The sequence below is a fragment of the Pseudonaja textilis genome, chromosome 6 (genome assembly GCF_049901715.1).
Source record: "Pseudonaja textilis isolate UNSWEBS1 chromosome 6, rPseTex1.2, whole genome shotgun sequence".
Taxonomy (NCBI): Eukaryota; Metazoa; Chordata; class Lepidosauria; order Squamata; family Elapidae; genus Pseudonaja; species Pseudonaja textilis.
This window is the reverse complement of record NC_141995.1, coordinates 25,237,575-25,481,367: the sequence shown is the minus strand read 5'-3', so window position 1 is coordinate 25,481,367 and position 243,793 is coordinate 25,237,575. Positions and strand designations below refer to the sequence as shown.

Sequence of the window (243,793 nt, the reverse complement as noted above, 5' to 3'; positions counted from 1 at the left end):
CTGGCTTTTCTGGAAAAGTTTTCCTTGTTTTGTAGGCCTTCAGCGATTCTCCACCATCCTTTTGGTTGCTTTGTTGTTGTTACACTGTACAGATCCCAGGATCCTTTTTGAAGGATTCATTCAATTTTGCCTGCCTGCCTGCCTTTTGGAAAGAAAGTGTGCACGTGAGAGGAGAAACAAGAAAAACAGGAACCTGGCCAACTTTCTCAGAGAATCTCGACTTTGGATGCTGAGTGCAGTACACAGAAAAGTTACGAGGCCAACTTCCTTTCCTACATATTTGTTTCCCATGATGGTAGAAGGCAGCTAAAATGCAAGTCTTCTAAAACCTTATGAAAACCATATGAGACAGAGATTACGGGCGGAATAACTTCTGAAAATTATTTGCTCTTAAAGAGCCAAATATATTTGCAGATTTCTCAGGACGCGCCGTACCACAGACGAGCCGCGCTGGCTGGGTTCCTAGAAAACGCTGGGCTCAACTGCGGTTGGCTGGTTTGTGGTTCAGGGCTCCCCCGCACGCGTTTCACCCGGGACCACTGCTCCGCCTCCCGGGTCCATCGCCCCCCACACATTCAGGGCCAGAGCTCTCGTCGGGCCGAGGTGCCGTTAGGCGACCAGCTCAGCCTTCCAGTCGCGAGGAGTCGCGCCTCAACTCAAGACGGCACCGGAGGGGCGCCCGGGGAGCCAAAAGAAATTTGAGCGCGAACGGCTGGGCTCCTCCTTCTCTCCCTTCCCCGCTGCGTTGGCCGCGGGCATGAGGGAGCCGCTGTGGGCGGACTCGAGCCTTGCCCAGCCGAGGCGAGGGAAGCCCTCCGCCTCACGCTTCAGTCCAGCGGGTGGGAGGTTCCTGCTCTGTGGTGTAGAGGACCGAAGCAGGGAGGGCTTTCCCGACGCCGGGCTTCCGTGCAGCTGCTGGGTCGTAGTAGTTGAAAGTTACAGCAGGCGAGCACCTCGTTTGCCTGGAGGGAAGAAGGGCGGTCGCTTCAGCTCCTCTGGGCTGCCTGTCTCTGCTCGGAGCACCCGCGTTAATATTCACAGACGAGCCCCACACGCACCCTTCGGCCCTCCCTCCTCCCAGCCTTTCTCTCGCTCGCTCGCTCTCGCTCCCTTTCCCGGTCGTCTCCTCCCTCTCTTGCGCTTCTCCCTCCTCTTTCCCTTCCCCCAGAGGAGCTGCCGTAGGAGGCCGGCAGACAGGCGCGGCGCGGCTCTTGTGTTCTCTTGGGCTGTTGGTTCGGCCCGGCCGTCGCAGCTGCGGAAGAAACAGACCCGCTCGCTCTTCGGGGCGAGACGCAACCATGAGCGGCGGGGAGGTGGTCTGCCAGGGCTGGCTCCGAAAGTCGCCCCCGGAGAAGAAGTTAAAGCGCTATGTAAGTGTCTCCGGTGGCTTGGCGGGTTCTCCTGCTTGCAGGAAGCGCCCTTGTCCGCTTCTGGCCACTCTCGGCGGGGTTTTCTGTCTCGTTGCTGCCTTCGTCTGCCCGGGTTCTCTCCGCGCTTCTCCCCTTCTTTTCTCGCCCTTAGTCCCTAGGGGAGTTATCCGCTGCCCAGGCTCTCAACGGTCTGCATGTAACATTATAGATACATGAATACTTTGGTTCTTGCGTGACTTTTCAAACAATCCGATAATGTCTGTTTACAGTTAATTCACCCGAATCTGACAGCTTTGAATTAGTAATCATAAATATATAAATATAAATATATTTTCAAAAAGACCTCTGCATTGACTTTTCATAATTGCCAAGTGCGCAGTTTTGTTCCTGCTGGGGCTTTTGCAAGGCCCTGAACGGACCCAACTTTTCTCTTCTGATTTATCGCCCTTTGCGACGGAGGATCGGGGAAGAACGGACGAAGTTTTCCGGAACACATATGCCTTAAAAAGGGGGGGGAAAGTCTTCGAAGGACTCAAGACGGAACTCGGCTGTTTGGTCGCTTTAAAAAAAAAAAAGGGAGGGGTGTAGGAGGGGGAAGATCCTATGGAAATCTGCAAATATATTTTGCTCTTTAAGAGCAAATAATTTTCAGAAGTTATTCCGCCCGTAATCTCTGTCTCATATGGTTTTCATAAGGTTTTAGAAGAGTTGCATTTTAGCTGCCTTCTACCATCATGGGAAACAAATATGTAGGAAAGGAGAAAGGCAATCTGTATATTGATTGCATTGCCTGAACTTGTTTGTTGAAGCTGCATGTATACATAGTTTCATTGTGTTACCTGTAGCAGTTATGGTTTACACTGTATTCAACATTAAGTGTAACACATGGATAAGTTTTTTTCCCTTCTCTGAATGAAATGGTTATCAGATTTTGGAAGTGTGTTTGAGAAATGCACTGATCTTTTGGACTGCAGTGATTCTAAAGTGTAAAAGATTCATATACACAAATACTTTGGGTCTTGTGTGACTTTTAAAATAATCTTATAATGTCTGTTTACAATGTGTTAATTCACCAAAACTGACATCTTTGAACTATGTAGTAATAGAAAATAATTTTAAAAGACCTCTACATTGACTTTGCTTTTATCTTTAATACTATTTCCATAGAAATTTGCATCAGGGCCTATAACTAATGTATTGCATTACACTTACTTAAGTGTCATTCTGATATGAAAATATTTCTGGAAACATTTGATCATTATACACAAAGAATGTTTGCTGCACATTTAATATATTTTTTATTCCAGAAATAGGGACCTGTTCTGTATCTTTTCACAGACTAGCAGGCAAAACATTTCATAATATAGATACTCCTAACGCTGGGAACATAAATTACTTAAAGTCTTTGAACAGACTCGACTCAGCAAATCAAATTCTATCAACTAATGTATTGATGTGGTTATTCAGAACCTTCAAATAGAATAACTTTTATTCATTGGTTTCGACATATGTTGATCTACAACATCTAAAATTTCAAGCCACAGTCCAAAACCTCTAGAATAGATAGTGTCATCAAAGAAAACAACATCACAAAAAGGCATATTTTAAAGATAGGCTGTTATTTTGCTCTTGAAGGTAGTCTATGGTACTGGAGTTTTAAAAGAATCCAGCAGTATAAACTTCTGGACTAATAAATGTACTTGCCTGCCAATTGCTGTTTCTGGTTAAACAAAATATTGTTTATCTTGCACGGCTTTGCTGGCTGCCTGGTACTACACTTACTAATGTAGCATAGACAATTTTAAAGTACATGATATAGTAATTATGTAGTTATTTAATTGTTCTGAGAAATAAATGTAAGAAATGTCTTAACCGTTCTTAAATACTGTTTTAATACTTTAAAAAAATTGTAGACTGAAATAAAGACATAGAGTGAAGCAAAGTTATTTCATACCAGAGTCAGTTCTCAAATTTTGTTTTTCTACAAATGAAGTGAAATTGGGCTCCAGCAGTTCTAAAAAGGCATTCATGGTGATTTTGAAATAACATCGGTAGAGTTACTGGCATGTGTAGACAAGGTTGTGAGATTGTTGGGAAAAAGATAAAAAAGGCTAGTGAATTGCTTTAATTGCACTCACCAATCAAGCTGAACATAGGAGAAATACTGCAACTTTTTAACTTCTTTGCTGGAGTATTTGGAGTGAAAATTGGCTTTATTACGAAGGGAAAAGCCTTATGTGTTAGGGAATCTTTCAGTTAAATTGATTTAGACCTGCTGCTAAAATGTTAAGTATTCAGATTTTCTACTTTCTACATCATTATGGAGTTCAGTAGAAATATGTATAAAAATAGCTTAATTATTAGATCTTAGGTTAGAACTGGGCAACTTCTGTTCCATCCTGTTTGCATATTCCAGTGCAGTTTCAACAAATTCATAATTATATTGGATCATTTAGAAAGTGAAGTGACAAGTAGATGAAGAGGCTCGAAGCTACACATTAGAGATGGAACATAATATTACAGTGTGAAAATATTGCACTGAAATTTCAAAGACTGAATTTCATCAGCATTTAAAGATTAGTAATGGTCTTATCTATTAGTTCTGCATTCTTATATCAAAAAGGAATAGAAATTCCTTTTATAAAAGTGACATCTGATGTACTTGACTGTGTTGCACAATTAACTGACAATGTTAGTGTTTAAGGTGTAACTATTTTCACTTTTAAGAGTAACACAGCCAGCCTTCTGAAACTGGTATAGTGTATAAATGGAGGTTATGCAAAATAGTAAGCCTGAATTACACATATAGGAGGTTAGTCCTATTTCAGCTTTTCATTAATATGTAAGAAATTAATGGATAAAAGTTACACTCATTCAACAGTATCATTTTATAAAATTAATACTTGTAGATATATTAATAATGGCTAATAAATTACAACAAGAAAAGTTGGGCTAATATGCCAGTAGCTTTTTAGTTCTCTTTCCCCCTATTCTGTCTTGTTGCTACCATGATATAAGCCTCTGGGGGAAGCCTTACATAGCTTTGTAGGAAGATCCTAGGTCTTATACATACAGAGTCTTATTCAATACAGTCCCTGCTGTTAGAAAAATAGATAAAGAATTATGGTCCTAAGGATATGTCTATCAAATTCTTGTGTCACTTCAGAAATGTTATTTAGCAGGTTCTGAACAGTTCTGGAGAACCGGTAGTTTGGAAAACCGGCAAATACCACCTCTGACTGGAGATTTTACAGTATCCTCCCCCTGCCACGCCCACCAAGCCATACCCACAGAACCAGTAGTAAAAAAATTTGAATCCCACCACTGTGTCACTTGTAATGTAACTTGCTATTTTAACTTCTTTCTGGAAAGTGGTTCAGGCAACTATTTGTCCACCAAATATTTTAGAGAATTTTTCTTCTCCATTCACTTTCTTCTCCAGTCCTCTGATTATAGCTAACTACTTGGACATCCTAAACTGGATTCCTGTTCACAGACACTACATCCTTAGCTGATTTCCTGCTTTAACTGTATTGAAGCAGATCTGTTCATTGTGACATTTATAGCAGTGCAATTTTGAACTCCTTTTGTTGTGTTTTTGCTTGGCTTGTTGTCAATATGCATTTGTTTTCTTAGAATGCATGATTTTTAAAAATTTCCTCACTTGGACAAGACTTTCACTTTTCACTTTTATGCTTTCCTCCTTGACATGCATCCATTTATACTGTTAAAAAATTATAACATCCTAAAGTAAACAGAATGAAATCTTGGCTCTTGGTGCATATTCAATTTCAATTTCATTTGATTTTTGTAAGTTTTCTCTTTTGAAATCAAATTCCATTTAAGTAAATTGCCATTTTCATTGTTTAATGTTCCATTTATGTATATATTAAACTTGTAAGCATTGTGATCACTAGTTCCAACTGCTCATATCATGCTTTGCATCTGATCAATATTTAAAGTAATTTTTTATTACTATATACAGTAGTTATGTAGACAAGTGGCCTAGTGGTGAAGATGCTCACCTCCCATTCGGAAGGTTGAGAGTTCAATCCTAGGCAGCTGCAGATGTTTCTCTGTCAGGGTGCAAAGAGAAAATATCTTCTGTGGACTCTGCATAGGTGTGAGGAAGGGCATTCAGCCAGTAAATGCTCAGCTCTATTCAGTTGCCCTGATGACATACTAAATAAAGGGATTAAAGGGTCATAAAAATAAATAGGTAGGTAGGTAGGTAGATAGATAGATAGATAGATAGATAGTGTGGTACATGGTTGATTGCTTCATGTAGAAATACAGCATCTAATAAGCTGGCTTGCATCCATTCATTATTAAAGCAGTTCCTTCTTTTAATTGCTCTTAAGTTTTTTTCCCTGTTTAATTCTTGTTTCAAGTTAGAAAACTGGTCCTTGACAACCAAAGGCAGTGGGGGAAGCCAGATTTGCTTAATGACTACAATTCACTTAACAGCTGCAGTGATCTATGACCAAAAAGGTAATAAAATATGCCAAAACCCACTAACAACTGCTTTGCATAGCAACAGAAATTTTGAGCTCAACTTTGGTCGTAATTTGAGGACTACCTGTATCATATTGCATATTTTTTGTTATAAATTATATCTTCTGTTCATGGATTTTGTTTCTTCATTTATACTTTCTAGCTTCTTTCTATTTTTTTGAAATTGGTCCTCTTATGCTTTCCTGGACTTCCCTATATACTCTTTTGAACATTACCCCCAGGAGGAGAAGTCATTCAAACTGCAGTTCTAAGCTCTTATGAACTTCTTTCAAAATTTGTGAAAAACTACACTGTAACTTTTTTGATGTTTCAGACAAGCAGATTAGATTGGTATTGTACAAAAGAGGCAGTTTCTTTCAAAAACTTTCTCATAAAGAAAATTTAAATCATTTTTTGAACAAGCATTGCAATATATGTATTTGATATATTGTAGTTCTGTCTTTATAACTAGGCAGGTAACATCATAAGAAAAAAAAATCTCATTTCAATCAGATTATCTTGCTGAAATGATAAAAGCTTTGTGGTAACCAGACAGAATGATTTTTATCTGGTACAATTTGAATTTAGTTCATTTTAGTTCTCAGAATAAATCTCTGGACTCATGATTCTTTCAGTTCATCTAAAAATTGTGGCTAAAAGCAAAGTAGACTAAACAAACCTATAATATTCTTACCACAGAAATATGAGAGACAGCTTTTATAGCTTGAATATAAATGGATGTCTTTTCAGAAGTAATAATGTTTTCCCTTTAAGGGCTTATTTTCTCTTTTCTTTATGCCCCAGTGCCATAAAAAATGCAAGAGGAGTTATTGGCAGAGATCTTGTCTTCGTACTCCTCCCCCTTTTTTCTATGTAAGCTACTGGGGAAGACTTCTCTAACATGGCACTATTGATAGTCCATGGCACGTGTAATTTAAAGTGACCCAATTCCTAGAAAATAGCAAGATTGGGTGTTATTTCCATGGCACTATTGGATGGAATGCCAGAACCTCACGAGATTATAGCCAGTTATTTTTTGAAACTTGATTTTATTTTAGTTTGCTGTTTTATCAATATAAGCTGTGGAAAATTTAGTGAACAATGGTGCCACAGATGCCACAGCACTAGGCACTTATTTATCGTCTAAGGTTATAAATAACAACTGGTGGTCTAAATAATCTGTTTATCTTGAGAATATATTTATTTATTAATAGAATTGAAATATAAGTGCGCCTTCTAAGTATTGTCTCAAAAACACAATCATGTGCTTGTCGTTATAACTTTCCTGGTATGTTGGTATTCTATAATAAGATTTGTCCTTTTCTTTGTAATTTTAATAAGGTATTTCTCATGTATCTTTTAAAGTTAATTGTTCTTTGACTTTAATAACTTTTTCCTAAAGCAGATGATACAAGTGGGCTCTTTATATGATTTGTCGTAAGATGGTAACTAAAATCATAAAATCTAGTCCCTTCTCCCCCCCAAAAAAAGTATGTGGCCACCTTACACCTACATATGATGCAATAAAACTAGTTTATCCAACTGCTATCGATTAAATAATATTAACAATCAGCAGTTATAATTTTAAGGAATTATTGGCTGCAGGAGTCTTCACCGTGAATGTAGAAGTAACTTGTAGTTGAATAAGTTCTATTATTAGAGAATGTTTTATGCAGCAGAGAGCATTTTCTACTCTTAGAAGTGTTGAATGCGAGTGGGCACTTTAGAAATCCTGAGATCTTCACAGAGTTTTCATAATTACTACTATGTCTTACCCAGACATCATTTATTATGTATTTGTTCAGAGTCTTCCTTGAATACTTTCAAAATGGCTGGCACAGATTTATTCTAGCAAATTTCTATAAAAATAATTTTTACTAAATAGTTTCTTATGTAGCACTTTCATATGCAGACCCTCAAATTTTTAAGTTACTAACAAATAGAACAAGGGGAAACCATAAACACACAGAAGGTACCTGGAATACTTGTCTCTTCTAACCCTACATATAGTTACATACATTTCTTAATCAGTCTTTTCTTAATAAGTCTTATCTGGAAATAGTCTAATTTTAGTACTTCTTTATTTTCTCTAAAAACATTAGGGATATTTCAGAGGCTATAATATTGACTCTTCCGTTTTTAGTATTTTAAGCTATTTCGTTGTAAATAATATGTATGGTATGCTCTTCTCCCTTTATAAATAAAGTTGTTTGTTTATTTGTCACTTTGATTCTGGATGAAATACATCATTGAAAATCTGTCTGGAAACTCATTTGCAATTTTATTTCCTTCTAACTGCCCAGGAGCAAAATATGCTATAATTGTATGTTTATTTGTATAATTAAGACCAGATAAATATGAAACACATCCCACCAGGAAATGTACTTCTCATAATAAAGTAAAATAAATAACTGCACTAAGCTTGTACCGAGTTTGCCTGGAAGAAGAGTTTTATGGTGTATAGGTGATATAATTTTTTTTGATAAAGCAAAAAGACAATGTGATATGTTGCAAAAAGTACTTCACATAGCATCTCCCAATCTTTGCAATGGCCAGTAGCTGTACAAAAGCTAGAATAGGTTTTATGCTGGTACAATACATGTGCAGAATGTTTTCCCAACTTATACAAGTCTTATATGGTAGGATGGAAGAACAAAATAATGCTATCCGATCACTTCAATGTAGAAGCAAAAAAGCCTCATTGTTTTCCAAAGGAGCTTTACAACTTTGCTTGGCCAAGTTCACGATTTATAGGCCCTTAATCAGCATATCTGAAGAATAAAGACAATGTTGGTAAATAAACAAAGGTATTTTAGGTAGAAGATGGTAGAGGACAGGAAGGCCTGGAGGAATGTTGTCCATGGGGTGGTGATGGGTTGAACACGATATCACAACAACAAAATTTTAGAGCATTTACTGTGAAACTTCTTTGCTTAATTCCTGGGTTTTTACTAGGCTTGGTGAAGATAACAGTAATGTGTTGCTTTGTAACTCAGTTGTTTCCCACAATTTTTCTATTTCTTCTGTTCTTCCTCCAAAAATGGAATAGCAGAGGGCGTTCTGATTGTTAGAGCTATGAACTGTCTGCATATTTTATTTTTAGAAGGACAAATAATTACTGTTGGATCACAAAAATATGAATTAAATGCCTCATGTTACCAGTTTTGTGAAGTTGGTATCAGATGCTTAGTGAAGACAACACCAGACGCGATCTGATTCTCAGATGTTCCATAAACAAATGTAGCAGCTTTTCAGCTGAAAAGGCCTCTTTCTAGTTTTTGCTTGTCTTATCCCAGAAAGAAGGATAAACCTGGAAAGAACCATTAGTGACTCTGAATGCCTCTGCAGACTCATTCGGGAAGAGGCAGACTTTTAACGTTATGGAAAAAGATTGTATATACCTGGTCTGGCAACTGGGCACAGGGAGAACTTATTGACATGAATATTTTGAGTATCATTTTTGTTATATAACATGTTTGGAAGTGATTGCAATCTGAACTTTTAGATCTGATTTTGGTAATTCTTTTCAGGCTCCTGTGATCTGATTTCTTTCAGAAAGAAACACTCTGAAACTATTTCTACAGAGGGATCAATTGCTCTATTATGATGACGTTTGAGAGGAGTCCTTTTTTTGGCTGTTTGCTGTTCATTGGAAGGAAGCTTTCTCTTTGGGATAGAAATGTCTAAATCGCAAATGACAGGAATAAAAAATCCCAAAATGTTATTCTTTTTATAGCCCCCTTCTGTTTTTCCTGTGTAAATATTTTAATAGGCTACAGTTGATCTGACATTTTAAGTTGCATGAAACAGTCTTGTTTGCTGAGATGGCACATTCCTTCACATGGAAATAACAACATTGTTGTGTGTTAGTTTTTCAGTTCTTTCCAAGACCGTCTAGTCGTGTTGGGACAATGGATATTGCAGAAAATGTTTTGTCTGTGGGCTCCTAAGATCAAGTATGTGATGCCTCTCTTACTTAATAAATGATGTAGGCTTTCATGTGGATTGTTCCTTATGTGATAACGTGGCCCTGCCCTGTCCCCCCCCACCGTCTCTCCTCGCCCTCCCTCTCCCCCTCCTCTCCCCCCTCTTTTTCTCTCTCTTTCTCCCTCCCCTTCTCTCATTTTCTTCCAGATACGCAGCCCATTTGATTCTCCTGAACTTGATGGAGCACATGAGGAAGATGAAATTTGTTTAGTTAGTTGATTATTATTATTATTTGCATACAAGCCATTGCTCAATGTTGTTACAGTGTTAAACATTTGTATAGAAAGCATTTCTGGGGTGGAAGTTCTCAAAGAAAATGTGTTATTAAATTTAGAAACTTAAAAAAAAAATCTGAAATGCAGCTGTGAGCTTCCATGTACGAATCTTCAACAGGAAAGACACAGATATTTACATCTGATATTCATTTTTGAAATGATAAGACTGAGATTTTTCATCCAATGTTTTGGATTCTAGATAACAAGTTTCACAAGAAAATACTTTGTGTCTTACCAGTGATACCAATGACACACTATGAAGTTATTTGCATTAGAATTAAAGTATTTCCTTATTAGCAGCCATAGCTCAAACAAAATTTATGGAATACTTGAACCAAATTATAGATTAAAGATGAAAACTAGGCATTTTTTTTACTGAGAAAAGCAGGTGTTGTGTTCTAGCTGCAGATTTCATGGCCACTAGGAAAACTGCAGGAAAGCAATTGTGCTACTTAAATGTTGAAGCCATATACAGATCTACTTGGTATGCAAGCAGTCCAGCTTGACTGTTTGTTCATATATTTTATAACGGTAGTATATTCATGTTCTGTCTTTTCTTTAAATAGAGAGTTTTATGCTGGAAATGGGAGTTGTGCTTCCCTTATTCAGCTGGTGTCCATGAAATCTGATCTGCTGCAAGATTATCCAACGATATTTTGCTAAAAGTCTTAACTCACCTAACATTCATCAAGCCTTGCGAGGATATCTAGGCAGGCTAGGCTTCTTAGAAATAGACTTTCATTCCTAAGATACTATTCTTTATCTTTCTGTTTTTCTTGCTTTGAAATATAGCATAGAAATGTGCTAAATGTTAATATAAGATGGTGATATTAGAGTTAGTTTCTGAGAAAACCAAGCTTGTGGAACTGATTCTGGCTAAGGTCAGAAAATTATATTTAACTACAAGATAAGGACAGTTTTAATTATTTACTGTTATTTGTTGTCCTTTGGATTTTTGCTGGGCAGGTTAGGTCTTGTACTGGATCATTGCTCAATTGATGTGAAGGCTTGCAGAATTTGTCTGATCTGCATTTTTCCTCTTAAGGAGAAAAACTATACTTAATGATTGGTTCTCAGCCTGATAAAAAGCCATTACTTAAATAGCTCACTAGTGGGGACCACCTGGTGTCTGAGGAAAAAAAAATTAGAGTGTAAAAATAATAATCAGGAAATCACTTCCTCATGTTTGCTGACATATTTTGGTTCTATTACTTTCATCTTAATAAAACTTATTAACGAGAAAGCTGAGATCTATGCTTGGGGGAAAATTACTTTTACTTGCGGCAGATCAGATAGTCTGATACCATGACCCACAAGCTCTACAGTTAAATCAAGCCAAGCCAGAGATGGTATTCAGCATGTTCTGACCAGTTCTAGAGAACCCGTAGTGGAAATTTTGAGTAGTTTGGAGAACCAGCAAATACCACCCCGACTGGAGATTTTACAGTATCCTTCCCCTGCCATGCCCACCAAGCCACGCCCACAGAACCGGTAGTAAAAAAATTTGAATCCCACCATTGACTGCCAAGCCAATAGTTTTCTCCCATTCTCAATTATGGTAAAAGGAGATGGAGGAATTTGGTTATAACAACAAGAGGAATGAGAGTAAATAGGTCACTGACTGTTCAATTAAAATACTAAGTCAAACTAAAACTGAAGAAATTCATTTCATAATACAATTTTGAGCATAAAATTACAATTTTCAGGGAGAACATCAGGAATTGCTTTGAAGTCCTAAACATTCACTGAGAGCAAACAGTGGAATTGTGGAATAAAATCAAATAAGATTATGATGTATATTAAGAGAAACTACCAAGGACCTGAAAAACAGGAAAAATCAAACTATGTTTGATAAAATGGTAGAAATTGCCAAACAGAGAAGTCCAAGCCAAGAAAACTAATAATCTAAGGAAGTAATTTAAATAATTTCAGAGAACTGTTGGAAGAAACGAGAAGCAGTCTTACAGTGACTTCTGTAAAGACATTGAAAATGGAAAGAGAAATGGAAAAACAAGGAAATATTTTAGAGGTTCCCGTATTCAATTGCTATGCTGTAGGATAGTGATAGTAAAGTTCAGAGAAGACTAAAGGTAAAATTAGTCTGAATTGTGCAGTAGAGATGCCAACATTGAAGATATATTCTATAAATATAAGAACTATTATTATTAGAGCATAATGTTAAATCAATGTTATCAAATTGGAAGGCTGCAGTATTGATGAAATATACACAGATGGCAAATAACTGAAGAATTTTAAAAATATTTTAATGAAACTATGCCAGTAAATCAGGGGAATCACATATGGGCTGAAAGACTGAAAGTACATGTCAATACCAAAGCAAACAATACGGATAAAAGAAAATATTTGGTAGCTTGGGGATGAGCTGTAGGGTCCTTGGTGCTTTCTGAGTTTGGGTGTTTTCTTTCAGACATTTCATTACCAAACTTTATTTATTTATTTATTTGATTTGTCAATCGCTTACAGGATACAGGTATAAGAATAAACATAGTTTTGAATACATGAGATAGATACTTATAAGAAAAATAAAAGAAATAATAGGACAGGGACGGTAGGCACAATTGGTGCGCTTATGCACGTCCCCTGGGTAACATCATCAGTCCAGTGTATCTGCAAGAAAGCAATTGTGCTTAGAGAACATTAAGAAACTCACAGTTTTAACAGTGTGTGCAAATCATCATACAATATCCTTAATTTCACATGCTATCAAAGTAATGCTTAGTGTCAAACAACACAGATTAGAGTTTTATATGGAAAGGAATATGCCAGAAAAGGCTGAGGAACATGAGACATTATTGCTGATGCACACTGGATAATTGAAAAATAGCATTGCTGATGCACATTGGATAATTGAAAAATAACATTATTGCTGATGCACACTGGATAATTGAAAAACAAGTCAATTTGTGCTTCCTTGATCAAAGAAAAGTCTTTGATTGGTGTACTATATCAAACTCTGTGCTTAAAAAAAATCAGAATCCCAGAACATCTCATTTTCCTCATGCAAAATGTATTCACAGAAAACCACAGTTCATATAGATAAGGCAAAACAGGCTGGTTGTATATTCTCACTTAAAAACTGGAGGAAGAAATCAGTAATCTCTTACGTACATTATGCTGATGACACTGTTCTGATAGTTTAAAATGCAAATGATCTGGAAGCTCTAGTATGAAATTCAAGAAGCATAGTACATTCAGCAATCTGCCTTAGAACATACAATGAAGATACTGAAGGGCTGCATAGTTTGTTTTTTAGGATTGATTATCAACAATAAATAAATAGAAGTCAAGGAATGCATCAGTTTTAGTGCTTGGTAAGTAGCAATATAGACCTCTGAAGAGGCGCGGTGTTGTAATTATGTCCTAAAGATCTGAATTGTGTAGATTTTTGTAAATTGAAAATTAGAATAGAATAGAAAGATTGAACTGTGGTATTGAAAGAGAAAATATGGATAATGAAGAAAACAACCAATGGAACATAGAAGATATTAGTTCAGTTATGACTCAAGGCAGGGGTCGCCAACCTTTTGGACCTTAGGGACCATCAAACTCATAATTTTAAATCCTGGGGACCACTAATATGAGTTTTGACTGACGGCGGCTTGCTGACATTTTCCCAGGGTCTCTGCAGAAAGCAGCAGAGACCCTGGAAAAATCCCCCAAAAAGTTGCAGGAAAATTCCCCACCCTGTTTTCCTACCAATCGATCATACTTTATTTGGGATCGCAGGATACCGTCTCCAGTTACATTCTCAGGGAGAGAAAGAGAGAGAGAGAGAGAAACTGAGACTTTTGGTTTCATGCAAGGAAAGCAGAATAAGTCTTTCTCTCCCCCAAACTCCGCCAGAAATGACTCTTTGTGAGACTTGAGATGACTTGCAGGGTTCCAAAGATTCATTTCTGGTGGAGTTTGGGGGAGAGAAAGAAAGACTTTTGCTGCTTTCCTGTGTGCAGCCAAAAGCAGAAGAAGAAAGAACCGGAAAGAAGCAGACCATTGGCCAGGTGACACACGTGGGGCACATGGGGCAAGTTCCCTCCTCCACCCTTTCCCTCCTCCCCTCACTACCTTGTGTTGTTCAAATGCAAGTGATGCAAGCCTTGTATTCCCGTGGGCCATGTGGGCAGTGCAGGTTTGCACAGCCTGGATTAATTGTTTTGGGGGGTGCTCTGAGAGTGACATTTCTCTGTGGACCACCAAAATTTTCTCATGGACCACTAGTGGTCCCTGGCTCACTGGTTGGCGACCACTGACTCAGGCCCCAATGACCAGCCCCAATTATTGTATCTTGAATGTGTATGTGCATATATTTACTTCTATGGAAAGGTCTATAATGCTATGAAAGATAAAAGGAAAGAGAAAAAGAGAATGACTAAAATAGCAAGGTGGAAGGACATATAGTCCTCGACTTACGACCACAATTGACTCTAAAATTTCTGTTTTGTGAGAGATTTGTTAAATGAGTTTCAGACCATTTTATTATCTTTCTTGTCACAATTTACCCCATTTTATGACCTTTCTTGTGAAGTTAATCCTTGCATTTGTTAAAATAGTAATGAAGTTGTTAAGTGAATCTGGCTTCCCCATTGAGTTTGCTTGTCAGAAGGTCGTAAAAGGGTATCACACGACTCCCAGGACACTGCACCTGTCATGAATATGAACCAGTTGCTAAGCTTCTGAATTTTGATAATGTGACCATGGGGATGCCGCAATGGTTGTAAGTGTGAAAAGTGTTCATGCCATTTTTTTTCAGTGCCAGTTGTAACTTTGAACAATCACTAAATGAACTGTTGTAAGTTGAGGACTATATAATTACAATGGTGAGGGTTTCCTTGCTGGAAAGCCTGCAGGACTAGTTTCAAAACACATTATCCTGGAGAAGATCCATCTATGTGGTCCCTAAAATTGACACTGACTTGGTGGCACATAATTAGTCAAAATGTGTATATTTGTGCATGTGTGTGTGTGTGTGTGTGAGAGAGAGAGAGAGAGAGAGTCTTGTTTCTATTCATTTTTACAAAAATAATGGTTCTTTTATGAATTTGCTATAAATTTTTAATGTACATTTTATGTTGTAAACCTTAAAAAAGAATGTTTCGTTTGGATAATATTGTTTCATGGGGTCACAGAAAATAGAACAGTGCTTATTTGGTTATACTGTTGAAAATGTATGCAACCAAAGCATGTCTTATTAAGAAAGAAATTTGCTGTACAAAATGTAAGAATGTAATTCTACATAGAAAATGTTCTATTTACAACATAGAAAATTATGTTTTAGAGTTTCAGAGAGGCACAATGGCTTTGCCTAACCACTTCATGAATCCATTTTATCCACCTTCCATAACTGGGAATGGGAAAACATTAAATGGGAAAACATCATAGCAATGTTATATTGCATAGCAAAGAGGACATTGATAATGAACATAATGTAACACATAATAGCAAACAAGTTTAGAGAGGCTCCCACCATTCATTGAGAAGAGGATACAAATTAAATTATTTTGAAGTTGGATATCCTCTAATCCTGTAAATTTTCTGTCATACTAAGTATTGTAACCAATATTTAGAAGGAAATCGTGGGATAGGCCACTGTGAAACAGTTCAATAATTATTGCTACTGGTATATACAATCTATATTTAAAGGTGTCACATACTAGGAGGGGGAGAAGCCCTCTGGGAGATGTTTGGATTCTAAGCCAAGGACATCTGGACCCTACTTCACAGAACTAATAGTGTCATTCTTTTGCTTCTCCTTATATTTTGTGTGCTGCTCTCTTTCTAGTATTTCCATTTGCCATTTTCACTGCTGAGTTTCAAATCTCCAACTAGAGTGCTCTGCTCCCCTAGTCTTCTCAGGATCTCTCTTTCCATCCTTTTTTGTAGTACCACCTTTGATAACTTTGCCTTTTTTATACTCTAGCCTCCACAGAACACTGCTGCCTGTGATGGCTGTTACAGACATTATATAGTTAAGGAATGTTTTGTGCATCCCTCCACACTGAATTTGTGGTCTAAGAGTCTCAACAGGAATCATATTTCGATCTATCTCCCCTTTTAGATCATCCATCAGGGAAATAAAGACTGTTTCCGTGCCTAATCAAGGTCTTAAATAAGAAGGATAAAGTACAATCTAAATGTTGCTGGAGATGCAGCGCTGCTACTTTTTCAGCCAATTTAGCTAAATATGGAATAGGCTGTTGTTAAAGCCAACCTGTCCAAAATGTATCTTTAAAAAAGAGCCTGTAAAAATTGACTTAATTATCTCAGTCATTATTGGGAGGATAGAGTTCTTAGAGGACCTTATAAATCGAGATATGGAATGATATAGATAAGCTATCTGAATAGATCTGAAGAAATCTATTCGTTACATAAGGAGAAAACGGTGCTGCACATCATGGATGCAATATTGTTCAAATTAGCTTCAAGCCTTGCATGAGTTTTAATGATCTGATGCCTGAGGATTTGCTCAAAATTGCTCACAATGAAGCTCAGGTAAGGCATAGTCCTTGCCTGACAAGACCTTGGGTAATTTTTTGGAACTGGTGCTGCTTCTGTCTTTTGCTGTTACTTCGATCTTACCATAAGGCAGTCATTGATGTGTTACTACTATTTGTGCAAACAGCCAATTACACTCCCGTGCTTTTTATCTTTTGTATTCAGATTCTTAAACTCCCCCATAAAACCATGAAATCATTGTGTTGAATAGACCTTTCATTTGGGACAGTCCAATTCCCATTATCAGTTAAAGATAATTTTGCTGATCCACACAATTGCTGATTGTGTGAATAAACCTCATCTTGCACAAAGCCTTTTTCCATTATTCTAACCTGGAGTAAACTCCCGGGCTATCCAGATTAAATTTAGGGAAATTGAAAAGAAATACCGTATTTATCGGCGTATAACACGCACAGGCGTATAACACGCATTCCCTTTAAGAGGGAAATTTCAGGAAAAATATGCGGCGGGCGCAGCGCTGACATCACGTCATGACGCTGCGCCGCCGCTTAGGCACTATTGGGAACGGGATCCCTTAAAGAGGATTCCGCGCCTTGATATCGGCGTATATAACACGCATACATCATTTGCCCCCTATTTTCAGGGGGAAAAAGTGCGTGTTATACGCCGATAAATACGGTAGATGGAATTTCATCTACCACTAATATCTGCTTGTATTGTGAAATGAGACCATGGGTATACCCTTTCAGAGTGTTTTCATGTTTCTTATTTGTTGGATTGTGAGTTTCATTAGTTTATAGTTTCATAATTGAATTTGTTAAAAAAATGAGTTAGATAACTAACAAAAATAGATTTTATACAATTATACTTTCTTTGTACCAAGCTCTTCCCAAACTCTGTGTTTGTTCTGTGATGAGATTATGAGGTAATATCTGCATGTATTGTTAAAAATTCAGAACAATGTAATGGGGCGTTGGTTCTTACCTGATACGCTTCTTTTCATGGAGCTGTCGAGAGCGTCCAGGTTGGGAGGAGCTCCAGTCTCGGCTCTTACAGGCTGAGCTTGAAATTGAGGAACGCCCCTCACCATCACGTGGTCCTCGGGCGCTCCCCAGGTTTTTGCGCAGACGAGAAGGAAGGTCCTGTTCTCATCACACTCAGGAAAAAAATATATTAGATTGCTCGGTCGAACAGCCAGGTTTCCCACCAGACGGCCTACGGGTGGGGCTGGACGCTCTCGACAGCTCCATGAAAAGAAGCGTATCAGGTAAGAACCAACGCCCCTTTTCCATAGAGCTGTCTCGAGCGTCCAGGTTGGGACATACCAAAGCTTGGCTAGTCCTGCGGGTGGGGCCCCATCTGGTATAGAATCTCTCCTGGAACCCTGATGACCCGCTGGAAGGCATGCCCAACAGGAGAGACCCCTGGAGATTGGAATGTCTCAACAAGGGGCCTAAAGAGGAGGTGGAGCTGTCCAGAAGGCAGTCCCGCCAAAGAGGCCAACAGGTGTGCACTGGGACCGGGATTCAAGAGACTGGGAAGATCGACCCGTGTTGGGAATTCCCCTGGGAGAACTCTGGGACAGAGAGGAGGAGGGGAGGCGCAGAGGAGCCCTAAAACTAGAGACCGGGGGAACACGGCAATGGGCTACCTCCATGACCCGGGAGAGAAGGAGGGGCCCCTCTGCTAGGATCAGGAAGGCCCCGGGGAACCAATTGCCTGGACGTAGCGAGTTCCCGGAACAGTGGCCTGTCCTGGGGGGAGCCAGGTTCGGTTCCGCCCAACGGCGAGGCGGACGACTTTGCTCAAGGACCCAGCTGGCCGAGGGCCGCCTTGTCTGGGGATAAAAGTAGTAGTGAAGGCTAGAGATCTGTGTGAGGACCGGGAGCGCAAGAAGGGACCCCAGCTAGCATTGGATGGGGGTAGATGTGTTGCCGACCAGTTGCCCAGGGCAGGGTGAGAAGGACAAGAGTGCTCCTGGGGTAGGAGCCTGTTGCAAGCAGGGGTTAAAGGTCGGAGTAGAGATTGGCCTTCTCGCACTCCTTCCTCTCTCCTTTTTTTTTTTTTTTTAAAAGCAAGCGCCTGGGGACGACTGCATTATCGGGAACGACGGAACGAACCTCTCCCGGATCCTCGGGAGGGCTTCCTGGAAGAGTTGCCTCCGGACCCATCCGACTCCGCTCGGTAGGGAGATCTGTAGGGAGAGGATCGGTAGTATCTGGAAAAGGAGGAGGAATGGGAAGAACCCTGGCGAGGAGAGGGAGAGGAACCTCTGAAGTCAGACCTCCTAGAGAGGGAAGGGAGGTACTTGCGCTTGTTCCGGGTCTCGGCCAGGAATGGGTCGAGAACCGGTCCAAATAGCTTCCCCCCAGAGATGGGGGCTGATGCTAGCTTAGTCTTGTTTTTAACGTCCGCTTGCCAGTGGCGGAGCCAGAGTAGACGGCGGGCGGTGACCTGGGACGAAATGGCCCTGGTGGAGAACTTTGCCGCCTGGAAGGTGGCGTCTGCCGAAAACTCGGCCGCGGCCAGGATCTTGGCAATGTCCTGGTGCGCCCTGAGATTGGCTGCGGGAACATGCTGCTTGAGCTGCTGGAGCCACTTGATGGAAGACCTGGTGAAAAAAGACGCGGCAGTGGAAGCCCTGACTGCCCAGGCGTCAGAGAGGTGAGCGCGGCACAGGGCCAGTTCAGCTCGCTTGTCCTCGGGCTGGAGAGCATCGAGTGAGTCGCTGGGAGTAGAGCGGGAAGCCAGGCCTACCACGGGCTCGTCCACGGGGAGGGGATCGAGCAAGGTGGAGAACTGCGGTTCCAGGTTAAAAAAACCGCTTGTCCTGGGCGTTGGGGGAGGGGGCCCCGAGGAGGCCAGCTGCCTAGAGACCATGTCTGAGAATATGGGCGGGACAGGGATCACCTCAGTTTCCACCACGGGCTGAGAGAAGAGAGAGTCGGGAGGAACCCCTGCCGCCGCTGGGTTGGGTGGGGAGGGGGTTCAGGCCCGAGGTAGTCCTGGCTTTGAACAGGAGGGACCTAAATAGGTGCAGTTTAAAGAGCCCTAAAACGCGGGCTGGCCTGGAGAGAGGCCCTCGTCCTCCGACATGTCCCCCTCTAGGGGCCTGTTCCCGAAAAGAGTTCGCTGCCTATGAGGGACCCCATGTCAAGGTCCTGCTCGTCCCCAAAGAGGGAAGGGTCCCCGGGTTCTTGGGCCTCCATCCCCTCCATCTCCAAAGGTAAGGTTAAGTCCCCTTGGGGAGTTGCCTGACCATGCGAGGCCGCTGATCCTAGGGCCTCGGGGGTCGCAGGCCGAGGAGCCAAACCGGCCAGCTGCTGCATCTGTTGCGCTACCCTTTGCCGGATGGCCAGCTCCATAGCCTGCATCAGGTTTTCGGGTATTTCCGCCATGGGGGGTGGGTGAGACTCCTCCGGGCGCAGTTCTACAGCAGTGGTGGGCAAGGTGACCTCAGGGGCCTGTCCAGGCTGTGGGGAAGAAGCAGAAGCAGGAGAGGAGGATGGGTGGAGGTTGATGGAGCGGAAGGGTCCCGGGGCACAGAGCTTGACTCATGAGAGCGTCTGTCAATTTCCCTTTCGAGGGCCCTGTGTCGCCTGAGGGCATCCCTTTGGGAAGCTTTGGATGGTTCCTGTGCCTGTTTGCGCAGGTGGTGGGATTTAGCCTTGGACTTCAGAGAAGTGCCACGAGAGGTATTGTTGTCTGCCATCTGGAGAGGAGAGAAAAAAGGAAAAAATTTTCTGGTTAATGCGAGGCGGTTAACGGGTCTGGGTACAGCCTAAGCAGAGGCTGGAACTCCCAGTGCTCGTATTGCACCCCCTTTTTTGTCAAGGCAACAGAATTGTTCTGCAACGTGTTGGGAAGTAGGGCCTAGCCCGGGGGCCAATCAGCCAGAATGAACGCCAAGCTGTCCCTGCCGGGCGAACCGGGGAAGGGACATGGCAAGCAACTAACTCCTTAGTTGGGGGGAGACTTAGGCAGGATTGCAAGGTATTTGAGCAGTCCCAGGATCTGCCCAGGAGTCAGGGAAACAATGCGGCCTACTGGTAGGCCTCTGATAAAAACCAATGACCCTGGGGCCGCAGGCAGAAGGGAATAATGTAAGCTGAAACCAGGTCTGGATGCGGCCTACGTGGAGGCCGGGGATCCCAGCGCACGTTCCACGCCCCCCTTTTAGTCAAAAAAAATTTTTCTGTTTAAAATAGAGGTTTGGTACGAACCAGGGCCTAGCCCAGAGACCAATCAGCCAGAAGGTGAACGCCAGGCAGCTACCCCTGCCGGACGGACCGGGGAAGGGGTGGGGGGGCAGAGCTGCTACTTCGCCTGCTGGGGAAAAGGCTGCAGGGCCAACGGGCCCTATTTCTGCAGGAGGCCTGTCGGTAGAATGAAAGACAGGCTGAGACGTGGGAGTCCCAGGCTGCCTAATGGTCAGTTAAGGCTGCGGCCTGTAAAAGGGCCTCTAGTAATGGCGGACGGCCATGCGGCCACTCACAAGATGGCGGCCGTTCCAGGGCACACCCAAGATGGCGGACGCCACAGGGGGCCCAAGATGGAGGCCGCAAGTAACGGAGGCAGCCCCAGCGGCGGTAAACTCCCAGGGAAAAGTAGAGAAATTGACCCTTTGGGAGAACCAGGGAAGCGTACCCTGGGCTAGATGGCGTTCGCGGGGGGGGAACGGCGGCTAAAGCGAGGAGAGGCAGGCAGAAACGAAGCGGCCTCGCGCGGAGCGATTAGGCGGCAAACGAAGCGGTGGGGGGGGCAGCGCTCGAAGCGCTCGTTTTCTCCCCTTAAGGGAACGGTTTAGATGTTAAAAACACTCCCTGGGGAGTTCAAACCTGAGTTCCTGCGCTGCCTGCTGGTGATCCACGTAGAAAGCGATGAGAAGAAGAGGCCTAGAATGCTGAACAACCGGAGCAAGAGAAAAACAGCCTGTTTGCCATGAGGCTGAGCAAAAAACTGGGGAGTGCCCGAGGACCACGTGATGGTGAGGGGCGTTCCTCAATTTCAAGCTCAGCCTGTAAGAGCCGAGACTGGAGCTCCTCCCAACCTGGACGCTCGAGACAGCTCTATGGAAAAGTTCCCCTTCTATTCCCTCATCTAAGTCGTCACTGAAGATATTGAAGAGTACTGGGCCGAAGACGGAACCTTGTGGCACCCCACTGCTTACTTCCCTCCATGTAGACTTAGACCCATTAAGGACTACTCATTGAATACGGTTTGCCAGCCAGTTGTGAGTCCATCTAATGGTGGTGCTATCGATTCCACTTTTTTCTAGCTTACTAAGAAGTAGGTTGTGGTCTACTTTGTCGAATGCCTTGCTGAAATCTAAATATATTATGTCCACAGTATTTTGCTGGTCTACTAATTTAGTCACTGTGTTGAAGAATGAAATAAGATTGGTTTGGCATGATCTGTTTTTAACAAACCCATGCTGACTGCTAGTTATTACTTTACTTGGCAGATCTGTTTTTTTATTATCTTTTCCAGTATCTTCCCGGGTATTGATGTTAGGCTGATTGGTCTATAGTTTCCTGGGTCCGTTTATTTTTCCTTTTTTGAAGATGGGAACCACATCAGCTCTTTTCAAGTCCTCTGATAGTTCCCCGGTGCTCCAGGATTTTTGAAAGATATGGTGCAGTGGTTCTGAGATGACCTCTGCCAGCTCCTTTAAAACTCTGGGATGTAATTCATTCGGCCCTGGTGATTTGTTTTCATCAAGATCAGACAAGGGTTCTCTTACTATTTTTTTTGCTTATTTTAACTTTCATTTCTGGTCTTCTTTTACAGTTACGTTTTTGGTGGGTTGAGCTATAATTTCTTTTTGCACGAAGACGGATGCAAAGAATGAGTTAAGCAGTTCTGCTTTCTCTCTATTGCCTGTTACTTCCTTGCCATCTTCTCTCTTTAGTGGACCGACTGTTTCCTTGATTTTTTTCTTGTTATTTATATGTTGGAAGAAACTTTTTTCATTATCTTTGACTTTTGTTGCAAGTCTGTGTTCGTTCTAAGCCTTTGCTATCTTGACTTCCATTTTTTGTACTTGTCCTTTTTTTCTTTCAATTTGCCAGCCATGTTGGTTTCTTCTTGGATTGCTTGTTTTTCTTTCTCAGTGGTATTGTGTTTGTCTGGGCTTCTATGATCATACTTTTTAGAGTTTCCCAAGACTCTTGAGTTGTTTTCTCCTTTAGGATTTTCATCCATGGAATCTTTCCCAAGTTCTCTCTGAGTTTATTAAAATCAGATCTTTTAAAGTCCAAGACTCTGGTGTCATTATGTTCTGTTGCTTGTGTTTGTGTTATGTTGAATTCTAGTGTGATATGGTCACTCTCGCCCAAGGTTCCTGCAGTTTTAACTCCCTCTATCACTTCTCTCTTTGTAAGAATTAAGTCCAGTATGGCTGTCCCTCTACTTTCACCCTCTAACTTTTGGACAACAAAGTTGTCAGCTAGGTTGGTAGGAACTTATTTGATTTCTCACTTGGTGCAGAATTAGTTTTCCAATTGATATCAGGATATTGAAGTCTCCCATTACTATTGTTGTGTGTTTCCTGCATATGTTTGTTAGTTGGCTGGCAAAAAGGACATCTATATTTTCTGCTTGATTGGGTGGCCTATAATATACACCTATGGCCATGTCATTCTTTTTTCCTTTTATATTGACCCATATGCATTCTAGGAGGTTTTCATCTTTGGTTTTATGCATTTCTATAGCAATATAGTGGTCCTCTACATACAGTACAACTCCACCTCCTCATTTATGGGGTCTGTTTTTTTTTTAATAGTTTGTATCCTTCTACTAGTATGTTCCAGTCATGGGTTTCATCCCACCAAGTTTCTGTTATTCCAACTATATTATATTTACCTTCATGTATTCGTAGTTTGAGTTCACCCTGTTTGTTCCCCAGACTTTGTGCACTTGTATATAGGCACTTGAGATCTTTATGTCTGACACTGTTTACTGTCTACATAACCTGTGTTGTGCCTACCTGCCCCTACTTTCTTGCCACCTGTTTGATTAGTGCACATGGTATGGCACTCACTATTAAATGCTTTATTGTTGAGTGCTCCAGAATTTGGAAATACTCAGCTTGTGCCTTTGTGCAGCAGATTATGAAAACCTTAATTATATGTATGACAAATTATTTTGTAAGGGACAGCATAATCATTGATACTGTTTTTTCTCCACCACGCTGCTTTGAAAGTCCAGCATTAGGATATGACTCTACCCTCTGATGTCATAGAGCTGAGTCTGCCACTATAAAAAGCCAGCCTCTGCTGAGACCCCCAGCTTTTTGACTCAGCTCATTTGACATTAAGAGCTATTGTCTTTGGAGCTAATAGTAGAGTGATCTTCTTAGCTACAAAAAAGGGAAACAGCGCAGCTCCTGGGGAGCTCAGCGCAGCTCCCGGGGAGCTCAGCTCCCGGGGATCTGGTAGAGTTGTGCTCGCAGGGAGAGCGGGGACTCGGTCAGCTGTTCCTGCAGGTTAACAGCAAGTGCAGCCTGGGAGAGAGCCGTGGAGGCTCCCACGCCGCTTTTACAAGGCGCACCGCTTGCCGCGGAGCTTCCCACGCCATTTGACATGTGGCTCACCTATGAGCCTCCAAGCTGGGAGACCAACCGTGCAAGTATGCTTGGGAAGATGATCTCCTGCATCAATGTCATGCCATGGGGCACGCCTACACACCTGCAATGGTTCCTCCTTCCCTTTCAAGGGGCGGGGACCAGCCATTCTGCCAGCAGCGTCAATAGATGCAGTACAACTATTAATATTTGCATATCTACTCAATATTTGGGTATGCTTATAAAGAAATTACAATTTGCATATAATTACAATATTTTATAACTTCACTTGCAATTAAATTTCAGTTACCAACAGGAATTGAATTTTGAAAATCGTTACCTTAAAATCTTGATTATACTTGGCATTATAAACATATATAAGAAATATAACTCACATTTTAAAATGAAAATTAGAAGCAAACAAGATTTAAGATTATATAATTGCAAATAGTGTTGAAAGCTAAAATCATGTTTTGTTTTCAAAATGAAATATAGCCATTGGGAAAGACTGTATAGAAGATAATTAGTTTTGAAATCTACCTAATAGCTGTATTGTATTAATGCTCATAGCAATGTATAAATAATTCAAAACACAATCTAAATAAAGTGTTTTAAGGTTTGCCTTCTTAAAATGTTTTTAAATCTTATGGGAAAAAACAGTTTTAGTTTAGTAATAAGGGAAAAGCCTAATCAGTTTACCCTTCAGAAAAAAACAAATTCTGGGGAGGGATGTACAAAATATAATTCACAAATGAACCTGTCTTTTTTTTTTAAATCAAGAATGCGAGATGACAGTTTTCCTAGTTTGTCTTTTATAGTGGACTTTCTTTTTGGAAGCATTTAAATAAAAATTGGTCAGCTAACTGTCAGGAATTATTATGTTATCACAATACTGCATTGAGCAAGGAATTGGAGAAGTTGGCCTCTAAGCTCCTTCAATCATGATTACAATTAATCTGATTATTTATTTATTTTTGTAAAGTTGCATTTTTGTCTGAATCAGCAAGGAGGTCTTTGGGTTTTTATGTCATTCATTTTCAAAATGGTTTCAGAATTAAAACTTAAATTTCAGTGCAGTTTTCATCCTTGTTTTGTAGATCTGTTTTATCAGTCCAGATCAAACTGAACTAAAACCGGATAAAACCATTATTTAGTTAATCAAATGCATGGTGTCTAGAATTATTGTTTTATTTCTGTCAAAATGAACCCCATGGGGCATTTTTTGTTACAGTATCTTTCTTGAAAATCTTAAGTGTCAAAATCACTTTCTATCATAACCTGATTATACTGGAGATGAAAAATGCTTGGTGCTTTTGATTTTATGGACACATCTTGCTTCCACATAACTATTATGTGGAGCTTTTTTTGTTTGTGAAAACAAATTTGTGATGTGTTTAAAATGAAAAGGTGAATTAAGGTTGCCAGAAAATTCTTAGAAGATACCTCAATTGCATCTAAAGTAGCTTTGGTAAAGTCCAGATAAACATATTTTTATTGGATACATGCATACATGCAAACACGCAGATTTTTATATTTTTTAGTGCAAAGCTGAGGTGTGAATGTAACTTCCACTAGATATTAATAGTTGGTCTTAGAATCCCTGAAAGTAAGCATAATCACAAACTGAAAATGTGTGATAATACCAAAATTTGACAAATTTCTTGGTCATTATCTGAGATTAAGAAGAGTATCTGAGGCCAGAAAAGGTTGCTAATCCCCGGCATAAAGATTTATATCAGTTCAATTAAGTAGATATTTCATTAATCCAAATTTGGGATTGTTTTTCTCCTTGAGTTCCCCAGGTTTCATTTGTCTTTGTGAGTATAGATTTGATGAGAGTAGAAAAATCAGACTAGTTTCTTAAACCTAATCAAAGAAATTTACCAGAAAGAGGCAAAATAAGTCTGCCCTTTTCAAACTTGAAAGAAACTCATGATGTGTTCTCATACCAGTGTTCAATGCCATAGATGCCCGCTGGTGTTTGGAATTCTGTTTCACTTAAAATATTTGATTTGCTCTTCATATTTTTCATATTTTCTGTGAGCATGCTATTTTCAAAGATAAGTTAATATTTCTGCAAAAATGGAAAAACATATCAATTTCCATGATGGAAGAGTGAATGGAGTTGGCATTCATGACTAAGTTGTTTTAAATAAAGATAACCTTTCCAATTTTGCTTCTACTTCTGGACCTTATGCTTAAAACAGGAAAAAATGAAAATTTGGTCTTGGGTTTTGATATCTAGATTGTCATCATAGAAATTGCTTGTTATCTATTAGAAATATAAAGTAAAAAGTTGAAGCTGTAGTTGTATTTTGTACCATAATGAAATGAATCGGAAGTCACTGCTTTTCTTTCTTTTTACTGTACCCATCTTTCTCCTCTGTTCTTTATTTCCATTTCTGATTAATATCAATAAATTATAATAAATATTTTAAAAATAATTTTAAAAAATAAATTATTAAAAAAGCCACATGACTGTTCCTAAATCATCTTCTCCAAAAAGGGGCAGAGAAGTGAAGTTGCATGCAAAGACGAGGCAGGAGACAAGTGGTGTGAGTGGGTGCCCCAAGATTGGATATGCTCCAGACAATGTACAGACTCTGATTAGGAAAGGAGATTACGTTGGGATGAGAGTAAACTCTGGAAATTTCTACAGGGCAAGCAGGGTAAAGGGTCTGCTGAGGTAATGTGAACTCACCAATTATGATAAAGCAAGAATTAATGACTAAGTGAATAGAGTTTCGTCTCTGTCCTCAGAGGCAATTCCTTTCCTGCTTGCAGAGGACCTAAGAATCTTGTTTATATCATGTTGAATGTTCTTTCTATCTCCATTTTACCTTCCCATGTGGTGGAATTACGCAGGTTTCTTGGCTCTGCACTTTTTAAAGCTTGACATTCATAGCAGAGCTAGAACTATGTATATTATTCAAATTTAAGTCCTCTATAACTTTATTGAAAACAGTAGTAATACTAGATAATTTCACAATATGCATTATAATCTAGGTTTGTGTTAGCCCATTATTAACTAACACGATAATGGATGGATTCAAGGTGATCCAAAAAATAACAAATCATATTAAGACTTAATAGTGTGTGAATTCATCTATTGATTGTATAGGACAGTGGTGGCTAACCTTTTTTGGCTCCCATACTGATAATTGCATGCACGCTCGCTTGAGTGCGCTCACGTGCCAGCACCCAGAAGGCAATGCGTGCTGACCCCCCATGCCCCCTGTGCATGCACATGTGATTCCCCCTCGTGCAGTTCATCTGCGCATGTGCACATGATTCTCCCCTTACATGCCGTGTATCTTTGCGCATGGATGCATGCTTCTCCCCTCATGTGCTGTGCATCTTTGCACATGCATGTGTGATTCTCCCCTCGTGCGCTGTGTCTTTGCACATGTGTGCGTGATTCCCCCTTCACACGCAGCTCATCTCTGTGCATGCGCATGTGTCTCCTGCGCACCCCCTCCGTCCCCCTGTGCATGCATGCCAAACACCTGACAATCAGCTGTCGGGCAGCGCACATGCACACGTGCAGTGGGGTTCTTCCAGGTGACCTCTCGCGTGCCGCGGAAAATGGCTCTGTGTGCCACTTCAGGCACGTGTGGCATAGGTTTGCCAACATGGGCAGAAGACTAGTCCCCAGTCTTGCTTACTGATTATAATTAATTGGTAATGAACCATCTATATTAAGATTAGTGAACACTGCTGCCTACAGTATTGTATTCTGCTTTATTGTATTCAGGATTTAAGGCAGTGTTAATTTTTTAAAGAGAGCAGCAGGAATACCATGAATAGAGTATTTTGCCACTTTTTCAAATCCACTTCTAGGGAATTTGTTACTAATAGAGGGTCCATCTGGGATCTTCACACATAATTGATGGCACAAGTTTTTTCCATCACTCTAACATGCTGCCCACTCCATCTCTGCTCATGCCTGTTGGAGGATGGGAAGGAAAATATTACACTGCAGAAATTGGCAGAAGGGAAGAAGGTAGATTGCATATATTGACAAATTTGGCACATCTTTGTGCTAGATGTGCATTAGCATCTGGCTTCCATTAGCAATAAAAAAGACCTTTCCCTTCCATCTTAGAAGATTCCGATTCTACCTTGTTCTCCATAGCTAGAGTTTAAGCAAACCTCAGATTCATATCTTTGGCCACCAGGAAAATGCACTTAAGAGAGAAAATTGAAATCCCTTCTGGAATACAAAAAAGAAATAGAGGAAAATATGGCAAGACTGGAAAGCTGAAATTCATGTAGACCTCTTCATATGACTTAGGTGTGGCCTTCTTTGCATGTATGTGACTTCCAAACCTTCTAAGTTGTCTACCACCTCTGATGGTAGACATTGGATATTAGAAGCAAACTTTCCTGCCTTTTCATGCTGAAAACAAATTAAATTCTAGTCTAAAATTAGAAATAAAAAAGATAATCTCCAACTCTCCAAACATGAACAAACGGCAATCTAGCCTTACACAGTTTGTGTTCCTTTGTGTCGACATATATCCTTGGCTACTTCTAATATAGTTGAAAACCACTTTTCCCCAGTTCATCTTTCTATGCCAGGGGTCTCCAACTTGACAACTTGGCAACTCCAGCATAGCTGGCTGGAGAATTCTGGAAGTTGAAGTCCACAAGTCTTAAAGTTGCCAAGTTTGGGGGGACCCTTGGTCTAGACTAAAAGTAAGAAATAAACTGGGTGGTGAATGGGCAAGAATAGCCAAGACAATAAATTATTATCTTTTAGATTAGATTAGGAAGTACAGCATGGTGGGCATATAGGAAGCTGAAGTTAACCCACACTTTAATATTAAAAATTTTGAAAATACTTCCATTCTAACAGAGTTATTTTTTAGAAATGGTCCTATTTGCATCAATAATAAATTATTTCTAAACACATTTAAGTTCTGTTCAGATTATGGTAAAGTTAGAGTTCAAGTTTGAGTTCCTAATCATTTTGAAAGAAAATGATTTGAATAAATTTATTGCTGCTGAAGCAGTGAATTAATGGCATTAACTAATACCAGATTAAAGCCAGTAAAACAGTTCACCAATTCTGTGTGGTTGGATAAATTCCTACTGAAATTGGTTAACCCAATAATCATATGATGGGAGATCACGTGGCACTACATTTAGTATTTAGATGTTTATTTCAGTTGCAGTATATTACTCTTGTCTGAATGAATGTGAGAGGGTAAGAAGAGGAACATGTTTATTGAAAACAGTAAAAAGTCATCACAAATATTTCAGCTGCACTATTCTTTCTAGTTAAACTAAGTTTTACAGTGAGATTGAAGAGAAAATATTTTACTGTTCTTCACTAAGGACAGTTTAAATGTGTAAGGTTGATTTGAAAAAATATTGAACAAGTCTATTTTTTTAAAAGACTGTTTCTGAATATATAAAGAAATATTGAATGAAACTAGGAGGTGGAAACGATAACGCTTGAACCTTTGTATGAAAGAGAAAGAAAAGGAAGCTTTGGGAGAATTATCACAATGGATTAATTTACATTTACTTTGTAAGAGATTTCTTTGTTGGAATGCAACTTATGTATTTCCCTTCAAATATAATGGATCCTTGAACTAGGCAGTAGTAGAAGCTTAGTAGTTTTCAGTAAAGATGTCTGTAAAGTGTAATGCATTTGTGATGACCCAGGGTGGGATACTAGAACAACAAAGTCACAAAAACAGGTGAAATCCCTTTAATTCCTTCAACTTGGCTTTAAAGGTCCAATTATCATTGACTGGAGAAAAAACTCCCTCACAAACAGTTGTGAAAGTCAAACTCAAAATACATATAAATTATAAATAGAAAAAACAACAACACAAACCACACTGAAGAATTAATGAGACAAGGCAGGATAAGGGCTTGAAGACATCCATAGATGCCAAAACTCAGATAAGAACTGACAGAAATATTTTTACGCTTTGCTTCCAGCACTGGCCCATGCGCAGTTTGTCCTTTTAAACAGTCCCCACAGCTACAGCCCATGAAGGGGATCAAGGCCTTTTCCACCCCCCCATAGACCATGCCATTCACGTTTCTCCCTTATCCGCTCCTCCCTGTGTGCCCTCGGATGAAGAGGGAATGGGTCTGGGTCTTCCTCTGAATGCCCAGCCGGCCAGTGCCCTTCCCCAGTTTCCTCCACAACCTCCGTAGCTACACTCCCACTCCCTGTTGGCTGTTCCTCCTCTCCCTCAGAGTCAGATTCTAACAGGGGCATGACAGCATTATTAAAAGATGAGAGAAGCTCAATTTTACTTGGTCAAATATTGATTGTTATCTGAGTATTTGGGAAAAAAAGACTCTTAAAATATATTCTATTGTAAGAATTTTAAGTTGTGTAGCTCAGAAATTCAGAATAAAGTGGATTTTTGGAAACTTAAGAATGTTTCCTAAGAAAAACATAAAAATATTAACCATTGCTTAAAACCAATACAAGGGACATGGTGGACGCTGAGCTTGTTGATCAGAAAGGTTGCAGTTTGGCGGTTCGAATCTCTAGCACCACATAATGGAGTGAGGTCCCATTACTTGTCCCAGCTTCTGCCAGCCTAGCAGTTTGAAAGCGTGTAAAAATGCAAGTAGAAAAATAGGGACCACTTTCACCATTCCATGAACCTTCAGCGTTTAGTCATGCTGGTCACATGAGCACAGAGACGTCTTCGGACAGTGCTGGCTCTTTGGCTTAGTAACAGAGATGAGCACCGCTCTCTATACCCAGAAACAACTAGCACGTATATGCGAGGGGAACCTTTACCTTACCTAAAACCAATACCCATTACTGGTTTCTTACATCCTTATACTGTGCCAACCGTCAAAGAGAAACTTACGCTTAGATTTAGCACAGAAAAGTTCAGTAAGGTTCAGGTGTTCCTGAGTTACAGATTATTATCTACTCATAAGTAGATATGACACTGGAAGAAGTGCCTTTGCCCTATATCAATGGGGCCAGACAGATTCTCCTTGTTTTGACCATGGTTCTAATATGCAAACATATTGTGAAAGACTGCCCACGATGTGCATTTTCTGGTTCCTTTTCTGAAGCAACGTCAGATTGCTTGGATAGTTGAACTGGACATCCAGTTATGAAGCCATTGCTGTTTTGTATATAATTAGGTGGGTTGTGTTTATGTGATTAGTTCTCTTTGTCATGTTCTTATCATACGCTAAATAATCTTCTATAATTTGCTAAAAGAAACAGCATTGTTAAATAATTTACTCTATCAGATGGAAGTCATTAAAATTTAATGCTTGTATCTACCATGGGTCCGTAGTACTTGTATATGTGCCTTTTTTAAAAAAATAGGCTGAATACGCATATAACATATAGTGCATTTGGAAATGCAAGCTTCTAGGAACAAATAGTTCTAAAGTGCAAAAAGCATGAAATGGATCTGGATGACTTCCACTTCTCCACCTGGCTCTTCTGGCATCACTATGCTTTGTTCACCCTTTATTGGTTTTGCTGTGATTTCTTCTATTGTTGTAGGCTTCCCAGAATCATTAATAGTTGGGCAGTATACACTATTAATACATTATTATTTTTATACTTTTAATAATTGGTTATTATATGATAACTGTTAGAGCAAGCAGAGAAAGACTTTATGGCATCATATTGGTCCCACTATAATAAAGGAAAATAATTTGGATACATAGCTGTTATTGTTAAGAGTGATAAGAAAATATAGTAAAATGATATGTACACATTTTTTTCACTTTGAAAAAAAAAACATACGTTGTCCTTAAATAAGAAGTTCTGATGGAGTGTGATACTGACTATATTTAGTTGTTGGACCTGTTGATTCACATGATGGAAACTATATTCCAAGTTGACCTTAATTCCTGAAGAATACTGTTTTCTCTAACTTTTTTTAGTAATGGTGTTTTGCATTACTGGGGATACAAAAAATATCTGTGCAACATGATATGAATGTTTTATCTGGATTTCATAATTCCAGATTTAAATACTTGCTTTTGGTTGGCTGAGGGGAAAAACTCTTCATAGTACTTACAGAATGTAATTGTTTTGGTAATGCACAGTGGGGAGTGTAGAGACTTTAATTAAGAGACTAGCAAATTGAAGAGATGGTATTGCATGAATACCATTGCATGATGGTATTGTCTGCCCAATCCTTGAAGAATCAAAGTGTACTTTCATTTCTGAAAGCCTTTTGCAATCTTCCATTAGAAATTATATAAATCAGCCTACAGTACAGTACAGTACTTTGATACAGTAACCACTATAGTCTGGTTTATAACTATGAGGGTTGTAGTAAGATCTATTCTGAAAGTAAACCCTAGCATGTTTTGATGTGTGTGTCTAAGACCTACTCCAAAAATAAGCCTTACCAAAGAGCCTGCGCAGCTGCCCACCTGTCCATTCTGTCGTTGCTCATTGGTGCATTGCCCATGAGGCGAGGTAGGAGGGTGGTGGAGCTGCCCCACATACCCCGCACCAGCTACTTCAGGGCCCCCGCAACCAGGCCATCCATGTCTCGACACCTGCCTCGCAGTGGCAATGGCAGCAGGAGTGCCCGTGGCAGCTCACCCACTTTTTCTGCTTGCTCGCAGCTGCAGCAGAGCAGAAGGCTGAGCAGCATGCTGTTGCCACGGCCAGCAGGTGAAGCACGTGTTGAGGCTGGCTGGCCTGGCTGAGGGGACCCTGAGGTAAGCTGGTGCAGGGTGTGAAAGGCAGCTCCTCCCCCCTGCCTTGCTTGTGGTGAGGTAGAGCTGTGACCAAGCAGAAGTGTGCCAGCGGCTATGCAGGATGCTGTTGGACAAGGATGTCAGAGCCGCCACTGTGAGGTGAGGCAATGTTGGGGCGTGGGTGGCCTGGCTGCAGGAACCCTGAGGTAAGCTGGTGCAGGCCACAGGGGGAAGCTCCACTCACTCTACTCATCTATAATGAACAATGGGTTCACTTAATGATTGTAGCATTTCCTTAATGACTATCACAGAAAGGCCTAGACACCTGGTAACCCACTTTACGGGCATCATGACTTACAACCCTAATTACCAAGCTCAATTATGGTAATAAATTGAAGACTACCTATATTGGCTTGTTAACAAGACTTAAAAATAGATAGTCCTCAACTTACAACAGTTTGTTTACTGACTGTTCGAAGTTACAGTGGCATTGAATAAAAGTGACTTATGACCATTTTTCACACTTATGACCATTGCAGCTATCCCCATTGTCATGTGATTTACAGTTAGATGATTGGTAACTGGTTCATATTCATGACGTTTGCGGTGCCCCCAGGGTATTTAAGATCATTTTTTGTGAGTTCTGACAAGCAAAGACAATAAGAAAGCCAGATTCACTTGAGTAGTGTTACTACTCTTGTTACTGTTGTTACTACTTTTAACAAATGGTTCACTTAACAAATGTTGCAATAAAAGTTGTGAAATGTGGCAAAAGTCACTTAGCAAATTTTTCACTTAGCAACATAAATTTTGGGCTCAATTGTGATCACAAGTTGAGGACTACCTGTAACCAACCTTCGTTAAATTTTTGTTGGAACGTTTCTTTGATATTACCATTGTATTACCATCATGTGTTATCCCAGAGTGGCATTGACTGGGCATTGCAAGATCTATCTTCTCTACAGATGGCTATTGCTGGGTGGACAGGTGGAGGCTGTGGCTGGGAGACTTTGCTCTATTTGCTGTTACAGACCTGTTTCCCAGGTATGGTACTTCTCTCCAGAGAGACAACACTGGAGCTGACAGCAGCAACTATATCTTTCATCTCAGATAGTCTCCAGCAGCCTCTTATCTTTTGGGGCAACATTGCTGGTTTGGCCCAGGTTGGTGATATGCATGGTGATCTAACACACAAATAGTGGATTACACTCTCAAAGAGAGTGTTTACAATCATGCATCACATGTTTAATGCATTAGTTTACTACATTTCAGAATGAATGTTGTGCTTTTCTTTTGGGTAGACAAAGGAGGAGAAAAAAGAAGCAGAGATTTCAATTATCTCTGCCAAGCAGTAGCAGTACACTGATATTAAGAAAGCAACTTTAACTTACCAAGGCCTAACTGACTGTTTCAACTTGCCCTACCACATGCTTTCTTTTAGGCTTGTTTGTCTATTGTACATTTCCAACTGGCTTATCTTGTTAAACAAGTACTGCTAAAAGTTCCAAATTTGCTAAGAGAATGACAGTAGCATTACTATAACATATCAGGGTGGCATTGATAACTGGTGTCATCAGTCTGTCTTTCGACACAGTTGTTAGATGAACATCATCACCATGGTGGTTCTTTTTATTTTCTCACAATAAAATATAAAAATCTGAAAAAAATGCCAGAGTTTATTAATTATTTAAGTATAATTTGTTAAAAAACCCAAATATTTTTCAGCAAACCATTGTAAATAAGATATTATCTTGTACATCAAAATAATGACTAACCATTTTGTTTGGAGAAGCTTTGTGTTTGTTCCATTCTGTTGGAATTATGCAGATTCTTAGTTTATGATTCTATTAAATACATTCATATCATTCTCTTCAATTTGTACTAGAATTGTATCTGTTTTTACAGTAAACCTAACAGTCTAGGCAAGTAAATATTGTATATAGAGAAATCTGTTCCCAAACCTGTCATTAGACAACTTTCTAAAGCATCTCAATAGCTTTTTGGCTTTAAGTTGCATTTTGATTGATAGAATTCTTAGGAAAGTATGTGCTATTTTCAGAAATATATTGTTTACTGTACATGACCATTTATTTTGGGATACAATTTATTTTGTTTTAGTAATAAAAACAGATTATAAATATAATTTTGTGTGTGTGTATATATGTGTGTTTGTGTTTGTGTGTATGTATGTATGTATATATATTCTCGTAGATTTTCATGGGTACAGGTATGCAGATCTTGGCATGTTCAGATCTTTTCTCATGTAAGATTGAGAGTATCTTGTCGACGTTTCGATGTTTGAAGCCGAAAGCACCGGCATGAAGATGGTGAGTGGGACCTTGTCGAAACATCACCAAGATACTCTCAATCTTACATGGGAAAAGACCCAAACACACCAAGACCTGCATACCTGTATCCGTGAAAATCTACGAAAACGTATGTATGTATATATGTATGTATGTATGTATGTATGATTTGTTCCACCTTTTAAAAATTCATATGATGCAACTGTATAAAATGCTGAGAACTCTCTGAAATGTTTTATAGAATGTAAGTAATTTATATTGGATTATTTTGTATCCATATGGTTGATGTCTAACTTGTGAACAACTTCAACATTTCAGTGAATAGCCTGAATGCTTAATATTGGCCCACTATCTGATCTAGTTTGTCCTTTGAATGCATATATTTTCCGAAGCCCAGGCACTAGAGAAAAACATTACAAATATAGGTATGCTAAAATTTGTATAACAATGTTCCACAAATCATACACACTTTATTACAGGTAATCATTGACTTACGACCACAATTGAGCCCAAAATTTAAGTTGTGAAGTGAGAAATTTGTTAAGTGAATTTTGCCCCATTGTATTACTTTTCTTGTCACATTTGTTAACCGAATCACTAGAGTTGTTAAATTAGTAACATGATTGTTGACCCTGGGACACTGTAACGGTCACAAATGTGAATCTGCTGTCAAGCATCCAAATATAAATCACTTGACCATGGGGATGCTGCAATAGTCATAAGAGTGAAAAATGGTCATAAGTCACTTCAGCCATTGAAACTTTAAACAGTCATTAACAACACTTGTTAGTCGAGTACTACCTGTTGTTAGAGGTGGTGGGATCTCATGGTTTGTAGTGCTCATCTGTACTTCATGGAACATGTTCAGTTATCTTGCCATGGCACTCACCTGTCCTAATCCATGCTTCCTGCCGTCAGTGCCAGAGGTGATATTCATCAGGTTCGGACCAGTTCTGGAGAATTGGTAGCGGAAATTTTCAGTAATTTAAAGAACCGGCAAATACCACCACTGACTGGGGCTGCCCCCATCTATTCTCTGCTTCCCGAGTCCCAGCTGATCGACTGGGTCTTCTTTTGTTGCCTTGCACAGGAGAAAGGATCTGGAGTGGGGTGGGGAAGGAATGGGGACTTTGCAGTATCATTCCCCTGCCACACCCACCAAGCCACACCCATGCCTACCAAACCACGCCCACAGAGCCGGTAGTAAACATTTTTGAATCCCACCTCTGTTCAGTGCCTGCCTATACTCTACAGTGGTTGCCTGCAGCATCCTCAGCCTGGTTGCCTGGGATACAGTTTCAAGTACCATAAGAAAGCACTTCTAGACTCGCAACTCTTCCCACCTAAAGTTCTCACTTAAGTACCTGCATGGTTCTCATTTAATGATGGCAACACAGTCATATGACCTCTTGTTTTAAGACTTTTATCACTTAGCAATGGAAACTTTGGTCTCAATTATCAACATAATATCAGGATTCCTTCTATTTAAAATTTCAGTCATTTTTATGCCTTAAGTATAAATAATATTTTTAGTAGATGCATCTGTTTAAAAATTTTGTATTTTTACATTTTGCAGCAGACAAGTTTATATCTTGATATCACATAATGATTTTCACATCTGTCCCCTACATAGGAAAAAGAAGTATTGATGTCCCTTCTTTCTCAAATTACTCAAATTATTTGGTCATCCTATTCTCCTTCTAAGGTTGCTGGAGATTTCTGTTGCATGGCTGCAATTCAGAAATGAACATATAAAAATTCATAGTTTTCCAAAGCATTAGAACAGGGGTCTTCAAACTTGACAGCTTTAAGACTTGCGGACTTCAACTCCCAGAATTTCTCCTCCAGTCATGTTAGCTCAGGAATTCTGGGAGTTGAAGTCCAGAAGTCTTAAACTTGCCAAGTTTGAAGAACCTTGGATTAGAAGGTAAATCTTATCAGAAATTAAAGTTGGTTTTTATGTTGTACCTGTGACCAATGAAATGGGAAGAACTCATAGCTAGGGTTGGATAGAATTGTAATAGTCTAGACTCTAATACAGGAGTGTCAAACTCATGTCGCCACAGTGGTATCACGTGCTGTATCAGGACTTTTCCCCCCTTAGTTAAACCAGGTGTGGGCATAGCCAGCGCGTGACGCATCCGGCCTGCAGGCCAGGAATTTGACAGCCTTGCTCTAGACTCTAGACATAAAAGCCTTTAGTTTACAGCAGTCCTGTGTTGGAATAAACTGTGACTTGACCACCTACTTGAATGCCTTCATTATACCTAAGTCTTGGATAGTGTCCTGATTACATTTTTGCTTCTGTCCAGGTTTTGTTTTAGTTGGACATTACTGGCACTTGTATGCTTAATTCTTGGGCTTCTTCGGCTTCTTACTTGATCTTGTACTTTCTTTGGTTGATTGAGTGATTGCATTTTATATTAACAAATCAGCAAAAGTCTTTGCTTTGGTTTTATAACATTTGCATTTCATCCCTGGATTTACCTTTTGATCTACTTATCTCTAACTCTTAGTATCTTGTTTTCATGTATGTAGAATTCCATGTCTCTTTTTAAACTCTGCAATACACAAGAGGGAAAGAAGTGTATATATTTCCTTGCAATTTTTAAAATCTTCATTTATACAATGGGGAAGATTTTAGAAGACCTCTTAACTATTGCTTTTTGGTTACATTTTTTGAATAACTTGTGGCTGTTAGAAAACACAATTTATTGCTCATTTTTCATTCCTCTTCTACGTGCATCTCTTTTGGTTCACGGAATAGTGTTCAATCTCTGCATAATTGTAGCTTGTCATTATACAGTAAATAAGATTGAACAATTATTTTACCCAAAAGTATATTGGGATGTTGAAATAATTTCTCATTAGTTTGGGAAGTTTTCTTTTCACTTTCTATTGCCTTATTTGTTTCCATTTATCTTCTTTAGGGATTGGCAACATTAGTCATATATCATTAGTCAGCAGCACCTTGACAATAATATGTTCATTGTTGTCAAGGTGTTGCTGACTAATGATATAATACACTGCTCAAAAAAATAAAGGGATCACAAAAATAAGACATCCTAGATCTGAATGAATGAAATATTCTTATTAAATAGTTTGTTCATTACATAGTTGGATGTGTTGACAACAAAATCACACAAAAATTATCAATGGAAATCAAATTTAGCAACCCATGGAGGTCTAGATTTGGAGTTACACTCAAAATTAAAGTGGAAAAAAACACTACAGGCTGATCTAACTTTGATGTAATGTCCTTAAAACAAGTCAAAATGAGGCTCAGTAGTGTGTGTGGCTTCCACGTGCCTGTATGACCTCCCTACAATGCCTGGGCATGCTCCTGATAAGGTGGCAGATGGTCTCCTGAGGGATCTCCTCCCACACCTGGACTAAAGCATCTCCCAACTCCTGGACAATCTGTGGTGCAACATGGCGTTGCTGGATGGAGCGAGACAAGATGTCCCAGATGTGCTCAATTGGATTCAGGTCTGGGAAACGGGCGGGCCAGTTCATAGCATCAATGCCTTCGTCTTGCAGGAACTGCTGACACACTCCAGCCACATAAGGTCTAGCATTGTCGTGCATTAGGAAGAACCCAGAGCCAACCACACCAGCATATGGTCTCACAAGGGGTCTGAGGATCTCATCTTGGTACCTAATGGCAATCAGGCTACCTCTGGCAAGCACATGGAGGGCTGTGCAGCCCCCTAAAGAAATGCCACCCCACACCATTACTGACCCACTGCCAAACTGGTCATGCTGGAGGATGTTGCAGGCAGCAGAACATTCTCCACAGCGTCTCCAGACCCTGTCACGTCTGTCACATGTGTTCAGTGTGAACCTGCTTTCATCTGTGAAGAGCACAGGGTGCCAGTGGCAAATTTGCCAATCTTGGTGTTCTCTGGCAAATGCCAAACGTCCTGCACGGTGTTGGGCTGTAAGCACAACCCCCATCTGTGGACGCCTGGCCCTTATACCACCCTAATGGAGTCTGTGTCTGTTTGAGCAGCTACATGCACATTTGTGGCCCGCTGGAGGTCATTTTGCAGGGCTCTGGCAGTGCTCCTCCTGTCCCTCCTTGCACAAAGGCGGAGGTAATGGTCCTGATGTTGGGTTGTTGCCCTCCTACGGCCTCCTCCACATCTCCTGATGTACTGGCCTGTCTCCTGTTAGTGCCTCCATGCTCTGGACACTACGCTGACAGACACAGTAAACCTTCTTGCCACAGCTCTCATTGATGTGCCATCCTGGATGAGCTGTACTACCTGAGCCACTTGAGTGGGTTGTAGACTCCGTCTCATGCTACTACTAGAGTGTAAGCACCGCCAGCATCCAAAAGTGACCAAACCATCAGGTAGAAAGCATAGGAACTAAGAAGTGGTCTGTGGTCACCACCTGCAGACTCACTCCTTTATTGGGGATGTCTTGCTAACAGCCTATGCTTTCCACCTGTTGTCTATTCCATTTGCACAACAGCATGTGAAATTGATTGTCAATCAGTACTGCTACCTAAGTGGACAGTTTGATTTCACAGAAGTGTGATTGACTTGGAGTTACATTGTGTTGTTTAAGTGTTCCCTTTATTTTTTTGAGCAGTGTATAATGATGATATAAATCTGCACTGTTTAGTGCTTCCTTTCAATAGCTACAGAAACTGGATAAATAATTGAATAAATCATATTGGAAAATGGAAAAAATGACCCCCTGAAGTTGCGAATGTTATTATTACATGTAATTCTGTACTATAATAATGTTGTCAGACTAGATAGGAGGTGTTTTGTTTCAGAGTGTCTAAATTCAATAATGCCTTCCTTTTTCTATCATATTCTTATTGTCAGTTGTAGGTAACTTTAAAGAACTTCGAAAGAATCTTGTATTTATAATTAATAATATAAAACAAACTAATTAAAATATGCACCTTAATGTTTGTATATATTCCTTTGTAATATGTATGCTATTTCAATTTTGAAGAGCTATAAACTTAACTCACTAGTACAACTTGTTTGAAATCTCAAATATGCTTGCTATTTTTTCTGACTCCCAAACTCTCATAGTTCGCAACTTTTGATCTGAAAGCATCATTCATTGGTAAACATTTCTTTTACCTTGCGTTGACTTCTTTTTAAAGCACATTTATTGATGTGATTATAAATCAACTGTTTCTCAGAATGAGTTGGCAAGGCTTTTGTCTAATTGACTTATTTTTATATTAACTAAAACTTTAAAGCCACAGTAATATACCAAATTATTATTATTTGTATATGTTGGTGACTTTGATGAGTTGGGTTCTTTTTCATGAGACTTGAGTTTGTACTAGCCAGAAGTTTTGGAGTCCACATGTTAGTGCAGTGAAGGAAAGAAAGTGTAGGCTGTTATTTTTTGTTTTTTAATGTTTTGCATGGATGGAAATGTAGAAGATTGCCTGAATGGCCAGCTAATTAATTCCTAGGAAAACATACCTGGAGATGACAGAAATGGGAGTATTAGAAATTAGACTGTTTTCTAATCTACAAGGTCAAATAAATCCAAGACCTCTATGAGATTCTGTTAATTCTGGCTCACTTTGTTTATCCTTACTTTCAAAATTAGTTTTCTACTCTTAGGATGTACTAGGAATGAATTCTAATCATTGGCATGACAGACCTTTGGGATCTGTTTTCCTTATCTCTCGGGGCAGAGTGTTCGACAATGCAGGGGCAGCAGCAGGGAAGGCCCTCTCCGTAGTCCCCCACTGAAATTCTTTGACTAACAGGGTCTGCAGCATACCTTCCCTGACGGAACTAGCGGACAAGAAGCATGTAACTGGCATACAACATAATGGAAAGGCCCTCCTTGGCAGAGCTGCCACCTGCTTTTCTAATAGGAGGCATGAGTCTAAGAGGAACCCCAAGTTATACACTGGGTCTATCTAGAGTAATGCATCCCCACCCAGGACCAAAGATAATAAACTCTTGGATACAGAGGGGCCCATTCAATGCCACTTTGTCTTACTAGAGTTCGGATGGAGTCCGTTATTCCTCATTCAGATCTCCACGGCTTCCAGGCACTGTGAAAGGTTTCACTGCATCATTCACTTCATCCAGTATGGAGACATATAGCTGGGTATCTTAGTATCTTGGTGTATTGGTGATACCTCGTCCCGGGGTGACAGAGAATCTCACTTACCAGTTTCATGTAGATGTTAGAAAGGAGCAGACAGAAGCATCAAACCCTGTGGCACCACCAAAGCGATGCTCCCTATTAACACTGACTGGACGTGGTGCCTTATTTTCCCCTAATGTGAGACAGTGTGGATTTTTCTTTTCCTGTGCTACTTTGTTTTTAAACATTTTTAAATAAAAGGTATTTGTTCCATGCTGTATCTACATGGTCAACAGGTTGTATTTTGTTGTACTTCCCTCAGAGCAACATTCACAACTTGCAATACAATATATGTGTATAAAATTATAGGATAAATTATGTCCTATATTATTTATAGCCTCTAAATAAAGTTTGCTATGATTTTTACAGGTAGTGCTTGGGGTATAATTGCAAATCAGGACAGGAATGTCTATTACTAAGCAAAGTGATCATAAAGTGCAATGTCAGATGACCATGTCACTAAGCAACAGCAATTCCAGCAATCCTGGATGTTAACGTTAAGTGGGGACCATGTTGGTCATTAAGAAAAACCTCATGTGATAAAGCTTCAGACTTCCTGTTTGATTTCCCATTGACTTTGCTCATGGGAAGCCATTATGGAACATCCAAAATTTTGATCCTGTGACTGTGGCTCACCATGATGTTGTAATTGGACATAGCCACCAACTGCCCAGATTGCAATCACCTAACTGGAGTTGCTGCAACGGCAGCAACTATGTGGACCTGTCATAACGTAAGCTCAGCGCTGTCATTATTTTGAATGGTTGCTGAACAAATGTTTGTAACCCAATACTATTGTAATTTTTAAGGTTATTTTTCAGTAGCACATCAATAAAAAAAACTATATTAGTCCCTTAAATATTGTGTCATTCTATTGACAGTAAAGGGGGTTAAATGTTTTCTTCAAGACTGCTTGGGGTCTTTGCATAGGAATTATTCAGCTAATGAACTATGTGAAAATCTGTGAAAAGCTGGTCTTTTTCATATGAAAGTCTAAGACTGCCAATTATTTCTTGCACTTTTACTTCTGTAATAAAAGCCTCTTTTTTATCTTGTTCTTGTCTTCTGGCTATTTGACCTTTGCATATCTAGGATTCAGTATTTTCATTTAAAAAAGAAATGTCTACAAATTTTGTTCAAATGAGTATTTTCTTTACAGTTTATAAGATGTTTGTGCTTGTCATGAATAATTCCAGTAGTATTTTAATTTTAGTTTTTAAACACAATGTTTCTTCTCAGTTCAGTTATCCCTATTCACAGATTGAAAGAAAAAGTTGTCTCTCCTTGTCTCATCACATGCAGAGATTCATACATTTTCTTTTTAGACAGTATAAACATTAAAAATAAGATTCATTCAAGATGTTTCGGTGTTTTCTAAAACAGATGAAAATATCCAGATAGTTTAATGTAGCTCCTAGCATTAGGTTGCATATGCTTCTTCTATTGCTGGCCTGATGCTCTGGTATTATCCAGAAATAGTTTACTGCTGTGAAGAGAGAGAAAAAAGTGTAGCAGGTCATTTAACCAATAAATCAAATTAATTAACTAATTTAAGGCATAATGGTTGGCTTAGTAGGTAACATTTTCTCTTACTTGAGGCAGGAAAAAAACACCATTTTTAACTTTGTAGTTAAAAAAAACCCCATGAAATTAGTTGCTGTATAACCATGTACACAATATATTGGAAGAATAATAGTATGACCTTGACCAAAATGGGTATGTAAAACAATAATACTTATAAAATATAATACTTATAAAGAATACTTATTTTTGGTATCTTATTGAAATTATTGGTAATTAGATATAAATTAATTGTCCCAATGTAAAATCTTTACAGATTGCTTGATACTTTGCAAATTTATTCTTAATAGCTACCAAATTGTAGCTATGAAAAAAGAGTGAAATCCATAATTATATGGTAACACCTGCTGTCTACTTCTCCCTTCAGGTCTTGGTTGATGCTGGTAGATTCATTTGTACCATCAAAGCAGAATTAAGAGAATATACATTTCATAAATTACTAGAACTAGCTTTAAAGTTTGTTCTGACATACATTTTTGATGATTTGGTGAAAATATTTGCAATATAATGAAAATGTATGTTTTTTGGCTGTTTGAACTGAGGGAAAATGTGACATTCATGAAAGTGTTGATGAAATTTTAAGCATAAAAAATATTTATATCCTCCCCATTTTATGATTTGGATTGTTTTGCTCAGTATTTTAAAGCCAAGTCCATTTTTTAAAACTGAGAAGATTTTATGTTTAACTAATTATTTTGTTTGGTAGAGATTTTACTTCTAACGATGAATAGGCAACTTCATCTTTGTTTTTTTACCTCTCAAGGAAAGTCTATCGTAGAGGACGTCCTGTTCCATGTGAAATTGGTTCTCCAGTGTGCTGAGTAGAGAATCCAAGGAATGGGTTAACTCTGCTCTTCTGCTCGGAGACTTATGTCAAGTTCTAAACATAATACTAATAATTCCTCTGCTCATAAAATCTTGCACTGATAAATGTTTCACATAATCATGTCACAGCTTATCTTTTCAATGAGTCTTGAAAGTTCCAAATCATACATTTAAAAAAAACCAAAACCCTACACTTAATTCAACCAAAGACTACTCCTAATCACCATCCAGAATTCCCCAGTAGTTACTAGATGCATGTGAGAATCTGAGCGTAATAGAACTTGCCAGCCTTTGTTTTCATATTGTATATTTTCAAGTTCTAGAACTATGAAAAACTATCATCATCCATTTTCTTTAAAAAAGCTTACATTACATCTACTATGTCTGTCACAATCATTTTCCCCAGCTTAAACAATTCCAAATCTTTTTCTCTTAAGGGAATTCCTTCATGAACATAAGCCCATTTGGTTATCTTTCCAGAATTTAGAATGCCCTTTTGCAATTGTATTGGCTGGAACTAAGTGTACATTATTCTAAGCATTTTTGTTGAATTATGAACTATGTGTACATTATTCTAAGCATTTTTGTTGAATTATATTGTAGTAATAATGAGTGCAATTATATTACTCAATACTCAGGTTCCTTGTTTGTTTTTGGCTGTTTGCAAAGATAGTGTAGGTCAGATACATTTTTTATTTTTTCCAGATTTTGTTATTAATTAATTAATTTGATTCTTTTTGTTAGTTTTTGTTTTTTATTTTTTGTTTTAAATATGTTTTTACATGGTGTAAGCTGCCTCGAGTCGCCATGGGTGAATAGGCGGCAATATAAATTAAATAATAAATAAATGCCCTTAGAACTTGTTCATATTCAAAGAGAGAGCATAAAATGCAACCACTAAGAAGTATCCTGATCGTGCAGCATACAGTAGTACCTTATGTATAAATTTAAGGCCAAGGATCTTAAATGATTATTGTATCCCCAGCACAATTTCTGATATTTATTTGGTGAAATTATATTTAGGAATTACACATATAGCTATATCATAGCAAATACTGCAGATGCATATTTGTGCAGATAAGCTTGTTCCTCACTTTCCAGTGTCCATTTCCTGAGATAGCTATTTACGACAGATGTGAGTTTGCTCTGAATTGACAAAACAAAGGCATCTAAATTTTTATTTCTGTCTTTCTAGGAGGAGGAGAAACAGCAGCCTTTTCCCTCCTCCCCTTTCTGTCAAGATACAAACAGGGGCTTGACCAAACTGTCTGAGCAACTCCATTTTCTGTCTCTCCCTGCATGTTACTTCTGTTAGTAAATGAATATGGAGCAGTTGAAGTCACAGACTTGGCTCTGGGCCACTGGTGCTCTGTGTGTAGCTTCTGTGCCACTTTAATGAATAGTGATGTGATTCAGAGATAAGCAGAGATTCAACTTGGAAGAGGGTATGTTTTTCTCGTTCTGTTTGCTTTTCTTGATTGCATCCAATCCCAATTTACTCAATATATCTACTATTCTTTTCCCATAGCTTTTGGATCTTGCCAGAATAATTTAGCTTTCTTTCTAGTTAGACAAATTGATGTTTTGATAACTGAAGATTTGACTCCATTAGTTAAGAACCAGTGCATGTAGAAAAGTTTGCTCAGCCCTTTTGTCAGTTAAGGTCAGGTGAATATTGCTGTGTATGTACATTTAGCTGCATTGCTTTAAGATGTAAATTCTTTCATACGGCAAGTTAGGCAGCCAGAGACGGCACACTGTGATGTAATACTCAGATTCAATTAAGTATGGTGCCAAAATCCAGCTAATTAGATTTGTGTAATAGATTGGATTTGGATCAGATATTGCTAATAAGTAATTTATATACTGTAGATATGTCTTAGAAAACACCACTAAAACAAACAAAAACAAAACCACAAACTTGTCATCATGAATTTGAATTGTGTGTGTGTGTGTGTGTGTGTGTGTGTGTGTGTGTGTGTGTTTTCTTAAGTTTTCGTGGGTACTTACATGTATGGCATTCAGCTTTGTTCGGGTATTTTCCCACGTCATTTCGGCAGAATCTCATCTGCCATCATCAGGCTTCTGTATAGTGTTCATCTGTGAGTCAGACTTACACTGTAAAAGTCTGACTCACAGATGAACACTATACAGAAACCTGATGATGGCAGATGAGATTCTGCCGAAATGTTGCTACAACTTTAAAAGCACAACTACAATGACGTGGGAAAATACCCGAACAAAGCTGAATGCCCCCCCCACACACACACTGTATGTATGTAGTGTATGTATATATGTATATATATGTATATCATTTAAAATTATGGAGGAAAGTAATATGTCTTAATTTTGTTACTTTGACTTTCATTTTTCCTGGTTTTAATAGCTTTGCCTCTCATTTTTAATGCCAGGTAAGCACATTGCTTAAATATAGCAGGTATTGGTATGATTCTCATTTTTAAATGATTAATCTCTCACAAATAGTATAGTTGATTGTCTTATTTTTCCAATCAAGAAATATCAAATTTATTAAATAAGGATATAGTAGAGACAAATACTATTAAGGTCTTTTTAATAAAATTATGGTTTTTTGCTAGATTTAACTGAAATTGTACATTTCATGGTTTTTAATTTGCTTATAGACAAAGAGATTTAAAAAGTTTTTAAAAGGATTAAGCTCAAATTATGGGAAGGTAATAAAATAAATCATTTCTATGAATTGAAGTTTTAATTGTAAGTATATATGAGTTCTACAGTTTCGTTTAGTCCAGACTACCTGTTCCTTTGAAGGTAAAATAAAGGTAAGATGTTGTTCTTTCTGCCCTGAATATTTCTGAGGATAGATTAAAATTAGCTATATTATTGATTTGTTTTCATAGTAGCACATAAACTTCTGAGACTAAAAGGCTTATACAGGGTGACAATTTTGAACTCTTAACTGTTTCTGAAACCCTTTTGCTAAGGAGTTAAATCATATTGCAGATGGTTGCCTTATTTGCATTGCATTTATTTCAAAGAACTGCATAAAAACTATTAGTTAAGTACCTTCAATTATTATGAATAAATCTAATTTTGATTTTGATTATTATATTTAATAAATATTAAAATGATTAATATAATTATATTTAACTTTGAAAGGAGGTCTTGTAAGTCAGTGAAACAAAATATGCTTTTGATAGAAGTTAAGATATCTACTTATTACATTTTTTATAATAGGCTTGAGTTGCTGATTAATATTTGTGGCTGACTACATGCATAGCTTTGTCATAATTTCTTCTCTCAACTTTATTTGTTCTTTGAAGTGTAATTTATTGTGCAGTTTGTTGGATATGTTTTATGAAATTATGAAGATTGGGAGAAGTTAGCTTTCTTGCTATTTAAAGGACTTACATTGAAAGCTAGGATCTTTTCTGCCAGAAACAAAACATGTTATCTTGTATAAAATACACTTCCAGGAGTTGCTCTCTTAATTTTGCTTGAAAATTCTGTAGATAGAGAAGTTGACAGTCTCTGACAAATGTGCGTGAATATAAAGGCAATTCAACTGACTAGTATTTATGTTCAGGTGAATATACAGAATGATTGCCCTTGCTAGTAAATTTAAATGAATTTCTTCCCTTGGATAGGAAAAACAACTGGAATGATATATTATTAAGTATCTCACTATGTACCACATTCTGGCATTTGATAATCTACATCTTCTGGCAGATACTGAAAAATCTGTGCAAACTTCCCCAGTGTGAAATTGCAGAATCTAATGGTTGATGTATGCAGTAATGACTACAGAAATAAACCATATGGGTCCTTGACCTCTTTGCCCTCCATCAGTTAGCCTGAATGACAGTGTGCTTCTTTATATTTGTTGTATGCTTGGAATTATGTAGTTAGTTGTCTCTGTCTGGGCCATCTTTCCTTGGGGACTATAAGTGGAAGTTATTGCCATAAATAGACACAATAACAGCAAGTAGTGCTCTGGCAAGTTCAACTGCATGTTAATTGCAAATAATACAAATATGAGGAGCAGGAGTAGATTCCAAAGCAGATTATTTTGAAATTGTTCATACACATTTGCTATTATTTGTAACTGTTTGAACCCTAACTCCATTTGATAAAAGGGATGTTTATTTATACACAATGTATCATCTGGTGGATTGGATGCTTCAAGCAATCTTAAATATATAATACTTATTTATAAGATATATAAATATTGAGGTGATTTGAAAATTTGGTAAATTTGTGGATTGTATTGTGTTACATATTAACAACAGAATGCCATAGAATAATACGAACACAGAAAATAATGTGTGTCAACAGTATATGTAGTTGAAAATCTGTCTGGAAAAAAAATTACATTGGAATCTGCATATAGAAGAGAAGGATTTCCTGAAGCTGTAGATTTTGAGGCATTTTGGCAATGTGTGAAAATGTGCCTCATCACCAGTGATTGTTTGCATGGCTTTAAGACACTTGGGAAGGATGAAATATGGAATGAAAAATAATTTATGACTAAGACACATAGGGAAGAAATGCTATAAATTTGTATCTTATTTTGACAGAAGTATGCTGTATGTAAACATCCTCAGTGGAATGTTATAAGTTCTCTTAATTTTCTGCTATTCCAGGAGTTCAATTTGTAATAAATAATTAGTGTTATTGAGTGATGGGCAATGTTCTGACATGTTTGTAGGCATAGCAAGAATTTACTTCCAGGACATTTTCAATGGGTTATCACTTACTTCAAGACAGACAGGAATTCCAATGAACTACAAAATTGAGATTTAATGATAGTCATTTGAAGAAACCAAAGTTAATGTCAGTTCTCCCTCTACTTGCCAGTTTTTACTTTACCTGAGCTTCACTCATCTTTTTCCCTATAGCTGTTATCAGGTGCTTTCCCATTGGATGTAATATACCTATTCTTCTGATAATTGTTTATATTTGTAGCCAGTATATTCTAGTTATTCTCGCTGACAGTGACAGGAAGGCATACTTACCAAAGCCTTCTTCATTCCTATTTTTAAAATAATAGAATGGATAATGAATGGCTCTAAACCCTAAACCATTTGTCTGTAGGCATAGGCCAGTTGCAGTCATCAGTTAATATATCCTAACCAAAAAATCAATTTATCGGTTACATTCAGACAACAGAGAAAAGACAACCAAAGACAACCAAGCTATAAACAGCAGGAGCCCGAATTTCAGTAACAGAATAAAGCAAAAATTACACTTTAGTTTACAGTACACTTAGTTCTTAGTATTTCAACATCTGCCAACATACGCTTTTTTGGTATGAATATTGAAGGAAGCACTTTCATATTTTGCACTTTAAGGCAAAAAGCATCAGTTGTAGACGAGTTTAGAAGATCAAGGTTGGCTTTATCAGAACAAAATGCATATGCTACAGCTGGTAAATTTCTACAAGCAATAACTGTTATTGAGAGGTAGATTAGTTGGTGACATGTGAGGACTTATCTCATCAAGAAGGACTGAAAAGAATCTATTTTAACCTCTAAGCAATTTTTCTGTGGCTAAAAGGAACTCAGGAATGCAGCTTGGAATCCAGCATTAAAATTTTAAAATGTGTGCTTGCTGTTATCTGGAACATCTCTGATCCCTCATAGGCCAGCCAAACCTAAACATGTCCTCTCAATGTGAGAAGATGCAATGTCCTGATAACTGAGAAACACAAGTTCCCTGATTCTGGCAGCATTTGTTCTCTTTTTATTTATTTATTTATTTTTGTTTGGGGGGGAAAAAGCAGATAACAGATGAATTATAAAAGAAATGCTGCAGTTTAATGTCAAATGTTCACCAGCTGCAGAATTAAGATCCATTATAGCTCAGTGGTATGAGCTGTAATATATTGGTCATCAATTTAAACCAGGTGTGTGCAGTACTATACTTTAATGATAAATACTTGTGATGAATACCAGTGAACACTTGTATGTTGCATGGGGTTCAAATATATGCTGAATAACTAGAAATGTAGAAATCTATGCTACATAGCATTGTAACAAAACAAGCAAAGCTTTATAATTTTATCTATGTTTTCTAGATATATTGGAAGTTTTACCATTTGCCAAACTATATGATTATAATTAGAGGTAACCCCGGAAGTTGTGCTAGGAATTCATCTGAAGAATTGCACATTGAAGAAAGCTAGTATGTTATATGCATGTCTAAATACTTATTTATTCATAGTGAATTAATTTCTACTTTGTTTGTCCACATACAACCAAAATTGCATTGTTCTATCCCAAAATGCAGAAATCATAAGATTTTCCAAAAAATCCAGAGTGGGATTCCTGAACAGATTCAGTGACGATCAAATTGATTAGTGCCTGAACAATTACTGCTTATGAAAGGTTTGGAGAGAATGGAAAATGGAGTGGAATTCTGTACATCATGTTTTCTTGCAAATCTTGTTGGTATTTTTCCACTAGGGCCTTGTTTTATTCCTGCTGCATTCAAATTAATTTTTTTTTTTAAAAACCCAAAACCTATTTAAAATTTGATTGTGACATTATTTCTTAAAAAGCCAGATATAACAACATACCATATTTTCCCATGTATAAGATGATACTTTTTCTTAAAAATATTTAAGAAATGGAGGAGCGTCTTATACTTGGGGGGCTGAGAGGAGAACCACGGTTGCGAAACTGCTGATACCTTATCTCTGCAAACTAGCCTCATGACCCAAACTTCCGCTTGCTTTAAATATTGATTTCTGAATTTTCGGTAAGAAAAGTGTGGGGGGGTGGCGTCCTATGTATGGGGGCGTCTTATAGGCAGAAAAATAGGTAATCTTCATCAGCCAAAAGAAAAGGTAGATAGAGGTTAAAGAGATTAACTGAACCTTTCCATAGTTAAGACACTTTTCCCAAATACCCAGCAGGCTCACACTTGTAGGAAGTAATACATGTAACAGCATATTGGAGGATAAATGCAAATTTTGGGCAGACTCTCAAGGGAGGAGGCTGTCATTTAGAATGTTGGCCTCAAGCTGTTTAGGGCTGTGTTAAAGATATGTTACTGTATGTACATAACATAGGATATAGCAATAAACAATGGGAAAAAAAGGAAGGCTGTGCATTTTTAAAAAATATATATGTATCATACCAAGTTTCTTCAACTCTTGTGCCCTCAAGGTGGATAAGGCTGATATATCTATCATCTATCATACTGCAGTGCACATGATAAAGCAATTAGGTTTGGCTTCTTAACAATAAATCTATTTGGGAAATATACTATATTACCGTAGAATTAAGGAAGCTTGTCTTCAGCAGTTTATTCTTAAATATCTCTTGTCTTTTTTGCTAAGAGCTGTTTTTTTTTTTTACATAGTCTCAAACTTAACTAAACCCAATTTTCATTTTAAATCTGAGGATTTCTCATCTCTTTACATTGGAACAAAACTAATTCTAAAGCACTAAATGCTCTTTTTCCATCCAGTACTCATAAATTCCATTTTATACAATGGTGAACAGCCTTTTTATACTGGAATGTAAGATTTCAGATTGTTAATTACAAACTAAAACTGGGTCAAATTTTCCAGTGGATTTACAGAAGAAGGAAATATAAATCCAGCTTAAAATTATTTATGTAAACAGCCTGATAATCATGAATACAGCTCTGCATGCATCTCATGTAACATACTTTTAGAGGTAAGTTAAAGGCCGCATAGATGTACTTTCCTTTGCCAAATTTTATGCTTCATTAACTGGATTCTATATGAAACAAACAAAATGTTAAAGAGTAATGATATTTATATAGTTACTTGCCAAGTACATCTAAATTATATTAAAGTAATTAAAATATCTTTACAATCTCCAAGGCAGTCACATCTTTTGAGCACCCCTCATGTTTGGAAATTGAAAGTTGAAAAATATGACTTGCCCTAAAAATCTAGATAGCGATGTAGATAATAATCAATATCCATAAAAGCCTGAACTGGTACTTTGAGCTACTAATTGTTGTGTTAATCCTAAAATGCAATATGTAACAATTAGTGTTAGTATGCAAGGATTTTTATTACTATGTTACATTTGCACATATTTATCATAAGCAGCCCAGTTGAACAGTCATGTTCATAATTTGTATTGCTTTAAAGCATTTATCCTCAAGCATCTTTAATATTAAAAATCAAATAAAAGTCCCAGTGGATTATTTCAACAAATAGGAATGGCATTTCTCAAATAGAACTCAAGAAACCAAGTTTCAAGTTTTGTGCTCAATGTTTGGGACAACTATAAGCTATAGTTGTATTTGGAATAGCAGGATTGACTTTCTATTGTATACACCTGAAAAACATTGACATAATAAAACATATTATTCTGCATAGCTATTTCTATTGCTATACAAATAGCATTATTTAAGGTGTAATTCAAAGATTACCTTTTATGAATCAGATAAATGCCAAATGTATGTTAAAAACAAGCAATTGTCGATGTCTTCCTAAATACAAGAAATAAAGAGGATAAGTTCATCTCTGAGGGGAGCATATTCTACATAATTTATTTATTGAATTATATGCTTCCAAAATACTGGTTATAGTACATTAAAACAATAAAATGTGCAGGTACACAATGTAGCACTACAAATATTCACAGTAACCCAAATATAATAAACACAACAATAACATCTTAATACAATATTATTATTAGTTAATCTTTAGTGAGATTCATAGCCTTTGGGGCTGGTTGGTAGCTCAACAGTTCAAGTCCTAAGCAAGGACCTAGGAACTGTTAAGGTAGCATCCGAGTGTCAGAGGATATAAGTTGTTCGAAGTAGGGTGGTTTTTTATAGAATCAGGGTATTCAAGTCTGATAAATTCAGAATTTCCAAATAGCAAGTTGGCCCTTTAGGTATTGCTCCAAGGGCTCCAATTACAATTGGGATAATTTATTTTTCCAAAGTTGCTCAACTTCAGTTTGAGAGTCCCTACACTTTGTGATTTTTTCTTGCTGCGTGTCTTCAGTTTGTGCAACACCAGGTATTGCAATGTCAATGAATCAAAACATTTTCTTTTCCCCTATTGTTACAACTGTGTGGAAAAAGTCCTGCACGCTTTATGCTTTACAGTTTGTGACATTTTTTGGATTGATTTTATGATATTTTATGCTAACTGCTATGCAAATATTGTTATATTTAAATAAATACTGGTGGTTTTTAAGTGAAAAGCATAAGCTTTTTGAAATTTGGTGCTGTTTGGATGGGGATTGTGAATTTTCTTGCATGCTTATAATGGATGGTTACAATGACCATGAAAACAGATTAACTGATGCATACCCAGTAGCATACATGTTGCAATTACTAAGGCCGATGCTATGTTTTGTTAACATTTTTGTTGTTTGTGGCCCTGAAAAAGACCATTTAGGAAACCAAACATGGTTACTAATATGAAATTGGCACACTTTTACATCACATGTTTCACCCCAAATTCTTGTAATCTGAGGTGAGGTGAGCTTCCTGTCGGCCATCGAAATGCATTGCTGAGCCTGATCTTGCCATTTTGTTGACTTTCTTGGTCTTCCAGAGCAGAGCTTGTCATCAACTGAACCAGTTATTCGGTATTTTTCAACCACTCTGCTCACTGTGGTGCAATGGCATTTCACTCTCTTGGTTATTTCTGTACAGGAGTAACCCTCTTCATGAAGCACAATGATGCGATGCGCTGCTCGGTACTGGTGAAAGCAAAGGCCTTTTTCTTTGCCTGCAGCCAGAGCTAAATTAAATTTCTCAATGCTTTTCATGCCAATTTATAGTTAGAGAGTATGACAACACTGACTGACTCATACATTTAGCTTCTGAGCATTTGATTGGTCAGCCAAAGCTTGCTGCTGATTGGCTTTTGATCCTAACATTCTAGAAAATTCAAGTTGTGTTTGTTTTAGCACATAAGCTCACTCAAAACCTTAAAAAAGACTTTAGTTATCTTAATAAAAATTATGCATCTCAATCCAACTACAGAAATTTTCATCAAAGTATTAATTTTGCGTGGTTTCTATGAATGAAAAGTTGATTAAACATGTAAATACAGCTTAAAACTGAAAGCGTGCAGGACTTTTTCACACAGCTGTATGTCAGGTGGGCAAAGTGCCTGTCAGTCTGAATTCTGAAGTCCCACAGGATCTTGACTTTTTCATTCTCCAGAACCTTCTCAACCTGATGTTCCCAGTAGTTGTTACTATTATTATTATTATTAATTTTAATTTTACAATCCCATAATAAAATTAGACAGGGAGGAACAATCTCACAGTTACATTTCACATGACCACTTTCAAAGGCTTTCCATAATAGCTTGATTTTTGGTTCTTACCAATGCAGTAGAGAGATATCTTGCAATGTCAAAACAGAAAAAATACATCATTTCTGGTTTTGTACCATCCTTCTGAAAAATAAGGTATAATCAATAACTTTTCCTATGGTGAATGTACCAAATAGATAAATTCTAGTTGAATGAAGCAGTGTTAAAAATATGCTAAACAATTCAAGTGTTGCAAGTAAAAACTGATACTTTCAATTGCTCCCTATCAATGCAAGGCACTGAGCCTAGGTGTCATACAAGTAGATTTAGGACAACTCAGTGCAGCCAGCTCAGTGTGGCTAGCTCACCACTGCCACTCGCCACTGTCAAGTTGCCTCTGCAACTCACTGTTACTAAGTATTTACAGGACAACTCCACATGGCCAACTAACCAAGGGGACAATTTACTGCTGGTGGCCCGAGGCAGAGCTGGGTGGGTTGGTGAGTGAGTGGATGGGCAGAGTGCAGAGCAATGGCTAATGGCTTCCCTTTTTTACCCTCCTTCCACTGTTGAGCTCTGGGCCAAAAAGCCCCGGGATGGCGGCAGTGGTGGATGGGGCAGGCAGTTGAAGGTGGCAGAACCTGTGCTAAGCTGACCATGCCAATAGTTCCATTCCACATAGAAAGTGTAACCATGCAGATGCACTGCTGCTAAAGTACGTAACTCTAAAGTAACAACAATTTTTAAAAACCTATCAAGTGTCAATTCTTCATCCAATAGATATATTTGAGAATTAAGATATTCAAGTTCTAGAATGTTTCTATGTATAGGATATTTCTTCTGAATTAAATGATATTTTGCATATTCTCTACCAAGCCAATTTGAATGAACTTTCACAGTTCGCTAACTTAAGATTTCTACTAGAATCTTAAAATCTATTAGATTACTAATAGATTTCAGTCTATTATATCAGCATAATTAACAAAAATCCTACACATTTATTATTATTATTATTATTATTATTATTATTATTATTATTATTATTATTATTATTAAAGGTGGGGGACATTGCATTAGAACAACTACAAAAATATTTTGATCATATTGCTCAAAAGAATCTTTTTCTTCCTTGTCTCCTGGTCAAAAGAAACAGGCATCCTTTAATTTGAATTTGTTCAAATTAAATTATCATTAATTGTTTGAGTGTCATTTCCCATGCCTGAAATATCCATGGTTCCTTGTGGCTTCAACTCCTAGAAGTGTAATAAGAAGAGTACCTTTAATATACCACATTTGAATCAAGAATATTCTTGTTGATTTTAACTCTAACTTTTAACTGCAGAATTGTAACTCTGAGAAGCAACTTTTCCTTTAGGATTAAGGAATCCTTAAACAAGGAATATTTTCATTACCAGCACTTATCCCATAGTTGTTTTATGTACTAAGGAGTATCAAATTCATGTCACAGCGGCATCATGTGGCACATCGGGACTTTTCCCATAGCTAAACTGGGCATGGGCGTGGCCAGCACATGACGCATGCAGCCTGTTGGCCAGGAGTTTGACAGTCCTGTACTAAGATATATATATAAGATACCTTTTTATTAGAGCAGACACCTTTTGGAGGTTGGGTAAGATTTTTTTGTGGCTGTTTTTAAACCATATGACTCATACTTCAATGATTTACTACAATCAGCTAGATTTTAGTAGTAGAATATTTCAGGTTTTTTTATTTTCTGCTGCTCTGCCCTATATCAGCCTGTAATTGTGTTCACATTAATATAATTAAACTATGGTTTACTATGAACTACTACTGGCTGGATTAATGGCTTGGGATGTCAGGTTAAATAAACATGATATAGCATGGTCTATAACTCCACTTCTTGGATACATTAGTGCAATGGGACAATTGGCATTCTTGTGTTTATTCATGTAAACACAAACATCTGTCTTAGTGTTACAATTGCAGAATGGAAATGATAGTGTGCTTCCCATTTGGTAATTTAACTACATCAAGAAACTCCCACAGAGTTGAAGGGTTCTGAAATAGAAACTTAGGTTTGGTGGAAGCTTGATGATGATGATAATTGAAAACTCCAATGTGCTTTCACCCAGTGGACTGAATTTCTTTGGCAATTTGTGTCGTTTGCTTACTCTTGTTATTTCTTTTTTGTCCTTTTGGAACCTTTGTTTTTCTTTTTTTACCTTCTTTCCCAGGCTTTGGTGTATCCTGTATCCCGAGAGAGCACTAAATTACTCGTTAACCTTCTTTCTTATTTATGTTCAACTATGTCTAGATTGTAGGTTTAGCTGGCTCTAAGGTCAGGCAGTCGTGTCTTTTTGCTGTTATTTTAGCACTGTTTAGCACTGTTAGTTAGCGTAAGCTCAGGACGATGTTAGTAAAAAGAATGCCCAGAATTGGCCAAATTTATTGAATTTGATAGGTTTTCTTTTTTTAAAAAAACTGCTATTTTATCTGTAGTAATTAAATGAATCTCCATTATCCAGAGTTATATAAAATATAAATACTGTATAATTTAATAAGCCATCTCTCATGAACCTTCTTGATCAAAAAGTTGGCTATATCTGTAGAAATCATATGTATCATCAGGCGGGTTTTGAAATGTAGCACACAGCTATAGCATCCTTAACAAAAGATCATAAGCTCTGCTTAAGTATTTCCAGCAAATCAAAGTGCATCAGTCTACAATATAAGGCAGATGGTTCTGTTGTTAATTCTGACCTCTAGAATTTAGCTAAGATGTGATTCCCTGCAGTTTCCATCTAAGTGATTGAAGACTGCTATCATGTTATCTCTCTCTCTCTCTTTTTGAATAAAAGAACCAGTCCTTTGAATTGTTTCTTCTAAGACTTCTTTTTCCAGATTTATGATTAACTTGCTTAGTGTTTTCTGCAGACATTCTGCCAATATTGTTATTAAAACAGCATGTGAGACTTGGTACAATAATTTAAATATTTCCTGACAAAAGCAAAAGATAGCTGAAATGTTACCAACCACAACTGGGACATTGACATCCTGTTCACATGATTCCCTCATTTTTTAAAAATAATAATTATGATTATTTCCTTCAATATTTGAGAACTACCTATCCTGTGTTACATTCAAAAAAAGTTTAATACTGGTAGGACCTGCAAGGAATGAAAAGGTTTCTGCAAGAATTTGTAAATTCCATAGTATGAAGAATTGGTTTTTTTAAAAAAATCAATTCTTCCCTTGCAGGATTTATCTAAAATATTTATTCATGTGTTTATTTACATATATTTTATACATTGGGATTTTTTTCAAGAGGAAAATGTGCATTGATGTAGTCAGTTATGCCCCTGCTTATTATTTTAGTATATAAGTTCAAAGTTTTAAATAATTTGTTCACCAGTTAAATAAGTACTTTTTATATACATTAAACCATTCTGAAAACATACAATTGTTGTTATTTTCAGTCCATTGTGTCTGCTTCCTGCTGGTCAAAGGTTATTATAATAGGGTGGTGTATAGTAAGCTGGAAAGCTGACAGGAAGACTAACGCTGAGCTTCTTTTGGGGTAGACGCAACAACTGAAAAGATTGGAATTCGGGAATAGGCTGAAAACAAAGAAGAGGTACTTCTTTATTAACAGTATCAAATTATCCAGATGAATGCTTCCATCTTTCATCTGATGTGTTATAAAAATATGTAGAGTTGGTTATTACGTACACTTTAATCTTTTTTTAAAGAGTTGATTGGACTTTAAAATATTTTTTGTAAATATTTGCATAATTCTTCACTCTTGGACCATTACTGGTTTTTCAGGAACAAAACTAATCAGGATTTAATGTGTGTTAAATGTAGAATTTGTAATCCTGTTAAAATTTCTTGAAAAATAAATCTTTGTGTAAGGCATTGAAACATAGATAAGAGGCAATTCTAATTATTTTGCAAAGAGAATTTCTGCTAAGAAAGAACAGATGATCAGGTTCCCTATGGTATTAAGGATTTGTGACTTTAAAATAACTTTTAAGAAATCAATTTAAGAAATTAATTTTAAAATTAAATTAATTTTATTGAAGGGATATATGAAGAAAAGAAAAGACAGGCTAGTGAATAATCATGCATGTGAATTTGGATTTCTTGGTAGTCATCATGCCTTTCTTGATTACTACTGTTATTTTTTATAAAGTGCATGAAGTTTAGGTGTCAAATTCAATTAAAAGTGATCATATTGACTTAAAGATTTCAAATTATTCTACTAATGCTTCCCAAATACCACCCTACATCCTTGTTTTTTGTCACTTCTTCCATGGTGAATAAATCAAAAGAAAGGGAAGGCAGATGTTTCTGAAAAGCCCATAAAAATTTCATAATTTTTCATAACTTTTCATAATTTTGAAATGGGAAATGACTATAAAAAATGGCTTCTGCTTTTTCAGTCAAAACCTGACCATATACACAGATGCATGTGAGGGCGCATGCCACACACACACACACACGCACTAGAGTTTGTTAATACCAAATACCAAATCTAGTTTTGGTATTTTTAGAAAAGAGACTCAGTAAAACAAATATTAAAAGAATTGCTCTTTAAATTATATTTTAAAAAATAATTCTAATAACATTAGTTTGTTTTAATATTATGCTTTTTGAGGCTTGGGTTAGAATATGTTAACCTGACGAATATTGGTAAGTAATGGGATTTATTGAAAAGCATCACTTCAAAAAGTTATCAACTGGGTGAGAGAATTAATATGAAAAAAGCAGAAAAAAGATTTTTGAATATGTATTTTGAAGGCATAGCAAGTGAATGGAATAACAAATGTCAAATGTATAAATATTGGAAGATGGATTCAAACATTAGAAGAAACCTGTTCTCTCTGCTGGAGTTTAACAAGACTATAAGCTAAAATTATTATTTTTTAAGGTTAACAAGATGGATAATGTTATTTGGATTGCAGTTTTAAAGCTCAGCCAGTCAGTCTATTCCCACATGCCATTAGATTTTTATGAGTGGGGAAGAGAGCGTGACCTTTTGATTGTTCTTGATTGTGAATGTGTATAGTGGGATTCCCCCCTATGAAGCTATCTTCAAAATGTGTTGTATTTTGCACGAGAAAATGCTGCAGGGCAATGCAGGCAGAAGTCAGTACCATTTTTATTACTTTAGCTTGAGCTGGGCAATGCAATAATTATTTATCGCATGATCAAATCTAACCTACCTGGAATCTTCAACACCCAGAATTTACACCCAAGAAATCCTGATGTTTGTCTGAAGTGCGTGTTTACATAGAGGTATTCTTGAGCTATATAGCACATTTCAACTTAGGATAATAAATTAGTAATTATAAAATAATTACATGAGCAAACGTATCGAGCGTTTTACAGCTTTGCCTGCTTTTAAAAAATGTTTAAAATATATGGTCTTCTAATTTTCCACGTTTAGGTTTAAAAAAATGCTGCAAGATGCAAAATAAAAAGCACTGTTATATTTACATTGTTTGCAATGTTTTTGTTTGCATAAGTACACTAAAGTTAGAACAGACCAATGCAGAACTGGCAAATGGTGACAATAGATTAAAAACAGGAAATGTTGGCCATGTGTGTATTTCAAACAGCTAATCAGGATGATAGCCGATGGAGTGGAAACTTCCACTGAGACTGTTTTTTCCTTATTTTTCTTTGTAAGAAAAGATGGTGCTTCCTGGAAAACAAGTCTTAAAAAGTTTGAATGTATTTTTGGCAAAGGGCAGCGTAACAATAAGTAAAGATGCACCTAATATTTTCTGTCCTTATTTATAAAGCTTTGTAAAAGGAATTAAGATATGTACAACTGAAGCTTGAGCAATTATGCTTTGAATAGTTTATCTGTGTGGCAAGCCAGTAAATATCAATATTTAGTGTTAATAGTGTGTTAAATGATTTGTGGGCTAAATTTTGGGTGAAATTATTTGTTTATTTGAATGAAAAGCTTAAGGCACAGGAAAGTAGTCCGCTTTTCCCATTCATCCTTTGGGGACTGAATATGATAAAAGCCTTCCGTATACATAGGAGCTGCTATGATATAGAGACCTTCATATTCATTCATTAAATATCCTCCCAACATTTAGTGAGCCTCAATTTTGTTCTTCATGTTTATTAATTACTTGATTCCATCCATAGGGAGGGGAAGTATTGAATCAGTTGAAAAGTTAAGTTGGATTGTAATAGATCAAAAGTTTAAAATATAGGAAGCTTTTTCATCTTAATGCTTTTTTTATTTTAATTAAGGAGAAATGGAAAAATGCATTCCCTGATGATTAATTAACATATATACATAAGTAAGGCACTGTAAGTAATGGCAAGGAAACTTACTTTGACAGTAAGTCTTGCTGAACCTTTTTAATGGTTTGGGGCCTTATTGTTGTAATTCTATATAACAGTGGTTCTCAACCTTTGGTCCACAGACAGACCCCTCCAATATCATCACAGGGTTCCATGAAGGAATGAAGAAATGTTATGTTTTAAATCTTGAGTTAAGTCTTGGGGGGTCTGTGGCCATGTTTCATGGCCACAAAAGGTATTTAAAGGGAGTCCATGTTGAAGAAAAGGTTGACAACCACTGCTATATAATATTATTGACATTATATTGTAATTGATTCAGGGAACTCAGTTTTTAAGATTATAGCTCGTTCTTTATTATGCTTAATTTTTCCTCCCCCCCCCCCCTTCAGACAGGACTGATGGAATAATCCCTGAAATACAAACTCTATAATTCTGGTTAGGTTTCAGCAGTACTATTATTCTGCTTTAACAGAGCAGAAAAAAGCTTGAAAATTGATACTTACTCATTATAGTAATATCTATAACAAAGACCAAACCTTTCAAGTATATTCCTGAAGATGTTAACATTAGGTGTCCCACTTGTCAAAAGGAATCAAAGACTCTCAATATGGGGGAAAAATCTTATTCATATACAAGCCAAATACTTTGGATCCGAAAACCAAAGCTGTGCTTTTCACTTCATTCTGTAGCATGATCCTCTGAAGTTTTTCTCAGTAAGGCAATATAGAGCTTCTATCAGGCAGCCAATATTAAAATGTTAAAAATAGAACTTACTTCAAGAATCCCAGATATTTTCAGATAACAAAGAGTGATTTATATGGACTCTCTTTGCAGTTTCATGAAACATAGTAAGGCCATTGTACTATGATTAGCACGCGTGCTGATGTCAGGTCTCTTGTCTAGCTTCAAGCTTTATTCTGCTGTTAAATTGTGCTTTTGTGCTATAATCCAGAGAACCTTTGTGTCTGACTTAGTAATGTGTAGTTTCTGAAATTGCTTTTGTTTTTAAGGACAGTCTGTGCCAGTTTCAGTGAGTGACTCATTAAGCAACCGAAATAAACATACCCATTTTCACTCTGTGAAAAAGATGTATTCTGGAAAAATAAAGCAGAGATATAGAAGCAGGTGTTAGTTGTCTAAAGGCAAAGTTTTCTGACATGTAGGACTATAAACAAGTTTTGTTTATATTACCAATTTACCAAGGAAGCTGCAGTAAGAGCGATATTTCGCTCTCACAGAGGATCTTTGTTAGCTCTGAAATACAGAGAAGATCTCAGTGTACAAGTTAGAGAAGAAACTTCCAAATCTGTATTATATAAGTTACAACCGCCTTACTGTACAAATCATAGCACAGTTTCTTCTCACACTTACATTGGGTACATTGATTTCCTGTTCTTCATTTGTCCCTGTAAATGTTTGCCATATTATAAAACTCCTATTATCACCTAGATCAGGGGTGTCAAACTGGATTTCTTTGAGGACCAGATCAGCATTGTAGTTCTCTGCGGGCTAGCCGGTGGGAAGAGAAATGGGATGGGCACCTCCTGCAACAAATTGCAGCACTTCGTTGACCAAAACGGGGTGTGGGGGCAGGCGCTCATGCCTCATTTTGGCCAGCAGAGTGCTGCAGGAAGCTGTACAGGCTGAAAACGGGGCACAGGGGCCTGTGTGCAGTCCCCCCCATACCTCATTTTTATTGCTAGAGGCACCACAAGCCAGTCCTTTACTATTTCCAGGCTGGTCTCATGGATCAGATTTAAGTATCCTGTGGGCTGGATTTGACCCATGGGTCATGAGTTTGACACCCCTGACCTAGATACTGATGGGTTACAACTCCTATCTTCTTAGTACTCAGAAAAACAATAGTTTTTCTACACTAATGGAAGGAAATTGGGAATGTTGTACAGTATAACATAATATAAATACTATTATAATATAAATAATAATATAAATAAAATAATACAATTGGTTAATGTATTATTAACACTGGATTTAAAGGATTGTTTATAATCAGGCTACTCCAATGTAGCTTTAAAATGACTTGTTAAAATTTGTCCTTTCGTATTTGGTTGTAAAGTCAAAAAGCAACTTAGTAAAAAAAAAGTTCTGCTGGAATGGTTTAACCAAAGAAAGATCATAACTTAGTGGAAGACTATAATACTAAATTCTCAATATTTCTGCATAAGTAGAATGACGCAAAACGGAATCTGTTTTCTACACAAGTCCTATAACTAGATAAAGAGAACCCAATTAAATAAATCAGTAACATGACCCTTTATTTATTAAGGAAAATGATACAAATAACATTGTTGTGTTGGCAAAAGCAAAGTTACGTTGCTTTCAGTAACTGGTATGTGCCCCCCTCCCCCGGGTTGGACAGCAGTAACTGCATCTAAACTTTTCTTAAAACTGTTCATCAGTCCTGCACATTGGTGTGGAGGAATTTTAACTTATTCCTCCTTAAAGAAAGCTTCAATTCAGGTATGCTGCCCTGAGCTGCTCACACCATGTCCGTTCACATATTTCCTTAGGATTAAATTCAGGACTTTGACTTGGGAGACAAAGAAGAGGAGGAAGTGTAGACTAGGCACTGGTCAGATTAGTAGCACTTAGCCTGCAGAAGCAATGACGGTGCAGCAAGCATCTCAGAAGGGATCTTTCTAGATTCTTGGATTGTAAAGAAAAAGAAAAAGTGTGTCCAAGAAAACTAGAACAGCTGGTGAAAATGTGTAAATATGTACATTAGTGTGCCAGTTGGAATTGAGGGTGACAAGGCTAGCTTATGGCATAATAACTGGGTTAAGATTTAATACAGTATAAGGCTTTTTGTTCTTGGCAATTAGCTTATTCTTAAATAAATGGGAATGCGATTACAGCCTTGAATACTTTGTTAAACCGAAATATTTCATCCCAGAAAATGAAAAGTCCTTTATGTTTTCAAACATACATATATTCATTCAAGACATTAAGGTAAATTAATTGTGGAGGGAGGGAGTGCAATGTAAAATAAAAAATACCAATTTAAAAACTGTTAACCTTGTAGCTTTTTCTGTTGGCCACAAAGATTGTGTGTATATTCAAGATACGTAAGACTCATTACCCCAAATTGCTATTTCTGTCCTGAACTGAAAAATCTCTGGGGCAACATATGATTTAAGCCTAGTGGCTTCATACAGAGTATTCCAAATATTTTGTATACTGCTAGAAGATTATGCAATCTTATCTGCCCTCCAAATTATCAGTTCCTGTGCCCTTCTTAACTACTGCACGTTCTTTTTATATAGATTTAATTGAATTCCAAATATTTCAGTTTATAATATAATTTTATAGTTTCAAATATGTATTTAGATTACTCTGCGCTACTTCAGGAACATACTCATATGAAACATCTGGGTATTTTCTCTATTCTCTAGGCATGGAAGAGAAGATGGTTTGTCCTCCGCAGCGGCCGGTTGACAGGAGATCCAGATGTATTGGAATACTACAAAAATGATCACGCCAAGAAACCAATTCGTATCATTGACTTGAATTTGTGTCAACAAGTGGATGCTGGATTGACGTTTAACAAAAAAGAGTTTGAAAACAGCTATATTTTTGACATAAATACAATAGACAGAGTCTTCTATTTAGTTGCCGATAGTGAAGAGGAGATGAATAAGTGGGTTCGATGTATTTGTGATATCTGTGGATTCAATCCTACTGATGATGGTAAGTAAATTGTTGTTATATTTTAGCAGTTCGTTAGAAATTTTATCCCATACAGTCCTGTAGGGATATGAAAATTCAGACGATAACTTTCTGTTGTATTTAAGTCTAATATGCATTGATTTTAAAAGACCATATTGGTCTTTGCCATTATAGAAAATTATTGTGCCATTTCATTAGCCATTGTTTTCTAATGCCACACTTCAGCTTCTGAAAGAAAGCTTTTTTTGGAGCAAAGAAGGCCCAGCATGCTGTGTAGTTGCAAAGTTGCAGCATCAAACAGATAGCAGTTTACAGTACATGGAGACAATCTAGTTGTGGACAAATGGGGTGTCATTTGTAGCCAGTCGAGATAGCAAGAAAATTTAAGCACGTAGGTCTTGCCATGGGACAATGCTTGCCTGTACATACATGGAAAAAATAAAAAGGAGCATTTCCCGGGGGCCAGTTTGAAGTCTTTCTTTGAACTTAAGTCCTTTTAATGTGGCTTCCTTTGATCATGGAATTCTCAGGATACTATAATGAAGAATGTATGTGGTATTCCCCAATTTCTTAGGTATTCCCCTGAGAAATAGATGATGTTGTATTTCTCATCTAATAAAGTTTCCCATTCAGAAGTGTAGTTAACTGTAAGATTGTACATTAGCTAGTACATTTGTTGGAAAAGGAAAACATGTTTTTGAAAATATATTACTATGTATTATATTTGTTTTAAATTATTGAATTTTGAAAAGATACGTGAAGCAAATATAAGTCTGCCATAATATTGAGATCATTGTTAGAGTGCTAGAATAGGATTGACCTATTCAAATGGTTTCAAATGGTTTGTCCTATCGCATTGCTGAATATGTTCTGGTCTAGTTACTAAGTTGTACCCTATTCAGCTTCACGGGTGAATTGAATAAATAAAACAATGGGGAGAGACCACATATGTGAAGTGGATATAAATTTATCAAATGAATAAAATATATTGTATGATGAATTTGTAAATATGGTGATGGGAAAGCTGAAAAGTATCTGAGTAAGGTTGCTATATAAGGGCAGGGTTCAATCAACCAGAGAGCTTTTTATTTCTTAGTTATTATTGTTAGCCAATTCTGATTATGGGGTCATGAAAGTATATGACATAGCTTTTTTTTTGGAAGTAGCTGTATGATTCATATGTGCCCCCTCCCTTTAATATTTTTTCTCCTGTTCAAGTAACTTAAAATTTCAAAGAAAATATTTGCAGGCTGAGTACTTCATGTCCAGTATTACTGAATCTATAAGTTTTCTTATATCAATTTGAAAGGTACTTATTCTGTATGATCTTATGTTTAAATGAGTTGCAGTAAAATGAGTTGCAGTGTCACACAAATACTTTTGCTTGTACCTGATACATAATCACTCATTGCCTTTTGACATAATTTTTATACACAGGCTACTTTGTGGCCTTCTTGCTACCCTCTGAGCTTGGTTGTTTGCTTGCACACATTTCATTACCCAATTAGGTAACATCAAGAACTCAACAGGCCAACCCCAAGCTACAAATTTTCTCTTCTATTGGATCTTTCTAATTGAAGCTAAAACCTACACAGATTATTTTGAAACTGCAACTATGAGTATTTCCAGTTAGTAGGTCTCATTGGTAGCACAAATGGCAGAAGGAAAAGTTCCCATAATGGATTTTATGAAACAATTTTGAAACATATTTTTCAGAATTATAAAAGATTAAGTTTGTATATTTATAAAGTTGAATGTTGAGAAAATGCTACACCACACTTAGAGGTTGCTTTGGAAGCAGTTGGACATTATAACAATGTTAAGGCTAAATTTGGGATAGTACGATGAATATTTGCTATTGCAAAATATTTGCTATGGTTTTCTACTTTTAGAAATTAGTACGCAGATTAACTGAATGGCACATCTGTTTTGCAGAATGAATGAGAATACCCATACCAAATTCTTTCCTTGGATAAACAGTTGGGCAGATATCTATAGCCCGGATCCAAAGGCAATTCTCCATCTTACACTGACTACATAAATTTGGCTTTCTGCATTGCAATCAGTTAATTGCTAATAAGTTTCCTTTTACTATGTGCGGGTATTCTACAGTTAGATTTACAATCTAAGACTCTGGTATCCTAATAATTCAGGTTTTAACTAAGGAATTAAGAATTATTAAGGTAGCACCAAAGAATATATTCATAGATGCTACCTTAATAACCCTACTTTAATAATCCACAATAATCTGCGAGTGGATTTTTCTTTTTTTAAAATTAGGTGGTTCAGGCCTGATAAATTCAGTATTTCCAGATATCAAAGTGGCTCCAAGGCCTCCAGTTATGACAATATTTTTTTTCTCAGTAAACACTCCACTTCAATTTGCAAGTGCCAGTATTTGTTTTTTTCCCCCAATTATTTTTCATCAATCTTAGCAGCTCTTGGAATAGCAACATCAATGAACCAGCCTTTCTTCTTTTTAATAACTGTTATAGTAAGCATGTTATCAAGCACATGCCTGTCTCTCTGGATCTTGAAGCCCCATAAGACCTAAACCCATTTATTTTCAGAAACCTTCTCAATTTGATTGTTTCAGTAGTTTTTTATTGTATTCAAATCCAAACCTCTGGCAAAGTTTCCAGTGGCAACTTGGTCACAATGCTGCTTGTAGTCAGTTTATGAAATTTTGCTGCAGCCACTGATCAAATGGTCAATTGTTTCATCCTTTTCACTACAAAGGCGACATTTGCTGTTGTTTGTTATGATGTTGAATTTTTGCCTTCATCATCATAATTTTTTTTAATAAAAAGCCATTCGTCCTATAACACACCCATCAAGCTGCAATAGCTTAAAAGTAAATACAAGAACATAAAACGATCACTTCAAGCACCTCATAGTCAGAGACCTACTACTTCTTATGATGTGAATATTTACATTATTAATTGAGTTTGCAAACAATTCCTCATTCTTTTCGGTACCGTTATACATTAGCACTGAAATACAGAACATAAAAAGTCTTAGGCTTTTTTTTTTTTTTTGAGAAAAAAAAGCACAGGAAAATAAGAGTTTGTGAATTTATTTTATAAAATTGTCTATTGGGAAGGAAATTATGGGTTCTTCTTACCTTAATCTGAAAGGGGCAAGTGAGGATCATCTGGTTTAGAGACATCATATCTGAAGATGGGTAATTTGATAGATTACTTGATTAAGAGGTTGACAACCTAACAGTTATAATCCTTTTACAGAATAACTGCAGCCTGCTCCATTATCTCTATCGTGAAGATACTAAGAGTAGTTGATATTGTGTAATTGAAACATTACTAATTTTTAAAGTATAAATCAGCAAGTATTATATTTAATACTTTTAAGTTCTTTTAGTAGCATTTAGGTGAAATCTTGAACTTCAGCCATGATAACTTTCTGAATTAGCTGCAGGGACTGGAAGTGGGAATCATTCTTCCTCCATGGCTGGTATCTGTTGGATTGGTTTTGGAGGTGGAAAAAAATCTAGCTCTGGTCCCACACAATGTGAATGCCGCAGAGTTTGAATCTTTTAACACACTTTTTAAACATGAAACAACTGGGTGAGGTTATCTGATGGCATGGGGTATATATCATCAGCTGAACAGATGACGCTGTTTCACTGCTAATCTTCTGCCTGGAGATTGTTAGGATCTGGCTCAGAATGAATGGGCTGTGACTCCATCCTAGCAAAATGGACAGGCTTTGGGATTTGGAACTCTCAGTGCTATAGCACTTCCCCACATAGAGCTGAGAGGCAGTTTGAGTGGACTTGCATCTTCTACTTAAGAATCAGGTAGCAGCCATGACTAGGGAATCTTTTTGTGGACCGGTTGTAGCCATTCTTGAACCAGGAAGCCTTGCTAATGGTCACTCATACTTGATTGTTTCATACTTGGACTATTGCACTGTGCTGTGCATGCACATCGAAGACCCCCCAGAAGTACAACCAGTCCAGAATGCAGTAGCTTGCACAGTGTGGGTGCTCGCTTTGTTAATGTTATACCATTATTGTGCAAGCTTGACTGACTCCCAGTTTCTTTGCAGGTCAGTTCAGGGTATGGTTATCACTTTAAGGTTCTACACAGTACAGGGCCAGGTTGTTTGTGGCACTGCTTTTCCCTTAGAGTGTCTGCCCTCCCACCAGATTGCTAGACTGGCCAGGCTTCAGATCCTTAGCTTGAATGTTGTTGTCTAGTGGGACCTACGGACCTAGTGGGGTCTTTCCTACAGTAGCCTCTTCTCCATGGAACAGTGTTCTCTTTTAGATTCAGCTGACCCTCAGTATCCTAAGTTTTTGGAAAGCCATCAAGAGGTGACCATTATCCCAGGAGTTTGGAATGGTAAGGCTGGAGAATAGAGATTGAATAGATGAATAGAAATAAATGTGGAATTGGGTGTCAGGTTTTCCTTGATTTTTAGTTCTATTGTTTTTATTATTTATGATTTTATCATTGTCGTTAGCCGGCTAGAGCTGTGTACAGGTAGTCCTCGACTTATGACCACAATTGAGGCCAACTTTTCTGTTATTATGTGTGACATTTGTTAATGGGACGTTTGCCCATTTTACGACCTTCCTTGCCACAGTTGCTAAGTGAATCACTGCAGTTGATAAGTTAGTAACTTGGTTAAGTGAATCTGGCTTCCCCCTTGACTGTCAGAAGGTCGCAAAAGGTGATCACATGACACAGCAGCAGTCATAACTATGGAAGAGTGGCCAAGCATCTGAATTTTGATCACGTGACCAGAGGGATGGCACAAAGGTTGTAACTGTGAATAATGATCATGTCACATTTTTCAGTGCTGTTGTAACTTTGAATGGTCACTAAAGGAACTGTCAGGGACTACCTGTACTGCAAGATGAATGGCCATATAACTCTTGAATGAATGAATGTATGAATCAATTAATCAATCATCAGAATATTTAGTGACCTGGTTGCCTGTTCTGTTTTGTAGATGCTGTGAAGCCACCTGGCAATTCTCTGCCGGCACAAGCCGAATTACCCTTAGCTGTCAGTACTTCCCTATCATCTGTACAAGCCGAGCCATCCCTGCCTCCTCCGTATCAGTTAATTAATATCCCACCATTAGAATCTGCCTCCAGCCATGAAGATCCACAAGATTACTTGTTACTAGTCAATTGTCAAAGTAAGAAGCCTGAACCAGCAAGGTAAACATTGGACTTTCTGATAAAAGTGTCATTAAAATGCTATAGTAACAGTTATCATGGGTAGTTTCTAAGAGTTTAAAAAGTTTTCATTACCTACCTACCCAGAGCCACGGTTAGAATGGAATAAGTAATGTAGCCCACAATAGCAATAGCACTTAGACTTATATACCGCTTCACAGTGCTTTACAGCCCTCTCTAAGCGGTTTACAGAATCAGCATATTGTCCCCAACAATTTGGGTCCTCATTTTACCCATCTCGGAAGGATGGAAGGCTGAGTCAACCTTGAGCCTGGTGGGATTCAATCTGCCAAATTGCAGGCAGTCAGCTGAATTAGCCTGCAATATTGCATTCTCTTCCAAAAGTATTGAAGTTTATCATTCTTGATGAAAACTTAATTTTTTTAATGAATATGCTTCCCCCCCCATCAGTTCCTATGTAATTTTTAAAGAACAACTATGACTAGAATCTGGTTACTTAAGAGTGCGGTGAAGTATCTTAAGATACCTCCTGGGTACGTATTATTTTCATTAAATCTGAAAATCAGCCTATATAGATAATATTTTATCTTTAAAATTGCTCTTTTTATGAAATATTTTTTTCAAAAGGGGTTAGGGTTACTGTTAAAAAATAATTTCCACCACTGATCTCTTAATTTTTATCGTGTACTCAAAAAACCAGCTCTTTCATCTTGGAAGAAGTGGAGGAATATTTACTGCTGGAGGATTTTGAAAGTAAAAAAGTTCCATTGCAGTGAGTGTTTGGGATTTCTCTTTAGAAGTTAACCACAATTCTAAAGCCTGTTTGAAAAAAAAAAATCAGCTTGTGTGTGTATTTGTGCATCTTGTGCATTTTGCTGTGGATTTTCATAAGCAGTGCAAATAATTACTACTTGATGTATCCAGAGTGGCTTGAAGTGGAGAAATTGCTGCATTGTTTGCAGATGTATTGGTCATTTTGAAAACACTGAAGTAAAAGGGTTTATCTTTTAGAAATGGAAAAAAAATCATGATTGGTTTCCATTTTGCTCCTAGCTAAGAAAATTGCCCTCCCAACACATAGTCCATACCCTGCTAAAAGTTTGGAATGTTATGCCTCATCCCTTTTCTCAAAAACAGACTTCTCTTAACTTAGGACATGTTACAATTTTACATTAGAAATGGTCCTGACACTAAAACAATGCAACAGTGAATCGAATTAATTTGTTATATGCTGGACATGCTCTTACTGGAGATAGCCAAGTAGAAGTTAGGTTGGTTTAATTTGGATTTCTACAATGAGCATGTTTAGATTTGATGAAAAAGACAATTTTTAATTCTATAATTTTATGAAGATAAGGAAGGATGCTGCAATATATGTATCTGGATGGTCAGTCCATTCATATTTAAGAGCAAAGTGGTATATACAGCTGCTTTTGAACAGCATCTTTGTCCCTGGCTTGTATTCATATATATTCCCATTCCAAAAAACAATGTTTTAAAAAATGGTTTTCAACTGTAACTTCAAATAACTTTAAAACATTATTTCTTAAATAATTTATATAACTTTAAAACATTATTTCTTAGTTTGAAGAACTACATTATTTCAAAACTGAAGAATTCATAACAAGTTATGGAAAGTATTTTTTAAGGATTGAGAGAAAGAAAATAGTTAAAAATAATAAAGCAGCACATTTAAGGCAATTTAATGAGAGTTAATATAATTAGTTTAATATAATTAGTATAATTTGTTATTAATCAATCCTCTATAGATAACTAATATTGACTGTTTATAAGAAGAAATATCTTAGAAGCCTTGGTGACTAAAATCTATAAACAGTATGAGAGCTGAGAGTTTAGCAACATAGAGTGGAAATACAGAATATCATGAAAGCAAGTACTTTTTGAATTTAAGAATGAAAAATACCTGCAGTCCTAATGCCTTATGATTTGCCAAGAAGCAGTTTCTCCCCTCAGGTCCTTCTGTATTATAGGTGCATGTTAGCAATAAATACAGGTGAAACTCGAAAAATTAGAATATTGTGCAAAAGTTCATTTATTTCAGTAATGCAACTTAAAAGGTGAAACTAATATATGAGATAGACTTATTACATGCAAAGCAAGATAGTTCAAGCTGTGATTTGTCATAATTGTGATGATTATAGCTTACAGCTCATGAAAAGCCCAAATCCACAATCTCAGAAAATTAGAATATTGTGAAAAGGTTCAATATTCTAGGCTCAAAGTGTCCAACTCTAATCAGCTAATTAACACCTGCAAAGGGTTCCTGAGCCTTTAAATGGTCTCTCTGTCTGGTTCAGTAGGAATCACAATCATGGGAAAGACCGCTGACCTGACAGTTGTGCAGAAAACCATCACTGACACCCTCCATAAGGAGGGAAAGCCTCAAAAGGTAATTGCAAAAGAAGTTGGATGTTCCCAAAGTGCTGTATCAAAGCACATGAACAGAAAGTTATGTGGAATGGAAAAGTGTGGAAGAAAAAGGTGCACAAGCAGCAGGGATGACCGCAGCCAGGAGAGGATTGTCAGGAAAAGGCCATTCAAAAGTGTTGGGGACTTTCACAAGGAGTGGACTGAGGCTGGAGTCAGTGCATCAAGAGCTACCACACACAGACGGATCCTGGACATGGGCTTCAAATGTCATATTCCTCTTGTCAAGCCACTCCTGAACAACAAACAACATCAGAAGCGTCTTACCTGGGCTTAAGAAAAACAGAACTGGTCTGTTGCTCAGTGGTCCAAAGTCCTCTTTTCTGATGAGAGCAACTGTTGCATCTCATTTGGAAACCAAGGACCCAGAATCTGGAGGAAGAATGGAGAGGAACACACTGCAAGATGTTTGAAGTCCAGTGTGAAGTTTCCACAGTCTGTGCTGATTTGGGGAGCCATGTCATCTGCTTGTGTTGGTCCACTGTGCTTCATTAAGTCCAGGGTCAACGCAGATGACTACCAGGAGATTTTGGAGCACTTCATGCTTCCTTCCACAGATGAGCTTTATGGGGATGCTAACTTCATTTTCCAGCAGGACTTGGCACCTGCCTACACTGCCAAAAGCACTAAAACCTAGTTCAGTGACTGTGGGATTACTGTGCTTGATTGGCCAGCAAACTCGCCTGACCTGAACCCCATAGAGAATCTATGGGGCATTGTCAAGAGAAAGATGAGAGACATGAGACTGAACAATGCAGAAGAGCTGAAGGCCGCTATTGAAGCATCCTGGTCTTCTACAACATCTCAGCAGTGCCACAGGCTGATAGCTTCCATGCCACACCGCATTGAGGCAGTAATTGCTGCAAAAGGGACCCAAACCAAGTACTGAGTATATATGCATGCTTATACTTTTCAGAGGTCCGATATTGTTCTATGTACAATCCTTGTTTTATTGATTGCATGTAATATTCTAATTTTCTGAGATTGTAGATTTGGGGTTTTCATGAGCTGTAAGCCATAATCACCACAATTATGACAAATCACGGCTTGAACTATCTTGCTTTGCATGTAATGAGTCTATCTCATATATTAGTTTCACCTTTTCAGTTGCATTACTGAAATAAATGAACTTTTGCACGATATTCTAATTTTTTGAGTTTCACCTGTATAAAGTTAAAGCCTATATAACACAGAATTGTGATTTATCTATTTTTGTTTCTTATTTTAGGAAATATTTGTTTCTGGAAAAAAAATGCCAATGCATTTATTTTTTGTTTGTTTTCGTTTAATATTTAGGTTGTCAGTTGATACAGCAAAATCCACCTGTTCTGAAACAGATTGTAATGATAATGTGCCTTCCCATAAAAGTTCTGTGCAATCACTAAACAAGCACACAGTGAATGGATATTTTCAGCAACATAGTGTATATGATTCCCCCACATCAAGAGCGGCTTCTGTGTCAGTAGATGGCAGTCTTTATAATCTACCACGAAGTTATTCTCAAGATGTTTTACCAAAGTCATCTCCTTCTGGAACTGATACAGATGGAGAACAGCATGTTTTCAGCACTCCATCTGCAACCTCTTCTCTTGATACACAGATGAGGCATTTCTCCCTTAGTTATGATATTCCTTCAACACCTGGAAGTACTTACCAGATTCCACGAACTTTTCCAGAAAGTTCATTGACTCAAGGTTCAAAGCTAGAGACTATTCCAGATGTTCCTCCACCACGTCCACCAAAGCCTCATCATGCTTCAGATCGCTCTCCAGTGGAGGCATGTAGCATCTCTCGTACTGCCTCAGATACTGATAACAGTTACTGCATCCCTACAGGTAGCTTGCTCCCATCTCGCAGCAACACAATTTCCACCATGGACATGAATATATTTCGCAAAGGTTAGTGAGGTTTTTATTGTATAAATTTTATCAAAGATTTCATTTATATTTAATTGAAATATTTCAAGATTCAAGAAAAGGATGTTAGCTCAAAATCATTGGGTTTGTTCTAATTTCCTTTTAATGTGATGTTACAAATCTTGATACATTATATTATTTCATGCAGATTTCCATTCAATAATATTTATGAAATATTATTTTAAATTGTGAACGTTCTATTATTTAGAAAGCTCAGAGTATTGATAAAAAAGTAAAAGTAAAAATTTATCAATATTAAAAGCATTTTAAGATGTCACTATTGCAAGTTTAAAATTATTTAATTTTTCACCCAACATTAAATATAATATAAAAAAGTACTGCTGCATTCATATCAAAGCAGTACTTAATATTATCACTGAGTAGTTAATACTTAATATTAAGATCTCCATTGTATTATTATTTAGTAGGTATAAATTTATATACACATTCATATATTGATAAAAGGAAATCAGATAATCAAAATCATGGGTGTTTGAGGGTGCATACTGTAAATAGGTGATTGATGTTATGAGAAGCTGAATTTGCTGAAATCAGCAAGAGTTTACTTTGATTGAGTGAGTTATCTTGACTATTGTATATGTCCTTGATTTTCTTTTTGCACTGCCTTTTGTTATAGATTATTAAGAGAGACATCTCTTAGGGCTACCACAACATGGATATCCTACATTATGGATTAGATGAAGCCCTCTTGTACTGCCAAATTTCAGTACCAAAACAGAAATATGCATGCATGTTTACTATGCTTTTTTGCTATATAGTAATGGGTGGGTAAAAATTGTGCTTGACTTGATACATTTATTTTAATTAATTTCCTAACCTATAAAAAGAGTTCCTTTTATGTCATCATTGCACTATCATGGTATCTGTGTTCCTAAGGAAATTTTAAAAAATCAGGCCTAACTTGCAACAGGGCTACCTGCCCTTGGCTTCAAATCATTTTGAGCATGGGTGTCAAAAGTTGTGGCATCACGTTGCCACGATGTAACATTTCATGACATTTTCCCCATTTTCGGAGCTGAGGTGGGCGTGGCCTGCATGTGACACATCAGGCCTGTGGGGCACCAGTTTGACACCTCTGCTTTTGAACCTGCATGCTATTTATGATGTAAACCAATCATGAAGCAAGATGGCTTTCATAGTTCAAACTCTTTTTAATCTGAAAATTGCTATTGTGGTATTCATCTTTTACTATTGCAAGTATGCCTTAATCATTTTAGTGTCTATAAATCAGGATTGGGCTATTTAGTCCTTTTGAATGTTGCGGCTTTCAGCTTTCTTCTGCTTCTGTTGGAATGACTAAGGTTTAGGTTGTATAAAAAGGCATGAGCTTGGACAGTATCTCTTAGATATTTAGGTTTATCCCTTGCAACTTCGTAACATTTGAAATCTTTATAAATATTATGAATAATTATGAAATCATGAGGATGGTATGGGATTAAGGGGGAGGTTGGCACATGCAGAAGAGCCAAAACTGGCAGTTAAAATGAAAAAAAACAGAACAAACTAGCTTAAAAGAAGGACAGGAGGGAATATTTCTCTTTCCCTTTTAAGTCTGATTTATTTGTTCACTGCTTACTTCTAGGTTGAGCATTGGCTCGCTTTGCATTTTTAAACTGTGACATAGCGAATTTTCCTGTTACTGAGTTATAAGGCTATTACTTAACCTTGAAGTTGGCCGAAATGTACAGTGGCTAGAAATTTTGCCTATTTTGAAGCTAACTTTAAATGGTTTTGAAATAAGAGGAAAAACACTAATCCCTAGATTAATAATCTAAGGGTGACTTATCTTAATTTTAGTCAGGGGCTTGAAATTAGGTGAAGTTAATATTATTGTAATGCAACATGAAAAAGGGCATGCTTGTTACTATACTTAGCTATAAGTAGACACATGGGCTGGTTCTTCCAGCCCTTCCCTCAGCTATAGCTACATTGTGCTTCAACTCCCATTATTTCCAATCAAGTGAACTTTATGTGAATATATCCAAAACATAACAAATGTGGAAAGGCTGTTACAGAAAGTGATTATACAGAATTTTCCATTTTTACTAGTTGCACTTAATTGTGTGATTTTATGTCATTGCTGAGAAACAGGGAAAAACATTTGCTTTCGTCTCCCTTGTTTTAGACCTTAGTTGTCAAGACTGCTATTTTGTTCCACGAACATTTCCAAATGATAGATCAAGCTCACTGGAAGGCTTCCATAACCACTTTGTAAGTATTATTTTGATTTGACAAGGAGAAAAAAAAAGTTTATAAAATGCCAGTCTACTTACTATTCAAATCAAGAAAGAAACTTTATGCTGAATATCAAACATCAAACTTTGCACTAAAAATAATACATCAATCATTGGCTTTATTGTTTTGCTTAATCAGAGACAACCTAGATACTTCCTGTGTAGTAAATTGAGACTCCATATTTTTTAATATGTGAAGTCACAAGATCAGAACAAGAATTCTCATAAAGAGGGTTAAACTTAAGCTCTCTACAACCAGAAATTCTTTAAGAGAGTTCTTATTCTGATCTTGTGACTTCGTATATTAAAAATATGGTATCTCAATCTATTGCACATGGAATATCTAGGTCCATGATGGTGAACCTATGGCACATGTGCTGGAAGTGGTACGCAGAGCCATTTCTGCCGGCACACGAGCCGTCGGCCGGAACAGATCCACTGTGCATGCACATGCGCCTCCCACCAGCCAGCTGATTGTCTGGTATCTTGTCACGCATGTGCAAGGGGTGGGTGCGCGGGGAAGGTGCGCGTGCTTGCGAAGAGGTGCGTGGAACGTGGGGTTTATGCACGCATGCAGGTGCAGTGCGTGCATGGGGGTCACATGTGCCTGCGTGGGGGAGGGTTGTATGCGCATTGCATTATGGATGCAGGCACGCATGCTTGCACATGCACATACTTTTGGCATGCAATGACAAAAAGGTTAGCCATCACTGATCTAGGTTGTCTCTGAGTATTATCTAATGTTGTCTCTGAAGGCTGAAAGGTCATTTGCTGGTCAGAGGGATCTGTAGTGATGCCTACTGGGACTTAAGTAAGTTGGTGCTCTTAATGTCAACATCTTCAGGCTTTGTATCAAGATGATGAAAATGCCCATTGAGTTCTTATTGTTCCACTTGTATTTCAGTATTTTTCATACTGAGCATTTGGTTGTGTGCATATTCACTAATAAAAAACAATAGGGATCCTTAATAGACCCCATGAAAAATATTTGAAAGGATGGCTTGGCTATAATGTAACAAAAAGGTGTCTTCATAATGGGACATTAACCTGATGAAGGAGAGGGAAGGAGCTTGGAAATAATTCAGCAGATAAATATCTTGCAAAATGTGTAGAAAGGTGAAAAACACATAATAGGATGAAAAGGCAGAGGATGTTGTGGATGTTTAAATGTGTAAGGTATGAAAGAATTGTCTTCCATGAAGAAGAGGCTCTTGATCAGTAATGTAATAATTATCATATGACTTGAATCATAGTCAGTGAATTCTGATTAATTTACTGCTATCATAACTCTTGTTTCTAGAAAAATAAAAGTCTGTTGACTGTTGGAAGTGTTTCAAGTGAAGAACTGGATGAAAATTACGTTCCCATGAACCCTAACTCGCCTCCACGTCACCATTCTGGCAGTTTTACTGAACCCATCCAAGAAATGACGAACTATGTGCCAATGACTCCTGGCACGTTTGATTTTTCACTATTTGGAATGCAAGTGCCCCCTCCAGCACACATGGGATTTAGATCTAGTCCAAAGACCCCTCCTAGAAGGCCAGTCCCTGCGGCAGAATGTGAACCTCCTCCAGTGGACAGGAACCTGAAGCCAGACCGTAAAGGTGAGGGATGAATGTGTGCAGCCAGTTGCTCTAAGCATTTTCTTCCCATCATTGTTTATCCTTCACAGAATAAAGCCATATTAGAAGTTGATAGCCAGTATGAACAATTTTAATTTAGAGTTTTATTATTAAGGTGTTAAATACGTTCATCATAGTTTAATTTTTGATTTGTATCTTCCTTTTAACACAATTTCTGTAAGCTGCTTAGAGCCAATTTGGTCTGTAAGCCAATTATGCAAATAAGTAAAATCACAGCAATTTTTAAAACACATTTGCAATATTGTTAATGCTATACTTTCAATTAAGATTTTGTTTTTTTAATTTTGTGCAAAATCTTGTACAGCAGATTAGATCTTTGTTTTGGGAATAATTTAGGCATCATTAATCTATGATCATCAGAATTTATAGATAATAATGTTACTTGTTTTTCATAAAATAAGTTATTAAATGGATCTCATTTAAATCCTTTATTTATTTATTTTTATTTTATTCTTTGTTATTGTACGTATATACACAGGATACACATACAATGAAATTCACATAACACCAGAGACCAGACCCAGCACGCGGACACACATGACAATCCCCAAACACACCCCCACCCACCAAAATTCCCTGCCCCCTAAAAACACACAAGCTACAGCATTTTTGAAGCTGGCAAACTCATAGTTTTACTGTCTCTCAAATAACTTCATCTCCCAGTGTCTTATCAAAGTGGTATTAATAGATAATACATATTTTAATGTAGCACTGTAAAAGGAATGCATGTCGTTGTCATAGAATAGCAATAGCAGTTAGACTTATATACCGCTTCACAGTGCTTTACAGGCCACTCTAAGTGGTTTACAGAGTGAGTACATTGCTTCAACAACCTGGGTCCTTACCGAGATTATTATCGCCCTTGGAAGGATGGAAGGCCAAGTCAGCCTTGAGCTGGTGAGATTAGAACTGTTGACAATCATCAGAATTAGCTTGCAATACGGTATTCTAACCACTGCACCACCATGGCTCTCTAATAATAGTGAATTATTATTAACTATTACTCCTAGATATTGTAAAATTACCGTTCATAGCTTGCCTCATCATTGGCCATGCCAGTGTAGTTCAGGAACATCTGGAGAGCCCTGCCTCAATGTCTTACAGGCTTTTTAATTGAATCATATTATTTGCTACCAATAGTAGAGATTTTTTGTAGCTTTAGGGATCCTTGCTGCTGTCTGAGCTTAGTTGGTTTTCTTGCAGATGTCTACAAGAAAATGACCAAGCTCAGAGAGTATCAACAACCTCACAGATTATTTGCTTTCCTGAGATCTACTAAAATGGGAGAAGGACCAGAGTGGCAATTTTCTCTTATTCCCTCTGCAGCACCTTTTATGTAAGAGTATAGGAAGGAAGTGGCAGCAGTAGAGAAAGAATAAGATAATATTGCTGCCATATTTCCTTTTTCTAGCATGGTGATTTGCTAGATTCAAGTTCCTATTTGTTTGTAGAGGTAGAAGCCTGGATCCAACCCAATGTGTTGGATATAAAAATAGAGGCAGGTAAGTTTTTTTCTTCTAGCAAGAGCAGGCACACATTATTTGAGCATATTTTGCATATATGTCATTTTATAAAGTTTTTTTTACGTTGACTTGTACTGAATTATGTGCTGATCACAATTACGCTTTTTTGCTGTTCTTTACGCTTTTTTGCTGTTCTAATCTTTCAGTGCTTACAAATGTTGGGGATGGTGCTTCTCTAAATCTCATTGGTAGCAAATTCAGAGTTTGCTTTCCTTCAGCACTGCTGATCAGCATTTCTACCAATCAAATAACTGAGTTACTCAGAACTTTTATTTAAGTGTCATTAAATTTTTTTTATTGATTTCAAATATAATAGAGGTGTTAGCCTCAAAGATAAAATTAAAAGGAGCATTTGTTTTGTAGTTAAACATCACATCAGTCTCTTTTATTAGTACCTGCCTTAACAGAGATGTGCTAAGTTTAATATAAAAATTAATTGACACAAAATATAATTGCAAAATGGTACATAAACATGAATTAAATAATTATAGTTGAAATTTCATACTGTCCTGAGTAGATGATACATTGAGATCTTTAAAAATGTTAACAGACCTCTGAATGCTCGTGCTAAAAACTGGTTAGCTATTTATCAACCATCAAAAGATGCAAGGCTGAGTCAATCTTGAGCTGGTCAGGATCAAACTCTGGCAGTGGGCGGAATTAGCCTGCAATACTACATTCTAACCACTGTGCCCCCACACAAGCTCTATATGCTATTTAAAAAAACCTTGTTTCTATAACCTTTAAGCAGGAAAAACAGTGCGTCACAGGCAACAATTTTTGAAACAAGTATCTCAAATGGGCTATCTTACAAAGTGCATCTAAAATCTAGGTCTTCCAATTTTGGTAGGATTGAAATGTGACAAATTTGTTGTCACTTCAGTGATGCTATGTCACCCTCCAGAGGGTCAGTTGACCAGTGCCACCCTAGCTTTCCAGAGGCTGGTTAGATTTGGCCTCTGTTTTGGCTGCTGGAGACCAAGTAGATAGGTCCCACTCTAGCCCTTCAGAGACCACAGAAAGCCAGCAAGTTATTCCCACTCTCATTTGCATTTTGTTCTTTGATTGTTCTGTTTTTCTGTGTAGATAAGAAAATATTTTTGAGTCATCTAGTTTAACATATTTATATACTTCCATAATTAAACATACTTTTATTGTAAGTTGGCATACAGAACACATCCCCTGTGCTGTGATGGCATACAGAACCTATCTTCTCACCTTTTTTCCCTTTCGCTAGTTTGCTTTGTTGAAGTATCACTGTACTGTTCCTCCTTCCAATATGGTAGCTAATAGCACTGTTTTCAGCAAGAACATCATATTTATTGGTGTCATTCAATTCAATTGCTTCCTTCAAGAAACTTTGATGCATGGGCTCTTAGCATGCTGCATGTATCTTAGTGTGAGATTGCTGTCTGTCACTTACTTGCTTAACTTTCAAAAATGTAATCTCTTTCTGCAAGGGACTTTGCAGCTTTTTAATAGTCATTATTTTTTCTGGTTTTTATCTTGATAATAAAAAGCTATATTAAGAAAGATTCCTTTTTTATCAATTAGGTCAAAGCCCTAAAATTTTAAGACCTAAACCTCATGGTTTAGAACGAACAGATTCACAAACCATAGGTGACTTTACAACAAGGAGAAAGGGTATGTACTTTGGCATTGCATGATCTATTTGGTTTTGTATAAAACTCTAGTAAAAAGTGATCCTGATTACTCATATATCGTTCCAGTCCATAGGACTGCTAGCTTCTCAGCCATGTTTTTAACTTGCGCAAAACGTGTTGAAAATGCTGTGTGTAAATCAGTTTTCTTCCCTTTAATTTATCTTAGGCATTATTTCAAATATATTTTGCTTGGTTTTAGATTATTTACACATTATATGTGTAATGTGAAATACATAAACACTCAACTGAATTATGCCACATTATGATTTATGAAGACTACTCTTTATAGAGATTTTATTAGTGTAAAGGATTTTTTTCAATTAATGTGTAACAATGGGACAAAATGACATCTTTTCACACATACATTAAATACTTAGTAATGTATCTAGCAATTTATCTAGTAATAGCTATATTTAGTAGTATAAGAAATAATTGACACATTACTATTTTTAAAATATCCCTGTCTTGATTTCATTTTGGTATTAGATGTGTTAGATAAAGAGTCCTGAAGGGCTTTCAGCAATTAAGAACATTTCTGCTACTTATTTCTTGAACTACTTCAAAGGCCTGAAAGGTTTATATGGAAGCCAAAAAAAGAACAGGCTGCTTCAATGAATAGAAGAAAAGTACTGTGTTTAATGTTCACGCATGTGAACATTTTCCCAATTATTTTTGAAGTGTGTGCAATTTAATTGTTATAAATTTATAGCATTGTATTAAATTGTATATTTAACACAAAGTTATAAGTGTTTTTAAAACATCGTAAAATATTTTTTCTCCCATTGCTCTATCTTTATAACATTCTAACATATTTAATGCTCCTTTTTTGAAAAAAATATATTTGATAATTATTGTAAAATAATCTATGTTAAAAAATACAGTAGATATACATACATGCTTATTCTTGGCCCAATTAGTATTTTAAGCATTTTAAAGTAATTTTAAAAATACCTATTTTTTATTATTCAAATCAAGAATTTTATGACTGGTTTAAAATAGTTCTAGTTAAAATAGAGAATATTCCATGTATCAAACTGTTTAGAAGCAGAAGTATGTCAATAGGTTACAATAATGAAACATATTATACTATTTACTAATTTATACCAGTAACAAGTATTATTTACAATATAGTACAAAATTGGAATTAAAAGCAATTATATATTTTTTCAAGTGTGTTTTTAGGGCCTTTTAACTTATCTTGGGCATTATTTCAAATATATTTGGCTTGGTTTGTTTAACATAGAGTGCACTTAAAAAAATTGTAAGCAGACCTCAGATTATCTCAAAGAACAAAGAGATCATATACAAGGCAGATGTTGATTCAAATAGCCTGCATTTAAATGATAGGAAGCTTTAAAGATATTAAACAATGTTTTGTATGTCGTATTTTGTATTAAGTCTGAAAAAAGGTATTTTACCAATTTAGTTATTAAATAACATTGTTTTAATAAAAAATAACCTTCCTTTCTGCATCATTTGATCACTCAAGGAAGGCTATCTAAAGTTCAATAATACACAAACGTTCAAAAATTAAATGCATAAAGTATGTCAAAAAATCTTTGCCTATTATGTACTATCACCAGTCTCAAAATGATGGATATCAACATTACCCAGTATCCATTTGTTTTTAATGCAGGGTAATATTAAGTCATAGCTAGTTGCTCTGAGGTTGTTCTTTGAAAATAACAAAGAAAAAGAGCTACACATTTAATGGTATCATACTGAGTGAGACCTTCTTAAAATGATTGATATGACATGGTTTAGCTAATAATAAATGCATTCTCGTGAGCTTAATAGGCTAACATTAACTACTTTCAAAGAAGATCTGAATTCTATGATCTTCTACTAAATCATACACTATTGTATTGATTAACTTCACTTTCTTTATAAAAAGGATCATACAAAATTAACCAAGGTATTTAGGAGAGAAAAGAATAGTTACGGTTGTTTATTCCAGCAAGATACAACTCCTTGAAAAGTGAAAAACTAGAATTCATCTATTAAAAGCAGACAAAGTCTGAAGAACAGGTTTGGTGGAAAGTCAGTCAGTTAGTCTTGACTAATCTTTTATACTCTAGTAAGCAATTTTTTTTGTTTCCGTGTGTGTAATAAAAGTTTTAAAAGCAGTAATGAGAACTAATACACACTAAATTAAAACAGAGAAAATTAAGAAGAAACAATATAGTATATTAGGAGTATATTAAATATATTTTCCCACAACATTTCATGGTGAAGTTTTATATGGAAAATGAGCTATAATAAATAGGTGTATCGTAATATAAGATTTCTCTTAAAGTGCATTCTTTTCAAACTTGTTTCTTGTGTATGTAGTGAAACCAGCACCACTAGAAATTAAACCTTTATCAGAATGGGAAGAATTGCCAGCTCCAGTTAGATCTCCAATTACCAGAAGTTTTACACGAGAGTAAGTCTTTGCCTTCTTCTATATTCATACTATAGTATAGCCTTTTTTATTCAGTGGTGACCACAACAGCCATGTGTACTGCCCATATAAATTGCTTTACATATGTTCCTGCCATTTTACCATATAGCAGACAGTCTAGGAAAAGATTATTTAAAAAATCAAGTTGGCAGTCATGACCACTATCTTGATTTTTCTGAATCCCTCTCAACCAAAGATGCCACCACCCAAAAATTTTGGCTATGTTGCTAGGATTGTCAGTCCCGGATCCATATTGATTCAGATTAAGGGCTGTCACAGATTAAGGGCTGTCACAGCCTGTAAGGGCGCAGCTGTGGGAATGAGAGAATAGTGAGAAGGGAGGATAGCCACAACAGCATTTTTCAAGAGAGCTCAAGGTCGAGTTGCTGGAGTTTTGGGGGGAGTGACTGGACTTGGCGGGAGTTCAGAATTAAGGTGGATTGAAAAATGCAACTAAAGAATCATCAATAGGGGCTGTGTGTGAGTTTAGTGTAGCAGGAATGCAGATTTGGGTTTTCCCTAGATGTGCCAATATGACTAATAAATTCTTACTTGGGTGGACTTTGCCTCTGAGTGCTGAATTTGGGATGGAGTTTGGTTGGAACGCTGACAAGGATCTTCCTACATAATACTTCTCCTAGGGCACCACAATTTATTTATTTTTAATCTCTTCAGGAACAGTTCCTGATATTTTGCTGTAGATTCTTTTGGATTTCTTATTTCTTGAATTATCATTCCACTCCTTTATTTTATTATTCTTGCTTTTAAAGGGAAAGATGGAATAGAAATACATAAATAAAATACAGAAATATATTTATGAACAGCATAAAATAAATACACCACATTTTAAAAATACTTTTCTTCATTTAGTTCTTCCAGGTTTCCATTATCTCCCCGGCCAGATTCAATTCATAGTACAACTTCTAGCAGTGATTCGCATGACAGTGATGAGAATTATGTACCCATGAATCCAAATCAGTCCACTGATGATCCTGTAGGTAGTTTTACATCATAAATATGCCCTTTCTTCAAAATCATATTGCACGTTCTGTTTTTCGGTGGGAGGGGAGGGATTAAATCAATTAAATACTATGAGGCTTATAAAAGTGAAATAATGTTTAAATAATAGGAGCATTATTTTGTAGTTACACTTAACGAATTACAGATAGTGATAGACAAACTGGGTAATGGGATGAAGCAAATTAGTCATGTTTGTTTTTAAAATGATTTATTTCATGTATTTCATACCTTGAAATGTTATCATTCATGCCTGGCAATTAAGTTCTGGGGACCATAAAATGAGTAAAACCTTGGAAATAATGGAATCTAGTTGCCTTTTTCTCATTTTCATCCTTTTCTTTGTTTGAACCTGGACATAGGAATTATTCTTTTGATTAGAAATAAATGGCCAAATGACCAGCCAATACCTATGATAAAGTAGGGAACCTGTGATTCTCCAGATATGGTTGGATTTCAACTCTCCTAAGCTCTTCTCATAAATAATGCTCTTTTGAGTCACATATTTCTAAAGTGGATGGTGAAAATACACAGGAACTACACAAGACCAGTGTTTTATCAAAAGATATTCTTTACTCATTATATAGACTTATGAAGTAGAAGCCTTCAACGTATACAAAAACATTTCAGAACAATTCGGCCATCATCATGTCTTGATAGTGAATGAGTTACATTATTTCCCTATACATTTTATACAACTTTAAGAAATATTTTATTTATTTATTGTGAAATAATAATAAGAGAAGGTAGACAAACTTTTATATGGTCTTTGACCGATATATACACATATATGGGGAAGGGGAGGAGACAGTACATATTATGAAGTAAATTCTTATGAATGTAAATATTTATGTGGCTTTCCAACATTTTTCAGTTTCATAACATCTCTTCTGACACCAGTAAACATGTTTCACACATCCCAGAAGTGTTCTGAGCTTGGTCAGGTTCCAAATTTGGGATATTTCTGGAACGAACAAAATAGTATCAATAAAGGAGAATATTTATAGCTCAGGGTTGACATGAGTAAGGAGTGCAGTGGAGGTACAGCACACTGCACTCCTTACTAGCACTGATGATGTTGCCTAGTTTGGGTAATGAAACATCTGCAAGAAAACAAGCAAGCCCAGAGGGGACCAAGAACAAAATAGTGTTAAGCTATTTCTAGTTAACCTAATACAACCAGACTTTGTATTGACTTTTAAACCTTTTGCATATCCCTAACATTAAATCTTAGTTTGATTTTAGTTTTTCCCTATACTGTGCCACTAAACAATTTTAATTAACAGTAATCTTAGTTGTAAAATATTGTTGGGTATTGAAATATATATTACAAAATGAGACAATAGTGCTTCACAATGTTGAGGGATACATTATATTAAAGTTTTTCACAAATAATAACATTAATTACAATTACAATTTCAGGGTTTGTTCGGCAGCAGCAGCCTCGATGGGGGAAGCAGCCCTATGGTAAAACCTAAAGGTGACAAGCAGGTGGAATATTTAGATCTAGATTTAGATTCTGGAAAATCTACTCCACCTCGCAAGGTAAATGCAACTGCATAGCTACTCACAGATAATTTAGCTGCTGACAATGAATCATTTTATTTGTCAATTACAGTTGAGGTCCATTTTTTTAATTATGAAAATGGAGAAAATATACCTTTTTATGCTAGTTGTCACTATACTGATAAGCTTAGAACTTTTCTTTCAGCAAACTTTGCAAAGCTGGGTAGAAAATGACTTTTATTCAAACACTAATGAATGTACGATGTGTACATATTTGCCAGTAGTTGCTTTCTTCTTCTTTAACAACTTAGATCAAGGGTTTTTATCCCAAGTCTCTAGTTTGAAAGAGTGGAAGCGAGAAATAAATACATAAGAATAATTATTTTGGGGGAAAAGGTACTCCATTTTTTCCACTAGACACTTCTGCTGAATCACATTCTCTTCTGAAAAAGAAGGCTTTCATTTGTGGAAAAGGCTTTTATGTTATCTTGCCTTATTATAAGTCTCTCTGTGTATGTGCCTTAAAAATATTGTTGACCCCTAACAATTACCTGGACAAGTTCCTGCAGTTTTCTTAGCAGCATTTTCAAAAGTATTTTGCCATTCCCTCTTTCCTAAAGCTGAAAAAGGGACTGGCCCGAAAGGCTTTGTGCCAAAGGCAAGACTAAAAGTCTCTGTTTCTCCCCTACTGCTTTAACCACTATACCAACCCCTTTCTATTATTCTACTTTAATCTCTTGTTTGTTTCTTTTCCAGAAAAAGAGTAGTGTTTCTGGCGGTAGTGTGGCTGATGAAAGAGTCGATTATGTTGTTGTTGACCAACAAAAAACATTAGCGTTGAAGAGTACAAGAGAAGCTTGGACAGATGGAAGGCAATCAACAGAATCTGAAACACCAACAAAAAGTGTGAAATGAAAATAATTTTTTGAAGTCCTGTTTAAATATTAAATTATAAGCCACCATTAACTGAGAGAGAAGAATACTTCAATGAATTATTTTTCTTCAAATATTTCAATATCAAGCTGATGACAACATGAAATAAAACAGTAGCCTATGTCAAAGTGATTTTCATGATGTAAAATAATGTTATCTTGGGTCTAAGAAAAACATTTTGATCTGGAATTAACTGATTGATAGTATTACAATGTTGTATGCACTTTTTCCTTGTTAAAATGGTGGTTCAGCTTTCTCCACCAAATATACTTTTAACATCCTCCTTTCTTCCCCCTGACACTACTATATAACATTCTAGGAAGTAAGCTATGTGTATGATATTAAAATTAAGGTCTGAGGTGCATTTTAATATCTCAAAGATCAATTAGAAAAAAGAGTTTCACAATTTTGATCTACTTGAAATGTCAAGAGATGACTTGTTAAATGCCTACGTTTTATATTTAATACATGCAAAAAAAATATTTCAAACTCTACAGGTTGCCTTCCTATCAGAAATGGCTGTGAGTTAGTAATAATAGGTATGTTTTTGGATCTACTCTAATGTCTTATTCAATAATGCATTAGTTAGAGGAGGTCCTTTTGAATTTTCACTGAGAACAATGTTCTTTGTTTGCCGAGCAAAGATTCTGCAGGGAGGGATCTTTGTCCAGAATATCACATAAATCTCAATATCACTGAAGGTATGCAGTAATGACCAATCTTATTCTTTAACTGTAAAGTGTAATATTTACTTCATTTACAAAAACAGAAACTATGAGATCAGGTACGTACCTAGCACCACATTGTGCTAGTTCACATATCAGGTTCAAACAACGTGCTTTTAATTTTCTACTGCAACCAAGCCTTTGTATTGGTTTTTAGTATGAAAATTCATGAAGCGATGTGACATTCACTGTTTATAGTACTAGAAGATACTGTGATTTTTGTTTTGTTTTGTTTTGTTTTGAAATCAGATTGCAATACAAATGGAGTTATTATGTCTTGACACCACATGAGTCTTTTTAATGATCCTTGTTATACCTAGTTTCTTGCGTGGCCTTATGTTTAAATTTGTATGTAAGTATTTTTAACATCTTGTTCTTTTTAAAGGAAAACAAGATTTATCCCATTTTTTTAAAAAAAGTTCTTCAGGTACAGAATTCATTTTGAATACTTTGATTTATTGAGTCACTATCCTTATTCCAAATAGTAGCTGCTTCAACAGCTAAAAAGGGAAACACTAATTCTCTTTAAAGTACAACTTTAAAAAATCATTAGTCATGATGGAAAAATTTACTCATTCATTCTTTTGTGGTTGCAAAAAATGTATTTCTCAAACCTCATCAATACTGAACAAAAAAAGAATTGCTGGCCTTAATACTGTATCTAATTTTCCAATCCCATTCCAACTTAAATAGTTTGTAAATTTTCTTTATTTTATTCCTAACAAGGTTTCTTTTTAAATTAGAAATATTTTTGTGTTTTAAATGTTTTTTAAACTAAACATTGCATTTTGAGATGAATTTTAAATAAATCCAAGTTGTTCTGCTTCATGCGTGCAAGTCATTGATCGAGAACCATAAACATAGTTGTTAACCTTTAATAACTTCAGGATGTAGAGTATTAAATAAGATAACCTATTAGAAATTGTGCAATTTTTGGGGGGGCGGGGGCGGGAAATGATGGTAGTGTTTTTAAAACTGAAATGAAAGGGTATCTCCAAGAGACGGTCTTCCTAGTTTTTAATGCTTCTACCACTGAGCCCATATGTTCATCAAAAGTCTCTGAATAGATGTACCTGGATGAGCCATACAGCCTAGAGGAAGACAATCAAAACAGCAACAAGAGACCACAAGAGGGCCTCCAAGACTATACAAAACCTAAAGCCAAGTTTTAAGAGCTTTCAGAACTGATAGATAAGAGGTGCAGTCCTTATATCAAGGGACATATAAGGGGCCATAGCAGAGAAAGCTTGCTCAATATTACAATGTTTAATAAAACCCACGCATATCTGGAACCCCTGAAACCGACACATACCTGATGGACAGAGACAAACAGTCTCTCCGATATCCAGGCTCTATTCCATGCAGGACAAACCAGCCCACTGAATTTCACTCAGAAGATGACTGATAATCCAAGTTTGCGCTGCTTCATTTCGAAGCACATGTAGCTTATGGGCAGCCCCCATATAGGGTGCATCCCAATAATCTAATCATGAGTAACTGATTGGTGGCATTCCTGGCTGAGAAACAGATGTAACTGGCACCCAAGGTGAACTTGTGCAAAGGACCTTCTAGCCACACCTGTCACATGCGCTTTGAGCAGTAAGCTGCGACTATTAGGATCTGCAACTTGTGCACCAATCTTCAGTGGGGATGTGCTGCCCAATCTAAAAACAATTAGTGCCCTCCAAAAGTGGAATTGTGGGGGGAAATGGGAGGATGGAGCACAATATATGATGCGGTGAAATCCTGAATGAGAAAGGATATATAAGTCTAAAAAATAAATTAGTTATGGAAGTTGAGATCCATGTAAATATAGGGTACTACTGAAGTATAATGCCAGCCATAAGATGTACAAAGTGAAAATGCCACTGTTCAGAGGATGGGGAAACCTAGCTACAAATAGGCTGGCTCTTGCAATGATGAATGACAAATCAAGAAATTGTTTCTTGCTAAGAAATTGGTAAGAAACAGATAGTATTATAGGAGCTGGTGTTGAATTTTGTTTTAAAACACTTGTTCATTTCTTTGTTTTATGTTTTTTTAATTTGGACTACATAATCACATTTTAAAAATAATGAAATTAATCTTTTCTTAGGAAACCAGTTCAGCAGATCCACCCAGCCAATGGAATAAGGCAGGCCAGATGCTATTTTTTTTCCACTTTACTACTCAGTATCATTTTTTCCTGAAATGGATGGATGGATGGACAGGCAGACAGATGGGAGAGAGAATGTGCAAGAATCACTATAGAAATACAATGTTATATTATTGCATTTTATTACTATTTATGGAGGTTTAAGCAAAATCAACTCAAAAATTATTAGGGAAATAATTCAGAGTTCTAATGCTAAAAACAATGTAAAGTTCTAATTCAAAAGCAGTATCTTTGTATTATTAAAAATTACACAAGTGTTTTGATAACCATTTCATCCACAACAATAACAATATTACACTGATTTAAGATGTGTGTGTGTATACACTGCTCAAAAAAAATAAAGGGAACACTTAAACAACACAATGTAACTACAAGTCAATCACACTTCTGTGAAATCAAACTGTCCACTTAGGTAGCAGTACTGATTGACAATCAATTTCACATGCTGTTGTGCAAATGGAATAGACAACAGGTGGAAAGCATAGGCAGTTAGCAAGACCTCCCCAATAAAGGAGTGAGTCTGCAGGTGGTGACCACAGACCACTTCTCAGTTCCTATGCTTTCTGGATAATGGTTTGGTCACTTTTGAATGCTGGCAGTGCTTTCACTCTAGTGGTAGCATGAGACGGAGTCTAAGCCCACACAAGTGGCTCGGGGAGTGCAGCTCATCCAGGATGGCACATCAATGCGAGCTGTGGCAAGAAGGTTTGCTGTGTCTGTCAGCGTAGTGTCCAGAGCATGGAGGCGCTACCAGGAGACAGGCCAGTACATCAGGAGACGTGGAGGAGGCCGTAGGAGGGTAACAACCCAACATCAGGACCATTACCTCCGCCTTTGTGCAAGGAGGGACAGGAGGAGCACTGCCAGAGCCCTGCAAAATGACCTCCAGCGGGCCACAAATGTGCATGTGGCTGCTCAAACGGTCAGAAACAGACTCCATGAGGGTGGTATGAGGGCCCGACGTCCACAGGTGGGGGTTGTGCTTACAGCCCAACACCGTGCAGGACATTTGGCATTTGCCAGAGAACACCAAGATTGGCAAATTTGCCACTGGCGCCCTGTGCTCTTCACAGATGAAAGCAGGTTCACACTGAGCATGTGATAGACATGACAGGGTCTGAAGATGCCGTGGAGAACGTTCTGCTGCCTGCATCATCCTCCAGCATGACCGGTTTGGCAGTGGGTCAGTAATGGTGTGGGGTGGCATTTCTTTAGGGGGCCACACAGCCCTCCATGTGCTCGCCAGAGGTAGCCTGACTGCCATTAGGTACTGAGATGAGATCTTCAGACTCCTTGTGAGACCATATGCTGATGCAGTTGGCCCTGGGTTCCTCCTAATGCAAGACAATGCTAGACCTCATGTGGCTGGAGTGTGTTAGCAGTTCCTGCAAGACGAAGGCATTGATGCTATGGACTGGCCCGCCCGTTCCCCAGACCTGAAGCCAATTGAGCACATCTGGGACATCATGTCTCACTCCATCCACCAATGCCACGTTGCACCACAGACTGTCCAGGAGTTGGGGGATGCTTTAGTCTAAGTGTGGGAAGAGATCCCTCAGGAGCCCATCCACCACCTCATCAGGACCATGCCCAGGCATTGTCGGGAGGTCATACAGGCACGTGGAGGCCACACACACTACTGAGCCTCATTTTGACTTGTTTTAAGGACATTACATCAAAGTTGGATCAGCCTGTAGTGTTTTTTTCCACTTTAATTTTGAGTGTAACTCCAAATCCAGACCTCCATGGGTTGCTAAATTTGATTTCCATTGATAATTTTTGTGTGATTTTGTTGTCGGCACATTCAACTATGTAATGAACAAAGTATTTAATAAGAATATTTCATTCATTCAGATCTAGGATGTCTTATTTTTGTGTTTCCTTTATTTTTTTGAGCAGTGTGTGTGTGTATCTCTCTTTCTGTGTGTGTGTGTGTGTGTGTGTGTGTGTGTGTGTGTGTGATATTCAGCTTTCTTCGGGTATTTTCCCACGTCATTATAGTTGTGCTTTTAAAGTTGTAGCAATGTTTCGGCAGAATCTCATCTGCCATCATCAGGCTTCTGTATTGTGTTCGTCTATATATACATAAAAATACCATTAAACTACATGCTGAATTAGTCAAAAGATCAAACACAATGAACTAATCTATTCAATTTGTAAATTTTCATAGATACCAACAGGTTTGAAAAAGACTTGGTTGTATTTAGGCTCATATAAAATTAATTTCAACACTATTTTAAGGTATATCTTTGGTAGTTTGTTCTGATTTGCTGTATATTATAAAATCATTTTTCAAACTTAGGCTGGAAAGTAAGAATTGAACACAGTAGCTGTCCTACTTAATTTTGCTGTTCTTATTTTATAGATTTCTGACAGCTGACATTCTATACTGGATATAAATAACAAAAACATTTAAAGATATGGTTTGCATTTCAGTGTTTCACTTCACTGATAACAAACCTAAGTTTGACAGAAGTTTTTTTGCTATATTCTGAATTAATTGCTATTTAACCTAGAAACCTTCTATTATTAAATGTATAGAAGACTGAGCAAATGTTCCAATTTCTTGCATCCATCTCTGTAAATAAAATCTACATCTTACTAAGAATTCAGGAAATCTTCACAGCACTACAGTCCCCAGATTTTTCAGCAGGTAGTTGAACAAGAGAAATATTGAGTACTCAGCCATTGTGATTTATAAAACAGTGTGAAACCTCCCCCCACCAATTTGCATTTAACTTCATTATCTTGTTAAGTGCATTATGCTAATATTTTAAACCTTTAAATATGTATATTTTAAACTGTCTTTTGGCCATGGGCAAACCAAATCAAATAGTTGCAAGTGAGAATTAAGAGGAAAACATTTTAAAAACAAAGAGGCTTTTGGAAATCCTTCTGAACTACTATAAATATAGCTGACATGGCCAGTGGCAAAGAATGCTAGGACAATGGTATCACCTAAAGGATTATTGTTTAATCATTCTTATTTAAAAAAAAACAATAAAACTGAAATCCACCAGAAACTATCAAAATCTGATGTCATTTCTTTTTTTGTAGCAGTAATTTCATGAACTGTTTCAGACCCTAATCAACCCAATGGCTGGATTCACATATTTCGCTAATTACAGCGTGGTTGGTAGGCTTAAGGCTATAATTGGATTTGACAGATTGGAATTTATGGTTCAGTTTTTATTGTAAAACTTTTATTGTATAAACCATGGAAAAGCAATATTTATAACCCAAGTCAATGCTCCATTTCCTGAAAAAGTGGCTTAAAAATTAAAAAGAAGTAAAAAAAAAGATTTAAAGACCTGTACTAGATTATATAAAATTTTAATCTGATAGAGTTTATTTACATATTGAATGGCTGTAGGTCAAATGAATAAAAAAAATCAGTGAGGCTATGCAATTAAAGACACCCACACAAGAAGTAACATAGATATACCAAACTCAGCAGGCACTAAAAGGACTTCAAGGAACTATACACAGACTATTAGAAAGCAATCAATGAATGTAAAAATGACTGGATGGAAAAACAACTGCCCCAGAATTAACTGATTGTAGAGTTTGAACATGATAATCACGAGGTTTGAACTGGGGTAGGAAGAACAAAAAAGCTCTGTATTTTAGGTGTTTACAGTGACTCCATGATTTGTATGCTGAGATATAAAGAGGAAATAACTTGTACATTAATAGCTGAAGTTTACTGATGTTTTTATTCATGCTACACATTTCATTTCATGCCTTAATGATTAAATGTGATAACTTTTTGGAAAGAAGCAACAATCGACTAGTTCTTATCTAAAAACTAATGTTTTAATAAATATATAAAGCCCATAAGTGTTACTGGAGAAGACATACATCACTAGTTCCATAGATGACCGTAACAAGAATATCAAACACTCTACTCACGTGATAATTTTATACATAGATTTTCTACACTTGGACTGCAGAAATCCAGATAACAAATTACAGAATCATCATTTTACTGCCATCTAGGGTTCATCAGAATTTATGCAGCAAATGCCAAATACGTTACATTCAGTTTAATCTTCTAATGTGATTTTCTAGTCCTATTATAATTATGCAAAAGTTGCTGTCTATCAATTTCCTCTGAAGACACTGAAACACAATTTCAACTGCCATTTCTTAGATTTTGGGCTCAATAAATTGATATTGAATGCTCAATATTCAAACACTTCAAAATAAAGATTTTATATCAAGATCAAAGAGTGTCAAAGGAGCTTTTTCAAAGGGAACTGGACTTTGTTTATGAGAAAGATGCTTTGCTTCTCCATAGACAGTCATATGGAATCATTTTGATAAACCTTCCCACTCTACCTACCCACCTACCGCAGTTTTTTAACTGATAGTTTAAAAGTATAAATAACTCAAGATATTCATAGAGTTAGAACTGAAATGGGTCATTCAGGCTGCATGGTTCAGCTCAATACAGAAACACTGATAAAAGTCTGTTCTGCTAGAGCAGTGGTTCCCAACCTTTTTCCCCCCCGCACCCCTAAAGAAATTTCACTCGAACCTCGCACCCCCTGAAATTTAGACTTTAGGAACTACTGAACATGTTAAATATATGGTAGGATTGAATCTTTTCAGCTATGTATGTGACGGCCAATAAATAACGATACTTAACTCTAAAATGAAAATAAAGTTAATCCATTGCATAATAAATAAAAATGCCAACATATAGCCAATATCCTATTATTTACCTGGACTTTTCTCGCACCCCCTGGAATATTGTCTCGCACCCCCAAGGTTGGGAACCCCTGTGCTAGAGCTTACCCAGGTATTTTTTTCTGTCATTTCTCTTAGTAATTAGTTCACTTTCCAAACTTTCCCTACTGCAAGAAATTTCATCCAAGATTCAACTGAAATGTGTATTTTTGAAACTTAATATCAATAGTCTGTGTCTGCATTCTGAATGATTGATCTTGAGTTTCATCTTTATGACATTCTTTGAACTACTTGAATATTAGATCCTGCTCATCCCTCACCCTTTATTTTCTCAAACTCCCATTTTTAAAGTCAACTGTTATTTCTAATATATATATATCCTGAACATGTTCCAATTATTTAAAATACTTTTAAATTGTGCTGTCCAGAACACAATATTCAAAGTAGGATTTTAACGTAGACTAAATAGAGTCAATTATTTTCAAAAATTGATTTTTTTATACCAGCTAAATTTATATTTGTCTTTTAGCAGATATGTAACAATACATTAATACTGTTGATTTAGTTGGTGATCAATTAATTTCAATATACTTTTCATATAATTACTTGTGCTTAATCTATGTACTTGAGCCCAATTCCTGAGTGAAGCTTGTATTTGCTTCTACTGTCATTCTGTTATTTCCTTCTTTCTGTATAGATATCTTCTGATTTTTGTTTCTATTTTACAGAGGATTAGTTACTTGCCTTTTTATTTGCAAATTTAAGAATCAGTCCCTCTGATTATTTATCCTATCCTGCCCCAAAACCAAGGAAGACGTGATTTTTCTAAGCTTATGTCTTGTTCCAATCTATAGACAGAAAATGAAGTATTCTGCATGTATCATATACTTGGAGAAGTATTAGGGAAGGACTGTCTTCACCTTCTTTTTCTTATACAATTTATCTAGAATGAGCTGATTCTTACTCCTCTGGAGTAAGCACCTCACACCTGGAAATTCAGTGTCTTACATTCTATCACACATCAAAAATATTTAATATGTTGACTCAAGGACCAAACATAGTACTATCCACTTAATGCTTAATTTCAGTTAGATGTTTTGTTGCTGAGTACTTTTCCAATGTCATTGAGTATCTGCTAAGGGTCCACCAAATGAATATATCACCAGCTGATACTTAATGGCTTGTAATGGGATATTACAAAAGTTTTTAATCTTTTCTAATCACCAGTTTCAGCTTCCTCTGAACTTGTTTTCTTGCATTTCAATGACATTTAACAATTGACAGTTGATTTTTTTTCCACATCAAATTCACTTGCTTATAATAAAAAAGACTAAAGTTGAGTGACAGCATCTAATGTTATGAAAGTAGTTACATAGTACCTTTTTCTGGCAGTTTTGTTTCTAAATCCCTGGTTTGTTTTTTTCTTAAGAAAATGAGGATCATCACTGTTTAGTTCAAAGATCAGCAAATTTTACTGAGATACTAATGTTCCTGAAACTCCTGTAACCTAGAAAATTATCAACCTAATCCCTGTATTCATTTTTTTCTATATTCTGTATTCATTGTTATCTAGACTATAAATTAATCCATTTGGATGGAAGGTTTTCATTAAACCTTCATTGTTTTTAATATACCCTAGTGATATAGTTATTCTATACTTTTGTTGGTTATATTTGTTTTTACTATACAAAATCATATGTTTTTACTTTGAAAAGCTTTATAGCATTTTAAGGCATTGTTTTCACATAGGCATGTATACTTTCTGAAAAAATTGCTTGCAACCACTTGATAGGACCAAATGGCTGCAGAAAATTCTTCAACTAGAGAACTCTGCTATTTAATGGACTTCTGCTTTTTCAAGCTCTGTTGGATAGACTCCTTAATATAACAATATAACAGTGTCAGTTGTATTTCAATCAATGAAACGTTTCTTGTCAATGCACAACATGCGTACAATGAAATTTTATAACTTTAAAGCTTAAAGGTTCGACATTATTTATGAAAATCAGGTTTAACACAAATCCTAACAGCTATAAGTCGTTAACTATAAGAATCCAGCGACCGTCCTGATTTTTGACGTCTTCGTTGAAAACGTGCCAGTATTTTGCAGAAGGGAAATGAGGAGATTCTGACAAGAGGCAAAAAATGCCAGGAGTCGTGGTTCCGAAAGAGTGGAAGGCTGCACAAACCTCCCATTTCTATTCTGACAAAAAGCTTTGGAAGACCTGGAAAGGCTACCAATATTTCTCAAACTCGAAAACTTTTTAAGATGTATGGATATCAATGCAGGGCTGGCTGGGGAACTCTGGGAGTTGAAGTCCACACATCTTAAAGTTGCGGAGGGCTGAGAAACTCTGAGCTAATCTTCCGGCACCTCGACTTCTCTTTTTCGTTGCCTCTCATCTGCAACGGAACTGTAAGCCCCGCCCGGATTTGATGACGCGAGGAGATTCCCGCTCCCAGTTGTGGTCGCTTGGGCAAACTTCACCCGTTCCTACCCCAAATCCCGAGCGCCGGGGCCCAAAGGAACCCGCCTTCTTGCTTCAAGTGACCAATCAGCCAATGTAAAAATCAGAACGGGCCTTTTCTCTCTCTCTCTCTCTCTCTCTCTCTTTCCTTTTGCTTTTCCCCTCTCCGTGTTTTCTTCCACACCCAGCCCGCGAGGCTTGAGTCTCGCGATACTCGAGAGCCGGCTCGGTTCCTGGTTGGTGGGACCGCGTTGAGAAAGCCGGGGCGGGCAGAGGAGAGCGGGGCCTGAAAGAAAAAGAAAAAGAAGAAGAAGAAGAAGAAGAAGAGAAAGAAAAGAGCGCGGTTCGAGTCGCGCGCGGAGGGAATCGGGGAGAACTCCGCTCATTTTTCACTTTTGTCTTTCGAAGAAGCAGGAGTCGGGAGCTCGGCGCCCCTTGGCCCTTTTCATCTCCCCCCCCGGACGGTGTTCATTATGTCTGCGCTGGGACCGGAGAACGAGAACGTGAGCTCCCTTTCGGGCACCGCTTCGGTTCCCAGCGGCGGCATGGAGATCCCAGGAGGGGGGCCGGCTTCCGCCGAAGGGACGCCCGGGATAAACGACGAAGGAACGGTAAGAGGAGTCCGGCCGCTAGAAAAACCGGCGCTGTGTGGGGGCGACCCGCCGCAGGTTCCTCTCGCCGGCTGAAGCGGGCGGGCGGGGAAGGGCGACAGGCAACGTGGAGCAAAGGACCTCGGCCGTTTCTTCGGACCGAATCTGGGAAGCGCTCGTAACCGCCGAGTTTCTCGGGCGGGGACCGAGCCGTTGGCACCGGAGACAATAGGGAAGAAGAGCCGAGCGGGCGGCTGTTGAAGCTCCTCTAAGCCCAGCCGAGCGGAGGCTTGGCGCGGCAGAAGAGGGATGGGCGCGGGTATCCCGATGGAGGCGAGCGATTTTCCCGTGGGCGACGCCGCTCCTTTCTCCGGTTTAATCGCGTTGCCTCTCCTGCCCCCCCGCCCCTCCGTCCCCCTCTTTATTTTGTTTTGTGTCCGCCGGCAGCTGAGCCCTTAGTAACCACAGCCGTAGCCCTTCGACTTATCTACCGCTTCACGGTGCTTTATAGCCCTCTCCGAGCGGTTGACGTATCGCCCTTAACATTAATCTGGCTCCTCATCGGCGAAGCTTCGCTTGCTCTTTATCCGGTCGCCTCCTTGCCCTGCCCTCCTCCTCCTCCTCCTATCGCAAAAGCTCCGTCGGCGCGGTCCTGGCTGGGCTGCAGGTGGGAGGAGGGGGCGGGGATGCTTTCCAAAAGAAAGGGCATTGGCCGCGCATCGTGTTCGTAGCGAAGCGGTCCTTCCGACGCCCAGGGTCGGTTTAAAACCAGGGCTCTCCAACCTTGGCAACTTTAAGACTTGTGGACTTCAACTCCCAGAATTCCTGAGCTAACATGACTGGAGGAGGAATTTTGGGAGTTGAAGTCCACAAGTCTTAAAGCTGTCAAGTTTGAAAACCCCCGGTGTGAACATCCAATGTTGCGCCTTCAGCGGCGTCGAGATGGTTACCTTCCGTGTGTGGACGGTTGTAGCCTTGGAAGCCTCCGGTCGCCTCAGCTCAGAGTTTGGAGGGGCTCCCTGGGCAAAGCGGCGTGGTTGGTGCTTCAGAAGAGGCCTTCGCTTTCGGTAGGTGGATTGTTTTCACGATGAGGATGTGCAGACTTTGTCAAAAAAAATGCTGTGGCCAGGCCCAGGGACCACTGCTGTTGATGGTGGGAAGTCATTTGGACTCAGTTCCTCCTGGTGGATCTGCATTTCTGGAGAAAGGACCCTTCTCCACTTGTCCAGGGGCTTCTTCACCTGCTTTATTGTATTCTGAGGTTTCTGCTCAAACTGTTGAAAAGGCTAAAGGTAAAGTTAAAAATGTACAAAAACACACAAACCCTCAAGGTAAATTTTAAGGAATCCTCCTTTGAAAATAACATAGGATCTTTTTCCTTTTTATTTTTTTGCTACAGTATGTTATATGATTTAAAAATAAAACAGGTGACATATACTGTTGGAAAGGTTAAAGGTTGTATTTATTAGGCTATTAATCTGAAATAAACCAGGAAATGCAACTTATTTGTAGGTGGATTCCAGGCTATTTTACTTCTAGGTGCTGCTAAAGTATGTATGTTATAAAATGTATTCAGAAGTGTAGCTGCATCTGTGTATTTTGTGTCTAGCTTCTGTCATAAATTCCCACTTCCCAAACTTATATTAGTACAGTGTCACCTGAACATTGAATAGTTTTGAATAAATGTCTTTTTATAATTGCATAATAAGATACATCAACGTTAAGCAGTGTGTTACTTGCTTCCTTATATCTTTGTTTGCAACTAGACTGAGCACAAGTTAATACACTTGTTTGAATCATATGTGGTTTTTTAAATTTCATTTTTAGTAATGTAATTAGGTAAGGATGCGAAACTCCAAATACGTCATTGGTAGCATAATTCAAGAATGTATAAATATCATAAATCACATTAATTCATATATTTGGAAGACAAATAATGAATTGATCCATAATCTTGTTAGGATAGAGGAATTATTTATATCAAGTTCTACAAATTAAGTAGGACTTGTTAATCAAGAATTTCTAGCTATTTTTAAAAAATATTTTGATCAATTCAAGGCAATAAAGTATCATGGTTGTAAAATCTCTACTTAAATACTGGATAAAGTCATGACTTAGTCCAGTTTTTCACTTTGGTTCCTTCAAATGTTAGACTGTTATTTTTATAATGCATTTTATGTAATCGTTACTGATTTTATGCAATTTCAAATAATATATTTTAATAGAAAATAAAAGGAAAAAAATCCTATGTTAATTCACTGAAAACAATTACACATTTACATTAAGGTTTTTTTGTGCTTGTACATTTTAACTTATATGTTTTACTTATTTAATCCTTACCTTTATGTGTTACCCCATTTGTATACTTTAGGATATCTGTATCCATAAAAGAGCCTCGCCATCCTTAACAACAGCCAATTCATATTACAAATTTAAAACACAATCAGAAGCGGTATTATATTTACTAGTATTTTGACCCTGCAAGGGTGGAGAACCTAATTAATACGATCTTTTGTCTATATGGGACATCTTAGAGTAAGGTAGTCCTCAATCTACGACTACAATTGAGCCCAAAATTGATGTTGCTAAGTGAGACATTTGTTAAGTGAATTTTTCCTCATTTGAACTATCTTTCTTGCCCAAGTTATTAAGTGAATCACTGCAATTGTTAAGTCATTAACATAGTTAAGTGAATCTGCAACCATCATAAATTTGAACTAGTTGCCAAGTGTCCAAATTTTGATCATATGACCATGGGGATGGTGCCAAATGTGCAAAAAGGTTATAAATCACTTTTTTTCAGTGCAGTTGTAACTTGGTCACTAAATTAATTGTAAGTCAAGTCCTACCTGTATAAGGGTTTGACTAAAGCTGTAGTGTTATATGCATCATGACATAATCATACAAACAATGCATATTTTGTATTACATAATTTTTGTGTTGGCACACATCTCTTTATCCTAATTCCTTGAAAAATATTCAGCAAGCGTTGCTAATTGTAATTAGATTGAACATTGACACTAATATATACTTCTTGTTCGATAGGACTTGGTTATATAAATTCTATGAAGTTTTGTAAGATTGTTACAAAAATTGTCTTTTTTATTTCATGATTTATTTTGTGAGCCCCCTAAAAATAAATAATTGTGGCAGCTCAGAAATATTGGAAATATATTCCTTACTTAAATATATATATAACTGGAATCACCTAACAAATTGATTTCTGCCAGTAGAGGCCTTGGAAATGTGTGAACTATATTGTGTAGAGCAACTACCCTTTTCAAAATGTTCACATAGCTTTATCTACCAAAATGTTTCTGATTGTCTTTTCCCTTTGAATGTGTATACTTGCATGACTATGATCTGTATTTCTAAGTACAATCCAGTATGCTGATTGCCACCAATAAAATCTTAAATACTTCAAGGGCCTGGCTATTTTCAAGACCTCACACATAAATTTTGCCCGCCCAGTTTGAAGATGTTGATATTTTTTAGTTATTGTGAGGCACAAAAGGAGATTTCCCAAAAGTGGGCATTAATAAAGGAGAATATTTATAGCTCAGGGTTGAAATGAAGTCCTTAATACTCTCTGAACTTGGTTATTTTCCTGAAGATGTTTCATTATCTAAGCTAGGTAACATCTCAAAAATGGACATTTTGTGGGAGGCTTCCTTCTCTGACAGACTCACTGTAGTTGTGAGGCAAGGATAATTATCATTCTGAAATCTTCTGAAATCTTCTGAAATCTTGTAAAAACATGGCTGTTCTGGATGGTCTTTGGAACTTGATGCTGTAGAACTCCTAGTGGCAAGAGTATTAATGTAATGCAACACAGCACAATGCAACACACACAAGATAATATATAACTTTAGTGTAATTTTATATTTATTATGTTTTATATTATTACTGCATTGTCTTCCACCATTCCTTTATTGCCACGTAGAATATGTTTTACTGATGTGGTTTATAAACTCATAAATACCATGTTTTCCAAAAAATATGACCTACTCTGAAAACAAGCCCTACCCCGATGTTAAGCCCTGTCACAGTCTGGTTGTACAAGGTGGGGCGAGGCACAGATGTAAAAATCAATGGCACAACACACCACGCAACATCCTCTGAAAGCGGCTCTACCAGCACGCTGAGCCTCTTGTTGTCCTTCTGAGAATGGCTCCATCGGCGCAACAAGACCCGAGCTCCAGTGTCCCAGCAGCAGCAGGGCCAGCAGGCAGGCAGGGCAGAGGCTGGGTCATGTCAAGAGTAGATGGGGCTGGCGGTAGCAGTGCTCCCATTCCCATTGGCCCCTGAGCTCGCTGCATCTTGCACATCAATAAAATAAGACCTCCCCCAAAATAAGCCCGAGTGCTTCTTTCAGGGCCTAGAAGAAAATAAGACCGGGTCTTATTTTGAGGAAAACAGGGTATATACTTTTTCTGTATATAGTTTGGATTTCCAAAACAAATGTTAATGTTTGTAAAGTATAAAATGTGAAAGAGTAGTAAGGGATGCCATTTGTTCCTTAGGAACTTGGTGATGAATCTCCAGGAAAACAAAAAGAAAATCAAGAACCAGATCCTACATATGAAGAAAAAATGGTAGGTATTTTGTATTGTAATGTATGTGATTATTTCAGGAATTGACAGTTTGGTTCATGCACTGGGCAGCCAAGCATCTCAAACTTGGACTGAACTATCAAATAATCTTGATACTTTATCAATGCAATTTTGGTTTATTTTGGAAGGCTTTTTTAAAGAATGGGAATAGAAGAGTTTGTTTTCTAGAAGCCACCTTCTATTCATACTCTTAAGTTTCCTTCAAGCTCTGTTGACATTCCCCACCCAGTCTTCAGCTATACTATTTCTAGCAGTGTCATTCATGGTAATCAGAAAGCTTCCTTGACCACCCCAGAGATTGCATGTTAAATTATGTTTTTTTCTGCTTTTGCGCCACTGTATAATTCCAAATGTTAAAAATTAATTCTAGAATTTGATTCTTTTTTTCATATACATTTTCTTGTTTTCTTGCTAATCTTTATAACTTTATTGCAGCAAACCGATCGAGCAAACAGATTTGACTATCTGTTGAAACAGACAGAGTTGTTTGCACATTTCATTCAGCCTGCTGCTCAGAAGACTCCAACCTCACCCTTAAAAATGAAACCAGGACGGCCAAGAATAAAAAAAGATGAAAAACAAAATCTGTTATCTGTTGGAGAGTGAGTACCAACAGAGTTATATTTATTTTGAAAATGTGTCATTGTAATATTTTTAGCACCTTTGAGTTGTAATGTGCAAAAGGATATCATGCAACTAAATAAATGTGAAACACAAAGATAGATCATGATTAAATACAAATATGTAGACACTATGGTAGATTGTTCTTAAATTGTCTGGGGAGGTCTACCTCTGATGAGAATTGATAGGGCCATATATGTGAATAGCATATAGCTTATAGTGCATTGGAGCACTCTCTGGGTGTTTGGCCACCAACAAGCCGGGTCCTCATTTTAACAACCTTGGAAGAATGGAAGGCTGAGTCAACCTTGAGTCGGTCAGGATTGAACTCCTGGCAGTCAGCAAAATTAGCTGCAATACTGCATTCTAACCACTGCACCATTACGACTCTTCACTGTGAAACTCTAAAGTCTGAGATATAAGAAATACCTTCTATAAGGAATATCTTCTATAGTGATGTTCTATAAGAGTTGCCAGGACACTGTCTTTGAATGTCCTTGTTTCAGCATGTGATACAGGACTGTCTCTACATTTTCTAGTTTTGAGTTGGAGAGGAATAAAAATCAGCCTTTCATTCGAATGGGTAGCAAATATTTCCTAATAGAGTTTCATATATGCATGCTTTGAATATTTTCAGAATTAAGTGAAATTGCAGACATGGTTTTAGTTCAGTTTCTGGGTTACATGATTGAAAGAAGGAAAACTGACATGGCTATGTGCTGTGATGAGATTTGATATTTAGAAATAGAAAAACAGCCAATACTTCCTGAAAACTACTATGAAGTATTTGCATATTATAGAATAGAAGAACCATACAGGCTATTGTATGGTTGTAATTAATAATAGTCGTTTGGGAAACAGGAAAAAGTTTAAGAATGGAGACTGAGACAATAGCATCTTGAGCTGTGAATAACTGCCTCGCACATTGGAAGCATTGTGAATTTTTTTAATGGGTTATTTTTCTCTTCAGACCTCAGATCACCGAATTTTTGTTTTTATTTCTTTTACTTCTTCCCCCAACCAAATGTTTTCCAATAACTTACTTGAGTTTTTAGAGAGTAATAACTTGGATAAAGTCATAAATCCTATTACATAAGCTCTCTTCAACATGTGTTGGATTGGAAAGCATAAAAAGTTGTGATGAATATATTTTTTCCTCAGATTAATTTGTAATAGTACTAAATAAAAATTTGGCTTGTTTTGGAATCTACAATAGTTAACTGTTTATTTTCTTAACATTTCCATTATTTCTAGCTATCGCCATCGTAGAACTGAACAGGAAGAGGATGAGGAGCTTTTAACAGAAAATTCCAAGACTACTAATGTATGCACTCGATTTGAAGAATCTCCATCCTGTATGTAATACTTTTTGTTGTTTATATATGGCCATTGGGAACTATCCAAAATTAAAAGATTTTGATACTTACTTTGCTCATTTAGAATAATAGCATTCACACATTTGCCAATATTATCCAACTTAAATTAATATTTTTTAATGTTGTATGCTCCTTTTTCAAAACAGAACTCTTCCTAGAACAGATTAGAAAATATTCATATTGGCATTTTGAATAAATTTTTCATGCAAACATTTAAATATACTTATTCTGCTATTATGTTCTACTTTTTTATTCATTATATCCAACTTTTAATAGAACAAAACCTTTTTTTTAAGCAATATGATTTTTCTGGTGAAAAATGGGAATATGTTTTAAATTGTCTACAAGAAATTACTGTATTTTTCAGTATACTGTATTTTTCACACTTTCTCCTCCCAAAAGTGGATGAAAATGTCTGTGCATCTTATACAATGAATGTTGCCGAAGCCCCGCCCACATGCCATCCCCACACCCTTCGGCTCTGCCTCCCAGCCATTTGCTTCCTTGCAGCAAACAGCCTGGTCAGTTTCAGCACAGCCTGATTAACACAAGCAACTGATTGTTGGTTGGATCTGCATCCCAGTGATCAGCTGTTTCAGGCTGCAGGGATCGCCATCGCCTATTGCTGCTTCCACGTGCCCTATTTTCGGCCTGTTCTGGCGGGGATCAGAACGGGCCAAAAATGGGGCATGCGGAGGCTGAAAACGGGAGAGGTGCAATAGGCAATGGCGATTCTTGCAGCCTGAAACAGCCTGAAACAGCTAATCATCGGGAGGCCGATCCAACCGACAATCAGCTGCTTGTGCTAATCAGGCTGTGCTGAAGCTGACCAGGCTGTTTGCTGCTAGGAGACAAATTTCTGGGAGGCAGAGGCAGATTTTTTCCCGCATGTTTTCCTTCCCAAAAGCTTGGTGTGTCTTATACTTTGGAGCATCTTATATCTGAAAAATACGATATATTTCCAAACTGGATTCTAAGTTGAGCATCAAATTTATCTCTTCTAGAACTACTACAGAAAAGTTATATTCAAAATCCATCCCCAATTAAATATGTGTGTAATAGAGATTTCAGGTTTTAAAAATTACACAATTTTAAAATATATGTTCCCATGTGTGATCAAAACTGTTTTGCCTCCTTGATTTTGAATGTGTACCATGTATAACACAAATTTAGGGATTTGTTGCTTCATAATGACCTCTTTAATGGAGTATCATTTCTAGTGTTTGAGAACAGACAGTTAATTTGTTTGGTTAGTGGCAAGTGGAAGCGAAGATACACACCTTTCAAAAAAGATATTCATGCATTTGTATTAATAATTTATTATGATTTGAGAGGATTTGTTTATCCTCTTGTCAAGGTATATTAGAATGCCATAATTTGTTTTCATAGGGATATAGCATTTCTTTTCAAATAAAAAATAAAATTGTCTAGTTTTCTATTGATTAATCTTTCTGGAACAGTTAGTATTTTTATTCATTAGTTGAACAGACAATATTTTTATTAATTTGTACTCTATTCCCGTTTCTGATGTTGGTTAACATTTTGCAACTAGTTGGTGGACATGAGAAAAATCCTGAGTTAACAAGAATTTGCTTTGTATACATCTAATTTGGTCATGATATCATAACATTTTGCATTTTATTCTGTTAAGAATATGGACTGAAGATTAGTCCTTTCTCCTGTGGTATTGGGAATACTTACTATGAAGAAAATAAGAGGTGACTTTAAATTTATTATTACTTGCTTCTGTCTCTTATTGCAGATGTGAAATGGGGAAAATTGCGTGATTATCAAGTCAGAGGATTGAACTGGCTCATTTCTTTGTATGAAAATGGTATCAATGGTATTTTAGCAGATGAAATGGTATGCAGAAAGTTGCTTTAATTTAGAATTAAAGTAAAAATTAACATTTAATTTTAATTATTACAATCTTGTCCAGTTTCTTTTTTGTGAACTGTTGCTAAATTTTGAAATTGATTATAAATTATATAATAGCATGAAATGCAAGTCACAGTGAATTAATTCAAAATTGAATAAGAGGAGACTGTTTTTATGTCAAAATGTAGGCTTTCTGGTTGTAGATTTTCTAGTCTGTCCTGTCCCAATATAAAAGATACTGATATAGTTGTAAAAAGCCTACTAGTAGCAGATATATGTTGTTGTTTTTTTAAAAAACCAGTGCTTATTCTAGTAGCAAATTGAAAGTTGTTTTTTTTATTCGAGTGGTAGTTGGATATGTAAAATATTTCTTATTTTATGTAATTAGTCCTGACTAGCCATATTGAACTTAGATATTTTGGAAAAATGTGCTTTTTAAATATCTGTAAAAATAAGAGGCATATTTTCTAAGAAATGTAATTATTTGATGTGGCTTCTGTGAAGGTTTTCAATCTTAACTAGAATTATTGTCTAAGTCTTGGTTCTGGAGCCATTACTGTAAATATTATATGAATTGCAGAATGTTTTATTTTGTGTTCTGGGGTTGTCCTGGGTTTTATATTTTGAGCATGCAGATTGCAATCTTATTTTCCTACATAGTTAAAATTATGAATATATAATGTTTTTTTATTATAAAGGATAATATGATAGTGTTAAAGAGAGTAGCATATTTTTGAATGTTGATCTAACTGGAGATGATTGTATATTTGAAAATAGGCATTCTGATAATAGAAAAGCTCATCATAAGAAAATTAACAATTCTTAATACACTTTCAAGAAGAATTTGTGATATGGGATACAAATATGTATGCATACACAATCATACATTTTCTAAATTGAATATATTGATGCATACAAACACACACACACACACACAATTCCAAAATGGATAAAAAATAGCTGGCTTTATTGAGGTGTAAAATTGCATTTAGTTGTTGCTGAAATCTGCCTTTGCAAACTCAGTGTGCATACATGCATACAAGCGCGCGCGCGCGCACACACACACACACACACACACACACACACTCATATATATATGTATCTTGCTCCCTGATACAAATTAACTTTTTATGTATATACATTGTTAACAGGGTCTTGGAAAGACATTGCAAACAATTTCTCTTCTTGGGTACATGAAACATTACAGGAACATTCCAGGTCCTCATATGGTGTTGGTTCCTAAATCAACTTTGCATAATTGGATGAATGAGTTCAAGAGATGGGTGCCAACTCTTCGAGCAGTATGTCTGATAGGTGACAAAGACCAGCGGGTGAGTATGAATTCAAGTATGTTTCTCTACTAGTCATATACTTGTTTAGTGACAATTAGCCTACCTTGCCTATAGCAAAGTACTGGGGATTGGTAAGTGAAGTTTCATATGGATAGTAACAGACTTATGAGACCATTAAGTGAAATATCATTTAACTATGACTTGTGATTTTCCTGCTGGCTTCTCCATTGACTCTGGTTGTCAGAAATAGGTTTGAAAAGTGCCTGAATCACAATCAGTAGCTGCAGGGTTACTGTGATGGTTGTAAAGTTACATTTTAGCACCATCATAATTTTAAATGATCAATTGCCAGGGAAGTCACTAAAGGTCTACCTGTGTCCTACTGTATTCCACTAAACAATAAATGTTATGGAATACTTTAAAGTTTCCTATCAATTATATCTATTTGACAAATGCATTTTTGCCAGGAGCTGTGGTGGCACAGTGGTTAGAATGCAGTATTGCAGGTTACTTCTGCCTACAGCCAGGAGTTTGATCCTCATGTCTCAGGCCTTGCATTCTTCCGAAGTCAATAAAATGAGGACCAGATTGTTGGGGCAATATGCTGACTTAGTAAAGTGTTCAGAGAGTGCTGTAAAGCACTATGAAGCAGTACATAAGTCTAAATTCTTTTGCTATTGTTATTTTATGCAGCTTGAATTTTGTGTACAGTATTGGAAGTTAAATTGAAATCTACCATGTTTCCCTGAAAAAAAGACTTATACTAAGAATAAGGCCTAGTTAAGACCCCACTCACTCCATCCCACTGTCTGGTTTTATGAACTGGGGCGAGACGCATGCATAAAAGTCAAGTTAGGGCAGGGAAGGGGGGTTGGAACCGGCCCACCTGTCCTGAACCCCCTTATCTTAGGACCGCTGCAATCAGGCCTCCTGACACATGTTCAGTCACTGGCTGACTTCTGCGGCCACTTGCAGACAGACGGCACATGGTGTATTGTGCTGGTGCGGCCACTTCCGGCAGGACACTATATGACTCGCACTCTCACCAGTGCCACCGTTATGGCAGGAGGCTGCATGCCTTATGCCGCTGCTGCCGTTTGCGGCAGGAGGCAGCATATCATGTCACACTGGTGCTGCTGCTCATGTGCACAATGGCGCAATGCGCCACATGGCATCCTGCAAGTGGTGGCACCAGCACAATGAGCCACATGCCATTCTTCTGCCAGCAGTGGCACTGGTGTGATGTGTCATGTGGTGTCTGGCCCAGAGTGTCCGCAAGCAGCTGCAGAAGTCAGACAGCGGCACAACAGGTGTCAGTGCGTGGGAGGCCTGGCTACAGTGGTCCTAAGGTAAGCGGGTAAGACAACCCCCGAAAATAAGACCTGGTCTTATAACTTTGCTGTGTTTTAATAATTAAAAATAAAATACTGCAAAATTTAAGGATGTTATAGTGTCATTGTTTGAAATCTTCTGTTACCACAACAGTGTTCTGCCAGTTAGGAATTATTACTCAATTAAACTTTTAAAATAAAGAACATAAGGGTTTTGCTTTACAGTTTCTTGATTTAATTGTTTCTAATTCTTTATGCAGCCAATTAAAGAAAATGTATTGCTATGTTTATTCATTCTAAATTAGTTAATATTAGGACTGATGGTTATGCATTATTTTTAAAATATACCTCCTTTGGTCTTTTTAGCTGCCACCTTACTCTTGATATGATCTTTTGGAAAACCTGGTCAGAAGCTGATGCAACACAGTTTGAATTTTTGGATTAGCTATTAGCAGTGTTACAAATTACCCTGAGTTTTTAATACTGTATTAAACCCTGAAGTTCCTCAGTACATTAAGTTTATATTATATGTAATTTTAGGGAACAAGTGTAACGTATTTGAAATTATCGGGATCACACGTGGATATATTTAATAATAACTGGCCATAAAATACACATTCTGTGGTATAGTATTGATTATTGCTTTTTTTAAAACGTTTAATTCAATATTTTGTCTGATTCAGGCTGCTTTCGTGAGAGATGTTTTGCTGCCTGGTGAATGGGACGTCTGTGTAACATCATATGAAATGCTCATTAAAGAGAAATCAGTGTTCAAAAAATTTAACTGGAGATACCTAGTTATTGATGAAGCCCACAGAATTAAAAATGAAAAGTCAAAGGTAATTTTAAATACCCCATTTGGTAAGAATTTAAATATTGCAGATTGCTTTCCTGCCAAATGTTTATAATAATTATTTTTCTTTCAGTTGTCAGAAATTGTAAGAGAATTCAAGACTACAAATAGGTTATTGTTAACTGGAACACCATTACAGAACAACTTACATGAACTGTGGGCACTTCTTAATTTTTTATTGCCAGATGTCTTTAATTCAGCTGAGGTAATGTATGAAAATATTTGTGATATTTAGTTGTATCTTAATTTAAAAATATGGCTGAATGAAAGATTATATGATATTTATGTAGATGAAGTGATTGGTAAACAGTTTGTGGGTAAAGCCTCAGTGATCCTGATCAAAATAATTATATCCCAACTGCTAATAGAAATAGAAAAATGATCATCATTTGGAAAACTATAATTAAAAGGGAACATAGGTACAGGTTTGCCTCTTGATTTAGGAAGCATTTCTCGGCAAGTATAAATAGTTTTAAGCAACAGCAACATTTCTGTAGGAATTTATTAGTTGAATTTGATGAGATAACAACAATAATATACTGTCAACAACAGATTTGACTGTGGCACTGTGAGCTAATGAAATAAATGTTTAAAATTGAAAATAAAACATTTTTTAAAAAAAATATTAAAGTATTTGAAAAAGAAATCTTTGTAGCAAGGTAGAAAACTATATCAGTGATGGTGGTTATCTTCAAAAGTATAATTCTTCAGTACTTTAGAGCAGGTTGGAAATCATCCTTATCTTTAGTGCTATTTCAATTTTTTCCCCACTGATTCTACTTTATAAGTGGAAAAGAAATTATGGCTTTAGTAGGTCTTAAAATTCATTAAGAAGAATTGTGTTATCCATATGCGAGAAGAGTAGGGGTATGTTCATTTATCTCATATTAAATGTTGACATCATGAATGTCAGCCAACATGAGTTATCTAGCAGCATTCCTGTATCATTTGAGCAAGAAATCAGAATTGAAATATATTTTTTGGAAAGCTAGAACTCAAGATAATAACAATAGCTTTTATTGTCATTGTACATCATGTATGCAACAAAATTGGTTAATAAGAGTTAAATTCTTTTTGTATTTAATAGATGTGTGGGAAAGGAATAGTATATTAATGCTGATTTATTGGTAATGGATTATTTGATTATAAAGCATGTTTTTTAATGCAGGATTTTGATTCATGGTTCGATACAAACAACTGTCTTGGGGATCAAAAATTAGTAGAACGGCTTCACATGGTGAGTTTCTTTTAAAAAATGAACTAACTTTGGTCTGTTTTTACTACATAGCTCTCACACTGTGCAGTATCTCCATGTATTCTACCTAGAAAGCAATAAAACGTGTATCTAAACTTTGCTTGAGACACTGTTGGTGCAGATACCTCAACATTTTCCAATTTCATAAATAGCACAAATAGTCTGGTGGTCATTGGGACTTGTGATTTCCTCTATCTTTCTTTCCATAAATGTTATATAATAGTTGAGGTTTCTCCATTTGTATGCATGAAGTCCTTGGAACCACAATTAGATATAGCATGGAAAGCTGATCCTTTTGAAAGAGAAATTAATCCAGTAGTATAAAACACAATTATTTTACTGTGTTATATTATTTATTATAATTGGCAGGTACTCCGACCATTTTTGTTACGTCGTATAAAAGCTGAAGTAGAGAAAAGTTTGCCTCCAAAAAAAGAAGTTAAAATATATGTTGGTCTCAGCAAAATGCAAAGGGAATGGTAAGTAATTAAAATTAGTATTTGAATAAATATAACTTCTCTATGTTGCTGATTTTTGTATTAAATCTTGAAATATTTACATTACATTAATGCAGGATTGAGAACCTCAGTTGTCTTTGTCTTTCAACGTAGGTACACAAGAATCTTAATGAAGGATATAGATATATTGAACTCTGCTGGAAAACTGGATAAAATGAGACTATTAAACATTCTTATGCAGTTACGAAAATGTTGCAATCATCCATACCTTTTTGATGGAGCAGAGCCTGGTCCCCCTTATACAACAGATATGCATTTGGTTACCAATAGTGGCAAAATGGTAGTTTTGGATAAATTGTTGCCAAAATTGAAAGAACAGGGTAACTATTTTATCTTATTGCTAAAAATTATTGGATAAAAGTCAAGAAAATGTTCACTCTGCATAAAAATAATGTAGAATTACAAAATTATAAAAGTAACTCTGTTTATAAATTAGCTTTTAATTCTAATTCTAAAAATCATTTGCTAATTATATATTATACATTTTTAAGGATTTCTAATAACTTATTCAGATCCTATGTTGCTCTATGAGTACACTTTCTTATTTCAGTTCTTCATAAAATGTATTTAGAAGAATTTATTTCAGTAACAGTTTTAAAATTCTTTCTTCATGCAATAGGATCACGAGTCTTAGTCTTCAGCCAGATGACAAGAGTGTTAGATATATTAGAAGATTACTGTATGTGGCGAAATTATGAGTATTGCAGACTTGATGGGCAGACACCTCATGATGAAAGACAAGTAAGTATGCAGAAACAGGAGGTTCATTTGTTTGTCTTCACACTCAGTGTGAATTGACCAATTTTTTTTTTATTGTAGGCTTCCATTAATGCATATAACGAACCTGGCAGTTCGAAATTTGTCTTTATGCTGAGCACACGGGCTGGCGGTTTGGGAATCAACCTAGCTACAGCTGATGTTGTGATTCTATATGATTCTGACTGGAATCCACAAGTAGACCTTCAGGCTATGGTGAGCTAGATCATTATGAAATCTTGTGTTTGAATCTGACTTTTTCCCCCCAGGGATATTGGACATGCAGCAATATGTTTGCTTGTCGGCCTGGATTTTTAATTAAAAATGATTACATTAAAATAAATTTTCTATGGTAATTATTACATATTATTTTTAAGTTGTAAATATTTAGACATCTAAAAGTTATTCAAGAAAAATGATATTTGTTTGCCAATTGTGTATTGCTTATATTAAAAAAAAATGTAATTTTAATTAATTGAGTATTCTTTTTTTCCCCTGCCACATAGGATCGTGCACATAGAATTGGTCAGACAAAGACTGTTAGAGTATTCAGATTTATTACAGACAACACTGTAGAAGAAAGAATAGTAGAAAGAGCAGAAATGAAACTTCGCTTAGATTCCATAGTTATTCAACAAGGTAAAAATGTTACATTGTTTTTTTAATACTATGTGTGGTCAGTAAGCTAAATATAACCAAACTTAGAAAAAAATGATTGCTGAGTACTGTAATGGGAAAATATACCCCAAAGTATTGTCTAGACATAAGGTTGATAGTTAAAAGTTATATCTAGAATGTTGATTTAAGAGTAGTTGCTGTTATAATTTTAATTGTAAATAATAATTGGAAGGATACAAAACTAATTTTGAGAGAAGTTGCAAATCTTATTCATCAGTATGTACAATTGTCAGTTTTTAAACATTTTTAGATGAGGGGGAAAAACCCTACAGTGTAAATAATTCAGTAATACATTCTGTTTAATGTTGGAGAATTGTACTTAATATTTAATATGAAACATTGGTCTCACCTTTCCCTGGAATAGAATTACAAATTACATTTGAATAATAAAAGGTTACTACTTAAAAAAATATTTGCCAAAGAAGTAGATGTGCTTGGTATTACACTATTGTTTTAATCACAGCTCAGCTTTCAGGACAGAAATATTTTTTTAAATTATTTTTTTTAGTTTCAAAACAAGTTAAATGTTGTGGTGTCAAGGAATTGCATGTTATTCCTGTTTTTAAAACTTTTTTTGTGAAATTATCAGCCTCTTGAGAATATTCTCTTTTTTTATATATATATAGGAAGACTAGTAGATCAGAATCTGAATAAATTGGGAAAAGATGAAATGTTGCAGATGATTCGACATGGAGCTACCCATGTCTTTGCTTCAAAAGAGAGTGAAATTACAGATGAAGACATTGACGGTATTTTGGAAAGAGGTGCAAAGAAAGTGAGTGGATATTAGGAACTAGTAGAAAAAGTTATACTAATCCTCTTCATTCAGATTTTGTAAGAAAACGATGTTGACTGTATGAGCACTGTTGTTGTGATAAAGCAGATTGTTACAAAACTCTAATTAAAATCTGTTTATATATGTAGACTGCAGAAATGAATGAAAAACTTTCCAAAATGGGTGAAAGTTCACTCAGAAACTTTACAGTGGATACCGAATCTAGTGTGTATAACTTTGAAGGAGAAGATTACAGAGAGAAACAAAAGGTAATGCATTTATTTCCCTTCAATATGTCGGTTAACTTTACTGTCCATTTACAACTATGATGTTCCCATACAATTTTCTAAAAGTACCTTACGTTGCAGATGGCATTCACGGAGTGGATTGAGCCACCTAAACGTGAAAGAAAAGCTAACTATGCTGTTGATGCTTATTTTAGGGAAGCTCTTCGTGTCAGTGAACCAAAAGCACCAAAGGTAGGTGTCATTGAAACTTGTTAAAAATAAAATAAGTAGAAAAGCTTGTAAACTTATTCCTAAAATGTTTTATGCACATCGGTATCCATATTGTATTGATGAAATTTTTGGAATGTAAAACTATTCACAGCAGATTTATGTATGCTTTTATTATACTTGTTTCCAACTATGTCTGTTCAGGCAGTGGTTAGAGATAGAATAGAAAAATGGTTTTCTTCCCTATAGATTCAGTTTCTAGTTCTTCTAAAAAAACCATATCAGTTCCATTCATTGAAATACTTATTAAATTTTTAGTATGTCTATTTGTGTGTCTGTGAATATATACTTTGCATTTTGTCATTATTTTTGCTGTCTTTTTTTCTTTCAGTTTACCACTACATTGTTATTTCTTTGTTTTGTAATAATAGCAAACAATGAAAATAAATCAAGCAGAATTGGAGATTGCAGAAATTAAGCCATTCGTGTATAGATTTCCTCAATTAATTAACAATTAAGTACATTTATGTATCAGTAGGGAGACACTTTTTTTGGGGGGGAGCAGTAACATAAAATGGAAGTAATTTGTATTTTATGTGAAAATTAAATGCTGCTTAACTTCTGTTACTGAAGTGATTATGATTATAGTGCAATGTGTCTTTTTTTAAAGGCCCCGCGACCTCCAAAACAACCTAATGTTCAGGATTTCCAATTCTTTCCACCACGTTTGTTTGAACTGTTGGAAAAAGAAATTCTTTATTACAGAAAAACTATTGGATATAAGGTATTAGTCATCCATCTTTTGCTTTTTAAATTTAAAAAGTTCTTTATGTTTTACTATATGACAATAAAACAATTATGTTTTTATGTACTCAAAAATGTTTTGAGTAAAGCCACTAGAGGTTTATACAGTATATAAAACTATAATGTTTTTAGAGCATTTGAACTAATTACTTATAGAAATATAAATTCCTTAGGTACCTCGTAATCCTGACTTGCCAAATGCATCTCAGACCCAAAAGGAAGAACAAATTAAAATTGATGAAGCTGAACCGCTTAATGAAGAAGAATTAGATGAAAAGGAAAAACTACTTACTCAGGTATTTCTCAGCTAAACAAATTATAAATTATCCTTAATTCTTTTTCCAGACTTAGTAGGTACTGTGGAAAAAAAGTGTTCTTATAGTAAAGGAATACAAAATTGAAATATAGTTTTGTTCTACAATTGATCTATACTTTGATGGACGTTGTTTTGTCAGTAACAGCATTTTGTAAGCTTAGTACAGTCATGTTCTCTGTTGGCCCTTTTTTAAAATTATTCAACTGCACTGTTTTCTATATGAGCTTTTCTTTACTTTATTCTTCAGAATAATATTGGTTTAAGACTTCCAGAAACTAGTGTCCCCAGTCTAAGTATTGAGAAAATTTTTATTAATCTTAAATACTGTTCAGTACTGTTGAATACATTCAACAAATTTATCCAGTCCCATCATTCAAAGATTGCTTCTGCCAGAGTTTGATGGATACAGTGGCATAGAAATGCCATAAACAAATATTTATTGTGTCGCTTCTTGAGTTGAAATCCAGCAAAGGGAAGAGTATTATTTGTGGGTATTTTTCCCTGAGAAGATACTATTGACCTCTTCTCTAATCAACTTTATACTTCTGGAGTAGCTTTTACAGTATGAGAATGACCTGAACTTGAATGAAATTGAGGATGGTTATTCAGTCATAAAGGATTTATGATTATGAGCTAGGGAGGCAAGAATTTCAGGTTTCATTAGTTCTATTAGTGTGGTTATGGATCATGTTTAAAAATACTTAGAAGAACCAGAGTTTATCCTCAACTGGATAGTGTAATTTTTCAAGCTTCAGCTTCATCAACAACTCAACTGAGCTTTGTCTTCTAAAGGACAGTAGTATTAAACACATTCTTTATTCCTTTTTTTTTTTTTTGGAAGGGATTTACAAACTGGAATAAAAGAGATTTCAATCAGTTCATTAAAGCTAATGAAAAATGGGGTCGTGATGACATTGAAAATATAGCTCGAGAAGTAGAAGGAAAAACTCCAGAGGAAGTCATTGAATATTCTGGTAACACTTTTTAAAATTTTTAAATAATCTAATAAAAGCTATATTCACAATCCAGTCTGATACATATTTGATGCAGTCTGATACATGCTGCCATTTTCATTTGACTCATTTCCATAATATGTGTAACATTACAAACAGTAAAACGCCTATAATAAATGTAACATTAAAATGTACATCGTAAATAATAAAATAGTAAAACATTTACTAGAAACAATAAAGCAACATTTGAAGATTAACTTGCAGATTTGCTCTTCTTGCCCTTCTTTTTGGTAGCTTCCACTGGCTTGCTGCCAAAAGCCTGCAGAAGACTTTCACTTTATTCCAGGCGAATGAGCATGGACACTGAATGTACACAACTTAAGCTTTAGTAAGCCAAGTACCATAGAGCTTTTTTGTGCATTTTTAAGTGCACATTGATCATCCACAACAAAGGAAATCAAGAGAATATACAGATTGCAATAATGAGCACATCTGTGCAAAAAGAAACTCATTTTTCATTTTCATTTTGCTTTTTTCAAAGCTGGCATTCATCTAGCCAACTGATCTAAAAACATTCATTAGTCATAGAAAACTTGTAAAAATTGGTACTATATTGATGGTTTTCAAAACTTAGTGCGAGTGTACATTCTTTATACTCTTTCGTCCTATTGATTCTGAAGATTTCAGACTGCCCTTGAAGATAAGGGCACTCTGTTTCAGACATCCTGAAATCAGGATGCCCAACCCCAGGCACAGTGTGCACATATAGCCCCCATCTGTTCTGTTCAAGTTCAGCAGGCCAAAATATGGGTAGTTTTTTCTTTTATATTCCATCTGCTTTTCTTTTGAAGAACATACAAGTTTTTGTGAGAAGGCTTTAGAATTACATGTAATCCTGCAACATTGTTACCATATTATTATAAAAGCTTTGTCTAAGTCCTTTTAGTAGTTAAAATGATTCATTTTGTATCTTCTTTACTGAACATGCTGAATTAACTTTCACTCTTTGTTGGAAAAGAAAGTGTGAGGCACAAGCCTAAGGGGGTAAGATGAGTTAGATGTTCCAGCAATGGGATAACAATCAGATGCTTGAAGGACCAGCCATTTTAAAATACACACAAATCAGTCTGTCACTGTTAAAGGCTGTGCTTTATGACTGCTTGTGGAAGTAAATCAAAGAGATCTCCTCAGACCTCAGAAAAAGAGTTGTTGATCCCCATCAAAATGAAAAGGCTACACATCCATTATCAAACTTAAAAGAGTCCACAAAAGAACTGTATACTTAGGAAGAAGGAAGAAACCACTATTCTTTTGAATACACTCTGTCTTGGATTTGCAGAGGACTCCTGGGTAATCTAATAGATTACCCAGCAATATCCTGTGTTAAATTCTATAGGAAAATGTTAAGGTAAGCTTAAACTTAACTTAAAAATGTGCTCATGCCAATCCTAAACAAACAAATCTACAACAAAATGGTTGAAGCATACCAAATGTCATCTTTTGGGAAGATAAAGGCCTTAAGCCAGTTGGCATGTTATGCTGATTGATGTGAGAATTATGTTAAATCTAAAAAGAAATAAAAATACAATAATACATTTACTTTGCAAGCATGTGAGAGAAAACTAATAAATTACTTACTTTCTTCAGCTGTTTTCTGGGAACGATGTAATGAGCTTCAGGACATAGAAAAGATTATGGCACAAATTGAAAGAGGCGAAGCTCGAATTCAGAGGAGAATTAGTATTAAAAAAGCACTTGACACAAAGGTAATTGCCTTTAAAGTTGTATCATATGAAGAAAAATGGTAAAATATTAATAAGGGATGATACCATTGGTTTTTAAATATTGTCTTTCCTATTTTATTGTCCCAAAGGTGCATTTTCAAGAGGCAACTTGGACTTTCTGGGTTTAAAAAAAAAACACGTTTAGCTTCTCATTCAAGAAGCTTCTTGCATGAGAAGCAAAACGTCTTCAAAGAAAAACCAGAAGGTCAGCTGCCTCTTGAAAAAGCACCTGTGGGACAACCATGACCTGGATGACTCTTGACGAATGTATCTTTTCTTTTATGTATACTGAGAGCATTTACACCAAGACAAATTCATTGTGTGTCCAATCACACTTGGCCAATAAAGTATTCTATTCTATTTTTCTGATCTTTTAAAACCCCAATCCACTGTTCAAATTTGGAAAGAATGTACAAAGTTTTGAAAGGTTGCTTTCCTACAAATCAAGAAATCCAGTGGCATTTAAATGTCAGGTTGTCCTATTTCCTCCTGACTTCTAATCTATACATAACAAGCAGAACTGGTACACTTATAGTTAAAGCAGTTAATCAAAGGACCCATTATATTGAACAGATTGGAGTATTCTGAGATTGTGGCATTGTTTACTGAATGCTGATGCTTTGTATGTTAACTTACATGTATTTTATTAATTTCCTTTTATCTAGTTTACCCTGGACTTATATCCTGTGTTTTATTTTTGTTTTATATTGTTGATATGGTCCGATTAATCACTTATCTACAAATCAAGAGGCTTTTTTGCTGCTAGAAATATGTACTAGCTAAATTTTCATTGAGTGTGTGTGTGTGTGTGTGTGTGTGTGTGTGTGTCTATTCTTTTACATGCCATTTTGATTTCCTTCTTTTTCTCAGATTGGCAGATACAAAGCACCTTTTCATCAATTGAGAATATCATATGGTACTAACAAAGGGAAGAATTACACAGAAGAAGAAGATCGGTTTTTGATCTGTATGCTTCATAAGCTTGGATTTGACAAAGAAAATGTTTATGATGAATTGAGACAATGTATTCGAAATTCTCCCCAGTTCAGATTTGACTGGTTCCTCAAGTCTAGAACTGCAATGGTATATACTAGTTTTTGTTTGATTTTTTTGAATAAAACAAAAAACAAGAAAACCAGTTTGTGGATAGAGAAGTCTGTATTATGTGTAGATAAACATTGTTTCTTACAGATGGTCCTTGATTTATGACCACAGTTGCAACCAGAAATTCAGACAATGAGTGCTGGAGGTAATTGAGTTATGTGATCAGACTCAATTTTATGACCAGCTTTACTGCAGTTGTTAAGTGAATCACTGTGGTAGTTAAATAAATTGCATAGTCATTAAGTGAACCACATGCTTGTTAAATGAATCTGGCTTCCCCAGTTGGCTTTGCTTGTCAGAAGCTAGCAGGGGAGGTCACAAAATGTGATAATGTGACTGCAAGACACTGCAACTGTTGTAAATGCATATTGGTTGCTAACCACTGGAATTGTGATCATATGATTGCTGGAGTGGTGCAGTGGTAATAACTTTGAAAATGGGTCATAAGGTACTTCTAGGGCCATCATAACTTTAAACTATGGAGGGCATGGCAATGATCTCTTGTTGTTTCTCATAGTTGGGTTTTAATTAATATGATTTATCTCCCTGGTAGATAAGCATGTACAGCTTTTTTGTATTTTGTTTTTTTTACTTTATTGTATTTTGGGAAGGGATTTCTTAACTGTTTTTAGTTGGCTGTAGGAAATGTTCATATACTCATGAAAAAGAAAGAACACTCTCTTTGAGTCCCATGGTTTTATGTATTATGATGAGGATAGGGTGTAATATATCATGTGTTATTCATCTGATATTGCATTTACCTTTTTTTTAAAGAACTGCTAAGGACCTGATGTCTTTTGCTATGTCCTGATGTATAAAACTATGGAACTTAAAGAGGGTTTACTTTCTTTTTCATGTGACTATAGTTTTTTTTCTTCCATTTTCTTATGAATGGAATAAGAATGGGAAAAGGAATGGAATGAGCTATAAGGAACCTTGGACGTCTAGTCCAGCCCCCTATTTAAGCAGGAGACCCTATACTATTTTAGATAAGTAACTGCCCAGTCTCTTCTTAAAAATATCTAGTGATGAAGCACCTACAACCTCTGAAGGCAAGCTGTTCCACTGGTTTATTGTCATCACTGTTAGGAAGTTTCTCCTTAATTTCAGGTTGCTTATCTCTCTTTTATTAGTTTCCAGCCATTGTTTCTTGTCCGGCCCTTTGGTGCTTTGGAGAATAATTTGACCCCTTTTGTGGCAGCCCCTCAAATACTGCAATACTGCTAACATGTCACCTCTATTTTTTCTTTTCTTTAGACTAGCCAAACCTAAATCTTCCAGCTGTTCTTCATAGGTGTTCGTTTCCAGGCCTTTGATTATCTTAGTAGCTCTTCTCTGAACTTTTTCCAAAATCTCAACATCTTTTTTGTAGCATAATGACCAAAATTGGTTGCAATATTCTAGGTGTAGCTTACTAGGTTTTATAAAGTGGTACTAATATTTCACGTGATCTTGATTCTATGTTTCTGATTATACAACCCAGGATTGTATTCACTTTTTTGCTGCTGCTGCACACTTTGAATCTATAAACATTAAAAAAATATTATTAAGTATCCATTTATCTTTGCAGAAATAGGTCATGCTTAATTTTGTGTGAGGTACAGGTTCTACCAGCTTCCATTGAAACATAAAATTTGATGAGGAATGCCTAAACATCTCCATCCAATTGTACATTTCGAGCAGCATAGTAGTTGTGTAAAAATGGTTTTTAAAGTAGGCCTTATTTACCAATCACAATTGGGACTGGGAACTTTTGTTACACAAAGCAGTCAGTAAGTGGAAAATCACATGACCATGCCATGTGCTTTTTCCATTGCCCCTCCCTTTGGGATGCTCAATCTGGCACTGGCACTGGGATAATTAGCAAGAAGTACATTAAGCTTTGTATTGTCATTCATTAGAGAGGGAGTCATTACAAGAGAATAAGCTTATTGAAAAGAATGTGCTGCTTGGTGCAAATGATGATGATATCTAGTTGGATTATGAAATGTCTGCAAGCAAACAACCAAGTTCAGTTTCAAATAGTCCACTTTATTCTTAACTGGGGACATAATTCCATTCAAAATATACTGAAGATTCTATGCTTCATGTAATAGTAACCCAAAAGGGACACTGCCATTTTTATTGAAGTAGTATAATAACTATTCATTTTTTCTGTTTTTATTCTCTGCCTCATTTCTACCCCACCAAGAGAAGTTCCTTCCATAGGTTGTTCTGCTTCTAGTATAAATATCGAACTTTGTTGTTATTCTTCAGAAATAGTTCATACAGCTGTACATTTTTTTTTAATTTGGAAGCTTGCCTTCATAGCTCAGTATTACAGGGTTCATTTGCTAGATGATCGCTTACCTTCCAGGTGTTCAGTGCTACATCACCATAAAATCTCATTGTTGAATATGATTCCCAAGGAATGGAGCTGTAGTTCCAGATACATAGTACAGATAGCCCTCGAGTTACGAATGTGATGGAGTGTGCCCATTCCATCTGTAACCCAAGGATTTGTGGGAATGAATCTCATACTTTGAACATGATCACTTCCTCCTTTCTCCCATGCATTAACTAATTGAATGTGTGGCTCGCTAAATGCACGTGAGGTATTTCAGGGTGGGGAAGACCATGGGGAGACTAGTGATGGAACAGGCCACCTGCTTCAGACTACCCAAGACCTCCTGACCCAAAGATATCCCATTCTCCCTCCCCTGGGATCCCAATTGCTCCCTACCATCCTGTTGCGCTGGGTCACTTACCTGATGAAGATATTTCCTCTGCAGCCTGTTTCTTTGCCTTCTCTCTCCTTTTTTGTTGCCAAAGCCTTCCTCAAGCAGATTAGAGGTGAGAAAGGAGGCCTGGAAGGGCGCGCACTTTCCGGCCCTCCTTTCTCGTTATCAAACAGCTGGAGGATGGCTTCAGTGACAAAAAAAGAGCCCCAGAGGTTCATGTGCGCCATTTCGGGCTTTCTTTCTCGCTGCCAAACTGTTTGAGGACAGCTTCAGCTACAAAAAGGAGGCCCGGAAGGCCGTGTGCACAATCCAGGCCTCTTTTCCTGTCACTGGAGCACTTGAGGATTGTGTCCCTGTAGGCTTCAGCAACCCTTTGCTGGTAGGAACAGAGCTTTGGAGAGAGGCCTCTCCCAAACTACACTGATGCAGACAAAGTTTTTTTTGCAAAGGATCGCCGAAGCCTGCAGGGATGCAATCTTCCTGCAGGTTTTGGTAAGGAAATGGCAAATGGAGGGAAGTCCTGAAGCCTTCCCTCCATTTGCAAATATCCAGGCCTCAATTCATAGAGAATAGAGGCCTAAAGTGCAAGATCACATAAGATCTCGCACTACTGATCTCGCATTATCTCTCAGTATGTTAGGCCTGTTTTCTATGAATGCACCAAAAGCCTGAAGCAAAAAAGTAGGCAAAGAAACTGCGACAGAGATCTTCACAAGGTGAGTCTCCACAGGTGGAGTGCCTGTGAAAACCCGGCGGGGTGAATGTTGTAGACCTTCTGTAGTCATTCGTAAGGACAAACAAGTGCTGTGATGCTGCAACTTTTATAATTTTGGAACCAGTTCCTAAATGCTAGGGGGTGCTAAGCACATAACTTTGAATGATTGCTAAGGGAATGCTCGTAACCCGAGGACTACCTGTAGGTATAAGTTGTTGACAAGCAGCTTTTTAACATGGCTAGTTTGGAAGGCTGGAGGGATTATTCTACAGATTTTTCCAAAGTTTTGTCTTACATGTGGAAGCATCTATACAGCGAAGATGATTAGAAAGAACGTAATGTAATCGTGTGAAGTTCTTTGTGTAGTGGCAATTATACTATTGAATCTCCTGTTTGCTTTTGATTCAGGAATTACAAAGAAGATGTAATACCTTAATCACTTTGATTGAAAGAGAAAACATGGAATTAGAAGAAAAAGAGAAGGCAGAAAAGAAGAAACGTGGACCTAAACCATCTTTGGTGAGAGTAAAATCTGTTTGACTCTGAAGATTCAGATGAAAGAAAATGATAAATAATAATATGTATGGGAAAAGATTATGAATCCATAGTAGTTATAATTTCCTGTTCTACTCTTTTAAACAACACATATTAAGTCTAGATTTGTAGCATTAATCATATCTTTACATTACTTCATGGTGTATAATTGACCAGTGTTTTAAGATAGCCTTTTCTAGACTCCTTTTCACATATTATAAAAACTTTTTTAAAAAAAATTAAAATATGAATTTGATATACAATGAAAAACAAATTATAAAATGTTTTAACCTCACTATAGCTTTACAGTAATTTAAATCACGATGAACAAAATTCTCAGAGCTGAGACTCAATTTTTCTCTTTTCTCATTCAGACACAGAAACGTAAATTGGATGGTACTCCTGATGGAAGAGGAAGAAAAAAGAAACTAAAGCTGTGAATACTGAATTCTTTTAATCACTAAATTTAAGCTAGTTCTTTAATTTTACGGGTCTTCATAAGATGTACTTTACAATTCTCAACTATTATGTCATTAAAGGACATTGGGTTCATGTGTTTGTTTACTTGCTGAACTAGAAGAGTAACGTAGTGTCACGTTTTTAAATAAAACAGCTGTGCTGAACTTTTTTTTACCATTAACACTTGAAATAAAAAAAAATAGGCTTCACCTAGTAGTTGATTTTTTAATATGTATATATATGTATGTATATGTGTATATTGTTCAATTCTTTATTTCACCAATATGCTAAATTACACTATCCACTAATAGTTTATAGATCTTGTGCTTAGGTTTCCCAGGCTTTAACCTTTTCAATGTATGTCCTTAGCTGTTATGGACATATACCCAGTGATAAAGAAACCATTTATCACTGAGCAAATTATTTAGAATTACCCATGCTGTTCCTTTGGTTTTCCAAGATGATCTCTGTACTTTAGATTAACTTTTGCCTTTTTAAATAGGCAGGTAAAGATATCAAACATCCAGCCACCCAACATTTTTATTTTCTATGAAAATGTCTGTGGGATACAAAAGTGTCATTGGAAATATTACATTGGAATTTGTGCTTTGCATTATAGGATAGAGTCAGTCTTGTTGATCTACAAAGTAACCATGGTTGTGCTTATCTCAGTCATTTGCCCCCTTTTTGGGACTACTTTTTCTTTTTACTTGCCAATTACTATATTCTGCTCAATCATAATAGTAATAAGACAAGAATCCAAGAATCAAACGGTGTTCCCATTTGTACATCATGTTAACTGCATTTGTAACTGGTAAGCCAAAGAAAATCATCTCAAATTAGCTTATTACACAATAACCAGAAGAAAAGGATAGAATAATGTTTAAGTGAAAACCTTTCCACTCAAATTTTATTTCTAGATTTCTCACAGAAAACAAGAATTAGTCTTGTTCTTGGTTGTGTTCTTTAGTCCACCTAATAGAGGTACAGTTTGATTGCTTTCTATATAACCTTCACATAAACAATCCCTGAAAAAATGGTCAATTAGCAGTCACTGGTAATGATCAAGCTTTTGCATGTACAACTTAAACATTCTGATCATCAATTGAACTTTTTTATTTCATCATTCAATTGTGGAAACCACCAACTTCACACTTAGCCTATCAATTTACATTGTTATAATAAAATGTAATTAGCTAATATAGTCATCTGAAAAAGAAAGTACACCCTCTTTGAGTTCTATGCTTTTATGTATCAGGACATAGTAAAAATCATCTGGTCCTTAACTGTTCTTAAAAATAGGTAAATACAATCTCATATAAATAACAACGTATGACATATTACACCATGTCATCATTTATCTTACAAAAAGAAAGCCAAAATGGAGAAGCCATGTGTGAAAAACGAAGTACATCCTTACAGTTCCCATAGGTATGGAGAGCCTAAATATCAGCCAGATGCTGCTAATCAAGCCCTTGATCAATTAATCATCAGCAAGTGTGACTACCTCAATAAAAGCCGAAGTTTTAGGAGTTTGTTGGTTTTTTTAGCGTTGAGGTGTGTGTTACAATGTCAAAGAGGAAAGACATCAAGCAATGATCTTAAGAGAAGTAACTGTTGCCACTTATCAATCTGGGAAGGGTTATAAGGCTATTTCCAAACAATTTAAAGTCCATCATTAGTGAGGAAGGTTATTCAGAAGTGGAAAACATTCAAGACAGTCAATCTTCCCAGGAGTGGATGTCCTGGCAAATTTAATTCAAGGTCAAACTGTAATGGTCAAAAAAAATGCAAAAAACCCCACAAGATCTCAAACTCTACAGGCCTAAGTTAGCATTAAATGTTAAGTTCATGACAAATTAGAAAAATACTGAACAAGTAATAGTTTTGGAAGGGTTGTCAGCAGAGAGTCTCTTCTCTCTAAAAGACATTGCAGCAGGCTTAGGTTTGTGAAGTTGTATCTGAACAAATTGTAAGACTTCTGGAATGCTGTCCTTTGACAGATGAGACCAAAATGGAGATGTTTTGCCATAATGCAGGGGTGCCCAAACTTGGCAATTCTGGGAGTTGAAGTCCACAAGTCTTAAAAGTTGCCAAGTTTGGAGACCTCTGCAATGATGCAGTGCCCTTTTGGCAGAAATTAAAAAAAAAACAGCATATCAGTACAAACATCTCATACCAACTGTCAAGCACAATAAAGGAGGGCTTGATGATTTGGGCTTTTTTTGCAGCCACAGGACTTGGGTACTTTGCAGTCATGAGTCAACCACAAATACCAAAGTATTGTAGAATCAAATCTGAGGCCATCTGCCGACCGGCTAAAGCTTAGTTGACGTTAGGTCATGCAACAGGACAATGATCCTGAGCACACCAGCAAATCTGTAACAAAATGGTTGAAAAAGTATTGCAATGGCTCAGACCTCAACCCAATTGAAATGCTGTGGTGGGACCTCAAGTGAGCTCTACATAAACAAATGCCCACAACCTCAATGAATGGAAGCAATGTTGTAAAGAAGAGTGGGCCAACATTCCTCCACAATGATATGAGAGACTGATAAAGTCATATAGAAAATGATTACTTCAAGTGGTTGCTAAAGGTTCTACAGGCTTTTGAATCATAAGATGTACTTAGTTTTTCACACATGGTTTTTCCATTTTGGCTTTCTCTTTGTAAAATAAATGATGACATGGTGTAATTTGTTGTATTTACCTACTTTTAAGAATTGCTAAGTATCATATGATTTTTTACTATGTCCCGATATGTAAAATCACAGAACTCCAAGAGGGTGTACACTCTTTCATATGACTGTATATATTTTACATTAGGAAATGTTAGGAATAAAACAGGAAAAATCTATGTAAGGATACATTTTAACATAGTAATTTTATATTTTCTAATTACTTGAAAATAAAAGAAAATGTGTTTTGGTTCAATGAATTGTTCTGTTTTTTTCTACAAAAAAATAATGGGCACTTGTACCAGCTAAATTCAAATTATTTTCTGTCCCTACCACTATCTTAAGATTTTATTAATCAGAATGCAATCAGTAATATAATTTCTGGCAAGCATATCTTACAATTCGTATCAATCAAAGGCTACGGACAACTTACAAGTGTAGCAAAAAATAATAATAATATTAAATATAATTTAATTCTGGTTTATTAGTTTATTGTAGTAAACCTGTAGTAAAATTAACTCTGTGATTTTGCAGATTCCAGGCTTTCAACTTTAATAACAGCATAGTTTAGTCTTTTACACTACTGTCATGATATTTAGTATCTGACCTTATGTTTAGGCCTAATGCCTTAGGTAAAGCAATATGACCACAAATGGAAAAAACAACACTTGTATGAAAAAACAATTTTTTAAAATGGTCTCTGAAAGAGTATTTTGGTAAATTCAGTCATAGGGCATGAGCAGTATACCATAATACACGAATGAAATAGAGTGTTTCTGTTCTTGATAACCTAGCTTTACCTGTCCTTTGAAATAAGTGAGTTGACTTATAATAAGTATACAGATATATGCCTTACACATTTTACATCCGAAATGCAATATAAATTGCAGCAATCTACTGTTCAAGGGACTTTTTATTCTACATTAGGAACACTAATGAAAAAATGCTTGTATTTTCGTGGCTTTCCATCTTTCGGTTCCTAAATGAAAAATAGACTGGATGACTGTACCAATTGTCATAAAATTTACAGTAAAACTTTGGAAAGAGATCTCATGGAAGCGAATCTTATTCCAGGTAGTGTGAATAAAATTGCAGCCTTATCAGAGTACAAATCCTCTCCTCTTACAGAGCAATGTACAAGCAATGCATACCATTTTTCAAAGGCTGTTTCAAGATGTTCCTTTCAGAATTTGCTTCCTTCTTTAGTGCTTCAACATAGATAATATATGTATCATATTAATGAAATAACCCTCCAACTGCTTGGTAAAGTGGTAATCCTGGAAATGTGAAAGTCTACAGTTAATAAGTTATTAAACTCATGATTTTGACAGAATAAATAACCAATGCTTAACATATGATAAATTTGTTCATAATCAACCAAGTATATAAACCGTATTATTGCGCTAATTAAAATCTTGCAAATTTTGACTTCCTTGAAGCGAAAGAACCTTGTCAATTTTACATTGAGAATTTTTCAAACCATGAAATGAACCATTAAACTAGTTTGGCTTAACAAAAAAGAAAGGACAAGGAGGAATCTAAACTAGCTGCTATGTCTAGGCACATAAACGGTACTGAAGAAAATATAGCATGGCCCTCTGTTGTGAGTAACTTGAAATTAGCTGGTACAGGTGAATAAAAATATATTGCTATTGTTATTTGGAAAGGTATTACGGCTATTCACACTAGCTTTGAAAGCCACAAATGTCGGTTTGTTTTAATGAATAGTAGAATAAATGCAATAAAAAGGTAAAGATTCCCCTCACACGTATGGGCTAGTTTCCGGTCCTGGGGGGCAGTGCTCATCTCCATTATAAAACCGAAGAGCCAGCACTGTCCAAAGATGTCTCCGTGGTCATGTGGCCTGCATGACTAAATGCCAAAGGCGCACAGAAAGCTGTTACCTTCACCACCAAAATGGTCCTATTGTTCTACTTGCATTTTTACATGCTTTCAAACTGCTAGGTTGGCAGAAGCTGAGACAAGTAATGGTAGCGCTAAGGATTCGAACCGCCGAACTTTCTGATTGACAAGCTCAGCGTCTTAGACACTGAGCCACCGTGTCCCTTATATAACCCTTATACACCGCATCTTATACAATGCACTTTTCCAAATAATCTTGAAATGTGTACTGCCCTATATAAAATGAAAGAAGCAGCAGCAGCAGCAGCTGGAAGATCTATTAACAATTTTCTTCTATAAAGCAGGATATTTTTATGTGTTAGTTATTTTTGCCTGATCTGCTAATAAATGCTATGAATTAAAATATTTAAAGGACACTAGCATACAGTATTAAAACTCTCATAGAGATTTGTCAGTAGTAGTCTGAAAATTTCTTTCTAGACAAGAAATGATAGATATAGCTATTGCACAATGAATTATATCAATTAAAAAGGTAAATCTTAATTAAATTGTTTATAGACAAATTAGTGTCCAAGCACCATTAACAGGAATTTCCTCCTAAGCATGAGAAAAAAGAAACTCTTTGTTTTAACAAAACAAATGCTGTTAAAAAAAATAAAACTGGCTGTCCAATTAACCAGGGATAGTTTTTAGTATATTAAAATACTTTCCACAGCATCCTCTAATTAATTAAAGCTTTGATCTCACATAGACATTTACAATGAGTAGATCCTACTGAAATTGGTGTAGCTTCTAAATAAGTTGGTGCAATCTTATTATTAATGTACTTTGATTTTCTGTAAGAAAACTCATTTGAATCTAAAACTTTCAAGATGTCTGGGACAAAAACCTACTACGTGATAAATATATAAATTCTCTAACCAAATTCAGTATATGTTGATTAATTCAACACCACAAAATCTCAACAAATAGAAGCAGTAACTTACTTATTTTGGAATTATATAGATTCTATCAGTCTGGCATGGAAAGTTGCTTTAAAACTGAAAACAATTCTATCTAGTTTTCATAATTAAAGTTGAAATAATAAAGGGGCTTACCAGCTTTGAAAATATGGCACTATTTTATTCAAATAATAGTAAAGTGCCATCTTGATTCTCCTAAAACAATATTGAATAGCCCTTTCCCAGAATGATTTCTTTTCAAAATAACATGGTAATAATTGTCCCATAATTTTTTAAACAGTTGCATGTATTGACACAAAATTTACTATGATTGCTTAGCTAAGTAGTAGTAGTTGTTTTTTTTAAAAGTACACTCTGAAAAGAAATTTCCAAGCAGTTAAGGTCATGCAAATTATTCACAAAGTTTTACAATATTTTCCAAGTTCCATTAGGAGAGAGCTATTTGAACTAACATAAATAAAATACGACTAACCACAAGCAACTGGAATAATAATCTAATAATGATTTAGTTTTATGACATTAATGTTACATAAGTACAGAACATTGCAGAATGTTGTATGAAAGACTATTTGTAATACCTGTATATTAAAACATTCAAGAAACATTCTCTTTAAATAAGTTCAGTATTTTTCCAATACAGTGTTTTGCTTATCAATACAGATTCCATTGAGATTTAATTATAGATATTTGCTTTAGTTAAAATTTTACCTTTTTTTCTTAACCTCCCTCCCACTCTTTCATATAAAAAATGGTATAAATCTAAATACTATACAACTTAATGAAAAGGAAATCAATATCCCTTTGAATAGCACCAGGCTTTCACGTTGATAGATAAGGCACACATACCTGCTAATGGATTTTTTTTAAAGCACCATTTCAGGGGGGAAATGCTAAATTTAATTAACATTTTATTCCAGGAGATCATCCTGTGTTCCTGGGAGTTGGTTGGTGGGGAAGTTATAAATAAGTCACATTTGTTTACAGATTATCTTTGCTATACTTGTCTTCCAAATGCTGGAATCTCACAAAAACATAGCACCAAAACTGCAGCAGCCTAATTCCATGTCTACCCCACCTCCAGCCCAGCCCCACGTGGTTTCCATTATGTAAGATCTTCAGAGTCATCAATGCTGTTAAACTTCAGAGCTATCATTATTGCTCTGCTGTGTAGTCATAGTTTCATTACTGTTGGAATGATTGGTAAATGAGCTTGTTTTTCCATCAGTTGAATGTCCCTTGCGCTTCAGAAGTAATATAATAATTATAACAGTGCAGAGAAGAAGCAATAGTCCAATTGCACCTCCAATAATGGGAATTATCTTGTCTTCTGCATTACTTCCTGGAATTTGAAGGACTGGCTTTTCATAGGGTTTACCTGCTGGAGACCATTCTTTTTGCCTGAGGGTAATTTTATTGGATCGGTCAAGAACTATATGCTGGATATTTGTTCCTCTATTCTTATCAGTCCCAATATCTTGGGCAAGTGCAGGAATATCAGAAACAGCTCTCCGAGAGCGACTAAGATGTGAGGTGCTGTTATTGCAAGATAAAACATGGTGATCCTCAATACTTCTTTTTCCAAGGCCCTTATGAGCATTTTCACGTGATCGAACCATGTAGATGGTGTGGATGTACCATTCTCGACCCACTGCCACCTATTAGAAATAAACAGATGAAATTAAAAAAAAAATTAGAAAACTAAGCAAAATGAAAAAGACAGAGAGACTCCAGTAGCTGCAGATCTAACCTGCATGTATTCGTTTTCATGCAATAACACAGTATGATCCATCACATTTTTTTTACCTGGAATAATGGAGTTGACAGCAGGCTGAAACCATCAGAACCAGGCTGTTTTACCAAAGGATAGCCATCAATGTGATCAACTGCTAATTTGGCGTGGAATGCCATATTTCCAAACATTTTTGCTTGTGTATCTGGTTGAGCTTTATCCTAGGGAATAAAGAAATAATGGTATATTATTAAGTTTAAACTTAAAAATGATGTTTATGAGAATCTATTAGTCTAGTATTAGAATACATTACCAGGATTTTGAATCTGTACAATAGGGAAGGTGAGTCAGCTAGGCAGCCATATTCTTTGTTACTTGGATTATACTTGGGAACATACCCATCGGCCCCTGTACATAAGAACACCTTCTCAATGTTACAGAAGAAAGATTCCCCTAAATTCTGAACAGGATCCACCATGACACGACCATAGATTTCTAAACCTAAAATTAAAGAAGCATGAGTTCAAAATCAACTGTGGTTCGAAAAGCCCTTGGATGTATTTGCCCAAGATCTTAAATTCAATAACCAAATAATAATATTTCATGTGACAGAAAAGTAAAATTAACCAGACTAAGATAATCACATGTTAACCATAAGTTGAATACACTTTAAATATTTTAAAAAATAAAATTCATTTTTTTTTACTCCAGTTCAGTTTATGACTTTGAAAAAGTGGCTCTTGGCATGCCATTCAAGGGGGAAATATGATCTCCAAGCCTGCAAGTTATTACACAGACTAATATGTACAGTAAATCCAAATCCTATATTCCTAGATGTAATCATGTTGTTTGAGTAGCTAATAAATTGCTAATCAATTCAATCAATAATTAAATATTACTAATGCTAAAATTTAAGTTTAAAAACCCTACAATATAAATTAAATAAATGTGTAACTGTACAATGAAATAATGTAAGTCACAATTTGCATTTAAACTACAAAGGCCTGAAATTTGTGAACAACAATATTTATGAACAATATATGCTTGGCATATATTCATAACATCAACCCAGCATGCTATCGCTTTAAGAAGATATGCTAGGGCCAGGAAGCCGGCATAGGAAATGATTTTCCATGCATCGCCGCACACTGCACTGCACTTAGAGAAGAAAAGGCATGACATTCTGGATAAACTAGATTTCTTTTACACACACACACAAAATGGTTGGCTAGTATTATTTCATAATTCCATAATTCCATATAAATACTGCCCTTGAGCTATTAAGATAAATGCTTAATATTGCTCTTAGATGCTTAGTTCAGCATTTTACTTGCTCTACTGAAAATCCCTGCAATTCTATTTTTCTTCACTAGGGGTCAGCCTTTATTCAGGACACAATTAAAGATAATTTATATGATGTTACACTAGTGATTTAATATATCTTTTGGTCATCCCAGTTACAATTTGAGCTAAAAACAGGAATTCTGCTTCCTAAGGAAAACATTTTTGCAGTCACATTATACAGTGCGTTTTAATTTTCTGAAAGAACCATTTCATAGAAAGATGATTGTTCATCTATACCACTGTAATTTTAGGGTAAATATGCTTTTTAATTCATAGTACAAGTGGACAAAAATCTCCTTCTTTCTCAATAACAAATATTGTAATATAAGAGGACAGGATTCCTCAGAGCATTATCCCATGTAAATTAACAAAAGAGATTTGACAAGTGTGGCTAGAATGGTTCATTAGTCTACTTGGCTATTATGTTAAAGGAGACTTTACCCTCTGTGAATGAGACGTCAGTTTCTTCCCCAAATCCCAGAGAGCCATCAGACAGCCACAGATCCTTCTTGGATAGCAGAAACATTTGAGTATTGAGATTAAATTCAGCTGCTACTGGGTCACTGACCTGAATAAAGAAAAAAACTATTTAGGGAAGTAATTTCAATAGTCTCTCTAGCAAAAATCTAGCAATAATTTAATTGCAGTTTATTCTCAAGATTATTAGAAATACTCAAGAGAGTTCAAGAGAGTAAAGCTAAAGAGGAGAATGTGGTCCATTATTTGTGTTTATAAATAATTGCTTCAAGAACTAGGTGCTTTGTATAGTGCCATTGTTCTACATAAATGTGCAACCTTGAATTCCTTCTCACAGCCTTCTTCAAGAATAAATTTTGTAATATAGGCTGATTTGATCAAACAACCTACAGGAAATATCGTAGAGCAGGTTGGAATCAGGCAGTATCCAACTTGATTGGCTGAATGAATAAAGAAATATTGTTTTTTCATAGAAAGAAACAGCAATTATAAGTAGATGCTCCAGTCAAAAAAGCCCAAACCCAACTTAAGTCTTGCAATATTCAATTCTGCTGAAAACAATTCCTGTAATGCAATTTTATCCAACATAATGGCATCCAGATCTGCTGGACCTACAATTCATTTATTGGAAAGCATAGTCTTAAAACAACGGATACAGCATAGTTATAGAAGGTTGTTCTAAGATAATTCTCCTGCCCTAAGGTGGCTTCTAATAATCCATTATAAGGCAGAATCCATTATAATCTATTATACAGAAAAGATTGCATGATATTCTAGAGAGATGCAACTGTAAGATAACATTTATATGACTAAGTGTTACTAGAAGCGAGGAAAGAGTTTAATATATGGCTGTTATTTTCGACTGTCAATCCTAAATCAGAGACATTTATAGGTATACTCAGTGTTTAGTGCTATAATCTCTACTTTAAAGGCAATATAACCTCTAGGCCACAGCTCTCAAATCTGACACTTTTCAGATATGTTGCAATTCTAATTGTCAGAATTCTAAAAGTTTAGAATTGCTACCTCAAGTTGAGAAAAACCAATAAAAAATGACTAGATTTTGATTTGGAGATAGTGAAAAAGTGAAAATGTGTTGTTAGAATTTTAAATATTTAGCACCCAGCTTTCTAAGTCACTTTTTAACAACAAACATGCAAAACTAATTCAGATTTTTGGCCCTAATACTGCAATTAAGCAATTTAATTATCAAGTGATATTTCAGAGAAATGTACCAAAACGCATTATTAGTTGAGAACATTAAAGTCATGAAATACTTCACCTGCTGGAACCTGATATCTAGTTCAAAAGTGATTGGCTCCCGTGGGCTGCAGATGACAGGCTGGGTGTATTCTTGGCTGGGTGTGGCAACACAGGGAAGAAGTTTCACAGTGTAAGTGCCAGAATAGTCACGTACCTGGAAAAAGACACAGAAACTAAAATACAGGTAGTCCTTGAGTTACAACCACAATTGAGCCCAAAATTTATGTTGCCAAATGAAACATTTGTTAGGTGAGTTTGCTCCATTTTACAACTTTTCTTGCCACCATTGTTAAGTAAGCCATTGCATTTGTTAAACTAGTAACATGGATGTTGTTAGTGAACCCGGATTCCCCATTGACTTTGCTTGTCAGAAGGCCGCTAAAGCTGATCTGGAGTGAGCCCAGGACACTCCAACCGTCATAAAGACGAACCACTTGCCAAGCATCTGACTATGGAGATGTTGCAATGGTCGTAAGTATGAAAAACGATAATAAGCCACTTCATGCTCTTCTTTTCTGATAAACCTTAACCTAATATGACATTCTGCATAAATAACACTACAGCAAAGATGTGTATATTGAGGTTAATAGGTACAGTATTTCAGTGATACTGAAAGACACAAAACTGACTTGCATTCTTACTGCATATGCATGTAAAAATATTTGCTCCTAAGCCATCCAAAGTCTATTTTCAAGCCGTACATTACAAGTTCATTTACCTGTGATTATTTATAGCACACTAAACATTATTTTAAAAAGTAGGTTAGTATGAAGCTAATCTATATTTCAGCATCACAGACTTGCATCACAGACAGCATTAAACATAAAGAAGTTTAATATTGGCCCTTTTTAAAAAAACAATATAAACTTCCACAAAATACTAATGTTAGTACTCACAGCAAAATCGGAAAGAAACTTCCATTGCTGCATTGGCTGACTGAAGGTTTGTTCACTTTGAGAAAGGTTCAATGTGAATGTAAGGCCAGGATGGTCAGATGACATCACCATAGAAGCCAGAGAAGTACCTGCAAAAGTGAAATACCTGTTTTATGGTGAAGTTCATAGATGTTATCCAACACACTGGGGAATGGAACTATCTTTTCTATTCCAATTTAGGAAAATCAGGATACAAGGAGATGGACGAGCACCAGTGGGTAGTGTAGAATCAGCAAATCCTTGCTGTGTGTTTAGAAGACAGAAGGAAATTGGCAAAAATTTGCTCTTCTCTTCTCATTAGGGAATCCAAAGCTTTGCATGAATAGATGATAAAATCCAGTTCAAACCATAAGTTCCTTACTGTTTATTAAATCCCAAAGTCTGTTGTCATAGACCCACAAAGAGGTTTTTGGCTCAGAAAAGATACTCAGAAAACATACAAAATGCTGGCCTTACCTGGGTGGGATATTATGAACTGCCCCCTGAATCGAATTTCAGTCCTGAAATGGACCACCAATCGCCCTTCATCATTGATTTGCATACTGGTTGGGTAAAGAGACCCTAGATGTAAGCAGCCATATTATTTTAGAAATATTCATAAAAAGACTAGTTGTTTAGTATCATTCAAATGTGTTGGATTGCAAGTACCACAAGACTTAGTCAGCATTGTGTCGATTAAGGAGCCGAAATCATTGCTATGATAAAATAAAGCAATACACATGAAAATAGAGTAACATAAATCATTCAAATTTTGTTTTAAAAAATAAGCTTGGCTTTGAAGCAGCTGTCACTGTGCAAATGGCTCGATAAAGTTGTTTACCACAATCTAGCCTAGAAACTAGCTATTCTTTTTTGGTGAAGTTCCATATAGCCACGAATGGCTAACTGTGTCTAAGAGGCTGATTTTTCACATCCTGTAGTAGCCAGTTCTCAAGACTAATCTCGTAAGGTGACAAAGTTCTGGGCAAGAAAAAAAAGGAAATATTTATAATTTACCTTGTAGTTCTGCTTCTGGTGGACTTCCAATGCCGTCTTTCCATAGAATTGCAGTATCATACACAAAGGTGAGCCTCAACTCAGATTGCAGGTCAAAATGTTGCCAGCCCCCAATTGCTGCAGGTGAATGGAAGACATAAGATACATAGAGGGGCACTCGAAGAGTGACATATGATTGAACCAGATTCAACACCTGAAAAATAGCACAACATTAAATCACCCTATGTTCATACTGAATCTTCAGCAGTTAAAATCACAGCTCTTCTGAACACAGTATAAAATCTCATCATCATAACTTCCTTTTGGTCCCTTGTTTATTTATTTTATGATATGTGTTGGCTCCAGAACAAACATTTCTTGTTGTACTTAGAAATCTACTTCGATGCTTTAAAAATTAATTTACTACTTATGGTGAAGTGTGAGAGAATGAAATGTAGGCCAAAACCTAAGCAGGCAGCCCTCTTCCTGGCTTCTGAAACACAACCCTGGCAAAGAACAAATCCCACTCTAAAATCAACTTGACAGTCATCCCAGGGTGTGTGGCAATCTAAGATTACAATCAAGGCCCTATTATGGGATTAAATTGATACTAAGAATCTCACATTCATCTCTTACCTCCGGTGCATTGCAGTCCAACTTTTCAAAAGTAAACTTGCTCAAATTCAATAGTATAGTTTCTGATCATTAAAGATAAGCATCATTATCACCAATTTCCTTTCCTGCTTTTACAACTGATAGCAAATCAGATGAAGAATAAGAAGTGAGCTAATCAAAGCCTGCATTCTAAGAAGTAAATAATACTCCGGATTAAAAAAAAATAACTGGCACCTAACACTCAAAATAATCTTCAAGATTTCAAGCAGTTGAGAATATTTTTAAACCTCAAAGCAAAAACGGAATGTAACCACCCATCAGTAATGGTTTATAATAATATAACTCTGATTAGAATATGACATGCAAGTCAAATTCTCCCCTTTATTTGCATGCAAACATGTTTTTTCCCTGCCTGTTTAAACTACAGGGCCGAAATTTAAATATGTAGTACATAATTGAATGTGTTCCTTACAAAATAGTTCCATTTACTTTCTGATGTATTCCATCTCATCTAATGTGGCTCCCAGTTTTCCATAAATAGGATCTATGACTAATTCCGTATGGTTGAAATTTTACTACATATCAAATAAATGATTCACTTTCTACATTAGCAACCAATAGGACATTTCACCATAAAGTTATATATTTGTGTGTTACTCATGTCTTGTAGCATTTCCTATATATAACAAGGTGGAAGGCATGTATATGTTCCTAATTTCAATCTCTTTGTGGCCTCTCTGGGAAGCCTGATATGCAATATATTGATGTTTACAGCTGCATGTATACATAACAACACTATCTCATTGTTACAGGTTCAAATTATATGAAGATATCAGCTTCCTAATTTTGTCCATGACATGCTCTCTTTAGTTTGCATTTAGCTCAGGGGTGTCAAACTCAATTTCACTGAGGGCTGCATCAAGTTGTGTTTGACCTTGGGTGTGTGTGGCCAATGTGGGCATGGCCGACTCGGCATCATTCATGTCGAGGGTGCCTGTGGTGGCTCCTGAGCTACGTTTTCGGCTGTGACGGCCTCTTGTAACCTTCTGCCAGCAAAAATGGAGCTTGGGAATGCTGCCCACGCCCTTCGCAAGTTTTGTTTTCAGCTGCGATGACCTCCTGCAACCCTCTGCCAGCGAAAACGGAGCTCGGGAGGGCCACATGCAGTCCTACCAAACTCTGTTTTCGCTGGCAGAGGCATGAAGTTCCTATAAGGATGCCTCCTTTTTAGTTTCACACTAAACATTTGACATATGTATTAAATTATAGCACCATGTTTTAGATTTTTAAGAAATAAAATTAATTGTAGTTTGAGCATAGTCCTCTACTTTTTACCATCACTAAATTTTGTCCTTCCTTCAATTAGCTCTACCCAGACATTTGGAAAAACACTGCTGATTTTAAAGCAAGAGGCAATGTTATTTCCTCTCATTAAGTTGGATGTTATCCATTAGTAATACATTGATATTATCAGGTTTTCAGCTCAAATGAGTTCTGCCACGATGAATGAACTAAACCAGGTTTTTTCCTCCTTTATATGGCTTGTCCATTTGGTGCATATTAGTACACTATTGCCTCATCAGGCACATTCTGAAATATATAAGATCTTATTTGGCTACCTTTTAAGTTGCCCTAATTCATGAATCACAAAAATTAATGTACTATCTTTGTCAGTACACTCATGCAATCATTTGACTTATGTTCACACCAAGTATATTAGGATCATGTTCAGTCTTTGGGAGTTAGCATATAAAAGAATCATGAGTACAATGGCAGTTTTTTTCTTTGCCTATGCATGGAAGTTCCGTAGTTTTAAAATTAATGGAGCTTAGGGGGTCTGGTCTCTATAATTTTATTTTCAGACTGTTATACTCTTGTTAGACATTAAGCTGTCTGCCAAATTTTCCTTCAATCTTAGCTACACAGACACATTTCTCCTTTTTATAGTCATTCTGTTTTGATTATACATTATGTATTCATTCAATATTCATTATATCACTTAAAAAATAACAATTTGTTTGAAACTCCAAATAATTACTTTGCTCATAAGAGCATCCTTTTTAATACACTATCAGTAAAGCTTTTTAATGCCATCTAGTTTGATTTTCTAATTGAATCGAACTATTATGGGCATTAAGCACAAAATTGTTCCTTGGCTTTGTTTTACACAATGCCTAGATTCTGCCATTGTGTTGTATAAACTAACTTTATTACTTTATTTATATGTGAATCAGAAAATAATGGGTCTTCAACAAACAGTAATAAATTTCTGAGTTCAGCTACATTATTGATCCATCTGCCACAAATCTTCTTTCCTGAATAGCAGCAAAGCTCCAAGTAACAGATAGGAATTTCCCTCAAAGAGGTTAGGAAAAAGGTGATATGAAAGCTTTGCTGTAGACAGATTGGATCAGAATATATAATGGAACCTCATTACTCATTAATTGGTTCTGAGAGATGCAACAAGTACTAAAAATGATGAGTACCAAACAATTTATCATGATTTATCACATGACCCTTTGTTTTGGCTTGGAAGAATTTCCTGTTTGTCCCTTTTCTTATGACAGTGGCCTTCCCAGCATGGCCAACTTCCTGTCTGCCTTTTGAGGCCATCCCCACTTCCTTTTGCAGTGACCTTCTTGGTATGGCTGACTTCCTGTCTGTTCTCCACAGGTGTCCCCCTCTTCCTATTGCAGCGAGTTGGATATCAAACAAAAGACAAGTATCAGTACAACATTTTCATGTCAAATTGCACTGAGTACCAAATTCAACGAGTTTTGAAGCAGTTGAGTACTGAGGTGACACTGTATATTCTGATTCTGTATATTATTGGTTTAAATGAAGGAATCTGTTCTGGTTTTTCATACTATGACTTGCAGTGCATGCAACTGAGCAAAATCCTTTCATTAATAGATTTGCTTTTTTTCAATGGAACCTACCTGACCATCTGTCCCAATGGAGCCGCTACAGCCAGTTACCAGTTCTGACATATCATAATAACTAATAAATTCCCACAGGCAGGCCTCCAGATTGAGATTACGGTAGAAACGTAAAGTCTTAGCTGACCGTATGCTACTGCTGTATTGATAGGGTGAAGTTTCTCCAATCACTTCTGGATTCTTGATATCATCTGTGATGAAGCCATGTTTTGTTTCAATTTCATTATAATCCAAGAGATTAGAGCATTTGTGATTGCCTACACGAGTGCCATCCGGACTCAATGTCAACTCAAAATTGGACAAAGGTCTGGTTGAGATTACTGGCAACATTCCTGAAATCAGAAATTGCCTATTAGATATTTTATGCACTAATAATAAAAGTACCTGGGTGATTACATTACATTAACAATATTATATTCAGAGCATACGTAAGATTCAGATAAGTTTTATAACAGTAATTTCAAATTTCAAAGCAGGGTTAAGAAAAATGTATGTACTTAGTTGCCATCTAAATCTTTTGTAGGTGAAATATAATGTTTTATGGAACTAAAGTACACTGAAGTAATAGTTATTTCCCATATAAAATAATCTTTACTGTTGTTTTTACTGTATTATTCCAATGTATGGTTATGAGACTTCATATTGCTGTTTTTTTTTCAATATAACATGCACATACAAGTCTGTGTTTGTGTATATGTACTGCAAGGTACTGTATACGCATATATTGCATGAATCCTCAAACCTAAGCATTTGGTGAAACATTATCTAGAATAAAAAATAAAGAATTTTAAAGTCTATGAATTGATTCTAAGTTGTGTTCATGGTCCTACTCCCAAAACCACTCCTGCTTATTCCAAGCCTTCTTCAATTCAGCACTAAATCTAATAGATTTTCTCTTTCGTATTTAAGAATAAATACAACATTCTTTCTTTGTTAAGCACTTTAAGCATGAATAAAGATGAGGATAAACATTAAAAGTTGTCTTTGAATCATCGTTTCAAAAAACTCCTTCTGATGACAATTGGTGCAGCAACATTTCAGCTGTTCTGGTTCTAGTAGCACATATGTCTGGTACTTACCATCTATATGAGGCATGGTAACTGAAAACCTGATCAGGTTTGGATAGTCTGGATCATCAGGACCCATATAATGAATTTTGGCTGAGAAAGGCTCTGCTCCAACTGTTCCCAGAATACGTGGTTGGCACAGACCTAGGGGAAAACAGCGCCATTCATTGATTTATCAATTTAAATCAAGCCATACCTCTAATTAATGTGATTAATGTGGGAAACTTACACAATTATGAAAAATAAGCACAGGAAGCCTTTGTCTTATGACCACAATTGAGCCAAAAATTTCCATTCATAAGCAAGGCAGTTGGTAAGTGAATTTCACCCTATTTTACAACCTTTATTGCCATAGTTGTTAAGTGAATCATTGCAGTTGTTAAGTAAGTAATATGGTTGTAAAGTGAACCTGGCTTCCCAATTGACTTTGCTCATCAGAAAGTCACAAAAGCTGATCACATGAGCCTGGGATACAGCAATTGTCATAAATATGAGCCATTTGCCAAGTGCCTGAATTTTGATCACATGACCACAGGAAGCTTTAATTGTGAAAAATGGTCATAAGTCACTTTTTAAAGTGAACCTGTAGTTTCAAACCATCACTAAATGAAATGTTGTCAATCGAGGAGTACCTGTATTAACTTAATATAATTCTATTTATGCTCATGCTTTAATAGTAAATGTGTGATGACCCAGGGCATGGCACAAAGGCAACAGTCACATAATCAGTAGGAGTTCCTTTATTAGTTTATTACTAACCTACTTTATTACTTTGCCCCCAATGTCCTGGTTACCTTCTGGCTGGAGAAAAACTACCCAGGAATAGCCTTTGGCTGCAGAGAATCAAACAAAAACTGTAACTATTAAGTCCAATCAAGGCAAGATGAGATAGATAATTAGTTCTGCAGGGCAGGAGGAGGAACGGCAATAATTCAACATGGTTGGGAGGATGCCAGGAATGCAGTTAACCAAAGTCAATACAAGATAAACTCATGTTTGTTCCTAGCAGAAGCCCCACTCAGCATGCATCTCTTTTAAACTCTCTTCCCAGGCGTGGTTAATGAAGGGAATCAGGGCCCTTTCCTGCCCACGCAACCCATGTTGCTCTTTTGTCGGTTCCTCCCTGTGTGCCCTAGGATAAAGAGGAGGTGGGCCTGGGTCTTCCTCCGTCTCCCTTGTTCTACCTCTCCCCTGCTCTGCCCAGCCAGATTTTGCCCTTCCCCAGTTTCCCCCACAGCCAATGAAGCCACACTCCCACTCCCTGTCAGCTGTTCATCACCCTCCCTGAATCCTCAGATTCAGACTCCGAGAGGGGCATGACAAAATGCTGATAAATGCCTAATATGGAATTCTATAAATCTAAATGCTTTGCCCAAGTGGCATTAAGTTACTAACATAGTCACTGAAGCGTGTGTGTGTGTGTACACATGTGTGTGTGTTTGTGTGTGTGTACGTACCGGTAGTATATACTATATATACTGTATTATATACAGTATTATACCGCATGTATATAGTGTATAAACTCAGACAGAACTAATGTTTTCTAAAATTTAAAAACGGCATAGTTTGATCCTCATTTTTCCAATTCAAGGCATGATACATTTCCTCACATCCACAACACACATATCACAAATACAGCTCACATCCACAACACACATATCACAAATAGGTGAAAGTGACATAGATTTGGAAATCCTTTCACAATTGTTTCCCTCACAGGCAAATTGAAGGAAGTATCAGATTACATGCACACTTAGAGCAACATCCTTGCAAGTCAACTTTATGTTTTCTTTACATGTATGGAAACCAAAATGTTATAAGCTTGTTTTCAAATGACATATTTGCAGAGGAACCACTCTAGTCATAAAGCTACCATCTCTATTTTTCACTTGGCTAAGTTACACAGGTTTTTAAAGATATTTCAAATTATTATTTAAAATAAAATAAAATAAAATGACACTTACTACTATAAATATATTGAAGTGCAAATGTTGAATGTCATATCTAACTCCCGTTGCTACTAACTTAATAATTGCACTTCTAATTGTTCCATCTTTCTCATTACTAAAAAAAAAAACATTTCTCGGAAAGAATGTTCTATCTGAATAAAAGTGTTCAGAATCACTTAACGGTTTATTAAACTTACCTTCTTGTCTATTTATTACATGGATGGGACTCAACAGTTCTAAGCCCACATCTCCATTGGCCTTGACAGCGCGTGCTGCACACTGAACCCTGGAGCCAGCTTGGAAATAGATGGAGTCTAAAGCAATTGACTTTGTGTTAGTGAAGAAAGTATTGGAATCTACTTCACGCATAGGGCTGGTCACACCATCCATGCCGCTTGGGGCACTGACAAGCCAACGATACAAGGTCACTGTGTCATTGATGTTTTCAGCAGCACAAATAGATCCAGTCTTGTCATAATCTGAGTATTTGGGATTGCATGCCTAAATGCCAAGATGCATACAATACATTTAGTTATGTTTAAATCTTTGCCATGAAATTTTTTTAATTAAGATGAAAAATAAGACTTTCCTCTCTTTTTGTTTCACTAGAGTTTTTAGCAAACTCCTTATTCTTGTTATCACTTCATAAATCTTATTTTATGTTCACCCTAGCTGAGAATTAAGTATTACTGATTCTGCCATTTATATGTAAAAGCCAAATGCTGTGGAAAGAGTTCAATTTATTAAAACTTGAATGAAAAAAGATATTGATATCATATCTATTAGAAAATCAGGGAAAAGGAAGAAATGAAGTATCAGTAAAATATCTAGCAAGTTGCAAGAAGATTTAGATCAGGTTTTAATTCTATGGAGAATGCAAATGTAATATTAAGCAAACACTGATTCCTTCGTATGCTCTTTTCTGTGAAATTGGTATTAACATGATTTTTTCCATAAGCAAAATTTTGAGGGCACATGAAACAAAAGCTATAACTAATGTGCTCAACATTAAATTTTCTTGTTTTTAGATACTGAAAATCGAGTAAATGACCATTATGAACTGATAAAACGGAGCTTTCCAGAAGCTTAAAAAATTAATCCCAAATATTTTTTTCTCCTCCTAATTTTTAGTAGTAGAAAAATTAAGACAGTATAACTATAGATAGTTCGTACCGTTACACACACAATAGGATATCCATTGGGAGGCTGGGGATTTACTTTACTTTTGGCAGTGTCATCATACAACAGAAGTGATACAACTTGTGGCACAGCTGGGAAAGTCACATCTGCCATGCTATCCATTTCTTCAATGTATATAATGGCTTTATTCATCTGAATGGAAAAACAAAAAGTTTCTGTCTCTAAATATAAAGCAGACATGAAAGAATGCTTCTGTAACCAGCTATGTTACACATAATATATGAAATGTTAAAATTAATCTACCCAGAAATAAGAGAATAAAGAATATGAAGATATAACTTCAAGGAGCATACCACTTACAATTAATTAATTTTGACACTGAAGCATAAAATATCATGAAGACTTTCCTGTAATAAAATATAATAACTAAGAATTGGAATATATGAAACAATTATCAACTTATTCCTTTTCACAATATCTTATACCTGACTTATGAGGTAGGGTCATAAAACTTGTCTTATGCCACTCTTATCCACTCTAAAGAATGAATCTAAAGGTTTCTTTCTGTTAGAGGAAGAAATTATTCACTTGACAAAGGGAATCCACAGAACCATGCCATGTCTCTAAAATCAAAACAACAAGGAAACTGCTTTCCACCTTCTTTGATAAAAGAAACCTATGACCAATTCATCTTGACGGCTGTTCATTAGGGATCAATCCATTTTTTTAGAAAGATGTAGATTCAGATCTAGAATTAAAGCATACTTTTCACTGAGAGGCAATCAGATATTATTGGAAGGCACCGACACTTTTTGTGTCAGTCTTATGGTCAATCTAAGGGTAGAGATTTTTTAATCAAGACAAAGCACAAAATCTTCCTTAAGACTGAATGCCTGGTGGGAGTCAAAGCTTCTAAACTTTCCAAAGAACAGAAGCAGATCTGAGCAAAGGCTTTGCTTCCAGTTTGGTCTCCAACAGCAGACTTCCATGGATTCTGAAAAACTGAGGTTGTTAATGCTTCGACATTTCTGAATCACCCTCAACTGAATGCAAACTACAGGGCAAACCACTTGGGTATTTTACCTGTGTTTCAGCCACCATGTTCTCATCAGGTTTCAAATGCACTGTAAATGCTTCACGCATTTCTCTCACTCCATCATACAAAACTTCAACCTCCACAAAGTGCTCTGTTTTTCCTTCTTTAAATTCAATATCTAAAATGAATAATGATAAATGAGCAATCTGGGTCATGTCCGTGAAATATGAATATTCATCAAAGTTTTGCATTCACATTTTGTAGCATTAAAAACATATCTAATTCCAGATCTGTTTGTTTGTTTTTGTTTTTTTTAAAAAACACCTTATGCATTGGACATTTGCTGCAATGTCCAATTTAGGATCAGAATCTTACCCTCAGACATTGGATTATAGTCTTCTCCAGAAGTAGCTGAACCATCTTTAGTATGAATTCTTACAATAGAAACTTTGGAAGTGTCTCCAAGTCGCAAGATTGGGATCTTTAAAACTGCCATCTCTCCAGGCTCCCGTGGTTCTTGAATGTTGTATTTCACATCAGAGAATTTAATCATTGGTTCTGCAAGACAAATGGAAAATGTCAACTTCTCCTTTTAACCAAGGCTAAACTTCAGTATAGCTTTTAATAATAGTCAGAGACAGAAAAGAAGTACTAACCAAGAAAATAACATTTTGCTTAATTCACTTAATTTATTATTTAGCAATGTGATTTATGTTAAATTTAATTAATGACAAGGCAAGAACAATGCCACTATAAACATATATTGATCAGTTTAAATCATAAAAGGAAGATGATATCGAATTTTGTAAGATTAAACTTTATAAAACACCTAGAAAAGTCAATTGTTTCCACTCAAGGTTTAATTCTATTTCAATACATTCTATTATGCAATACTATAGTTGGATGAATAAAAATCAAAACTGATCCCCATCACTCTGTGCTGGTGTGAATTAAATCTCTGAATGGCAGAGCTAGATTATGAATAGTTATTTTCTGAAACACCATATAACTCTCTTTCTTAGACTGTCCAGTGGCACATCAGAGGTAATGTTAGAACTAATTATTCATAACATTGAGCAGTTTGTTTTCTGTATCTACACAGGGAAAGTCTATACCAGAGGGTACACATGAAAAAGAAAGATTTTAAGTAAGTATTAAGAAGGATTTCCTAATAAGCTATTAAACAATTGAAAGTTGGTTTTGATAGAAGCAGAGGCTATAATAGAAAACCTCCTAATCAGGGATACATTATTTGTTAACGTGACCAATTTATATTCAGCCATAGTTCTCTCCCCATTCCAGTCTTTTCATTTACTACTTTATTTTATTCAGTACGGGAGGAGGGGCTAAACATTTTTACATTTTGAAACAGAGGTGTATAACTTGTACCCCATATTTCATAATGTTACCTTCAGAAATTGTTCAAAACATGTCATTGTATTATAATTTTTAAGGTGACAAAAGAGAAACTATTGATTACATGTGTAATCAATGTGTAAGTACTTTTAATATACTTTTAATTGTATTTAATTTCTGGAAAACTCCAATTTAATGTTTTATCTGATAGACATCAAACTATAATACTCATCCAGAAAAAGATAATAAAACAAAAGGTATTTTATTTTAAACTATTTATTTTATTAGAGGATGTGCTTTAGGGTAATTTTGAAGGAAACCAGCCAATTTACTATTATCTAATAAAAAGTTATTGACCGTTTGACTTTTCAGGGATGTAATTTATATTTTAGAAGCACTGTCCTTGAATGCAGAGATTAGCAATATATAAATGAATCCTAATAGCTGTCCAGTTTGAAATCCCTTGAAGTAATAATCTAAAGGTCCTTTAATTGAAAGAATAGCAAACAGCTCATCAACCTACTGTCTTCTTCATCCTTAATCTTCACCAGCACTTCTTTTGGCTCCCCAATGGAAGCACCAAATGGAGAGGTACTTTTTGGAGTTCCAAGCACCAGTCTGAACTCTTCCTCCTCTTCATAGATAGCATCATCTTCCAAAACCACAAAGCAGGATTTCTCTATCTCTCCTTTAGAAAGCAAAAAGCCAGAATAATATATGTTGACTCTTGCTGACTTAATGGATGTGTCCATTTAGGTTTGTTTGTTTTACTATGAAACCAGTTTTTCTATAACATATTCCAATGTGGTTTCTCAATCTTCCCTGGAATTTCCTGGCGCTCCTGAGCCAGATACTGGCCAAATCCAATTGTTTAGTTTGCAAGACTAGCCAGTTCAAGTCAAGATCTGCCAACTGAAGACTCTTACCATTTAACTTCACAATCGATATTAAAGAGATAAAGGCACTAATGTTATTACATATTATGTAATCACTGAATATTAGAAATAAATCTTGAGAAACTGATTTGTTTCGAGCTTCAGTTCCCCTTAATGCTAGCCAGCCCTCCAATGCAAGGTATTTTTTATCCAAAACAACCATAACAAAGCTTATATCCCAACTTTTCCCCTCTAAACTTCATAGGAATAAACATGCTAAATTTAAACAACAATAATAATAAAAACAGGAAAACAAAAAACATCCTCAATAAAATCTGCTTGATCAGGCAGTTGTTACATGTTCTCTGTTCAGACAAAGAATTTTAAAAATACTTGGTGTCCACAAATCTTTTATAGTGTAGTTTCTATAACCACTGATTAATGAAAGGCTTAATTATAATAGAAAAAAATCAAAAATCATAATAGAAGCTAAATGAATGAACAATGCAGTAACATGAGAACCGAGGTTTCTAGCTTTACATTCACTCAACTTTCACTTCCAATTTGTATGTTTATATAGCACTATATACCTGAATGCAAATACCCCAATACACATACACACATTAGAAAAATGATTAATAGGGTTTGGAATGACTACAAGGTGCCTAAACTTTAGAGTATGGCCATATCTGTTTTCATTGCAACAAGTTGCTTGCTGGTAAACTTTTTTTTTTAAAAAGGAGATCTTACCTGGTAGGAAAGTTATTATTGAGTCATCTGTGTTTGGTCTCTCCTCATAGTCCATCATAACCTGGGCAGAGCCTTGGCGAGTGTAGCAGCGGACAGTAGACTTATGATTAACATCTCCACTTCGTGAGATTATAGCTTCCACCTGACCATCTTTTTCATTCACAATGTAAAGAGGTTCCTTAAATTGAACTTTGGGTACTGCAAAAGAAATATGAATTATTCTATTTACATTCCATTGTAATGTCCACCTCATTTAAGGTCACTCTGTATATTCACACTGTACTGATGTATATATAATTAGCAGAACTGTCAAATTTATACTCAGGGCTTCTCACTTAAGAATTTGTTATATCAAAGCAATTGGGGAAATTTGTAAAGGTGACTCACTTATCTGAATATATACTTCTCTTTACTCACTACATAGGTATACCTTTTATTTTAATGCGTCAGCCAAGATTATATTCTTGTGTTTTTGATATAGTTGATAACCTAATCAATAGTTATATTTATACATCATGACAAATACCTATGGCATCGGTTCTACCTATTTTATTTATAGATTACGATTTATTAATTGACAGGTTAAAAAAAAACCTACTGTATAATATGATGTCTGAACGAGTTGACGGAATTATTTTGTATAAAGCATTTAAACAAAAGCCATAAAAATATAAAGTCCTCAAGTTACAACAGTTCATTTTCTGATTGTTTAGGGGTTAGAATGATGCTGAAAAAAGTGTCTGTTTTCCACACTTACGACCATTGCAGCATTCCATGGTCATGTGATCAAAATTCAGACACTTGGCAACTGACTCTTACTTATGATGGTTGCAGAATCCCAGGGTCATGTGATCACCTTTGCAACCTTCTGATAAGCAAAGTCAATGGGAAAGCCAGATTCACTTAACAACAATGTTGCTAACTTAACACCTGCTACACTTTACAACTGTGGCCAGAAAGGTCATAAAATGGCCTTAGTTGTTGGGGGCAATATGCTGACTCTGTAAATCGCTTAGAGAGGGCTGTAAAGCACTATAAAGACATATAAAAATCTAAGCGCTATTGCTATTAAGAACTCTCTTGCTGAGCAACAAAATTTTGGAGTTAGTTGTGATCAAAAGCCAAGCACTACCTATAGTTAAATTTTGATTTCTTAAGAGTTTATTTTGTTAGAGCAGCATTCTCCAGCTCCTTTCCTTCAGGTGTATTGAACTTCCAAACTCCAAATCATCAGTTGATATTAGTTCTGCTTGCTAAAGGTGATGGGATTAAGTTTAAGTTTTTAGACACCAGATTGGAGACAACTGTATTGCACATTATTAGTAAGCTAGTTTGTTCTAATTTTGTATTTAATTGGCAGGAAGGCTACTTTCTTCATGCTTGAATAGTTGACAATGAAAGCTTTAAGATTAGGCTTCCAAGAAGAGATTAGACTGCCATTTGTCAGAAATGGAGTAGGGTCTCCCGCATGGGCGGGGGGTGGGTGGACTAGATGACCTACAAGTTCCCTTCCAACTCTGATTATCTGTTAATCTGTTGATATTTAACAGTGCCATTTTCTATTCTACTCAAAGGATGTTGTTAGAAGGAAAGGTTGAAAATGCCTTCAAAATTATTTAAAGTGAAGGAAAATAATGATAAAATTATTCCACTAATTAACATCATTAAAAAAAAGAAAAGCCAAAATCTAGACCTATAAGTTTTGCATTAGGCATTCCATCCTTTCTGGAAGTAAAGCATAGCTTTGGAGAGTTCACCAGATTTATAATGAACTCTAGTATAGTTTGTATCCTATCTTGGTAGCTAGATAGGTTGCTAGATAGGAAGGAAGGGATGCTTTCCTTATTATAAATATAAATTATAAATTATTTTTATAATTTATAATTTTTAAAAATTATTAAATTATTATAAATTATTTATAAATTATAAATTCAGAATTCCTAGATATAATTTCCATTTTTTAAAAAAATATACATGTTCTATTTTCCAAATTCAGTTTTAGCACTGTCTTGCATGCACCTATGCATGTTATCTTCCAGTTTTACCAGAAAATATTTTGTATCAATTTATGGAAAACAATCTGCAATGCTTACAATCAGTGATGGTATCATTTATGATGATAGTAGCTTTGCTTGGCTCTCCAAGCACCGCATTCACTGGCATCTGGAGAACAAGTTCAAACTTTTCTGGGCCTTCAAGAACCGGCTGTCCTAGATCATCCAAAATAGTTGCACGAAAAGTCTGCATGTTTACACCAGGAGCAAAATCCATGTTTTGGCTTATGCCAACATAATCAACTCCAGCTACAAGAGACAAAATTTAATTATGTGTGCAGTAATGTTCATATGATTCAGACAGCAGTTTATATACATTTTTAAATCCTTTTTTCATGTATTTTGGACACCTAAACATAAGACAATTAAACTTTCCATTACTTTTAGAGAACTGTTCTAGAATGTCAAGAGGAGAACAATTAAAAGGCTACAATAATAAAAATCTGAGTACTACAATTTGGATAAATTAAAACACTTTTTGTCACAGGAAAACCATCACTGGCCTTATCTTGTTTTCATCTTTACTTTGAGATTATGCCAGGAAATTTCTAAACTTAACTGACATACAGGAATTGGAATAAGCAAAGCACAGGAAATTTAATTTAATTTCCTCAAGTTTGAAATGTATTTTTTTCTTTGAGGATAGTGCTACAGCATATAGGTTAATTAAACAACTTGGTGATCCCAGAATGTGACTGTGACAACAAAATAAGAGGGAATCTTTCTGTTGTGCACTATTCAAACAATCTCATGGAATGAATTACAGAATATTGGAACAACAAATTCATTCAATATTGGGGCTGCTGGAATTTTGCTTATGTGGTACTTTTCTATATATCTGTTAGTTTATGAACAATATATAACTAAAATATATAAGAAATGTTATCAACACAGGACAAAATGTTTGTTGAGAGATTATTGAACAGATATATTAGTAATAAAGATGAAACAATTCACCTTCTGCAGATAATGGTTCAGTTTTCCTGGAACGTACTGTGACGGTGGCTGCTTTGGATAAGTCTGTTCCACTTCTCCAAACACGAACTTCTACATAACCAGCACTCTCCGCAACATAATATTCAGTGTCACCAAAATAAAAAGTAGGTTCTAGGACATATAACAAAGATAGAAAAGAAAATGATAATCATAAAAAAATAATAATCAAAGATCATTCTTCTTGTATTTAAGTCATCTGGACAATTAAGAAAAAGGAAAACAAGGATAAATAGTTTTGGAGATGTGAAAATGTTAACAATTTTCAGCTAACAGAAAATAGAGGATCTATCAATATTTTGGTTTTATTTTTGAGCCATGGTGGCACAGTGGTTAAGAGTGCAGTATTGCAGGCTACTTCTGCTGACTGCCAGTTGCCTGCAATTTGGCAGTTCGAATCTCACAAGGTTCAAGGTTGACTCAGCCTTCCAAACTTTCAAGGTGGGTAAAATGAGGACCCAGACTGTTGGGGCCAGTATGCTGACCCTGTAAACCACTTAGAGAGGGCTGTAAAGCACTGTAAAGCGGTATCTAAGTCTAAGTGCTTTTGCTATTTTTAATGTCCCCAGTATTTCCTAGTTCTTCTTGCTGAGTCAAGATAAGAGAAAATCATGGAGAACATGCATTAACATATGTAACATTCATGTTCTTATAGCTTTAATAGACTTTCATTTACATTGACCATAATCCTGAAAATCTCTTGATACTCCCCTCCTCCTTATTTCCACAAGAATTAGGCACAACTATCTGGCAAAGGGTGAAAAGAATTGCCTTGAAGAAGAATAACTGCTATCAAGGCAATGGTAGGTAATCTCCAATAAATTTTATGAGAAAATGGCTCAGGCAAACCCCTCCTAATTAACATGAAGATAAATTGAGGGTGTGAAAAGCATATTCAGACTTGCAAGATTTTGTTATAATACAGATAGTCCTTGCTTATAGCCTTATTTAGCGACAATTGAAAGTTACCTAAAAAAACCAACAACCTAGCTTTGCAACCAATCCTTATATCTGCAGCATCCCAGTTATGATTGCTATTCATGCTTCCTAACTGGCTTACTAAAGCAGATTTAATGCTGATACAGAAGTAAAACCAAGAATTGTCAAGTGAGATGATGTCTTGCTTAACAACAAAATGAGAAGTTATGTTGTAGGCCTTCGTGGCCATATCATTTTTCTGCTTAGCAGCCATAGTGCATAGTGACAGAGCTGCCCGTCCCATTTGCAGTTGCTAGTAAGGATTGTCAGTAAAAATAGTACTGAACTATATGGTTTCTTAGTCTTGTCTACCTTGCAGGGTTATGGTTATGGTTAGACTGAGACATTTATACAGATTTTCTGTATGTCCCAGACTTAATCTATCTTTCCCTTGTGATCTTTTTGTTAATGGTTCTCTCCTCCCTACTTCAAACTATCCTCCTTAATCTGAACAGATATTTATATTACATATATTTTCATAAACATAGCTCTCTGCAAAATATCAATTTTCAAAAAGTATAATGATGTAAATATGTGGGATATAAATCAGGCTTTGAATTCATTCTCAGATTATTTTGCCAATGGTAACCTAACCCCATTTTCTATAGTAGTATAATTGTGAAAATGCATCTGAAACTTTAACCTGTGAAATTGAAAGGTACAGTGTACTGTGGATAGTAAAGATTTTTTTGTAGATTGGATATTAATAACAACAACACAAAACAAAGCTAATGCCAAATAAAACTTATAAAGGATAATACCCTTACATTTTATTGTAAGGGATAAAATGGAAGGAAGTACTTGTATATCTCCAGCTTTGCAAAGGTGTGTAATTATGTCTTCTAAAAATGCAGAGATATTGATCAGTGCCTATTTCATGAATTGTTAATAAAATGTATAAGCAATAGCTTAGAAATAACCCAGGTGTTCCTCAAAGGTGGAACTGTAAACCCACATTTCCTCATATTAGCAATCAGTTTGTACAATCTACATTAACTCATGAGCTTTAACCACAAAGGGAAGCTAAGGAAAGCTTTTTGAAAAGCATATAATTTAAACCAGATAATGTAATTGCAAATTAAAGACAAAGCAAAACATTAACTGTTTACTATATCTTAATTTATGGTTTCTGTCACCATTGATGTTTAAGATTTTCATTCACCACCGCCCCCCCAAGTCTGGGGTGGCTGTAATCTCAACATCTAATTGTGCATTATTTCCTTGTGTATTAGACATTTCATAAGTAAATAAAAAAAATATTATTAAAAATACTAGCCTCCTTACTTTTGCACAGCAGTAAAATGTTCTGTGTAAACTACTCATTTAAAAGCGATTTCTGGTTTCTCAAAGAGGCCCTCAGTGTTTGCTGAGGCTGGCTATCACCCAGTGGTCCCTCCACAATTAAGAAATATGTGTGCCAGTGCTAAAACCTGTTCTACCTGCCCTGCCACTTAAAAATTCCTGTAGAAAACCATGGTAAGATTTCCACTTCCTTGTAAAATCACAAGTTGTTTGCATCTCCATCTTCAAAGCTCATTATTGTATAACTGGATCCTTTGTTGAGTTACACATGATCAGGCAGCATGTTTCTGCATAACAGGAAAATATACAGAGCCCACAGCTTCCTAGGGTATGATCAAGGGCCAGTAACAAAACCCATATTGTTCACCCTTAGGTGGAATATGAAGATCAAAGGATTAGATTTTTTGGGTCTTGAGTACTTGATTATGCAGCTTGTTTTAATAGGAAACATGAGCAGTTTGCTGGTCCTATAGGTCATGATACTGTACAAAGCAAACAAACCACCAATTATCTTCCAAAATTCTTAAAACTAAACTTTCGTATCAGTTCTGTATGAATTATTTAACATGAAAGATACCGTATACAATTTTCACAATGCAAAACAACTTAATTTGTATAAAACATGTTGTATTGACATTGTATCAAATCGAATCAAAATCTGATTCTTTTACCAGATTACAAAATAGATGCTGGATTAAACTACGGAACTACTTTACTTAAAAAGGAAATACAGTTTCTGTGAGCACTGAGACAGGCAGATTTCCTGACGCCAAATCAAGTTGAGATAAGAAACACACTGGGAACTCTGATTGTTGGCCCCATTAATGCCATTAGTCTCGAGACAACTACACAGCATGGAAGTGGGTTCATCTTTTGTTGCCAAATGGAGAGTTTTTTTTTCCAGGAAGTATTCTCCTCTTCTGGCCTTTAAAATCTGGGAAAGAAAATAGCTCTCTGATTTTTACAATTGCTTAAGTCTCTCTTTATCCTTCTTTCTTGTTAGCAAGAACAGGCCAAAGTAAAAGGGATGCCATGCAAGTGAAAAGTGAAATGCACTTTATACTTGTTCTGTTTAATAAAGAAGCTATTATGGCATGACCCAGTCTACTTTCTTGGGGGTCTCTTTTTCCCAGCCTTACCATCCTCCACTAAAGAAACTCATTCATGCTTTCCTTTCCCACTAACTCCCAACTTCTGACATGCATTCTTGCATTTCTAGAAAGAATGGAGCCAGCATATCATAAACATGTAAAAATAATAAATCATGTATTGTTAGATCAGACAGCCTCATTGTATGTATTACTAAACAAATAACAATTTTAAGTAACAATTTGAGAATTCGTTCTGTCTCAAATGTTTAACTTTCCAAGAAACAGATTTTTTCAATGGAAACCAAAAGCTGAAAGCAATGAATAAAAAAATAATATTAGGTCCCAAACAGAAACTAAATATCCAAAACCCAAAAACCCATCTAAATAACCCATCACATGTAAAAGTGCAACAAAATGTCCACATATAACAAATAGTATATACCAATTAAGCCATGACATGATGGAAATCATGATTCTGTAATCTAAGAGGTACATATGTATGGATAGATGATAGATAGAAAGAAAGAGGGAGAAGATTGAGATTGAGATAGATAGATAGATAGAAATAAAAAGATATATAAATAAAAAGAGAGATAGAAAGACATATAGCGATGATAGAGTTAGAGAGATAATGACTGTGTAGATAAATACAAGAACTGACTAATGTGTTCAAGACCTCATGAAGTAAGAGAGTAAGTATTCGGGGACCAAAACTTGAAAAAATGCACTGAATATTATAAACTTTGTAAAAATGTCTATCGTTATTCTTTTTACTCACGATCATTTGTATCAGCTAAAATGATGACTTTAGTACTGGGAAATTCAACTCCAATTTTTCCACCCAATGGCATACTTAAAGTGACATTAAAAATTTCATCTTCCTCATAAAGTGAATCATCAATAATTATGACCCGGCATATTTTCTCCGTCTCATCCTTATGAAAGCGAATTAGACTGGTATGGTCATCAGGACGAGATATGTAGTCAGAATATGACAAGACCATAGAAGGAATTGTGCCAGTGGCAGTCCCTTAAATAAAAAGAAAATAAATGACAGTGAATATATATTATATTTTCAATATTTCTTTTTGTGTATGTGCAATATATATTATATTTACAATATTTGCATTTGTAACTTTGTTATATTTATAGTCATATAACTACAGCATGTAGCATACAATGTACAAATGTTTGTGGTTCTATTAGTGGTTTTATATCAAGCAAATACAGAATTAAAACCAGAACAATAACAACCTAATATCTCTGTGCCGCTTAACGAGTATAAGTCAATTTTCTTTGTCCCCAAATGTTTTCCTGAAAAAAAATGTGGCTTCAGAAACCTAATAGCGAAGGGTAGGGTGAGGACACTCCGGAAATCAGGAGGCAAGCTGCTTTAATAGAATTCTTTATTGGCCAAGTGTGATTGGATATACAAGGAATTTGTCTTGGTGCAAATGCTCTCAGTGTACATAAAAGAAAAGATACATTTGTCAAGAGTCAAGAATCATAAAGTACAACACTTAATAACAGTCATAGGATACAATAAGCAATCAAATAATACTAGGAAACAGTCAATATAAACTGTAAGATTACAAGCGACAAAGTTACAGTCATACAGTCACAAGTGGGAGGGGATGGGTGATAAGGAGAGATGAGAAGATTAATAGTAATGCAGACTTTGTAAATAGTTGGACGGTGTTGAGTGAATTATTTGTTTAGCAGAGTGATGGCATTCAGGAAAAAACTTCAAGATGTTGTAGGTTGTAGTTGTCAGGTTTCCAAGTAATGAAATCCATTTAAAAAGAAAAGTACGAAGTCCATCTTTCAAAAAGATTTCTTTTATTTAGGAAAGCATCAAATTGGCAAAGTCCATGATAATTCCGGATCTGACATAACCCAGAATTAGCCCACAATATTACAAGTTAGGAACAACCCCCAACAGTCACATTCTCCAACAGAAGTAATTCAACGTTGCTTGATGTCATAAATCTCCATCTCAAGAGGCCCCAGCAAGGACAGCTTGTTTCCCATGGGAAGACAGATCACCTAGCCAAAACAACTCTCTTTATCTCCATTCCTCCCCCCATTAGGAATGTGTCAAGCCCGAAACCCTTCCCCCCACGACTACCACAGAGAAAGTAAAAAAAAGAATATATACTAAGATGAACTAAAATGGCTACACTTATGTCAATTTTGGGCTTGACAGTAGTGCAGAGCCATATTAACAGCACCATATGTCGATCTATTTGCTTGGTATGCAAACTGCATAGGATCTAACAGCGGATCCGTGATGGTTTTCAGGTGGGATAGCAGTAGCCTTTCAAAAGTTTTCATAACTATAGAAGTTAGAACAATTGGTCTGTTGTCATTCAGTTCCCTGATTGAGGGCTTCTTTGGCACTGGGATGATAGTGGATGGTTTGAAGCAAAAAGGAACATAGCATATCTCTAGTGATTTATTGAAGATTCGGGTAAAGAGGGGGGCCAATTGGTCAGCACAGACTTTTAAGCAAGGAGTTAACTTGTCTAGCCCTGGTGCTTTTCCTGGCTTTTGTCTGTGAAATAGTTCTTGCACTTCTTTTTCTGTGATCATGAGAGGTTGTAAATCCAATGGGTTGGAGTCAGTTGTAGGAGGCTTGGCTGTTGTTGGTGTGTTTGAAATGGGGGTTGTGGAGATAGGTGGCTGTAGTTTCCTTTCAAATCTGCAGTAAAACACATTCAGGTTAACTGCTAGTTGTCGATTTTCTCCTGCCTGGGAAGGAGGTTTGCTGTAGCCAGTGATGTTAAGAGTTTTCCACATGTTTGCTGATTCATTTGTTGAGAACTGATTCCTTAACTTTTCAGAATAGCTTCTTTTTGCTGCTCTGATCTCTCGTTAATACGTTTCTGACCTGATTGTACAGCACTCTGTCACCTTTTCTGTAGGCTTCCTCTTTGGAATGACCTAGCTGCTTAAGTTTAGCTGTGAATCAAGGTTTATTGTTACTATATATTCGTAGGTTCCGTGTTGGTACACACAGGTCTTCACAGAAGCTGACGTATGATGTTACAGTATCTGTGAGCTCATCAAGGTCTGCAGAGGTATCTTCAAAAACATTCCAATCAGTGCAGTCAAGGCAAGCCTGAAGCTTCAGCTTTGCCTCATCAGTCCAAATCCTCACTGATTTAATTGTTGGTTTCATGGTTTTAAGTCTTTGTAGGCAGATACAAGGTGAAACATGTGGTGATCAGTGTCCCACAGCTGCTTGTGGTAAAGACCTATAAGCATCTAAAGAGGGATCCATCACTGTTATCTCTGTGTGCATGTGTAATACATAGATTACAGAGAGAAGAAAGCAGCATATGACGTAACTTTTTCTTCTTGCCTAAACAGAAGGATACAATGACCATGGCAGTGGGCATTAGAAGCCTTCCTTGCTTGCTTCCTCCCTCCAATTCCTTTCCCACCTGTAGGTAAGTGGTGGCAGCTCAGAGGAGGAGACAATGAGGGACTGTATGATTGGTCAGGAAATTGTCAGGCAATACCAAAAATGAGAAGCACGTGACTAAGTGATGTAGTAGTGTTATTAATAGTTGTGGTATTAAAGCAGCCACAACTAGCTCAAATATTATTTCCTGAGGAGTAATGGATCCTGGCATTCTGTAAGTTAGTCTATTTGAGGTACACCTTGGTTCAAAAGCTGTTGCCCCATGATGTACTGTTTTTCCAGTTAAAGGTAATGGCAAAAGTTTTAGAAGTATATGATATTAACACATACACATACCACTTAATTAAAAACACTGCAAATGCAGCAAAATGTAATAAAGCCCACTATTAAAAATAATAATTGAATAAAATATTAATAGCCTCTAAAATGATTTCTTTCTCTTTGTCACTGATTATAATACGACTTAATATCTTAAGATTAACAGAGACAATAGCAAATGTGCAAGTCTAATTAAAGTTTATCTCACAATTAATTGGGTAATTATGTAATGTTTAGCACACTATCATTAAGACAATACAGATTAGTGAATATATATACATACATACACATACATATATATATGAGTTATATTGTGTATATTAAAAATGCTTTCATATAAATATAAGTAACGATTTCTCCTTTATCAATCATTTTCTTATTACAAAATTCAGTTTATTACAAAAATTGCTTTAAAAATTACAAATCAGTGGATCTGTAAAGTATTAGAAGTATTTCACTTTTTCTTCCCCATTTCATATGAGGAACAATTATAATTAGGAAGTTTTCGCTAAGTTAATTATATCCAAGTTTAAATATGTGATATGTGAGAAAGACCTTGGGAGACTAGATGTTGCTAATGGAGCTGTCAAATAAGAGACAGCCTAGCCAGCTCCTGGATAATGGAGGGAGCAAGAGCTCAGGAAAGACTGTCCCTAATTTCCCAGTCTGTACAGGAGGTGGGAAAGGAGGAATGTATTTTCAGACTTGCAAGATTTTGTCACAGTAGCCTTACAATAAAGTAGAATTAGCTCATATGGTTGTGATTACTGTCTAGGAGGCTAACAAAATAATTACATATTATATTTTATTAACAACTTATTTCATCAGGACCATTTTCCACACACAGGCTTTGTTTATGACTTTTTAAAAGGTATTTATTTAAAATGTTTCAATATTATAGCATTTGCATATCAATTTCACTAAGTCAGATATAATAGAGTTTGTAACAGAATTTTTAAACGGTAACATCTGCTTTATATTTTATGCATGCGTAAAATCTCATCTTATGCTTGTATAACCTTAATTTGACATTTAATGGACATTTCCCTCTAATGACAGGCCTTTTTACGATAAGTCCATTAAATCAATGGGTGTATGCCATAGACTGTATTAAAGGATTCCTGTAGGACATGAACAAAGATTCAAGTGAACAAACAATATTGCCATTCTAATCTATTTATACTAGCTAAAATGGAAACTAACCATAATAAGCATTTCAAGTTCATAGTAGTAATAATAAACTGCAGCTACATTAAGAATAAAAGCAGAATATTTCAATCTAACCTTCTTATAGTGTGAGGTTCAACATTTTATTGAATTGATTTGCACATGGCGACTCAAGGTGGCTTACTGAATATAAAACCTCATTTAAAACAATAAAACTAATAAAAAAAGAATCAAATAAATTAATATAATAAAAGTCACTCCCCACTCTGATGACAGCAGATCACATGAGCCATTTAATGGGCTCCATCCCACTCTGGGTTCCCCAGGCCCTCTGGCAGAACCAGATCTTCAGCGTAGTAGTTGTAGTTATTTCATTAGAAATCTGTATTGTTTAATCAGCACAAAGAGAGATTGCATATATCAACCAATGGAACAGTTTATATTCCTTGAATTGTATAAGACATTTCTTTCAAGAAGTAAAGCGCCATTCATACATGCAAATAATTCAATAAAAGCTGTGATGTACAGTTGAATATTTCGAGGTATACTATTTATCAATAGAAGACTTGTTTTTACTTTCTTCTTTCATTTAGAAAATGATACTTTCAAACTAAGCCTGTATATTAACTTGTAAAAGTTTACAAGCATATTAGATTTAAAAATATACTACAATTTATTCACCACCAAATTCTGTTTGGTCCAGGTGGTCTGGGCTGTTCTACTAGTTTGGACTTTTAAGCCTCATATTTAGTGTTCCACATATTAAGTATTTTTTGTAAAGATAACTATAAATAACTATAATTATAAATAAGTATTCTAAACCAAGCTTCATTATACCCTAAATGTTTGGAAGAAAAGGAAATCATGCAGGATTATTCAGGCATTGGAACAATCAAAGTAGCTAACACAAACCACAGATTTATTTCCTTATGAGAATTAATCTAATATGACCTATAAAATGCATTATTTGTGCAAGAGAGCAATAAGTCTTCCAAAAATGACTTTTAAGAAAAAATAAATAAAAGTGCACAATAAGCACATTGTAATTACTTTGCCTTTATCTTTTCCCTATAATTAATTGAAAAAGCAGATATTGCTAGCTCAACTATGCCTACTCTCTGATCAGATGTGGGGGAAAAATGTGTATGCTGTATTTGGGGAGTTCACAAAGTTTGGCAAGAAATGATAGGAATGTAAAGAACTGTTATCTCGAAAAAGGGCAAATATACAAAGGAAGGAATTTGTTTGAAGCAGTGGGTTGTCTTTTCAATTAAAACAGAATTTAGATTACATTGGCTAAAATACAAAGATACTAAGAGTTTACATCATACTTTGCTTCTTTGAGAGGTAATATGGGTCACTCCCTAACATTTGTAGTTTGGAGGAGCCACTGTCTTTCCATTACTTTATCTAGAAGTAGCATGACTAAGGTGAATCCGTCTGATCCCAACAAGGTGAAAAAAAATATGAAGAAATCAAAATAAGCAGAATCCCTCCACAGTTTCAGTTCCAATTCTTACTGCCCTGTACTTATAGCTTTAAGTACAGGTAGTCCTCAACTTACAACAGTTTGGTTAATGACTGTTCAGGGTTGCAATGGCACTGGAAAAAGTGACTTATGCCTGTTTTTCACACTTACAACTATTGCAGCACAGGGTCATGTGATGAAAATTCAGAAGCTTGGCACTGACTTAATTCAGAAGCTTGACAACTGATTTATATTTATGATGGTTATAGTGTCTCAAGGTCATGTGATCATCTTTTGCAACCTTCTGACATGTGAAGTCAATGGGGAAGCCAGATTCACTTAACCACTGTATTGCTAACTTAACAACTGCAGTGATTCACTTAACAAATGTGGCAAGAAAGATCATAGAATGGGAAAAAAACTCACTTAACAAATGTCTTGCTTAGCAACAGAAATTTTGGGCTTAGTTGTATCGTAAGTTGAGGACTACCTGTAATAAGCATTTAACATAAACAGCACATAGCAGGAATTGAATTATTTCCTCCCTTCTCCACAGCATTCCACATTCACAGAATCAAAAGACGTTTATATGCTGAGCCCTGTAAGTACAAAGTGGAAAACTCGATCCTACATAGAAAGCTGGTTAAATGTAAATTAAAACATTCATTTTTCTTGCCTCCAAACTATTCTGAATGTTTAGGAGTTTTGTATTACTTTTCAAGTTAAAACCCTCTCTATACACATGCATTTCTCCAAGCGTTTATTCTATAGTTTTACTGCATTAAATGAGACTAACTCTCAATGAACTGAGCATAAAAGTGCAAGCCCTGAAATTAATTAATGAGCTTACACCACATTATTTTATTCACAGCTCTATTTCTAGTTAGGCCACCTAGTAAAGCTCAATATGAAAGCCTCTAGTTAAAGGAATCTAATCTCCCCTTTTAAAGTGGCAATGAACCTGTTTTAATACTTTCATCTCCCTATTACATCTTGCAGCTGTGTTGGCATACCTAACATCTTAGACTGACCAACAGCTGTCATGCTTCACAAACACAACTAGACTAGCAAGTCTAACCCATGGGGTCATAAATCTTGCAGCATATCCACCAGGCAGAAGTTCATCTTGCCTAATAAGGAAATAAAGTATTAGGGAAAAATGATCTTACATATATTTTCCACTAGTTCTCCCATTAAGGTATGACTTAACTTGAACAAGAAAAATACAGAGGTACTGTATTTATATTAGCATATCCAAAATATTTTAGTATCTATTCATCATTTCTACATGTTATTTGGCAGTTTGCTTTGAAAATCAATTTACAAACTATCTGATGAATACCCTGGCAACCTTCTGTTATGCATTTTAATAAAAAAAATTAATTCCACTAAATTTAGTGGAAATTCATGAATGCAAAACTAGTTTTAGAAAATTTTGCTGTTGCTCAGGAAAGAAAACTGCATTTCTTATCAGAATGCTTACATCAGAGAATTTGGCATTAGAAGAAAGACAACTATCACAAAATATTGGTGTTTCCATAACATGATATGAGATCTTGTACAAGATTATTGTACACCTTACCAACAAAAGTGTGTATAGTCAAGGCTATGGTTTTCCCAGTTGCAATGTATGGCTGTGAAAGTTGGACCATAAGAAACGTTGAGCGTCAAAGAATTGATGTCTTTGAAGTATGATGCTAGAGAACATTCCTGCAAGTCCCTTGGACTGCAAGGTGATCAAATCAGTCAGTTGTAGAGGAGATCAACCCTGACTGCTCTTTAGAAGGCCAGATCTTGAAGATGAAACTCAAATACTTTGGCCACCTAATGAGAAGAAAGGACTCACTGGAGAAGAGCCTAATCTAAAAAACATCCAAGTCACCCAGGAGCTTGCTCTTCCTGAGACCATCGTCTATGAACTGTCCTTAAATATCACATTTCGATTCTTACATTACAGAGCACCTGATTATGACATCGAACATGTTAACAAGCTAAATTCACTACTAACATGGGAAACATCCTGCCCACATACTTTTATCTTTCTTGGTGACTTCAATCTACCTCATATTAACTGGACCCTTAACGAATGTAACACTGAACCCATATATGCAACCTTCTACAATGCTGTAACAAATCTGGGACTGGAACAACTAGTAACCAACAATACTAGATTTAACAACTGCCTCGCTCTCACCTTCTGCAATAGTTTGAATTTAATTTACGGAATACAAATTATACAACCCTTTTCCAACAGTGACCACAACATGATTGACTTTTGTCTCAACATATGTCCACACAAAAATCACCACAATGACATAATCCCCAATTATAACTTCAAAAAAGGCAACTACGATCTTATAGACAACGACCTCTCATCCCTTAATTGGCAATTTCTATTCACTGGATGCAATATTGTTGAAGACAATTACAACATATTTTAACTTGAAGTCAAAAGAGTCATCAAACTATATGTACCAATAACAACTCCCAAAACCAGAAAAAAACAGATTAACCATAACAATAAGGAAGCTTCAATCCAAAAAGAGATCACTTTGGTGGAAAAACAAATCTGGTCACATTGCCAACTTCAAAAGCCGATACAAAAATTTATGCCACCAGATAAAGACTGAATGCACCAATTATCACATTAAACAAGAGGAAAACCTTCTACGCACCAATTCCACCCGCACTTTCTACAACTTTGTAAACAACAAACTAAACAACTCAAGGTCCATCCCACCCCTGATAGGACCTAATGGTAAAGACTGCAACGACGACACCATTAAAGCCAACATCTTTAACACATTCTTTGGCTCAGTATTTGTAAACAGCAATGGATCATGCCCAGTATTTCCTAGCCGAACCACAGATAACTACAATGATCTAATACATATCGATTTTACAGAAGACAATGTTGAAAAAGCACTTTGCAATCTAAAACCATCCCTATCTATTGGACCAGATAGAATATGTGCCTACTTCTTAAAAAAGCTATCCACTGCCATAGCAGAACCTTTAAGCATAATCTTTGAAAAATCTTTCAGGACCAGCTTCTTGCCAAACCTATGGTCACAAGCCATGGTCATCCCCATCTTCAAAAAGGGAAACCCCAGCCTAGTTGAAAATTACAGACCAATCTCCTTATGCTGCATCACCTGTAAAGTCATGGAATCAATTATTAACCAATCCATTATCCTCCACTTAGACACAAACAACGTACTTTCTAATAAATAATTTGGTTTCAGAAAAAACTATCCTGTAATCTGCAACTGTTACACTGCAAAAACATATGGACTACATCAGGGTAAAACAATAGACGCAATCTACATAGACTTCGGTAAAGCCTTTGATTCAGTGGTACACGACAAATTACTCCTAAAACTAAAATCTTATGGTATCTATGGACACCTGTATAACTGGATAGAAGCATTCCTGTCAAACAGACAACAAATGGTCAAAATTGGGAACATCCTATCAAATTCTGTACCTGTCAACAATGGCGTCTCCCAAGGCAGTGTTCTAGGACCAACTCTCTTCATACTCTACATAAATGACCTCTGTGATCATATTAAGAGAAACTGCGTTCTCTTCGCTGATTATGTAAAGATATTCAACACCACAAAGACCTCGACTACCTATCAGAATGGTCAAACAAATGGCAACTTCAAATCTCAACAAATAAATGTTCTGTCTTACATACTGACAAAAAAATCAGAAAATAAAATACAAGCTGAATAGTCAAGACCTTGCTGATGATCCAAACTCTGTCAAGGACCTTGGAGTACTCATCTCAAATGATCTAAGTGCTAGAGCCCACTGTAACTACATAGCCAAAAAGGCATTAAGAGTTGTTAACCTAACCTACGTAGCCTTTTCTCTTGTAATATCACACTACTAAATAGAGCATACAAAACATTTGCTAGACCAATACTTGAATACAGCTGGAACCCACACTACATATCTGATATTAACACCGTACAGAAAATCCAGAAATATTTCACAAGAAGAGTTCTCCACTCCTCTACTCATTGCAGAATACCTTATGCCACCAGACTTGAAATTCTAGGCCTAGAAAACCTAGAACTACACCGCCTTTGGTCCAATCTAAGTATAGTATATAAAATCATACATTGCAATGTCCTATCTGTCAATGAATATTTCAGCTTCAACCATAACAATACAAGACCACACAATAGATACAAACTTATGGTTAACCGCGCCAAACTTGAATGCAGGAAATATGACTTTAGCAACAGAGTGGTCAATGTCTGGAATACTCTGCCTGACTCTCAGGTTTCTTCCCCAAATCCCAAAACTTTAAGCTTAGGCTGTCTACTATTGACCTCACCCTTTTCCTAAGAGATCTGTAGGGGGTGTGCATAAGCGCACTAACGTGCCTACCATCCCTGTCCTATTGTTTCTTTTATTTTTCTTATATGTATCCATGTGTTCATAATTATGTTTATACTTATACCTATTATCTTGTAAGCAATTGACAAATCAAATAAATTAAATAAATAAATAATACTGGGAAAGATTGAAAAGAAGAAGATGACGAGAGAGAATGAGGTGGCTGGATGGAGTCACTGAAGCAGCAGGCATGAGCTTAAATGAACTCCGGAGGATGGTAGAGAACAGGAAGGCCTGGAGGAACACTGTCCATGGGGTCGTGATAGTCAGACACGACTTCACAACTAACAACAACAAGAAGATTATTGAATCTTCTACAATCTTATTTGGGAATATGATTTAAAATACAATCCCTGGAATCTTGTGACGGTTTAGTAATTTGGAAAGGTAAGGCACCATAAGACTTTTTCAAAACAGCAAAAATATACAAAGCAAAACTAACAAGAAAAGAAAAAGACAAATGAAAGGAAAAGGAAAAAAACATAGTTATTCCATGTTACTTTTTATCAAGAAATGATCTTTTTCTTTTCCCCACCTAGTTTTGCCTTTTTTAATCCCAATGATCATGCTTTCCCATGGTTTTTCTCCATCAAATGAAACAAAGAAAAGTTTAGAAAGAAAAGAGAAAATACTTTAAGGTGAAGAATAGCATGTAAAAAAATTACTCACTAGCAATTTGCAAGCTTTCTGCAGGGATGGGATTCTACCAGCTTAGATTGGTTCTATAGAACCAACTGTTATGATTCTGTGCAGTTTGGAGAAGACGGAAAATCGCGCCACTGGCTGGCCCTGCCCCTCCCCACCCATCCCTCCCCGCCTAGTCACTCCTTAGCTCACATGCGCACCATCCAACTTGCCTGCCTTGTCTGCACCATCCAACTTGCCTGCATTGTGCCTTTCCTAATTTTTGGTAAGTTGCCATTTTTCCTTTTTTCCCCCTGATGATCAGCTGTTCCGACTATAAGCTATTCCACATGATTTAGATTAGCTAGAAAGCAGGAAATGGTCAGATTTCTTGCTTTCTAGCTAATCTAAATCGCTGTTGTACTGCTTTGCCTTCGCCCAGGAGGCTCCCCTGAAGGCCTAGTCAGGGCTGGTATTCAGGGAGTTGGTGGAGGGGAGAAGTGGCCTAAGAGCAGAGCTGAAACTTCCTTAGATCGGAAGCTTTTATTTTTCAGTGCAGACTCAGGCAGCAGATTGCAGAAAGGTAGATCGGTGAGTGAATCTGTGATTCTGCAAGCAACTCAATCTGCCTGCCTGCTTTGCCTGATTTGGGGTAAAAGTTGATCTTTTTTAATAAAACAATAAATATCTAAATAAATATTTACAATATTTGCATACAAGCCATGGCCAGCCAGTCACATGACCACCAAGCCACACTCGGTCAGCAAGCCACATCCACCCAGTCACATAACTGCAAAGCCACACTCACAAATTAGGCCATGCCCATAGAACTGGTTAAGAAATTTGAATCCCACCCCTGGCTTTTTGGAACTGTTTTGCATTACAAATTATGTTATTTCTAAAATGGATAAACTGTGTTAAGTTAAATAAAATTCTGCTTTATGGGACAAATACAATATTTGTATTTGGCATAAGTTAGTAAGGAATACCTTGATGAGTGGAACAAACAACCATCAGTTCATGACTAGTATCTCCAGATCTCCTGATAGGGATTAACAGTTCACCAACATCTTCCTCTATTTTATATTCTGACCCAGGAATATACACAGTAGATTCTGAAAAAGAGCAGAAGGTCATTGGTCAATATACAGTAATCATTTATGACAAAGACTAAGTATACTAGATTTGTTAAAATTCTATTCCAGTAAATGGCAGTCAAGATATGAAAGCTACAGGATGGAAAAAAGCAGGGGAAAAAGTAACATACCATCACCAGGATCAATGATTTCCACCACTGCCTTCTCTGGCAACTCCAGGGCAGCCATAACTGGATCTGACAAAATAATCTGGAAGGTCTCAGATTCTTCATATTTATTATCTGCAATTATTCTTACTCGCCAAGTAGCCACAGTCTGTCCCGGGTTAAACTGAACCTGTTTCTGAGCTTTTCCTCTGAAATCTTTATCCTTTTCTGCTGTTCCATCTTTAGTCCCAATGCCTGTGTAAATGTTTGGAAGAAAAAAATAGATATAAGAAACCTTAGACTTGAAATACTTATTTATGAAATGTACCCTACCTTTCTACATAAAATAGTTTTAAGGCATTTAATAAGACACAAATGAGAACGCAAAATTACAGTCAAACAATTAAGACTTAAAATGACAACACAACAGGTTTTTTCTTTTTATGACCCTACAATCCCTTAATTTGGGGTAGATTTAATTTGGGCTGACTGAATGGAGCCGAGCGTTACTGGCTGGATACCCTTCCTGATGTTTACAAGGAGTTTGCAACAGTTATTTCCTCTTTGCACTCTGAGAGAGAAACATCTGCTGCTACCTAGGATTGAACTCTCAACCTTCTGAGTGAGAAGCGACCATTTTCACACTGGGCCACCATGCTTTTCTGTGATATGGTGTGTTCCCTCATAACCCAAATAGCAGCCATTTTAGGAAGAGTCACGCTTCATATGGTAGATATTTTCTACAATACGCTCCTAAAATTGCAAAGTAACTTAAACAGGCTCAGGCAGTGATATATAAGTTAATAAAACTTTTGATCCAATGCAAAAAGCAAAGGTTTATTCCAGCAGTGAATTTATCTTAATTAATTTTGATAACTCAAGAACAATTTGAGATTTCAGAGACACTCAATTGTATTACTGCAATGCTGAGACCTTTCAGATTAGGCCCATTTTAAATAATTGTAAAGACCTAACTTCATTATTTGATTTGAAAATTTATATTAAAATTGTTCAAATCTGTTGAAGGATGTGCTTTGAAATGTATGGAAATGCATTTTAAGGACTTTCTTTGAATGTTTGAGCAGTTGCAACCTTTTCCTAGCTTTACTGACTCTTTGAATGCATGTCCTTGCATTTGAGTAGTGTATCCACACACATGCAAACACAGCTGCGTAAGCCAAGAAAAATATACCACTACTTTACTGATTCTAAGAGACAAGCTGTGTGTGTCCTTCTGTTCTCCTGGATTTGCACATTTCTAATATTAATGTGATGCTTTAAAATGCAAGAAAAAAAAATCAAACATGAGAATTTAATTACTGGGAAGTGAGAAAATTTGATAGTAATTTCTGCCAGCACATAGGAAAACTTTTGCTGACATTTTTGGGAACTGTTTCCATGTTGCAAAAATGTGGTTTTGGTAATTGCAATTTAAGGTTAACTTAATATCATGAATTTGAGCTTGAACACGTTATATCTAATGTTTCTACTCAGCTGCAGCTTAAAAAAGTAACTCTTAATTAAATTATCATTTGAGGCTGTCAGTTACAAAATTTTAAGAATAATAAATCTGCAAACAACAGGACATGTGAAGTCACGTTCCTAGCCAATACTAGAACAAAACATCCTTTAAACATATATTTTTAACTTCATTAAACTCGCAAGAGAATTATCACACATCCTTGCTCAGTAATGAACTGCTGGCTAGGAATTCCATTTATTTTCATTCGTTCTTTACTTCTGTCATATACTTCATCACTCATCACATTCAGCAACCAACTGCAACTTTCTATATTTGTGCTAAACATTCCATGATTCATGCCTCTTCACTTTGTCTAAATCAGCAGAGTGTTATAAACTTCTTCTGTAATAAACGTTCAATTATCTTTCTCAATGCTGAAGAACACTTTTCTGGTCTGCCGTCACTAGCTTTTAGTCACTTCAGTGTCACTACCTACACTCTTCCATTAGAGTTCCATCAAATATCTTGTCAAAGCATTGCCAACAAATAAATCTGCCCATAGTTTATGTAGTAACTCTTGTTACTTTTTTATTTTGTATGGAGAAAAAAAAATCTGCCTCTGCCTCTGTTGGGTATATGAATACTCCAACTGGTTTGGGTGAATAAATATATGAACCTAGGTTTAAGTGTTTGCAGCTTTAAGCACAAAAACTGCAATGTAATTTGATAATTAAGGGTGCGGTTGCAAGCTGCAATAATAGGCAGTGAGAGAGACGTAACACTTCCTGGTTACTGGTTTCTGGTCTGGTTCCTGCTGGTTACTGGTTCCTGGTCTGCCTGGTTGGCTACTGTGCCAGATACCATTTCTACTGAACAAAAGGACTGTTAACTTGGTGAGCTGTGCATACTCAGCGTTGTCTTTGAGAGAAAGGTATCGGAAGGAGAAGATTTACAAGCAGATAAAGACATTGTATTTACTAGTTAATGGACTAGGTTACTGGATGGATATATTGGATATTGACATATGGACTGAATGACACTTCTTAATCTCTGTGTGAATTAAATAACTATTTTAAAACTACAAACAGTGTTTTTGTCTTCAGTGTGTGTATACTCTTGGGCCCAGCCTCTCTCTCATTTGGCTGCCTGGCCTGACTGCTGCTGTGCACTCTGCTTGGGGGTTTGTCCCCAAACACTAACATTGGTTATGGGCCCAGTGAGCACAGTCTAACTAACCAGGTTATACCAGTGAGAGTTGGGGTGAGTTGCACATTACTGTAAAGACAAACTGTTTGTTGAATAGTTATTTATCTGAAGAGCAATGGCACAAGTAAATTTGCCAAGTCTGTCCATGATATCCAGACTAGATGGAACAAACTATGTTTCATGGTCAATGAAATGTAGTTTACTTCTACGAAGAGAAGGTTTGTGGGATATAATTACAAACCCACCAGATGTATCTAACTTAGATCCTAATGTAGAAGAGGATGCCAAAAAGATACAAGACTATAAACGAAAGAATGAGCAGGCTTTGTGCATCATAGGATTGACTCTCTCAGACCAGCAACTGATTCATATTCGTGGAGAGTTAAATGCTGCAAACTGCTGGGAGAATCTCAAGAAGATTTATGTTCGAGACAGTGTAGGAGCTCATATCAATCTTACACGGAAGCTGTTTAGAACACATCTTGAGAAGAATGGAGATATGTTAACTCATTTAAACTGTATAAAAAGCATTTTTCAAGAGTTACAAGAAAAAGAGCTTATATTTAATGAGTTACAACAAGTATACATCATACTGTCTTCATTGGATCGAAGCTATGATGATCTTGTGACTGCTTTAGAAGTATTGCCAAAAGACAGTTTATCAGTAACTGAGATTACCGGCAGGCTATTAGAAGAAGCCAGAAGAAGGTTTGAACGTGACCAGCTGAGAGAAGATAAGCCTAATAAAGAAGAGAAATTATCTTCAAAGCATGAAAGAAACCAGCTTTGTAAAGTAAAGCACCCGGAAGAAGAGAATTTATCTTCAACGGCATACACAATTAAAAGGTGTTTTAATTGTGGAGGCAGAGGACATTTGGCAAGATTCTGCAGAAAAGGAAAACGCCAGAATGTAAAAAAGCCAAAGAAATCCTTTGAACTAGCCACGTTCAGCAACTGTGATGTGAATGATATATGGGTGGTGGACAGTGGTGCATCCCACTGCATCACGAGAGATAAGACAAAGTTTATAAAAATGTCTACAAGCTCTCAACATATATCACTCGCGAATGGCTGGCACCTCAAGGCCAAGGGTGAAGGTATTGCATATTGTCCATGCTTAAACCAGAATATAAAAATGTTGTATGTACCACAGTTAAAGATGAACTTACTTTCTGTAAGAGTATTAGATAAACTAGGTTATGTAGTTACATTTAAGAATAATAAGTGCATACTGGAAAAAGATAACAAAAAGGTAACTGCAGCTTTAAATGGAGCATTGTATGTCTTACATGATAGTAAGAAAGGGGAGGCACAGACTGTATTTAACAATATCAAGCCTCATAATGAATGTATCCATTTATTGCATAGGCGTTTGGGGCATGTAAATTTTAAAATGCTAAAACGTACAGTAGTTATCTGAAGGAATAAGGTTAAAACCCTGTGATAAATATTTGCGTTGTAATGTCTGCTGTGAAGATAAGAGTAAAATATTGCCTGCAAATAGGCTAAATGGTTTTAAAACTAAAGAACCTTTAGAAGTTGTATTTGCAGACATTATAGGTCCAAAGAAACCCAGTATGGGGGGTGCTCGATATATACTGAGCATTATGGACCATTACTCTAGATATGGGTTTTGCTACCTAATGAAAAGCAAAACTGAAACATATCAACATTTCTTCAACTGGTTAAAGTTTGCAGAGAGAAAGTCTAAACGGAAACTGATAACCCTGGTGACAGATAATGGTACGGAATTTGTTAACAGCAAATTCCAGAATAGATTAAAGGTAGCTGGAATAGAGCACAAGAAATCTGCACCATATAGACCACAACACAACGCATTTATAGAGAGAAGAGGCCAAACACTACAGGCAATGGTTAGAACAATGTTAACTGATTCTGGATTACCTGATTCTTTGTGGGGGGAGGCCACAATGTGTGCTAATAACATATTGAACAACGTTGTTAACTCAACTACTGGTGAAATACCATTCACCATGTGGCATGGCAGGAAGCCTGATCTGAGTTACCTGCACACATTTGGTGCACCAGCATGGGTGCATGTCCCTACACAACTCAGGCGTAAAGGGCAACACAGAGCTAAACAATTTTTCTTCGTTGGTTACCAAGCTAACCATAGGGCATATAGATTTTGGGAGAAAGGCACATCTAAGGTGTTAAGTAGTGCCAATGCCCAATTTCTAGAGCACGTAGGATGGGATAAGTTAGAACAGGATAACAATAAAGAAGTAATTATTGAATCCTATAGAAATCCCATTAATTATCCCTGTAACTTTAAAAATAAAGTAAAGAGAGAAGTACAGGAAGAAATAGTGCCCATAGACGAAGAAATAGAACCAATAGCTGAGCAAGATGAGGAACAGGACCAGGTAGTAACTCAAAAAAGTCCTCATACAAGCCCTGTAATTCCCAGAAGAACTACACGAATATCTAGACCGCCTGATAGATACCAGGCTAACACAGTGTGCCAGGTAAATAGAGTTCCATGTACTGTGGATGAGATAAAAAGATATCCTTCTAAAGATAAAGAGAGTTGGTATGCAGCAATGAATAAGGAATTGAAATCCTTGAAGGATATGAAAGTGTATGAAAATGCGAGATTACCTGGTGATATAAAACCCATTGGCTGCAAATGGATCTTTAAGATAAAAACTGATAAGGATGGAAATATAATCCATAAGGCAAGATTAGTAGCCCAAGGTTTTAGACAAAGTGCGAATGACTATGATGAAGTATTTGCACCTAGTCTTAAAGCAGCAACATTAAGGGCAGCTTTAGTGTGGGCAGCAAGCAAGAAATATATAGTTAACCATTTAGATGTGGAAACTGCTTACTTGCATGCTCCACTAAGACATACTGTATATATGAAAAAGCCTAGTGGATTTAAAGGTGACAATAATAATGATTGTTGGTTGTTAAAGAAGAGCCTCTATGGTCTTAAACAATCAGGCTATGAATGGAACCAGTATATTGTAAAGGAACTGAACAATATAGGATTTAAAGCTGGTTTAGCCGACCCATGTCTGTTTAAAAGGGAGACAAATGGTAAAATATCATTATTATTATTGTTCACTGATGATATTGCCTTGATTACTGAGACTAATGATGAAGCAAATAAAATTATAGCATCATTAGGCAAGAAAATAAAAATCAAGCAATTAGGGGAGATAAAGAGATATCTAGGTTTGAATATAGTGAAAACACAGAAAGGTTTTAAGATATCTCAGGAAGATAAGATATCTAAATTGCTATTAGATTATAAGATGGAACTTTGTAAGCCTGCAAAGACTCCAATGAGTCAGGATATTTGCAAAATGGATACTCAAAGTCCCAAGTTTGATAAGGCAATATATCAATCTTTGATTGGTAGCTTATCATACATTAGCAATTGGTCAAGGCCAGATATAGCTTATAGTATTAATCAGCTGGCACGTCATAATAATGATCCGCTTCAATGTCATTGGATAGCATTGAAGAGAATCTTAAGATATCTTAAAGGAACATTACACCATGCACTGTATTTAGAACCAAAAGGTGATCTCATATTGAGTGCTTATGCAGATGCTAGTTTTGCATCAGAAAGAGACACAAGAAAGTCGACTTCAGGAACAGCCATAATGCTGGGTAAGACATTAATAGGTTGGAAGTCAATAAGACAACAGCATATAAGTTTGTCTACTATGGAGGCAGAATTCTCCTGTTTATCACTATTATGTACTGAGTTAATTATGTATAAACAAATGTTGAATGATATGGGTATAACTGTAAATTATCCTATAATTGTACATGAAGATAATCAGGCAGCAATTCAAATGGCCACAAATATTGCAGTAAAAACTAGGAGCAAGCATACAGATTTAAGGTATCTAAATGTTAGACAATCTGTAAAGAGTAAAATGATACAGCTGGAGTATTGCATGTCGGAGGACAATATAGCTGATAATTTTACTAAAGCCCAAGGTGCCATTAAGCACCTAGAGAGTTGTGAAAAGTATGGGTTCAGATTGTAAGGGTATTATATATTTATATCACCCAAAAGGGGAGAATGTTGGGTATATGAATACTCCAACTGGTTTGGGTGAATAAATATATGAACCTAGGTTTAAGTGTTTGCAGCTTTAAGCACAAAAACTGCAATGTAATTTGATAATTAAGGGTGCGGTTGCAAGCTGCAATAATAGGCAGTGAGAGAGACGTAACACTTCCTGGTTACTGGTTTCTGGTCTGGTTCCTGCTGGTTACTGGTTCCTGGTCTGCCTGGTTCCTGGTCTCTCTGCTATCTGCTGCCTGCTGTTTACTACTGTTATGAGACGTCTGCTTGTTGGCTACTGTGCCAGATACCATTTCTACTGAACAAAAGGACTGTTAACTTGGTGAGCTGTGCATACTCAGCGTTGTCTTTGAGAGAAAGGTATCAGAAGGAGAAGATTTACAAGCAGATAAAGACATTGTATTTACTAGTTAATGGACTAGGTTACTGGATGGATATATTGGATATTGACATATGGACTGAATGACACTTCTTAATCTCTGTGTGAATTAAATAACTATTTTAAAACTACAAACAGTGTTTTTGTCTTCAGTGTGTGTATACTCTTGGGCCCAGCCTCTCTCTCATTTGGCTGCCTGGCCTGACTGCTGCTGTGCACTCTGCTTGGGGGTTTGTCCCCAAACACTAACAGCCTCCCAGAAATTTGCTGCCTTTACAGCAAACAGCAAAAAGCCTAGTCAGCTTCAGTACAGCCTGATTTAGCCTGAGCAGCTGATTGGCAATTGGATCGGCCTCCTGGAATACCGCCTATCAGCTATTCCAGGCTGCAGGGATCGCCACCGCCTATTGCCGCCTACGCACACCCCTTTTTCAGCCTCCGCGTGTCCCATTTTCAGCCTCTGCGTGCCCCATTTTTTGCCTCCACACACCCCATTTTTTGCCCAGGGTGTGTGGAGGCCAGGCCATGTGGTGGGGATAAGCAGCGGTGGCAATCCCCACTGCCTGGAACGATCAGAAAACAGGACACGCAGAGGCTGAAAATTGGGCATGTACAGGCAGTGATAGGTGGTGGCAGTGGTGGCGATTCCCGCAGCGGATAGGCAGTATTCCGGAAGGCAGATCCAACCGCCAATCAGCTGCTCATGCTAAATCAGACTGTGCTGAAGCTGACCAGGGTGTTTACTGTAAGGAGACAAATTGCTGGGAGGCAGAGGCAGATTTTTTCCCTCCCCAAAAGCTAGGTGCATCTTATAGTTCAGAGCATCTTATAGTCCAAAAAATATGGTAACTCTCCAAACATTTGTTGAAAAACCAATTCAGTCAACATTATAGGATTCTAAAAAAAAAACAACCCAAAACCAGTAAAAACAAAAACAATCCCCCCAAAAAACAAAACAAAAAAACTCCCACCAAGGCAGGGCAGATCACCATTTTGACAAGTCTGACCACATACAGTCCTTAGCCACAATTATCCATGTTGAGTGCACCGCAAAGGCCAACTTTTTAGACAGCCAAATGTGAGAGTTATATGACCCTATTATGGGGATGGGAGTCAGCAAAGTGGCTGGGTGGATTTGCCCAAAGACAATCACATGCAAAAACAATCTTCCAACGTCTAAAAGTGCTGATTTCCAAGTCAATGATGCCTCTGTCTTCTTGGGTAGAAATTGTATGTTTGGGGATCAACTAAAGGACACCAAACTAAAGAAGATTGCAGCATTTCTTCCTAAGGGTCACTTCTATACTTTGAGCCTTAATAAGTAAAATGTTTAAAATCACCTTTGACATCTTCTCCTCCCCAGCTTACTATGTTTCTTATACCAGCCAGTATTTGTTGTAACAGGTATGAAGAGGTCACATAATTCAAATCAAGAAAGACCAACAACAAATATTCCTAGAGAACAGCCTTCCATCCTAAGTTAGAAAGATTTTTATACAAACAGGATTAAATGCATTTTTGAATCTAAAATAAAAAGAAGCCATTTCAGAAGTAAATGGTACAGCCCAATGTAAAAAAAAATCAATGAATCTGGAGGGCATTCATAAAAACATGCATTTATAAAAATATTGTACTATGAAGGATAATAAATAAAGGTATGTTAAGGTAGACTAATCTATAGCTAGAATAGATTAGTTTAATACATTGCAGAAAGAGATCTAACATAAACAAATATTCAAAGTACATAGTAACAGGTTGACAAATTTGTCACCATCTCCATTACTGTATATGTGTTGATATAATATTTTACACTATAAAAGTTTATTTTCTTTTAAGTGATTTTATAGTGGCTATAATCTTTTGATTAGGAAAACTACAAAAATCACAAGTTCCCTATAATAAAGCTACATGTTACATTTCTAATATTTCAACATATTAAAACCATACTTACTAATAAATGAAGTCTCCCCCAGATATCCTCTGCGTTTCAGGGTCACCTCCAGAACCTTGGAATCCTCATCTATCATGTAATATTCTTTTTCCAATGAAATCCAAGCCCAGTTCAAACGAAAAGGTTGGCTCTGCAATCTGTTTCCTCCTATAATTCAGTTCAATAAATAAATTATTATGTAGTACATATAATCTGAAAGATATCCAGAATCCTTTCAGTATTCACATACAGGACTACATGATATACAATATGAATAAAACTGCATGAGTGAGACAATATTTCTTCACTGTAATACTATGTAAATGTGTTGTATTAGGTTTCACTTGAATTGTGTCTTTTTGATGAGACAAAAATACAATTATTATTTTAAAAAAGAAGAAAATATAATGCGGACTTTCTGTCTTCAAAAGAATGACATTTGTCTTTCAAATGCAGATGGACTGCTAAATTTTGTCCTAGTGAGTTTGTTCTTATATGTGGTGCCATGGGTTTGTGATGTGGTGTTTTGTATCCCCAAAGAAGACAATAAAGACCACATTCTGAATAGGGAGGAGCACTGGTTTGAAGAAGGAGTCAAAGAGGCCATGTATGTTAAAATTGAACAACAGGTAAGGCTACACCACCACCTATCTCCTGTCTACCTTTCAGCAGTCCCAATAAGGTTCCACACTCATTTGCACTCTGATTCAGGTAACCCTGGGGGTAGAGATAAAACCTCAAGGGGCCTCAATGAGTCACAGTTCATGAACAACCTTCAGAATGCTAACAACCAGATGACTGAAAATAACATAAATCCTTTCATTCCCCACTATTCAGTCAAAACTGAAGAAGCTTCTTGTATGAGAAGCAAAATATGTTCAAGGGAAAAATAAACCCAAGAAAGTCAAGTTTCCTCCAAAAAACTTTTAGGATAACCAAAAGTGGGGTGATTAAGAGCCACCATAGACATCAATCTCTTTTATTTATGATGATGTGAATGAAACTGTTAATAACATAAACAGATAAAATTTATCATTAATCTAGGATCATATGGAGTCCACCAGCATTTAGTCACTGATTATCACTGATTATCACAGTCCAGATAAATTGTATCAGACACATTATCACAATGCTTTACGCCTTGCCAATTCCTCTACAGTGTACTGGAGTTGGAGAAGAGATCTTGAAGCTAACCATGAAAGCACTATGAAGACACTGTGAAAGATACCCTATGACACTGGGACATCCAGCCAAGGGAACTAGAAGCTGAGCTGCTGACAGAACACACTGGTGTCTCTGTACTATTCAAAGCTTCCATCAGCTTTGAAGACACTGCCAAAAGAAAACTGTGAGTAGCGTCACAGAATAACACCCACAGCTGCCACTACAACAGATTCCAGTGCCCTCGTTGTGCTAGATTCTGTTTCCAGATTGAGAGTGCAGAGTCATCTCTGTGTACACAGATTAAGAGTGCAAAACAGAGTTTTCTTCAAACCTGAAGGACTACACATAAAATAGCTTTAATAAATTGTAAGAAATCTGTAAAGATCAAGTAGTTCAAAATATAAATATAATATAAATATAAAATAAAATATAAATCACTAACTTTGCTAAGATATATGGCAGAGAATAGGGAAAAGCCAGTGTTTCACAGATAGCCAATTAAGGCATCAAACTAAAAACCAGGAGAATATGCAGCCTTTAGTTAAGATTTCAGTAGATGTGCAATTATAAATAGCTGTGGTATATAATGAGTGGTTTGCTTTTTGTAGCCTAATTCATCATATTACTTAAAACTGTTTAAATTCACAATCACTGGAAAATATTAATATTTTGACATACTTTTTATAACTGAAGATTGAACAAATTCCTTTATAAAGGGCTCCATTGTGAAACATGGATTAGAGAGTTTATTTATAATTAATAATAGGAAAGTTAATTACCATAGGCTGTACCATACAGTATATAAATAACAGATTTCATACTATCATGCTGGCAGCTAAAAAGACCAAAGGAGTATCATGATTTAAACACAGGGCGTAAGGTTATTTTTTTTTAGAAATTAATTGACTGAACAAGTTGCTAAGTACACATTTCACCATTTTTTTCAGCTCAGGCAATATCCCCTCCCTTCAATCACAGGATTGTACTTTGTGCCTTTCAAGAGAAGCTGAAAGAATTTATTACAAAGGTATCTGAGTTTTGAAAAAATGTATTACCCGTTTGGTCCTATTTTATAATTTTGGCCTCCTATTTCAGTGTCATACATGCTATCTCTTCAAAGAATGGTTTTGCAACTTATTTTTTAAAGTTTTGTTCCATTCCTTTTCTTATTATTGATACAGTACAAACAATAAATAATAGCAGGAGTCAAAATGGAAGTGTTAGGTTTAAAGGTCCATCTTCCAAATGACAATGTACAACATGGTGTTTGATACTGCCACACATCCAATTCAATTACCGTATGATTAGATTACTGTAGCTTATAATTATTTAGGGCTGCCCTTGAAAAAAGTCTGTAAACTTAATCAAATGCAAAAATGTATGGATTTGTTCTATGCGTTTTAAAGATCATGAGATACTGGTCTTGAAAGAATTATATATGCTTCCAGTTTGTTTTCAGATATAATTTTTTAAAAATCCTGGTTCTTGCTTATTATGCTCTAAGAATTTTAGACAGATGTCTGGAATACCATTATATAAATTTGTCCAAATTACTATTCATCAAAACCTTGTTACATGTATCTCTTACTGATATCTGATAGCTTCCTGAAATCTTTTAGTAGCAGAAAATTTACACAGCCTCTACTTCAGCTACATAACATTGTCAGGTAAAACAATATATACAAAGATAATATAAAAACCCACAATCCATTAAAATATTTCAGTCCAAGGCAAGGGGTACTACATAAGAATTACATAAGACACATGGATTTCTTAATATCTTGACCCTAGCACTAGGATGATAAGCCAAGTTTTATCTGCCTTCTGGAAGACCAAGTTGGTTGGAGTCATCCAAATATCAGGGAAAGGCTGTTCCACGGGCCAAGCAATCCCTGGTCCTACAAGATAGCACTGTTTGGTAGAGGGGATCTGGAACATCCCCACTCTGTCATATCAGGTGTAAAAAACTGACACCCTCAGACATGGATGGTCCCACAAGTAATCTGTCCCATTTCATATAAGGTTTTAATGATAATAACCAGCACTTGGAATGCACCGGAAGCATACTGATAACAAGGTTTTAGCAGCAGTAGTGTAACACATATGAACTTCAAAGCACCCAGACTGTACACACTGTCAGATTCTGTATCAGTTAAAAGGCTGTTAAAGGCCAGCTCCACCTAGATAATTCTGCAGTAATTTAGCCAGAAAGTACCTAAAGTATGTGTAACAATGAACAAGAACCTCCTGGTCCAAGAATGGGAGCAACTGGCAAGTAATCGTATCAGTGAAAATATTAGGAAGATTAGTCACCTAATGGTTTTATAAGCTGGTAAAGATAACATTGATTCAGACTTAGTGTGCTGTGCAAGTCTAGCCACTGCAGGTTATAAACCCTGTTGATGATTTAACAGATTCTGGTGCATTTCATGGAAAGTAATGAAATAAATCACTACAATAGTAGCAAATATCTGTAGTTCGGGTGTAGGATGAGGGTGAGGGTTCATTCGCCAAGTTTGTGGACTGGTTTCCGAACGTTTTGTTACCAGACCGGGCAACATCTTCTGCAGAGTTTAGGCGGTGTCAGTGTCAGTGTTCTTCTGTTTATAAGGGTTTCAGGTGTGGGTATGTCAAGTAGGAGTCTTGGATATAAATTATTGTTCAGCATAATGAGAAAATGTGCAATAAGTAAAAGAGTAGGATGGCAAACTAGCATTGGATTTGGATCCAGTATTTGGATTAAAACTCCCATATGCTACAGCCAACAGTAGGCTATAAAAATAAATTATGATAGTAGTCCAAATTGACATATCCCAAATTGCTTAATGGATTAAAAATATCCTCAGAATAGCATCTAATAATGATAACAGAAATGCCAGATTTGCCTTAGTCTCAGATATACTGACAATCTACTATATTCCAGGAATAACTTTTTATTGTTTTCAACATAAGAATTATATAAAACTTGTCAAGGCAGAAAGGACAATTGTATTTAAAATGAAACTTTTCAAAGTAAGACATTTACTTCTATTGTTTACTGGTAGGCACAAAAAACTTGGAACAGGCGCAAACTTTTTGCTTCACCAGACACAATCAATAGCAGAGTGTCTAAGAGCAAAATATCTAAAAGGGACCAGGAAAGATCACCGTATAAGCTTTGGCAAAGTTATTTTGATAATTTAAGAAAAGACTAACCTTTTTAAAGGAGGGGCCACATACATATAGTTTTACAGAGGAATTATTGAGTCTGAATCTCTATAACTGTCTGCAACCCAACAATACAGACAGACTTCAATGGATAATCAGAACTGCAGAAAAAACAATTACTACCACCCTGGTTTCCATTGAGTACCTGTATACAGCACGAGTCAAAAAGAGGACTGTGAAAATATCTACAGACCCCTCACATCCTGGACATAAATAGTTTCAACTTCTACCCTCAAAACGACGTTGTAGGGCACTGCACACCAGAACAACTAGACACAAGAACAGTTTTTTCCCAAATGCCATCACTCTGCTAAACAACTAATTCCCACAACACTGTCAAACTACTTAGTAAGACTGTATTAGTATTCTTCTTCTCATCTTTCCTATTACCTATCTCTTCCCACTTATGACTTTAACCGTGTTGCTTGTATCTTTACAATTTATATTTTATTCCCAGTATGATTTGATTGCTTATTAGTAACCTATGGCTATCACTGTGTTGTATCTTATGATTCTTGATTAATGTATTTTATTTTTTTCTTTATGTACACTGACAGCATATGCACTGAAGATACAGTAAATTCCTTGTGTGTCCAATCATACAAGGCCAATAAAGAATTCTGTTCTATTCTATAGATTTTGAATGGTTTGTTGGGGAAAGTTGCATTCCAAAACTGGGACAGGGTAAGGACAAATACATGGTATGGCCTAGCTAAAAAAAAAAAGCAGATTTAACTTAATGCACCTATAATTTGAGCTCAATTAATGTGATTATTTTCCTGCCTATTTAACAGTTCTTGTCTTCTGTCAAATTAAAAAGAAGAAATAATTTGGTGACAGCTGTTAAAGGGGCACTAAGAGTCACACCCAAGATCTGGGGAGTCACATATCAACCTGGCGCTGCAGTTTCAGCACTCCATGTAAAGCAATCTGCCTATTTACAGACATCCCTAGTTATGGATGAACTTCTTCTCCAAGTTGCAATCCTTCATCAGTCAGATTATGTGGTGGATGAAACAATTACTCTCATGGTTGTATAGATGTTTTCTTCCAACTCCTTGAACCTCCTTTACAGGTCCACAGCCCTTAGTTCAGAACTCAGGCACAAGGAAACACGGATCATCTGTCTTACACAGAGATAATTAACATTCCAATGATATACCCTGTGCCTCCCCTAAACTACTTCTGTTTTTCATCTGTGATACACACTTCACCAGTTGAGAACCACTGATGCAGATCACTAACTGGAAACAACAGTTCAAGGGCTTCAAATTGGCAGTTTTCCCAGCCCTACAGGGTGATGCCAAGAACTCAGAATTTAATTCTTTTGGCCCCTTCCTCAAATTATTACTCTGACTGGCAGTGAGCCTTGGGCGCAGATCTTTTTCTTCATTCATATCCATCTGTCTGTTGCTAATAAATAATTCTGGAGTTTGCAAATCTTGTAAACCTAAGCTATAATCTTCCCCAAAATGGCTGTACTCCTATTAATTGCAGCATAAAGGAGGTGATTGCTATGCCAGCTTGCCAACTGCAATATTTCACACCTTAAGGAGACTTAATAATTGTCCTCAAGTGTGTATGTAAACATTATGGCAGAATATTAATAGTTACATAAATAAATAAGAATAAGGAGACCATAGCACTATAATTATCCTTCAGCAATATTCTGTGAAACTTAATTGTTTGGAAATAATATGTAAGCATATTATATTAAATAAGGAAAATTTTAATTGCTGCAAAGTGTCACAGCTTCATGTTGAGGCAACTTGAGTTTTTGCACAGCCTCTTTGAGGTACTTCTCAAGTTATCTACACAAGTATGCTTACCCATATGATTGTTCTCCTGGGTTTATACTAACTGATGAGCAGATGACATGGCAGACTTGAAACAAGCATGGGCCTTTGGGAAACATTTGCCCAAGCAATTTAAGGAATGGTGCTTTCCTTGCGGTGTTAACATGAAACAAAGTTTCTGAAGCTGTTGGCACACTAAGGTAATTTGGGAAATGAAGCAGTTTGGGACAGAGCAGATAACAAAGCTTCTCTTTCCTATTTTTTGTACATGGTTCTCAGTCAGGATGTCTATTCAAATGCTTAGATCAGTGAAAAAATTAAAGACTCACATTTAAAATACCTTTCCTATTACATTGAACCATTATATTTATGGGTTTCTATGTTAGTTGCTAAAGATTTTTATGTACAGTATAAGTTGCCATGATTTCTGGGCAAAGAGAAAAAAACATGAGAAAAACTGTGTGTGCGCGCGCGCGTGTGTGTGTGTGCGTGTGTGTGTAGGGAATTCATTTCTCTGAAACTCCAGATACCAACTTCATCCAAATTGTTTGAATGCATGTAGGGTCAATCCAGTCCATGGGCCTGGATAAAAATGTCACCCTAAATTGGAATACTGGACAAAGATTGTAATGATTGTGATGCAACCATCTAACCAATCACAAAGCTTACTTACAACTAATAATATACAAATGTGTATCTATTCAAGTAGCAATGCTTACAATCCCAGTCCTCAACCAGAAATTCTTATCTTTTTGATACTATTAAGGTGAGAATAATGTTCTTTGTGTCTCTTTTACTTTAGGAAATATTATTTTACACATAATTTAAAAAACCATCCATCATTCAACTATCTAACCATCCATTAAATATTTATTATGGTCAAAGACCAGCACAAGGTGGAATACACTCAATTAAAAAGCATTAAAATACACCAGACTCTAAAAAAAAGTCCTCAATATTCCCGTCCTCTAACCTTTTCACCTATACACTTCCACTTCTACCACTTGCCCAAATGTGGAAACTTTTTGGTTTTTCATTATAATTTTTCCACAGTGTATTCAATGTTGGCAGTCCAATTTTTATTTTTTAAATAAAGGCCTTCTTTACAACATTATCCAACATGAATAGTCGAACTCTAACAAACTTTAATGATGTTTGTCTACTGAACATATATAAACCCTGCTTCTAAGAAATATTCTGGAGTATGCCTTCTAAATTATTTCTCTGGTTATCACTATATCTAAATATATTCATACAGGATTAAAGCATAATATATTACTATGATGCCTGCCATTATTCCACCCCCCCAAGCAATTATATACTCCAATACTGACAAACCCAATCCTTAAAATATAACTGATGTAATTATCTCACAAACACTGCGTTTTAAAATTGTTCTGTTGCTAGTTTAAGAAGGGTATCTTGTCTACTAGGCATTCTTTATAGATTTCCTTCATGTTATCATGTGATCTTATTGTGATCTTATTTATTCCTTGCTAAATTAGTCCCCAAGACTAATTTATACTGTTTGGTATATATATAATTTATACTATTTGGTATATATACTCTTTGGCCACGGATTGATTTTCTCTGGTGGAAAACATTTGATTAAATGAGAGAAATGATTTTCTATTAGTGGAAATCTGTGTTGATTCACTCTTCCTTCCTTGTGTTCCCTTTTTTATGTCTAACCAAATCTATCCTAAAGGATTAAGAAAAAAACCAGAACAGTCGTGATATTGTGGATGTAAGACAATTTGGTAAAAATTATCTGCATTCCTTTCTAGCAATATGATTTATAATTCCTGGAATGCTTAGGCCCGTGATGGCGAACCTATGGCACGCAAGCCACAGTTGGCACACAATGCCATTTGTGCGGGCACGCGAGCCCCAGGCAAACTAACCTTACTGCACATGCCTTCACTCCCAGCTGATTTTTCGGCTTCCCAGAGGCTCGAGTGAAGCCTCTGCATCCTTTGGAGGCCGAAAACAGGCCAGTTTCCACACTTCCTGTATTTCTGGAAATATCGGAAGTGATGAAACAGGCCCATTTTTCAGCCTCCAAAGGTTGCAGAGGCTTTCCTCGAGCTTCTGGGAGCCTGAAAAAGGCCTCAAATGGGCCAAAAATCAGTTGGAAGGCGCAATGCAGGTAAGGGTGTGATGGGGGGGGAATCCTGTGCACATGCACACAGGCCCATCCATGCGCATTGCCTTCTGGGTACTGGCATGTGAGCATGTACATGCGAGCGAGCATGCAATTTTTGGCAAAGGAGCCCAAAATGGTTAGCCACCGCTGGCTTAGGCCAACTCTAAAGAATTTGGATCATAGTTAATTCATTTTACCATAGTTTTGCATTTCCATTCTGATAAACTCATAACTATATTCTGAATCTTGAAGTGGTATCTCAGAGTCTGAATAATCTGTTATTCCTATAATCTGCCTCTGTAAACCCAGGTGCGGCTTTTCAATGCCTGTAATTCTTAACATTTTTGCAATGTTGGATTTCTGGATAAGTTTTTACTACCTCCAGAGCAGTTTGGATCCTTTAGAAAAGAACTTTTTTTCTGTCAGGAGGAAGTACTAGAAATGCAGACTAAAGTGTATAGACAGAATATTGAACAATATTCTTATTGGTATACTCTTATACCAATACTCTTATTTGGTATTACTATTAAAAGGGCTATATAGGGAAGTCAGACATTTTTTACAGTAGACTATATCAGGACACAATTATGTTAAATTCAAAGAAAATACTCCTGAATGGAGCAATGTGCTGTGCTTCTGAACAATTCAATAAAATCCTTTACCCATGTCTACTTGGATGAAGGTCAGAAATTGTGATACTGATTCATGCAATACATAGGTAGTATATGAATAAAACAATTTAGCCTCTATCATAGAGAATTCTATAATAATAAAATTAATGCACAATGCAACTTTCTCTTAAAACTATAAAAACTCTTGAATCTAATAAATTTTTGGGTGACCAAAATCAGAGAATTGATTTAACATCACTGAACAGTACTACTCAGTTACTGGCCAGAAGATTTTTCTCCCCATTGCATTATCTCCTTGTGTGGCAGGAAGAATCCTATAACTCCTAGAGAAAATTGAGTTGATGGCGTTGGGTTATTGAACATGTCATCCAGTGTCATAATGACAAAGAATCTAGTGCCACTTCTCCACCAAGCACACAAAGATTGATTTTGCGTATTGTTGGTGCTGCAGAACCATGGCTTATACCATATGAAAGGCCATTTACTCCTGCAGACAGGCTACATGGAAGGCAGTTGAACAATTCAGATAATATCTGAATACAACTGTTGGGATGCCTCCAATTTTTAAGTATTGCTGGATTGGCCTATTTTCTGCCTAATAAGGCAAGTGTTTCTTATAAATATGGCGAGAAAGACATCCTATCTAACAGCTAAAATGTTGCTGAAATTGTTTTGAAAAATCAGACATAAATGTAACTACTTTAAAGTATCTTTCTGTGAAAATCCATTATGTTAATTATAGCAAAATATTCTATTTCTTAAACATGACTGGAGATATATAATAAAAGGAGATTATTTCATCTTGGTTTATAGTTCTATTAAGCAAGCGAATAAAACTACTTTCCTTATAAGGTTTATAAACTGTTTTGGAAACTGTTTTCATTGTTTACAATATATTTCAACATACTTTACAACTTTTTAAAAGTAAGTAAAATAAAAAATACATTAAAATTTTAAGTGAATAGATTTTCAAAAGGAGAAGATTACAGATGGTTTTATGTTCCTGGTTTGTTGAGTAATATAAAAGCTATATCAGTTCCTATAAAACTCTGTTAATTTACCTAATAGAAGAATGCAACACTAATTATTATACTAATAAATACAGTTCTCGACTTATAACCACAACTGGGTCCAAAATTTCTGTTGCTAAGTGAGACATTCGTTACGTGAGTTGTATTTTTATTTTTTTTAAACAAAGTTTTTATTTTTTACAACACACATACGAACAAAATTACGTGAGTTTTATTATGACCTTTCTTGCCACAGTTGTTAAGTGAATCACTTCAATTGATAAGTTAGTAACCTGGTTACTAAGTGAACCTTGCTTCCCCATTGACTTTACTTTTCAGAAAGCCCCCAAATGTGATCACTTGACCTTGGGACACAGCAATGATCATAAGCAGGAACCAGGTGCCAAGCATCTGAAATTTGATCACATGATCATGGGCAGTGGTGGTATTCAGCCGGTTCGCACCACTTCAGACAAACTGGTAGCAAGGATTTGGTGTGGGTCACCAAACCGGTAGTAACTTCTGGCTGGCCACGCTCCTGCCCCAGTCACTGGTCATTCGCTCACCCCGCCTGCCGGACCCCGCCCAGTCACTCCTTAAGGTATTTCTTTTTTTCCCCTCCCGACAATCAGCTGTTCCTATGATCAGCTGTGCTGATTCCTCTCCCTGACTTACTGCTTCACCCAGGAGGCTTCCCTGAGGCCCTGGAAAGCAAAAAATGGAGGGAGCAGCTCCCCCGCTCCCTCCATTTTTTTGCCTTCCTGGGCCCCAGGGAAGCTTCCTGGGAGCAAAAATGCCCCCCCAGGAGGCCTGCCCAAGGCCCAGAAGGCCCAAAAATGGGGAAGGACTGCAAAAAAAAAAGTCACATCCACCCAGTCACATGGCCGCACCCACCCAGCCATGCCCACCAAGCCACACCCACAGAACCAGTAGTAAACTTTTTTGAAACCCACCACTGATCATGGGGATGGTGCAAAGGTTATAATGAAAGAAACAGTCATAACTTGCTTTTTTAATTGCCCTGGCAATTTTGAAAGGTCGCTAAATGAACTACTGGACTACCTGTATTTTGCTATTCATTGAAAGATTTTTACACACTTATTTCAGTTTTTTATCAATGTTTAAGACAATATGCAAATCAAGTTATAAAAGACAATAAATTGAAGCAACAAAGAGCTAAGTATGATGTACTATTCTGATTTGTAAATATAGTTAGCAGTATTTTAAGTTAATTCTAGGACATAATTAAACTTACCAAATATTAGCTTCTTCATGGTACAAAACTATGACCCAGAAAACCACATGTATATACTTTTCATATCACTGGAACACTCAAAACTGATTTGTTTAAAAGTTATTACTGATATATGAAATATTCTATAATTCTATACAGAATATTCTATAATTTATAAAATGTAATAAAACAAATAAAACTCTTTGTTTATTCTTTAATGAAGATTTGACTGTTCCTACCAAGCAAAGACAATTGTCAGAACAGAAAAGAAATTCAGCTATCCGGTTCTTTCCCTTACTGAAATAAATCGTTGTATCTGGTGTTTTATTTTACCTGTTACAGCAGAAGCTTAATGATACTTTCCACCCATTTTGTTTCTCTTGGCTTGTGTTCAATACTTTTCTTTCATTGTTATTAGTAGGAGTGCATGTTACAAGCCATTTATACTATTTATACAACGTTATTGATGACTGTAGTAGAAACATTTTTAAAAGAAGGATTCTTCCAAACTGTAAATTGATCAAAGGTTTTAAAGTGCCACCTGCTGGGTAGGGCATAGAAATTATTTGATTGATCAAAGAAAATCTTATTTCTTGCCATCTACTATAAGTAGATTTCATACATCAATATGACATAAGCTCACCTTCTGTTTCTAAGAATTCCTGTTAAATTTGGGTTTAGAAAATGAACAAGTAAATTTACCAAAGTGTGATCGCCCAGGTATATACGACCACCTGGCCATCTTATTCTCCCAGCCTTATTTAGGTATTTGCTCATATCATTGGTCACTCTAATTAAATAGAAGCCATAGCAGCACATCTAGCTCCAATGCCACATTCTTATCCCTGCTCCAAACACCCTCGTACTCTGAAATGGGTTTCTTGTGAGGGAGGGGACAATACACATAGATACTGCTCTAAAGGAATACCCAGCAGTTAGTATTTGGGGGCTGTCCTTCTCTTAGTTTATCAAATAATGAATATGTGCTCAAATAGTGCTCCTACCATCTTCAAATGCATTTTCTCCACATCACTCTCTCCTTGTTCTCTGGAAGGAAGTATAGGGTCGAGTTTGTCTCAATGATGTGATAAATCACATACAGATATCAGGCACTTTGAAACTTTAAGGAAATCTCCATGCAGGTTCTTTAGATGTGTTTCTTTCATTTATTTCTAATCACCGTTTACTATTGAGAGCAGAAGAAAACAATAGACAAACTATTTCTTCCTGTTTATTCATTTCCCAAAATTTCTTCCCAGCAATTCTGTGTGTGTGTGTATGTGTTTGTGTAAAAGAGAGAGAGACAGAGGGAGAAAACACAGGGGTATAAAGTCATTGCAGTTTCTTCCAGTTCTGGTAATCACTGCAGCTCCTGCAGAATTTATTGGAACCAATATAACTAACTAATATAGAGTCATGTATATGAGATGAGTGGCCTATTGTACTGTATACTGTATACATACATACTGTGTAAATATATTAATTAACAATAAATAAATGAAGATTTCCGCCTCACTTATCCCATATGTTGTATTATTAGAGGAATTACTATGCAAGATATTATAATTCATTATTTCAAGTCTTCTTTCAAAAGCTAAATGTATTCTCTTGGTTACTCAATTTCTATTCCACAAGATTTTTGTTTTTAATTAATATGCACCTATGCAATGTACAAATAGAGAGTTGTGTTATCTATTGTAATTAGAAATAATGCACCTGAGGGCATTTCCTTCCTGCTCTGCCAGTAAATCTGAACATCATATTACATTTAGTCATACAGCTCTTAAAACCAATTATCACCTATCAGCTGCTTCACATTATCTATTACCTTCATTACTCTCAGAAATATTAAGAAACTTCTGATGCATGCATGTGTCTTCACTCTTATAAAACCTCAGTTATTAGCCTCTCATCTTTGGTACATGATTGTACCCTATGAAATCAATCACTACTCCAAAGATAGTGCCACTTTTACTAAGTTCATATACTGTATGCACAAAAGAAACCATATTCATCTTATATATGTTTAGTACATATGAATTTCAAACAAATTAGTAAATAATTTTTGCTTAACAGAAATCCAGGATTAAATTTAAACAGCTACTGTCTCATATGGTTTTCAGAAAACACAAACATATATAGAATATATTTTGGAATGTAATAAGGTGCCACATCTTTGTTGTTTTTTTAAATATTGAGTGTAATGCAAACATCCTCCAAATAAGAAATTTCACGTACAATTAATATTTCATTGTACATTGTATAAGAATACTTTTGCCTGAAGGCAAAATTATCAAAGCATGTGACTTTACTTTTAAAATCTAGGAATAGTAATAAAGCCTGTTATCATTAAAGACTTTTTTGATAAATCAGAAAAATTGTAGCTCATAACAGCTTTTTTTAAAAAAAGTATATATTCTTTATCACAATCTTATGCATGTTTAAATGAAAGGAAATCCTACTGAATCTAAATAAAATTAATCCTTGGTATGGTTAGGACTGGAGAGTTATTTGCATGATGAATTGATATATCTCAAATTATCACTTACTCTAATGGATATTAAAGGCTAAAGTGGGAACAGAATGGAGGACAAAATAGACTTCCGGCTTTTCTAGTACAGCTCTTTCCATGTTACACCCTTATACATATCATGCGGACGGGTGGGCGCTATCACTGCCTCTGGCAGCCTCTCCCGGTGGCCCTTTCGGGTTCGAGCTGGAGGGACTTGGAAAGGAAGCCAAGCTCAGGTCGGCCCGGCTCTTTTGCTTGGCAGGCGGGCGCGCACCCGCAGCTCGCTTTCCTGGCTCTGCCCAGCCCGCACGGCTCTGGCGTGGCCCTGGCAGGATGAGCGGAGGGTCCAGCGGGGAGGTGCTTGCTGCCTTGGTGAGAGTTGTGCTGCTGGGAAGGAGGGCCCGCCTGTCAGCTGCACTGGGCGCCCCAGGCGAAGCTCTTCGTGCTCTGCCCGGCGCTAGGCAGGGATGGTGGCTGGGCGCTTCTCCCGAGGTGGGCCGATCCTGTGTTGCGGCCCCGGGAGATTCGCCTCCCCACATGCGGTTGGGCTGCCCTCTTGGGCAGGGAGGCTTTGTTGTAGTAGGGCGTTGTTTTTAAAATAACTGGCTTTACCTTCGAAGGCAAAGGGAAGGCGGCGACAGGAGCGCCTGCAGCCAAATGTCTCCGCCGGGTTCCAGTTGCAGGGAGGAACCCTGGCTGGCTGCGCATGGCTGCGCCAAATGCCACGGCGTTGCTCTAAATGCTGCGGCAGCAAGGGAGAAGGGAAAGCAACAGTGGTGGAAGGTCTCCCGATACGAAGTGCCCCACCAACGTCGAGGTCAACATCCAAGCTGTCACTGCCCGCCCACCCGAGGATGCAAGGGGGGGGATTAAGTAACCCCCCAAAAGACGGCCTAGCCATTTTTTGGGGGGTAAAAAAAAAAAAAAGGCCCGGCCTTATTTTGTGAGAAACACGGTAGTATGAATGTAGACCCTGTCTGCAAGTTTTTAAAGCAGATACAATTCCTCCAGGTTCATACATCTACCCTTTGTAGTTGGCTGAAAAAAGAAATGGCTGCTTTAAAGACATGCAAACAGGTGTGCACTGTGTAGCCTAAAGCACTTTTTAGAATCAAATCTGAAATACTGCATAGTCCTAAAATTAGTTTCCTTATGCTCTCCCTTTCTGTCATGACTAATTTTAAGATTGCAACTACTGGAACAACATTTGGATCTGTCTCTTAGCAAGAAAAATATCCCCTCCTGCCACAGAGATGAGATGGAGTTGCAAGAAACACATGCTCATCAATAATAACCAAAATAACATTTAAAAAGTCCAATTAGAATGTATAATTAGTATTTGCACAGTTACCAGATTATAATGACATTTGATTGAAAATTATTCCAACAGAAACATTCAAACCTTTCCTATCAATTCATGGAGATTGTTACAATGTATTTCTTCATTTCCTAAATCAGGTTTCACACTAATGGTACTGTCTCTAAAGAAGCCATTTCACATCTCTAAATAAGGTATAATAATGTATCTATAGCAAACCAAACCAAATTGTAATTTCCATTTGTTGTGTTATCTTGTATATGTGTGTGTGTGTGTGTGTGTTTGTGTTTCAATCTCTGAGCACAAAAGGACGTGTTTTTAAAAAAGAAGTTTTCAATATAAGCAATGTATTTTGTGCAGCCTGAATTACAACAAATTCACAATATTCGATGCCAATATTCATATGCACGTCACTGTAAATCTACTGAACCAGTGTAAAAAATAGAAAATCTTACCATTATCTTCAACTGAAAAATAGAAGATATCGCTCGTAGCATTTTCACGTTCTTTCAAGGCATAACATATCTTCATGTCATCGATATCAGCTGATGGAATGAGAAAAGTTACACAAGTCACCACAATGCTGACCTCAAAATCTTTTCAATACAGATTAAATTTACCCCTTTTGCTTTTGTTTGTTTCGAACCATCATATATTTATGTATGTATCCTACACAACATATTAATATCTGAACAGGTTTAATATTTCCCCCTTTGTCATCTGGAGTACCGAATCCAATGCCCTTCAGATGAACCCAAGCTGTTCAGGTGCTCAGACTTCAATGTCCAGAAAGAGATTATGAATTTCATCTGCAAAGCATCTGGTTGGAGAAAACTGGTTTAAACGATTGTGAGTCACTTGTTTTCATTTAGAACCTATAGCTAGGTGTAGACATAGTACCATTAGAGTATATAGAACAAACCATAGTAGTTCACTCATTATGTTAAGCCACAAAACATTTACAAATCTCAGTATAAAGAACAAACAAGTCTCATTAAATCTTCATGTGTGAATCCAAGCTATTAATTACTATATGCTCAGGGCACCTAGAATGAAATATAAAACGGACAGATTGTGCTGGTTGTAATCCCTGAATAATACCACAATAATCAATGGAATGACATCACAGCAAAATTGTTTTCTTATTCCATTGGATAATACATATTATAAGTATTTATATATCTGCTAATATATAACAAACTTTTAGAATGTTGAGAATTTGTAAAAGTTAAATATTTTACACTGCCAAACATCTGAGAATGCTCATATAATAAACTATATAAATCTATGGCAATTTTAAAATGTATTTGTGTTCCTAGTGCAAAGCCACATGACCTACAATGGACTGAGCTCTTACTGATGGATATAAGCCATTATGGGGTAGGAAATGCTTTTGGCTAGACAGGATTATGAATCCAGCTAATTTTGAACCTGGCAACAAACCAAGTTAAATAATGGATTGGATAGGTATGAGCCTATAAAAGATTAATTTTTGTGTAGATGTTGATCTGTAAATATGATTTTAAAACAAATTCAAACAGATTTCATTGTTTTAGAAACATCAACTTTCTAAAAAAAAATCAATAAATAAAACTAGTGATTACATAGTACTAACCTTGGGAAAAGGATTTGACACTTGCATTTCCTAGACCAATATTAATGAGAAATCCATGTTTTGGCCCATCTGTGATCTTATATTTCAATAATTTGTGTGGACTATCTCTGTCTTCTGCTTTCAGAGACTTGCTAGTTATCAGGAAGCCCAGATGTCCAGTTGCTATATTTCTCAGTGTGGAGACACCCTTGTTCACTACTATTTGTGGTATTCCATTGTCTAAAGCATTGATCTGAATTTTCATCATCTGTGGGATACGTGTTTCAAGGATGGTATCAGGAAAAACATAAAAATCTGGATGTGTCCCATCTGTTATAGTGAAAGAGAAGCTATCCTGATTAGTTTCAGTGCCATCATGTTTGTAGCTGATCATATTTTCATTTAAGTCTTGTTTAGTGAAGCTCGTGACAGAATAGCTGTTGTTATAAATAATTTGACCATGTACAGGGACTTGGGTAATCATGAAACGGAGCAGATGATCAGGTGTATCCCGATCATCCACATTTAGCTCAAATGGTGTGATCAGTTTGGTTCCCCCTTCTTGAACTGTGAGGTCATGTAATGTGAGAACTGGCTTCTTATTGTCCACATCAGTAATAGAAACTCTAAAAGTACGGAAGACTGGATTATAGCCATCAGTCACTTCGAACTCAAAGCTATCCATCTTCACCTCATCATCTGCAGTGTGGATGTAATAAATCTTGTTGCCAGCTAGTTGAAGCTGAGTGAAGGTAGTGACAAGAACTCCAGGGTTGTCAGAATTCTCTAAATGACCTCTGCTTGGTGCCCGTGTGATGCTGAACCTAAGTAGTTCATCAGGACTGTTGATATCACTTGTACTGAGGAGATCTGTAGTGAGAGTCACTTTACCACCTTCTTTCAGAGTGACTCCTTTATTGATCACTTCAGGAAACACCATATCAATGCCGTTGATAGTAATGTAAAAATATCTGTCTATCAAGGGATTGATGCCATCAGTGACATCAAACTTAAATAAGTCACGGAGTCCCTGTTGGCCCATATGTGTATAACATATAGATTTATGATCTATGTCATCCTGTGTGAAATTCATGCCAAGTGTAATGTTATATAGCACTTCTTTTTCTTTACTTATATGCTGTAATAAGCCATGCCTGGGGGATAAACGAATAATGTAAGTAAGCATCCTGTCTTCTGAGTCTATGTCAGTGGCTCTGAGATCTTGACTGGTGATAACTTTACATTCCCCAACATCTACTTCTAATCCATCATTGATGGACATCCGGGGTGTTTCATCATCAACCAAAATAACCATTATTAATACTTCTTCTTCCACTGTGTGTAGACCATCAGTAAGTTGGATTTTGAAAGAGTCCTCTTTAGTTTCTGAGTCATCATGCTCATATACAATGCTAGATGCTTCCTGAATTTCTTCTAGAGTGAAATTGGTAACAGACACAGTACCTGTAGCCAGCTGGTTAACAATCTGCCCATGCTTTGGAGGAACAGTTATAAAGAAGTGCAATTTATCTGGGGGAATATCGCCATCAGCACCATTGAGAATGGGTGTGTCAATTACCAAACTCATTCCTTCCAACACCACAAACTCACGTACAAACAATTCAGGCTTCTCATCATTAGTTGGGATAATGATAATTGGAAAGAACTGAGGTGGTGAAAAGTTGATACCATCAGAACACTGGAAAGTAAACCTGTCTTCTAAAGGTTCTATCCCCTTATGGATGCTCTGAACATAATTGATATGACCAACACGAATATCTTTGATGGAAAATGCACTGATGGGAATCCCAGCTCTGGATTTTTCAGATCCTGGTGCTGGAGAGATATTTTCTAGGTATCCAGCAGTTGACTGTGTTAGAATGGTACAGAGAACATCATCTCTGGGAGTATCAATATCTTCCACATCCAGCAGTTCTAACCTTAGCACATTCTTTCCTCCTTCATGAACAGTGAATGGTTCTTCTCCCAACATAACTTCAGGAGCAATGTTGTCCACTGGCAAAAGAGTTACAGTCACACGCACTCCTTCTATTGTGCTTCCTCTCACCACCCATTCACTGGACTGATCAGAGATAGTAAGATTGAAAGAATCAGTCTGCTTCTTCAATCCAATCTCTCCACTATTGTGAGCATAAACGACTGTTCCGCTTATGAGATCCTCTTGAGTGAATCTTTTAGAGGGTATTCCATCCACTAAAATGCTACCCAGCTTAGGGGGGTCCTCTACAATAAAAGTTAATGCCAGTTCATCAGTATCCTCATCTGTGCCCTGGATAAGAGAAGTAGTTATTTCAGTAGCACTATTTTCCAGAACATCAATAAAGGCCCCCAAAAGTCCATTACTACCAGGGACCATGATGCTGGGACGTTCATCATCAACTGGTTGAACAGCAATTTTAACTGTGATTGGTACTTGATGAACTTCATCACTTACTTCTAATTGAAAGGAATCACTTTTGTACTCATCACCATTATGCTGATAAGATATGCGACCATTAGTAATGTCATCTAAAAGAAAAGATTCACCCTGTACCATTAATGCCTCCTCCAGGTAGCGCAGGTAGCCATGTTGAGGTGCTTCAGTTAAAGTGAAGACAATTCGGTCAGTGTCTGTATCTTTATCAGTAGCATCTAGTTGCGTGGTGGTGAGAAAGAAGGTGTGCCCCTCAAAAACTGTGAAACCAGCATTGGTTATTTGTGGGGGCTGATTATTCACTGGCTGCAAGAAGAAAGTGAAAATACCTAGCACGGAATTACCAGCTGCATCTTCTACGCTGTAAGTGAATTGTGCTATTCTTGGAGTAATGCCAAGTTCTTGGTCTGGTGGTCTATAGGCCACTTTATGATGATTTATCTGTGCTTGAGTGAAATGGGTAATAGGCACTAGAGGGCTGTCAGTCAATACAATTTCACCTGCCAAAACAGGGTGATTTTCGTCAATATCAGTTGGTGATGTAAGCACTGTATATTTCAGCTCTCTGTCATCTGTGTCCAAATCAGTATAACACAGATAATGCTTCGTGAAATGTGTCACCTGGTATTCCAGGACAGTCATCTGTAAAGTTGTCCCTGGGTATAGTTCTGGAGATAGGTTATCTACTGGCTGTATCTTGATGATAAATACCTGTTCTTCAGATTGATTTGGAGGGTCATTATCATCTTGGAGATAGAATACGAACTGGTCCATCACTACATTGGTGCTATGAGGTCCAATATGTCTGTAGAACAACTTTCCATGTAGGATATCCTCTTGCAGCCATTCAGTCACTACCTTCTCATATATAGCCTCACTGTCTATAAAGTGCCAGGAGGATGGATCGCTATGATCTTCTTCTATCTCTTCCTTTTTTTCATAAGATGATGGAACTTCTTCCTGACGCAATAGAAACTCACCAAAATGTTTCTGGATAGGTATATCTGAAGACTTTTCAACCTCCTTAACAACAAATCGAATAGTTGAGTCATCAGAATCTATATCAGTAGCACTGAGAACAAAGGGTGAGATCTGCACTATCTGGTGCTCACTTAGGACCAAGCCAGTGTTGGCATTAAGGAGTGGTGGTTGATCATCATCAGGGGCAATTGTAATTGGATAAAAAAACTCCACCTGGTGTTGTCCATCCTTCATGCAGAAGATAATGTTATCACTGAAACTGTGCTCACTGCCATCATGCTGGTAGATCACCTGTCCAGCTTCCAACTCTGCTGCAGTAAAAAAATGACGACCAGGAGACGCACCCAAAACTCTCAGTTCCCCATGTTTTAGACCTCTTGTAACCCAAATCTTCACTTCGCCTAAGTTGTCCTCATCACTGATTACAAGATTGTCAGAAAGCGGCCTTGACTGGCCTTCAAAAAGCATCATCTGAGGGCCAGCAATTCGATTAAAGACAGCCACCGGAGCCAAAGTGTTCATAGGCTTCACCACCACCACAAAGGCAAAGGGGTCTGAAGAGGCACCCTCAGGGTCCAACACCTCCATCTCAAGCTGGAAGAGGCGCTCATGGTCTGAGTCCACTGTAGGAGGTTGGTAGGCAATCTTCAGCTCCCTCAACTCCCGCTGCGTGAAAGACGTGAGTGGCCGACTAGGATCATCCGTACTTATCAAGTAACCAGTTGTCTCGTCCTGCCCTCCAGCACTGAGCCAGAGAGAGGTGAGATTAAATAGCAGCAGATCTGCCGGGCTCTCCAAGTCCTCCGCCGCCAACATGTCAGGGGTGATGGCGGTAAGCACAAACTGGTCCACCTCCATCATGAGCAAAGCCACAAAGCTGGGCTTGGGGGGGGTGTTCTCAGCGCCCTCCCGGATCCGAACCTCCAGCTGAAAGTATTCCTGATGGCTTAGGCTGTCCGGAGAGCCGCTGTCCTCCAGCACTTCCACCCGCATCGGGATGTGGTCGCGGTTGGGCGAGGGCGTGGGAGCCGTGTGCTGGTAGCGGATGCCCTCGCTCAGGAAGCGGCGGCACTCGTTGCTGTAGCCCGGCGGCAGGGGGCGGCCGCGGGCGTCGATCAAGCGCCCGTAGGAAGGCAGGTGGGTGCCGCTGCTGGGCGCGTGAGGGAGGGCTGTGAGGCGGCAGTGGCGACGGCCGGCCGCTCCCTCCTCGGCGAAGGCCAGCACTTTGGCGTCCAGGGGCTGGCTGAGGCCCCGCAGCTTCTCCACGGCGAGCGGCAGGTGGCGGCTGAGGAGGCGCAGCTGCTGCGACAATACCTCGGCCTCCAGCGCGAAAGGCACCACGAACGTGCGACCGGGGGAATCGTAGCGGAGCTGGAGGCTGAGGCGGTCGCGGCCGGGGCTGCGAGACCCGTAGTGGGTGTAGGTAACCTCTCCGGGGCCGAAATCGCAGGGGAAGCGTTGTGGGGAGAGCGCCCCCGGGCGGTGAGGCGCAGGCCCGTTCTCCAAGACGGTCACGCTGCACTTGTCGCCCGGCTGCACGCGGATCACCAGGTCGCGGACGGGGTCCAGGGAGACGGAGCGGCCGAAAGGCACGCGCAGTCCGCGGTTGGCCACCAAGATCCCCGCGGCGGCCCCGTCCAGAGCGTCCGGTTCCGCCGGCTGAAGGAGAAGCGACGGCCCGGCGGAGTTCGGCTGCGGCTGGGTGGTCCCGAGCGCAGCCAGAAGGGAGAGCAGGAGCAGCGCCGCCCCGGAGGGCGCCCGGCGGCGGCGAAGGTGCCTAGGCGGTTCGGCCATGCCGCCTCTTATGCTGCCTCTTTCTCTCTCGCTCTCTCTCCCCCGGCGTGGGGCGGTGAGCGCGAGTTCCGACGGACTTTGGGACCCGGGGACGGCAGGGCGGACGACCAGGTGCCGGAGCCGGGCTTCTGTGCTGCTCCGGAGCGGGGCTCTCTGGGACTCGGCCACTGCCTGCCGCAGGTACTCGAGGGGAGGGGAGGAGAGGAGAGGGAGCGGGGTGGGAGCTGGCAGCCCCTCGCACCGCCCAGGAACTGCCTCCCCCTCCCCGGCCCACCCAGGAACCGAGGCTTCGTTTCTCCGCTGCTCCAAGCAGCGGGGAAGCGTCCATTCGCTGAGCGAGCAGCCCCCGAAAGGCGGCAGGGGGGACGACCCTCCTCCGACCTCGCTTGCAAGGAAGGCAGAGCTTATGGCTCCGAGGCCAGGATCCCGTTTGCAGCGAAGAGAAGACGGTTCCGTCTCCAGCAATCTTTGCCTCCGGGGCACCGGTTTTTAAGGCGCGAAAGAGCAGCGCTAGGGTGACAACTGCCTTTCTGTCGCTTGCAGGCGGCTGCTGCCTTTGCTCCCGCGGGCGAGAGAGCAACGAGGAGCTGAGGCCCGGTCCAGCAAAGGCGGTAAAAATGTTCTCTTGCACTTCTCCGAGGTGCTTTGCTGCTGCTGCTGCAACACAGTCTCTCTCCTCTCCTCTTGGAAGTTATCAGGGATGCATTCGGCTTAGGTTGCATTCTGATTCAGGCAGAATGTGTTGTGTTGCATCCTTGGTGAACCCAACTTTTTCTTCCATTAGATCAGACAGGAATTCTAAACCAGCATTCCTGGGAATTATGATGCAGTATAACTTGAGGAATATGTGTTAGGCTGCCAGGAAAATCAACCAGTTTCTTTCCTTTAACAATCAGAATCCCTGGGGATTGTCAAATCCATTCATTCTCATCAAGAATGTTTGGGGAGGTGGGGGATACCAAGACGACATATTTGCCAAATTGATAAGAGCCTGACAATTCTGATAAAAACAAGCTGTCCTTTAATGTTAGGAACTCACAGATTCCTCCTTTTGAGAGGAATCACATATGCCAGGCTGGCAGGTGCCCTTTGCTGATCCAAGCTTGTATGGAGGTCTTCCTGATTGTGAAGCAAATACAGTGGTCTGACTAAAGCAAGGGTGGGAAGTACAGCTTTAGAGAGGAAGTTTAGGCCTCCTACAAACTTTTGAGTTTGCTAATTATACATTTTGCAGTGGTGCAGAATCTATAAATCAGATATTTATATCTATATCTATCTATCATTGGCCTGTGAACTGCTAGTATGCAAATGCTCTAATTTTACAATCGTGCAGACTGACTTGGGAATTAGCACTGTTATATTACAAACAAATTTAGGTGCCTTGTACTATTGCATTTGTCAGTGCATCTTTGTAAAGTCTCAAAAGATTTTTAGAAGCTGGAAAGATTTATGGGAATAAAAGTACATTCCTTAGGCCATATAAGTTAATTTATACATTTATAAACTAACACAAACCTCTCACAACAATAAAAATTAGAAAAGTAAAGAAATTATGTAAAACAAACAACACATCATCCACCCAATGCTGCAGTTTAATAATAATTGCAACAACATATATACAGTACTCATCGAAAACTGGCTCATCTACCATCCATGGTATTTCCAGGTTCCCTATATTTTTGTACTTTGTGCCCTCACTATTCCTTTTTACCACTTCTAGTGTTGCTGGAGTAGTTGCTTCCCAACTTCCATTATAGTGATTTCAAAACTGGGAGAAATTGGGAGCTTCAGATGATAAGTTTGAATGTTGCTCGTAAGAGATTTTAAAAATTGAGTTTAATTTTATACTTTGGCAAAGATTTAAAGAAACTTTTAGGATGTGTGTGTATTGTCTGCTAAGATTTTTGCATCTAGAGATACCAAATAAAAGATGAGAGAAATTGCAATCTTCATGTCTCACTTTAATAATTCAACAATTAAAGGGTTAGAAATGAAATTTCTGAATGGGGTTCTAAAATATTTATATGCTTTCTGTAATAAGATATTGTGGCAATATATGCCCTACAGTTGCTGTATAAGGTTCCCTCTTGTCTCATAATTTTGAACTATATATACTACTTAGACAACTCAGTACAACAGCCTACAAAGGGTCACTACATCCTCTGTCATTCATAGAAGTCGAGGGTAGAATGCATGTGGCCCACAATTTTGCCTCCTGAAAAGCAAAATTACTCAAAAAATACTCATTTTCATGGCATGATTTTTGCTACTTTATTAAAACGGGTACATTAAGACTTTGGCAGGTGAATGCACACAATTTGCACTGAGCCTCTCCTAAAGCCTCTTTCCCCAGGAGGGCCAAAAAGGCCATCCTTGCCCATTAAAGATCTCATAAGAATTATCAAAATCTTAAAGAGATTTTGCATCAAAATGACATGTGATGAAACCTAACCAACTGAGATGAGGGAAACCTAACCAACTGGGATGCTGGTCAGTTGTATAAGATGAATTACTGAACAAATTTATATTTATTTCTATGCCCTTTCCATTTCTCATTTGTATGACTTTGCATGAAATTCAAAGCATTTAAATACTTACAATAATTGTTTTACTTTTGCTTGACCAGGCAGTCTCTTGAAGGGTTATTAACTTAAAATACAACAAAGGAATCGCTTACTTATTAGATAAATCCTTATTTATAGGAATTGCCAATCAGCATGAATAAACTTCAGCATTCCAAAGCACGTTTCTTAATAAATTACCACTATTATTTGAACAAAGTACTGAAAGATTTTTATTTGAAAATCGTCCTTGATCTGAAATTTTGGAAATGAAAGAATTATTGTCATTTTAGCAATTCATTGGATTTTGATTATATTTTTAAAAGTACGCTTGAAAAAATAGCAAGATTATGATTATAGTTTTCTCTGACAAACCAAGTTTTATAGCAGCAACAGTAAAAACATTGTAGGTTATATTTTTAGCCGAGCATGAATAATATATGTAATATATATGTATGTATGAATGAATTTATTCCCCTCCATTTCCAGTTAATGTGAAATTGATTTCTATTACCTTAATAAATATTACTTTGACTATGAAAACCGTGTTGTACACAAATTAACCTTTAGGTGGTAAGTTGAGTAGTCTATTGCGGTGTCCCTTTGATGTATCTAAGAGCTGATATTTCAGAGTAGATTACCATGGTAATTACGAACTGCAGGCCATGTGAACAGAAAGGTCTTTCACAAAACCTGATTTATGGTAATGCACCATCTCGTCACACTATGATCCTTTATTCACAGTCTCATCAAAAACAGGCATCAGGATGACAGATTGAAATGGCTATGAATGTATTGAGATATTTACTATATAAGCAGATATTTGATTCTTTATTTAACTTGGACAAATTGCAGGAAGATTTTTATGAGACTGAAACTAACTTAATCTTAAGGAAATTCAGGTTGTATAATGAAATTGTTTTTTTCATGTAATTTGTAATCATATACTTGCATTTGTATGGATAATAAATGCATACAATTACAGGCAGTTCTTGACTTACCAGCACAATTGAGTCCAACAGTTCTGTTGATAAATGAGACATCTGTTAAGTGAGTTTTGTTCCATTTTCTTGCCACATTTCTTATGTAAATATTTTGTTACATTAGTAACGTGGTTGTTAAGTGAATCTGGCTTCCCCATTGACTTTGCTTGCGAGAATGTTACAAAAGATAATCATATGACCCTGGGACATTGCAACCATCATAAATATGAGTTAGTTGCCAACTGTCTGAATTTTGATCACATGACCATGGGGATGCTGCAATGATCTTAACTGTGATAAATGGTCATAAGTCACTTTTTTCCATGCTGGTGTAACTTTGAAAGGTCACTAAATGAACTGTTGTAAGTCAAGGACTATCTGTATTGAAATATAATGCTTTTTAAATCATTCAGCATTAAAAGAGCAATTATAAATACAAAATAAAGTTCACTCCCCCCCCAATTATAAAAATACTAAGAAAATGGTGTCTGTTATTTATTATTTCCACAACCATGTTTTCACAACTTATAATTCATTATTAAATCCATAATTATGAAATTAACTCAACTGTTGGTTTGTACAACAATGAAGCTCCAGCAAATCACAGTGGCTGGATGCCTACAATACACTGGGCCACAAACAAGATAACCATATTTTAGCTTAGTAACATAGCAACTCTGTTGATATTTGGTTTCCTTCTAACAATGGGAGTGTTTCTTCCACCAATGGAGTTCAGTGGGAGATACAGTACTGCACGAGTAGGAAAGATGTCATTTAATTACTTGGCTTCTGACTGACTGAATTATTTCTGACTGTTCTGAGACAGTTCTGACTGTCATCTCTAGTGGTGTTGTGCATGTCCCATAGTACTCCAAAGCAATGGGGGAAGAATACAGAACAGCGAAACAGACATCGGAAAGTGATATCAATCTCTGTTCTACCAGTGAAATGCTGATTGGATTAGAAGCAGTGCATGGATAGAAGATATTTGTAGGAGGCGGATCATAAATTCAACTGTATTATCTTACATAAGGATAATGCAAACCTTTTTTAAGCTGCTCTAGTAAATTTTTGGATTTGATTTAAGTTCAAAATTGCTATGCCTGCAATTTACATACAAAAAAGCATTCTTTGAAAGACACTGCAGATATGAAAGGTCAATTGAAACATTCACAATGACAAGTGGCAAAGAATTAGAACATGGCAATAGAATTCACAGCCTGTTTGTTCTCTGCAAGTCTTAGCTGCAGAAAGTGTAATCTTCAAAACCAAGGGAACCCTATGTTCTCTCCTGTTACATGATGACCTACGGGAAATGGATCATCAATTTCTTGTTGGTATAAGCAAGGGGAAGTCTGCAGTATAGTCTTTATTAGCAGGATGATCAGGTTAAAGCCTACTGAAATCTACTGGGTAAGAAAAAATGCAGCTACAATATACTAAATACTAAAATATAACAGTTTATAGCATGCTAAGGTACACACAACTATTTAATGCAATATAACATACTTAAAGTTATATGCACAATTAGCATACAGTATATTTACATGATGCAATACTCTTGGTATTTAGGAGATAATTTTGGCTGGCTTGCTTTCAATTAATTCCAAGGTGGTGTACTGACATGTCAGCTCTGAATTTCAAAGTCACAGTTAGGGCAAATTTTTGTTAGTGTGTGGGATAAATTACCTCTAGATCTCTAACATAACCACTTCTTTATATGGCAAAACTTTTATGGAGTGTTACTTAAATCATACTAAGTAATGTGATCTACCTGTTACTGATAAAAAGGCAAGGAATAGTATAGTAATGTATACAATCAATATTTCATGAGAGGAAGCTCATAGCAAACAGGCTAATTTTCCAGTTTTTAATCTCAGTTGTTCTCAATGGAAAATATTTAAGGATGTTGGTTTTATGAAATGCTATGTGACTATAGGATCCTAGGTCTTGTTTAACAGAAACTTACTTGGGTATCTGTCAACATAAGAGAATTACTCTCAGGCTGGAATTCTAAAATTCAAAGATGTCCTATAGAATTATATAGTATTAGGACTATTTTTCTGTCCTGTCTCATGGCGCAGAGGTGGATTTGTGGCTATGCAGATGCAGATAGATAATTCCACAAAACATCCATAACAAAGTACATTTATTGGTACATCAGGTATCTTCATAACTCACATTTGTGATGAAGCTCTTCTATAATGACCAATCCTTTGTATATCAGCCTTGCAGGTAAAAAATGGTTCTTTCCTAACCCATCACGTAGCGATAGAAAGAAAGCTGTTATCAGTCCATGAGTGCAGGCAAGAATGGAGGGAAACCTACCTCAACCCCTTGCGGGTCAATTTAGTGACCAATCAGGATTATAAATATAGCCATGTGACATGAACTACATTTCCCAGGACACCTTTAACTACATTTCCCATGATTCATTCCCTTAAGGGGACAGCTCACAATTCCTAAGTAACTATCCAATTCCCATAGACTGGCTGAGACAGCACAACTGTGATTTAATTTCCCAAATATTGCTAAACTGGTCATTGAAGATATAATCCTAACTGATAAAGAGAATTAAAAAATGTTTTTGCTTTATGTTTTAAGCTAACCAGAATTGTGTGGATATAACTGAATTGGAGAAATTACAATCCAGTTATTTAAATCTTAAGGCAATGGTGAGCATACTGTGCTTCTCAAAACTATATTTTCACGCAATCAAACAATTTAGGAGGCCTCTGCCCCAATCTTATTTTGCAGCTATAAAGAGGAATTTTATTAGCATGCACTAAACAAATCTTCAGAGTGTATTTCAACAGCATATTGTCTGAGGTCTTTAGTACTATGGCTAGGATGCTTGAAAGGGGCAATTCTGCTAAGATAAGATTGCATTATCATACTGAAATATTATCATACTGAAATAAGCATCTTTGCTGGAGTAGTACGCTGAGATTCCATAAAGTGCTAATTATCCAAAAAAGACCTCAACCTCTTTTTTTCCATTGGCTGCTTTCCAAGAAGGGAGTCTTCTTTCTTTCAGGCATAATCTGCATTCTTTGTTCTGAGATGTACAACCCTGTATTTAGCTGTATGAAAACACACGTTTTCTTTGTTTGCAAGCTTTTAACCAAACAACGTGATGATTTCTCACAAAGCAAGAACTTTTCAATGTCTAAGAGAGAACAATTCCTTGGGCCACAAGGAATTCTACATTCCATTATGGAGAATCAGTACCTATTTGCTTATGTCCAAGTAACTTCGCACCTTTGATCAGTAGAGCATCAGTTCTCTCCTTCATCTATTCAGTTCCATATAAGCTTCAGGCATGTAATTGCCTTACAACTGATTAAAACAGGGTAATGACTAGACAGTTACAATAGGGGCCATATTCGTTATTAAGTGCAATGATCCTCCCCCAAATGAATGATTATTTTTAATAACAGTGGAACTTAGTTACTTATTAATATGATGGGATGATAAAAAAGGTGCAGAAACTCTTTTCCCAAAGAAGAAAAACTATAAATACAGAATTGCTCATAATGACAATTTATGACACCCATTAATGACATAATGACACACACATTTCCACACATATGTAAAATGAGTATATCAAAACTCTTACGTTAAAAGAATGTTTTTAGGGTGGTCAGGCAATTGTCTGGACAATGCTGAGTTAGGAAATGCTAATAGGTAAATAAATGCTAACAGAATTCACATTAACTCAATAAATGATTGACACATTAAAATAACATTCTTTGAAGCCAAGTGTATAGACTTTGTGCAAGTTCCTTTCCTTTGAAATTTATTCTTTTCTTTCTTCCTCTTACTATCTTTTGTATCCATTGGATCTCACATTCTCTCTAAAATTCCAATTCCATTCCTTATGGATTAACAGTAGAAAAGAAACTTCTCATAAGAGCTTGGAGTATTCTATTGTTAAGAATATATTCTATTTGCTTATTGTGTTGATGATGTATGTGAGGGGGGAAAAGCAAGTGAATTACTTTTGAAAGAAGAGGCACAACTCCCCCTCAAAGCAAACATTCGATGGTGGATATAAAGTTCCTGCTCATCACCCCCTCCTCATTCTAAATTGGCTTTTCTTGAGGCTCCGTGACCTCAATTGTTCAAAAATAAACATTTTTAAAAACAACAGTCAATGAAAGTACTCTTGAAACTCACCCTAAAATGGATAATTAAAAGCAAATTTTCTCTCTTAGCAAGCTGTTCCCAAATCTGATAATTACCATCTCAGAGGCTTGGTCACTTGTACCCTAATCCAGCGCCCATCTGCTGATGGGGGTGAGATTAGGAAAGAAAATTGCAGAACAATTCACAGATAGATTCTAAAGGAAATGATTCTAATTAACTCACGGTGCTTTTCAAGAAATAATAGGAAACTTTGTTATCCCAACAACCAAAGAACTGCTATCATGAAAAAGAATAAAATTATATGTAACATGATAAAAAGTAATGTGTGTGTGCTTTGAATAATAGACTGTTCACTAGGATGCTTGCTTGCAGCTGTTTGGTGTGTTACTGTCCTTTTAATCCCAGTGCTATTTCTTCCTGTCTGGAAGCAGGAGAGAGAGAACTGAAGGAGAATTTTGGAAAGATAACACAGCAAATGAAAGCTTGTGCTTTACATATTCTCTTCTGGCAGCTCTCAGCCTCAGTGCTTTTATTTTTATCGGGCTTTACACGTGGCCCTGTTGGCCTTTAGCAGCATACTACAGATTCTTGCCAAGCACTGTTTTACATTATCTCAGTAATATGTTTGCTAAAGTCCTATGAAACCAGATGCTGGTCTTACTCTGTATGCCCTTGCTCTGTCACAGATAATTGAGAATATAGCTCCTACCTACTGTAGGTTAAATATAGTGAGGATTTAGTTGGCTCCCTATAATACTTGCCTGCTGCCCCACCCTCTCTAATTTTAAATGAGCTTGGAGTGTATTTCTCTCAGCTCTCCAATTTCTTTGTTGCTAAAATAAAGTGGAACGGGGGAAGGGAAGCTTCCTTTGAGAAACTGAGTGTGTTGCACCATATTTATCTCATTCATTTTTATGACTCCAGGATATAATAAATGTATTAAAATGCACAGAATCCTAAGATTTTTATCAGGAAAGGATAATATAGGAACAATCTTATGCATTAGTTGATAATAGTTGTTCCTGTTTTGCAGATTGATAAAACGAGGCTATGATTTAAAGAACAGCATAATAGAAGATTAAGATAGAAAATTTTAAAATCACATTTTCAAAAAGAAATACTCTTTTTGAGAATATGATTTATCCTCACAAACTTTTGCCATCTCAATGTATGATATGTGAGAATAAAAGTAGTTAATGTCAGCCTGATTTGCCATGAGTTTCCTGTCATGAAATATTGATTGGATCACATTACTTAGAATGATTTAAGTAAGTCTGCGTAAAAGTTTTACAAATAAGGAAGTGCTTCTGTTTGTCTTAATATATGGTGCCATCTTAAGCTATGGTTTTCTGACAGGAGAGCCAATTTGTTGTAGTGGTTAAAGTACTAGGCTAGAAAGCAAGAGACTGATTTCTAGTCCTGCCTTAGCCATGACAGCCAGCTGGGTGACTTTGGGCCAGCGACTCTCTCTCATCCCAACCCAACTCACAGGGTTGTTGTTGTGGGCAAAATAGAAGGAAGAAAGTGTGTTGGATATGGTCACACCTTAAGTTATTTGTAAAAATAATAAAGGTAGGATACAGATAAATAAAATTTGCAATGTTCTATATTTAAATTTGCCATAGATACCAAACATTGATAAAAATCTATATAAAACAACATCCATGTTAGATATGTCAGTTATCCCATTGACTGAACTTATCTTAAAGAAAAAAAAAACACCTTAATACAACATGCAAAGGATATAAGATGAGAAGCTGCTATATACGGAATAACAGCATTTACGTTATGACTGACACATAATACATGCAGCATTTCTCCAGGCTTCTCTACCAGACATAGACATAGAAAATTGGCCATTCTTGATTTGAAGTCACCAGTAATATTCCTGTAGTACCTCAATATACTGATTATAGTATAATATACAGTACACGTTTTGTACACATATTATCTATTGAGCCAAATTTTGATAAAATAAAAGTTTGCATCAAAGGCAGGCTTTTTTGATTGATATCAGCAAGCTGCCTTTTGATACTGTATATATAATATACAGTATATGAGGTGGAAAGTTCTTAGCCAGCCTACAGAACAGAATTCATATAGAATAGACTTAGGAATTCTTGGAATGAAGTATACTTGGTTTTTGGTGGCTATTATTTCTGTTTTATTTAACTAATTCAAATAATAACAGAAAAATATATACATTTGCCATGAAATGGACAAAGGCCAAAATGTTTTCACATACCATTTCCACAAACACAAATTATAAATATACAGTATATGTGTTTATATACTTTATAGAAGCACAGAATGGTTTGTTTTGATCTTCATTTAAGTGTAGGAAAAGCTGAGATTTTTTAAAACAAAAGTTGCAATTCTTTGCAGACTTCTTTGGATGTAAGACCCATTGAATTAATGTGAATAAACTACATATCAAGTAGCACTGTTTTTAAAATAATATTGTATGAATTTCAATACACCTGAAACATTTTGAAGATATCAACCAATAATTTGGATAGCACATGCTCAAAAGGCAGCTTGCTGATATCAGTCAAAAAAGCCTGCCTTTGATGCAAACTTTTATTTTATCAAAATTTGGCTCAATAGATTGGCAAACTAAATAACAACTCATCTTTCCTGCAATCCTTTTTTATTTATTTTTATTCTGCATCAGAAAATATGCTTTGGATTTTATGAATAAAAACTTTATACTGGCCTTATTTCACACATGAATGGTTTAATTTACTTTCTAAAAGCCATTTTCTATTCTCATGCTTTGCTGTGGAAAGATCAAACACACTTTCTCTATTTATCTCTTCCAAATCACACATTGGAAACTATTTAGATATAGCAGCAGCTGGATAAGCCTTAATTATAGGCTATGCTTATAATTGGAATTTACATTACACATGGTGATCGTTTTCCTACTCAACATTATGCCTGATATGGACTCTTTAATTGCAAAGATATTTGGCAACTTTGCTGGATGAATGTCATATAGCTGAATATACTGCCTTGGATTCATATTTCATGAATTTCTAGGCAGTGTGCTTCATATGCAAAGATTTTCTGACATATATTTGTGTTGTCATATGCTGTGAAACACAGCTAACTGAATTCTTTACCTGTTTTTTCAATATAGTATACAGGAAAAAAAGATCTTATACAGAGCTATTTTCCAGGAATTTAGATTCAATGGCATCGGTGGTGCCTCTTGTCAAAGTGATTTATAATTAACCTCATAAACTCTTCCACCATCTTGTCAAGACATTGTGATATATAACTCAAAACTCACTACACTACACAGAAAAAAATAATTGTCCAGAAAACATGTCACATTGCTTTATCATATCAGGAAAGACTTAATAGATCCTATATCCTTGGTTTTTCTTTATACTGTTTGGAATACTGTGTGCAGTTTTAGTCATCATGATCCAAGGTGATCCAAAAGATGCTGAACCTCTAGAAAAAACCAGATAATTAGAATTTAAAATAAAACCTGATGAACAGTCACAGGAAGTGGGTATATCTAATCTAACAAAAAGAAAAACGGGAGTGACTTGAGAGGAGTCTTCCAATATTTGAGGGGCTGCCACAGAAAGGAGGGGCTGACTATTCTTCAAAACACCTGAGTACAGGACAAGAAACAGTAGATAGAAAATAATCAACAAGAGAACCAACCTAGAACTAAGGTGAAAATTCTTGACAGTGAGAAAATTTAATCAGAGTAATGCCTCCAGAAGTTGTAGGTGCTCCATCACTGATGATTTTTAAAGAAGAGGACAATCATTTGTCTGGAATAATACAGGTTTCTCCTGTTTAAGCAGGGAGGTGGACTAGAAGATCTCCAAAGTCTTTCCCAAACCTGATATACTGTTAATAGCGTTAAAGAGATAACATTTGGATCCAGAGGGTCCATGAGCAGAAACACAGGACACCGTACGGAGAAAAAAAAGAGGATCAAAGTGTTCTCATTTTATTTTATTATCTTTAGAAGCCCTTCTATTGGAGTGTTGTAGAAATCACTTGACCTTATATGCAACCTCTTTCAAGTGACTTCCCAATATAATTCAAATGTTTCTTTCCTGTGATTTCAGACCTGGAGTAGATTAGTTTCAGTGAATTTTTGTGGTCTGCCATGCTTAAAGGTTTTTCCTTCCTTCCTTCCTTCCTTCCTTCCTTCCTTCCTTCCTTCCTTCCTTCCTTCCTCCCTCCCTCCCTCCCTCCCTTCTTTCTTTCTCTCTTCAACTAAACAGTTGCTTAAACAGTGTTTCATATGATGTTTTATCTATTCTGACAAGATTGCAATATTTTTAATATTTTTTTAAAAAAATTCCATCCATTTATAAAATGTCCTAGTGGTGTTGGCGTGGAACATTGCTGAATCCAGAAGTTTGAAGTCAGAAGTCATATTTTTCTTGGTTTCCCTACCTGTTTGTACTAGTGAAAAAAAGATGGATCATGGCACTGTTGACCAGCATGAATGAAACAAAAATTATAAGGCAATAATAACACTTTTATTTCAAAAGGATATTTTATTTCATGAAATTGTTTTCTTTCTTTTCAAATGGTGTCTCTCCTTACACTTAAGTGCTATTGGCTGTTATTTATTCAGTACGAGATTCTGAGATTTCCTGACTGCTAAACCTATTTGTTTCCCCTTTTCGTGGTGGAACCCAGTAGTACACTAAGAGATAAATAAGAAAAATCTCCACTGCTGTAACGTTGTTCCTTGGTGGTTCAATTGCTTTGAAATAATTTAGTTCTCAATGAGTGATTTTTATTCATTTTATTGTTATTAAAATTATACTTACAACATTATGATGATATTTATGGAAAGGCAATTTAAGATATAAATAAATATGTCAAAAAAAAATCTCCATCAGAATGACGTGAGCTTTTATAGAATTTATTAGTTTATGAAAAAGAACAGGTGGCTCAGAAGATAAGTAGTAAAGTGGTGATGTTTTCAAGCATTCCTTTTATCTTTCCAAATGCCTTAATGATCTTGCAGGTGGCATAATTTATCATATTCACTAGAATAAAACTGGAAAATATTTGAAAGTTTTATTGAAATAAAATGTTATATACTAAGTGCTTTATAGCAGTCTTAACTGAAATAAGTTCTTTTATCAAGTAACTGTTACTTGGAATGTTAATCTTTTTTTCACTCTGACAACTTTTTGAACAAATTAATATGGGACACATGTAACAATTAGCACTGAATAAGTCAACATATAGATATACCATAATGCCATATATTAATTAATATATTAATTTCTGCATAAGCTGGGAACAAGAAATGAAATGTAGTACCAATAAAAAACCTCACCTCATATTACTTAAGTGATCATCGCAAATGCACTACTTCAGCTTTATTATTAGGATGCATTTTGATGAATATTGTTTGACAATACAATTGAGCATGTGCATATACATGTAATATGGTACTTCCATAATATTAAGAATGGAATCCAGATACAAACTAAATTAATCCTTTCAGGAATGTGGCCCTGATCAGCCTATGATGTCAACGATCATTCATTCATAAAAGTAGAGTTTCTGAACGAAAGCATTTTATTGTTATTAAAATTATACTTACAACACTATGGTGATATTTATGGAAAGGCAATTTAAGATATAAATAAATAAATATGTCCAAATAAAATCTCCATCAGAATGATATAAGCTTTTATAGAATTCTTATCAGTGGTTCAAGTTCTTGAAGGGTGAGGAGCAATGAAAAACAGTGGCTAATACAAACATTGCAACAGTGGTTTCCATTCTTTATTGAAAAGGCTAAACCGGACTAGTGCAGAAAGAAGTAGGCCTCATTTGAAATGCAACTTAGGACAATGCACATTTCTTTGTTGAAAATGAATAGTATTTACACTGGAGTTAATAGCTCCAAATTTAAGCAAATTTTCCAATCATTCTGATCAATTTTACTTCTTTTTTTTAACTTTCAGGCATTCATGACTCTATTACTGTGGTTAAATTTTTCTACTTCATATTGCTAAATAAAACTGATTGAAGGTATCACCAGCTTCTTCTTCTTCTTCTTCTTCTTTTTCTTCAGCGTTTGTCTCGCGCTCGGGCGAGGTCCGCTAATGTCCTTGAGTACTGCTTCCACACCTCTCTGTCTGCCACGTGTGTCGGGTCTGCCTTCGCGATCTCTAGATCGGCCTTGATCGTGTCCATCCAGCGTTGTTTAGGTCTACCACGCGGTCTCGCTCCTCCAACAGTCACCTTCATTACAGATTTGATGATGGATTCTTCCTTGGCGCGGCTCACGTGGCCGAACCATCGTAGCCGGGACTGCCTCATGACCGTGGGGATGGGCACGACGTTGAACCGTCTACGCACTTCTTCGTTCCTGACGCGATCGAGTAGGGTGAGGCCTACCGACCATCGGAGCATTCGCATCTCCATTATCTGGAGTCTGCTTTCGACTTCTTTGGTCGTCGGCCAGCACTCTGCGCCGTATATGGCCACGGGGCACACCACAGAGTTATAGATTTTCGCCTTCAGGCGCATCGGCATCTTCTTGTCACAGAGGACGCCCGTGACGGACTTCCATTTGCCCCACGCTGCATTGATCCTGGCTGCCACCTCAGTTTGTAGTAGGCCTTCTTCCCCAAGAGTAGTTCCCAGGTACTTGAAGGTGGAGGCGCGCGGTAGCTCCTGCCCGTTCACGTGGATGGAGCCTGTCATTTCATTGTCAGTGGTCAGGTATTCGGACTTCTTTAGGTTCAGCCGGAGCCCGAACTGCTCGAGGCGGTCGTGCCACTGTTGGACTCAGTGCTCTAGTTCAGCCTTGCACAGGTTGGCCAGGAACACATCATCGGCGTAGAGCAGCGTCCATGGGGCGGGCGTGTACAGGTATCACCAGCTAATTTTATTATTTGTTCTTTTTATATTTAAATATCAAAATATTTTGTAACTATAATGCGGCTTGCCCAATATTCATAGATGAACACATACACACACACCACACACACACACACACACAAATGAAAAAACAGTCAACAGATTAAGCTAAACATTACACTAATCTTCAAATCCCTATGTCAACCATCTGTATTATATTTAGCACATAGAAAGTCCACAGTTTCCAGTCTCTTATAAAACTGTCTAGTCCAGGGGTAGGAAAACTTGGCTCTTTTATCACTTATGGACTTCAATTCCCAGAATTCCTGAGTGAGCCATAAAAGGTTCCCCATCCTTGGCCTACTGGTTTTTCAGTTGGGGGAGCGGGGGAATCAATTTTTGACTTGAATGAGACTAATATACAAAACATTTGGCTTGTCTAAAAGAAAAGCTTCAAGTTTCATTAATATTTGTTCTTAAATATTTTTACATTTTCATTGTTATTTTTATCCAGTATGTTTTCACATATTTGTAAGACCTCATATGATAAAATGAACTTGGATTTTGACTACATATCCAGCACTTCTTAGAAATCCCTTTATATATTTATGTTAGTCTATCTGGGGTCAATGGTACATCATTTTATAAAAGTTTTCTTTCAAACTATAATGTAAATTTTAGCCCATTCGTCCATACATTCTCCCATTTATCTAGCATTATATTATAACCATTTTTTGCCCATTTTACCATACACTCTTTAATGTATTCATCTTCTAGATTCATCTTGAGTAACATTTTATATACTTTAGAAATCAAGTGGTCATATCCAGAACATAAATTAATGTTCAGTTCAAATTTAATTCCTGTAGAATAAAACTTTTAAAATCAAATTTAAATCTTTCAAAAATTCTATAATAATTAAACCAAACATAACCAAATCCTTCACTTATTGCTTTCTCATCTTTATGTTAAATCCCTCTTTTTCAAACCTCAATAAGTCTTGATATGTCATCCATTTACATTCCAATATTATCCTGGTTCTATGTAGTGCTTCATGCGGTGATAACCAAAGTGGCACTTTATCACCCCCAAATCCCCTTTTATAATTCCACCATATACATGGAATCAATTGCTTAATATCAACTCATCAGCAAAGACACGTAATTTGTAATTATGCACTTTAAATCATAGTCTTTTAGCTGTGTTATACTGTCTAATATCTCTCTTTAACAGTTCCAACACTAGAATAAATAATAAAAGGGATAAAGAATACCCCTGTCTTGTTCCCTTCTGGATTTCACATGGTTTTGTAAAATCTCTATTCACCATGATCCAAGCTTTTTGGAATGCATAGACTTCAGACCCTGTATAAAGCCCAATCCAAAACCCATTTTTTCCATTACTTTAAATATAAAGGTCCAGTTCAAGTTGCCAATCGCTTTTTCTTTATCCAGAAAGATTAATGCAATATATCTGTCGCTACATTGTTTTAAATATTTAATTATATTTAAAATTACTCTTACATTATCTTTTAGATGTCTTTTAGGTAAGAAACCACACTGGTTTTCATGTATATGATCCTGTCAAATTGTTTAAGTCTTTCAGCTAAAATAGATATAAAGAGTTTGTAGTCATTATTAAGGAAAGACATTTCCTAGAAAGTGCTAACCATCTAATAGTCTAATAGTCAATTTAACAGTTACCAGATATCCATATGGATTTGCTCTGTCAAATCTTGACAGAACAAAATCACTTCATTTTTAATTAGATATTTTCTTAGATTTAGGGAAAATTGCATATAAAATATAAAGAATTTTACCAAGGATATTGCAAAATTCTGATTAGCAAACTAGTTAAAGTATAAGCTAAATGGTTCTACATTTAAGTAGATTCACAACTGAACTTGAAAATTGTGACTAGAGTCATCAAACTAGAGCAGAAATCGATAAAATTCAATTTCTATTTTCCAGAAATTAGCCCACGTAGTCCCATCCATACAAAAACCTTGTTTAAAAAAATCAGGCTGTCTCTTTATAATTCCACCAGGTCATTAGGAAATGAGTTCAGTACCTAAAGTAATGTTTGATTTACTGGCTAGACCAGGATATCACAGATCACTTTCCCTCAGGGCAAATCAACATTTTCTCCAGAAATGCTTTCGCTTATCTCTGTGTTCCCATAAAACTGATGATAAATGCAAGGAATGAAGTGGGGGGTGGGGATGGGGTAAAGATAAGGCCTGGATGGCCATATGAATACCTAGGAGGAAGGCCCAGTTAATTTCTCTCCAGTTATATTCTATGAAACAAACCAGTATTGAAATTCAACAGGTGATTTAATAAATTAATTAAACTGGGCTAGATTTGATGGTAATAATTTAAATTCAATTTCTTGAAATACAAAGTACTTGTAGCTGTAATACTGTATTTTGTCTGAGGCAATTTAAAGAAATAAGGGCAAAACTTGATTTTAAGGACAAAAAAAATGTGTTTTCATGAAAATAAGATGAGTTATATAAAAGAAAATGTCAGATAAATAATCCATAGGAAGGTTTATTCCTAAGGAAGGATTATTAATTATCTCAAGTCTAGACAACTTTGGCTGCAACCATGGACCAATTGATATTCCTGTCTATCTTCTCTGCCCTACCTCACACTTACCTTGTGCTAGATATCGAAGCTGAAGTACAATAAGGTAAATATAAGCAATTGTTTAAGTTAATGGATAAGGAGTAAATTTAAGATTAAACTTTATTTATATTTTGTGCCTCTGAATCATTTATGCTTTGTTGTGTATGTATCTATTTTGTAAAAATAAACTAGTGCTTTATTATATTTAAATATTGGCTGATAGTTGAATAGTTTCATAGTACCTTCTCCATTGATCTCAGGTTTATTTTGTATGGTTTTTTTTTTGTCAGATTCAATTCTCTGTTTTAATATTCAGGTTAGGGTTTCTAAATGTAAGGTTCAATTGTTTTCAGGAAATACATTATGGGGCTACTCTGTGAAGTATCAGCTGGACTGGCAATTGTCCTTGCTTTGTGCTGAAAGAAATAAGCACGTTTGGGCATGTGGACAAATGGGGTGTTTCTGCATTCTCATTCCATGGCTATCTGTGTCACGACCTGGTTGCATCCTGAACTTAGAGTCAGGATACACCTTTCGTTTTCCTCCACGTTATTAACTTGCAAAGCCTCCAGACATATAATTATGAAGCACTAAGAAAGTGCCAGGCTTTCTTTTTCTTCTTCAAGGAAAATAGGTGCAGTAAAGATGAAGTGATTAACCTTCCAATCAATAGCCATATGTTCTGTTTTTAAAGCATGGTTCATTTCTTCTGGAAATGTGTAACATTAGGAATAAAATGACTTTTGGAAACAAAGACTAAATATGTGAGTTAAAGTTTTTCTTAACATTTTATTTTTGAAATCAACTCATTTCATGATACTTTTATTTTGCTTGCATTTAAAGAGAAGAAAAGGATTGATGAGGATAATGTGTCCATCTGTTAAATAGCACTCTATATAAATGGGTACCATTTTCACAAGGACTATATCAAAGCATTTTTGCCTTCAGGCCTCCGGACCAGAGGTCGGTTACTAATTTATATTAAGGGATCACATTTGGATCCAAGTATTACAAACTTGGAATTCACAAACCCGGTGGGAAAAAGAACAGTTGTTCTTACAGTTTTATGCACATAGAATTTGACATTTCTTTGGTTGTTTAAAAAATAATTTTAAAATACATTGAATGCTTATGCATTGGATTTAAAATGTCTGTATATTGCATTTGTTCTATTTTACAAGGCATTTTGAATATTTTGGAAATAATATACACATTTCAAACTTAAATATAGTCATTATATTAATTATATATTTACTTATTTTGGGGGGTGTAAAAGAAGGAAGCTTCTAGCACCTATTTAATGAAGAAAATGTAACAAATTATAACAACTGCTTTTGGAACCTTAAAGAATCTGAGATTTATTTATGTTGTTACTGAATTGGAAGTCACCTTGGCAGGTGTAATTTATATAGAAACACAATTAATTGAAGTGTGTGTGTGTGTGTGTATGTGTAAACACATCCTCTATCTGCTTTGACAGTCATATTGTTATCTAATGATATTGACTGCAAATATAACTTATTGTTATACCCCATTTTTGCAGCCTCTGGAGCTTTGAAAGTTTCTTCGGGTATAATTTGATAGCAAAACAAAAAATTTTAGTAGTGCTTTTTATGGGTTTAATAATATAGAAATATCACATGTTATATAATTTATAATCTTTAAAAAGATTAAAGCAGGCATGTAACCCTATATAAAGCTTAATGTACTGATTTTGCATTTAATATCCATGGTCCACATATATAAAAATAAAACAAATTCTTTGAAAAATCAGTCCTGTTCCCTCTAATACTATGCCTTCTACAACTCTTGGAAGACCACTTTTTAAACAAATAACTAAATAAATATGGAAAAAGTTTGCTTTTCCAATCCTTGAAACACAATTGCAGTTCAAAGTGCAGCTATATCTTTAATATTTTAAAAATATTAGTTTGTATCCATATCAACTCTACTTTTCAATGGTTATACATAGAATAAGAATATAAGATACAACTTTTTAAAAAAATATTCCAGCTATTTTAAAAACATAAACCAGGTCAAGGGCGGACAGATTTATTACTGCATAAACTTTGAAGGCTGGAGTCCATGTTAGATTTTTCTTTTTAAAGAGAGAAAAATTATTTTGTTTTATATAGAAGAAATAATTAATGTGTTTGAATGAAGGAACATTATTCTTTCCCCAAATCTGGAAAGAAATCAAGGCCAGTTTGTTCCATTAATGACAGAAACTTGGAAAAAAAGGGCTATTTACCAAGAATGTTTGTTTAACAAACTGCCTTCAGTTCAAGAATTGTCTAGTGAAGTCAGCTTTTACCCTTTAATCATGACTTAATGAACTCCCAGTATGTTTGTTCCCTCAGGTCTCCAAAGGTCAAAGAAGCTGAGTGAAATGCATTGTTAGACCTCATTGTGCTATAATATGATAACATCACTCTAAGTATTCAGAAAAGAAGTTTCCTTTAGTAATAATCAGGAAAGAGCTATTTAATTGGTGGAGTTTATTGAAGTGCATTACTAATCTTTTTAGCTTTTGTCCTTTCAATAGTAAACTGAAATGGTAATCTTTTAATTGGCTTTTAATAAAAAGAGGAAGCTTAGAATATTCTAATTATGCCAGCAGTTCGTGCTCAGTTTAAATAATCTTAAGAAGTTTACCATTACACTATTGTAGTACAACCCTCTTCATGTTTACTTGGCAATTAGTTCTTCTTTGTTAAACTGAACTTATTCCCAAGTCAGGACTTTGCTTAGGATTTCAAGATTCCTTCAATTTACTGAATCAGTGGCTGTATTTATACCACAGTTAGGCCATCTTATGTCATCAGATACTTGAAACTAAATATCCTCTCCATTTGCCAAATTGCCTGAGACTAATAGCAGTTGTCCAAACTATCTGAAGGATCCCAGGTTGCCCATCACTGTTTTACATATCATGCTGAGCCATAATGTGCTTTATAATTTTAGGGCATTGTGTGAACCCAATCAGTATGCCTACTGGGAAGGGTTAAAATTGCCCCTGTGGCTGTGCATTTAAAACCCTGTCCCAAAGGTGCTTTTTTTCAAGGGGCAACTGGACTTACTGGTTTTTCTTTGAAGGTGTTTTGCTTTTCATCCAAGAAGCTTCTTCAGCTCTGACTGGATGGTGAGAAATGGATGGTGGCTGGGAATTCTTCAGCCAGAGCTGAAGAAGCTTCTTGAATGAGAAGTGAAACATCTTCAAAGAAAAACCAGAAAGTCCAGTTGCCTCTTGAAAAAAAAAGCACCTTTGGGAAAACCCTGACCTGGATGACTGAGAATCTCCAGAAACATTCAAAATCTTGCTTCTTGTTTACATGTAGAACACACAAAAATGAAACCAGACTTAACTTCTGCAGTTGCATTTCTACATTCTGCATTTTTTTTCTGACCTGGACTTCACTTGGACTTTAAAAGGTGAGCCCAGGAATAAATTTTAAAAAGACAACTTATATGCAGGTAGTCCTTGACTTACAACCATAATTGGGACCAGAATTTCTGTTGCTAAACATGGCAGTTGTTAAGTGAGTTGCCTCCAACTTTACAACTTTTTCTGTCATTCACTGCAGTTGTTAAGTGAATCATGCCGTTGTTAAGCAAATGTGAGCTTGCTCCATTGATTTTACTTGTTGGGAGCAGGCTGGGAAGATCATCTGAGTATGAATACCAGTTATAAGCCATTTTTTTCAGTGTCATTGTAACTTCAAACAGTCACTAAATGAATGGTTGAAAAACAAGGATTGCTTGTAAAACAATGCAAATGTCAGACATATCTATAAGGCTAACTACTTTCAGATGAAACAATATTAGGCAGAGCGGAGAAAGTGAGTAGGAAAAGAAAGGAAAAGTAATTGGCTAGTCTAGTGAAAAGAAGGACCGGGGAGACATAAAAGCAGTCTTCCAATATTTGAGGGGCTGCCACAGAGAGGTAGGGGATCAATCTACTTTCTAAAGCGCTTGTAGGCCGGACAAGGAATAATGGATGGAAGCTGAACAAGGAGAGATTTAATCTGGAAATGAGGAGAAACTTTTTGACAGTGAGAACAATCAACCAATGGAACAGCTTGCCCTCGGAAGTTGTGGGAGTACCATCACTTGAGACTTTCAAGAAGAGATTGGACTAACATTTGTCAGAAATGGTGTAGGATCTCCCGCTTAGGTGGGGGGTTGGACTAGATCAGGGGTCACCAACCTTTTGGACCTCAGGGACCACCAAACTCATAATTTTAGATCCCAGGGACCACTAACCAGTTCTGTGGACATGGCCTAATTTGTGGGTATGGTTTGGTGGTCATGTGACTGGCTGGGCATGGCTTGTATGTAAATTGTATGATTTTTTTTATAAAAAAGAGCAATTTACCCAAAATCAGGCAAAGCAGGCAGATTGAGTTGCTCACAGAATCATAGATTCATTCAGAGATCTATCTATCTGTCATTGGCTAGCTCAGTCTGTCACATAAAATTTGCTTGCAAGCAAACTCAAAATTAACTCACAATATACCATGCATGTAAATATTGATTTTTTTATTTAAAAAGAGCAACTTTTACCTAAAATCAGGCAAAGCAGGCAGATTGAGTTGCTCACAGAATCATTCAGTGATCTATCTATCTGCCATCGGCTAGCTCAGTCTCTCAAATTTGCTTGCTGTGAGTGTGCACTGAATTTGCTTGCAAGCAAATCTTCAGTCCTAAGGAAGGTTCGGCTGTGCTGAGCCGAAGATCTAAAGACTAGCTAGAAAGCAAGAAATCCAACCATTTCCTGCTTCCTAGCTAATCTAAATCTCCCGCACAGCAGAACAGATGATGGTCGGAAAAAGGAAAAATAGCAATTTAGCAGGCAAGTTTACCGGGTAAGGAGTGAGTGAATGGGGAGGGTTCCCGCGGGTCATGTGGGCAGCGCTGCCTTGTGTTTCTGCACAGCCTGGATTAATTGCTTTGGGGGGGTGCTCTGGGGGTGAGATTTCTCTGTGGCCCACCAAAATTTTCTCACGGCCCACCAGTGGGTTGTGGCCCACAGTTGGCGACTACTGGACTAGATGACCTATAAGGTCCCTTCCAACTCTGATGATCTGTTAATTAAAGAAAAGGAAATGTAACAGAATTCAGTTAACACCAAGATTATTCTGTTCTGTTCCTTAGATTTCTATTCTTGCACATCATTCTTGCTCATATACCATGTCCATTGCCAGTTCATATCTCGCCTCTTATTTTTAAAAATTTTCATCTCTGTTTTTGAGGGTATCAGCAACTCCACCTAACCACAAAATTTTGCTCTTCCTCTTTCTCTCAACCATTAATTCTTCTTCCAAATGTTGCTTTTCCAATTCAGTTTTTATTTCCTGTATATGTCTGAGGCACCTCAATGATGTATTGATCATTCATTTTTGTAATTGGTTTTACAATCATTTATCACCAATTTGTTCTTGTACTTGCTGATTTTGTTTTGTTTTTGCCATTTATGTATAATATACTGCAATTTTCCTATCAAATACAACTGCACTAGTCTAATCGTCCATAGATCTTTCTTGTACCATGAGGATGTTATGACTCCCTTTTATTGTTATTATTATTTTTTAAGACCATTTAAAGCATTTTGAGCATGAACATTCATTTTAGGTATTTTTATTATTCTCATATACATTGTCTCAGTGGTGGTATTCTTCCAGTTTGGCCCGGTTCTGCCAAGCTGGTAGTGCCGATGAGCAGTGGAGACAGGACCGGTTCTCTCCAATGCTCTGCTGTTGGGCCCACCCCCACACCCCTGTTCCCATATTAAACTTTATTCCCTGCTTTTGAAGCACAGCTGCTCTTTGCGCAGCACAGCAAATTGTCACGCGTCAGCTGCTGAAGTGACAGGGAGAGTGCAGGGTTGCAGGGGGCGAGTCGGAAAGCCTGTGCACCTGCAAAAAGTGTGCGTTTGGTGTGTGCGCACGCACAAAGTGTGTGCATGTGCACAAAGCACTCCCACCAAGCCACACCCACTGAAGTGGTGGTAAAATTTTTTTGAAATGCACTACTGCAGTGTCTACAATACTTCTTCCAGAATTTCCTCCCTTTTCAGGTATGTTCCAAATAATTTCATTACTGTTAGTCTTAATTACATTCGCTGTGCAGGATGTCATTATTCTAACTTGTTTACTATTCCCATTTTAAAAATTTCCAGCACAATATCTCTGTTGTTCTTGCCTCTTTTAATTATTCCTTGCTCTCTTTTACCATATCTTTTTTTCAATTAATACATTACAGAGTATTAAAATACAGTTAATATGATTGCTTACCAATATTTATTATTTTTACTTCTCTAAAGTAAAAAAAAGCAATATGATAGAAACAACCATGCTGCAGAGCAAAGGACTGTCATTTTAATTGGCAGGAATGTAAATATAGCTTCAGATTAAAAGAGGCAGCCAGTACTATCCAGTATCCAAAGCCAGTAGTTCTTTTATGAGCTGTGTTTATTATACATACCCTAAAACTCCCATGTCATTAACATAGTTTGAAAGTTTGAAGCATAAAACTGGTAGAGTTGCAAACTTTAGACATTTTATAAAATAGTTAATAGTTTTTATTTTAAAAACTGCTTTATAAGAAATTGTGTCTGCATATTTAAACACTGATGGCATAGAAATGTCCATTGTCTCACTGTGCTTATCCAGTTCAACCAGCAGAGGGCTTGTGCTTATTTTGAAGAACATCAATCAGAACAGAACAGGGAGGGAATTTGGAGGTCTTCTAGTCCAACCCCCTGCTCAAGCAGGAGATCTTACACCATTTCAGGCAAGTGGCTATCCAGTCTCTTCTTAAAAACCATCCGTGATAAAGCACCCACAATTTCTGAAGGCAAGCTGTTCCACTGGTTAATTCCAGGTTCCTTCTCTCCTTGATTAGTTTCTATCCATTGCTTCTAGTCTTGCCTTCCAGTTCTTCGTAAAACGAGTTGACCCTTCTTCTTTATGGCAGTCTCTCAAATACTGGGATACTGCTATCATGTCCTCCCTTGCCCTTCTTTTCTCTAGACTAGCCATATCCAGTTCCTGCAACCTTTTAAGTCTCTAGGCCTTTAATAATCTTAGTTGCTCTTCTCTGCACTTTTTAAAAAGTCTCAACATCTTTTTGGTAATGTGGTGATCAAAATGGGATGAACATCTTAAGGATGATCCACAGATTCTTTAGTGTGAAGAATATATATTTTCATATATCATTTGGAGCCTTTGTCTTTTAGGCAGCCTGCTGCTAAGGCAACTAAATCTTGCCCGGGATGTCTGGCATGACTGGAGCATCCCTTTCTTGGAAAAATGGAAGACGCCCCGCTCCCATCCAGTCAATCTATAGCACATGAAGGTGGAGGCAGGGGAGATGGGCAGTTTGCAAAGCTGCTCTTGGCCCAGCAGTTCTGCTGTAGTTCTGACCATTCCCTTTTGGATGCAAAGGAAACTAGAATCTTAACTTCTACAGTCCTTCTTCTCCCGGCCCCCCATGGATTAGTCCACTGGTCCTTCAAAATGACCAAGATTTTATTCATGTAAATTGAAAAAAACATAATTCAAAGGACTCTGCAGTTGAGTTTCTGTAGTGGGGAACTCTATTCCCAGGAGGTAAGGCTATCAAGGAAGTCCTAGCTCCACGTTGGAACCTCCTCCTTAAATATTGTTTTACAAGTTCGTTCAGTCATAGAATATAAGTGGCATAGATATGGCCTCAACATGTAATCACATCTTCTTTTCTCTGAATGACTACTAGATGGCATGACTACTAGATGCTATGATTATCTAGAAGTAACAATACAACACTCTTAACTCTCTGCTACCACTTCGTGATCAATAGGTCATTTTGGAACAAATCTATAGATATCCAGTACCTAAAACCACCTCATAGCTGAGCATTTCTTTTATACCTCTCCTTCATTCATATTCTCACCTTGTACTCTGTTTCCATTACACTTAGGTAGAAGCTACAGCCAGATGATTTCTGTTTTGCAGATCACAAAGATAAACTCTTTGCTGCCAGGTAGCCAGGTTCTAGGTTTATAGCTATCTTTGAAAAAGCAAAGAAATAATTGACAAATTCACCAGTCAACAACAAAAAGCAGCTTGGCTCGGACAGCTTACATTCTGCAACGATATTCTAACACCATCAAACATCCACATCTGCCTATCGCAGGACATTGAGAAGGATGCAATAGGCAGAGAAAAATGCCAAATCCAGTCTGAACATCTTGGCTGACTGTGTGACAAAGCAAATATCTGTCCTTCAGGAAATGAAGCACAGGATGAATTTGTGATTCTTTGATAACAATGTTTCTTACATAAAAATATACCTGGATAAATAAATAATAGACACTATTTGTGGCTCTTTTGGGGAGGTTCAGGGCTTATCTGAACCATGCTGCACTTTCTGATCTTGGTTTGTTATGCTTTTTTTGTTATCCAGGTTCCAGGGAGCACAAGTAGAAAAATTCTTACAAAGAGAAAGAAAGAAAAAAACACCCTAAGTGTGCTAATTCTGGAAAGTTTATATGCTACATGAAGAGTTCATGTGTAAAGTCTTGGGTCAGATTTCTATGCTCAAAAATAGCGACTCTTAAAAGTTGGGCCAAATGCCTAAAATAAAATCTGCTCTATTTATGAACATCAGCTATGAATAACTTGACTCCCTGGAGACAGAGAAGCATAAGTCTGGGATATCTTATTTTCCTTTTAATTTATCAAATGCACACTTTTGTTCATGCATTTAAAAACAGTCTTTTACATTTGCAATCACATTCCTGAGCAGCACACACTGAAAGAGAATTCACTGCATGCTACAGCATCTATATTCAAAATGTGTCCACTGACTCAAAAAGGACACATAATTTTGTGATCAATGAGTCATAACTGTCTTTGGGGACAATCTACAAATATTTCATTTGTCTTTCTTTATGAAGTAATATTTTTATTACAGTACAATAAAACTATCAAGAAGAGTGGAGGTTCTCAGTCATCCAGGTCATGGTTGTGTCAAAGATGCTTTTTCCAAAGGCAACTGGACTGTTTTATCCTTGAGGAAGAAGATGTTTTGCTTCTCATCCAAGAAGCTTCACCAGTTCTGACACAACTGATGAAATTTCTTGAATGATAGGCGAAACATCTTCTTCCTCAAGGAAAAAACAGTCCAGTTGCCTTTGGAAAAAGCATCTTTGACACAACCATGGCCTGGATGACTGAGAACTTCCATAGACAATATTGCAGTATTGGATATTGCTTTTTAATCTAAATGAACAGTGATGGTTTAAATATGCCAGGAGTTAGAAAACACCGTATTCCTCCCAAGACATGTTGTGTTCATCTCAAGGAAAGCCAGATATAATTTGTAAATAAAGGAACATGAAGACCTAAGTTGTTGGGCTTAATATGCAAATAATGCTTACATTGTAAACCACCCAGAGAGTGCTGTAAAGAGTGAGTGAGAGTGCTATAAACCTAAATGCTATTGCTATTTCCCCAGGAAACCCAACATTCCTAGGCTTTAATGGTAAAATGAAATTTTCAGGACCATTTTCAGCACTAGTCAGCAGATTCTAAGCACCTTAGTACGTGTGATTAGTATACTTATGACAGGATTACAGTTAAGAAAGAATGTTCATAAATAGATAAAGTTTATGGAAGCACATGCCAAGAATTGCCTTGTTGCTTCTTTGTGGAAGAAGGGAATCCACCAATCACTGTTTCCATGTAAGTTTAACTGATGACATTTACAAGTGAATGGATTTATGACTTCATCTCTAAAGTAATCCTGCAAGCTGTAGCAGCAAGAACCATTGCTGAAATTCTTCCAGGCCTGCTGTTGTTTCTAAAAACAAGTCACTGCCTGCATTCTAGGAATATCCCTTTAGGATATTATGGGTGTTTATTTCCCATATTATCAGGCATCCCTGCCTGAAAATATTATTTTCGTTTTCTACTGGAAGCTTCTTAGATTAAAAAAGATCCTTTTGTATAACTAAAAGAATACATGTGTGTGTATGTGTGCATGTGTGTGTGTATGAATCAGGATAGAAATCTTTTGGAGGTCCTTTTCCCAGGTTTTAAATGATTTATTTGTATAGCTGTGTGTCTCACATGAAAGCGGCTCTGGGTGATGTATAATACTTAAAAAAATCCAGTCACAATTGAAAATAACCATAATAAGGCACCTAAAACAGGACTACAGTGATAATGTTCTCAATGCTCTTTTAAGGCCAATAGGTGTGCCATTTTGTTATTTGGCCACTGGCAGCAAAATTTCTTGACTATTCTCCAGAAGTAATCACATGGAAGAAAATGTAGTATGTTTAACTAAATTGACTGAAGTTGTATTTGAAACATAGAATCGGGATAAACAATTTTTAGACTTTCTGGGACGGCAACATTAATCTGACGATGCACTGAATAAGCAATTACATTAACTTTTAAACATGTCTCTAAAGAAATGTATTTCCAATGATATGTTTACAATGGAAGTCTTAGTGACTGGTATTACTAATGTCATATTACAGTTTATAGATGATAGTCTTTCTTTATAGTTTTTTTCAAAAACCTATATTTGAATATTTTTTTTGAAAAGCCTCCCTATGAAAGCCAGATTTCTAATCTAATATTTTTATGAGTTTTCATAGCTCTAGTAAAGAAGATAAAACTACTCATTAAAAAGGCACAAAATTATTTATAATATACACCTAGGAAGAGTAGATGAAAGCAAAACAAGATTCATTATCAGAGAATCCAAAACAAATAAGGAGAAGCAGAGACTTAAAATTATATTAACGGAGGAAGAGTTTTAAAGAAAATAATAATGTTCTTTGTGATGTGATAGAAAACATTGTAATATTAATCCAACGTCTCTGAAGACTAAGAAAATCCAGAATATGCTTTTGGAAAGAGACATGTGAAATATGGAAGCATTTACATTAATTTACAACCAGATTAGCAATGCAAATATTCCTTTGATGCATCTCAGTTCCTTACCCCACATTTATATTGATTTTTTTTTAAAAAAAGAATGCAAAGGCAAAACATGAACAGTGACAAAAATTACACAACCACACTAATTATACACATTGTTTCCTGTGGCTTTGGAAAGATCTATGCCTTTGATATAAGATAGATATGACATAAATTTACAATATTTATTTATTTAATTTCTATAGCCTCCCCATCTCAATCAAATGACACTTTTCTTGTCAAATTCTTTCCTGCTGTTTATATTTCTCTTTCTTCCTATTTTTGCCAGGTTTTGTCTCATTTTGCTAGAGTAGTTTGCTGTACTGGATATAGAAACTTACTGGGAAGATGCCACATACAAATTAATCTGGAAATTACCCACAATAATTTTCCAACAATTCTTGGCAAAACTTTTGTTTGGTCTGGGGTCCTTATTTAATGCATGATAAAACATGGCTTTATATCATTGGTCATAATGGATTAAAAGTTAAATAAAAAAATAAATAAAAGAACGAATGAATAAATAACATTCTTAAGGGTTTATATTTTGAGACAAATTTATGTTTAAACCTGCTGGAATGATTCAATTCCGGTAACGTTTTCATAGCATTTTAGCTGCTTATTTGTCAAGAATAACATGACAAACTGGGCTTCATCATTCTGTCTGGGGAATTTTGGAAGTTGAAATCCACAGCTCTTAAAGTTACCAAGACAAATTTTCATGGGAAACAAAGACTCTAACATTGAATTGCAATCTCTTATATCATCTTGGAAACACTGGTGACTTTTCTGTTGATAGCCACAATGGGGTTTCTGAGTACTTATTAGAATTAGTATAAGGAGAAATGCGTATTACGACCAAAGTATGGGACTTGTTTTAGTTTCACATGAGTGAACAGCTACTATTTAATGTATTATAACTTTTATATAACTTTTGTTATATACTAAGACATATAAGGGATTATATGGGAACTACTACTGTTTCTATTCCCCAATGTTGGCAAATCCTTTCATAGCTGACTTGATAAACTGCACACACAGATAATCAGGCTTTGGCAGAAGGACAAAACAACAATAACAACAACAACACATTTCTTTGGGGATATGTGTATTGTCACAATGCATGTAAAAAAATAGGAAAAGGGTGGTTGCAATGCTGGAGTGGCTGTTTTTAATCACTCTGAATGTCCCTGGTTACCTTGTGGATCCTGATTCCATCGTCATTTCAATCCCCTTGAAATGCTAAAAACATGAAGAAATCTTTGTGACCTAATTTTGACATCCACCACATAAATAGGTTAATATTTTTCAATTTTTAAAAAATCAGAGAAAACAAATTGTTAGTGCATGCCCCTCAATCTCCTCATTAGAGATAAGCCCTGGTGGCACAGAGGAAGGAAGGAAGGAAGGAAGGAAGGAAGGAAGGAAGGAAGGAAGGAAGGAAGGAAGGAAGGAAGGAAGGAAGGAAGGAAGGAGCCCTGGTGGTCCTCTGCTCATTGCCTGGAGTTCGATCCTGATGGGCTCAAGGTTGACTCAGCCTTCCATCCTTCCCAGGTTGGTAAAATGAGGACCCAGATTATTGGGGGCAATATGCTGACATGGTAAAACTGCTCAGAGAGTGTTTTAAAGCATTGTGGAGTCTAAGTGCTATTGCTTCTACAGTGGAATTATTGAGTCTGTCATCTGCACTTCTATAACTGTCTGGTTTGGTTCTGCAACCCATCAGGACAGACACAGACTCCAGAGGATAATTAGGACTGCAGAAAAAACAATTACTGCCACCCTGCCTTCAATCAAGGTCCTGTATACTACACGAGTCAAAAAGAGGGCTGTGAAAAAAATCTACAGATTCCTCACATCCTAAACATAAATAGTTTCAACTTCTACCCTCAAAACAACGCCATAGGGCACTGCACTCCAGAACAACTAGACACAAGAACAGTTTTTCCCCGAATGCCATCACTCTGCTAAACAACTAATTCCCACAACACTGTCAAACTACTTAGTAAGACCGTATTAGTATTCTTCTTCTCATCCTTCCTATTACCTATCTCTTCCACTTATGACTATAACCACGTTGCTTGTATCTTTACAATTTATATTTTATTTGTTTCCCAAATGATTTGATTGCTTATTAGTAACCTATGGCTATCACTAAATGTTGTATCTTATGATTCTTGATGAATGTATTTTACTTTTTTCCTTATGTACACTGAGAGTATTCGCACCAAGACAAATTCCTTGTGTGTCTAATCATGCTTGGCCAATAAATCTATCTATCTATCTATCTATCTATCTATCTATCTATCTATCTATCTATCTATCTATCTATCTTTTAAAGGAATAGTACCTGAGAATATTAGTGGAATTTACCAGTCCAGGATCATGCTAAATCTGTCTGGATGACATCAAATCAAAGCAAATGAAGGATAGACATCCGGAACAGGTCATTTTAAGCAGCCTTTGTTTCTAGTTGATTAAAAGCCACTGAAGGTTGCAGTGTTGAAAAGTGGCCATTTCAACTACCTGAATCCTTTAGTAATTAAGGAACAAAAACCATGTGCTTAGATATTTTGTGTATGCATTCTTGATTAAGAAGCATCTTGCAGGATCAAAGCAAGATAGGTCCAGTAATAACTAACAGGGGCAAGGTGGACTTTTATCTACGTTCAGCCCAACTCTGGGTTTAAAGAACATTATACATGATGAAACATTTTATAATACCTTAATATTTTAATAGAATATTAACAGAAGAGTCAAACAATATACTGAAAATTTAATATAAACAAGTATTTTATTGTTAGATAACTGAAACCAAAATTCATTTTTTAACCTTAAAAAAGCCAATAATATAAGTTCCTGCTAAAGGCCAATCACTGGTAAACAGTGCCCTCTGGTGTTTTTCCTTGGAAAATTGGCTCATGTTTTTCCCTTGGAAATTTTTTAATTTGTCACATTTGTTTCATATTGATGCTTTTGCATCTTGCATCACAACAATTTTGAATTTAGTTTAAATTCTTTAAAAGGTAGCCTATTTGCTTTGCAGTGGGAGTAAAATTCAAATTGTACAGTGGTTTCTAGTGAATAATGGCAACTTGTTCATGTGGAAGTGTCATCTTCTGATACGTTTTTGAAACCATAAAGTACAAATTGCATAAACTACAAATATTTCATGTATCTTTTTCCCTTTTATCTGACAGTTTTGACATACCAGTGGAAATTTAAATATATTTAATTATTGAGATAGTTTATTGAGATTAAAGAAAAGCAACTTATACCCTTTTTAATACTTGTCATTTGTTTTCCTTCACTGGCCCTTGTACAGAGCCGCTGGCAGATATCTGCCATTGTTTCCAGTTTTCCTAATGTTAGCTATCCTGCAGATTTCATGCCAGGCAGGTGTCAAGAGATCAGTTGGAAAAGGTCCCTTCTCTTTGTTTCTTGTGCACACAGATGGCTGGCATACATGACTGGCTCTTTTGTGGGTTAACGGAACAACTTGACACTTCACATCATTCTTAAACCCTGATTTTACATGGTTGGCCATCTTTGTATTGATTTCAGTTTATAATTCTCTTTCAAGACCTTCCTGGTCTAATGAAGCTGCTTTATAATGCTACTAGTAAACAGTAGCAACTATTTGAAAGCTATCTAGATCTATTCTTGTATTTCATGTTTTCAAGGTATGGAACCCTGTGAATAGGGAAAAAAAGACTTTAAGGGTGTATTTTCCTATTTCAGTAATCAGAAATCTCAGCATAAATATCCAGAAAATATCAATACATGACAAAAGAGGCAGGCAATTAACAATGACATTCCCTGTTTTCAGTGCCTACCTAGGTATGTATAAAGTACAGCTACCAAATAGTGAAAGCAGAAAAGCTAAGACTGAGCAGCAAATGTGCTTTAGGAAGGGGAAATTTACTAAATGCAACATACCAAGCAAAGGATGCCAACAATGTCTTTTAAAATTAACTATACAATTTCTAAAGAGGATAGACTACAATGATAAAAGGAAACTAAGAACCGATCCCTGGTATTTTCTGGAAAGGCCAATATAAAAGACCTAGGGGTCAACAATCTTAGTCTCTATCCTAACCAACAGAGAGTAAAGAATTGATGATTGAAACTTTCAGGGACATTAGGAAGTCAAACGTTAATTTAGCAAAATATGGATTTACACAACAAGGCTTGAAATCCTAAACTTTCATATGCATTGAATTCTACCCAAGAATTTATAATGTCATAATGTATCAATGTAGTATATGTATGGTGCCCTTTTGCAGTTGACAATTGGAAATATTGTCATTGCACAGCTTTTATAAGTGCTGCTAAGTTGTTGTTTTTTTTGGTATGGCACCCATGTGCTGATAATCACTATGGATGGTTTATGACATAAACTTTCAATTTTGATACTAATTCCAACCCTTCCTCTCATCAGAATGACTATTGCATGAGTCCCCAAATATGGCAAAAAAGAAGAGGCTTTTAATTTAATTTGATTAACATTTAAAAGTAAGTTGAATAACATACATAATAAAAGCATTACAATATCTTACCGCATCACTATTTAAAATTTGTATTCATCTTAAGAATGTTAAGACAGCTTATATAATATATAGTATAATTATATAATATAGTATATTTAAGAATTGCATTTACTTTATTTTTATTTTCAGTTTCATGATTACCTATCCTTGGTTTAAATGTTGCTGCTACCAAAGCAATTGAGAAACCAAGCACATTTTAGGGTATTTCTTAGCAAAATAAGTGATGAATTGAGGAATTTTATCTTTATCCCATCTTTACTCCAGAGCTTTGGAATTACTCTGTAATATCATTTTCAGATAAAGGATTAATGTGAAATATTAGCCTGGACAAAGAGAAAGAAATATTTCAATAGAAGAGAATATGTAGATCATGGTTGAACTGAGGAGTCTTTGGTGCTCTTTGTCCTTGGTAGTTTGCAGACATTTTATTATTTACTATCATCATCAGTGTAAATGAATGTGGGGTTTGCTGCCTGTTGGTATACATTAGGTTGCCCTGCCAGTTTTGGTGAAGTTGTGCTTTTCTTCTTGAACACCAACTGGCCTCATGAATATCAGCTAGTATCCTTGAAAACCAACAATAATGATTAGACATGATGAAAACTCTTTAATTCATAATATATGGACTGACTCAACCACAGCTTCTGCTGGCAAACTTTAGCACCTTTGACCAAAAATGTTAGAGAATTCCTGGAAGTTGGCATTAGACAAATCAGCTACCAACAGATACATAGAGATAAGCCACATTTATACACTATTCAAAAGAGACAATAAGAAAGCTAAGAAGGAATGAAAATACCATAAAACATCCTCTCCAGCAGCCAACACCCAGATAAGCAGATTAACCCCAGAAAAACTATGAGACAGAAAATAATACCCTAATGAAAGAACTACCAGGAAAACCACACCTTCACCAAAATTGCATGGCAAGCTCCTTTATATACCCAGTGAGCAAACTCCATACTCATTCAAACTGAAGATGTTACTTAGTTGGATAAGCAAATGTCTGCAAATAAATAACCAAGATCAGAGGACACAATAGAAAGAAATATAGATACATATACATACTTTAAACTGGGTGCAATCAAAACAGAATTGAATCAAAATAGAACTGAATGGATTAGATCCAGATTTAATTATACTTAGTGTATATCTGTTTAAATCATTGGAATTCATAAATATGTTTTAATTTTAATACTTAAAACATAGTACATATAATAATAGGGTTGGAAGGACCTTAGAGATCTTCTAGTCCAACCCCCCATTTAGTCAGGAGACCCTATACCGGACAAATGGCTGTCCAGCCTCTTCTTGCGAATCTTCTGTGATGGAACACCCATGACCTCTGGTTACATAATATATATACATACATACACACACACACTTATATCTAAGTATATAAAATATACTTATTTTGTATATAGTGACAACTTCAGTATTTAAATCACACAGGAATGTACTGTTTGAATTGAATTTAATACATATTGTTAAACTGGATCCAACATACTGTTTGACTTAATGTCACGGGTAGATTTTTCCATTTTAAAATAATTACTGTAGTATGTTCAATTTGTGGAGCACAGTGAGCTTTTGTTAAATACTAGCAATGTTGTATACTTCATCTGAATTTTGTTTCAGATTATAGAAATAAATAATTACTACACTAGCCTTATTCTGAATAATTACTTAGAAATAAAACTGGAAACTTTTCTATACCAGGTTTGGTAGTTTATTATACAATGCTGAGGAAAATGTATGCCCTTTTAACCACTTTAATGGCATAATTAAAAGTGCTTCAATAGCAACAATAACAACACCCCACATATGGAAAATGTGAATTTTGTCTTCTAGAACATGAATGCAACTTATCCTCTCAAGATACTGAAAGCATTTGAAAACATCATTGACTCATGACATTTTAAGGAATGACTGAAGAAAAATCTACTCCTAGCTTAGATATGTTTGGATTTCATAAAAATTGCACAATATGGCTGTTATTTTTATATGATAAAATGTCATACAGTAGTGGGCAGAGAAAAGAATTTTTAAAATAATTTTTCCACCATAATGTTCCTTTAGTTTCTCATAGTTGCTAATAATAAATATGGTCTTTCCCTTTGACTTTTTGGAGGTTTCTGCTGTATTCAAAATAGATCAAAGGAAATGACCTGATTGGAATTTAAAACATGAAGTGGTAAGGCACTTTCTGCCAGAAGGTCAAGAATTGAATGGCTGGGTTTTATGGAAAAACATCAGGAGCCCTTTTTCTGTCACCTTGTTGTCTTCTAGAAGAATAAATCAAAAGTCTGTCATTTTTGGCAATTGGGAGATATAGCCCATAGGTTGATATGAAAGAGTTGAGTCAGGAGACAGAAAGGGCAACTTGATGAATCACACTGGTAGTTCAGGAAGCCACTAGACAGTGAGTCAGTACAACAGAATCAAAACTGAATGGGCTAATTGAGTGAAATATTAGAAGCAGCTTCAATTAAATAAAGATTTTTGTTCTAAAGAATTCTTGCATGATTCTTAAATGGTTGCAGATATAACTTGAAATAATAGGTGCATTTGGAAGTTTGAAAGCATGTTGTGAGTTTCACCCCAAATGCCTGCAGTCTAGTGAAGGCTTCTTCCCCTTTCGTAAAATGGCTGCAGTGGAAAACACCAAAGCAACAATGCATCAGGATGCTCCCTACTCCTGCTTATGCTTTGCCTTACCTTGACAATATATTATTGTTTTTCACATGATAATCATAAACTTGAATTGCTATTACATTAATTCCAAAGTAGAATATTCAAAACCCAAAGACAGCTGTTTAGTGTATAAAAGACAACTTGTACAGAAATGCAACGATAACTTTTCAAATATCAAGTTTCTTCCTAACTCACCTTTTGCAGATGGCTTCTAAATTTATTAATTGTCCTATGCTGAAGTAAATAAGAAAGGTTCTAGGTGTACTTTTGTCTGCAGTAGTCATGAACTTCAGGAGCTGAACTAAAGGAATGACAAATGAAGTAGCAAAAAAGTCAGGATAATATCTGCCAGTTGTTTTGCAACCCGTGATTACTATTTTTCAACTGCGGACAGCTTTCTCAATCATGCCTATTGACACTTGGGAGTGTGTCTAATGGCAGTTAGCGTCATCGAAGAATGGAATCTCTATGTGAATGGTTTCGGATGCAATAGTACTGTTGGGATACTGGCGGTAGTGAAGGACAAGCAAGAAGGAGCAAGGCAAAAACTGATGAAAAGATGAATAATTAAAAACAAGGTTGACAGAATGTTCTGGATAACAGCCAACACCAACTCATCTCTGTTCTGAGGAGGCACACTATAAAGAATTATATTTTAAAGTGTGTGTGTGTGTAAAACATTTAATAACATAGTTTGACTGAAGAATTTCTAAAGGACACAAGTTCTCTTTATAGCTTAGATTCATATTCTATGTTTCCTGCAAGCGCTCAAGGCAAGTTACATGGGAATTTCCCTTCAATTTTTTCCCACAAGAGCAAACCTGGAGTTAAGTTAGCTAAAACAGAATGAAGGAACTAAAACGTACTTATTGTAGTAAATTTCTATGTCAAAGAGTGGATTTGAACCTGGTCCCCAGCCAAAACCCTATCAGAAACCCTATCACACTGTTTTACCATGAAGCTGGTTTAAAAAAGATTTAAGAGTTCCAGGTCAAATTAAAGACATTAAAAGTCTTGTCAAAGATACTCTCTGGTGTTTTTCCCCCAATTTATTTCCTTATGAAATTCTTCAATTTATTTCCTTATGAATTCCTTATGAAATAAAATTGATTGGCACAGCTAAGATGACACCTAAAACTGAAGTTAATACTGCTTATTAAAGATGCGGAGAAATGATTTTGCCATATAACCAATATTTCTGTTTTTCTATTGCTCTTGTGGTTCACATAGAGGGTAATGCAATAAAAATATAGAACTATTAGCAAATTAGAGATGGGTTCTGGTTGGTGTGTTTGAAGGGAAATTATATAGCTAACAGTTACCAGAACATGTGTCTATATCTATTGCCAAATAAAAATGACATTATGATTGGTGTAGAGAAGTTACGGGGTAATGAATATCACATTTTAAAATCTACAAATGGTACCTGTTTGTGGTTAATTCACATTCTTTTCACAGACTTGTGAATTAAATGGTTGTCACCTTCCTTCTTAAATAGTGCCATGAAACTTTGAAAAGGACATATTTGAAAATGTACTATTCTGAAACAAAAAGGGGAAAATTTTTAAAAATGTATTTCGCATGATGAAGAAATTACTCTAAATTTCATTTCACTAAGTGGAATGGAAATATAGCTAGGTCTGGATCCAAAGTGTTTCATTTTAATCCAAGAATGCAGAGCCTGGAAACAGGATAATGCACTGTGGAAAGGAAGAAAAACATTTTGTGTGGAAATAAATATTTTGGTTCTCCAAATATTTGTTATATTTCTTAAGAACAATCCTTAGATAACTAAAATACTACACTGAATTTCCCAATAATTGTTTCCAATTAATTTGAGTTTGTGGAAGTAAAGTACTCTTTCTGTAACAAATAATACATTTTATGAATATAGAATATAGAATATATTCATATTTAACATCTCTGATGTGTTTTGATACCATATTGTTTTCTCTCCTTTGGGAAAAAATTAATTTTAGATATATATGAATATTCTTCAGCACAAATTATATCTCTTACACTAATTCACTGGACCAAAACACTAAGGGCTACCACTGTTAAACAGTTTCTTGGTAGTACTGTATGGCATATTTATAAACCTACCCTCCTCCTTATAACATGTATTCCAAATGACCTTTGCTCTTATTAAAGTTTTTAATGTCCTTAATTTCTTCTAGCCCTCAAATGTGAATTTACATCCTTCCCTAATAATATATTTTCACAGGACTACATCAATCATTGTCTTCTTGCACAGACACATATTCAGTACCACTTCACAATCTACTAATGCCAACCACAATTTTTTTTAACCATATCTGAAAGTCACATGTATATTCCAGGCTAAAGGCCCTTTATTCCAGGGCGTGAGCCTCAAAGGTGACTAACTGACATCTGTGCAAGAGATGTAGGAATTACAGTTGAAGTGGCTTGTATCAGACCATCACTTTTATAACCACATCAGGGATTTGCTTCAGGCCCTGATTTGCTCAGGTCCTAGACCCAAATCTCTCAGCACCACACACAGCACAGATCACTAACCACTGACCTAACCACTCTGATTTCCAGGCTCAAAGCTCAGTTGTTCGGGAAACCCGACCAAAAATGTCAGTCATGAAGAATTAAAGTGAAAATTCTTTCTGTTTAGCACCAGAGGTCGCCAAAACTCCAGATACTATTAAATAATGAAAACAGAAACTTGTTGAGGCAACAGCATTTTTCTCTGCCACTTCAATCCACACTGTTACTGGAAAGTCTCCGAGACTCCAGAATTGGAGACAGACGACAGCCCAAGTCATTTATTTTGAGTGTTAAATATGTGAAGAAATAAAAATTAAATGCAAGCATACTATCGAAAGCTATTTAGCTAATCTCAAATGCCTTTGCATTTTGATTGATCTGACAGATGATTTAGCAACAGTGGTGGGATTCAAATTTTTTTACTACTGGTTCTGTGGGCATGGCTTGGTGGACGTGACAGGGTAAGGATACTGAAAAATCCCCATTCTCTCCCCACCCCACTAACCTGCTTTCCAGCTCTGTTCTCCTGTGCAGGGCAAGAAAAGAAGATCCAGCTGATCAGCTGGGACTTGGGAAGCAGAGAATAGATGGGGACAGGGATAGTCAAAGATGGAGTTCCGAACTATTCAAAATTTCCACTACCGGTTCTCCGAACTACTCAAAATTACCGCTTCAGTTCTCCAGAACTAGTCAGAACCTGCTGAATACTACCTCTGCTTAGCAGAACCACATTGTCTTTTAAAGGGGGTAATGGGGTGCATTTCAAATACAGAAGTGACTCCCTACTAATCAATTCCTATTGTGTGTGAAAAGAGAACATACAAGATTGAGAAGATTTCTCCAAGGCCTCTGTGCAAATAGATGAAAATGAATGAGCCCATGATAATATGTAACCTTATTTAAAAAGTTATCACTGAAAACAATTTCATCCTTTAGGCACCTGGCTAGAAACCAGTCCTGCCTAAGCCATAAAGTCTGGCTGGGCCAGATTTGGGCCAGTCATTTTCTCTCAGCCCAAATCATCTCACAGTGGTTGTGTGAAAAATACGAGGTGGAAGGAGTACTGGGTATGTTAGCTGCCTTGAGTTATTTATAAAAATAATGATGGGATTACAAAAGTTATCCCTCAGTTACATATTTTGATTTCTTTTAATCATAAAAAAGATTAAAATCCACTTGAAGAAAACATTCATTTATTCTGTGCCACCAGAAAAGCCTAATTCAATAAGCAATCCCTTTGTGTATAAAGCAAACTGGGCTTGTGTTTATACAGATGAGGTTGGTGCAAATCCACAGTAAACACTTAGTTACATCAGTTGGGCAACTAGATGGACATTTAGTCACTAGGGCATTTTGGTTCTGTACATCACAATCAAGAATATATTATATGCATATATTATTGCATGTACACACAAATGCAAATATACAGTATGCATTATCTACATACTTTATATGATTTGGTTATTCCGTTACTCTTCGTTTCTGTTTTTCCTAAGTTACAAGTGTTGGAAGTTAAAACATACCCCTCTCCTAGGCAAATGAAATATTTTAGGATATATTTAAAAGGCAGAATATTTCCCCTAAAAGAGAAGTAGAAACTCAGAGAGGCAGAAATTCACTCCCCCCCGACCGTTGTAAATGGGGCATTAAGGCCTGGGCCAGTCTATTCTACATAACAAAGATCTAACTCCTTCAAGCAGAGCCATTTAATTGTCCTTCATTGCACCAACAACCAAGTTTCAACCAAACTTAGCATATAGACAACCTACAAAGCTAGCTATGACCTCTGACAGCAACCAATCAGGATACTCTTCCTGTGTCCCAGGAAGTTCAAAGCCAGAGAAAGCATAAAACCCGGGGATTCTCAGTATTTGTTTCCTTTTTCACCCAGGATCTCCAAGGTATGTTCATCAATAAACCATCTTTCTAAACGGCTTCCATGATTCCAGTGTCTTTTTCCCCATTTGGAACTGAATCCAGGATATTTCTTCCAACACAAGATTCCAATATTCAGTTGAAATGTGAAATAACACTATCCCACTTTTCTCCCACAGCAATAGCTGTTTGAATGTATTCCTAGTCTCCTTCCTAACATTCTTGAACTGAGAACTGTTTCTATTCTATAATTTCAAACGAAAAGGCTAGTCAGTTGCTTCTGAATGAAAATGCAGAGAGATATCTTCTCTAGTGATGCTGTGAAACAAGTCCAGTTTTTAAAAACACATTTTCTTCATCAATATATCCCATGGATTTAAGCTACTTAAAAGAAAAATGATATAATAACATAAAAATCAGTAAAGTAAGCTAATTGATCTTTTAGTTTAATCTTTGCTTAAGATTTAAAGACTTAAATAATGCAAGACTTAAACAATATCTAATTTCTTTTTCTTAATATTCAGGCAAAGGTGTAGATTTTGCCTTTGTAAAAATGGTTAATCAAGTATTAGTTATTATAAATATTTTAGTATTAGTTTACAAAGTTGCAATGTTATACATTGTTGCTCCACCATTTTGCAATTGAGCAGCAAATATCCACATTCACTGAAATATTGGGAAGAGAGTAAAATGATAACTATATTGTACTTCAGTTCTACACATGTCTCTGTGTAAAGCACAGATCAGTTGTATCCCTGACACCTGACAGATGTAGAGCAGATTTATGCTTTGGTATTTTCCAACTCAACCTGATTTTCATAATTTGATAATCTTTGTAATTTCATCTATTATTATTCTGGTTACATACCTTAAATGAACTTATCACATGCACATTCTTCTTTTATTTCAAAGCTTCTTCATATTAGACATCTATCCAACTGAACTTGTTTATTTCTAAGGTACTATTTATTTCATATAAAACTTAATTTTATTTACATGTGTTCAGACACAAAAGTTTAATTTCATAATCCATTAAAAAAAAACAGGTGCTGAATCAATCTTTTCTTTGTTAGCGGGGTAACAAATACTCAAGACTACTACTGGAAAAGCTGAACTCTTGGAAACATACATTTATTTTCATTTCACAAAGTTGATCATGGTTTGATACATTTTAAAAACAGAGGAGTTTGTAGTTTTTATGGATTTCTGAAATCCATAAAAGATAAGTTAGAGTTTGTGGTTCTGGCCTTTCCTATTTTTCTTCCAAAAACTACACTGTTCAGCTGTATTTTTACCTTATAGCTGAGGTAAGGTAAAAATTTGCCTCAGTAAGTTTTCATAGTTTTTTTCATTATTAAAGGCTTTTAAGTCATAAGTAAAGTAGTTCTTTGAAAAAGAATGGTTACCATTACTGTTATATCAGGCTAAGGTGAAAAACATTCTGATATGCTAGAGGAATTGCTACCAGCACAGGGAAGACACACATACTGAGTTCAGGAACAATTGCTTCACATATTCTTAATCGTATCCTACATTCTCTATTTTCAATGTTTATTTTTTAAAAAATTTAATGCATTATGCTACATACCCATTGTTGATTTAATAGTTTAATTCCTTCATGTCAAAGGAGCTGTGTATCCAATGTTCAGGGGGAAAAAAATCACAAAGCAGGTCCATTATAATGCAAATTCCAGCACTGATCCCAGAATTTCAGAAGAAATTTCCCTTTTTGAATCTTCATCTTGGAGCAGATGCAAGTGGGGGGGTTAGAATTGTAGAGAATTAGAAATACCTCACTAGTAAGTTCTGAATGAAACTCATCCACAGAATATAATATAGTGTTAATTTCTCAGTATGGTGGGTGAAAAAAAACACTAAATAGATAAATACAGAACAATCAAAAAAGCATAAATGGAGGAAGTCTCTCTAATTGTTAAAGCTGCCTTGTAAAGCTTTGGACTGGTTCCCCAAAGCTGCTCCTAGCAGAAAGAAAGTGGCTGTGCATACACAACTTTTTGGGAGACAACTGGAAGGATCCTCTGAAGCTGTTGCATGAACTTTATAAGAGAGGCAGTGACTTTAACAAGTCCAAGAGAAGTACATGGTTTACATTCTCACACTTTGATGAGCAGCACTTCTAAATACTTTGCAGAACTCTAATAAAAAAGACCCCACTCTCCCTTCCAAGTTTAAGAATGTACACAAATACAGCTACAAATACATTTGTATAGATGAAAGTAATACGTTGGGATCTACTAATACAAGGAAAAGTATCTGAATACCATAAATGATCTGCCTGAAAATTTTAGATTTCAGGCTTAAAAGTGAAGCAGCTGTCTGTATCATATAGTCTTCCAGAAATCTCTTAAATTGGAGTGGTACTACTGTAGTATAGCAATAGCACTTTACAGCCCTCTCTAAATGGTTTACAGAATCAGAATATTGCCCCCCCAAATCTGGATCCTCATTTTTACCTTGGAAGGATGGAAGGCTGAGTCAGCCTTGAGCTGATGAGAATCGAACTGCTGGCAATCAGCAGAATGAGTGTTGGTATAATTACTTGAGAACACTCTATCTACTCTGCAAGAGAGCCCAGGATGGGTATGACTCCTCTCTCTGATGTCATAGAGCTGAGTCTGCCACTATATAAAAAGCCAGCCCTTAGCTGGCTCCCCAGCTTTTAGGTGAAGATGTGTGACAGATGTAAGGTGCCTCTGGAAGATAAATCACAACAATTAATTTATCCCTTCCCCACCAGGACCAGACACCGAAGGGTGGGGCTGGACTCTCTTGCAGCATAGATAGAAAAGGCATTCTCAGGTAATTATACCAATGCCCATTCTCATCCACGCTGTGACGAGAGTCCAGGATGGGACAGTCTGCATGTCCATGGGAGGGTCATCGTCTGGTCCACACACTCTGACTGTGGGACAACCTTCTGTAGTACCCTTCGTCCAAACGCCAGCTCAGCGGAGGCAAAGGAATCCAGGTGATAGTGCCATATAAACGACGAAGGAGACACCCAGGTAGCCGCTCTGCAGATTTCTCAAGCGATGCATGGGTGTTCCAGGCGGCAGAAGTAGCCACACTTCTAGTGGAGTGGGCCGTAACGTTCTTGGGTACCAGCAGAGATAATACAAATGCAAGTGCAAATAGTTTATTCTTCAAATACGTTTTTTAGAAAAGGAAAAGACAATGTAACATAAAAGAGAAAATTTAAATCTATTAAGTGAAAAATTATTCCTAAATTTGTTGTTAAAGAATTGCTTTATGACATAAATCCATTGAACGAAACATAAAACCTTTAAATCTTTAAGCAACGTACAGGCACATGATCTTACAGAGTTTGCATTCATACTTGCTTTCATTAAAGCTGCCTCTCTTTGACTTTGAACTTCATTTCACTTTGAGGTACATTGGGAATTTAAAAAAAGATTATGCAAAAATAAAAAAATGCTGGTGTGTGGTGTGCAAAGAATATTATCCTTGGAATATGAAAAAATAACTGGATATGATGTGATATTTATTTTCACAACTTTGTTTAAAGTACTACATTGCTGAACAGTCGCTGAGTTGTGTCGCTACACTTAAAACACTTCACTTCAGTGCATTATTTATGATGCTATAAATACACAATGACGCAGGATCGTCAGTTTTCCCTGGCATCTGACAAGAAAAATGGAAAGCGACCGAGCTTTAGGGATCTGTTATATGAGTTGTCTGAAAGGTGTAAATAAATGCACTGCTGTAGGCTGCAGTGTGCAACACATAAACATTGCCAAGAACTCCAAAGTCATTAAGTGAGGGAAAGCATGCTGTAAAGGAACGAGGCCAGGAGAGGCCAACACCTGGCTAGTTCAGCTGGTTCAGCTATTGAGTACTGTGACTGCAAGGAAAAGATATGCTGAGAGTTTGAATAATTTGGTCAATTAAAAATGAAAGGAAGGATGATTAGTATTAGAGGACAACCTTCCTCAGTATGGTGGGAATTCTGGGTCTTAGTATGCCAACATATCTAGGGATACCAGAATGGGAAAAATTGTTATACAGTAGGCTGTAATCGTATGCTGACTTCTCTAGAAGTAAATCTAGAGGAAAATCTTGTATGATATCTTATGTAATTTATTCACTGAAAGCTTCCGCACCAGAGACGAATTCCTTGTGTGTCTAATCACACTTGACCAATAAAATATTCTATTCTATTCTGTTTTGTTCTGCTCTGTTCTGTTATTAAGAATAGATTAGAATAGAATAGAACAGAATAGTATCATATTCGTAATAATTTTCCAATGAGACACAGCGATCATATGATTCTGGGGCTTGTGTACCCTGGAAATATTGAATTTATCAGAGCTGAACACCCATATTTTACAAAAAAAACCCACCCCACCTTGTTTGAAGATGCCTATATTCTTAGATGCCACCTTTGCATTCTTAAATCCTTAGGTAGGATTTGAATTGTTAAGTTTTCACCACAATCTTGTTATATTATTTGCTAATATATCTTGCCATTCCACTGTTGATATATAGAGAGCACTACGGAATACAGTATGAGAATTAAGAAATTATCAGGCTGGTTGATAGTGACAAGAATTTGTCTTGGGTTGAGATAGGAAAGAATTCAAATATGAATTCAGTTCTGAATTTCACTTTGTTATTTTTAGTAGCCATTATTGAGAGGTTTGACACATCACATTGAACCATGTTTTTCCTAACAGTGGTTTGACTCACACATCATTCTATGCTATACAGCCTACATGTAGTCATGCAGTCATCTAATCTAACAAACTATGTGATGGATCTGCATGAGGTGTGCACCCAGCATCTGAATATCACAATGCCTGTAGTGGAGGTTTACTTTAAGAGGTGCATGCCTGACTCAAACAGCATTCCAAATTTAGGGTTTAAGATTTAAAATAAGTGCAAAAATGGATTGTGGCTTTTCCCTGCAGCAACTACAGTTTATCCTCTACCACCTATCCTGATCCTTTTAATAAAGGATGCCTTTAGCTATCTCGAACAGATTCTGGTACTTTTGGACTTCTCATTCTCAAATCAGAGTCTATCAAATAAGCACCAACTTTGGCCCATAAAATAAGGAAGTTTGTAACAACAATATTCTAGAATTAAGAAACAACCAAGCGTGGTAGACTGGTTTTAACAGGCCAATTTATCAGTATTATGTTCAGTACTCCACTTCAAAAGGTATCCCAACACTATGTGGTTTATAAAGTGAAGGGGAGACTGATTGCTTCAAGCCATGCATAAAGCTTCATGCCTAATAGGAGACTTGAACCTGGACTGCACAGTTCTAAAGCATTATTCACTATTCCTCCTTGTCTCTCTAATGGATGGATCGTGACATAAATATGGAAAAGTAATAACAGAACAAAACGTTCTTGGACCAGAATGGAGAAGGAAACAAGTAAATAAGGAGCTATGTCCACTATGAGATTTAGAAGTGTTAGCTTGCTCATGGCCTTCAGATGCCCAGTGTTCATGAAAAAGAATGCTAATTTCTAGTCCGTCCAAAAATTAAGATAAGAGGCAAAACATATAGTTTTACCTCTGTGGTTTTCATTTGTAACATCTGTTTTTCAGTGTTTTAAAATTTGTTTTTATTAAAATAAAAGACAAAAAGTTTTGAGAAATGGGAAATTGAATTTTGCCAATCCAATAAGTTTATCCAGGGTTGTAATGCCCTGGGTAAGGTGGAGAGAAGAGGTAACTTAAAAATTTGCAAAATGATAATATTTTATTTCATTTTCCTTGTCTGAATATGTCCCAAATTCTTAGAACATGAAGTGTTCAAAATTAGAATGTGTTAGAATGTATATTCTAATTCTATTCTAAAGATACTCATTTTGTCTGTGTTACCTAGAAAAGGGACTCTAACAGTGGATTGTTAGCAAGATTACTAGAAAAATTAAGCCAAAAAATCATTTATTAAATTTAAATTGCAAGCTAGACAAAATCTGATTCAGCAGGATATTGTGAAGTTTAACCTTAAACTATTCTTTAACCTTAAACTATCCACTATTAACCTCACCCCATTCCTAAGAAGTCTATAAGGGGTGTGCATAAGTGCACAATCGTGCTTACCACCACCTCTGTCCTATTGTCCCCATTTATTCATACCTATTTCCTCTATTCTTACTCATGTTTATACCTATTATCTTGTAAGCGATTGACAAATCAAATAAATAAATAAAATAAATGAAGTTGTCAATTTGATTGTCCCAATAGCCTATGAATCCTTTAGACTGCTGTATTATATTTCTGCCATAGAAAAAAATAGGAAACAAAGAACCATACATATTATGGAATAAAGATGGAGAAAGGCTTTCCTTGAGCCTCTGGGTGACTCTCTGGAGGCTGGAAAAGGGTTCTGGAACTTCCAGGAGGCCCAGTTTTCACCCTCTTCCAGCCTCTGCATGGGCCCTGCACTTACCTGTGATCCAAAATGGGCCGTGCGGGGACTCCTGGGAGGAGAGGGAAGGGGTGGACGGGGCCAGCCAGGGATGAGATTTGCTTGTTCGTTGAACTGGCCATAAAATTAACAACTGGTTTGCCTGAACTGGTGTGAATTTTGAATACTAGGTGCTATTTGATAGAGTCTAAGTTTGGGGTAAAAAGTTTGTAACATGTTTTTTTTTCCTGTAATCAAAGCAGAAAATTAAACTAGTCTCATAGCCAGTAGCTTACAGACTAACATAAGTTAGCTGTTTGTCTGCAGTGGAAATCCACGTGTCACATATGAAACTAACTAAAACAACAAACTACTGTGTTAATGGCCACCTACAGAATAAAGAGGAGTGGAAAAAAGAGTATTGTTTCTTTGATAATCATAGAACTGCTGTTAGACATTAACCTAATTTAGAGCATTTTCTCCTCTACTAGAATTCTTTAAAGTGGTTTTTGGATGGAAAAGCATGATGACATTTTTCGCACACAAAAACATTCCTAAATATTTTTTAGAAAATGAACAGTTTCAACTAGCCTTCCTAGATCTGGTGACATCTTAGTGCAGGGGTATCACACTCATGTCATCACAGTGGCGTCACGTGATGTATCAGAACTTTCCCCCCCTTCGTTGAACCAGATGTGGGCGTGGCCAGCATGTGACGCATCCAGCCCATGGGCCAGGAGTTTGACATCCTTGTCCTAGTGTACAATACTTCATAAGCAATGTTGTATGATATAAGATAGGAAAATTGTAATCTAACAT

The 243,793-nt window shown here is 36.5% G+C and overlaps 3 protein-coding genes across 6 annotated transcripts; 2 read left to right on the top strand and 1 right to left on the bottom strand.

Moving 5' to 3' along the window:
• The first annotated feature begins 857 nt into the window (after window positions 1-857).
• Window positions 858-87,998, top strand: GAB1 (GRB2 associated binding protein 1). 3 transcript variants are annotated; one of them, XM_087936090.1, is made up of 12 exons: window positions 995-1,370; window positions 63,653-63,947; window positions 68,904-69,117; window positions 69,797-69,868; window positions 72,841-73,442; window positions 75,607-75,692; window positions 77,016-77,322; window positions 80,439-80,528; window positions 82,880-82,973; window positions 83,862-83,985; window positions 85,431-85,553; window positions 86,271-87,998. In XM_087936090.1, exons 1-12 carry the CDS (start codon window positions 1,299-1,301, stop codon window positions 86,427-86,429), a joined length of 2,238 nt encoding a protein of 745 aa, XP_087792216.1. In that variant the 5' UTR covers window positions 995-1,298; the 3' UTR covers window positions 86,430-87,998. The 3 variants fall into 3 exon arrangements, with proteins under 3 accessions (XP_026553881.1, XP_087792216.1, XP_087792217.1); XM_026698096.2 differs by lacking the exon at window positions 69,797-69,868 and having other exon boundaries at window positions 858-1,370; XM_087936091.1 differs by lacking the exons at window positions 995-1,370; window positions 69,797-69,868 and adding an exon at window positions 57,466-57,546.
• Window positions 87,999-96,452: 8,454 nt separating this feature from the next.
• On the top strand, window positions 96,453-123,076 carry SMARCA5 (SNF2 related chromatin remodeling ATPase 5). The gene is made up of 25 exons (XM_026698097.2): window positions 96,453-96,583; window positions 96,896-97,098; window positions 101,601-101,672; window positions 102,126-102,292; window positions 103,566-103,666; window positions 105,450-105,550; window positions 106,717-106,896; window positions 108,872-109,027; window positions 109,115-109,246; window positions 110,210-110,278; window positions 110,666-110,775; window positions 110,908-111,134; window positions 111,434-111,555; window positions 111,634-111,786; window positions 112,077-112,209; window positions 112,875-113,023; window positions 113,173-113,292; window positions 113,392-113,502; window positions 114,149-114,262; window positions 114,456-114,578; window positions 115,440-115,572; window positions 117,199-117,317; window positions 118,206-118,418; window positions 122,283-122,393; window positions 122,783-123,076. Exons 2-25 carry the CDS (start codon window positions 96,961-96,963, stop codon window positions 122,846-122,848), a joined length of 3,120 nt encoding a protein of 1,039 aa, XP_026553882.1. The 5' UTR covers window positions 96,453-96,583; window positions 96,896-96,960; the 3' UTR covers window positions 122,849-123,076.
• Window positions 123,077-123,550: 474 nt separating this feature from the next.
• Window positions 123,551-196,959, bottom strand: FREM3 (FRAS1 related extracellular matrix 3). Of its 2 annotated transcripts, XM_026697842.2 has the most exons (24): window positions 191,576-196,959; window positions 190,416-190,505; window positions 174,963-175,109; window positions 165,920-166,150; window positions 165,642-165,767; window positions 154,017-154,268; window positions 149,832-149,981; window positions 148,914-149,123; window positions 146,821-147,018; window positions 145,719-145,883; window positions 144,215-144,397; window positions 143,887-144,017; window positions 142,837-142,995; window positions 141,861-142,164; window positions 139,727-139,858; window positions 138,648-138,979; window positions 135,115-135,307; window positions 134,575-134,679; window positions 134,080-134,207; window positions 133,203-133,337; window positions 131,885-132,011; window positions 130,413-130,600; window positions 130,174-130,320; window positions 123,551-130,025 (listed from the first exon to the last, which is right to left on the bottom strand). In XM_026697842.2, exons 1-24 carry the CDS (start codon window positions 196,761-196,763, stop codon window positions 129,504-129,506), a joined length of 9,543 nt encoding a protein of 3,180 aa, XP_026553627.1. In that variant the 5' UTR covers window positions 196,764-196,959; the 3' UTR covers window positions 123,551-129,503. The 2 variants fall into 2 exon arrangements, with proteins under 2 accessions (XP_026553627.1, XP_087792215.1); XM_087936089.1 differs by lacking the exons at window positions 123,551-130,025; window positions 130,174-130,320; window positions 130,413-130,600; window positions 131,885-132,011; window positions 133,203-133,337 and having other exon boundaries at window positions 134,082-134,207; window positions 134,575-134,660.
• Window positions 196,960-243,793: the final 46,834 nt, after the last annotated feature.

Coding starts and splice junctions, on each gene's coding strand:
- GAB1 (XM_087936090.1), top strand. CDS start 1,299: ATGAGCGGCGGGGAGGTGGTCTGCCAGGGCTGGCTCCGAAAGTCGCCC. Junction 1,371..63,652: donor AGAAGAAGTTAAAGCGCTAT/GTAAGTGTCTCC, acceptor TCTATTCTCTAG/GCATGGAAGAGAAGATGGTT. Junction 75,693..77,015: donor AAGGCTTCCATAACCACTTT/GTAAGTATTATT, acceptor TCTTGTTTCTAG/AAAAATAAAAGTCTGTTGAC.
- SMARCA5 (XM_026698097.2), top strand. CDS start 96,961: ATGTCTGCGCTGGGACCGGAGAACGAGAACGTGAGCTCCCTTTCGGGC. Junction 110,279..110,665: donor TAGTAGAACGGCTTCACATG/GTGAGTTTCTTT, acceptor TATAATTGGCAG/GTACTCCGACCATTTTTGTT. Junction 117,318..118,205: donor AAAAAGCACTTGACACAAAG/GTAATTGCCTTT, acceptor TCTTTTTCTCAG/ATTGGCAGATACAAAGCACC.
- FREM3 (XM_026697842.2), bottom strand. CDS start 196,763: ATGGCCGAACCGCCTAGGCACCTTCGCCGCCGCCGGGCGCCCTCCGGG. Junction 144,018..144,214: donor CTATAATCCAATGTCTGAGG/GTAAGATTCTGA, acceptor TATTCATTTTAG/ATATTGAATTTAAAGAAGGA. Junction 135,308..138,647: donor CCATTGGGACAGATGGTCAG/GTAGGTTCCATT, acceptor GCTATTTTTCAG/GTGTTGAATCTGGTTCAATC.